At 46.9% G+C, this 241,647-nt stretch overlaps 6 protein-coding genes and 1 long non-coding RNA gene across 16 annotated transcripts in view; 3 read left to right on the forward strand and 4 right to left on the reverse strand.

Moving 5' to 3' along the window:
- LOC310671540 (tubulin alpha-1C chain-like) overlaps nt 1-10,161 on the reverse strand; it is a 10,968-nt gene extending 807 nt beyond the window's left edge. Inside the window, exons 1-4 of the mRNA XM_083427785.1 lie at nt 10,007-10,161; nt 4,785-5,007; nt 4,538-4,686; nt 1-273 (exon numbers count right to left, since the gene is read on the reverse strand). The exon at nt 1-273 is cut by the window's left edge and continues 807 nt beyond it. Coding sequence (XP_083283911.1) covers nt 1-273; nt 4,538-4,686; nt 4,785-5,007; nt 10,007-10,009 — 648 coding nt within the window. The 5' untranslated portion in view covers nt 10,010-10,161. The remainder of the gene's footprint in view (nt 274-4,537; nt 4,687-4,784; nt 5,008-10,006) is intronic.
- A 22,652-nt stretch (nt 10,162-32,813) lies between these two features.
- On the forward strand, nt 32,814-56,242 carry PRPH (peripherin). The gene is made up of 9 exons (XM_083427725.1): nt 32,814-33,696; nt 38,569-38,629; nt 38,994-39,089; nt 41,990-42,154; nt 44,530-44,655; nt 45,950-46,170; nt 48,321-48,370; nt 49,763-49,842; nt 51,965-56,242. Exons 1-9 carry the CDS (start codon nt 33,128-33,130, stop codon nt 52,010-52,012), a joined length of 1,416 nt encoding a protein of 471 aa, XP_083283851.1. The 5' UTR covers nt 32,814-33,127; the 3' UTR covers nt 52,013-56,242.
- A 1,826-nt stretch (nt 56,243-58,068) lies between these two features.
- Nucleotides 58,069-60,024, reverse strand: LOC310671702 (large ribosomal subunit protein uL29-like). Its single transcript, XM_083428138.1, has 2 exons — nt 59,886-60,024; nt 58,069-58,559 (listed from the first exon to the last, which is right to left on the reverse strand). Exon 2 carries the CDS (start codon nt 58,536-58,538, stop codon nt 58,167-58,169), a length of 372 nt encoding a protein of 123 aa, XP_083284264.1. The 5' UTR covers nt 58,539-58,559; nt 59,886-60,024; the 3' UTR covers nt 58,069-58,166.
- A 46-nt stretch (nt 60,025-60,070) lies between these two features.
- Nucleotides 60,071-91,897, forward strand: TROAP (trophinin associated protein). Of its 9 annotated transcripts, none has more exons than XM_083427506.1 (18): nt 60,198-60,315; nt 60,390-60,604; nt 62,698-62,945; nt 67,890-68,082; nt 68,665-68,822; nt 70,267-70,348; nt 70,998-71,074; nt 72,421-72,545; nt 73,044-73,087; nt 75,063-75,163; nt 76,711-76,804; nt 77,586-77,710; nt 79,076-79,135; nt 83,072-83,146; nt 85,605-85,703; nt 86,711-87,074; nt 87,768-87,943; nt 90,950-91,897. In XM_083427506.1, the coding sequence occupies exons 3-18, from the start codon at nt 62,751-62,753 to the stop codon at nt 91,013-91,015; spliced, it is 2,034 nt and encodes a 677-aa protein (XP_083283632.1). In that variant the 5' UTR covers nt 60,198-60,315; nt 60,390-60,604; nt 62,698-62,750; the 3' UTR covers nt 91,016-91,897. The 9 variants fall into 9 exon arrangements, with proteins under 9 accessions (XP_083283630.1, XP_083283633.1, XP_083283636.1 ...); XM_083427502.1 differs by lacking the exon at nt 60,390-60,604 and adding an exon at nt 72,788-72,838 and having other exon boundaries at nt 60,219-60,346; XM_083427503.1 differs by lacking the exon at nt 60,390-60,604 and adding an exon at nt 72,788-72,838 and having other exon boundaries at nt 60,219-60,346; nt 87,771-87,943.
- A 16,703-nt stretch (nt 91,898-108,600) lies between these two features.
- On the reverse strand, nt 108,601-145,861 carry C1QL4 (complement C1q like 4). Its single transcript, XM_083428030.1, has 2 exons — nt 144,577-145,861; nt 108,601-112,862 (listed from the first exon to the last, which is right to left on the reverse strand). Exons 1-2 carry the CDS (start codon nt 145,138-145,140, stop codon nt 112,683-112,685), a joined length of 744 nt encoding a protein of 247 aa, XP_083284156.1. The 5' UTR covers nt 145,141-145,861; the 3' UTR covers nt 108,601-112,682.
- Nucleotides 145,862-212,456: 66,595 nt separating this feature from the next.
- On the reverse strand, nt 212,457-221,385 carry LOC310671835. The gene is made up of 3 exons (XR_014508242.1): nt 221,279-221,385; nt 218,570-218,634; nt 212,457-212,529 (listed from the first exon to the last, which is right to left on the reverse strand). It is a non-coding gene; the product is annotated as an uncharacterized lncRNA (long non-coding RNA).
- A 9,813-nt stretch (nt 221,386-231,198) lies between these two features.
- Nucleotides 231,199-239,471, forward strand: DNAJC22 (DnaJ heat shock protein family (Hsp40) member C22). Of its 2 annotated transcripts, XR_014508070.1 has the most exons (4): nt 231,199-231,509; nt 233,226-234,110; nt 237,360-238,010; nt 238,047-239,471. XR_014508070.1 is itself a non-coding variant. In XM_083427911.1 (3 exons), exons 2-3 carry the CDS (start codon nt 233,289-233,291, stop codon nt 237,537-237,539), a joined length of 1,002 nt encoding a protein of 333 aa, XP_083284037.1. In that variant the 5' UTR covers nt 231,199-231,509; nt 233,226-233,288; the 3' UTR covers nt 237,540-238,291. The 2 variants fall into 2 exon arrangements, 1 of the variants encoding a protein (XP_083284037.1); XM_083427911.1 differs by having other exon boundaries at nt 237,360-238,291.
- The last annotated feature ends 2,176 nt before the right edge of the window (nt 239,472-241,647 follow it).

Consider the following 241,647-nt stretch of genomic DNA (forward strand, 5'->3'; position numbering starts at 1 on the left):
GTTCCTGCGGCAAATGTCATAGATGGCCTCGTTGTCTACCATGAAGGCGCAGTCGGAGTGCTCCAGGGTGGTGTGGGTGGTCAGGATGGAGTTGTAGGGCTCGACGACAGCTGTGGAGACTTGGGGAGCTGGGTAGATGGAGAACTCCAACTTGGACTTCTTGCCATAGTCAACGGACAGGCGCTCCATCAGCAAGGAGGTGAACCCAGAGCCAGTGCCCCCACCAAAGCTGTGGAAGACCAGGAAGCCCTGGAGACCTGTGCACTGGTCGGCCTGTTGGAAAGAGAGAGGTTTTAAAAGATTTTCACAAGTCCTGACATGGTCTTGCTGAAAAGCCTGCTTAGTCACTTAATATGGAGACTACTGGGGGTTTGGAGACAGTAAGAGTCAGCTTGTCACAAGATCATACAGCAGAAGGCAGTCTCTGCAGAAGGCTCCTAGGCAGTGCAGCAGAGACTTCTGAATGGGATAAAGGAGAGGGGGACAGAGACACTGAGCCTCACTTAATACTATGTCCCTGTAGCTTCCAGACAACCATGACCTGTAATTCAAGGGCTAGACCTTATAATGAGAACATCTCAACCATTAAGCTCCCCTTCTTAGATCAACTGGTCCTGCTAAATTAATGCCTATGCTACTCCTGCCCCAGCTCTTAGCTTTGGAGGACTGATCAATCTGACCACACAAATTATTGCATGATCACACCACCTCCTCTGCTACTAGGGGTTTGGAAAGGGCAAAATCCAATTTCCTTGAAGATGCATATTCCTCTGGTAGCCATCATAGTTTCCTCCAAAGGCTGTGGGGTCTTGGCACTCACCACCTTGTGAGGTGGTAAGCAATGATGGGGATTGTAGTCTAACAATGTCTGGAGGACACAATGCTAGCTAACTCTGGTGTAGAAGATAATCCCTGTGTAGTGCCCCATGGACCTTTGCTTATTTAAGAATTTTGATCCTAACACTAATTCAATAATTTAAGATCACAACACAATACTATTCTTTATTATCTCCTTCCCACCGACAATGCTTACCCTTCAACATAACTGCCCGTGAGTTGTTGCATAAAGGACAGACAGACCTTGTATGATCGATCTCCTCCCTCTCTTTTGTACAACTTGGGAGTTACCAACCTGAGCAACATCCAAAATTGGGACACAGGGGCTGAATCAAATTATATTTTGCACCCCATTGGGTCCATCTGCATAAGGCATGGATGGGAACCAGTGGCTTCCATACATTGCTGGACTCAAATTAAAATAGCTTATGGTCTCGGATGACAGGGACATTTTTGCTTAACCATTTCCAGAAGGCCAAAGCTTCCTCGCCCATGAAGTAAGGAATGGTATTAATCAAAGTCTCTCTTTGGACAATGCTCATTTTACAGGAGAAGACCATTGAAGCCACAAGGTAAGCCATGAAGCATGCGTCTGATAATAATTCTTCAAGCTGCGGTTTATATAAGGCGCAGTAAATGGCACCAGCTTTCTAGGACCTAGGACCCTCGTACCTACGGGACCGCATCTCCCGGTATGCCCCACGGAGAGCCTCAAGGTCCATAAATAACAACACCCTAGTGGTCCCGGGCCCTAAGGAAGTCAGATTAGGCTCAACCAGAGCCAGGGCCTTTTCAACTCTGGCTCCGGCCTGGTGGAACGCTCTGCCTCATGAGACCAGGGCCCTGCAGGATCTGATTTCTTTCCGCAGAGCCTGTAAGACAGAGTTGTTCCACCTGGCCTTTGGCTTGGAGCCAATTTGATTCCCTCCCCCTCTTTCTTTTTCCTTTCTCCTCCTGTGATGAGGCTGCATTTTAATATTTTAATGTTTCAATATTTTAATGTTGTATTTTAATCTTGTTTTTAAGTTGTATTCATTCAACTTGTTTTTATTATTGCTTGTTAGCCGCCCTGAGCCCGGCCATGGCTGGGGAGGGCAGGGTATAAATAAAAATTATATTATTCTTAAATCATGAAGCCCCATTTTAGTGCTAGAGATCAATTTCTAACTTCCTGGGAAAAGGCAACTATGCTTATGACTGCCTATAAAAAGCATGTTACCAGCCCCTCACCTCAATACGACAAGCAGATTAACAGCTTGGCTGCATGCATTTTTACTCAGTTATTGTTCTTTAGCCTTAAGGGAACAGGGTGCCTATCAGCTTACGCAGAGCAGTTTCCCCTCCAAATATTTATGGGAAACTACAGCCTGTACAATCCTACCTCTTCAACTCTTGCTAAAGATAAAGAACAGAGCTAACAGTCTCCCATACAGATAAGCCCAAGAGCTTTTATCTTCAGAAGCTCAACAACGCCACTCCTGGCTTCCTTAAACTGTACAATTCCCCACCCCCACAACTCTCTGTGCTTGTTTTATTTCCATAGGCTGAAAGATTAGAATTTAAATAACAAGGTTCCTGTGAGCACATTCTCAGCCTAGGAATTTTATTTTCCCATGACTAGAGCTATACAGAGAGCTCTTCCACTTTACACAAAGCTCTGTTTCTGCTTTTCTAACCAAGCAATTGTTTCTTTGGGTGGCATCCAAGTAAATAATTATGCGAGCGGAAAAACTTTGGCTTGCGCAATGGAACTTGCCCCGTCCTCCCATGCGCACCCCAAAATACGATCCAGGTGGCTTGAGGAACCCCCGGAACAGTTTCCGGGGTGAAAAATGGAGGGAAGTCTCATTGTGAAAGTGTTCTGCTTGAGCTAGGGGTTACTTAGTACTACTTTGGATATTATTCCTTTGCTATGCATGGAGTTGGTGTGTGGGAGATTCCACCTGCAAGTGAAATGGAACAAAGGCTCATTGAAGAGCTGCCACCAAGCTCCAGGAGAAGTGGAGAAAACAGAAGCATGGCTTCATACAGGCAAAAAGAACCAAAAACTTGAGATTAAGCAGACTCCAATTTGTGTGGCCACCCCCCCCCCAAGTCCAATAAGATGCACACCCTTGCTTGGAATATTGTGCATGTAGCGATGGGGGAAAGCATTCCCAAATGCATTCAAGAACTGGAGACCACGGGCTTCCTCTCACAAAAATCCACTCCAGGTTTTTCCTGCAAGCCCAATTTTGGCAGCTGTAGAGTGACATTCCTGTCTTGCTTGCCAAGATCAAAGAATTTGCCTTCTGAGGCTGTATGAGGGCAGGCAGGCGAGCAGAACCACTGCACATTGAGATTTGGAGTTGGGTTTTTTAAAGTCTATCTCAAGCATCCTTTCCCTTGTCTTTAGAAGCTCCTGAATACCTCCTTCCCACAGACAGCTTTTCACAACAGAAGAACGTCTCTGCAGAAGGCTCCTAAGCAGTGCAGCAGAGACTTCTGAATGGGATGAAGGAGAGGGGGACAGAGACACTGAGCCTCGCTTAATACTATGTCCCTGTAGCTTCCAAACAACTATGGCCTGTTAATTCAAGGGCTAGACGTTATACTGAGAACATCTCAACCATTAAGCTCCCCTTCTTAGACCAACTGGTCCTGCTAAATTTATGGCTATGCTACTCCTGCCCCAGCGCTTAGCTTTGGAGGACTGATCAATCTGACACCACAAATTATTGCATGATCACACCACCACCTCTGCTGTCCTAAGCTCTTTGGGGAAAAGCAGGATACAGTGCATGTGGAGTATTAATTAGCAGCAGGGTACAACTGAGTATACAATTTCTTCTTGCCTTTCAAGGGGGTGAAGGAAAGAAGCAGGCTTGCATAAGCAGTACAGGCAGGTAGGTAAAGGTACCCCTGCCCGTACGGGCCAGTCTTGCCAGACTCTAGGGTTGTGCGCCCATCTCACTCAAGAGGCCGGGGGCCAGCGCTCTCCGGAGACACTTCCGGGTCACGTGGCCAGCGTGACATCGCTGCTCTGGTGAGCCAGAGCCGCACACGGAAACGCCGTTTACCTTCCCGCTAGTAAGCGGTCCCTATTTATCTACTTGCACCCGGGAGTGCTTTCGAACTGCTAGGTTGGCAGGCGCTGGGACCGAACAACGGGAGTGCACCCCGCCATGGGGATTCGAACCACCGACCTTTCGATCGGCAAGCCCTAGGCACTGAGGCTTTTACCCACAGCGCCACCCGCGTCCCTACAGGCAGGTAGGACCCTAGCTCAAAAGTTTAACACAGCTTGGACATAAAGCAAAACCTGCAAAAAATGTTGCAGTGGGAGGAGTGGGGGTGTGTGTGTCAGAATTCCCCCTTTGCTATTCCATTCCCCTCCCCCCCTTTGCTTTTACATTTTCTCCCCCCAGCACATAGAAGTCTATGGACTCCAAGCATACTCAGTCCTCACTTATCAATTTTGGAGGGTCCCTCTTTGTTCTTTTTTTAAAGAGTTTTGACTGTTCCCGAAAAGCTGGCCTTTCCCTGTTAACATGGACAGCGCTTTTTCTTGCTGCAACCATGCTCAGAGCCAGAACAGAGGAAACAAGAAGGAACATATTAAAGAAATGTCCTTTTTCCATTTATAATGGGTGCTTTTGTGAAACATCTTTCCTGCTGTGTTTAGAAGCCCCTTCCCCCAGTCTCGCAGACGTCAACTCACCAGTTTCCGTATCCTGTCAAGGACCAGGTCAATGATCTCCTTGCCAATGGTGTAGTGGCCCCTGGCATAATTGTTGGCAGCATCCTCCTTGCCAGTGATGAGCTGCTCGGGGTGGAAGAGCTGGCGGTAGGTGCCAGTGCGCACCTCATCTGCGGAGAGAAGCAAGTGGAAGCATCAAGACCTCTGGCATCCCTTCTGGAGACACAAACATAGCTAGAAAACTGTTAGAAGTGCCTTGTTTGCTCACCAATCACAGTTGGTTCTAAGTCCACAAAGACTGCCCTGGGCACGTGCTTGCCAGCTCCCGTCTCACTGAAGAACGTGTTGAAGGAGTCGTCTCCTCCCCCAATGGTCTTGTCACTGGGCATCTGCCCATCAGGCTGGATGCCATGCTCAAGACAGTAGAGCTCCCAGCAGGCATTGCCAATCTGGACTCCGGCTTGGCCAACGTGGATGGAGATGCACTCACGCTGCAAAGAGAAGCGGTTAGAATGAATGCATACATCCTTCCTCAATGCACACACTGACTGAGCAAAGGTGTGCTAGTTGGCAGTGGTGCTGCGGTCTAAACCACTGAGCCTCTTGGGCTTATCGATCAGAAGGTCAGGGGTTCGAATCCCGGTGACAGGGTGATCTCCTGTTGCTCAGTCCCAGCTCCTGCCAACCTAGCACTTCGAAAGCACGCCAGTTCAAGTAGATAAATAGGCACCACTGCGGTGGGAAGGTAAACAGCGTTTCCATGCACTCTGGTGTCCCGTTGCTCCAGAAGTGGTTTGGTCATGCTGCCCCATGACCCAGAAAGCTGTCTGTGGACAAAAGGCGGCTCCCTCAGCATGAAAGCGAGATGAGCTCCGCAACCCCATAGTTTTGACTGGACTTAACCGTCCAGGGGCCCTTTAACTTTACCTAGTCGGCAGTCTACTAGGAAGTAAGCAGCTAATGAACTGCTCACAATGCAATGTCATCATCCCGAAGGCAGAGCTGCCATGAAACAGCTCGGAATAAGCAGTCCCCCATCCTCCCCCACTACTGTGGCCTCAAACTTGCAGAATTCAAAGTGTGTTTCTAGAAATTGTGCTTTAACCACAGATTTTTAGAACACTGTATGCCAAAGACCCAGAAACCAGAATGTAAACAAAATCCATTGCCTAGGAAATAAGACATGTGGAAAATTCACTCACTTTCTTAAAGCTAAGCTGATTAATACTCGGGGGTCATTTAAAGAAGGAACTTGTCCACATGCCAGTCTGTTGCGACTTTAATCCATTTTTTGATGATTGATAAGGAGAAAGTGGCTTGTGACAGCTTTGGAAGCCAACAGCTTTTACCCAGAAACTGTTGGCGAAAACCAATTCTCCCCCATCGTCCTATCTGAAGAGAAGGGTATCCTTAAACGAGACACCAGCACCTACAGCATGGGAAACCTCATTTTTCCTTTAGAAAGGGCAGGCCTTTGTGATGTCTAAAATGCACAAGATGTTATTGGAATGGGAGACAAACTGGGCAATAGGTATTTGTCATAATGTAGAAATGGAAGCATGGGAACGATTATGGAATATGGATATAAAATTCACAGCATGTTATGGTTTAAGAGAAAATTCTATGAAAATGTTATATAGATGGCACCTAGTACAGGCATATCCATCTCTAGAGACTGCGATCTACTCCAAATATTATAAAATTGGCAGCGATCTACCTATTGTCATTGTCCACAGTTGTTGAGCTTTTCTTTGGGGGGGGGGGTGCCCAGAGTCTATCACCCCTGAATGGCCCTGAATGATCTTCACTGGCTCCCAGTTCAAAGTGTTGGTGGTGACCTTTAAAGCCCTAAACGGCCTCAGGCCAGTGTACCTGAAGGAGTGTCTCCACCCCCATCACTCAGCCCGGACACCGAGGTCCAGCGCTGAAGGCCTTCTAGCAGTTCCCTTACTGTGAGAAGTGAGGTTACAGGGAACCAGGCAGAGGGCCTTCTCGGTAGTGGCGCCCGCCCTGTGGAACACCCTCCCATCAAATGTCAAGGAAACAAACAACTATCTGACTTTTAGAAGACATCTGAAGGCAGCCCTGTTCAGGGAAGTTTTTAATGTTTGACATTTCATTGTTTTCAAATATGCTGGAAGCTGCCCACAGTGGCTGGGAAAACCTAGCCACACGAGTGGGGAATAATATTAATAATAATAATAGGGTCACTGGTCATTGCAGTTTATTTGTATTTTCCACAAGTGAACATTCAGTACTTGGAAGCTGGAAGCGTTATATAGAACTGTAGCAGTCTTGTCCCTTCTTAAAGTTCATAAACCTACTTCAACATGCAGTCAGTGAGATAAATGAGCAGGAGAAAATTCTATGGAGACACAGATCTGTCCTGGTCAAAGATTACACTGAAGTGTGAGGTAGTAGTCTTGTCCCCTGGGTAGGAAAGAGATCCTACCTCAGGCTAGCCAGATGAGCTCTTCCAAGGGTGTGCAATAGACCAACAGATTCCCTACACGACAACACTAACTCAACCCTGAAGCACCAATTGTATGCAAGACACTGCTACTCATTCCTAATCGGCACTGCAGGCTTTGGGTGTGACTCAAACAACCCGGTGCCTGTTGAGTCATTGTGTCTGCTGCAGCAGCACAATGTATCCCTCAGGACTATAAAATCTGTACAGTATCACATTTTGCCTCATGCTTTAGGTTACACAAATGCAGCAAATACAGAGTTGCCACATTTCAAGAGTAAAAACCAGGACACCCTGAAAGCTGTTGAGTGGTGCTGTTGTTTTTTGAAACCACTGAACTATCCAGGACAAAGCAGCAAATATAACTTTCTTTTTGATAGGAGAATCAGGGGATTATGAGTCCTGCTGGGGGGGAGCAACTGCCCCCACCTTGAACACCCACGACTACACAGGCACTGTGCTCAAAGTTGTTCCATTGGTCAAAAAGACTAAGGCCTGGAGATTATAGGAGTGCTGGAGTTTAAGAGAGACACGGTTCCTAGCCTGCTCATGCTTGCTTCTTCAGATAGCTCATCCAGATGCTAATGAGTCGATGTTTCAGAGCCAGCTCTTTTGAACTCCCAACAGGATTTGGCTTGTTTTAGCTAGTTGCTGCCAGCTAAGTGAAAACACAGCAAGAGCTAGGCAGAAGAGGCCCAAGGCCTCACCCCACCAAAGCAGGCAATTGAGTGCTAGGCAACTGAGCCCCATTATCCTTCCCACAGCGCAAACAAGGGGGAGGAGAGCAAGGAGCAGATTTGGTTTCCAAGTCCTGTGCATTACTAGGTAGCCTCAGTTTCTGGAACCCAGAACACTAGGATCAGGGTTCCAAAGGGAGTTAACGTGTCTCTCCGACAAGTTGTGGGGCACAGAGAAAGATTTTGCACAGGGCTCCAGGTTGACCAACAGGCAGTGTGCAAGACAGGGAGGCAAATAAAAGCAAGCCAGAGAAGCTTTGTTTCTCATACTGTTCCCCGTAAGTGTTCTACAAAGGCAACACGGATACTAGGCAGGTGAGAGGCAGTGCCACTCCTTGGATCAACTGCAAGGTGGGAGACTTGGGGCTGGGGGGGGGGCAATGCCCCATTTGCCCTGGGGATCAGACTCCACTGCCAACAGGTGGAGGCATCTTTTTCATGATATCTGGTGCAAGGATACACCCTTAATTTCCTCCAGTTATCCACATTTGAAACAAAGCCAGTTTTGTTTCCAGGCTCCAATTACTCAGATTTGAAAGAAAAAATTAAAAGTCTACTCAACAGCTCGGTTTTGAGCAAGCTCTTAATTTAAAAACAACAACTGATGTTGGAACTGCATCTTTTGTATTTCAACCGAGCCACAAAATGGAGCTGTTATGCCCTTTGAAGATCTGTCCCTCCTAACTCACTTTGGCTGAACACGCCTTGCTTCCCAGCAACTTTTAAGCCCATTTTGCCCTGCCTGCTGGTAGCTGGACATTATGCAATGCCACATAATGCCCCTTCTATGCAGGATCTATTTGCCAGAGCCAAGCTTCGCAGCTGGCAAGTTCAAACTTGGTCACTTTTGCTTTCAAGATGCGATCCAACCCCAAAAAGGATTACCTTGCCTGAGGATGCCTCTTAAGCGCAACCTAAGCCGCTTAGCCTGGCTGATTTGCAATGGGCATTTGGGGACAAGAGTGTGTGTTTATTTTTTCTTGCATGGGGGGTGGGGGGCAGGATTGATTTGCAGCGTTTCCTTCTTTTGCCAACAGGCAAATGAAGCGCACAAGGTTCTGCATTCAACCGCCCGGGGAAATGACGCAACAAGCTGGTTATTCAACAAGGCTCTTCCCGCGCGTTCTCTCTGGCGGGCTGCTCGCCTTGGACTCGCGCTTTCCAACTCTGCTTGGAAGAAGTGACTCAACACGTAGTTAAGGAAGCAAGAAAAAAAGTTCTGGACATGGGCGTAACCAGGAATTTTGTGGGGCGGGGGAGGTAGGCCTTTTGTCAGGGGAACAAAACCTACGTGATTCGTCACTTAAGTATGTCTATTGTTTTACTTGATCCGGGGGGCGGGCAGCTGCTCTCACCTACCCCCCCCCCCTACGCACATGGATGTGGAAGAGGCTGCCATGCCAGGCTTAAGCGGCCACATCCTGCTGCTTAAGGTTCCGGAAGCACGCTTCTGGAGGATTTTGGCAAAAGACCTTGTGTTCCATAGACCCATTTCCCAGAAAGGGTAAATCGAGGCGCACAGAGACTATTCAAGATATTCTCATGGTCTCGTTTGGTAGCGACTAGACTAAGCAACGCACCCAAGAACCCGCTTCCGGCACTGATCCTAACAAGCCCCGTAGAGACGCAATTGAATCCCAAGCGCACCCCCCCCAAAAAAATTATCAGAACCCGGGCAAATGAGGCACCTTATGCTTCTAAATGGCGCGTTAAAGGTTAAAGAGACGAGTACGGCCATTTAGGGGCTTTTCCTACAACAAGGAAGCTGGGCGTCCCACCGCGTGCGCGCAAGTTTCAGGCCACTCGCTCCCCCAACCCGATGAGCGGAAACGACTCGGGCAACGCTCCTCCGGATGTGCGCACACGCGGACACGTGTCTGCACGGCGCGATTTCCTACACGCGGAAACGCTCTTCCCTGGAGCCGGGGGGCGGCTCCCCCCACCGGGATGGAGCTCCCCCTGGAACAACGAGGGAGGAGAAGGCATCGCTGCCTTTTGGCCCCCATCCCGGGAGCCCCGAGCTGGCTACCGACACCCACAGGGCGCAGCTCCATTGCGCGACCCCTCGTCTCCCACCCCATGGCCCTGGATGCCCGAGCACCCACAAAATTCCCCGTGGAGGACACCCACTCATCTGGGTGCCAGGGCCATGCACGTCGCATGGGCACCCACGCTTGTGGGGCCAAGTTGGCACCGTTGCACCCCACCCAGCCTCGCTTTCCTGGTCCCCAGGCACGAACCCCGGCGAAACCTTTGTCTCCAAGCCTCCTCCTCGCTACTTACCATGTTTCCTCGACGGCAAGGAAGCAAAAAAACAACGAAGCGGGAGAAGGAGGAACCGAGTCTTCCTCACTAGTCGACCCGTTGAGGGAGCCGCCGGTGAGCCAAAACTTCGTCCGAACTGCGGGACGGGTTGGGGCGGGGCCTTTTATAGGGCTGGGACCGTGTCGTCGGCAGCAGGGAGGGGGCTTGGCGGAGGGAGAAGGAGGAGCTCTGCCCCGCCCCTTCACCGGCTCCTGATTGGCGGGTTCGAATTTCCCGAAAGGTGAAGGCGGGCGGGCGGGCGAATGAGGAGGGGAGAAGCTGCTACCGCCATGAATGGAGGGGGGAGGGGAGGACAAGGACCCCGCTTTTCACAGAGGAATTCATAGGAGCTAAGGGCGTAGCCAAGGGGAGAGCAGCTGTCCCCTTTGCAGAGCAATAAAAATACTTAACTAAGGTTCTGTGCCCCCCACCAAAAATGTGGCACTCCAACAAAATATCTGAGCCCCCCCCCCCAATTGATGGCAGGGGTGCCAACTTGAATAAAATAAAACATCGATCACGTGGCATGGTGCATGTACACCATTTGAATGGCAATGCCTATAAACTGGGGTGGGGGGCCTAAACCCCTTAAATATTTTATTGAAGTGGGTCCGAAAACCCGTCGGCTCCTATGGTTGATGGACATTGCCATTCAAATACTGTGCGTGCACCGTGCCACGTGATCGAGGATGTGAGGCGGGGCTTACGTGGTCTCCCCCCCCCAAAAAAATCTTTCATTCAAGTAGGTTTGCCATATTTCAAAAAAGTAAAAACCAGGACGCCCCCCAAACCGTCGAGCTTTTTCTTAACAAAGCACTTTAAAAACCCCGCGATTTGTCAAAGATCCAGGACAAAGATGCGCTTTTTAGAGGACCCCCCCCCCATGTCCGGGGCGATCCGGACGTGTGACAGCCTTACTTTAAGTAGGCAACCCCCCCCCCCACCATATAGTTGTTCAAAAAGTGGAAGCCTGTTTATTTTGAAACTCAATTCCAACCTAACAAGAGGGATATTCGTGGGGCCTAACAGACCGTTATTCTTCCGGCAGGCAATTAAATGTGTTGGACAAAAAGCGACCCGCCCCTGCGCAAGTTGCGCAAAATGCGCGTTGCGCCCTCGCTCTTCCCGCCGGTATCTATTTCCTGCTGCGCCCCATTGGTAGTGATGCGTGCGGGATGTGGGGTGGGGGGCAGCGCATGGGCGTAGCCAAGGGGGGGGGTCGGGAGGTGCATCTGCCCCCCCAAATAATCAATAAAAATCAGTAAAACCACACAGCTGAGATTCTGCCTTCTCCTAGCAAAAGGCTCTCCCCCAACAAAGAACCTGCCCTCCCCTCCCAACAAAAATCCTGGCTACGCCCATAGGGCAGCTACGGGGGATGGAGATCCGGAAGGGGTGATGAATGAGGTAATTGAGGGAGGAGCCCAAGAAGAACAACGAGGGAGGAATCAGCCGGGTTGGGAACAGCTGGCGAGCGCCAGTTTTCCGCGATTCCTGCTTCGGAAATGCAGGCGCTGCACATTCCAGAGGGAAAGCCCTGCTGGTGCGCTACAACGAAAGACACACACACAAAGATGGGTGGGAAGAGGCTCGTGACGCATCAGAGCAGCGCTTCTCAAACTTTTCCCCCTTGTGCGCCACACTTTCAGAAAAAATAATAGATTTTTTTTCTTTAATTGATAAAGAAATAACATGGGGGGGGGGCAACTAATTTTTAACCCCCCAACCGTTTTCACAAATACCATTTCCATTCAAATGTAATCAATTTTATACATACATATATATGAGGGACGTGGGTGGTGCTGTGGGTTAAACTACAGAGCCTAACACTCAGTGGCGTAGCGTGGGTTGTCAGCACCCGGGGCAAGGCAAGTAATTTGCGCCCCCTAACCCGTGGATTTGCGCCCCCTAACCTGTGGATTTGTGCCCCCTAACCCTAACCCCCAGATGTTGCGCCCGGTGCGGCCGGCCCCCCCTGCACCCCCCACGCTACGCCACTGCTAACACTTGCCAATCAGAAGGTCGGCGGTTCGAATCCCCGTGATGGGGTGAGCTCCCGTTGCTCAGTCCCTGCTCCTGCCAACCTAGCAGTTCAAAAGCACGTCAAAGTGCAAGTAGATAAATAGGTACCGCTCCGGCGGGAAGGTAAACGGCGTTTCCGTGTACTGCTCTGGTTCGCCAGAAGTGGCTTAGTCATGCTGGCCACATGACCCAGAAGCTGTACGCCGGCTCCCTCAGTCAATAAAGCGAGATGAGCGCCGCAACCCCAGAGTCGGCCACGACTGGACCTAATGGTCAGGGGTCTCTTTACCTTTATTTGGTATTGTTATAAACTTATATTTGTAAAATCAAATAAAAATGATATAAAAATAAAAATGAAATCCTCCTTTAAAACCTATTGCCAGCTCCCTCGGCCAATAAAGCGAGATGAGCGCTGCAACCCCAGAGTTGGCCACAACTGGACCTAATGGTCAGGGGTCCCTTTACCTTTACTTTTATACATATACTGTATATATATATATATGTGTGTGTGTGTGTGTGTGTAAGGTAAAGGTAAAGGTACCCCTGCCCGTACGGGCCAGTCTTGACAGACTCTAGGGTTGTGCGCCCATCTCACTCAAAGAGGCCGGGGGCCAGCGCTGTCCGAAGACACTTCCAGGTCACGTGAGCAGCGTGACATCGCTGCTCTGGCGAGCCAGAGCCGCACACGGAAACGCCGTTTACCTTCCCGCTGGTAAGCGGTCCCTATTTATCTACTTGCACCCGAGAGTGCTTTCGAACTGCTAGGTTGGCAGGCGCTGGGACCGAACAACAGGAGCGCACCCCGCTGCGGGGATTCGAACCGCCGACCTTTCGATCGGCAAGCCCTAGGCGCTGAGGCTTTAACCCACAGCGCCACCCGCGTCCCACATATATATATATGTAGGATTCCCCAAATCCTTGGACCTCTCTCCGTCCCCTCATGGTTTCCATTGCAAACCTTTTCCTACTGCATCTTATGACATTTATCCAAATTTTGTTTCTATCTTATTTTAACCTTATAATTATTACATTGCAAGTGTTCTATTGATCCTGCTAACGTTTTAAAATGTTTACAGTGTTCTTCTAGGTAATCTATAACCCTCCCCCCCAATTCTTTATTAAATTCCTTGTCTTCTTGGTTTCTAAATCTCCCAGTCAGTTTTGCCATTTGAGCATAGTCCATCATCTTGTATATTCATTCTTCTCTGGTTGGAACTTTTAACTTCCTTCAGTTCTACCTCTGGGCAGAAAGCATCTGCACAGTTGTTGTTGTATACATAAAAAGTATTTTCTGCTCCCTTGAAGGAAAAAACTTGTAGCTGTGTTTGATTTATAACACAACTTTTTTAAAAATACTAACCTATACAGTGGTACCTCTAGATACGAACGGGATCCGTTCCGGAGCCCCGTTCGCATCTAAAAGTAAACGTAACTAACAATGGCACGTCTGCGCACACACGCCACGCTTTTCGCCGCTTCAGCGCATGCACGTGATGTCATTTTGAGTGTCTGCGCATGCGCAAGCGGCAAAACCCGGAAGTAACGCGCTCCATTATTTCTGGGTTACCAAGGAGTGTAACTCGAACGCGCTCATCCCGAAGCACATTCAACCTGAGGTATGACTGTACAGTGGTACCTCGGGTTAAGTACTTAATTCGTTCCGGAGGTCCGTTCCTAACCTGAAACTGTTCTTAAACTGAAGCACCACTTTAGCTAATGGGGCCTCCTGCTGCCGCCGTGCCACCAGAGCACGATTTCTGTTCTCATCCGGAAGCAAAGTTCTTAACCCGAGGTATTATTTCTGGGTTAGCGAAGTCTGTAACCTGAAGCATATGTAACCTGAAACGTATGTTACCCGAGGTACCACTGTACTACACTACACTGAAATGTTGTTGTTGTTGTTATTATTACTTATTGAATTTGTATAGTGCCCTATACCTGGAGGTCTCAGAGCAATTCACAGAACAAAATCAAAATATAAAACCACAAAATAAGTGTTTTAAGTGTTTCTTTGCCCTTGCATCTTCCTGCCACACTTGCCATCCTCTCCTGCCACCAGTGAAGTAATAATAATAATAATAATAATAATAATAATAATAATAATAATAATTTATTATTTGTACCCCTCCCATCTGGCTGGGTTCCCCAGCCAATCTGGGCGGCTTCCAACAAAGATTAAAAATACAGTAAAATGTCACACATTAAAAACTTCCCTGAACAGGGCTGCCTGTAGCATGGGGGGGGGGCATGGCCTGGGCACACAATCTGGGGGGCACAGGAACCAGGCGCCCCCCACAGAGATCTTCAGCATGCACCATTCGAGGAGGTGTAGGTGGCCTTGTACAATTAACCCTTCATTTAACACTGATTTAAGTGCTTGCAGGAGCACTCCTATTCTTGGAGATGGCCCAACTGTGGGTTGACGGCTTTGCTGGCCTGGATCATGGGACCATCAAGCCCAGTTGGAAGTAGCAGAGTCATTTAGCCTCAACCCTGGTTTCCTCAGCCGCTCTGGGTGGCTTGCAGCATATCTAAAAACATAATACGTAAAAATATCAAGCATTAAAACCTCTCAATACATGCCTTCTAAATGTCGTGTGGTTATTTATCTCATTGACATCTGGAGGGAGGGAGGGCGCCACTACCAAGAAGGCCCTCTACCTGGTTCCCTGAAATTTCACTTCTCACAGCGAGGGAACCAGCAGAAGACCCTCAGAGCTGGATCTCAGTGTCTGGGCTGAATGATGGAGACGCTCCTTCAGGTACACTGGGCTGAGGTCGTTTAGGGCGTTAAAGTTCAGCACCAACACTTTGACCTTTGCTCGGAAATGTACTGGGAGCCAATGTAGTTCTTTCAGGACCAGTGTTACATGGTCCTGGCTGCCACCAGTCGTAAACCCCGTGTACGCCCATAGGCAATCAAAATCTCAGGACCCCCTTCACAAATTATCTCCTAATACGTTTTGGATTTTACCAGCCAACAATTATAATAAACCAATGTTATTACACAAAGCAAATCAATATTTATTTTGACCCATTGTCACGGGAACCCTAAGAGGTGTGGGTTCTTAAAGGTAAAGGTACCCCTGCCTGTACGGGCCAGTCGTGTCCGACTCTGGGGTTGCGTGCTCATCTCGCTCTAGAGGCTGTGAGCCGGCACCGTCCGAGGACACTTCCGGGTCACGTGGCCAGCGTGACGAAGCTGCTCTGGCGAGCACATGGAAACGCCGTTACCTTCCCGCCAGAGCGGTACCTATTTATCTACTTGCACTTAAGAGTGCTTTCGAACTGCTAGGTGGGCAGGAGCAGGGACCGAACGAAGGGAGCGCACCCCGCCGCGGGGATTCGAACCGCAGACCATACGATCGGCAAGTCCTAGGCACTGAGGTTTTACCCACAGCGCCACCCGCGTCCCTCAGGGTTCTTACTCTGCCCATTTGGTAATCTGGCACTGACGGGTTGTTGGTTGGTTGGTTAGTATTCTGTGTTAAGGTTTGTTTGTTGTTTGCCTGTCTATTCTCTTGCAACGGAGGGCTGGGTACTACTGTGTTGTGTCCTTGTCCAAAGGAAGAATTGTTGTTTGATCCTTGGAAGTGTTCTGTACCCTTGTGTGTGTGAAGTCATTTTGCCCAATAAAATTCAGCCTTCCTCCTCCACTGGTGGTCTACCTTTGCATCAGAGCTCCTTTAGCAAGGAATTCATTTGCCTTTGGCAAAACAGCATGGGAAAGAGCAAGGAAAACATGATCTGTGCCCCCAGATTCCTTCAATTTCCTACCTTAGTGCCTCCTAGTCCTTTGAGAGCCACTGAAGGCCTCTTCAGGTTGCATCGTTCACTCTCACATGCATTTGTAGGACTGGATAGCAGCCCATGGGTGTGATGAATTGCACCAGCCTCTATTCTGCATCTTGAACCCATGCTCCAGAAAAGAGGCCTTCCAAGGTGACACACCGGGTCTCCACACAGTTGTCTTGATCAATGGTGTAGCTTGAACAAAGACTAACTCAAGAATTCTTGCATGTACAGTGGTACCTCTGGTTGCGAATGGGATCCGTTCCGGAGGCCTGTTTGCAACATGAAAAGAACGCAACCCACGCCTGTGCGTGCGCGGGTCACGATGCACTGCTTCTGCGCATGCGCATGAAGTCATTTTGAGTGTCTGCACATGTGCGAGTGGCAAAACCCAGAAGTAACCCTTTCTGGTACCGCTGGGTCGCTGCAGGACGCAACCTGAAAATGCTTAACCTGAAGCAAACGTAACATGAGGTATGACTCTATAAAGGTTTGAATCATCTCTGGCATTTTTACCTGCCCCCCGCATAGGGGTATGACACGGAGAGCCCAAGGCCCACCTAGAATATTGATTCTCCACTTACAGATTGTTATGCAGCACTAGGTCAAGGATGCGGGTGGCGCTGTGGTCTAAACCACTGAGCATCTCGAGCTTGCCGATCAGAAGTTTAGCAGTTTTAATCCCAGTAATGGGGTGAACTCCCATTGCTCTGTCCCAGCTCCTGCCAACCTAGCAGTTTGAAAGCACACCAGTGCGAGTAGAAAAATACGTATCGCTGCAGCAGTAAGGTAAACAGTGTTTCCGTGCGCTCTGGTTTCCGTCATGGTGTCCTGTTGCGCCAGAAGCAGTTTAGTCATGCTGGCCACATGACCTGGAAAGCTGTCTGTGGGCAAATGCCAGCTCCCTCAGCCTGAAAGGTGAGATGAGCGATGCACCCCATAGTCGCCTTTGACTGCACTTAACAGTCCAGGGGTCCTTTACCTTTTTTAAAAACCTATGTCCAGGAGGTGGCAGTCAAGGCCATTTCATCCATCACAATGCCTTTTCCAACGGTCATCCTTTATAAAGTAGCTTACATAAAAGCAGAGTTCTCTTTATGTGGGAATGTTGCAGATACTAGGAGAGGATATATTGATTTAATAATATCCTTCCTAATTTGCACTTGTGAGTCAGCAGCAGAGTGCATTCCCCAATAAAGAGCAGGAAGCTAGTTGGTAGATTCATTTGAATCTCTTTACTTAAGAATTCAATCTGGCTTTGTGTTCCTGGTAAGTCCCCTTTTATCCCTCCTAAAAAAAAGAATAAAAACACAAGAAGCTTCTTTTAAAAGTAATAAGAAGTTTATTCACATTCAGTTCACAGTCGGATCCCTGAAGACAGGCTTTAGGTTAGAGCAGACCTGGCCAAACTTGGCCCTCCAGCTGTTTTGGGACTACAATTCCCATCATCCCTGACCACCGGTCCTGTTAGCTAGGGATGATGGGAGCTGTAGTCCCCAAACAGCTGGAGGGCCAAGTTTGGCCAGGCCTGGCTTAGAGTTACAAAAGAGGGTTTGAATTGATCCCGTATGGGAATGAGCCCATGTCCTGGTGGCTGAGAGTCAGCAGACAGCAAAATACATCAGTATAAAGAGAGGATGGCATCAAGAAAAGAAGAGTCAAAGGAGAGAGATTGCTGAATGACTCCCTGTGTCATGCCCCCTTACCCGGTCACACGCAGGGGGAGGAAGATCCTGGCTGGAGTAACCCCCCCCCTGCGTGTCCACTCTGAGCTGTTGCAGGAACCCCCCCCCCAATCATTCAGTTTGTACAAACACGACACACACACACACTCACACATGACATACGTAACGTTTCTGTTATAAATTCATAGTAAATCAACCGTACATCGGATTTAGAATCATAGAATCATAGAGTTGGAAGAGACCACAAGGGCCATCGAGTCCAACCCCCTGCCAAGCAGGAAACACCATCAGAGCACTCCTGACATATGGTTGTCAAGCCTCTGCTTAAAGACCTCCAAAGAAGGAGACTCCACCACACTCCTTGGCAGCAAATTCCACTGTCGAACAGCTCTTACTGTCAGGAAGTTCTTCCTAATGTTTAGGTGGAATCTTCTTTCTTGTAGTTTGGATCCATTGCTCCATGTCCGCTTCTCTGGAGCAGCAGAAAACAACCTTTCTCCCTCCTCTATGTGACATCCTTTTATATATTTGAACATGGCTATCATATCACCCCTTAACCTCCTCTTCTCCAGGCTTTACACTGGTCCACTTTTATTTTGCTCCATGAAGGAAGGACTATCAAAGGGGGGTGGTTTGATACAGGATGGCCATAATCCCTTGAGCGTACCAACACGTACTCAGGAGCCCTACCCAGTTGGCATGACAACCTTGAGGGTCCCAGACAGAAGACCATCAAAGTCACAAAGAACTTGCATATGGGAGTGGATTCAACACAGACTGGAACAAAGGACAATGATCAGATCTTCCCTCTGCAGGCAGGAAACTGCCAACTCCCCTTTGTCCTCTGGAAATGACTCATGGGGAGGGGGAAAGGAGGAACCAGCCAGGTGACAAGATACTCAGATTACTGCCACAACTCCTCCTCCCTCAACCCCTCCTTTTTGTGATGTGTCAATGATGTAGTCATAATGTAGTTGTGATGTAGTTCTAGGGGTGTAGCTTGGAGGATTGTTGTTTAGTTGTTTAGTCGTGTCCGACTCTTCGTGACCCCATGGACCAGAGCACGCCAGGCACTCCTGTCTTCCACTGCCTCCCGCAGTTTGGTCAAACTCATGTTTGTGGCTTCGAGAACACTATCCAACCATCTCGTCCTCTGTCGTCCCCTTCTCCTTGTGCCCTCCATCTTTCCCAACATCAGGGTCTTTTCCAGGGAGTCTTCTCTTCACATGAGGTGGCCAAAGTATTGGAGCCTCAGCTTCAGGACCTGTCCTTCCAGTGAGCACTCAGGGCTGATTTCCTTCAGAATGGAGAGGTTTGATCTTCTTGCAGTCCATGGGACTCTCAAGAGTCTCCTCCAGCACCATAATTCAAAAGCATCAATTCTTCAGCGATCAGCCTTCTTTATGGTCCAGCTCTCACTTCCTGTCAGAGCTGGCTCCAGGTCCCAGCTCACAGAGGACCAACGCTAGCCGGTAGTAATGTGCAAAAGTCTTTATTGAAGTACAGTTTCCATTTTCAATCCGCAGCGCCCCAGCTCTACGTCTAGGGTTAGATCGGCGAAGCTCCATCTGAATCTCCGCCCCCTGTACACCAGTTTAAGATCCTAGCCTTACTCCACCTCTTCCGTCTCTCCTTTCTCCTCTGGGTCCTGCTACCCCCCGGGGTCCCTTCCTTCCTGGATTCTTCTGACGCTGACGTTGACCCCCCTGACTCCTCCCGCTCTTTTCGGCGGGCTTTGGGACCTGGCTCCCTATCCGGGCTGCCAACTGTGCCGCCCTCCTGTACATTTGAACTTGGCGCGCGCGCCCAGCCTTCAACCTTCCTCTCGACCGTTTCCTCGCTCCCCGATGGAGGCGTGGCCAATCCTGACTCATGTCCTCCCGCTGGCAGTGTGCCGCCTGATCCCGATGCCTGGGACTCCTCCCCCCTACTGCACTCTGGTGTGGACGCTGGTCCTGATTTCCAACTGCTGCTCTCTGAGTCCCCTCTGGCCCCTTCTTCCTGGGGTGTCCCCCTAGGCACCCCCCTTGCCCTGACCATGGGAGCCCCTTTCTGTGAATCTTCCGATTCGCTGGAAAGACTCAGAGACCTCGGACCACTGTCATCGCTAACATTTCCTTCGGACTCCTCCCCCTCGTTCTCTATTTCCTCCCTTTCCTGTGCCTCTGCTCCTGAATCCCTGACACTTCCGTATATCACTACTGGGAAAACCATGGCTTTAACTATACGGACCTTTGTTGGCAAGGTGATGTCTCTGCTTTTTATGATGCTGTCTAGGTTTGTCATTGCTTTTCTCCCAAGAAGCAAGTGTCTTTTAATTTCGTGACTGCTGTCACCATCTGCAGTGATCATGGAGCCCAAGAAAGTAAAATCTCTCACTGCCTCCATTTCTTCCCCTTCTATTTGCCATGAGGTGATGGGCTTGGGGGATTAGTAACTAATAAAAGTTGGGGTCTTCTTTTGTTCTGGGCTTCCATTTTGTTTCACCTGGTGGCAGGTGGGAGTCGTGTCACGACAGTCTTCAATAAAGACCTAGCCTACTGGCTGCTGTTTTGCTCTGGTATTCCTGGCTGGTGTCCTTGTTTTTTTTTTTTTTTGTCCAAGGGAGCCCTGGGATTTCTCAGTGGTACCTCAGGTTACATACGCTTCAGGTTACAGACTCCGCTAACCCAGAAATAGTTTCAGGTTAAGAACTTTGCTGCAGGATGAGAACAGAAATCGTGCTCCAGCAGTGCGGCAGCAGCAGGAGGCCCCATTAGCTAAAGTGGTGCTTCAGGTTGAGAACAGTTTCAGGTTAAGAACGGACCTCCGGAATGAATTAAGTACTTAACCCGAGGTACCACTGTATTAGACTCAGGGCTAGCCAGTGGGGCCCAATTTGAAGTAGTGGGGCGCAACTTTATTTTTTTTTTTGTTGGGCCCCAGTTTACAGCCAAAGTCTGCAAAATCTTATAGATATAAATAATATCCATCTAGATTGCCCTGGTGCAGGGGGCCCCTTAGGAGCGGCCCGCGGGGCCCAAATTGCTCCAATTGCCTTAAGGTCAGCCCTGATGAGACTGTGTAGGGCTGGACTGACAAGGCCTGTACCTTCTGAGACCCTGGTGTCACTATTCAGAGTACAGACTCAAGGTATATAAGAGGTCGACCCGGCCTGCCCATCATCATCATCGAATAGGACATCCCTATTTTTGTCGGAGAAATGTTGGGAGGGAATGAGACTGGGAAGATGTGTGTTCCAGGCATGCACAGAAGTAAAATTTCTACCCTAAATTTCTCTGCCCTAGGATCAGTGGCGTAGCGTGGGTTGTCAGCACCCGGGGCAAGGCAAGTAATTTGCGCCCCCTAACCCGGGGCAAGGCAAGTAATTTGCGCCCCCCCCCCGCTGCACTGTCCCTCCCCCAGATAGTCCCTCGCTCTCTCTTCGCACCGCACCGCACGCCTGGCACCCCCCCCTCCACAGTGGGCGGCGACCTGGCGGCTCGGATCGGATTCACACAGTCAGCACTGCAGTGAGAGAGAGTGAGTGAGCCAGGTAGGGGCAGAGAGCTGCGAGTGCGAGCGCCCCCCCCCCCAGATGTTGCGCCCGGTGCGGCCGGCCCCCCCTGCACCCCCACGCTACGCCACTGCCTAGGATCCAACCACAGGGGAGGCAATTTTGGGCCATAAGTGGTGCCCAGGACCGGGTGTTAGATGCACGTGTTGTTCAACTCAATGCATACATAAGGGGACAATTGCCAAGGAAGTATAACAGTCAATTTGGCTAGACAAAAGTGAGGGGTTTAGCGAAAAAGGAAGCTGAATGGGAAAGTCAAGACCATTAGATTTCTCCATAAGCTGTTTGGAAAACCACAACAATAGCAGACCCTCCACGGTGTCCTATTTTCCAGGGACAGTTCCAAATTTACAGAAGCCATCCTAGTTTCTGATATTTGATCCCAAAATGTCCCACTTTCCCTTAAGATGTCTCATTGGAGAAAAGCTGGAGGGTATGGTAGGATGTCCCTATTTTCATTGGAGAAATGTTGGAGGGTATGGAGTTATCCAACCCCGGAGTCATCTGAAGGCAATCCTGTATAGGGGAGGTTTTTTTTAAAAAATGTTTAATGTTTTCTTTATATATATATATATATATATATATATATATATATATATGTTGGAAGCCACTAGGAGTGGCTGGCGCAATCCAGTAAGATGTTTGGGGTATAAATAGTAAAATTAGCCCCCTCCCCCTTTCTTCTTCCTAACCTAACATTGTATCTCACAACAAATGAAACTGATCTGTAAAAAAAACGCAACTTGAAAAAAGAGACAATGCATGTATTTTTGTAAATTAAGAAATCTCATACTCTCTCCCTCTCCCTCTCCCTCTCCCTCTGTGTATAGATAGATAGATAGATAGATATAGAGCAAAATTATCATTATGGAACGGGACGTCCCTATTTTCACTGGAGAAATGTTGGAGAGCCTGCCCCTTTTGGCTACAGAGTGTGGGGCAGATAGCTTCTTTTCTGAAATCGTCGCCTACCCTCTTTGCAAGGTTCCCATTATATTATTCTCCCTTTGTAGCAGGCGGAAGCTCACGGTTTCTTTCCCAATTCAGAGATGCTCTTTTAGCCGTCGAGGTCCGCGACGTTGGCCGCCCGCCATAGACACGGCTGGCTCGACAACAGCGCCCTCTAGCGCTCGCCTTAGGCGCGGAAGAGGGGTTCGGGGTGGGAAGCGGCGCTCTCCCCGCATTGCAGCTTTCCGCTTAGGGCTTACGCGAGACACGATGATCTTTCTGCGGGGCCAGCCTCTTACTAAAGCTAATGCTTGCCTCCCACGAAGTGCCCTCTGCTAACACTAAGGAGGGGCTGTGGGGAGGCTCCCTCCCCCCGCCCCCGGTAGGGATCGATCTGGCGAGATGAGTGGCTCTGGGAGTGGCGCCAGACCGAGCGCCAGGACGCACGGCACAACAGAATTGCATACCCTAATGATAATTTTTACCATTTATACGCCACACATCTGACTGGGTTGCCCTAGCCACTTTGAGCGGCTTCCAAGATATATAAGAAAAATAATAAAACACTAAACTTTAAAAAAAATATATCACTGTGCAAGATTGCCTTCAGACGGCTGGTGGGGGGCAGGTTGGATAACTCAATATCCTCCAACATTTCTCCAATGAAAACAGGGATGTCCCATTCCATAATGATAATTTTACTATTTATACCCCACACATCTTACTGGGTTGCCCCAGCCACTCTGGGCGGCTTGTGAGATATTTTATATATGAAGCATAATAAAGCACTAAACATTAAGAAAACGTCCCTATACAGGATTGCCTTCAGAGGGCTTGGGGGTCAAATAACCCCATATGCTCTGACATTTCTCCAATGAAAATAGGGACATCCGAAGGAAAAGCCGAAGAATGGATGCTTTTGAATTATGGTGCTGGAGGAAACTCTTGAGAGTCCCATGGACTGCAAGAAGATCAAACCTCTCCATTCTGAAGGAAATCAGCCCTGAGTGCTCACTGGAAGGACAGATCCTGAAGCTGAGGCTCCAATACTTTGGCCACCTCGTGAGAAGAGAAGACTCCCTGGAAAAGACCCTGATGTTGGGAAAGATTGAAGGCACAAGGAGAAGGGGATGACAGAGGACGAGATGGTTGGACAGTGTTCTCGAAGCTACCAGCATGAGTTGGACCAATCTGCGGGAGGCCGTGGAAGACAGGAGTGCCTGGCGTGCTCTGGTCCAGGGGATCACGAAGAGTCGGACACGACTAAACGACTAAACAACAACAAGGAAAAGCAGGACATTCCGGGATCATATCAGAAACGAGGATGGCTTCTCTAAATTAGGAACATCTCTGGAAAACAGGGACACTTGTAGGCTCTGGAATTGCAGGACGCTCGTATGCTTAGAATAAAACTCACCACTCAGATGTGGCAGCTGAGCCCACAAAGCGAGAACTTCCCTGACAGATTCTATTTACTGCTATTACGCCCTCTCCCCAGCTTAATATGTGAGGCACAACTTGCCCCTTCAACAGGGTTTGAAATTAGCAGGGTGCCGGGTGCATTTTGCACCTAAAGATTCTCCATTTGCGAGCACCTCCAAAAGTCTGGGTGCCATTTTGTGCTCTGACACTCAAGGATTACTGAAATATCTTTGCTTTTAAGCCTCAAAGTATATGTTAAGGACAGACAATATGTTAAGGAGTTTAACAATAAAGAGTGGAGTGTTTCGAAAACTGAAGTACGGTACCAATGTTTTTATCGCTAACACCAAATTAAACACGTATTAACAATTTCCGTTTAAAATGTGATATTAGCATTGTGTCTCTTACGTGAATCGTGTATTAGTTCATGCTTATCAAAATAATAAATAGAAAGTGTTGCTGACACCCGCCCCCCCAAATGACAACCAGACATTCTGTTTTGGCACCCACAACCCAGGTCCCAGGAGCCATTTGGCTCCTAGCTTTTCTATCTCAGTTTCTAACACTGCCCCCCCCCAAATAATTTTTTTATTATTGCTGGCACATGCAAGCATTTCCTTTTCTGTTCCTCCAACGAGCAGCAATTTAAAATAAAAACAAAAATGAGGATTCCACTTGATTCAGCACCCTTCCTTTAGCAAAACCCTTTCCCCCAGGCCGGTGTGGCTGTGGCGGATCCATAAAGGCTGAAAATCCAATATAGTTGCCATTTCACTGATGTTTCCGTTACTCTGCTTCTAGCTCGCTCGCTCGCTGCCCTCTCCCTCCCCTTTAGCTATCCTTTGGGCACATTTCAAGTCCCTCAGCAGATATATTCATTTGCCCAGCTTTCCCGTAAGTAGCTGGCAGAGTTCTCAGATGGGAGGGGGCCTGGCTGGCGGCTGGCGGCAGTGGCAGGCAGACTAGAGCTGCAGGGAATGGCAGATAGACCTCTCCGAGAATGAGTGATCTCAGAAATGTCCACCACTGACTGTCTGCGTTCCTCCTCAGAGCTTTTGTTTCAGGAATGATTAATCTGTTTCCGTGTCCGCATCACATCATGCCGACCTCATAATCTGTCCCAAGACAAATTAGAGTGGTGGTACCACTAACAACAAAACCATCAGCAGCATCAGGAAAGTGGGGTTAGCTTTTATTGTTAGCGTGCATGAAGGGCCCGGAGTGTTGTGTTCAGGGTTTTTTGCGGGGAGGGAGTGCTGCTGTTGCTGCCGTTGGTTTTTAAAAAAATCTCCCCCCCAATTTTTTTGGTTTTACATATTTGAATTTACACTCATACCACAACACATCCAAAAATACAATATTCCGACGAATCTCTGGACTTTCCCCTCCCCCTCTGTACGTCCCATTGTTAAGCCTTTTCTACTGCACCTAATCCAAAATTTTGTATCTCCTTTGTGTCCATAGTTCTCGTTAAATTGCAAGTGTTATTGAAACCCCGCTAACGGTTTTAGCTGTTTACAGTGGTCTCCATGGTAAACTATTTTAAATCTTTATTTTACATCTTCTTGTGATTTATGTGGAAATTATTCTTGTATGTTTTTTATTGTTTATGTTGCACTTATGTGTCATTTTCATGTTGGTAAGCCGCCTTGAGCATTGTTTGATTTGTGGAAAGACGACATACAAATAAAAATTATGCACGTATCTAAGAGTTTTGGAACCTTGCATTAGTTGTTTATGACTTCAGATCTCCCCAGGCCATGATGGTTGATTTGTGTTACTGAGACACCCAGATAAGACTCTGCTGGAAGGTTGCAGGAGGGGGGTAATGTGAGACAGGACACATTCAATTCAGGTCCTGAATTATCTCACATTCAAAGCATTCTTTGGCTTTTGCCCCAGGCTTGGATCATTACCCAACAGCAAATGCCAAGGGGCCAGCAGACCTGCAGAGGCACCCTAGCTGATCCTGGCACCTCTTCTTTATTTATTTAAATGTGGTCTGGATTTTTTGGTACATGTGTAAATTAGGCCCTGGCACTGAGAGCAGTGTTAAGCTGGCTGGTGGGTGCTGCCTCCATCTTTATCCCCACAATGCACTTGGGCCCTGCCCCTGGCAGTGTCATTTGAAGCGCTAAATCGGGGCCCAGAGACCTTGTGTGGGAATTACTGGATTTACTCAAGTCTAACGTGCCATCGGATCTCTGTTTTCAGAACCTTGAAACCCCAAAAAGTATTTGCTGGCGAATGTAAACGGTCCATCAAATCTACGGACCTTTGTTGGCAGGGTGATGTCTCTACTTTTTAAGATGCTGTCTAGGTTTGCCATTGCTTTCCTCCCAAGAAGCAGGCGTCTCTTAATTTTGTGGCTGCTGTCACCGTCTGCAGTGATCATGGAGCCCAAGAAAGTAAAATCTCTCACTGCCTCCATTTCTTCCCCTTCTATTTGCCAGGAGGTGATGGGACCAGTGGCCATGATCTTCGTTTTTTTGATGTTGAGCTTCAGACCATATTTTGCGCTCTCCTCTTTCACCCTCAATAAAAGGTTCTTTAATTCCTCCTCACTTTCTGCCATCAAGGTTGTGTCATCTGCATATCTGAGGTTGTTGATATTTCTTCCAGCAATCTTAATTCCGGCTAGGGATTCATCCAGCCCAGCCTTTCACATGATGAATTCTGCATATAAGTTAAATAAGCAGGGAGACAAAATACAGCCTTGCCGTACTCCTTTCCCAATTTTGAACCAATCAGTTGTTCCATATCCAGTTCTAACGGTAGCTTCTTGTCCCACATAGAGATTTCTCAGGAGACAGATGAGGTGATCAGGCACTCCCATTTCTTTAAGAACTTGCCATAGTTTGCTGTGGTCGACACAGTCAAAGGCTTTTGCATAGTCAATGAAGCAGAAGTAGATGTCTTTCTGGAACTCTCTAGCTTTCTCCATAATCCAACGCATGTTTGCAATTTGGTCTCTGGTTCCTCTGCCTCTTCTAAATCCAGCTTGCACTTCTGGGAGTTCTCAGTAGTAGTAGTAGTAGTAGTAATAATAATAATAATAATAATTTAATACATATACCACGCCCATCTGGCTGGGTTTACCCAGCCACTCTGGGCAGCTCCCAACAGAATATTAAAAACATTATCAAACATCAAACATTAAAAGCTTCCCTAAACAGGGCTGCCTTCAGAAGTCTTCTAAAAGTCTGGTAGTTGTTTTTCTCTTTTACATCTGGTGGGAGGGTGTTCCACAGGGAGGGCACCACTACCTAGAAGGCCCTCTGCCTGGTTCCCTGTAACCTCACTTCTCGCAGGGAGGGAATCACCAGAAGGCCCTTGGAGCTGGACTTCAGTGTCCTGGCAGAACGATGGGGGTGGAGATGCTCCTTCAGGTATACTGGGCTGAGGCCATTTAGGGCTTTCAAGGTCAGCACCAACACTTTGAATTGTGCTTGGAAACGTACTGGGAGCCAATGCAGGTCTTTCAGGACTGGTGTTATGTGGTCTCATTCAGTAAATGTTCAGGAAGGCCAAATCTGCACCAGCTTAAGGAAGGCTACCCCAACATCGCATCGCTTGCCAGGCGATGAGATCAGCAGTACCAGTGGAACTATATTCTACCTCAGCCGATTTTATAAACTGCTCTTGAGGAGGGATATATTTTAGTGTGTGTCTCAAGCAGCCAGGGAATAAGAACTGTAATAATAGCAAGGGCAGGGTTTTATTTTTTGCTTGTCTTTTAATCTGCGGCTGTCTGGCTCACTCTTTGTCTTCAGCACTTCCTGCTGATGAGGGATCAGATCTCTTAGGTTCTTTTTTCCTGTTTTTTTTTTAAAAGCTAAACTCCATTAATCATTAAGAGCCAGAGGGGTTTGCAGGAAATGCTTGGCAATCTGATTACCCAGCTTGTTCTATGCTTGCTATGATATGACACCCACCCACCATCAAATCTTGGGCACATCTGCTACAATTTCTATACTTTCCATTTTAAGAATGCTTTACAATGTTGCCACCACTTCCCCCCAGGAAAACCCACTTAAATTAAATTGAGCCAAGATAAGTAAATATGCATATGCATATGCATTTTATTTTATTTGTAAAAAAAATATGTATTTGATTTTACAAACAAAAAGTTATAACAATAGCAAGCACATATATTGAGATTTCTCTGCGTCTCCCAACTTCCCACTATTGGTCTAATTGTCAACATCTTCAACTGCATATTATTTCACAATCCATATATTCCATCTCTCCATATTATCCACAGTGTTTGTTACATTACAAGTGTTATTAAAATCCTGCCAACGTTTACATCTGCTTACAGTGGTCTCCTAAATAATTTGTCATCCCCCCCCCATTCTTTCTTAAAGTTTTTGTCTTCTTGGTTCCTGAGCTTTCCGCTCTGTTTTGCCATTTCGGTGCATTTTTTATATCTCAGCCGACAGAGATTGTGCAGCTCAACATTCCAGGGCAGAGAAGTTTGATTTTTCTTACAATATAAACACGGCTGTGCTCTCATGGCATGCCACATATGAAATAGGTTTTGTTAGATCTCAAAATATTCCAGCTCTTGACGTTACTCGGCTATGAGCCTGGAAGGCCCCATTTAATGGGCATCTACTCTGTATCTGGCATTAATTAAATATTGGCAACCTCAGCAGGTGGTCAAGAACTGGACAAACCCCTCCAGCTATTTTCTCTCCCCCCCACCTTTTCCTCCCTCCCCACCCTCCGCCCCCCACTGAGAGCACTCCCTCTGGCAGGCAGATGGATAGTATGAGTGGTGTTGCCATAAGGGAGTAGATTTCTATTTCCCCCTTTTTGTGCCAGTCAGAGAGGTATTAGGTCTTCTTCTCCTTTGGCGATCACTCACAGCCGAGTAAGATTGTCTTCCATAAACATGGTTTTAACAGTGAGTCCGTAAGTGACTGTGGAGGCCAATTCTGGATCCACACGTCCTTCCACAGTGGAGACATAGGTTTCTGGGCAGGAGCTGATCACGGTGAGCGTTTGCCAAGTGTGCCTTCCTCTTTACCCTTTACCTTTACGACTGTTTAAAGTGGTATGATACTGCTTTTTAACTGTATAGTGCAGTTGGAGACAGTGAGACTTACTAGAGCATATGAATCATCAGATTGCACTGTTAAGCCTTGGAGAGAAAACGCTGGCTGGGAGGGGGAAAAACTGTCAAGGCACCTCAGGAGGTGAAGCAGTAAGAAGCATTTGCCATGGGCATATGTGTGTGTCTTGGGTGGAAGAAAACAGTTGACCTCAAGGACTATCGGTCAGGGAGAAGCAGCAGCACTGAAAGGGCTTCTGTAAAGGGGTGGTAAAAGCTTTCTGGGAAATGATATATAATGAATTAAAGAACATGTTTAAGAAAACTTTTACTGTATTAAAAAACCAGGGGCTTTTTTGTTAGGTATAAAATAGGTTAGGAACTACCAAAAGAAAATAAAAGACTGTTCATGTATGCAACGACGGCAGCAAGGATGCTTTTAGCCCAGAGATGGAATGAAGGAGTACCGACCAGAGAAAAGTGGCAGACCAAATTGATGGAATAGGCAGAAATGGCAAGATTGATGGGAAAGATCAGAAACCAGGAAGACCAAGTATTCTTAAAAGCCTGGAATAATTTTGTAATATATTTAAAAGGCCGCTGTAGACAGTTGAAATCATTAGCAGGGATAGAATGACACTTGTAAAGTGAAATGAACTTTGGTTATTATGATTATATAATAGATTGATAACGGTAAAAGATTCAGGAAAAAAGATTAAACTTTTTGAAATGGAACCCACGGAGGGAGGGAAGGAGGTCTGAAGGTTCGAAAGAACCTTCTCTATTCTCGTGTTTTGGAATGGTTATGGTTATTGTGTATAACTTTATGTAAAATAATAAAAAAAATTACATGGGGGGGAAAGAAAAAGAAAGGGCTTCTGCCAAAGTTTTCTGATGCAGCTCTTCAGCTCCAAAAAAACTAGCCTCCCCAATATATATATGTGCGGAAGTCAGGAATGATAAGATCAACTGCGATATGATATGCTTATGAGATTTTAAAGAGGTTTCTTGGCGTATGGTTTGTCGGCATGGACGTCTCCCTGAAACCACAGCTGATTTTTATGCAGACTGCAGGGTTGGTAAATTGGATGAGGTACTAGGCCTATGTGAGTCAGCTTGTGGGTGTGAGATCTCTTGGCTGCATCGCCCATGACTTGCATTTGTGTGTGCATCCCCATAGTTTCATGCTTGCTGGATATGCAAGTTGAAGTACTTGACAGTGCTGCTGCTGCTGCTGTTGTGATCAATTTCTCTCTCTCTCCCGCTTCTCAGATGGAAGCTGGCAAACACAGAGTGACTTATTAAGCAAGTGATGGGGGAGGCACACAAAAGAGGGATGATCTCAGGGTCTGGGTAGATTGATATGGAAAGAGGCGGTCCTTGAGGTATTGCGGTCCTGAGCCATTTAAGGCTTTATAGGTCAAAACCTGCACTTTGAATTGGGCCCGGAAACTCATTGGTAGTCAGTGCAGTTGGATCAGTGCAGATGGAGCAAGATGCAATGGCTTGAGTGCTCACTGGGTCTGAATACAGTCATAAAAGGTAAAGGTAAAGGGACCCCTGACCATTAGGTCCAGTCGTGGCCAACTCTGGGGTTGTGGCGCTCATCTCGCTTTATTGGCCAAGGGAGCTGGTGTACAGCTTCCGGGTCATGTGGCCAGCATGACTAAGCCGCTTCTGGCAAACCAGAGCAGCGCACGGAAATGCCATTTACCTTCCCGCCGGAGTGATCCCTATTTATCTAGTTGCACTTTGATGTGTTTTTGAACTGCTAGGTTGGCAGGAGCAGGGACTGAGCAACGGGAGCTCACCCCGTCATCGGGATTCGAACTGCTGACCTCCTGATCGGCAAGCCCTAGGCTCTGTGGTTTAACCCACAGTGCCACCTGCATCCCGAATACAGTCATACCTCAGGATAAATGTGCTTCAAGTTAAGTATTTTCGGGTTGCGCTCCGCAGCAACTTGGAAGTAACGGCCTCGGCCCAGTATACCTGAAGGAGCGTCTCCACCCCCATTGTTCTGCCCGGACGCTGAGGTCCAGCGCTGAGGGCCTTCTGGAGGTTCCCTCATTGCGAGAAGCAAAGCTATAGGGAACCAGGCAGAGGGCCTTCTCAGTAGTGGCGCCCGCCCTGTGGAACGCCCTTCCATCAGATGTCAAAGCGATAAACAACTACCTGACATTCAGAAGACATCTGAAGGCAGCCCTGTTCAGGGAAGTTTTTAATCTGTGAGATTTTAGTGTATTTTTGGTCTCTGTGGAAGCCGCCCAGAGTGGCTGGGGAAACCCTGCCAGATGGGCGGGGTACAAATAAATTATTATTATTATTATTATTATTATTCCTGGTTTCGCCATACGTGCATGCACAGACGGTTAAAATGACGGCATGCGCATGCGCAGAAGCGGCAAAACATGAGCTGTGCGCGCACAGACGTGGGTTGCGTTCGCGTCAGGATGCAAACGGGGCTCCGGAATGGATCCTGTTAGCATTCCGAGGTACCACTGTATTGCCAAAATGTCTCCCCGCTCCGGCCATCTGTCATGGATGCTTTAGCTGAGATTCCTGCTTTGCAGGGGGTTGGACTAGATGACCCCTGGGGTCCCTTCCAACTCTGAGATTCTACGAGCCTATGTTTCAGAGAGCCACAGAAACCTCTTCCTGTTTGGCACCCGATAATAATAAACTACCTTGCTGAATTTTAATGCCTCTTTTCTGCCATGCAATGGTGGCTCCCCCATCTCACTTAGTTTACCTGCCTTCTTGCTTCCTCTCCAGAACCCCCTAACACAGAATGGTTTCCCATTGGTCGTCCACGGACCCCAGGGGGTCCATGTGACCCACCCACGGGGGTGTGGTGTGTGTGTGTCTGTGGCACCATTCACAGAACAAAAACCACCATAGAGGAATCAAAATATTTCAAAAGCAGCTGGTTCAAGGGTTGGCTTTTGAAAGGCAGGATTTAACTAATTGGGAACCACTGCCCTGACATATTTAACCAACCCATTCCATTTTTGCCAACAGATCTAGAAGAAGAAGAAGAGTTTGGATTTGATATCCCGCCTTTCACTCCCTTTAAGGAGTCTCAAAGCGGCTAACATTCTCCTTTCCCTTCCAAATCCACAACAAACACTCTGTGAGGTGAGTAGGGCTGAGAGACTTCAAAGAAGTGTGACTGGCCCCAGGTCACCCAGCAGCTGCATGTGGAGGAGTGGGGAATCGAACCCGGTTCCCCAGATTACGAGACTACCGCTCTTAACCACTACACCACACTGGCTCTCTAGGGGGAGAATCGGTGATCCACTGCCTTGTGCCCTAGCTCCCCCCATGCACCCACTTCCCCCACCCTGGGTAGAGAGAGACCCCAACTGCAAACAATATACTTCTCCGTTCTTGCCTGGCCCCAGTGCCCCAGTCCGGTGTCAGCAGGCCCAGACAGAGGGAGGGGGGGGCATATGGGCCACTTGGCCTGGGCCTCCGATTCCAAAGGGGGCCTCGGTCAGCATATTCACAATTGTATGTCTATATTTTCAGTTTTATCTTTGTATGCAGATACGGTTCAAGCCTTGAAATAAAATTATTTGTCAGCATAACTTTTGTGAAAATTATTTATATACTTAAAGGTAAAGGTACCCCTGCCCGTACGGGCCAGTCGTGTCTGACTCTAGGATTGCGTGCTCATCTCGCTCTAGAGGCCGTGAGCTGGCGCCGTCCGAAGACACTTCCGGGTCACGTGGCCAGAGTGATGAAGCTGCTCTGGCGAGCCAACACCAGCGCAGCACACGGAAACACCGTTTACCTTTCTGGTATAAAGCGGTACCTATTTATCTACTTGCACTTAGGGGTGCTTTCGAACTGCTAGGTTGGCAGGAGCAGGGACCGAACGACGGGAGCTCACCCCGCCGCAGGGATTTGAACCGCCGACCTTCTGATCGGCAAGTCCTAGGCACTGAGGTTTTACCCACAGCGCCACCCGCGTCCCTATTTATATACTTACTTGTTTAAAAAGGGGGGGGGGCATTATCTACTTGGCCAGGGCCTTTGACTAGCTCTGCAAGGCCCTGGGTGTCAGGTCTGCAGCGGATAATCGAGGGGATTTACTTCTACAGAAACGTGCATAGGAGGTTGCAGGTTGGGGGGGGGGGGCTGCAGTGCGATGCTCTATCTCTCCAACAACCTGGAGCAGGCATGCCAGCTTGGCCCCACGACCCTGGCTGCCCCGGCCCATTCATGGGGAATTTTGTGGGTGCTCGTGCACCCAGGGAGTTGGCACGTATGACATGGAGGGCGGTGAACCGGACAGGACCGAGCAGGGCGCCTGGGATCCCACTCACCCTCCCCTCCTGCCCGCCAGAGCATCTTTGCAGAGCAGCCTGGGCGGGGTGGTTCCCTTTCCCAGACGACGGGGCTGCAATGCGGGGCTCTGGGCCGCATCCAAGAGAGGAGGAGCCTCCTGCTGCTGCTGCCCTTCTCCCCCCCTCCAGTTCGCGACTTGGGGGCCTATAAAGCGGCATCTCCGAAGGCGGCGCCCTCTTCCCCCGTCGAGAACTTCGCAGCTCCGTCCCAGCCTCGACGCCGCCTCTTCTCCTTCTCCATCTCTCTCCAGGCCCAGCCGCTGCGCCATGAGCCACCATCACCACTCCGGCGCCATCCGCGCCACTTCGTACCGCCGCACTTTCGGGCCGCCGCCCATGCTGTCCCCGCTGTCGTACTCCTCGTCCCGCCTGGCCTCGTCCTCTTCGGCCACGCGGCTGCTGAGCACGCCCTCGACGGCGGCATCCATGCGTTCCTACCGGGCCAGTGGCGGCGGTGGCGCGGTGACCTTCCGATCCTCCAGCGCGCCGGCTCCGCGCTCCTCCTACGGGGCGGCCGAGAAGCTGGACTTCTCGGTAGCCGAGGCGCTGAACCAGGAGTTCCTGGCCACGCGGAGCAACGAGAAGCAGGAGCTGCAAGAGCTCAACGACCGCTTCGCCAGCTTCATCGAGAAAGTGCGCTACCTGGAGACGCAGAACGCGGCGCTGCTGGCCGAGCTGGGCCACGCGCGCTCCAAGGAGCCCACGCGCGCCGCCGACCTCTTCCAAGACGAGCTCCGCGAGCTGCGCAGGCAGGTGGACGCGCTGGGCAAGGATCGCGACCGCCTGCAGGTCGAGAGGGACAACATGGCCGAGGATCTGGCCGCCCTCAAGCAGAGGTGAGGCGCCGGGGTGGGGGCGGGGGCGTGCCAGGACGCCGGGGTCCTCCTCGGAAGATGGAGGGGGCAAGCCGGGCCACATCCTGTGCGGAAAACGGAACTTCAGCCTTGTGTGCTGTTATAAGTGGCTGGGGTGGGGCGGGAGGGGTTAATCGCGGCAGGCGCCCCCCGGATTCCTGGGTTCTCCTTGGGTGGTGGGAGGGTCCTGAGAAAGATGAAGCAAAAGACAAGACAGAGCTCAGTTGGAGTCAGCCCCACCCCCAAACGCATCATTTGGAGCAGATGAAGATGGTTGCCTCTGAGCTCGTGCAGAGTCCATTTTCCCACTCCCTGAATATTCAGAAATCTCTGCGAACTCTCTCTGCTTGGGAATAGTGAAGAGGGTTTCCGAGGTAGGGTCGCACTCTGATGGCACTTCTCCCTCTGAAGATAGCAAGACATTTAATTGGTGGCAGCGCCCTAGAGGCACAATTCCAGGTCCTCTTGCAAAAAGGGCAGAGTTAGGGACTCGGCCTGAAGTAATAGCCACCCCTGCCCTGCCTCCAAGTCAGCAGAGTCCATCGATGCAGCCTAGTGGATATGTGGGTTAAGTAAGGAAGGTTCAGAAAGTGATGGTTTTAGACTGTGGACTTAACTGCCCAGCCATAGGGGGCTCTTTGGGTGGGAATACACATTATACTTAATTTGCTTCAAAATGTGGCATGCCAGCTCTGTTGCATTTGGGGGACTTGCTCATTCTGTAAGTGTCCTTCTACACCCCAAAGTCCTGAGGGGGGGCATGACTGTAGCAGTGTGGGCCTTTCTGGGATCCAGACATTTCTTCCTTAGTTTCCAGCTCAAAAGCAAAGCAGCAAAAATGGGAAACGGCATTATATAACACCTTGTGGGGAAGGTCTGTGCATCAGCTGTAGAGCAGTTGCTTTGAATGTAGAAGGTCCCAGGTTCATTCTCCTGCATCTCCAGGTAGGACCAAGGGTCTGAGACCCTGTAGGGTCTCTTCATGTTGGTGCAGGCAATACTGCACTAGAAGGACCAATGGCCAGCTTCCTAGGTTCCTAATATGATTGATAAACAAATGGGAACCAACTAAATCTATACAATTCTTTCTCTAATCCATTCATTATATTCCAACTGCATGCATTACAAATGATGAATCACTGCCCTGCAATCAGACAGCTTTTCTTATTTAATTTAACTTCATTTAATTTCATTAGCCTCAGGCAGTGATGGGGGAATGTGGTGGATTGTTCTGGGAACTTATTCTCAATCCTAAAAGAGGGATTAAAGTTGCACCCCAGTAAACCTGGGATCCAGTGCTCCTGAGCTGTATATCCACTGCTGCATAAGAGTCTGGGACAAGACAACAATTAAGGATGCAATCATAACCCCACTTGCCTGCAAGTAAGCTCTGCTGAATTCAATAGGACTTCCTTCTGAAAATACATGTTTAGGCTTGTGCATGGAATCCTATGCGCACTGGGACCTGGACATCCTGGGACTTGCTTTTGAGTAAGTGTGTTAGGATTTTGCTGCACTGACGGTGTAGGTCTGGGACTTGGAGGCATTGAATTTGAACTTTGATGACTTGCAGAAGGGAGAGTTGCAAGCCAGGAATTCTGCACAGTGGAAAGGTTTGCTAGAATCTCTTCGTTTTGGTTCCGCCTCCCGATGGAGATTGTGGAAAGATGATTGATTGGAAACTGTTCCACCCAGAACTGTGTGGAGGGATAGATTAAACAAACAAACAAACAGCCACAATAAAAAGATGTCTTGGGAGATGTAGGGATTCTAGGACAGCAAATAAGTAAGATTGGTCCTTGAGATGTGTCAGCGAGGTGGGAAGGGTGTGGTGGGGAATAATTCTCCACTAATGGGATGAATCCAACATGGCAGGAGGATGCGGCAGCTAGATTGGTGACTGGGAGTGGCCATTGAGACCATATAATATCAGTCCTGAAAGACCTACATTGGCTCCCAGTACGTTTCCTAGCACAATTGGTGCTGATCTCGTCCCAGTTTACCTGAAGGAGCATCTCCACCCCCATCGTTCTGCCCGGACACTGAGGTCCAGCTCTGAGGACCTTCTGGCGTTTCCCTCACTGTGAGAAGTGAGGTTACAGGGAACCAGGCAGAGGGCCTTCTCAGTGGTGGCACCCGCCCTGTAGAACGCCCTCCTGTCAGATGTTAATGGAATAAACAACTACCTGACTTTTAGAAGACATCTGAAGTTTTTAAAGTTTGATGTTTTATCGTGTTTTTAATATTCTGTTGTGAGCCGTCCAGAGTGGCTGGAGAAACCCAGCCAGATGGGTGGGGTATAGATAAATTATTATTATTATTAGTGACAAAGGGCAATAAAGCAAGGGATGCAGGAGAGAAGAAGAGCTACATGCATTGTGGGACCGTGGGCCCTGGAAACAGGAAGGCGATGGTGGAGAGTGGCAGGGAGGAGATGAGCTTTGTGTCATCCATGAGATGTCTGGATGGGGGCAGGGTGCAAGAAGATGGCTATTTCTGGAACTTGGTAGAGCAGTGGGGTGTGGCGAGAGAGCTTCCGCCACAGCAATAACGCCCTTAGCCGGAGAGCTCTCTATTCCAGGGGCAATATGATGAGGACAGGGGGAATCCCTGTGAGCTGGCAAGGAATTGCGTGAGGTGGGTAGCCAGTGTGGGTGGGGTAGCAGCAGCCTCCTTAAAAGGGGCATGTGGCGCGCATGGGGTCCCACGCTGCACACGCGAGAGGGGTTCCTTGCAGGGCATTGCAGCTTCCATGTGCACATTGCTGTGCTGGAAAGCAAAAGCAAGCAAAGCCACAGCCTCGAGACTGCATTCCCCATGGCGCCGTGGGGTGGGGTTTGAATTTCTGCATCCTGGCATCGCTCACGCTGTGGCAGATGGGGCAGGGTGGGGGTGGGCTATTTGGGAAGAAGAGAAGGGGGTGGATAAGGCGTGCGCAAGGAGCTGAAGCCTGGGGGAGAGGTGGGGCGTGGTCCCCTTCAGCCATGCAGAGTGAAGTGGGACTTGCCATGTTCTCCAGTCTCCCTGCCCTAATAGTGCCATCTGTCTTCTGCGTCAGCTCAGGGACTATGGGAGATGGTGGCGTTGGTGTTGCGGGGTGGAGCGGAGAATACATCACTGGGGAAGGGTGTGGCCAAATGACAGCATCCGTCTGTGTCTTGGAAAACCATCCCTTGCCAAGGAGGAGAATAGAGAATGCAACTTGAATAAACATGGAATGGCCAAAAGCTTCTGGGAGCCAGTGTGGTGTAGTGGTTAAGAGCGGTAGTCTCGTAATCTGGGGAACCGGGTTCGCGTCTCCGCTCTTCCACATGCAGCTGCTGGGTGACCTTGGGCCAGTCACACTTCTCTGAAGTCTCTCAGCCCCACTCACCTCACAGAGTGTTTGTTGTGGGGGAGGAAGGGAAAGGAGAATGTTAGCCGCTTTGAGACTCCTTAAAGGGAGTGAAAGGCGGGATATCAAATCCAAACTCTTCTGATGCCAATGCAAAGCATTTCTGGAACGGTCTCAATTTCACTTGATCTCCATCTCCACCTCTAACTGAATGTTCCCTATTCCTGATACTTCTCAGTGACTTTTCCCTGCTTCCCCTGCACTGGCTATCTGCTTTAGATAAGCCCTGTGGGTATTACCAGCACAGGGTTAACCGATGTCAGGGGGCTGGATAAGTCTGTTTGGCGTTGTGTTCTTGTGATGTAGGGGTGTGGCAGATGGCAGCAAGGGGGGGTAGAGGCAGGAACTTCTAGGTGCAGCTCATTTGACTGGCTCTTGCATGCTGCTTTGCCCATAAAAGCAGAGTCCAGAGTGTGTTGTTTAGTCGTGTCTGACTCTTCGTGACCCCCTGGACCAGAGCACGCCAGGCACTCCTGTCTTCCACTGCCTCCCGCAGTTTGGTCAAACTCATGCTGGTAGCTTCGAGAACACTGTCCAACCATCTCATCCTCTGTCGTCCCCTTCTCCTTGTGCCCTCCATCTTTGCCAACATCAGGGTCATTTCCAGGGAGTCTTCTCTTCTCATGCGGTGGCCAAAGTATTGGAGCCTCAGCTTCACGATCTGTCCTTCCAGTGAACACTCAGGGTTGATTACCTTAAGAATGGAGAGGTTTGATCTTCTTGCAGTCCATGGGACTCTCAAGAGTCTCCTCCAGCACCAGAATTCAAAAGCATCAATTCTTTGGTGATCAGCCTTCTTTATGGTCCAGCCCTCACTTCCATACATCACTACTGGGAAAACCATAGCTTTAACTATACAGACCTTTGTTGGCAAGGTGATGTCTCTGTTTTTTAAGATGCTGTCCAGAGTGTAAAGGTAAAGGTAAAGGTACCCCTGCCCGTACGGGCCAGTCTTGCCAGACTCTAGGGTTGTGCGCTCATCTCACTCTAAAGGCCAGGAGCCAGCGGCGCTGTCCGAAGACACTTCCGGGTCACGTGGCCAGCGTGACAAGCTGCATCTGGCGAGCCAGCGCAGCACACGGAACGCTGTTTACCTTCCCGCTAGTAAGCGGTCCCTATTTATCTACTTGCACCCGGGGGTGCTTTCGAACTGCTAGGTTGGCAGGCGCTGGGACCGAATGACGGGAGCGCACCCCGCCGCGGGGATTCGAACCGCCGACCTTTCGATCGGCAAGTCCTAGGTGCTGAGGCTTTAACCCAAAGCGCCACCCGCGTCCCTTGTCCAGAGTGTAGGGAGGAATAAAAAATAGACTGCTTCTGGAATAAGGAAAAGGACGCTGGGAGTTTATGCAGCAGAGCAGAAGTGTGACCAAAGTGGGGAGTGTGTCACCCGGGGGGAAGATGACAAACTATGAAGTTAGCCCTATTATTAGCTCTTGGCTGTTCTTTGTCCTCTACAGGCTGGATGAGGAGATGCACAAGCGCGAAGATGCTGAAGGGAACCTGGTTTTGTTCCGCAAGGTAAGCGAATTTATAGGTGGGGCAGGCTGGCCCACTTACCCATGAGTAACTGTAGGGTCCCAGCACACTCTGCTGTTTGCAAACTGCCGTACTCGTACATGGGTGGAGGGTCCTACTGAACAGTAAAGGCTCAAGCCAAGTTCTTGAAAGCAGCTCTGGGCAGCTGTGGCTGCTGTCCGTGGTGCTGAACTGAGGCACCCTGTTCTCTCCCCCTCAGCCCACCATCGCAGCCTGGCGGATGAGGCTGGGATTACCTTGTTTGCTTTCCCCGATCCTTCTCTGACCCATATGTATCTCACGTTAAAATGGAAAGGGGCTTGCTGCGGTTCTGATCATGGCTCGTTTCTCCTCCCTGGTTTGGTAGGATGTGGACGATGCCACCCTCTCGCGCCTGGAGCTGGAACGCAAGATCGAATCCCTCATGGATGAAATTGAATTCCTCAAGAAACTACATGAAGAGGTATGGGAAATAACGGGGGTGGCCTTTGAGTGGAGGGCAGATTTGAAACTTCCTTTTCTCTCTCTCTCTTTTAGATTTTTATTTATATTTTCAAATTTATATATTTCAACAGTTTTCCAATCAATTTGACATTTCAAAATTTGACTTCCCCTCTTTCTGCGATTCCTTGAATTCATTTTTTTCTATCTCATGCATCTCCAAATTCATTTAACTTACTCATTTCTTTATCTACTATAGATAAATACTCTTATAAAACTGCAGATTATGACATTAATCCCGCTAATATTTTTATCTGTTTACAATTTATCTGTAAATATTCAATAAACCATTTCCATTCTTTTATGAAAAGTTTGTTATCTTGATTTCTTATTCTTCCGGTGAGTTTTGCCATTTCTGCATATTCCATAAGTTTTTGCATCCATTCTTCCTTTGCTGGGACTTCTGCTTCTTTCCATTTTGGGGCGAGTAGCATTTTTGCTGCTGTAGTAGCACACATAAATAAATTTCTATACAATTTAGGTAGTTCTGTCCCTATAATTCCCAAGAGAAAAGCTTCTGGGTTTTTGGGGTTTTTTTTTTACAAATGTTAATTTAAACATCCTTTTCAATTCATTATATATCATTTCCCAGTAAGCTTCAAGCTTACTACAACTAGTTCATTGACTGGCTTACTTAGAGGCATTTGAGAGAGCAGCTGAACCCTATACAACTGGACAGGTGTGCCATTTGTACTGACGGCAGCAGCTGCTGCTTCCACTGAGGGCAGAAGACTGGGCTCAAACCTTATCTGTACATGCCTCGCAACAGGAATTACGTTTTATCCCAAACTCATGGCTTGCTCCTGAGGATGGTGGCAGCCTTGGGAGACAGGTAAGGGGCGGCAGGAGAAGCAGCAGAAGTGGGCATGGAGTAGGGGAAGATTTTGTGCACAGGCTTCATGGGGATCCCATTTAGAGTCCTTTAAAATTTCTGATGTTCCGAGGTTCTTGCAGAAGCCATTTTGCTTGTGCTCCATCTGGTGGTAAACAGCAGAAGGGCAGTTGCATCCCCAGCCCCACCCTTGGGGGCATGAGCAGGATAGCTTGTATCCAGAGTTAATAATAATAATAATAATGATGATGATGATGATAATTTATTACTGACACTCCGCCCATCTGGCAGAGTTTCCCCAGCCACTCTGGGCTGCTCCCAACAGAATATTAAAAACACGATAAAACATCAAACATTAAAAACTTCCCTAAACAGGGCTGCCTTCAGATGTCTTCTAAAAGTCTGGTAGTTGCTTATTTCCTTGACATCTGATAGGAGGGCGTTCCACAGGACGGGCACCACTACCAAGAAGGCCCTCTGCCTGGTTCCCTGTAGCTTTGCTTCTCACAGTGAGGGAACCACCAGAAGGCCCTCGGCGCAGGACCTCAGTGTGCAGGTAGAACGATGGGGGTGGGGACGCTCCTTCAGGTATGTAGATTTGCAGGACTGATGCAGCTGAGAAACCCTTGCATGCAGCAGATAGTCACTTGCTTCTTCTTCTTCTTCTTTGTCTAGCAGTGAATAACAGTGATACAGTTGCACCCATGGCCCCACTCTGTAACTCTGTAACTGTGCTGTATATGGGAATTTTGTACTAATGTGTCCATCCATCATTCAAGTCTGTGATACTTTATGCTTTAAATTTTCGATTCTTTTGTTTTCTTTCTTTTTGTTATGTTTTCACTTTTTTTTGTTAACAAGCCAATAAAATAAAAAGTGGAAGAAAAACAAGACAAAACTGATGCCCCCCCCCCCGTGCTGTGGGGCATGGTATAGGGTATGCACATAGCGTATTCACCAACTTCAAAGTATTTATTCCACGCACAGATACCATAAAATAAGAATACCATAACATATATCTCATAATAGGAACATTACTCCAAATCAGTTTTCCACAAGCTCATTGCCCAAATAAATTCCTGTTTGAATCAAGTCAGTCCACGCATTTCCTCTATGCCAGTAAGTGACCTCCTCACCTGTTTCCTCCAGTATTCTGCCACATACAAGCACGCTTTCTCCCCAAATCTTCATGCAAACACACATGAAGCTATTCCAGCAGCTGGAATAAAACAGTGCCGAAGTTTGGTAACCCTCAGTGAGACAGAGAGAAAGAAAGACACACACACACACACACACAGAGAGAGAGAGAGAGAGAGAGAGAGAGAGAGGGAGAGAGAGAGGGAGGGAGGGAGAGAGACTGACAGACAGACAGACAGACAGACAGACAGACACAGAGACAGAGAGAATAAACTGTTGTTTTTCTCCAGCCATTCTCAGCATCCCCTCTTACCCCTGAACTCCCCCAATGATTTGGGGGAAAGCTTAGGACTGCCTAACATCTTACAGGCAGTGTAAGAAGAAAACAAGGTAGTTCTGATTAGTCCTTTTCCTTATGCAAAAAAGAAAAGAAAAGAAGCAAAACCAAATGGCAGATTTCTCCCGCCTCTGATGTGCCACACCTATAGATTAATAGCCAGATCCTGTTGCCTAACTGCTATTCTTGACCAAATTTCTGTGCTATTTTTTAAAAATTGTTTTGCTCAATCTAGCGTACGTATCGCATTTCCGCTTTATATTTCTTTCATGACATGTATTAATGCTGTTCATCGCTTTGGGGGCTCGGGGGGGGGGGGCAAAAGTGGTATATAAATGAGACAGAAACCGAGAAGCATATTTTCTCTGCCACGTAGTCTCACGTTAGGGAGTCTATGTATAATGGGCCTGCATCTCCTTGTGGCTGTGCTCCTCTGCATTTGTGCTCTCTCTTTTTGTAGTATCTCCTCTTACAATCTCTCTGCGTGTGATTTGTCATGTCTGTGTTCCTTTGCATCTTTGCATCTTTGTCCCCATCGATGTCTCGGCGCATGCAGGAGCTGAACGACATGCAGGTGAGCATGCACAGCCAGCAGCAGGTGCAAGTGGAGGTGGAGCAGGCCAAGCCGGACCTGACAGCCGCCCTGCGGGACATCCGCACCCAGTATGAGAGCATCGCGGTCAAGAACCTGCAGGAGGCCGAGGAGTGGTACAAATCCAAGGTACCTAAACTGGGTGCAGCTACAAGGGTGGTGTTGGGGGCTGGACTGGGGAGGAATGTTGGGAGCTGCCCCCCCTCTGTACCTTCCCGGGAAGAGGAGGACAGTATAGATTTAGAACAGCAGTTTGCAGAAGGGCATAGTTCAGAGGCTGCAGAGGGGAGAAGCTGGGAAATATTGGGGGAGCAGCAGGAAGGAGAAGCACCGGGGGAGAGGCAGTTAACAAACTCAGTGTCTCTTGAAAGCATTCCTGACCCCCCCCTCCCAGGACCAGGTGTGCTGTGAGAGTAGGAGAACAAAAAGCACAGATCAGCAGGGGTGACGTAGAATAGGCGGGACTGAGGGGGTGGGACTTTACTTGGAGCAACACCATTATCTAAGAGATGATGATGATAATAATAATAATAATAATAATAATAATAATAATAATAATATATTTATACCTTGCCCATCTGGCTGGGCTTCCCCAGCCACTCTGAGCGGCTTCCAAAAAAATATTAAAATACCGTAATACAGTGGTGCCTCGTAAGACAAAATTAATTCGTTCTTTGAGTTTTTTCGTTATGCGAGTTTTTTCGTCTTGCGAAGCACCACTGTGTATTGACGGTTTCCCATAGGAATGCATTGGCAGTTTTTAAAAAAAGGCGCAAGACGTTTCGTCTTGTGAAGCAAGCCCATAGGGAAATCCGTCTTGCGAAGCAACTCAGAAAATGAAAAACTCTTTCGTCTTGCAAGTTTTACTCTTCCGAGGCATTCGTCTTGCGAGGTACCACTGTACATCAAACATTAAAAGCTTCCCTAAACAGGGCTGCCTTCAGATGTCTTCTAAAAGTCTGGTAGTAGTTGTTCTCTTTGACATCTGGTGGGAGGGCGTTCCACAAAGAGGGCACCACTACCAAGAAGGCCCTCTGCCTGATTCCCTATAACTTGGCTTCTCGCAGTGAGGGAACCGCCAAAAGGCCCTCAGCGCTGGGCCTCAGTGTCCGGGCTGATTGATGAGGGTGGAGACGCTCCTTCAGGTATACTGGACCGAGGCCATTTAGGGCTTTAGTGGTCAGCACCAACACTTTGAATTGTGCTTGGAAATGTACTGGGAGCCAATGTAAGTCTTTCAAGACCGGTGTTATGTGGTCTCGGCGGCCACTCCCAGTCGCCAGTCTAGCTGCCGCATTCTGGATTAGTTGTAGTTTTTGGGTCACCTTCAAAGGTAGCCCCACATAGAGCGCATTGCAATAGTCCAAGCGGGAGATAACTAGAGCATGCACCACTCTGGCGAGACAGTCCGCGGGCAGGTAGGGTCTCAGCCTGCATACCAGATGAAGCAGGTAGACAGCTGCCGTGGACACATTCCTGCATTCCTTCATTTCTCTCTGTGAATATTGAATAAAGTACTCGGTAAGAGCTCATTTTTCTGCTTCTTGGCATCCCACCATGGGAGGGATAGGATTCCCTGAAGCCTTGACAGGCAGGAGGGTGGGCCACATATTGATGGAGAGCCTATCCTGGCTGGGAAGGGTGGGAGCTAGAGCCCAGTAACATCTGGAGACTCCACAGGCTCCCTTTTCCTTGGAGTACAGTCTGGGACGGCCGGCTATGACTACAGTGCCATTTCAAAACACACACACACACAAACAGTTTGTTATTGCTAGGAATTATAGAACCATAGAACTGGTTGGAAGGGACCCCAGGGGTCAGCATGGCCAACCCTTTGCAATGCAGGAATCTCAGCTAAAGCATCCATGACAGATGGCCACCCAACCTCTGCTGAGAAACCTCCAAGGAGGGAGAGTCCACAACTTACTGAGGGAGACCGTTCCTTTCTGAACTGCTCTTACTGTCAGAAGGTTTTCCGGTATGTTTAGTTGGAATCTACTTTCTTGTACAGTGGAACCTCGGTTTTCAAATGTAATCCGTTCCGGAAGTCTGTTCGACTTCTGAAATGTTCGAAAACCAAGGATCAAAGGGCTGTCAGCAAGTTCAGTGAGGAAAATTGAAAAACACTCCTCGGAAACTGTTTGACTTCTGAGGCATGTTCAAAAATGGAAGCATTCCGGGTTTTCGGCATTTGGCTTCTGAAATGTTTGGCAGCCGAGACGTTCCAAAACCGAGGTTTGACTGTAACTTGAAGTCATTGGTTGGAATCCTGCCCTCCAGAGCAAGAGACAACAAACTTGTTTCCTCTCCCATGTGACAGCACTTCAGATATTTGAAGATGGCTGTCCTATCTCCTCTCAGTCTCCTCTTTTCCAGACTAAAGATATCCATCTCCTTCAACCGCTCCTCATATGGCTTGGTTTCCAGACCCCCTGATAGACTAGGAGATGGTATTGCGGGTGGGTCTTTCCCTTCTCCCCACTGACTCCCCCAACCACTTGCAGTTTGCTGACCTGTCGGACGCAGCCAACCGGAACCACGAAGCACTTCGCCAGGCCAAGCAGGAGATGAACGAATCCCGGCGCCAGATCCAGAGCCTCACCTGTGAAGTGGATGGACTCAAAGGAACGGTCAGTATGACGCCCTTCCTGTCCTCAGCCCCCTTTTCCTGTCCCTTGGGAGGCAGCAGCTGAGCAGCCTCCCAACTTTGCGTAATGTTTTGTATTCTTGGGTGAGGATTCAAGGCTGCAACCTGAGCGAATGATGCCACTGGTGTCCTCTTCTGGCCTTTGTGAGTTCACCAGGGATTTCACTAGCTATCATCCCCATCATATATTTTCAAGTTTAGCTTCAAAACCATAAAGGCTGAAAAACGATATATGCTGTGTAATTGAGCACAGAGGTCATTGGAACTTCTGACTTCTCTCTGCCCAGTGCCACATTTTGCAGTGTGATTGTGTATGTATACATCCTATACCCTTTTAAAATGTGGCTCTTTTCTGGGGTTTGTGTGTGTGTGTTATTGGGTTCTTGTTTTTACAGTGGTACCTCAGGTTACATACGCTTCAGGTTACAGACTCCGCTAACCCAGAAATAGTACCTCGGGTTAAGAACTTTGCTTCAGGATGAGAACAGAAATCGTGCTCTGGCGGCGCAGTGGCAGCAGGAGGCCCCATTAGCTAAAGTGGTGCTTCAGGTTAAGAACAGTTTCAGGTTAAGAACGGACCTCCGGAACGAATTAAGTACTTAACCTGAGGTACCACTGTATTCTGATTATATATGTTGTGATCTTTGCTGTGAACCACCCTGAGACCTCTGGGTATAGGGTGGTAAATAAACTCAATACAGTTGTACCTTGGTTTTTGAACAGAATGCATTCCGGAAGTCCGTTCGACTTCCAAATCATTCAGAAACCAAGGTGTGGCTTCCGATTGGCTGCAGGAGTATCCTGCAGCCAATCAGAAGCTTTGGAAGCCGCGTTGGGCATTCGGCTTCTGAGGCAAAGTTCTCAAACTGGAACATCTACTTCCGGATTTGCGACATTTGACTTCCGAGTTGTTTGTTTGTGAACTAAGCTGTTCGAAAACCAAGGTGCGAATGTAAATAATACTAATAGTAATAATAATAATAATAATAATAATAATAATAATAATAATAATAATTGTGGGATGCCTATGCTCCAGATTCTGTGACTGTGTCTGTTTCTGCAGCTGGGAAAAAAGAGGACAACTATTTTCAGCCCTTGCCAGCCTTGCGCCCTGTTTCCAAGGCCTGGGAAACTCCGAGTCCACAGCCTTGCCTGTTCTCACTGGGTTGAGAATTAGGAGCAGGATTTGGGAGTCGGTGTGGCTTCTGGGTAAGGTGTCTCTGAGACCTGCTTCCCTGCATCCCCCATGTAAGCCCCGCTTGTGTTTTCCTCCCCAGAACGAAGCTTTGCTGAGGCAGATGCGAGACCTGGAGGACCAATACGGGGTGGAGATGGGCTCGTACCAGGACACGGTGGCACGGCTAGAGCAGGAGATTCAGCACATGAAGGAAGAGATGGCACGGCACTTGCGGGAGTACCAGGACCTCCTGAACGTCAAGATGGCCCTCGACATTGAGATTGCCACCTACCGCAAGCTGCTGGAGGGGGAGGAGAGCAGGTGAGGACTCCCCTATAGCTCTTTGCATGGTTCGGCCCATCTCACAGTGGGTCCATCTCTGCCATTGCAGGATCAGAGGAGGAGAGCGGTTTTAAAGGAGCTCATTGGTTTCTCAAGGTCTGTATATTTTATTTTTGTAAATATGACAGAAGGAAAGAGATGAGAGAGAAAACACCGCCAGCTGTCATTAACAACAGGAACATCACATGATTTCTAATTTAAATGTCAAGATTTAAATAAACACACCATATGAGGGCAACTCCCCAATCATCACACATGCTCCCACTGAGATGCGCACCATTTTCTTTCTTCTTCTTTTTTGATACCATTTTTATTTGGTTTTACAAGTACAAAGTTATATGCCAAGAATAAAAAACATATCCATATGTGGCGATTCCTCTGAATCTCAGGACTCCCTCCCCTTCCATGGAGTCCCATTTTAAACATTTATTACTGCATATTTTTCCATACTCCAATCTTTTTTTATCAAACCATATTGTCCATGGCAATCATTACAAGTGCGATCAAAATCCTGCCAATGTTTCCATCTGCTTATAGTGGTCTCTTAAATAACTTATATGTTTCCCCCATTCTTTTATAAAGTTATTGTCCTCTTGATTTCTGAGTTTTCCAGTCAGTTTTGCCATCTCGAGATGTGCACCATTTTCAATGCCCCAATGGGGTAGAACAGGGGCAGAATGGGGCGGGACAGAGGCGAACAGGGCACCGTATTTTTCAATCCACAAGACACACTTTTTCCCTCTTAAAATCTAAGGGGAAATGTCTGTGCGTCTTATGGAGCGAATGTGTGGTTCCTGGGGCTGGGGGGGGGCGGGCTTCCCCCGCCAGCCCTGCCAAGCTCCTGAGCAGCTCTGGGGTAGCCCTCAAAGTCTCCCCAGGGCAGCAGGGAGCCTTCATCTCGCTGCCCTGGGGAGGCTTTGTGCGGCTATCCTTGGCTTTTGCGGGAGGTGGGGGAAGGGACAGAGTGAGGCTCTCTCACTTCCCCCACCTCCCGCAAAAGCCCCCAAGAGATGCATATTTTTTTTCTTGAATTCTCCCCCCCCCAAAAAAAGTAGGTGTGCCTTATGGTCAGGTGCGCCTTATGGAGCGAAAAATATGGTAATTCCCCACTTGCGCAAGTGGGGAGATGTCTGTATTTTAAGCCATGCGTTTTAAATGTAGAAAGGGCAGTGAGATCTTCAGGCCACTGAGTAGTAGTGGATTGCAGGAGTGGGTGGGTATTTGTCCTTCCAGCCTTGCAGTATAAGCCTCTCTGCCACCATAAGTGTTTGCAGAATCCCTTTTTGTTGTCCCTCTGTTAGTTCCCACACCACAGGATATCATTTAATAGTCACGAACTTCCACACATGCCAAGGATTTCTCAAAAACAAAGCTGGTAGAAACATCAATTCCTGATCGGGAAGAAGGCACCACATATTATGCCCCAGAGAGACGTTTATTTAGATATAATTTTCATTGAATTTTCTGTTTTACACTTTAGAACAGGCTTCCTCAACCTCGGCCCTCCAGATGTTTTTGGCCTACAACTCCCATGATCCCTAGCTAGCAGGACCAGTGGTCAGGGATGATGGGAACGTAGTCTCAAAACATCTGGAGGGCCGAGGTTGAGGAAGCCTGCTTTAGAATATTCATTTAAACAACCTTAAAATATCTGTGACTTCCCTTTTTTCTCTTTCCATGGCTCATTCTGCATATCATGAATCCCCGCATATTTTACCTAAACTAAACCATTCAGTATTCCATTACAATGGAACCTTGGTTCTTGAATGGTTTAGTTGATGAAGAATTCACTCCTGAACGCCGAAAACCTGGAAGTACAGTAAATTTTCTGGTTTTCGAACGTTTTTCAGAAGCCGAACATTCAATGTGGCTGTCGGCTATTGTTTCTGGGGTGTCTGCGCCAATTGGAAACTGTGCCTTTGCTTTTGAATGTTTCGGGAGTCGAATGGGCTTCTGGAACAGATTATGTTCAGGAACCAAGGTACCACTGTATTACATCCAATGAAACTCGTTTACACTGTTGAATTTATCTTAACGTTTCCAAGAAGCGTTTTCAGCATCTCTCTGAACCAGCCAAGTCCTTCCTGGGGGACTTCATTGTAGAGCTCACTGTGGCTTGTTCCCTGCAGGATTGCAGTGCCGGTTCAGTCCATGGCCTCCTTCGGCTTCAAAACGACAGGTAAGCTTATAGCTCCATATTTGGAATACATAAAAAATGCATCATGTGTGCTTACACACGCTGTTGCACACAAACATGGACTTTTGGAAGAGACCATGTTTATTGCTCTGACTTACACCCCTTTCCCGCTGTTGAGCCCCACCTCACCCAAAGATGGATTTATGGTTGACATTTCTGGGAGCACACCAACTGATTGCAAGAATCTACCCTGGAGGATCTGTCAGGAGCTCTGCCTACACTCGAGTAGGACCCTGGTAGAGACACATGCCTGACCGGCATGTTCTCTCCCTCCTGGTCAATCGTTCGGGAACTTCAAAAGCTTTCTTCAGCCTGAACATCACAGCGACCGATGCCAACAGACACCGGCACACTTAGGGATCCGCAGAGTTTGCGCATCATGAGTAACAGACCTCAGCAACTCAGCATTTTGGCTAATCTGCTTTATTTACATGTAAACACACACGGAGCACTGCAACATGGCTCCCTCTCTGTCTAGCATCAGACAGCAAAGAGAAAGAACAAAGGACAATAGTCCCACTTCACGGAACACAGTAACACAAACACCCTGTCTCCGTCACTTCCCACTCTGTGGAGTCAAAACAATATACTGTCATGTGAAAGACAAAAATCCCGTGACGGTGCAGGAATTCTAACATCATCTAGGCCTAGGACCCTCGTACCTACAGGACGGCCTCTCCTGGTATGTCCCACAGAGAAACTTCAAATAAAAACATCTTGAAGGTCCCAGGCCACAGAGAGGTTAGGCTGGCCTCAACTAGAGCCAGGGCTTTTTCGGCTGTGGCTCCGATCTGGTGGAACACTCTGTCACAAGAGACCAGGGCCCTGCGGGACTTGACATCTTTCCGCAGGGCCTGCAAGACAGAGCTGTTCCACCAGGCCTTTGGCCAGGGCACAGCCTGACTCCCTCCCTCGGCAATCTTCGCGGAGCTCTGGCCCAATGGTTGCCAGTGGCTTGAATTAATTAATTTTATAATGAAGGATTTTAGAGTGTTGTTTGCGCTGTACTTTTGTACTGTTTTATTGTTGTATAGCCGCCCTGAGCCCGGCTTCGGCTGGGGAGGGTGGGATATAAATAAAATTTATTATTATTATTATTATTATTATTATTATTATTATTATTATTATTATTATTATTATCTTCCTCACCCACCACAGACGTCACCTGAGCTTAGCTTTTATTGCTGTTTTTCCTTGGGAACTGGCAGGAAGAAATCACACCTCTCTCCTCCCTCCTTCCAATCCCTTCTGATTTCACCCAGCTTGGCCTGGAGTATTTTTTTTTGGGGGGGGGGCTGCTGGTGGTGCAGGGGGAGATACGTATTATATTGAAGCTGCCATACCCTCTCTCCTGAATGCCCCCCTCCCTTGTAGTTTCAGAGCCAGAGCCAACGGTGGAGAGCCACTCTAGGAAGACAGTGCTGATCAAAACCATCGAGACCCGGGATGGAGAGGCGAGTTCTTTACCTTTCTTTTTCCCAAATTGAGGAGGAGGATAAGAAGCGCTCAGACCTCAGTGTAGCCTTAAGCAGGAAAAATTCTCTATAGAGAGGACTGCATCTAGGCTTAGAGCAAAAGGGAAGCAAGCTTGCCTGATGTGAGTGTCTGGAGGCGGTTGGAGGATGGATGACGGCTAACAGATTTAGGTTGAATCCTGACAAGACAGAAGTACTGTTTTGGGGGGACAGGAGGCGGGCAGGTGTGGAGGACTCCCTGGTCCTGAATGGAGTAACTGTGCCCCTGAAGGACCAGGTGCACAGCCTGGGAGTCATTTTGAACTCACAGCTGTCCATAGAGGCGCAGGTCAGTTCTATGTCCAGGGCAGCTGTCTACCTGCTTCATCTGGTACGCAGGCTGAGACCCTACCTGCCCATGGACTGTCTTGCCAGAGTGGTGCATGCTCTGGTTATCTCCCGCTTGGACTACTGCAATGTGCTCCACGTGGGGCTACCATTGAAGGTGACCCGGAAACTATAACTAATCCAGAATGCTGCAGCTACACTGGTGACTGGGAGCAGCTGCCGAGACCATATAACACCGGTCCTGAAAGACCTACATTGGCTCCCAGTACATTTCCGAGCACAATTCAAAGTGTTGGTGGTGACCTTTAAAGCCCTAAACGGACTCAGCCCTGTATACCTGAAGGAGTATCTCCACCTCCATCATTCAGCCTGGACACTGAGGTCCAGCTCTGAGGGCCTTCTGGCAGTTCCCTCACTGCGAGGTTACAGAGAGGGCTTTCTTGGTAGTGGCACCCGCCCAGTGGAAACCCTCTCATCAGATTTCAAGGAAATAAACAACTATCTGACTTTTAGAAGACACCTGAAGGCAGCCCTGTTTAGGGAAGTTTTTTATGTTTGATGTTTTATCTCTTCTTCTTCTTCTTCTTCTTCTTCTTCTTCTTCTTCTTTACGGGTTTACTGCAGCTCAGGAGGCTCAATCCTCTCCTGCAGTCGGGCCCTTTCTCCAGGAGGAGACCCAATGCTATTTGCTCTAGACAATTATTATGGAATCAGTTTGGCCGGTCCAGATTGTGTGGCTCTACATGTGGGAGGTGTTATATGAGCACCCGACATATAGCTGTGTGGAGTTGAGACTGAATTGCCTCTGGCCAGGGTTGTGTGTGTGTGTGTGTGGAGGGGTAGAAATTCAACAAGATACTCTAAGTTCTGGTCTCTGCGTAACAGGGATCTCCAAGCTTTTTTTTGGGTGGGGTGGGGAGAAGTGGACACAACTGGAATTCTGAGGAAGTGCTGCAGGTGCCAGTTCTGAAATGAATGTGGTGGGGGCACAACACGACACAAAATGACTGTGCAGGGTGCGGCACAATAGCTTCAGTGTAGGTGCAGATGAGGCAATGCAAAAATGAACTCTGCAGGAAATGCAAACAGTTTCTCATGCATAGGAGCCAACTCCTAGGGGCCTTGACCTCCACAATAAAATATTTGAGGGTGCCAGGCCCCCACAAAGTTGATGGGCATTCTAATTCAAATTCAAATGGCATGTGCATGCCGCATCATATGATTGATTGTGTGCGGCGGGGCTTACCTGGCCCCCACATAATATTTTATTCAAGTTGGCACCCCTTCTCTTGTGGATTTGGGGTGGCGACACAGAAAGCATGAGCAGCCATAGTGGTACAGTGGCATGTCGACACCTCCTGCTGTGTAAATCATGCAAGTAGTGCAAATTTACATATATTAGCATAACCTTTTTTCTGTTTACATCAGCCACGGGGAGAGGCAGAGCGGTATGCAAGAGACTGAAGTCTCCCCGCTAACACCAAGAAATCCCACCCAGCCTCCTCCCTCCAGCTTTTAACTCACAACTGCTCAAACCATGGCTGACCATCTTAAGGGCTAGAAACTTTTTTGTTGTTGGTTTAAACAACAACAAAATGAACCCTGTCCCAAATGTAGCACTCAGGTGTGTTCCTTGCAAGGAACCTGTGGAATGCCCTGTCTATGATCCTGTGAGCATTGCCTATTCCACGCAATATACCTATTGGACGGTCTTGCCTTTCCCTCTCGGCTCTGACCTGATTTCTACCGGCTTTTTGCATTTTGTCTCCTGCAGGTGGTGACTGAATCGAGGAAAGAGCAGAGAGCTGAGATAGAGAAGTGATTTGGGGAGCCCCAGGCATCTCCTCCCTCCCTCCCCCACCCCCAATGCCGTGGAGACGGGCACTCAGCTATCCAATGTGCAGAAGTCCCAGCAGCAGACCCCCCCCCACAAAGCCGCACTGGCCTTATTTATGATGATGGTGAATGATACCTCTGACCTCCGACCGCCTTCCCCCACTACCAGGCTTCCCCAGCCAGCCCTGCTCCTTCAATGTGCACTTCTAGCCTTCCTGGGGGGCAGCCTGGTTGCGACCCCAGCAATAACCACACACGGGCTGGAGAGCGGGGAGTTTCTCCATCCCCGCTTTCCTCTTCCAGCTGCCTCCTACCTCTCTTAACCACGCAGTCTCTCGCCTTGCCCGTTCCAGCCAGTGTTGTCGTGAAAGAAGAGGAGTGTTGCCTTTCTACAGGGCGTCGGGCGTTAATCCATGAAAGCCCAGGCTAGGCTGGCACAGATCTGCCAGTTGTGTGTAGAGCCTAATCCTGGTGGCGATTGCGAGATCAAGTCCGTAGAGCAGGCATCCCCAAACTCGGCCTTCCAGATGTTTTGGGACTACAATTCCCATCATCCCTGGCCACTGGTCCTGTTAGCTAGGGATGATGGGAGTTGTAGTCCCAAAACTGCTGGCGGGCCGAGTTTGGGGGTGCCTGCCATAAAGCATTCATGGCTTTGCAGCTGGTAAGCTTTTCACATCTGGCAAGTCGAGTCAGCCTAGAAACACCAAAGAGGACCAAAAGTTTGGTCGCAGTCCGTTGTTTACTGCCCACCCGTTGGCCTTGATTCTGTGTACCGGCCACTGAGACCAAAACCGCCGCTTTCAGGGATTCTCACGAATGAGAATCTCCTTAATCAAGAATGTAAGTGTGAGCTGGTGTAGCATATTGGCTAAGAAAGTGAGCTATGTTAATGGAGCAGTCCCCGGTTCAAACCCCACCTCTGCCATGAACTCGCTAGGTAGCCTTAGGCAAAGTTGTTCTCTCTAAGCCTCAGTGTTTTCCCTCCCCATCTGCAGTATGGGCAGATAATGCTACTGACTAAGCACATCACGTGAATTATCTCATTGCAATTCTTACAGCAGCCCTCTAAGTCAAGAATTACAATGAGCTAATTCACGTGATATGCTTAGAGCATCTGAAAGCACTATACAAATTCCATTTCTCATTATTTTGTCCTCCAAATCTTCAGACGTGTACCCAAGCTAGAAAACAGAATTACATTTTTTTTAAGAAATCAGATTTTGCAGGAGGCTCTTTAAAAAAGCTTTCCCCCCACCCTGGCTTTTATGGGGTTTCGTTTATCACAAGGGTCCTAGTGACAATCTTAACAGGCAATCCTCTAACTGTTTACTCAGAAGTAAATCCCACAGCCTTAAAGCGATATTTCCTTGCCTCTTCTTTAGAGGCAATCCATAGGGTTAAATTAAATTAATTTTCTCCAATCAGACAAAATGTGGTCCTTGAGAAAGACAACTTTTCAAAGGCTGAACTGCATACGGGCTGATTTGTGTCCTCCCGCCACCCCCGGGTATTGGACTTTTTCAGCCCCATCCAGCAGGGCAAAGGATTGTGGGAGTTGTAGTCCAACAGCATTAGGCAGGCCATAGCTACAATAGCAATCCCCTAGGGTGACCTCCCACACAGTCTTGCTCTCCTTTGCTTCCTTTCTTATCTTCTTGTGCAACCCCCTGCATGCACTTTCTGCAACTTCCAAAGGGATGGTTCTGGTCTTATCAGGCAAGAACACAGCTGGACTTCCCCATGATCTGTATCGCATACAGGTTAGTCCCATAGGCGTAAAGAAGGCAGCTGAACAAAGAGTCCTTGGAATACAGGGAAACACCTAGGCATGGCTTTTTAGTACAATCTGAGCTAACATGGTTAAAATAACTAGTTGCACCTCGGAAGTCGAACGGAATCCGTTCCGGAAATCCATTCGATGTTTGGAAACCAAGGCGTGGCTTCCGATTGGCTGCAGGAAACTCCTGCAGCCATTCAGAATCCGCATCGGACATTCGGGTTCCAAAGAACGTTCACAAACAGGAACACTCACTTCCGGGTTTCTGGCGTTCGGTAGCCAAAACGTTTGAGTTGCAAGGCATTCGGCAACCAAGGTATGCCTGTAATATCTAATAAAGTGGGCGGGGGTGGGGGGACACACATCCATCCATCCATTACGATTCCTTGACATGAATAAGTTTTGATTAGGTAATGCTAATCCATAGGTGTCTGTGGCAATGGAGCAAAGCGGAATTGCTGCCACCCCGAACAATAATTCTGATTCCCAGCTTTCTTTCTTTCTTTCTTTCTTTCTTTCTTTCTTTCTTTCTTTTTCTTTCTTTCTTTCTTTCTTTTAAAAAAGAGCAAATTTTTAGCATGAGAGATAAAAGGCAAAATGTGCACTTTTCCCCTTTTTGTTTTGGGTGACAAAGTAGCCTGATCCACTTTTGAAGGGGGTTTTACTCCCTCCAAAAACATTATTTTTTCCTGCAGATGCCCCATCGAAACATGATATATAATGACCTGAACGGTTCTCCTACTGGAGAACAGTGGCTTCTCAACTTTTCTTCCCTTAAATCCAGCTTTCTCATAGCTGCACACATACTCAGATTTCTTTGACATCCTGTCTTTCCACTTCAGCTATCTGTCACCTGATCTTTTTTCCCTTCTTTCTCTCGTTTTCCCTTAACATTTCATACCCTCCAATCCAGAACTGACTCACCCCCTGTGGACCATTTTGACAGGTGGGTGGGACTGCCCATCTGTCAATCACCTGATGTCATATGACTCAAAGTTGATGCTGCATCAGCAGGCAGAAGCTCATCTCTGATCTTAGTGCTGTAGTCCCACAGCACTAGGACCAGAGATAATAAGAAAAATGCTTGTCTGCTTTTCTCTCTCTTCAGTTTAATGTTACCCTATCACATGAATAAAATGCTTACCGCCTTGTAAGTAATACTTTTATGATTCATTTGTCTGGGCAGCTATTCTGAAAATAATACACACAGGAAAATGTGGCTTCTCATGACACACTTTGGGCTTAGCTGTTAGAGGGGGGCAATGCGATAGACTCAACCACCAAGGCAGTATAATGCAAGGCCACAGCAGCTTTTTGGGTTGCATCCTGTCAATTGTATCTGCTACAGGGGTCCTAGCACTTGAATCTATTTGTTGCCTTTCAGAACAAATAATTATGACAGAGGCATTTAGTGTTTTGTGAGCATCTAGCTGACAAAAAGTGTTTCATTATTTATTCTTGATTGCAAGAAATCTGACATTTCAAGACTGAAGTTGTCACTGAAGGTTCAAAATAAAGAAGAGTACTCATTTATAGTAGCCGTGACACCCATTTTCTCCCTACAACCCCTCCTTTGGGACACCAATCAGGGATTTTTTTTCTTTTATTTTAGATCCAGTCTTATAATAGTCATGACAATCAAGGAACATTTGCAAATATGCTCTGGTTGTAAAATTCTGTTGGGGAAAACAGCAAAAGTACTTTCGGACCTAAAAGCCTGCAATCCCATGCAGAGTCTGGCATGTATCCAATTTGGTATAGGACTGGGCTGTATTATAATAATTTCTTTGGGATTAATCGCTTATATGATGCTGCTGTCACGTCACGGAGTTCTGCAGCTTGATAACCATTTCAGCCTTGCTTCCATCTCTTCCTTATCATCCCTTTTTGATAATAAGCTTTGAAAACAGGGATCCCCTTTTTGGGTTTTGGTGCTGATTTCCCCCTCTTTTTGATAACCATGTTGCCTGTTTCCCATATTCCTACTCAGACCTGATAAGAATTCATGGTGCTAATTCCACCATGCTAATGGCACTCTTCATGAACAACCCAAACAAGCTCCTCTCTGCCTCTCTCTTTCTCCTGCTACTATTTTATGCCAATTCCCCAGTAATCCCACTATTTTGTGCTCTTTCCCAGCATGCGCACATACAACCGGCTTTCCAGAACATCCTTCCCTTACAACTTGGCTTGCCTCACTGATGTCTAGCTTGAGGAATAATGATGTAGTATCAACCCCACAGGACAATTCCTTGTCTCCCACACTCCTACGAAGAAACAGGGTACATGGAGACTCTATGAATGGTTGCAGTAGACCTCTGTTTCTGGTGCTTCTTGATCTCCCCTGACTAGTGACAGTTATCTGATGACAAGTGGCCATTGTGTGAAATGGGCCATGTACTGCTTCCAACCAGCCAATAAACAACATACTGAGAAGTCCTCTGTGTTCTGTGCTTTCTCTCTCATACTTGGTGGTCTCCCTGCGACTCCTGCTGAACTCAAATGTATTTGTTTGCTCAAGCTACTCTAACACATGTAGAAAAGGCATGCATTGCTCTGTATCTGAACCTTGACAAAGAAACTGAGATTGTGAGGCTTTTCCCCAACATTTGTCCATTTGCATGTTGGAAAAAGTTTCACCTGCCTAATTTTTGTGCTGCTGTAAAAGGCATAAGAGGGACACAGGTGGTGCTGTGGGTTAAACCACAGAGCCTAGGACTTGCCAATCAGAAGGTCGGCGGTTCAAATCCCCACAACGGGGTGAGCTCCCGTTGCTCGGTCCCTGCTCCTGCCAGCCTAGCAGTTCGAAAGTACATCAAAGTGCAAGTAGATAAATAGGTACCGCTCTGGCGGGAAGGTAAACGGCGTTTCCGTGCACTGCTTTGGTTCGCCGGAAGCTGTACGCCGGCTCCCTTGGCCAATAAAGCGAGATGAGCGCCGCAACCCCAGAGTCGGCCACAACTGGACCTAATGGTCAGGGGTCCCTTTAGCTTTTAAAAGGCATAAGGGCATAATAAAAAAAAAGGTGGCACACAGTTCATGCATCATATCAAAACAAGCTGTGGTTCAATGTGGATGCACAGCATACTAGTAAACACTACTGAAAAGTGACTACCGTATTTTTCCATGTATGACGCCACCCTATTTCTCAGCCCAAAATTAGGAAATAAATATTTTAAACATCAAACAGTAAGGCAAGCTGTGTAATGGCTGATGTTCCTCTCAGCCCGCACTGGGTGCCATCACTGAGCTCCTAGCAGGGGAAGGGCGTGGCAGGGTGCACTGTGGGGCCTCCAGAGTCTGCCAATCCCCTCCCACTGAGCCGCCCTACAGCTGGGGAGGAGGCAACGCAGAGCCTGCATACGCCCAAGGGGCAAAGTGCAGTTCGCTCCCCTGGATGCTTGAGAGCGGAACAGAAAAAATCAATTTGACTTCTGCAGTTCCCGGCCGCCGGGGACACGCCCTCGTTCACGCTCAGCTGCCCGGCTCCGTGAACCACTCCAGTTGGCCGAGGGGATCGAAGTCATCTCACCCATGCGCTGCCTCCCCTCCAGCTGTAGGGTGCCTGAGTGGGAGGGGGGGAGGCAGACTCCGGAGGCCCCACAGTGCGCCCTGCCCCTCCCCTGCAAGGAGCTGCAACTGCCAGACAATGTATGGCGGCATGTATGGCACATACCTGAAAGAGCGTTTCCACCTCCATCGTTCTGCCCGGACACTGAGGTCCAGTGCCGAGGGCCTTCTGGCGGTTCCCTCCCTGCAAGAAGCCAAGTTACAGAGAACCAGGCAAAGGGCCTTCTCGGTAGTGGCGCCTGTCCTGTGGAACGCCCTCCCACCAGATGTCAAAGAGAAATATAGCCATCAAACTTTTAAAAGACATCTGAAGGCAGCCCTGTTTAGGGAAGCTTTTAACGTTTAATAGGTTATTGTATTTTAGTGTTCTGTTGGAAGCTGCCCAGAGTGGCTGGGGAAACCCAGCCAGATGGGCAGGGTATAAATAAATAAATAATAATTATAATAATTTATTTATATATTTAATTGCGACATTTCAGAGTATAAGACTACCCCCAATTTTAAACTTTAAGAATTTGGGGGAAACCTCATCTTATACACAGAAAAAATACAGTAACCCTCCATTCCCTGTCGTTGCCACGCTACCTGGAAAGTTAAAGCAGTTTTCAAAAAAGGGAGAACAAAGTTATCACTATGAAATTTGCAACCACGATTCAAAACATAACATAGGTGGAATCAACACACATATAAAATAACACTGTGAAAATGCTTTTTTATTTTTTTTTTAAACAGCCAAAACACCTTTAATAGGAAAATGCTGGTCAGAGGATCAGAATGCTGCAGTTCGGGCTCATGCCTTCACAGCGTATTTCCGAGGTGGGTACAGGCGTTCTTTTCGCTGCTGCTTTTTGGTCTTCATACCCTCTTCATGCTTGTTTAGCCTGCGCCGCATGGCACGTGTCTTCTTAGGCCGCAAGTCGAGAGGCTTGTATTTCTTGCCTTTGTAGAACTTCCTGAGGTTTTCCTTCTGGGTCTGGTTAATGACGGTCAGCACTCTGGCAATGGATTTGCGTACCACCCAGATCTTTGAGAGCTTGGAGGCTGCTCCACCAGTCACCTTGGCCACCCGCAGCTGAGAGAGTTCCACCTTGAGGTCATCCAGCTGCTTCAACAGCTCTTCCTTCTTCTTCCCTCGCAAATCACGGGCTTTGATTTTGGCCATGGCGTCCACAACGGTCTCAGGCTACCAACGTGAAAAGAAAAAAAAGGAGAAAATGCTTTTTAAACAAAAGTTTTGAAAAAGACATTGAATTTGGGATAGATCGCTGTCGCTGTCTAGTGTCTCATTTGTATATTTCACTTTACAACACTTTTAAAATGTTTTATTTGCAGCTGTGTAGCTGAGTCTTCGAGAGTGTTGTGATGTTTTTTCAAACTAGGAACTGTACAGTGCAATGTCCTGCTTTTCCTGAGGATTTCCCAACTTTCATCTGAGAAATACTGGAGAGTAATGTAGGAAATCCCTGCTGGATAAATGTTGGGAGGGTATGGAATCATGGACGTAGCTGTCCCCCTGCCCCCCAACAGTAAAAATCAATACAAATCACTGTAATACAAATCTGAGGTTCTGCTCCCCCCCCAAATCCTGGTTACACCCATGTATGGAGTTATGCAACCCTCAAGCCAAGGAGATAAGTAACTATACAATTATACGACCGAAGGCAACCCTGTATAGGGAATTTTTTTAATGATTAATGTTTTATTATGTTTTTATATATTTTGGAAGGCAGAGAAACCTATCAGAAATAGGATGTGAAAAGCTGGCAATTCTGTCCAAACCCCCCCCCCCCCCGCTTTCACTAGTAAGCTCAGGATGGCATTCAGATGGGATTCCTCACCCACCCACCGAATGTTATCCTCACCTCTGCCACTTGAGAGACAGGACATGACCAAGGTCACCCAGGGAGTATCATAATGTAATAACAACAATAATTTATTATTTGTAACCCGCCCATCTGGCTGGGTTTCCCCAGTCACTCTGGGCGGCTCTGAACAGAATATTAAAAACACGACAAAACATCAAACATTAAAAACTTCCCTAAACAGGGCTGCATTCAGATGTCTTCTAAACGTCAGATAGTTGTTTATTTCCTTGACATCTGGTGGGAGGGTGTTCCACGGGGCGGGCGCCACCACCAAAAAGGCCTGGTTCCCTGTAACCTCACTTCTTGCAGTGAGGGAACTGCCAGAAGGCCCTCAGAGCTGGACCTCAGTGTCCGGGCTGAACGATGGGGGTGGAGACGCTCCTTCAGGTATACTGGGCCGAGGCCGTTTAGGGCTTGAAAGGTCAGCACCAACACTTTGAATTGTGCTCGGAAACGTACTGGGAGCCAGTGTAGGCCTTTCAAGACCCGTGTTATGTGGTCTCGGCGGCCGCTCCCATCCGGCACTCTTAATTAACAACCCAAACTAGCTCCTCCCTCCCTCTCTCCTGCCACTACTTGGGTAGCGAAGGGGAAACGAACTTATACACGCTCAGAAACACTCCCGCCCGTGAAAACCGCAGTACCTGACTCGAGAATTGAGGCGCGCGTGGTGCACGAGTCTGAAGGAGAGGCCTTCCGGAACTCGGTCCTGACGCAACTTCCGCTTCCACCTTCTCTTGAAGCTCGGCGAGTCGGAGCTTCCGGCCCCAACCGCGGCTGTTTCCCTGCGGCCCCGCCCCTTCCGCCGGGCCACGTGAAGGAGCGGAGAGGCCAATCAGCTCGTCCCGCTGCTTTATGAACTTGATTCGGGAGAGGCGGATGGCTGCGCGTCAACGGCCTCGCCTGAGGAGAAGGAGGCGGCGGCGGAGGAAAGGAAAGGACAGGAGTTGACTGGAGGCAGGTGGACGGGGGGGGGGGAGGGGAAGGAGGGCTGCGCGAGAGAAGAGGGTCCGGGGTTCAAGGGAAGGGGGCTGAGGGAATGAAGGAATGGAAGCCTTTACTGAGCTCCGAAGCGTCCTGCGAAACGTTTGGCCTCCGGGATTCGGTAGGCGGCCAGCGAGACGAGCTTTGGTTCTTCGGTATCGAAGAGTTTGAAGGGGCCAGCGGGGGGGGGGGCTGCCACGCGCCCGGATTTTCCCGGACGCCCGCCGTCACGCCAAAGGCAGAATTATTACAGAATAATAGCCGCACGCGTGAAGAACGAAAGAGAGAGTTTGAATCTCTTCATCACTTGTTGTAGGACCGTAAATTATTGGATGCGTTAAACGCCAATGGAAGTCGTTAAAAAAAAATTGCAGCTGCGGTATTAAGGGTTTGTTATTCTGACTGGTGTGTCATTGGAATTGATAAGTTTTTTGGAAGGCAGAGTTAAAGTAAAGGATCAAACCGTCAGTTCTAGCATGCGGGGGGCAAAGGCGGGCGCGGAACAAAATAACACAATTTGGCACCTGAACAATTGGCATCATTATTAAAGGTAAAGGGACCCCTGACCATTAGGTCCAGTCGTGACCGACTCTGGGGTTGCGGAGCTCATCTCGCTTTATTGGCCAAGGGAGCCGGCGTACAGCTTCCAGGTCATGTGGCCAGCATGAACAAGCCGCTTCTTGCGAACCAGAGCAGCACATGGAAACGCCGTTTACCTTCCCGCCGGAGTGGTACCTATTTATCTACTTGCACTTTGATATGCTTTCGAACTGCTAGGTTGGCAGGAGCAGGGAACGAGCAACGGGAGCTCACCCCGTTGAGGGGATTCAAACCGCTGACCTTCTGATCGGCAATCCCTAGCCTCTGTGATTTAACTCACAATGCCACCCGCGTCATTGATTGTATCATAATTTCGTATTGTGTCAATCAGGCTTTTATTGGGTTATTGCAATTGGAAACTAATAAAAAATTATTATACAAAAGATGCCATGGCCCTGAACAAGGCCAGCTCTTGCCTTGCCTCCTATTCCTCTTCTTGGATGGCCTTCTGAAAATGGCCTGTAGCGTTGGTTTGGGGTCTCTAGGTGTACATTAATGTGCTAAAGGATATTAGTTTGCTAGTGGTGAAGCTTCCTGGACCTTACCTTGGTGCAGCTGTTATAGAATATTCACAAACAAGAGGGAATTTGCCAGCAGTTTATTTAAATTATTCATTTAAAGAAGGAATTTGTATTCCATGCTTCAGCCAAGAAAGGTTCCCAGACTAGCTTGCAAATCACTAAAAAAATAGAAGAAGAAAAATGGCAGTACCTGCCCTTGGGCTTGCAATCTATAAAAGTCATAGCACTGAAGTAAAATGGGTCATGAGGGAGGAGGAAACAAGCAAGCTTGGATACAAAGTTGCCCGTCTCTCAGCTGTTCTAATGAAGTGTTCCAACAAAACTTTCCTTTCCTCCTCTGCTGCAACCTGATGGAATGACTGCTGATTGGTGATAGCTGGCTGCTTAACAGAGCCGACAATTAGTGGCCCTGCACAGTTTTCCTTCCCTTTTCAACAAGGTGTGACCGCAAAGTTCGGTGAATAGTCATAGAAATCGGACAGCGAGAAATATTTGAACATACATACCTTATAGGCCTTCAAAGCAGGCTTCCTCTGATACAATGCACCGTTGACAACATCCGTAGAACCGTTGGAAACTTTTGGAGAAGTCCTCTTTTCATACTGCTTTCTGTTCCCTTGTTAAAGCAGTTTGGACGTGTGAAATATTGGAAAATCTGTGCCCTTTCAGTGTAGATTTCAGTTTTGGAAAAAGAAAGAAATCCAGTGGGGCCAGATCGGGAGAATATGGAGGGTGGGACAACTCAGTAAGCTCAGTAATGATTTCCTGTGGAATGTGCAATTCTTCCGCCATCATTCGGATGGACAAACGCCAATCCCACATCAATAACTCACAAACTCTGTTGGCATTAGCCACAGTTCTGCTCGTTGATAGTCTGCCAGATGGAGGGTCATCTTCAATGGTTTGCCGCCCTTCACGGAAATGCTTAAACCACTCATACACTGTCTTTTGAGTTACAGCTTCATCTCCGTACACAACTGAGCATTTCGTGGGTTTCCGATGCTGATTGTATGTTCGAATATTTATCACTGTCTGATTTCTGTGACCATTCACCAAAGCTCCCGGTCATACCTTGTATTAACAGCCTGCTGAAAAGAATTTTGTCAGGTGACAGCTGGCAAAGGAAGGAATGGTTTGGGTCCAGTTTGGGTACTTGGTTGTGTTAAAGCTCTTCAGTACACTTTTGAAGGCACACAGCCTGCTGTGCTCTCCAGGTAAAAAACAGCAAACCAAACACTTGTTGTGGGGAACAAATAGTATTATTTGCATTAGTCTTGCCCCATGGGTGGCTTCCTTGTGCCTCCCACTCTCTTTCCTTGTTTCAAAAGCCTTTTCTCTCCCCTACCCATAGGTGCAAATACTGCCACAAAGGATTTGACAGTAGGATCAGCACAGGAATTCTAAATGGCTCGAGTTGGGAAGGAAAACTTGCAAGAAGTCTTGCCCCTTCCTGTGACATCTGCAGGAGAAGGACGGGAGAAAAGTGCATCGCTTGCTGCAGGTGCCCTGAGCAGCAGCAAGATCCCAGTGCTGTGCAAAACCAGAATCCCACGAGAGGTGAAGCAGTCTCGGCAGCAGCCACAGAATAACCTTCATCAGGTGAGTGTGGTGGAGCTGCCTTTGGCTTAGGCTAGGTATTCCCTCTCTGATTTGAGAAAATTACCTGTGTTGCATCCTGCTTGTTGCAGCCTCTCACTCTTTCAGTGCTGGTATTCACTTTTTAATGAAATGGTTTCTAGCCCTCGAGGTTTTCAGAACAAGCTTGAAATCTGCTTGGGTGGTAGCTGCCGAAGGCTGCAAATAGAAACCTGGGTAGAATTTTCAGCAGTCGGAAATGCCCTGTGCTGATCTCCCATTTCTAGATCCTATCCCCGCTTAGTCTGTCAAACCAGTCCTTGCATCCTCATTTGCTGTTTTGGAGCACTTTCCTTGCCAAACACTTCTGATGTACAGCCTTAGTGCAGAGAGCTGTCAGTATTTCCCATAAGAACAGCCCTGCAGGATCAGGCCCAATGGCCCATCTAGTCCAGTATTCTGTTCTCAAAGCAACAAACCAGAAGCCTATGGGAAGTCTGAAAGTAGGACATGAGCACAATAGTGCTCTCTTCACCTGCGATTCCCAGCCACTAGTATTCAGAGATGTACTGCCTTTGATATTGGAGGTAGCCGTCGATAGCTTTGTCCTCCTTGACTTTGCCTGATCCTCTTTTAAAGCCCTCCAAGTTGGGGGCCATCGTTGCTTCTTGTGGAAGTCATAGAATCATAGAATCATAGAATCATAGAGTTGGAAGAGACCACAAGGGCCATCGAGTCCAACCCCCTGCCAAGCAGGAAACACCATCAGAGCACTCCTGACATATGGTTGTCAAGCCTCTGCTTAAAGACCTCCAAAGAAGGAGACTCCACCACACTCCTTGGCAGCAAATTCCACTGTCGAACAGCTCTTACTGTCAGGAAGTTCTTCCTAATGTTTAGGTGGAATCTTCTTTCTTGTAGTTTGTATCCATTGCTCCGTGTCCGCTTCTCTGGAGCAGCAGAAAACAACCTTTCTCCCTCCTCTATGTGACATCCTTTTATATATTTGAACATGGCTATCATATCACCCCTTAACCTCCTCTTCTCCAGGCTAAACATGCCCAGCTCCCTTAGCCGATCCTCATAAGGCATTGTTTCCAGGCCTTTGACCATTTTGGTTGCCCTCCTCTGGACACGTTCTAGTTTGTCAGTGTCCTTCTTGAACTGTGGTGCCCAGAACTGGACACAGTACTCCAGGTTAGGTCTGACCAGAGCAGAATACAGTGGCACTATAACTTCCCTTGATCTAGATGCTATACTCCTATTGATGCAGCCCAGAATTGCATTGGCTTTTTTAGCTGCCGCGTCACACTGTTGGCTCATGTTAAGTTTGTGGTCAACCAAGACTCCTAGATCCTTTTCACATGTACTGCTCTCAAGCCAGGTGTCACCCATCTTGTATTTGTGCCTCTCATTTTTTTTGCCCAAGTGCAATACTTTACATTTCTCCCTGTTAAAATTCATCTTGTTTGTTTTGGCCCAGTTCTCTAATCTGTCAAGGTCGTTTTGAAGTGTGATCCTGTCTTCTGGGGTGTTAGCCACCCCTCCCAGTTTGGTGTCATCTGCAAATTTGATCAGGATGCCCTTGAGTCCATCATCCAAGTCGTTGATAAAGATGTTGAATAAGACCGGGCCCAAGACAGAACCCTGTGGCACCCCACTAGTCACTCTTCTCCAGGATGAAGAGGAACCATTGATGAGCACCCTTTGGGTCCGGTCAGTCAGCCAGTTACAAATCCACTGAGTGGTAGCATAGTCAAGACCGCATTTTACCAGCTTCTTTACAAGAATATCATGGGGCACCTTGTCAAATGCCTTGCTGAAATCAAGGTAGACTACATCCACTGCATTCCCTTCATCTACCAGGCTTGTAATTCTGTCAAAAAATGAGATCAGGTTAGTCTGACATGACTTATTTTTCAGAAATCCATGCTGACTATTGGTGATCACAGCATTCCTTTCTAGGTGCTCACAGATTGTTTGCTTAATGATCTGCTCCAGAATCTTCCCTGGTATTGATGTTAGACTGACTGGGCGGTAATTATTTGGGTCCTCTCTTTTCCCCTTTTTGAAAATAGGGACAACATTTGCCCTCCTCCAGTCTGCCGGGACTTCGCCTGTTCTCCAGGAATTCTCAAAGATGACTGCCAGTGGTTCTGAGATCACATCTGCCAGTTCTTTTAATACTCTTGGATGCAGTTCATCTGGCCCTGGAGACTTGAATACATCTAAACTAGCCAAGTATTCTTGTACTATCTCCTTAGTTATTCTGGGCTGTGTTTCCTCTGCTGAATCATTTCCTCCAAATTCTTCAGGTCGGGCATTGTTTTCTTTATCGGAGAAGACTGAGGCAAAGAAGGCATTGAGGAGTTCAGCCCTTTCTGTGTCCCCTGTTTGCATTTCACCATCTTCTCCTCTGAGTGACCCCACTGTTTCTTTGTTCTTCCTTTTGCTACGAACATACCCATAGAAGCCTTTTTTGTTGCTTTTAACCTCTCTAGCAAGCCTGAGTTCATTCTGTGCTTTAGCTTTTCTGACTTTGTGTCTACACGTGCTGGCTATTTGTTTGAATTCCTCTTTGGTGGTTTCCCCCCTTTTCCATTTTTTGTACACATCCTTTTTTAATCTTAACTCAGTTAAAAGTTCTTTAGATAGCCACCCTGGCTTCTTTAGGCACCTTCCATGTTTCCGTCTCATTGGTATTGCCTGAAGTTGTGCTTTTACTATCTCCCTCTTAACAAACTCCCAGCCATCATGAACTCCCTTTCCTTTTAGTATTACTGTCCATGGGATCTCACCCAGCACTTCCCTAAGTTTTATGAAGTCGGCTTTCTTAAAGTCAAGAAATTGAGTCCTAGTATGCTTGGCTGCTCCTTTCCGTTGTATAGTAAACTTCAGAAGAGCATGATCACTTGCGCCTAATGATCCTTCCACTTCTACCCCATTAACCAGGTCATCGACATTGGTTAGGACCAGATCTAAAATGGCTGTTCCTCTTGTTGCTTCTCCCACTTTCTGGACAATGAAGTTGTCTGCAAGGCCAGTGAGGAATCTGTTTGACCTTATGCTCTTGGCTGAGTTTGACATCCAACAAATATCTGGGTAATTGAAGTCCCCCATTACTACTATCTCCCTTCCTTTTGCATGCTTGGCCATCTGTTCCAGGAAGGCATCATCTATGTCCTCTGTTTGGCTTGGGGATCTATAGTAAACTCCCACAATGAGGTCACTGTTATTCTTCTCTCCCTTAATTTTGACCCAAATGCTCTCACTTTGGCTTTGAGGTTCTAAATCTTGGATCTCTTCACAGGTATACACATCCCTGACATATAACGCCACTCCTCCTCCTTTCTTGTCTGGTCTGTTTCTCTGAAATAGATTGTATCCCTCCATTTTTACATTCCAATCGTGGGACTTATCCCACCAGGTTTCAGTGATGCCTATTATGTCATATTTAGTTTGCTGTACCAAGAGCTCAAGCTCATCTTGTTTATTTCCCATGCTTTGTGCATTAGTGTACAGACATTGAAGTCCATTAGTCATTCCCCCGTGTCTCTTATTTAAGGATTTTTTCCTCCCACCACTAGGTCTGCTTGCTGTTTGCTCCATTTGGTCTATGACATTTGGATGATCATCTTCATCAATTAATAGACTCCTTCCTTCAGGAGCACTGTCTCCCTCCCCCACATTAGTCAGTTTAAAGCCCTCCTGATGAGGTTTCTTAGTTTTTTGGCAAAAACATTCCTCCCAACCGTTGTGAGGTGCAGCCCATCGCTTGCCAGAAGTCCATCCTCAAGAAACTGCAGTCCGTGATCTAAGAATCCAAACCGTTCCTGTTTACACCATTTGCGAAGCCAGCTGTTTACTTCCACTATTTTCCTCTCTCTCCCTGGGCCACGTCGTTCAACTGGGAGGACAGATGAGATGACAATTTGTGCATTTAATTGCTTCAATTTCCTGCCCAGAGCCTCGTAGTCTCTTTTGATCTTCTGGAGGCTATTGCTTGCAGTGTCATTGGTTCCCACATGAACCAAGAGGAAGGGGTATTTGTCAGTGGGTTTTATGATTCCTTGCAGTCGTTCAGTTACATCTTGGATCTTAGCCCCGGGGAGACAGCACACTTCCCGAGACATCTTGTCAGGCCCACAGATCACTGCTTCTGTTCCCCTCAGTAGGGAATCCCCTATCACCACTACACGCCTTCTCTTAGGTTTGGTCAGGGTTCTTCCGTGAGCGGTCCGTTCCAAGGTCGCCTGCACATTCCCTGAGGACTGACTTTGCTGCTCATCTTCATATACGTGATCGACTGTAATGAGGGAGAGATCCTCAAATGGAGTCTGCTCTTCGTCTTCCATGCTAAGGGAGAGGACCTCAAAGCGATTGTGTATTTCTAGACAATCAGAGCGAACCCTGGGCCTCCTACTAAGTGAATAAGTACCTCCTTCTGTCCGTCCGGAATCCTTCATTGTTCATTTCCATCAGATGCCTCCGAGTTCTAGTCTTATGAGGGAGGGAGAAAAACTTTTATCCACTCACTTTTTCAATGCGTGCATAAACATACCCTATCTATCACATCTCCCCTTCCTTGCCTTTTATCTAAATCAGTGTCCCCCAAACTTGGGTCTCCAGCTGTCTTTGGACTACAACTTCCATCATCCCTAGCTAGTGGGACCAGTTGTCGGAGATGATGGGAACTGTAATCCAAAAACAGCTGGAGACCCAAGTTTGGGAAACACTGTATACCTTGGGGGTCTGGTTGTCCAGCAAAGGTAGTGCTGAGCACCGGGACTCAGGAGTTATTGGTCTGACAATAGAATGGCCTCACTCGCAGGGAGCCTGTCTTCTTCCCACTTGCAGGCTTGCCCTCTACCAGAATTCGGTTGCCCTTTCCTGAATGGCGACAAGCCTTTTGATTGGAACATAGCACTGGCACGAGTAGAATCCTTGTCTCTCTTCTTTTCCCTCTAGGCATGTCCGTCCAACGCGAGGAGGAAAGGGATTGAGATGAGCAAGATGCCTCACTCTGGTTTAGTACCTGATGCTGCTGCGGTGGATCCTGCATCTGGGTTAATGCCCAAGATCCTTTCTAGAGAACCCCTGGGAGAGATGCATCTGAGCACATCGGGTCACAGGAACGAAGGTCGCGTGCTTAACGGCAAAGGTATTGATCATGACAGCAAAGGATCTTCCTAGTGTGCTGCTGCTGCTGCTGTTTCATTTTTGGCAGAGATGAATCATTGTGAACCATGTTTTGCGATTGGCCTTAACTTGATAGAATGAGCGGTCCATGCTGATGGGTTTTTGGCTGAGCTCTGGTTGTTTGGGCTCTGCTGCTTGCTAAATCATAAAATGTAAGGGAGGTGAATTGACCTCCGCCTGGGGACAATGGCTAGCTGGAATACAGCGCTCGATGCAGAAAACCTTGTTTTATATCCTTGTTAGGTGGTCTTGGCCTAACCTTCCTCTGATGACTGTTGGTAAAGATAAGCTGCTTTAGAGTCATTGTGAAAAGCCCTTGATTCTAATGCAGCACAAATAAATATCTTGAGGTAGAAAGGGTGGTTGCGTGGCTATCAGCCTTTTCTGCATATTCACAGGGCTAGGAGAATATTTCAGAGCTTTGGAGACCAGCTTTGAGGTATGTGGGTTGACCAACCGCATTAGATTACCCATCACCACCGACTACACTTACCTACTTCTCTGTGCTGCTGATATGATCCCCAAACATTTTTTTTCCTTGCAGAAGTGAGCACAGTTGAGTTTGTGCCAGATGTAGCTGCTCTTGCCAGCATCCTGTCCAACACAGGGCTGACAAACCACATGGTAAGTGCATCCCACAAGCCCAGCCTGGCCGGACGAGTTCCTTTAAGAGGGAATAGAGCATGCTCAACCATCGTTGGGGTAAGTCTCTACTGTATACATCAGTGCTGTTGTGCATTTGTGTGGCGTGTGCTTGTCTGCTGTGTTGAAATGGAATAGATCAGGTTTTCCCAAACTTGGATCTCCATCTGTTTTTGGACTACAAGTCCCATCATCCCTGACCACGGGTCCTGCTAGCTAGAGATGATGGACGTTGTAGTCCAAAAACAGCTGGAGACCCAAGTTTGGGGAGCACTGGAATAGAGCATGTATCCAGCATGTATGTACGTAGTTTATACCTCTAGGCCTGGGGTGGAGAACCTGTGGCCATCCAGATACCGCTGGGCTCCCCTCAACTTCATTCTTGTCCAGTGGGCAGGTTGCCAGGAGCTGGTGGAAGTTGAGAGTTCAACAATATCTTGAGTTGGGCCACAGGGTCTCTCCCCTGCTCTGGGGCAAGAGCTCTGCGCTTAGGGAGGTCTTTAGTTTATCTTCCACAGGGCCGGCCCACTCATAAGGCAAGGCGAGGCAACTGCTTCAGGCGGCAGGATCCACAAGGGCAAAGGCAGATTTAGGAGAGCACGACCAGTTTGGTCACATTGGGTGTGGAGCCTTGAGGATGCTGCAAAGGGCGCCACAACTATGATTTAGAACGATGGAGCACGCTATGTTGAACTATGGGGGGGTAAGAGGTGGGAGCACCAAATTTTGGCGTCTCACAGGGCTGAAATTTCATCACACAACTGAAATTTGAGACTTGCCAGGTCTGCCACTGACAGGGGCAACGGATGCCAGTGTAGATCGATATTCCCTCTTGTTCCTGATGTAGACGTTCTCCCATCCCTTCTTTCCTGGCATGGAGCGGGGCACCATTTCATGGTTCGCCTCAGGTGCTAAAATGTCTTGGGCCGACCCTGCCCTTATAGCTCACGAGATGGAGCTTTCAATAAAGAAAATTCTGCTTGACCACCTGCTTCTGTCTGTCTGTGTCTGTGTATGGATTCAATTCTGACTTACGTTTTGTGATTTCGGCTTCAGTGCTGTGCTGTTGTGCACTTGTGTTTAATTTTTGTGTGCTGGCATTTAGGCTTGCTGAAATGTTTGTCGAAACCTGTTCTTAAGGCATCTTTAACAACTTTTTGTCGGAAGCGTTATATAAATAGCGAGCACTGACGGGCTGGCCCATAGGGATGTGAACAAAGTAGTCCGTCTTTGTATTGGGAAAGGTCTTCCATGCCGGTGCTAAAGTCACACAAGCATTAAGCATAACTCTGTCCTGATTTTACACTGTCTTGGGTCTGAGCCTGCCCATCCAGCCTAGATGCATGCCTTGCTCTAGTTAGCCATTTTCTCAAAGCTATGGAAGCTATTGCATGGGGTCCTGGTGACTGTAATGTGGGGAAACAGGCCTAGCATTGCAGTAACTTGGAAATACTGGACTTCATTTTCTTGGGAATGCTGGACTTCCATTTCTCTCTCCTTGTAGACTGGTCGAGGATCGTTATACACAGGGGCTCCTGCCGCGAATCTTCCTCGCATGTCATACATCTCCAGATCAACTTCAAAAGGTACGACTGAAGTTGGGTTTCTTTCTTGGCACCTGGGAGAACAGGGCCCGGTCAGGCAGAGTCTTCATGCAGCTCCTTGCGTTTGCAGTCTGGTGGGACTTTGAAATATTCAAAACAAACACTTATGGGTGTAGAGAAATAGCTCTCAAATGACAAATGAAACTCCCCCCCCCCCCGGTTTCCTTAAAAAAAACCCCAACTCTCACTGGAATGAAGTGATATGGTTTTAGCAGAAATGTTATCAAGAATTATGCAAAAACTGATTGTTAATGGGTTAAAGCGGAAAATTTAAAATTAGATCGTGTTAAGATAAATTATAGGGGGAAAATTTTGAGAAAGAGGGAAAGGATTTGCTGATTTAGCTAATTTGAACTAGAATACAAAAAAGGGAGGTGTGAGGAAGTCGAGGAAACAAGCAAATGAAAGATAAAGATATGAAATTTGGATGCGTTTTTAAATGTTTTTTTCTTGTTGTTTTGTTGTGCTGTTTTTTTCTTTTTCTTTTTCTATTCTTGATGTATTGTTTGTTAACTCTTTATTGCTTGTTTTTTTTCTATATCTTTTTTTCTCTGTATCTATAAAACTTCTAATAATTATTATTTTAAAAAATAAAAAATAAAAAAAACCCAACTCTCTTGTCCCGCAACAGATGTGAATCAGCCACAGTCCTTGAACACTCAGCAGCTTAAGATGCGGTCGGCTACATTTGAGAACCCTGGGCCTCGGGTAGGTAACTGATGCTTTTCTTCATTTTCTCTGACAATCTGGTGGCAACCCTGTCAAGAAATGCTGGGATTTGGGAAGGTGTGAAAAGGTTGAACTTGCCTCCGAAGATGTTTGCTTTGGAGCTGCTGTGCTAGCTAATAAGTGCATACAGTCGTACCTTGGTTAACGAACACCTTGCGACGCTTCCAATTGGCTGCAGGAGCTTCCTGCAGCCAATTGGAAGCCGCACCTTGGTTTCTGAACGTTTTGGAAGTCAAATGGACTTCCGGGACAGATTCCGTTCGACTTCCGAGGTACCACTGTGTAGGCTTGTGGTTGGAAGAGCACCTGGCAAGCAAGAATTGGGATTGTGTCCTCTAAGCATGAGGTAGAGTGGGAGATCAGGGTGTAATGCAATGGATGCAAACTTGACCAGCCGTCCAGACTTTTTTTTTAAAACCTCTAAATCCTCCTCGCTGGAAGCCCTGCCCAAAGTGGGTACTGAGCAGTTCCACTAAAATTATTGTTCCAAAGTGGCACCAGATGCAGCAGCATTTTGAAGGAATCATTGCACTTTCTCAGTGGATATTGCTGGGAGGGCTCCTCTCTCTCTCTCTCTCTCTCTCTCTCTCTCTGTGTGTGTGTGTGTGTGTGTGTGTGTGTGTTGCACACAAACGGCTTAGAATACTTAACTCCTTCTCCAGGGTATTAAGGGGAAGAAAACTTCAGCATGTTTTGAAAGGTGGTAGTTCTAGTTGTTTCTGCATCCAGTCCCGGTTGCTAGCAAACCTAAGAACACACATTACCCCTGGTGCTGTTTGTGCTTCTTACACTTTTAAATAATTGTTCAGCCTTTCATACAGACTTTATTAGAGGACTGTCCTCAACTCCACCTTTTAGTGTGCATTGACGGCGAGGTCTGTGGACAGCCGTATCTGTACCTATGACCCCCTGCCCAAAGCTGATAGGCTTCCCTTTTACCTGGCAATGTGTTTCTGTATGCAGAGACGTAGCTTGTGTGTGTGTGTGTGTGTGTGAACTGGACTGCATACTGCGGGGGACGGCACTTACCGCGCCCGAGCCACACGTCTCTCCTGGGTGTGACGTGGGCTCTGCATTGCCCGAAATGGCAGTGGGGGGCTTGGGTCTACCTGCTGCCTCCCCCTCAGCTGCACTACAGTGCTTCGCCCCCCGGTGCATGGTGCCCACGCCCCCCTGGGCGCCCAAGCAGCTAGCTACGCTGCTGTATGTATAGCTAGTCCCGTTGTGTGAATGCTGTCTTGCCTGGCGCTGTGCCTCTTTCCTCCGGAATAGTGCCTGGGGGCTGCTTGCCTTGCACCTCTGACTCTATTTGACGTCTGCTTCAGGTGGAGGTGGCAAAGCCAAGCCGACCCACGGAGAACCCGGGAGTGGGCAAGCGCCAAGATTCTGCCCCCAGGCCCGAGGCAGAAGGTCTGAACGGCACGGTGGAGGGGGGCATTGCAACGCAAAGGTGAGGAAAGAACTGGCTGCTCAGTTGGGGCGTCATTTGTGAAACGCAAGGGTATTGTGAATCCACAAGGCACAGCGAATAAAAAATTCTGTTTTTCTGCTCGCCTTGGTTTCCCAATATTTCTCGGGGTGGTAGGTAGGGTCCCCATCTCCCTTCTCGCTTCCACAGCAAAGTCCTACATTCCAACTCTTCTGTACTCCACCTTCTTTCGGGAAGATGCTCACCTTGCCTGCACATTTCAGATTGATGTCTACAGCCAAGGTTACAGAGTGTCTCTCATCCTTGATCAGTAGGTATGGGAAGAATGCAAAAGTTTGCAACTTGTTCCTCTCTGAATCGTGCCTTTACCCTCTGCCACTAATACATCCCAGCATAAATCCACGGTGTGTGTGTGTGTGTGTGTCCTTGTAAAGGGGGGTGCCAGCAGACAGGTGTTCCACATATGTCGGCTGTTTTGAGGCTTGTGTAACCTTTCATTCCTGTCTGCTCTTAAAACAGCGACTCAGCTGGGAGGAAGGAAATCACAGGGACACCATGGAAAGGTGAGTGACCACACTCATTCTTTTCTATCCAGACACATGGACAGGGGTGTTTGCATACATTATGCAAAGCTTCGTTAGACAGCTTTCAAACATGCCCCAGACTCATTCTCACAGCTTGGTTGGTCTTGTAACACAAGTCGGCCATTTTTCAGTGAAGCTGTAGCAACTTTGCCTGCCTTCTCCGATTGTACAACCTGAATCAGAGAAAGATACAGTGGTACCTCGGGTTAAGTACTTAATTCGTTCCGGAGGTCCGTACTTAACCTGAAACTGTTCTTAACCTGAAGCACCACTTTAGCTAATGGGGCCTCCTGCTGCTGCCGCGCCGCCAGATTTCTGTTCTCATCCTGAAGCAAAGTTCTTAACCTGAAGCATTATTTCTGGGTTAGCGGAGTCTGTAAGCTGAAGCGTATGTAACCCGAGGTACAACTGTACTTTGAACCCTTGCTTCACAAGACATGATATGGGTAATAAATTATTTTCCAAACTTGGCACATGTAATTCATTTGACAGTTTAGTGTTTAAACTGTTAACATACACCCCCAACCTCTCTCACCACCAAAGAAATACAACAAGAGAACCCACACAAGTGACGCTGATGCAAAACCCCACACATACACTAAGTAGAAGAATAGAAGCATTGCCACCCGACCCCACCCCACTCACCATTCCCCACTCCCCCTTTTTCTTTCTTCCTAACCTAACATTGTATGTAAAAAATGTAAAAAAAACCATACATGCTGTCATTCCCAGCTGATTCATGCACAGTGCCATCAGCCAGAACCACTTCTCAAGTGCCTATGCCGTGCGTGAGAATATGTTCGTCCCAACACTGTCCAAAATCCAGCACACTCTCCCCTTTTAGCACACCAACAGGCTTGCATTCTTGCCCGCTATGGGTGTAGATAAAAATTTGATGGCAAGTGTTTGCAGTAGGGCTGGGAGATATTCTGGTTTCCAACATTGCAAAATATCTCCATTTAAACATTGCGATATACCGATACATCACAACGTATGAAATTAGAATGGAGCTATGTGGAGGCAAACGGTAGGGCTGGGTGATACCTGGTTTTCAACTTCATGTTATATCACCAGCGAGATATACTGATATATTACAATGTCTGAAATAAGGATGGAGCTATGTAGAGGCATTGGCTGGCTTCACGGTTTTTCCTGCATTGTGATTTTCCCCATTCTTGTGATTCGCTGCCCACCACATGAGAAAGGGGACTGCTGAGCCGTCAGAATTAACAGAGGCTACAGGAATCGAGAGAAGCATCGTCTGGCTTCAGTTTTTCCCACATTGTGATTTTTGCATAGCGCACACGCATTGTAAGATTAAAGACGATGAAATGGATATCACAAATACAGACTTCAAACTGCTTTTCAATGATACAGTGGTACCTCGGGTTACATATGCTTCAGGTTACATACGCTTCAGGTTACAGACTCCGCTAACCCAGAACTATTACCTCAGGTTAAGAACTTTGCTTCAGGATGAGAACAGAAATCGTGCTCCGGTGGTGCGGCGGCAGCAGGAGGCCCCATTAGCTAAAGTGGTGCTTCAGGTTAAGAACAGTTTCACGTTAAGAATGGACCTCTGGAACGGATTAAGTACTTAACACGAGGTACCACTGTATATTGATATATCACCCAGCCCTAATTAGCATGAAAGTCAAAAACTGAAAGATAGAGCTTGCGTGTGCATTTTGATAATAATGGTCTCAGCTGTATTCCTTACCTTCACTTGGCATTCCATGTACAGTGCCTGAATTGCCGCTTCCTGAAATTTTCATGTCTTGCTGAGAACAAAGCGTGCAAGTGGGGAATAACACAGAGCAAAACCAAGCTGGTTATAAAGGCTGTGTGACCTGCTTCGCAGAGAGCTGTTCTTGGTTTCCTTTGGAATGTGAACAGCAGGAGCTAATGGTGAGGCTGCCTGCCTGCTTGCCAACTTTGTTCCCTGTATTTGCAGATGACGGGTTCATGCCCGACCCGGCTGCCAAAGCTAGCATCCTGCTGAACATCGGTGTGAGCCATTCGGCCCTAAGGGCGACTGCCGATCAGAGCACTAGGGTGAGCAGAGTACAGTATTGGAGGTCTTGATTTCTGTAGTGCCCTCCCTGTCACCAGGTATCTGTCCCAGTTACCACCGCTGGGTTCAACGCTCTCACACTCCTCTACTTCCTGGGGTGCTGATTTGCTCCTAGGTGGGCATTCAGGTGGCAAGAGGGTTGGTGGAACAATCCCAAGGAAGGTGTCTGGTGTGAAACAGCTGAGGATGCCCATTGGCATTCTGGAATACAACAAGTGGGACCTTGCTCTGCTCCTTGCTGCTGCTGTTGGCATCCATCTGTCTCAAGAGTTAATAGAGTGAGCCTCTGGGGGTGAAGTCAAGCCACTATGTTTGCAGAACCGAAGCGACCTCCCTGGGGCACAAGCCTGGGCAGTGTGCATGGAGGTCCTGGGCTGCGCAGACGGCAAGACCGCCAAAGGAAAGCACAGCAATACATCGGTCACCAGCTGGGCTGCAGGGGTTGCCAGAAGGAGGCGTACAAGGCGCCATCCAACCATCTTAGGGACTCCACTCTGGATTTGTGTGTAGGGTTTACTCCTTAGCCTTCTCCCCAGGAAATCCCACAAGGCAGTAGAGCTTTAGGAACAGAGGTTTCCTTCTCCTAGATGGGCTACCTTCCCAGGCTAATGAGTTCCATCTACCCCTTACTTCTCTCTGTAGCCCATGCAGAAACCGCCTTCTTGTCTGTTGGGCCCATTATTGGTCTCATCTGCTCAATCCACCAGAGCCTGTCTTTGCATGGAGGGAAAGTCCCTAACTCACTGGGGGTTTGAGACCCATCGGCTACCCCATGGGTAGGCAAACGAAAGCCCGGGGGCTGGATCCGGCCTAATCGCCTTCTAAATCCGTCCCACGGACGGTCCAGGAATTGGTGTGTTTTTTACATGAGTCTACTTATTTAAAATGCATCTCTGGGTTATTTGTGGGGCCTGCCTGGTGTTTTTACATGAGAAGAATGTGTGCTTTTATTTAAAATGCATCTATGGGTTATTTGAGGGTCATAGGAATTTGTTCATTTCCTCCCCCCCCCCAACTATAGTCTGGCCCCCCACAAGGTCTGAGGGACAGTGGACCAGCCCCCTGCTGAAAAAGTTTGCTGACCCCGGGGCTACCCTCACCTGGTTTAATTGGCCAGTCGAATCCATATGTCTGGATTTTCCTGGACATGACCGTGATTTCAAAGGCGGAATTGTCCGGGGGGGGGGGATTTCTGAAACGTGGCGCTTTGTCCTGAATCTTAGGCAAGTTAATCACAAAGGGAAGAAGAAGAAGAGGAGGAGGAGGAGGAGGAGACTCTTAGGCTGAAAAAGGATTCCCCCCCCCCCCGTCTAAATGGATATAAAAACAGCTGGGCACACTGGTCCACCACCGGCTGGCTACTGGGTTCTTTGTCTGCTCAACCCATTTTCCTCACTGTCTTCTTGCAAAAGTACTTTCTTAGTTGTGTACAGAGTGACCCTGGGGAAATAGCTGGGTGGGGGAAGACCTTCTGGGACCAAGGCTTGCACTGTTGAGAGCTGCAAACTGATTGTTTCTTTTCTTCTAGGGTGAAAGTGCCTGTTTGCCATTGCCCTGCACGAGTGTGCGCTCAACAGAAAAGTTTGGGCGTGTGTCCTGCCGCTCCACACAGCGTCATAAAGGTATACTTAACAGAGGAGTTGCTTGGGCGTTTGTCCTCCTCTTGACTGCTTGGAGTTGCAAGTTCCTGGTATCAAAGCACATGGCTTATCATTGATTTTTCCTAAATCAAAATCAAATAAGTGTTGGAAATGCAAAGAGAAAGAAGTTTCTTTTGTGGTGGAAGAAGTTTCTTTTGCATTTGTGGTGGTCTTGTAGTAAGGCTAAAGCTTACTGTGAAATGATATATGTTTCGAAAAAGGTGTTTAAAATAAGGTTTGTAAAAACCTCCAGAAGCCTTCCTTTTGGGAACTATCGGGATAGAACTACCCAAACTATATAGAAATTTATTCATGTATGCAACTACAGCGGCAAGAATGTTACTTGCCCCAAAATGGAAAGAAGAAGTCCCAGTGAAAGAAGAATGGATACAAAACTTATGGAATATGCAGAAATGGCGAAACTTACCAGAAGAATAGGAAATCAAGACGACAAACTTTTTATAAAAGAGTGGAAATGGCTTATGGAATATTTACAAATAAACTGTAAACATTGGCAGGATTATTGTAATAGCTTGCAGTTTTATAAGAGTATGTGATTAAAGCAGATGAATAAATGAGTAAATTAAGTTAATTTGGAATATGCAGAAAATAGGAAAAACAAATTTAAGGAAGCACAGAAAGAGGGGGAAGGAAGTTGAGTTTTGAAATGTTAAAATGATTGTAAAATTACTGAAATGTACAAAAGTGAAAATCATAAAATAATAATATAACTGGTCCCCCCCCTTTCTGTCCCATTTCACAGGTCTGCAGAAATTGGAAGCTTCTGAAGCCCAGCTAGCCAACACACCAGGCGGAAGATGTTCAGCTGCTGACCATACCCCCTATGGATTAGCTCGGAGGGTTCCCATTGCTTCCCCGCAATCCTCGGTTTGTGCTTCAGGGTTGGCGAGGTTGCCTGCCGCTAAAAGTCTCCCCCAGAAGTGTGCATCTACTTCCTAGCTAGCTATGGGCATGTCCTGGAAAACTACCGTTTGTGTTTACGCTGCTGGGGTGAAACGGGAGGGAAATGTAGCTTTGGTAGGCTGGGACCAGAGATTAGTTACCAGCCCTATCCTTTATTGTCTTGGGCTTAATAGTCTGAGACCAGCAGATTGTGCATCATCTCTGCTGCTGGCAACATATATTACCCATGCCAGAAGACATCTGTGCTGGCTTCCTGTGTAATTTCAGACACAACTGGCAGTTTGGGTTAAAAAACCCCACAGAAAACATAAAGCCCTATATGCCTTGTACCCAGGGTGCCCTACCTGTGCCCTTTTGAACCTGTCTGGCCAGTAACGTCATTTTGAGAAGCCCTTTTCTAGGTGCCCACTAGCTATGGAGGTAAAGCAGGTGGCAACTGGGGAAATAGGGCCTTTTCTGTGGTAGCCCACTAGCTATGGTGCAAGCTCCCCAGAAATGCTTGACTCTCTACCCACTCTCATGTGTTTTGACCGCCTGGCCCCTTTCGCAGAGGCTCGTAGTGAATAATAATAGTTGTCATGTTTCTCTGTTTTTCTCTTAATCAGCTGAACTTCATTTCTCACTTCTTTTTTTTAACTGACGTGACTATCTTATTGTTGGAAATGAATGGAAAGGCAAAGTGGGAAAGAAATGTTTTAAAGTGGTGCAAGAACATGGGAGCTGCCTTATCCTGGGTCAGCCCACTGAGCCACCTAGCCCCATGTTATCTACTGTGACTGGCAGTGGCTGTCTGGGGTCTGGGGCACTGCCCCTTGGGATCCTCTTAACTAGAGATGGCAGGTATTGACTTTCTGCATGAAGAATGTATGCTCGACAGTTGAGCATCTTCTTTCATAATAATAATAGTAATAATAATAATAATTATTATTTATTATTTATACCCCGCCCATCTGACTAGGTTTCCCCAGCCACTCTGGGCGGCTTCCAACAAAACACTTAAATACAATAACCTATTAAACACTAAAAGCTTCCCTAAACAGGGCTGCCTTCAGATGTCTTCTAAAAGTTTGGTAGTTCTTTTTCTCTTTGACATCTGGTGGGAGGGCGTTCCACAGGGCAGGTGCCACTACCAAGAAGGCCCTCTGCCTCGTTCCCTGTAACCTGGCTTCTTGCAGCGAGGGAACCAGCAGAAGGCCCTCGGCCTGGACCTCAGTGGCCGGGCAGAACGATGCAGTTGTTAGTTTCATCCTTTTTCAAGTTATGTGCCTTGCTGTTCACTGTGACTCCCATTGCTCCATCTTCTGAATACTTTCTCTTATGTTGGACCAGCATCGCAGTCCCTGGATACGGAACCGGGCGCCTGTTTCTTCCTGCATTAAAGCTAAGAAGGTGGGTGCCCAATGCTTAATCTAAACCAAGTAGGAGGGCAGGAACTGATACTCTAAAAATGCTCAGATAATGAACTATCTGAGAGTCCTTTACCAAAAACCCTCTGAAATGTCCCATTCCTACTGCTGTGAGCAGGTGTTGGAATCCTTAGTAAGTAGGATGCTCTTAAAGATAGACGCGGGCAACACTGTGGTCTAAACCACTGAGCCTCTTGGGCTTGCCTATCAGAAGGTCAGCAGTTCGAATCTGTGTAACAGGGTGAGCTCCCGCTGCTCTTTCCCAGCTCCTGCCAACTTAGCAGTTTGAAAGCACACCGGTGTAAGTAGATAAATAGGTACCACTGCGGTGGGAAGGTAAACAGTGTTTCCGTGCGCTCTGGCACTTGTCACGGTCCTCCTTGCGCCAGAAGCGGTTTAGTCATGCTGGCTATATGACTCAGAAAGATGTCTGTGGACAAACGCCGGCTCCCTCGGCCTGAAAGCGAGATGAGCGTTGCAACCCCATAGTCGCCTTTGACTGGACTTAACCGCCTAGAGGTCCTTTGATTTTTTTTACTTCTTAAAGATCCCTGATTACCACTGACCATACCAATTCCTGGGTAAGTCAGAAGACTTGCCGTTGTGGAATAGGCATTGTATATACTTGAGACAATCTGTTTTCTGGGAGCCAGTCGTCACATGGCCGAAACAGCAGTATAGGTGGCCAAGAAAGACGTGCTAGCAGGTTTAAAGGAGCGTTGGCAGAAATACAAAAAGGAAAAACAAACCTAAAGAGTTGGTGGAACACCCCCACGAAGACTGAACATGCTTGGTGGCTGTGGAATGATGAGTGATTGACCGGGGATTGAAGCGGAAGACCAGGTGGGGAATGGCAAAATCAAATGCAGCATCCTGAATAGGGTCACTCAACACTGCAAAGTGTTGTTGCAAGTTGTTGTCCATTCTTACTCATTCAGCATCTTGCTATGGCGGGCAGATTCCTCAGTGGGCTCACAAGCACAGCAGCATGTGATACATGATGGTGCATAGCCTTTATTCTATATTTTCTGGAGGGTGGGGATCCTAGAGGGAGGCTGTATTTTTGCCCTCGTTTTTACCCACCAGCAAACTCATCTGCCACGTACTCGAACTTTTGCTTCTTTCTTTAAATGCAAAAGTGTGTGCACATGTATGTTAGCATTAGTCGCGGCAATGAGCTGCCGCCGAAGGGATGCTATACTGTGTACAAAATTTCCCTCTTTGAGCCTCAGCTGGGATTGTGGTAACTTGGTGTGTGTTACTTACAAAAATGCTCCCAGGATTTTCATTTCTCTTACTTTCCCCTAAAGGTTCCTTGGACGTGGAACAGATGGCCAAGCATGCAAAAGGAAGGGAGATAGTAGTAATGGGGGACTTCAATTACCCAGATATTTGTTGGATGTCAAACTCAGCCAAGAGCATAAGGTCAAACAGATTCCTCACTGGCCTTGCAGACAACTTCATTGTCCAGAAAGTGGGAGAAGCAACAAGAGGAACAGCCATTTTAGATCTGGTCCTAACCAATGTCGATGATCTGGTTAATGGGGTAGAAGTGGAAGGATCATTAGGCGCAAGTGATCATGCTCTTCTGAAGTTTACTATACAACGGAAAGGAGCAGCCAAGCATACTAGGACTCAATTTCTTGACTTTAAGAAAGCCGACTTCATAAAACTTAGGGAAGTGCTGGGTGAGATCCCATGGACAGTAATACTAAAAGGAAAGGGAGTTCATGATGGCTGGGAGTTTGTTAAGAGGGAGATAGTAAAAGCACAACTTCAGGCAATACCAATGAGACGGAAACATGGAAGGTGCCTAAAGAAGCCAGGGTGGCTATCTAAAGAACTTTTAACTGAGTTAAGATTAAAAAAGGATGTGTACAAAAAATGGAAAAGGGGGGAAACCACCAAAGAGGAATTCAAACAAATAGCCAGCACGTGTAGACACAAAGTCAGAAAAGCTAAAGCACAGAATGAACTCAGGCTTGCTAGAGAGGTTAAAAGCAACAAAAAAGGCTTCTATGGGTATGTTCGTAGCAAAAGGAAGAACAAAGAAACAGTGGGGTCACTCAGAGGAGAAGATGGTGAAATGCAAACAGGGGACACAGAAAGGGCTGAACTCCTCAATGCCTTCTTTGCCTCAGTCTTCTCCGATAAAGAAAACAATGCCCGACCTGAAGAATTTGGAGGAAATGATTCAGCAGAGGAAACACAGCCCAGAATAACTAAGGAGATAGTACAAGAATACTTGGCTAGTTTAGATGTATTCAAGTCTCCAGGGCCAGATGAACTGCATCCAAGAGTATTAAAAGAACTGGCAGATGTGATCTCAGAACCACTGGCAGTCATCTTTGAGAATTCCTGGAGAACAGGCGAAGTCCCGGCAGACTGGAGGAGGGCAAATGTTGTCCCTATTTTCAAAAAGGGGAAAAGAGAGGACCCAAATAATTACCGCCCAGTCAGTCTAACATCAATACCAGGGAAGATTCTGGAGCAGATCATTAAGCAAACAATCTGTGAGCACCTAGAAAGGAATGCTGTGATCACCAATAGTCAGCATGGATTTCTGAAAAATAAGTCATGTCAGACTAATCTGATCTCATTTTTTGACAGAATTACAAGCCTGGTAGATGAAGGGAACGCAGTGGATGTAGTCTACCTTGATTTCAGCAAGGCATTTGACAAGGTGCCCCATGATATTCTTGTAAAGAAGCTGGTAAAATGCGGTCTTGACTATGCTACCACTCAGTGGATTTGTAACTGGCTGACTGACCGGACCCAAAGGGTGCTCATCAATGGTTCCTCTTCATCCTGGAGAAGAGTGACTAGTGGGGTGCCACAGGGTTCTGTCTTGGGCCCGGTCTTATTCAACATCTTTATCAACGACTTGGATGATGGACTCAAGGGCATCCTGATCAAATTTGCAGATGACACCAAACTGGGAGGGGTGGCTAACACCCCAGAAGACAGGATCACACTTCAAAACGACCTTGACAGATTAGAGAACTGGGCCAAAACAAACAAGATGAATTTTAACAGGGAGAAATGTAAAGTATTGCACTTGGGCAAAAAAAATGAGAGGCACAAATACAAGATGGGTGACACCTGGCTTGAGAGCAGTACATGTGAAAAGGATCTAGGAGTCTTGGTTGACCACAAACTTAACATGAGCCAACAGTGTGACGCGGCAGCTAAAAAAGCCAATGCAATTCTGGGCTGCATCAATAGGAGTATAGCATCTAGATCAAGGGAAGTTATAGTGCCACTGTATTCTGCTCTGGTCAGACCTCACCTGGAGTACTGTGTCCAGTTCTGGGCACCACAGTTCAAGAAGGACACTGACAAACTAGAACGTGTACAGAGGAGGGCAACCAAAATGGTCAAAGGCCTGGAAACAATGCCTTATGAGGATCGGCTAAGGGAGCTGGGCATGTTTAGCCTGGAGAAGAGGAGGTTAAGGGGTGATATGATAGCCATGTTCAAATATATAAAAGGATGTCACATAGAGGAGGGAGAAAGGTTGTTTTCTGCTGCTCCAGAGAAGCGGACACGGAGCAATGGATACAAACTACAAGAAAGAAGATTCCACCTAAACATTAGGAAGAACTTCCTGACAGTAAGAGCTGTTCGACAGTGGAATTTGCTGCCAAGGAGTGTGGTGGAGTCTCCTTCTTTGGAGGTCTTTAAGCAGAGGCTTGACAACCATATGTCAGGAGTGCTCTGATGGTGTTTCCTGCTTGGCAGGGGGTTGGACTCGATGACCCTTGTGGTCTCTTCCAACTCTATGATTCTATGATTCTATGATTCTATGTAGAACTAGAAAGAAATTCCTGGCTGTGTGACTAGGCTGGCTGTAAAAACGTAGCAGGGTTTGAAATCTGTTGGTACCCAAAAAACCCCCTGTCCATTTTGCTTTTTCCAGGTTAATTTGGCAAGCAAGATCACCTCATTGAAGGACTCTGTGGACTCCAAGGAGGATGACACTGCTGTGGCATGGGTAAATTCATGTGGATAAAACTCGGAGCCCTTTCCCATGGGAGCAGCTGTTTGTATTCATGTTGCTCCGATGCATTCCGGTCACTTAATATGTTATGCTCGAGCACCTGCTTAGGAACGCCTTGTATGTGGTTTCTTAGCAATTCGTAAATCTTTATAGTCCGGCAGCTTCTGTTGTTTGAGTTCTTAGTTCTCAAATTTAATCTGTCCGTTCCAAAACCAAGGTGCACTTTCCCATAGAAAGTACAGTGGTTCCCCGCAAGACGAATGCCTCGGAAGATGAAAAACTCGCAAGACGAAAGAGTTTTCCGTTTTCTGAGTTGCTTCGCAAGACGGATTTCCCTATGGGCTTGCTTCGCAAGATGAAACGTCTTGCGCCTTTTTTAAAAAAACCGCCAATGCATTCCTATGGGAAACCGTCAATACACATTGGTGCTTCGCAAGACGAAAAAACTCGTAGAATGAAAAAACTCGCAGAACAAATTAATTTCGTCTTGCGGGGCACCACTTGTAATGCAAAATGGATTAATCTGTTCCAGACTTTTAAAAACAACCCCTAAAACAGCAATTTAACATGAATTTTACTATCTAATGAGACTACTGATCCATAAAATGCAAACAATAATCAATGTAAAAGGTAAAGGGACCCCTGACCATTAGATCCAGTCATGACCGACTCTGGAGTTGCGGCGCTCATTTCGCTTTATTGGCCGAGGGAGCCGGTGTATAGCTTCCGGGTCATGTGGCCAGCATGACTAAGCCGCTTCTGGCGAACCAGAGCAGCACACGGAAACACCGTTTACCTTCCTGCTGGAGCGGTACCTACTTATCTACTTGCACTTTGACGTGCTTTCGAACTGCTAGGTTGGCAGCTCACCCCGTTGCGGGGAATCGAACCGCCGGCCTTCTGATTGGCAAGTCCTAGGCTCTGTGGTTTAACCCGCAGCGCCACCCGTGTCCCTAATAATCAATGTACTGTACTATAAAATAAGACAGTACTGTATATGATAAAAAATAAAATTAATTTTTTTTCTTACCTGCACTGATGATAGTCATTGTTTGGAGGGGGCGGCTTTTATCCATTTCCACAGTCACACAATCAGTCAGTAGCTGAACTGGGTTCCACACAATCATAAAAATAACAACTGAAGAAGCCTCAAAAACAAAAACACAAAATAAATAGCAAAAACCAAAGTGCCAGACTTAATCTCTTCCGGGAGTCCGTTCGACTTCCGAAATGTTAAAAAAAAAAAGACGCGGCTTCAGATTGGCTGCACCGGACGTTCAGCTTCTGAAAAACATCTGAAAACTGGAACACTTCCAGGTTTTCAGTGTTTGAGAACCAAGATGTTTGAGAACCAAGGTACCACTGTACTCTACAACCGAAAGTGTTCAATTGGAGCAGTGTTTCCCAAACTTGGGTCTCCAGCTGTTGCCTGGACTACAACTCCTATCATCCATATGTAGCTGGATCAATGGTCAGGGATGATGGGAAATGTAGCCCAAAAGCAGCAGGAGACCACGTTTGGGAAACCCTGAATCAGCTACATGCATTCTGCCCCCTTCCCCATGTAAGATAGGTTGTGAGGATTATTTGTCAGATCTAATTTTGTGTAAGTTTTTTTTAAAAAAAGGTGTTCGCAGCATTACATCTCTAGACTGCAAGCAGCGGTTCTAGGAGGGCACCATAGTAAAGATATGGAGGACGTGTTATGGGGAAGGTCTTCTATTTCCTCTTCCCATTTTTATGAGGTGCTCAAAGGCATATCTCCTGGCTACGGCTTTGAATGTTTGTAAAATGGGGTATCAAGGGACGCGGGTGGCGCTGTGGGTAAAGGCCTCAGCGCCTAGGGGGTGCACTCCCGTCGTTCGGTCCCAGCGCCTGCCAACCTAGCAGTTCAAAAGCACTCCCGGGTGCAAGTAGATAAATAGGGACCGCTTACTAGCGGGAAGGTAAACGGCGTTTCCGTGTGCGGCTCTGGCTCGCCAGAGCAGCGATGTCACGCTGGCCACGTGACCCGGAAGTGTCTCCGCACAGCGCTGGCCCCCGGCCTCTTAAGTGAGATGGGCGCACAACCCTAGAGTCTGTCAAGACTGGCCCGTATGGGCAGGGATACCTTTACCTTTACCTTTTAAAATGGGGTATATTTTTATATGCGTGCTGCCTAATTTGCCAGTAGCAGCAGACTTTCTAAACCCAAGTATGCAATGGTCATTTTTCCGGCTTGATATCTTTTTGTAGGTTTTTTCCCTCCCAAAACTTTAGCCTACTCCTGAATTGGTTCCTAGAATATAGCCAGAATGCCTGTTGGTACTGGCATGCAGGGAGCGGTGGGTTTGGGATCCTGCCATCTTTCCCACTTTTTCCTTGTCCTCACCTGCCCTCTCGATGGTTGGTAGCTTTGGTGGGGTAGAAGTGGTACCCAGGGAGGCGAGATGACTTTTTCCTTCTCTCGCAGGAAAGCATTGCTGTGCGGCTCTTTAAGGATGAGATAGCAGCATCGGCAAAGAAGGTGGCAGCTGTTCCTGTGATCACCCCAGAAATGGGAAAACTCCAGGTAAGCATCTTTGTTAATTTTTCTCCCAGGTAGAAACTGGCTCCTAGCGCATAACTCGGCTATTCCTTTAAACAGGCCCTGCTTGCAAATTCTGATAACGAAAAGGATGGGGTGGTTACTTTTAACACCATTCTCTTTTGTGGTTTTCTGAAACATTTCCAACTTCTGAATTTTCTTTGATTGTGAGGTTGAGTTTGCTGCAGAGAGGCAGTTGGAGAAAGATGGAAAATAAACTTTTTTCAAAGAAATCAAAGGATGAAGTTCTAATTCTGCCTTTACCTGTAGTACTGGCAAGGTTGGTGTAGGTGGTGAAGCCGAGAGCATTGCAGAGGGAAAAGCAGGCAGCTGTTGGAACAGAATAGTCTGCTGTAATGGAAGCACTGTGTTCTACGAGGGCCTTTTGGCGGTTCCCTCCCTGCGAGAAGTGAGGTTACAGGGGACCAGGCAGAGGGCCTTCTCGGTAGTGGCGCCCGCCCTGTGGAATACCCTCCCATCAGATGTCAAAGAAATGAACAACTGTCGATGACTTTTAGAAGACATCTGATGTCAAGGAAATAAACAACTATCTGACTTTAGACGGCATCTGAAGGCAGCCCTATTTTGGAAAGTTTTTTATGTTTGATGTTTTATCATGTTTTTAATATTCGGTTGGGGGCCGCTCAGAGTATCTGGGGAAATCCAGCCAGATGGGTGGGGTATAAATAATAAATAATAATAATTATTACTGCAAGAGCTTGGAATCATTGGAAACAGCATCCAGTTCTGCGCAAATTGTGCTTTCATACATTTTTTTTTTGGGGGGGGGGGGATTATTTAGCTTTCATGGTTGCAGGGGAACATCTCAGTCCCTGGCGACCCTCGGGTAGCTTTTGGCATTCTGGGAGGTCTGGTTTACTTTCAGCCTGGGACTCGGGTACGGTGTCCCACCATAGACAAGATGTAGCCTATCGGGCGGCTGAGCTAGAGTTACCTGCCCCATTTCAGTCCTTGTCCTCCTCTTCCCCCAGCGCATCAAGCTCCTTGCTCAGCTCTTGCAACAGGAGGTGAATGACGGCATCAATCACGACATTGCCCCCGCGCTGGGGGAATTGCACAAACTGTTGTCGGATCACTGCTCGCCTGCCCAGGAGGCTCCCAAGCCTGGTGGTCTCCTCGCTACCCCTGTGCCGTCTCCCGGACCACACCTCTGCAAGCTGGCGCCAGGGTCTGTTGCTATGGCGCCTGAACCTGGCACAACACATGCCACCACCTCCAGCCAGCAAACTGTTTGCCCCACCCCTCGGATGCCCTCCGTCCAGCTCCCGGCATCCAGCGGCAGTGGTACCTCCATGCCTTTGCTCGGGCTCATGTCGTCCTGTGGAAATAGTGCAGGTAAGACCTGATAGATTAACTTGATTCTCATGTTAAATTTTTTTTAAGGCAAGTGATAATATTAATATCCTTTTACAGTGGAACCTCAGTTCCCGAACGCCTCCATTGTCGTACGTTTCGGCTCCCGAACGCCGAAAACCCGGAACTAACTGTTCCGGTTTTTGAACGATTTCCAGAAGAATGCTACACAGCTTCTGTTTTGAGTTTCTCTATTGTATTGAGGCTTCCGCTTTCAGTTTTTGGTTTTCAAACGTTTTGGAAGTTGAACAGTCTTCCGGAACGGATTACTTTCGAAAACCGAGGTTCCCCTGTATGACCAACTGGTGTGGTAGGGATCCTATCTGAAATAATAACATTAATTTAAATGTCCTGCTTTTCCACTTGACTCTCATTGTGTGTCTTCCCTGTTCTTCAGGTGTTAAGAACTATTTGGCCATAGTCCATAAATATTTGCCACTAGGACACTTTTAAAAGTGTTATAGTAATAATTGCAATTAATCATTGATTACAAAATAGTCCATATATTAATGTTTGACGTTTTCTCGTGTTTTTAATATTCTGTTGGGAGCTGCCCAGAGTGGCTGGGGAAACCCAGCCAGATGGGCAGGGTATGTATGTATGTATGCATGCATGTATGAATATATATGTATATTATTATTTATTATATCTTTGCCTTTGCTGTCTTTTCCCCAGTAGACCAAGTCAAGCAGCGCTTGGATGACCTCCTTAGTGCACCTATGCGCTTCCACGAGGCACGCCTAAATGATGAATGTGCCTTCTACACCGCCCGCCTCGCCTCTGTCACGCAGCCCTCGGCACAGCGATGCAAAGAGCCTGTGGCCAAAATGTTGGAGGTCCAGGATGCCATGGTAAGCATCTCAGTGTGCTTCAGCTTGATGAAGCAAAGAGCTGTATGCTGTCTTCCAGTCCCCTTCAGCACGAGGTTGCTTTTGAACCAAGCGGTTTGCCCAACCTTCTGCTGCACATAGGCACGAAACCTTGGCTGTTCCTCGGTTTCCGAATGGTGCCACCGCACGATGGAAGCACTGCTTCTCACTAGACAGAATTGTTTGGAAGACTGCAGCTTGCCAATGGGCTGCACGCCGTGCCATAGCAAGCTGCCCCGTGCAAAACAGTCCTTTGCCTTTAGCCGGAGCAACTGGTAGCATTCCCAGGACTCGGAATATGTTCCGTGAAGAGCTTAAGTGTCCTATAGCTCCGTGAACAGACTGCAGGTCTCCAGAGCCCGGCTGGGAAACCTAGCCAGATGGGTGGGGTATAAATAAAAGTAAAAAAGTAAAGGACCCCTGACAGTTAAGTCCAGTCACAAATGACTCTGGAGTTGCAGCGCTCATCTTGCTTTACTGGCCGAGGGAGCCAATGTTTGTCCGCAGACAGTTTTTCCGGGTCATGTGACCAGCATGACCAAGTTGCTTCTGGTGAAACCAGAGCAGCGCATGGAAACATCGTTTACCTTCCCGCCGGTCTTGCACTTTGACATGCTTTCGAACTTCTAGGTTGGAAGGAGCTGGGACCGAGCAACAGGAGCTCACCCCATTACGGGGATTCGAACCGCCAACTTTCCGATCTGCAAGCCCAAGGCTCAGTGGTTTACACCACAGCGCCACCCGTGTCCCAGCATAAATAGTAAAAAATTATAAATTATTATTATTATTTATTATGAATGGTGACTCCTCGCCATTCTTTTATTCACACGTAAGAGGCTGTAAGCGGGACACGGGTGGCGCTGTGGGTTAAACCACTGAGCCTTGGGCTTGCTGATCAGAAGGTTGGCGGTTCGAATCCCCATGACGGGGTGAGCTCCCGTTGCTCGGTCCCTGCTCCTGCCAACCTAGCAGTTCGAAAGCATGTCAAAGTGCAAGTAGATAAAAAGGTATCGCTCTGGCGGGAAGGTAAACGGCGTTTCCGTGCGCTGCTCTGGTTCGCCAGAAGCGGTTTAGTCATGCTGGCCACATGACCCGGAAGCTGTACGCCAGCTCCCTCGGCCAATAAAGCGAGATGAGCGCCGCAACCCCAGAGTCAGCCACGACTGGACCTAATGGTCTGGGGTCCCTTTACCTTTTAAGAGGCTGTATTTCCAGCTGCGACAGCACAAGAAGGCGAACTTCACCTGACGTCTTTTGCAGGGAATCGGTGGTGCAGAGATGTTCGCACCTGCCTTTTCACCCTTGAGGTTGGGCAGAGGATAGCATTTAACAAGTCTCTGCGATGTGGAGTCTTCCACTCTGTGAACCCATGCTCATTAATTGAGTGGTGGGTTGTGATCGACTGTTTTGCATTTCTTTTCCAAAGGAGCAGCAGCCTTTGAGTAGCTTTTCAATATATTCCCCCTTGGTGCTCACGTAGTCCATTCCTTGGGTGCGAATTTACTGTTGGGTGTGTGTATGTGTTGCATGCCACATATTGTTGTTGTTGTTGTTTAGTCGTTCAGTCGTGTCTGACTCTTCGTGACCACGTGGACCAGAGCACGCCAGGCACTCCTGTCTTCCACTGCCACCCGCAGTTTGGTCAGATTCATGTTTGTAGCTTCGAGAACACTGTCCAACCATCTTGTCCTCTGTTGTCCCCTTCTCCTTGTGCCCTCCATCTTTCCCAACATCAGGGTCTTTTCCAGGGAGTCTTCTCTTCTCATGAGGTGGCCAAAGTATTGGAGCCTCAGCTTCAGGATCTGTCCTTCCAGTGAGCACTCAGGGCTGATTTCCTTAAGAATGGATGTGTTTGATCTTCTTGCAGTCCATGGGACTCTCAAGAGTCTCCTCCAGCGCCATAATTCAAAAGCGTCAATTCTTCGGCGATCAGCCTTCTTTATGGTCCAGCTCTCACTTCCATACATCACTACTGGGAAAACCATAGCTTTTACTATACGGACCTTTGTTGGCAAGGTGATGTCTCTACTATGCCACCTATACAGTTGCACAATTTGAAGAACCTGTTTCTGGTCAGATGTAGACACCTACCAAAAGCTTCCCTTTGACAGAAACATGTTCTCTTCAAAGCACTTTTGTATGCATAGCACATTTAATTCCAAACCACCTCTTGGCATGGGAAAGGCATGGCCAAAGCTGCTCTGTGGCAACGCAGAATCAATGCACTGATGCATATATTTTTTAGAGGAGCTCATGGCATGAACTCAGAATTAGCCCCATCATGCCAGTAATCCACTAGAACTTCCAAGTGCTGCTTTTGACCTATAAAGCCTTAAAGGACTCAGGGCCGCAATACCTCAAGGACTGCCTCTTTCCGTAAGAACCTACCCGGATCCTGAGATCATATTCTGAGGCCCTCCTTCGTGTGCCGCCTCCTTGAGAGATCTGGAGGGTGTCAACATGAGAACGGGGCCTTCTCTGCAGTGGCTCCCCGTCTGTGGAATGCTCTCCCCAGGGAAGTTCACCTGGCGCCTTCATTACACACCTTTAGTCGTCAGGCAAAATAGTTTCTTTTTAACCAGGCCTTTGGTTGATCATATTGACATCCAACACCCTTTAATATGTGGCTTTTTTGGGGGGGTGTTATTGAGTTACTGCTTATGGTTTGATTTTATATGTTGTAGTCTTGTTGTGAACCATCCTGAGACCTCTGGGTTTAGTTGTATAAGTTGAATTAATAATAATAAATTTAAATGCTGGAGCTGGCATTGTGGGTCAGAGCTCTGTGACTTTTCATTCTCCTTTGGATCCTGAGCTCAGGTTGAGAGCCTAAACCCTTAAGTTTTACTTGAGATGTAGTGTTTAAAAGTTGGCCACCCTCCTCCAGTCTGTTCTGGGTCAAATGTGCAGAGAAACATATATTTTTTCCTGGTTAGCCCACGCGGGTCTCATTGCATAACACGTCTTGCTCTTGTTTGTATCCACCAGCACTTTATACCTATCTCTGCAACCCCATCCCGACCCATGGAAGCAGAAAGGGTTTTGCCCTCGTGAAGGTCTGGGCTATGCTGCCTGCTTGCCAGATCCACGGATACAGAGACAGCGTGGTGAAGTTCCTTAGAACCAGCGTACGGCGTCCTGTTGTCTTCTGAACTTTAGAAGATCCACCTCCAGCTGCTACCTTTCAAGCTCACTCCCTGACCAACGACGAATCTTGTCGGGACTCTGAATCTCAGTGGGGTTGCCTGGGAGGACCAGGAGCCGAAATCTCCCCTCCTTTTCCGAGAGCGTCTAGTGCATGGCAGAAAAGATGGGGCTGGTGGCGCTGTGAAAGGGGAAAGCTGACCTGCAGTCCAGCTTTCACTGAACTGCAAAGCATTGGCGCAAAAGGCAATACGCTAATATGGTATGCAAGAAACATACCTTTTGTGGGAAGAAAGGAGAAAAATTAAAAAAGTTTCCCAATTGCTTTAAATTGCTATTTTTGCAAGCAAGAGCACAACTCTCCCCCAAGGGTGAGAAGGATTATTCCAGTGAGCAAGACTTTGTCATGAGCTGCCTCGATTTGTCAATTTTTGTGAGTGGGTGTTTTACGTTCTTTGTATGTAAACGCCTGTAACCGTTTTGGGAAATAGTTGGCAGAGAGGGGCTTTATATAATTTCTGACCACAGATGGTGGGTTAGGGTGCGGTTTGAAAGATGGGTTTGGTGTCAAGCTCTGACTGTGATTGGGTTAGTAACATCTTCCAGTGTCCTTGGGTTTAGAACACTTAATGGACTGAATTTCTTTTTCTTTTTTTAAAAAGCAGCGGTGCTTCTAAGTTAAAAGTTCTTAAACTGTAAGTTCCTTGGGATGTCCTTTTTGGACAAAAAGGTGACTCATAAACAACTATGTAAATAACGATGATGTCAATAAAGACTTTTTAAAAAGGGAAACCTTTTCAGCTTGTTTGATTTCTAGGGTCCTTGCAGGTTCTTTACTTCAAGCACTGATGTCTGGGGCAAACTCTGCTAAACACTACCAGGCAACAGAATGGTGGTTGGTTTCACTTCCATTGCTAGAGCCCCAGACCAGCTTGGAGTGTGGGGTCTCTTATTTGCTGGGATCAGCAAACTTGAGGGGCTAATAATAGTAGTAGTAGTAGTAATAATAATAATAATAATAATAATAATAATTTATTACTTATACCCCGCCCATCTGGCAGGGTTTCCCCAGCCACTCTGGGCCGCTCCCGAACAGAATATTAAAAACACGATAAAACATCAAACATTAAAAACTTCCCTAAACAGGGCTGCTTTCAGATGTCTTCTAAAAGTCTGATAGCTGTTTATTTCCTTGACATCTGGTGGGAGGGCATTCCACAGGGCGGGTGCCACTAGTGAGATGGCCCTCTGACTGTGGAGGCCAGTTCTGGATCCACACGTCCTTCCACAGTGGGGATATAGGTTTCCGGACAGGAGTTGATCATGGTAAGGGTTTGCCAAGCGTGCCTTCCTCTTAGCATGTTTCTCCCTTTCGTCCTGAGTTTGAGCGTCTTCAAAGCCCATGACACCTTTGGTCAAGGCTGTTCTCCAAATGGAGCGCTCGCAGGCCAGTGTTTCCCAGTTCTCAGTGTTTATACTACTTTTTTTTTTAAGATTTGCCTTGAGAGAGTCTTTGAACCTCTTTTGTTGGCCACCAACATTACACTTTCCATTTTAAAGTTTGGAATAGAGTAGTTGTTTTGGAAGACGATAATCAGGCATCCGCACAACATGGCCAGTTCATGAGAAGCTAAACACGCTTGGCTCCGTGGGTTTGACCATTTTAGGTCTCAGATGTCTGGCGTTACCCTGGCAACCTAGCCTTCAGCGAGGGAAGAGCATCATAAAATCCTCTTCCTGGGTCTCGGATCGCTTTAAGGGTAGCCACTTTGCACTCTGGTGCTAAAACAGCCTGCCATTTGGACCACTTTCAGGGGTAGATATGGAGTGAGGAAATGCAGTGTGGGAGAGGCAGACTCTCAAATGCAGAACACACAACAATCAAGCCTAATCCATTCTAAAAAGTTAAATAAAGTAAAGTGAAACATTTAAACATTATTAAAATAATAAAAATATACACCTGGGGTCTCTAATTCTTATATCGAGCTCAACAACTTTGTCCAGATTTTCAGTTTTGGGAATACAGTGGTACCTCGGGTTACATACGCTTCAGGTTACACACTCCGCTAACCCAGAAATAGTGCTTCAGGTTAAGAACTTTGCTTCAGGATAAGAACAGAAATCGGGCTCCGGCGGCATGGCAGCAGTGGGAGGCCCCATTAGCTAAAGTGGTGCTTCAGGTTAAGAACAGTTTCAGGTTAAGAACGGACCTCCGGAATGAATTAAGTACTTAACCTGAGGTACCACTGTATGGTGATTTTTAGCATTTGCCAGTGTGGTGATCTTTCATGCATCTGCCTGAGAGCAAGTTTCCAAGTAGCCATGTTCCTGCCTAGGACTGCAGCGTGAGTGGGTTTTCCTTCTGCCTTTTGTGGGGAGAACACAGGACAAGACGCTAAACAGCAGCTATAGCGAGGCTCCCTAAAAATGCTCAGACTTCATGCCGGCCAACATATAGAGAGCTGTTTATCGAAGTAGAACACCAGGTGAAACCCAAAGATTATGAGGCGATGAGGCATTTATTAATAGATTAGTTACAGTTTCACCAACTAAATGATACTTTTAAGACAGATGAAAAGAAAGGTTTTAGTTGTGAAATATCAAGATTTCAAAAAGACCTCTTAGAAAATAATATTAAATTATTGTCCCAAATGTACAGTTTGCTCTTGGAATGGCATACAAAAGATGAGCAGGTTAAATCTGTAACATTACACTGGGCAAAGGACTTGGGACATAATATTCAGAGGGCAGATTGGGAAGGATTATGGAAAACAGACCTGAAATTCGTGACATGTTGTACACTGAAATAAAATTATATGAAAATGATGTACCGGTGGTACTTGACTCCTAGTAAGTTAGCAAAAATGTATAGAACAAATACCTGCTGGAAATGTAAAAAAGAAAGAAGCTTCCTTTTATCATATGTGGTGGTCGTGTAATAAAAGATTTATGGGAGATGATATACAATGAACTGGAAAAAATATGTTTAAAATAACTTTTGTTAAAAAGCCAGAAGCTTTTCTATTAGGAAACATAGGTACAGACATTCCAAAGGAGCAGAAAATACGTTTTATGTATGCAACAACAGCAGCACGGATGCTACTAGCCCAGAGATGGAAAGAAGGAAGAGTCCCTACCAGAGAGGAATTGCAAACTAAGTTTGTTGGACTATGCTGAAATGGCAAAACTGACTGGAAAGCTCAGGAACCAAGAAGACAAAAACTTTTAAAAATAATGGGGAAAATTTATGATTTATTTAAGAGACCACTGCAAGCAGATGAAAACATTAGCAGGATTTTAATCTCACTTGCAATGTAAAAAATAGTATGGAAAATATAGTTGGATACAAAATATAGATTCTGAAATAATAAGGTAAAGGTAAAGGTACCCCTGCCCGTACGGGCCAGTCTTGACAGACTCTAGGGTTGTGCGCCCATCTCACTTAAGAGGCCGGGGGCCAGCGCTGTCCGGAGACACTTCCGAGTCACGTGGCCAGCATGACAAAGCTGCATCTGGCAAGCCAGAGCCGCACACGGAAACGCAGTTTACCTTCCCGCCAGTAAGCGGTCCCTATTTATCTACTTGCACCCGGGAGTGCTTTCGAACTGCTAGGTTGGCAGGCGCTGGGACCGAGCAGCGGGAGCGCACCCCGCCGCGGGGATTCGAACCGCGACCTTTCGATCGGCAAGCCCTAGGCGCTGAGGCTTTTACCCACAGCGCCACCCGCGTCCCTTTCATCTGAAATAATATGCAGTTATAAATGTTGAGAATAGGACCCCATGGAGGGATGGGGGGAAGCCTTGAGATTCAGAGAAATCTCTATATATGGATAAACATTTGGATTATTATAAATTTGTATTTGTAAAGTCAAATAAAAATGATTTCAAAAAAATAATACTGCTCAGAATTCATAATATGGCTCCAGCTCAGTGTCATTCTACTTGAACCGCAGTAGAGCATATTCAAGCCAAAGGCCAAAAGGGGCCAGCAGAGTTCCACGTCGAAAAGTGCTGGCAAACGTTCTCAAAAAATGGGACTGAGGATTTTCAACTAGCCTTTGGCGAGGCGGCATTGGTAAAAGCCAACAGATGGTGCGCAGTGATTTCAAGCGGTGCTTTTGGTCTGTACCTTGACGTAGAATTGCTTTGGAAGCATTTGCCGCTTTCGAAAGGCCTCCATCCCTTGAAGAGTTTTATGCATGTGAGATTCTTGCTTCCTATACATAAACGAAGAAGTCCAAACAGACCACATCATGCAGCCTGAAAAGCCATGTGTATACAGTCATACCTCAGGTTGAAGTTGCTTCAGGTTGAGCGTTTTTGGGTTGCGCTCCGCGGCGATCTGGAAGTAATGGAATGCGTTACTTCCGGGTTTCGCAGATGCTCAAAATGATGTCGCGCGCATGCGCAGAAGCGGTGAATCATGACCCACGCATGCGCAGATGCGGTTTGCGTTCTGCTCTGGATGCGAACAGGACTCTGGAACGGATCCCGTTTGCATCCAGATGTACCACTGTACAGTGGTACCTCAGGTTAAGTACTTAATTTGTTCTGGAGGTCTGTTCTTAACCTGAAACTGTTCTTAACCTGAAGCACCACTTTAGCTAATGGGGCCTTCTGCTGCCGCTGCGCTGCAGGCGTGCAATTTCTGTTCTCATCCTGAAGCAAAGTTCTTAACCCGAGGTACTATTTCTGGGTTAGCGGAGTCTGTAACCTGAAGCGTATGTAACCTGAAGCGTATGTACCTCGGGTTACATACGCTTCAGTTCATGGGTTTCCCCCCATTTTTCCCCTCTCCAAGTCGTTCTTTATAGTAAGCTGGAACTGAACTGAACAGCAAACAGCTCAGCCGGCCTACTTTTATAGGCAGCCGGCTGTCAACATTGTAACAACAACAACCCAGGGTTTCCCGCCTAAATTAACTGATGTGGACCTGAGTGAAAACTATACTGTATACACGATACTCCTGGTGGCCAGGGTGAGTACTTCAATACATAAAAACCCCTAAACATTTTTTAAAGAAAAAAGCACTGTATAAAACTATGTGAAAATATCTGAGCAAATGGTAGGGTTGCCATATTTCAAAGAATGAAAACCAGGACACCCTGAAAGTTGTTGAGCTTTTTTAAAGACAAACCCCTAAGTTGTTGAGCTGTTTTTTTTTGGTTTTTTTTTACAGAAAATGCACCAAAGATTTTGCGATTGACTTGCCTAAGATCCAGAACAAAGCACCGCCTTTTGGAAATTAACCCCTTTCCGCCTTTTAATTCCCAGTAATGTCCAGGAAAATCCGGACGTATGGCAGCCCTGCTTTAGGATTTTGTGCATACAGCAGCCTAAACTGTAGTTAACTGTCTTCTGGGTTTACGAAGGTCCCCACCTCCACAGGGGCAAAGGCGTAGCCTCCTACCCCATAAGGGTACGTTCTGGGACAGAGGGGATGTTGCATTTAAAAAATGATGTCTGGCTCCCTTCTATTGAAGCTGTCATGCCAAATGGGTAGTGATGAATGAGGCAGCAGCCTCTGTTCCATTCAGCTACACCTACCTTGCTTCATCTAAGCTAAATGAGAATTAATGACTCTCTTTCTTCTCCCTGTAACCATTGCAAAGAGATCGAGCTTTTTAACCACCACCTTCCCACATAGGACTCCAGCTCTTAGTCAGAATCCTGCCTTAACTTTCTTCAGCAGAGTCTCTCTCTTGAGGTTCTTCCAATGTCACTGCTTGGAACCTGGGCAGATACAAGTCAGTGGTTTCCTTTAAAAAAGCTCAACACTTTGAACATCAGAGCATGGGAAGTCAACCATAATTTGGCAGAAAATTTGGATATTATAATTTTGGATGTTTTGAATGTGGGTCTTATTGGATTGTTAAAATGGAAAACTGTGTATGTGTGTAAAGGTAAAGGGACTCCTGACCGTTAGGTCCAGTCATGGATGACTCTGGGGTTGCGGCGCTCATCTCGCTTTATTGGCCGAGGGAGCCGGCTTACAGCTTCCGGGTCATGTGGCCAGCATGACTGAGCCGCTTCTGGCGAACCAGAGCAGTGCACGGAAACGCCATTTACCTTCCTGCCGAAGCGGTACCTATTTATCTACTTGCACTTCATGCTTTTGAACTGCTAGGTTGGCAGGGGCAGGGACCAAGCAATGGGAACTCACCCCATTGCGGGGATTCGAACCGCTTACCTTCTGATCAGCAAGCCCTAGGCTCAGTGGTTTAAACCACAGTGCCATCCGCGTCCATACATACATACATACAATTTTGGGGTCTTCCTAAAACAACATTTGGGGTGTCCTGGTTTTTACTTTTTGAAATATGGCAACCCTGGCCCAAGTGGCAAGGCTGCAAATCAGGGGTGGGGGTGGAGAACCTGTATCTTCCCCATGTTGCTGGACTACAACTTCCATCACCCCTGACCCCTCGACCATGATCACAGGGGCTGATGGGAGTTGGAGTCCAGCACCTGACAATAGTAGGCATAGGCAAACTCGGCCCTCCAGATGTTTTGCGACTACAACTCCCATCATCCCTGACCACTGGTCCTGTTAGCTAGGGATGATGGGAGTTGTAGTTCCAAAACATCTGGAGGGCCGAGTTTACCTATGCCTGGACTATAGAGTAGGGCTAGCCCAAGACAATTAGGCAGTGGAGGCAAACCACAAAATAGTGCCCCTCGCTCTGCCAGGGAAGAAGGGGTGAATAAAGATCTATTGTCAGGAGGGCGGCACTGAGGAGGAATGGTGGGAGCCTCCCCCTCCCCCTGATCCTAATCCTGAATCTTCCCAGGAGCAGGAGGTCCAGTATATCTGAAGGAGCGTCTCCACCCCCATCGTTCTGCCCGGACACTGAGGTCCAGCTCCGAGGGCCTTCTGGCGGTTCCCTCACTGCGAGAGGCCAAGTTACAGGGAACCAGGCAGAGGGCCTTCTCGGTAGTGGCGCCCGCCCTGTGGAACACCCTCCCATCAGATGTCAAAGCGATAAACAACTACCTGACATTCAGAAGACATCTGTTCAGGGAAGTTTTTAATATGTAACATTTTAGTGTATTTTTCATCTTTGTTGGAAGCCGCCCAGAGTGGCTGGGGAAACCGAGCCAGATGGGCGGGGTACAAATAATAAATTATTATTATAGATTTGGAACAGTGGTTTGCAGAGGGAAATAGTTCAGAAGGCAGAAGCTGGGAAATACTGGATGGGGAACAGCTAGGAGAAGAAGCACTGGGGGAGAGAGGGTTAACAGATTCACAATCTCTGGAAAGTATTCACCACACCCCCTTCCCCAAGTCACAGAGAGCTCAGAAAGTGTTAGAACAGAAAGTGCAGAGGCTACAGGATCAGACGTAGGAGTGAGGTAGTTTAATGGGGACAGAGGGGCAGAGTAAGTCTTAGCTGGGAGCACCGCCATTCTTGGAGACATGTTCTTTTGTCACTCACTGTAATTATTACAGAATCTAACTAGTAAGACATTCCTTTCATTTGATCTTTTGGTGCCATTTCCTAGTGAACCAGGCAACGGTATATTGCCAAAAACTGTGACCTGTGGCTCAGGGCGCCGAGGGCTCATTTCCTACCAGGAAATGTGGCATTTGCACTGCCAAACGCTTCAGGGGGCAATATTCAGGTGTTTGGTGCTGTTTTTGAGTGAATCGGACGCATAGCTGTCAACGTTTCCTTTTTTTAAAAAGGAAATTCCCTTATTCCGAATAGGATTCCTCGCAAGAAAAGGGAAAAGTTGACAGCTATGATCGGATGATGTTGGAATTTTGGCGAAATCCGCGACCCATGGCTGAGGGCTTATTTTTTGGCCTACCTGGAAACGTGCCGTTTGCACCGCCAAACGCTTCAGGAGCAATTTGCAGGCGTTTGGCGCCATTTAAGAGTGCATCAGATGACACATATGGTCACAAGCCCCCCCCCCCAGATGACTTTATTGGTCTATCAGCAGAATATTTTTACTGCAGACTTTATTGACATATCAGCAGGACATTATTATTGCAGACCACAAGCTCTCCTGATTTCTATGTTCCTAACCATTGTATGTTAAATTCAAGCCACTTCCTTATCTGATGAAGACAATTGTCTAACCAGCAGACATAGCACTGTATGTTTGTTTAACCAACAGGCATAGATGTGTCCATAGATACGTGTTCATGCTCCAACTGCATAGCTACATCCTGCGCACTTTTGCAAGGTTCTCATAAAGTTCACCTTGTGGTTAGGCATCTGTTCTAATATTTGAAGCAACTAAAGCATTAATAATTGCTAATGCTTAAGGTAAAGAATGGCCAAGCTATAGATCTGAAATGAGTAAAAGGTAAAGGTACCCCTGCCCGTATGGGCCAGTCTTGACAGACTCTAGGGTTGTGCGCTCATCTCACTCAAGAGGCCGGGAGCCAGCGCTGTCCGCAGACACTTCCGGGTCACGTGGCCAGCGTGACAAAGCTGAATCTGGTGAGCCAGCGCAGCACACGGAACGCCGTTTACCTTCCCGCTGGTAAGCGGTCCCTATTTATCTACTTGCACCCGGGGGTGCTTTCGAACTGCTAGGTTGGCAGGCGCTGGGACCGAACGACGGGAGTGCACCCCGCCGTGGGGATTCGAACCGCCGACCATGCGATTGGCAAGTCCTAGGAGCTGAGGTTTTACCCACAAATAAATGTTTGAAAACGTTAAACAAAACATTTTATTTTATAAGCAATGAAGAGGCAACAGTATATTATTTCTGACATGCTATAATCCTGATTCCGGAGCAAAGCGAACAAGCCCCCCCAACAGATCCATTATTTTCAAAATCTTTTGCATACAAAACACCATCTTTGGCAAGTGCAGATTTGTTCTGATTCAAATCTACATTAAAACCATGCTTGGTCAGGGTTGGTGCACTCATCAAACTGCCTGTTAATTTGGGCAAGTAAACTACACCTCTCATTTCATTACAAACAGTTTTTCTGCTTGCAACGCACTTGAGTGAACCTGCTCCTTTTCCTTGCACAGATATTTTATTGCCATTTGCAACGGTAACGGTCCCTGATGAGTTTTCACCTAACTCTGACATCATCCGATTCACTCCAAAGCCGCCTGCAAATGTCGACATGAGTCCTACTGCAATGTTTGGCAGTTAAAGAGAGCTGAGTGGAGGGTGCTCGTGTAATCTCACTGTATACAAGTTGTACAAGTGACAATAAAGTACCGTATTTTTTGCTCTATAAGACTCACTTTTCCCCTCCTAAAGAGTAAGGGGAAATGTATGTGCGTCTTATGGAGTGAATGCAGGCTGTGCAGCTATCCCAGAAGCCAGAGCAGCAAGAGGGATTGCTGCTTTCACTGCACAGAGATCCCTCTTGCTGTTGTGGCTTCTGAGATTCAGAATATATTTTTTCTTGTTTTCCTCCTCCAAAAACTAGGTGCATCTTTTGGTCTGGTGCGTCTTATAGAGCGAAAAATATGGTATTTCAATTTTAAAACAACACGTTTCACAGCGCCCCACAAAATGATCCCCTCAGTGTCAAGATTTAACAAAAAACGACACCGTCCGATTCACACGAAAGCGGATCCAAACACCGGCACAACCCCCCTCAAAAGTTTCTTGGTCAAAACTCCACATTTCACAGTGCCCCACAAAATGTCCCCTCGGTGTCCTAACCCACGGGGTCAGGATTTCGCCGTAAATCTGACGTCGTCCGACTCACTCCAAAGCGGCGCAAAACGTCAGGACATGGTCTCCTACAAGGTTTAGCACTCAGATCTCTATGTTTCACAGCGTCCCACAAAATGAACCCACAAGATTTTGCCAATAACCCAACGTCGTCTGATTCCATAGAAAGTGGCACCAAACAAGTCCTACAGTTTGGCACCATTTTCGAGTGAATCGGACGATGTTGGTTTTTTGGCGAAAAGCGTGACCCACGGGTCAGAGCTCCGAGGGCTCGTTTTTTGGCCTACCTGGAAACACAGAGTTTGGTAGGGTGTTGTGGTATTTTTAGGGATGTGGGGGAGGGGGTATGCCTGCGGTTTTCCTTTCCTTTCTTTTTTGTGTGTGTGTATTTGCCAATTGTGTGTTTTCACCTTCACTTCCCAGGCTGAGCATGCACTGGATTCTGGGTTTGGCATCACGTACGGTAAGTACAGCAATGTTCTGCCCAGGAAATTGCACCGCCTTTGCTAAGTTTTCACATTTTAAGAGGATGATAGTGAATTAATGTCTGCTGGCCCTAATGACACACTGCTTTTTGAAAGTACTTTGAGCCTCGAAGCCACTTCCCTCTCTGTTTCCTTTTCATTGCTGTAGCTTTGAATTTTTTTTTTTAAAAAAACGCTTAAGACAAAAATGAAAGCCATTGACTTGCCTGATCCTCGCTCGAGGTTCTAATGACTGTGGAAGCGGCAATATCTGCAAATGTTCCTTTCAAAAAAAAAAAAAAAATTGCTTTAAATATCAAAATCTAAAATGGCAATTGAGTGTACGATGGCAGATGAAATTTGGAGTCTGGGCACAAATATCCATGTCGTAGAGGCATGTAATCTTCAGACGCTCTTTGAAGATGAGGTTAGAGACAGGATGCTTGAAATAAATGTTGGCTGCAGTCAGGGAACTTAGCACCATAATGACTTTATATCTCAGTGAATAGAAGCTGCAGCAGGGTTGGTTAACCTAACAATCTACGTTCCAACGGAGGTAGCACCTATTGCAGGGGTGAGGAACCTCCAGGTGTTGCTTAGTCGTGTTTGCTGCAACTACTGGTCTGCAACTACTGGTCCAACTGGTCACGTTGTTCAGATGCCTGATTATCGTCTTCCAAAGCAAGCACAGTGGTGCCTCGCAAGACGAAATTAATTCGTTCTGCGAGTTTTTTCGTCTTGTGAATTTTTTGTCTTGCGAAGCACGGTTTCCCATAGGAAATGCATTGACGGTTTCCCATAGGAATGCATTGACGGTTTTAAGAAAAAGGTGCAAGACGTTTTTGTCCTGCGAAGCAAGCCCATAGGGAAATTCGTCTTGCGAAGCAACTCAAAAAACAAAAAACTCTTTCATCTTGCGAGTTTTTCCGTCTTGCGAGTTTTTCGTCTTGCGAGGCATTCGTCTTGCGAGGTACTACTGTACTCTATTCAGAACTTAAAAATGGAAAGCGTAGTGTGGGTGGTCAACAAAAGAGGTTTAAGGCAAATCTTTAAAAAATGTAGTCTAAACACTGACAACTGGGAAACACTGGCCTGCGACAGCTCTAATTGGGGAATAGCCTTTACCAATGGTGTCATGGACTTTGAAGACGCACGAACTCAGGATGAAAGGGAGAAATGTGATAAGAGAAAGGCATGTTTGGCAAGAGCTCACCGTGATCAACTCCTGCCCAGAAACCTATGTCTCCACTGTGGAAGGATGTGTGGATCCAGAATTGGCCTCCACAGTCACTTACAGAGAGCCAGCGTGGTGTAGTGGTTAAGAGTGGTAGACTTGTAATCTGGGGAACCGGTTCGCGTCTCTGCTCCTCCACATGCAGCTGCTGGGTGACCTTGGGCCAGTCACACTTGTCTGAAGTCTCTCAGCCCCACTCACCTCACAGAGTGTTTGTTGTGGGGGAGGAAGGGAAAGGAGAATGTTAGCCGCTTTGAGACTCCTTCAGGTAGTGATGAAGTAGGATATCAAATCCAAACTCTTCTTCTTCTTCTTCTATGGACTCACCGTTAAGAATGGAAGACAATCTTGATCTGCTACAAGTGATCGCCAAAGAAGAAGAATGTGGTTCAGCAACATCTTTGGGACCAAAAATTCCCCACATCACATGTGACCTATGGAAATTCTGTTTTCTTCCTAAGTGTATAGAATTTATGGGGAAATCTGGTACTCTCTAGATCTTGCTGGACTCCAACTTCCATCAACCCTAGGCTGCATGATGAGAAATGATGGGAGTTGGGAGGGCTGACAAAAGTCCCGATTTTTCTGCACGTTACTGGGATATCAAAGGCAGAAAGGAATTTCCAAAAGGTGGCGCTCTGTCCTGGATCTTGAGCAAGTCAATTGAAAAATTGCGGTGTTTCAGCTCAACAACTTAGAAAAGCTCAGCAACTGGTTTTTACTTTTTGAAAAATGGAACATCTGTCTGACAACATCTGGTGGCATCCCAGCTTCCCCATCCTTGGCATATGAAAATTTATAGCTATACCTTATGCATGTCCCCCCCCCCCACACCTGAAACAAACTGAGTTCGTTGGGACTTATTCCCAGGTAAAGCCTTAAAATACCACCGAGTTGCTTCATGGCCTGTTCTAAACTTTTATTCAGAATTGAAGTGGATTTTGTATGTGTCCCTCTCTAAGGTGTCCATTTAATAGTCTCCTTTTTGTAGGCGCAGGAAGATTAACTTGGGAAAGAGAGACAGCGAGAGTGCTGTATTCTATCCTTTTATTGCTAATGTACTCCTAAGACACCAGACATGTTGGAGTTAAGGCATCTTATCCCGTTACGGCTGTATATTCCTTGACCTTGGCAACTGCCATTAAAAAGGGGTGGGGGGGAAACACACCATTTTTATGAGACTGGTCTGTGGTAAGCATGCATGGTGTACAGCACTTGTTAATATGTTGTAAAACCCCTACAAGCTATTATCTGTAGGTTATTAGGCAGAAGACAGGCGATTGGAAGGGCATCAGCGATGAACCTGAGACCTTCTGAATTTCCAGTAAAACAAAACTCAGAAAGGCCCAGAAAACCGTTTGCTATGGAAGGACAGATGCTCTGATAGCATATACAGCAGTTTCATATGATCGATATTGCCACCCCCAGATAGCTGAAAGTGGTATGAATTAGATATTGCTGATCGTGGCATAAATGTGTGTATTTGTGTGTGCACTCTTGTCACTGCTTGTAAACTCATGTCACTGCCAGTGTTACAAGAAAAAAAAACCCTGTTCCTTTTCCCTTATGGGGTATTCAAGAGCCCGTATAGAGTCCTTAAGTAGGTTCCCTATTGGTAGGAGAAAATAACAGAGACCAGCCAGAGTATATTGAGAAGCAAAGTGGCTGATCTTTATTAAACTGTTGCAACAGGGTCTCCACTCACCACACACAGGAGATGGGATGAACCCACAACAATGGTGTGCAAGCCCTTATACAGACTTTTGAAATTGCCCACCCTGTAGCCCAAAACCACCCCCCTGCAACATCATACATACATCACAGAAGGAGGTGGTCTACAGCAGAAATCCTGTCTGCCAGGATATCTGATAATGGTCGCTGATTGCTTTACCTGGGCAGCCTGGCCATTCGTTTGTGATGGTTAATACTTTAGTTCCTGAGTCCAGGTCACAGGCTCACCCTATTCGTACACAAATACGCCCTTAAGACAGGATTTGTAAGCAAAAGACAATGGGAAGGCTTTCCCTATTTGCCTCCCTTACTGCAGAGGAACATCTGAGGTCAATTTGGGAGAGTCAAAATGGCTTCAGGATTGCTCTCCTGTACTATCAGGCTTAGGGACGCGGGTGGCGCTGTGGGTAAAAGCCTCAGTACCTAGGACTTGCCAATCGAAAGGTCGGCGGTTCTAATCCCCGCGGCGAGGTGCGCTCCCGTTGCTCGGTCCCAGCGCCTGCCAACCTAGCAGTTTGAAAGCACCCCTGGGTGCAAGTAGATAAATAGGGACCGCTTACTGGCGGGAAGGTAAACGGTGTTTCCGTGTGCTGTGCTGGCTCGCCAGATGCAGCTTTGTCACGCTGGCCACGTGACCCAGAAGTGTCTCCGGACAGCGCTGGCCCCCGGCCTCTTAAGTGAGATGGGTGCACAACCCTAGAGTCGGACACGACTGGCCCGTACGGGCAGGGGTACCTTTACCTTTACCTTACTATCAGGCTTACTAGCCTCTTTGCTTCCCAATATACTCTAGTTGACCTCTGTTATTTTCTTCAACCAATAGGGAACCCACTTAGGGACTCTATAAGGGAAAAGGGGCAGTCCCCCCCCCTTACAACACCTTTTTCGGTCCTCCATATGACCTGTCCATATAACCTGGAAGGACAGCTTCTGCATGCCCAAATGCTCCTGAAAGTCCATCTTTCACTTCTGCAGTCTCTCGTCATTGCAGGCTCCCTCTTTCTCGGCGGGTGGTTTGCCTATTGCAAATTCTGGCCATGAGATGAGAATCAGCTAGTAGGGGGGCGGAGGCAAGATGATGTGATGAGTGGGGAGGGGGGGTATAGGTCAGGACTGGAGGGAATTCTCTCTCCTACTCCTCCCCCCCTTCCCCCGTATTGATGAGTTCTGCTGAATTATTCGTCCCAGAAGGCACCACATGATTCCCTGGCCCTTGGCTCCTTCTCATCGCTGCCGTTTCACCAATCTGATCCGTCAGGAAGTTTTAAATCCCCAGCTTCCCACCTCAGCAGGGCTGGGGAGCTCATTACGGCAAAAGCGCCTCTCATCAGCTGTCAGCGTGGTGACAGGGGCCAGCGTGGAGCAGCGCCAAAGAGCCATTGGTTGCAACAGATATGGAGCATGGGGGGTGGGTGGGATGCGGGGAGGGGGAGAACGGACTTCACACAGATGGGTCCAGGGAAGAGCCACATCCGCTGGGCACAGATGCCTTCCTGCACATGGCTCCAGCCACACGTAGGAAACGGCGCACCAGTGAGAGCGGAAGGCGTCTCAGCACCGTCGCACACAACTGCATGCACCAAAAAAAAAAAAAAAAAGTTCCATCGCCAGGTGTGCAAATAACGCCATGTGCATTTGCAGTGCTCTGATGCCAGAAATGCGGGAGCAGATGTTGCTTGGAGCATGCACCTTGACGCGTTGAAATACGCATGGTCCAGTGCATGCGATCCATGCAGAATAATAATAATAATAATAATAATAATAATAATAATAATAATTTATTATTTATACCCCGCCCATCTGGCTGAGTTTCCCCCGCCACTCTGGGCAGCTCCCATTCAAGTCTTAAAAAAAATACAGCATTAAATATTAAAAACTTCCCTAAACAGGGCTGCCTTCAGATGTCTTTTAAAGATAGGACAGCTGCTTATTTCCTTCACATCTGAAGGGAGGGCGCCACTACCGAGAACGCCCTCTGTCTGTTTCCCTGTAACCTCGCTTCTCGCAATGAGGGAGCCGCCAGAAGGCCCTCAGCGCTGGAGCTCAGTGTCTGGGCTGAACGATGGGGGTGGAGAGGCTCCTTCAGGAATCAAATGTGTGAACTCCAACCCCACTCAGGGCAGGTCTTGCGCGTTGCATGTTCAGTCGTCCAGTCGCCTCGGGCGATGGGTGGGAAGATATGCGCCTTTGTATCGGCCCTCCGCAAAAAGTCACTCGCATGAATTCCTTTTAGCAATATTGATAGCTCCTAGGTGAGGTGAATGGAGGGGTTTTGGGGGGGGGAAGCGAAGGGAGAGAGGAGAGCAACTGTGGATGAAATTCAGGGGAAAGCTCAGGGGATGCACTCTCTGTCACGAGAAGATGTCAGCCAGGGATGCTAAACATCCCCAGGGGCATTTGTTAATATAGGGTAGGGTGATGTAATGATATGAGCCAGGAAGGAACTGAGAGAAAGCTGGGGGGGGGGGCACTCTTCCAGGGATCGACTGCAACCTACATGCTTTTATGCCATTGATTCATACCTTCTCAGTGAAGACATTCACCTCCGTGCACAGGGGACCAGTTTATGCATCTGACAAAATGGGCACTGGCCCATTCAAATCCAGGCCACAATATGTTTTCTTTAGGAAACTGGGGTTGCCATATTTCAAAAAGCAACAACCGAAAGTGGTCGAGCTTTTTGAAGACAAACCCCAGAGTTGTTGAGCATTTTTTTCTTTTCTTTTTTACAGAAATGAACCGTGATTTTTGGTTGACTTGCCTAAGATCCAGGACAATGCGGTGCCTTTTAGAAATTCCCCCGGACGTCAATTCCGTCTTTGAAATCCCAGTAACGTCCAGGAAAATCCGGACTTTTGGCAGCCTTATCAGACTACAACTCACATCGTTGCTCACCATGCTGCCTAGGGCTGATGGAAGTTGGAGTCCAGCAAGATCTAGAGAGTACGAGATTTCCCCGTAAGTGCCATATGCTTAGGAAGAAAACAGAATTTCCAATTCCGCCTTTGAAGTCCTGGACATATGGCAGTGACCAAAATGTTCTCCTCCAGATTTTGCTGAACTACAGCTTCCATCAGCCCCAGCCGGCATGGTCAATGGTCAGGGATGATGGAAGTTGTAGTTCAGCAAGATTTGGAAGGCCATAGGTTAGCCACCCCTGCTTCAACACAGCTGCCCTGCTGGAATCTAAGACTGAATTTTGTCTTTCCTTCTTCTTGGTGCCCCAAACACTTGAGGCCCCATGTAAAAAGGTAAAGGTAAACCCTGGACGGTTAAGTCCAGTCAAAGGCGACTATGGGGTTGTGGTGCTCATCTCACTTTCAGGAGCCAGCGTTTGTCCACAGACAGCTTTCTGGGTCATGTGGCCAGCATGACTAAACCACTTCTGGCGCAAAGGGACACCAGAGCGCACAGAAACGCTGTTTACCTTCCCGCCACAGCGGTACCTATTTATCTACTTGCACTGGTGTGCTTTCAAACTGCTAGGTTGACAGGAGTTGGGACAGAGCAACAGGAGCTCACTCCGCCACGGGGATTTGAACCGCCAACCTTCTGATCTGCAAGCCCAAGAGGCTCAATGGTTTAGACCAAAGCGCCACCCACGTCCCTAGGCCCCATGTATCTGGAATAACAAGCAGAAGGAAACAAGAGTGCAGGTGGGAGAAAGCAGTTTTAAGTGCACCTCTCCATCACACACAAACACAAAACTCTCAGTGGAGAGGGCTGGGGTACAGCTCGTCTCCCTGCTGTGCCGGGTCCCTCTCTCTGACCCAGGTTTTGTTTAAACACGAGGGAGCATTAAAATCCCTCCTCCCCCCCCCACCGCCAGCTACAGTTCGAAGCGGTACAGTCCCCTCCGCCACTTCGTTCTGCTTCTTTAGATCATACATGAGAGAGGAAGTCCCGGTGTGTGTGGATTGTTGAGGCAGGTAATAAGAAATATGTGTACTTGTACACATCTGCTTTGAAGGGGCAAGAGACTCAAAGGCATTTATTTTATGTTGATATCACTCTTTAAATGCATAGCAGCAAACTTGCGTGTGTGGTTTTTGTGTGTGAAAGATATCAAGGAACTGAATTCCAAACCCAGTAATAAAATCCTGTATTTGAGAGTTCTGTGGTGGTTTAAATAGGCTGAAGAAAGAGGTTTGTTAAAAAAAGAGTGTTCTGTAGCCTGGAGGGGGGGAAAACACAAGTGTTCGCAGATGTGTGTGTGTGTGTGTGTGTGTGTGTGTGTGTGTGTTCTACATAGGGTTTTGCTCATGTAGATATACATCTGTATGCATGCGAATGCTTCTGGGACTGTGTATGTGCATGTAAATGAACGCTTTAGCACTTGGTAAATGTAAATATTTGCATACAGCTAATGCGATTGTTCCCTGAACGGACACCAACAAAGGCAAGATGTGCGTCAAAAACCAGAGTATCTTTATTAACAGATAAAACACAGATTCTGATCATTTAAAGACACAGAGTTGAGTGGTCCCAGAGGCATTCACGTTCCTGGCAGCAAAACCATCCCGATTGCTGAGTTCACAGCCATGCCCTGGGGCCTCTCTGGCAGGTTTCTGTCTATAGTATGTACGAGGCACTGTCCAGATCCCTCCACGGATTTGAAAAATTGCTAATGAAAGGGCACACATGCAGTGGGGGGACTGTGCAAAATAGCAAGGCTGCAGACCAGGGGTCCGGCCTGCAGCCACCAGCAACAGAAGCTGAGGATTTCTTTTTCTGTCCCTGGAAGGACAAGGAATGAAAGAGGCGGCGGGGCGGCGGGGGGGAGAGAGACAGAAGCAGGATGGGGGGGTATAATAGCTGAGGAGGGGATATGAATTTCAGTAATATAAATGTACAGATAAATCATGCACGGCATGTTTGCGCATTAATACGTGCGCACTCACATGTTTGTGTGTGTGTGTGTATATATATATTTGTAAGTTATAATTTTATATACATTTTAGGTGCTATAAATAATAATGTACACAGTTGTGCACAAGTAAATTTGCGCACATGGTTGTTGCTTTCTTTTACCACTTGTATGTTTTGCTGTGCAATTTGTGGAGGTTCACACACACGGTCTTGGTTTCACAGCTTCCCTTCTGTTTCACTCCAAGCTTTCAACCGAGAGCTGTGCACCCTCAAATTCAAATGTGCACACACACAAATGCAGACAACGGAGTGCAGAGATGGCAGGCATTTGTGAGCACCAATACATGCAGGCACACCTCTGCGCATTTAATAGGGCTGGAAAAATATCGGAGAAGCCACTGGTTATTTATTTCAGGAATACGAAATTTGAATGATAAATACAAGATTCTGGCCTGACCTGACGTTGGCTCTGAGAATTCTCTCTTTCTGTCTCCTGGCTCCAAACCTTGCACATGTAAATTTACATCCATTCTGGCATTCACGTGGATGTTAATGGTAGGGCTGGGGATGCCAGACACTAGAGCTTAATTTGGCAATCCCAATAGATGTACAGGCCAGCAAATACACATAAGAGGTCAAAAGGCATTGATGTGCCTCTTAATGCCCAAGCACAATTACATGTGCAAATGTTCACATACACGGAAAAGAAGTTTGCAGAGCTACATAAGGCGGGCAGAATGGAAAGGTCCTTCTTTTGTCTTTAGGAGATGGGACCTCTTGCTAAGCAAACCTACAGAGGGAGCTCGTGTCATCTGTCTGCCTGTCTTCCTTCCTTATCTGAACCTGGATGCATGAGAAAGGCAAGACCTTTAAGTCTGATTTGGATGCATATATTTTTATGCAATGATTTTTGTTTTAATCTTCTATCTCCTTTTGTTATATATATTTTTTGTTTGTGTGTGTTTTGAAAATGTTATTTTATGGTTGATTTGAATTGCCACCCTGAGTGATGTGTAGGCACCAGAAGTTCAGGAAGTAAATTTATACTTTTAAAAAATATTTAAAAGTGTGTGTCTAAGTTGAGGGATTAGGCATGCACAAATGGGCATGTGTTGGAGAAAAGATGTGGTGTGTGTGTGTGTGTGTGTGTGTGTGTGTGTGTGTGTTTTAAACGTAATTTTATGGTTGATTTGAATTGCTACCCTGAGTGGTGTGTAGGCACCAGAAGGGCAGGAAGTAAATTTATACAGTGGTACCTCAGTTTTCGAGCATCTCGGAAGTCGAACGTTTCGGCTTTCGAACGCTGAAAACTCGGAAGTAAATGCTTCTGTTTTCAAATGCTTTTTGGAAGCCGAATGTGCCACGTGGTTTCTGTATTGAGTTTTCTGGATGCTTCAGTTTTTGAACGTTTTGGAAGTTGAACGGTCTTCCGGAACAGATTACATTTGAAAACCGAGGTTCCACTGTATTAAAAAAAATTATTTAAAATCATGTGTGCAAGCTGAGGGATTAGGCATGCGCAAGCGTGCATGTTTTGGAGAAAAGATGTGGTTGCTTTCATTTTGGGTTGGTGGCAATGTTTATTTTTTAATAGATTAAGCTCTGCGGAAGTTAGGTTGCAGAGCTCTCTGAAGGAGAGTCAAAACAGTGGTGTTCTCCCACAAACAATTTGGACACCCGTTCTTGCATCCATCTCCCAGCACCCCTGACCTTCATGGTGCCAAATGAATCAGGTCACTTCACTCTGCTTATGTGTGGCGGAACTGGCCCTGTCAAGTCGCATGGCTGTTTGATTTGGTACCTGTTGTGTTCACACCGATGCACTTGGAGAGAGTTTTGAAAGCAGGGCGAAGTCAGGCACTGCAGTTTGCTCGCAGCGCTGCTGCACTATTGGGAGAGTGGGTGAATTTTGTGGGTGAATAGCACACACTCAAACTCTGATTACGACAATGCATGTTTTAGCGGTGTACAATCTTGCGGGGAGGTGTGGTTTTATGTGGCAGGTATTGCAACGGCAGGTCATGAATGGGAAAATGCAATATATTCTGGTCACCTATCTTGCAGTGGTTTGTGCATCTGGGGGTGTCTGCGCTGGTCTTTTGGCACACAACACACCCTGCCACCCATCAAACCCCTTAATAGCCTCTGGTAGCAATGTTAAGCCAGGAACTGTCTCTGGGACTGTCTCCCAATCATTTCAGCATGTCCCTGCACTGTTGCGGTGTGCATGTGGGAATCATCATTTGCAGCACAAAGTTTTATGATGACACAGACTGTTGCCGTCAGTTCAGGGTGGCTGCGGTGAGATATTTACACACAAAGGTGCAGAGACCACCATTTGTCCCCGCTTGAGGTCTGAAACCTGGATAATACCTATATGTCTTCATGCAGGTCAACACAAGATCGCCCTATTGGCAGCTGCCCAGACAGACCTGTGGGTTAATGTACAAAGGTAGGAGGAATTGGGGCTCGACCCCATTCCCCATTCGTACAAGAGTCTTCAGGGCACCTGTTTGATATAGAAGGGGACTGGAGATTTTATTCGGATGGTTTTGTCTCCCATTTCTTAAACGGAGCAGGCTTAAAACAGTGAACCTTGCACAACACACGCTTTAAAAAAAAAGCCTAACCCTTTCTTGCTACTGGCATGCAACGTCACCAGAGCAAAAGATGTATTCCCCTCTGTATATGTTCATGGTCTTGCTGGCATGTTGGCGGAACACTGCTATGGAGAACGGGGAAATTAAACCCAACTGTACTGCCCCCTGTTCCCGCAGAAGACCTCCCCATTCTCTCCCGCCCCCCCGTTGGATACATTATGATTTATACAGATAATGAATCCCACCTCAATAATTGACCAAATAATATATATTTATATATATATGAGGCATCTTGAGTCAGCAGCGGATGTAATAGAGTGTTTGGACCAAGATAGGAGAAACCCAAGTTCAAATTCCCACTTGACCACGGAGCTCGCTGGGTGGACTGTGGGACTGTCTCTGGGCCTAGTCCCTCGCAAGGTTGTTGTGAGGGCAAAATGAGGGAAGGGAGAATCATATAAGCCTGTCCTGAGCTCACTGGAAGAAGGGCAAGATATAAATGCAATCAACAAAACATTTCCTGTGAAAAGTTGATGAAGGGACTGGACTGCACTAATGAAATCACCCCTCTTCGAATATTTGTACCTTACATCTAAAAGGGATGCTAAGGAAATGGACTTACAGAGCCAATCTGCAGCAGGTCTGGGCCTTGTTCCCCATCCGTCGCCCTTCCCTTCATCCTCCGATCCCGGACGTGGCCACCTTTAGAAGGCTTTGCTTCCACTGACCAGGGCCCACCCACCATGACATTATGTTCCCCTGTATCCACCCCCTCCCGGATTTCCCCATGCACCAAAAATCCCTTAATCCTCCCACCCCTTTTCACAGTCTATGAACCCAAGCGGGAGGGCCTCCTCCCCCAAAGTTTCCGTTTCAGTCCTTATTGGCCGGACCTTGCTGGAAGGACCTTCTGGGTCCAGGGAGTTGGTAAAGCCAAGGGGGAATAAAAGCTGACCCAGAGCGGGGAAAGGGTTTGGGTAGGCAAAAAAAAGGAGAAGGGGAAACAGGAGCCGGCGAGGCTCAGTCTGGGTAGATGATGAAGCCAGAGAAGGTGCTGTACTTATTGGTGTTGCCTCCATGAACCTTCCCTCCGTCCAGCTTGATGAAAACTTCGTCGCCCACGTCCAGGTGTAGAATCACGCTGTTGCTGGCGTAATCATAGTTCTGGTCAGCATCCTGAGCTATGGCACTGGCCCGGACCTGGGAGAGAGAAGAGAGAGGTTAGCAAGGGGCTGGCAGTGTTATGGCGCTCTGCCACAAAGGTTCATCGTGCAGCCAAAACCAAATTACCAGGCCACGGGTAGCAAAGCAAAAATTTATTCGTGCACAAGAATGGTGCATCATCCACCTCACGTGCAGTCAAGAGACCCCATAGGTTACATATACGCTTTCACAAACCTTAGGGACGCGGGTGGCGCTGTGGTCTAAACCACTGAGCCTTTTGGGCTTGCCAATCAGAAGGTTGGCAGTTTGAACCGCGACAGGGGGAGCTCCTGTTGCTCTGTCCCAGCTCCTGCCAACCTAGCAGTTCAAAAAAGTGGGTAAATAGGTACCACTGTGGCGGGAAGGTAAATGGCGTTTCGGTGCGCTCTGGTTTCCGTCATGGTGTACCATTGCACCAGAAGCGATTTAGTCCTGCTGGCCACATGACCCGGAAAGCTGTCTGTGGACAAATGCCGGCTCCCTCAGCCTGAAAGCGGGATGAGTGCCTCAACCCCATAGTCGCCTTTGACTGGACTTAGCCATCCAGGGGTCCTTTCCCTTTTTACCATCACAAACCCTCCAAGTGTCTCTATTTTCCTGGGACAGTCCCAGATTTACAGAGGCAATCTTGGTTTCTGATTCAATCCCAAAATGTCCCTGTCTTCTTGGGACACCCCTATTTTCACTGGAGAAATGTAGGAGGGGGGGTTGTTTCTATTTTCACTGGAGAAATGTTGGAGGGTATGCTTTTATAGTTTCCCATAAGCAGCTTGATACCTCATTCCCTCCTTGCTTGTCCCACCGTTATGAAATAGCTACAACCCAACCATAACCTTTGATGAGCAACCGTAAACTATGCATTTGGGGAGAATTTCCACTACATCTCTCTGTCTCTGCTAAGCCCTTTGGACTTCCTTGCTCTATTTGTAGTCTGGATGGCCTTTTGTTTCTTCTGCGGATATACTTCCCTTACAAGCTTCAACTTTTGACATCTGGCTTAACCACAACTTTTTCTGCTACTTCGCCTCTGGTCTGGAGGCTAGGTGTTCAGAGATGCAGCTATTAGCAGCTTAACGGTTATTACTGCCTTAGCTCATTTCTCTTGACCAGAGTGCCTCCATTTTCCAATACAATGGGGAGTTGGGAGTTAGGAGCAGCCTTTCTGGTCCTCTGGATGCTGCTGAGACTCCAGCTCCCATCAGCCCCAGCCAGCGTGGCTAATTGTTAAGGATGATGGGAGTTGTAGTCTAGAATCATCTGGAGCGCCACATGGAACACAGGGAAATGCCTTATAGCAAGTCAGAGCACTGGTCCATCAAGCTCAATATTGTCTACATCTGAGGTGGAGAACCTTTTTGGCCCAGCCGGCCAGATCCATATCACAATCCATATAACGGCTAAGGCACTACAGTCATACCTTGGGTTACAGACACTTCAGGTTGTGTTTTTTCAGGTTGTGGACTGCTGAAACCTGGAAGTACCGGAACGGGTTACTTCTGGGTTTCGGCAGTCGCGCATGTGCAGAAGTGACGAATCGCAACCTGCGCATGCGCAGACGCGCTGCTGTAGGTTGCGGATGCTGCGAGTTGTGAACGTGCATCCTGCACGGATCATGTTCACAACCCGAGTGTCCGCTGTAGTTAAAATCAGGGATTTCCCCCCCAGTCAGAACTCACCGGAACTCAGTTCCGGCACCTCTCAGGAGGGCGCCATTGCCATTATAAAGAGAACAAGGGAGGCGTTCATGGTGAGTTGCAAGCCTCTCTTTTTCTAGAAGAATAGCACCGGTTAAAATTATTCCTAAAAACAGAAAAACTTCTTTAAAACGCCTACTGAAACAGCTAGCTACATGAGCAGTTCAGAGCGATATGGTGCTGAGCAGGGCAACCTGTACTCAAATGTTTTGAAATGTCACAAGGCAGCCAGTGCTTTCTTCTTTTGAAGCTTATCTCCTCATCCATACAGGCTCTTAAAAAACAACAACAACACACACAACCCAAACATTAAGACAGACACCTTTGAGATGCTGGATTTGGTTCCAGGTGCAAAAAAATCTGTACTTGTGTGGTGCGATCACAAACGCAGCTCTGAGCATACCAAACAGCTATTAAACAAGGAGAAGCAGCGAATAATTGTAGGCTTTCGATGGGTAGCAGCAATTCACCGATACGAGCTGGGGCTAGTTCAGGCATCTGCCTGTACATCCTAAATGGCCATTATTTCAAAGCCCTATCCCAGGTACGCAAAAGGCATCTGAGAAATATGGCCCTGAGATCTTTCACCTAATGTCCTTTTGCTTCAGTAGCCTGCAAATCCAAGGAAGCCTTTTTTGTTGTGCATCTTCACATCAGTGGAATATGACTGCAGGGGGGCAGATTAACTATTAATTCTGACCAATGCATGTTCCAATTGGTTTAAGCAAAAACTGAACAACCGCCCAACCGCCTTGCTTCAACGCATGCAAACACCCTGCGCATCTAGAAGCCTATTCACCCCAATGGGACTTGCTTCTGAGTTAAGCATCCCCACGCTCAAGCTATTTGTGTGTCTGTTAAGGCATCTGCTTCAGGGCTGCTTGTTTTACTATTTTATTTTCTTACATTTATACCCTCTGCTCCTTCTGTTATGGAACCCAGGAATGCCATCCATTCATTTTCCAGGCAGTCACCCATCCAAGCCCAGATCAGAGCCAGACCTGCTTAGTTTGAGCAAGGTGATGACCTCATCTACCTTCAAACCATGTCCTGGGGAAGATGGAGGAGGCAAGCTTTAAACTGATGCCTTGAAGAATATTGTTTTGGGATCCGTTTTGGGAAGGCATATGTGGCCAAAGCACACCTGGCCAACAGCATCAGGGGTCCGAGGGTTGTTAACTTTCTAACCCTTTCCTGAATCTTCCTTCTGTGCTACCTTAATGTTTAAAGTGATGCACTGCCAATTTGCAGCTTTCTTCGCACACACGAAGCCTTCATTCAGCAACAAGCGGTTGTGAGCAGTTGTCCCCCTGGCTCATGTGAGCTGGGCCGCCGGATTTCGAGAATCAATCTGACTTATAAATAAAGCATGAAGAAAGATTAAAATGACCAGGACTGTTTACTTAAGTGAAAAGGCAATTAAGAGGAGACTTGTTCAAAGTCCATAAAAATTTGTGCCAGGAAGAAAACGTTGCTTTGAGGCTCCTTATATTCCACAAAAACAGACAAGAAGGAAAAAAACCCAGTGAGGTTTTTAACTCTATCCTTCCCAGGCATTGGTTCTTTTACCCCTGAATTCCAGGAAAATTCAGGTGTCTTCTGTTTTTCAGACATGGATGTTATTCTTGTCACTGTTGAGTGAATGATGTATGAACAATAGCCTTTGTATTATGGCTAGGTAGTCATCTCAGTGATAGACCAAACTTACTGTATGCTTGTGAAACATGGACCACTTATAAACACCATCTCCAACTCCTCAAAGGATTCCATCAACGGTGTCTCCAAAAGATTTCACACATCACTTGGGAAGACAGGTGAACTAATGCCAGGGTACTGGAAGAAGCAAAGATCACCAGTGTTGAAGCAACATCAGTTGATGTTGACATCAACTTTGTTAAGCCGGTTGTGTTGTGCGGAAGCCTGATGATTGTCTTCCAAAGCAACTACTCTATTCTGAACTTAAAAATGGAAAGTGTAATGCTGGTGGTCAACAAAAGAGGTTCAAAGACTCTCTCAAGGCAAATCTTAAAAAATGTAGTATAAACACTGACAACTGGGAAACACTGGCCTGCAAGCGCTCCAGTTGGAGAACAACCTTTACCAAAGGTGTCATGGGCTTTGAAGACACTTGAACTCAGGATGAAAGGGAGAAACGTGCAAACCCTCACTATTATCAACTCCCCTCCCTGCCCAAAACTATGTCCCCACTGTGGAAGGATGTGTGAATCCAGAATTGGGTTCCACAGTTGCTTACAGACTCATTTTTAAAACCGTATTTATGGAAGACAATCTTACTCAGCTACGAGTGATCACAGAAGAAGAAGAAGAAGAAGAAGAAGAAGAAGAAGAAGAAGAAGAAGAGATTGCATGCAAAAGGTCCCAGGTTCAATTTCTGGCAAGTAGCTCTGGGAGGTAGCACTAGGAGACCCCAGTTCTGGAGAGCTGGTGTCAATCCTTATTGACCAGTGGTGGGGAACCTTCAGCCCATAGGCCAATCTTGGCCTTCCAGTGGGTTCCAGTTGGCCTGCAAGGCCACTTCCCTCAAACCGCACCCACAGTGATATCCATTTATGGACAGTGCAATGGGGTTCAGTTCTGCATTGGCCGCACAGGTCGCCTGCATTAGTTGGCATGGGCAGCCAATACAACAGGATCTAACCCCCACTTAAGAGCTGAGGAGCTTGGGGTTAAATCCTCCTGTGTTTGGCAGGGTTCAGTGCAAATCTCTTCTTGAAACAGGAAAGGGGCTGCATTGAAACACCTACTCCAGCAAAGGGGGAAAAATACCTTCATCTTAAAGGTAAAGGGACCCCTGACCATTAGGTCCAGTCGTGACCGACTCTGGGGTTGTGGCGCTCATCTCGCTTTACTGGCCAAGGGAGCCGGCGTACAGCTTCCGGGTCATGTGGCCAGCATGACTAAGCCACTTCTGGCGAACCAGAGCAGTGCACGGAAAACGCCGTTTACCTTCCCGCCGGAGCGATACCTATTTATCTACTTGCACTTTGAGGTGCTTTCAAACTAGGTTGGCAGGAGCAGGGACCGGGAAACGGGAGCTCACCCCATCGCGGGGATTCGAATTGCCAGCCTTCCGATCAGCAAGCCCTAGGCTCAGTGGTTGAGACCACAGTGCCACCTGCGTCCCAGTTAAAGTGGTACCTCAGGTTAAGAACGGTTTCAGGTTAAGAATGGACCTCCAGAACGAATTAAGTTCGTAACGAGAGGTACCACTGTATGTGCAGAAGGGCTGTGAGGGTGATGCAAAGACATAGCAATACAAGAGTCACGTGGGAAGAAGGACAAAAGTATAAGGTATAGCCATAGAACTGTAGAGTTGAAAAGGACCACAAGGATCATCTAGCTCAACCCCTGCAATGCTGGACTCTTCATGCCCCACGTGGAGCTCGAACCCACAACCCTGAGATTATCCATGAGGGTGGATGGGAGGATGAATGACCCAAATTCTTTACTGTATAGGTAAATCATGTTGGTTGTACGCAACATTACGGGCCTGATTCTCTTGACTGCATGCCCTCCATTGTGACACACCTAACAGACTCTCAAAAGTGGTTTAATTCAGACGACCAAACAACCCAAGTTCAGAACAATCTGAAGAATATATCCCCCCCCCTCCTGAAAAAGGTCAAGAAGATAAACTTGAAGAAATCTGATAGGTCTGGGCGGGAGATACAGCACAGGCAGCATCAGCAATTTTTCTTTGTTGAAATGTAATTAACACATGTTGTATTAATTCTGCTTAATTAAATTTGCATTATTAATCAATTTGGTAACAGAGCATATGCTGCTTAACCATTCTCTCCTGCCCCCCATACAATGCAGCTGAATTCTGCTTTGCCAACCAGCTACATACAGTGCCAGATTTACGTATACGCTAAACAAGGTATAGCTTAGGGCCCCACTCTTTTGGGGGCCCCCCAAAAATTTAAAGGTTAAAAAAACCTGGATGTACATTTCCAAAATATAAGATGAAAAGCAAATAAAATAAAACCTACATTGTTTTGTGTTGTGTTGCTACACCAAGCAGCTTACAAAATTGTGTAAAAGTTTTGAGATTTCATAACTTTGTGTTGTGTAGGCTCCTATGATGTAAGTAATGGGCCCCGCCTGCTAGCCTGCTCCCTAAAATACCACTGGTTTGCTTATTTCTATATATAGGGTGCCTACATTCTGCATGGACTGGTTGCATGGCAACATGTGCAAATGGCACATGTTACCTAATAGGTAATAGATACCTATTAGGTCCATAAATTACCATATAGCTTATATTCAACACACACACAAAGCAACTATTTGTTGTTGACAAAGGACAGCTGGACATATAAAGGGCCCCATTACATTCAGTAGCTTACGGCCTCAATACACTTAAATCCAGCCCTACACAGCCCTACGCATTCAAACACAGACCGGGACATGCACAGACCTTGAATGCCCACCCAAATTCTCAGCCTTCTGAGCATATGTGTACATGTGCAGAAACATGCCCCACATTCCCATCCAGAACAGTCATCCCCATAAGCCAGCAACAGGATTTCTTATTCACCTGGATATATCCCTCTTGCTTCCAGCTGATCACCACCGGCCTCCTGTCCTGATCCCATCTGCGTACAAACCTCGCCAGTCCAAATTTGTGAAAGGTCAAACCCATGTTTTTACTCTGGGACAGTGGCGTAGCGTGGGTTGTCAGCACCCGGGGCAAGGCAAGTAATTTGCGTCCCCCCCCCGCTGCACTGTCCCTCCCCCAGATAGTCCCTCGCTCTCTCTCCGCTCCGCACCGCACGCCTGGCACCCTCCCCTCCCCAGTGGGCGGCGACCCGGCGGCTCGGATCGGATTTGCACAGCCAGCACTGCAGTGAGAGAGAGTGAGTGAGCCAGGTAGGGGCAGAGAGCTGCGAGTGTGAACGAGCGCCCCCCAGATGTTGCGCCCGGTGCGGCCGGCCCCCCCTGCACCCCCCACGCTACGCCACTGCTCTGGGGGAAATGATAATACAAGCGAATGGAGGAAGCCAAAACCACCCTGGGGCCCTGGGTGCCTGAGCACCCACAAAATTCCCCATGAAGGGACCGGGCACCCACAAATTTCGGTGCCAGGGCTATGCACGCTGCATGCCACCCACAGTGCCTAGTATTCACGGTTGCAGGGCCAAGTTGGCACTCCTGACTCTGTAGCAGCTTTTATGCTTTGTGTTATAAGTTTGCAATAATGTATAAAAGTCATAATGCTGGCCTCAACCTACATCTGATAGCATTTTTTTAAAAAATCCAAGGTGGAGGCTTTTGTGGTAGTTTTTAACCTTTCTTTGGGCTTATCCTCTTCCAAAAATACAACAACCTTGGGCTGGAGTTCGCTGAAAAATGAAATGGAATAGACAGACACGGAAACGGATTAGTCACCTGTGAAGGGCAGAAAGTGGAATCCAGAGGGGATATGAATTGCTACATAAATAAAAGAATGAACACGTCGCTTCGTGTGCACCACTGCTAGAATTCTGTTGATCTCCTACTGCATGCCGACATTCGCATCTGTGATCAAGGGCATGTTGGATTGATTTAAATCGAGGTGATTTTAAATCACAATGAAATGAATTTTCCCTGTTGCGTGATCCGTGTGTTTCCTGAATGTGGAGGTGGGTGCATTGGTGCTGTGTGACAACCAAAGCATAACTGGTTTGCAGTAGAGCCTTTATGGAAACTAGGAGCGTAATCCAAAACCTTTGGACAGTAATCATGCATCTTTTTTTTGCACTGCAGAGTTTTCTGCTTAGAGACAAAGTAGACAGGTGTGAAGGTAAGGAATTTCTTTTTGATTTTCCATGTGCTTATGCAAAGGCACTAAACAAGACCATTTACTCGCTGGCTAAATTCCCAGTACCACCCAGAATCAAGAATATTGGGTTAGAATAGTGTTTCTTCAGGAGATGGGAGAGTAAAACATCAGGCTAATATTTCAACATTGAAGTCAATAGAACATAACATTGCTTAATCCAATTTTATGCTAGTTTATTCAGAAGTAAGTTCTCTTGATTTCAATAGGAGTCACATCCTACTGCATTTAGGACGGCAGTTGATTATTCCCTAAATGTCTCTGCTGCTCAGGTGAGTCATAAATATCCATAATTTGCCAAAACGGCCTATTGTGTGTCTAATTTTTATAATGTTTCACCTCAAAAGTCACACTCCCCCCCCCCTTTTACATAGAAAAGTATGATTCATTAAATCAGTGTTTTCTAGAGGATTATAAATGCAGGTTGGGGTTGTTGTTTTTCAAGTTCTATATAGAGTGAAACATGCTGGTTTATGTTTTAAGTCAGATTTCATATTAAATCATTTTTTAAGGGCACTTAACATAACTTTAACAACAAACGCTTCAGACTTAAATTATATTTTAAAACATAATTTTAAAAACGGTGTTGTTTCTGATTCCCCCCCCCCATCCATTCCAGCAAAAGAAAAACAGTGGCTTTGGTTCCCTAGACATCCAGCATGGCCGTGCTACTTTAAATCACCACCCCCTTCTCCTCCGTCCCCTAACCCCTCAAAGCCCCTGTGTCTGATCCCTACTGTTTCCGCTGGAAATGGGGTCACGGTTATTAGAAAACAAAGAAGGTTCTTTTTGTTCGAGGGAGCCACTGAAGTGAAGAAGATGCAAATTGCTTGTGTCTGGAGTTAGCAAGGGCTAATCAGCAGTTTTCATCTTTCCGTCCAGCCCAAGGGACAATTAGACTGGGCAGAGACAACGTAGTCAGGTAGTCTGTGTTGACCACCAGATGTAGCATAATATAATTCGGCAACCGGATTATAATATAACATAATATAATTTGCACAAACCCTACGTGCCTGGTTAAACTAGCCTCCTCTTTTTGATGCAAGATAATTTCCTCAACACCAGACAAGCTGCACAATCTGTGTCCCAGTCATTTTAGTTATATATACCACGTAGATAATTGTGCTCAAAGTGATTTTCATCACGCAAACGGACATTGTGGGGAAGTTCTTGCAGTGCGAAAAAGTTCCAGATTATTTGGGCAAGTGAACCAAGCTTGGCAGGGAAGGAGAAGGCAAATATTGTCCAATCAAAATGCCGCTTCTCATTTCCCAAAATGCATTGGCACCGTACGAAGTCGGGGTACTTTTCAGAGTACCTTTCACACATAATGTTTCAGGGAGCTGATCCCACGAGCGGATAGGTGCTAAGCCTGCATAAACTTGTCAGCTCAGTACAGGAGGCGCTGACCATCTCAAAGCAGCGGTACTTCTCTGAGGTCATCCCTACTCTTTCCGGAACCTGTGTATGTTTGTTTATTTTTGGTTTAACTTATTCATTTAATTTGTATACTGACCTTCACCTAAAGATCACAGGCGGTTCGCAACATAAAAATACAAAATAAGGACACACTGTAAAAACAAGAACAAACCAGTACCTCCCACAAACACATTCAAAAGGACACCGTCTGTTAATCAGCCAAAGCCAACGGTCTGGTTAAAGGGAAACAATTTCTCCTGATGCCTAAAGATATGCAAGGAAGGTACCAGGCAAGCCTCCCTGGGGAGAGCATACCACAAATGGGGAGCCACCACAGAAAAAACCTATTCTTATGTTGCCAGCCTTGAGACCTCTCATGAAGAAGGCCCTCAGATGATGACCACAGGGTCTGGGTCAGTTCATATGGGGAGAGGTGGTCCTTTTACACATTGCAGTCCTGAGCCATTTAAGGCTTTATAAGACCAAACCAGCACTTTGAATTGTGCCTGCAAAGTAATTGGCAACCAGCGCAGTCGGACCAGGTTCGGTGTGATATGCTCAAACCGCCTTGCCCTGGTGAGCAACCTGGCTGCCAAATTCTGCACCAGCTGAAGTTTCCAAACCATCTTCAGAGGCAGCCCTACTTATAACGCATTGCAGTAATCTAGGGTTGCCATATTTCAAAAAGTGAAAATCTGGGCACAGAAGTTGTTGAGCTGCCCTACATCCGGATTTCCCCAGACATTTCAGCGATTTCTGCCCAGAGGCTGTTTACGAGGGCTGAATACCGGCTATGTCTGGGAAATTCCAGACATATGGCAACCCTAAGTAATCTAACCTAGAGGTTGTCGGAGCATAGACAACAGACGTTAGGCCATCCCTGTCCAGATATGGGCATAGCTGGGCCACCAGCCGAAGCTGATGGAAAGCACTGTGCGCCACTCAGGCCACCTGAGCCTCAAGTGACATAAAAGGATCCAGAGAAAAACCCCAAGTTACGTACTACAAGTTATGCAATCAAGAGAAGGCAATCTTCTATCCATCTGGTTTAGGGGACCACCAACTCCTGCCACCAGCCTGACTCATCTCTGACTCTTGACTTCCTTCCTCCGACTTGCCTGTTTCAGCTTCTGCCTCTGATTCTGGACTACTGTCTGCCACCAACTCTCCCAGCTCACTAAGACCTGTTCCCTCTTCCCAGTCTTCTCCCTCTGACCACTCATCGCCATCCCACCACCACTGCCCGTTCTCTGAGTCTTCTTCCCTTGGTGCTTCCTCAGATGGTTCCTCCCACGATTCTTCTGCATCCTTCTTCTTCTCTGGTGATCGCTCATAGCCGAATAAGATTGTCTTCCATGAACACAGTCTTAACAGTGAGTCCGTAAGTGACTGTGGAGGCCAATTCTGGATCCACACATCTTTCCACACTGGGGACATAGGTTTCCAGGCAGGAGTTAATCACGGTGAGGGTTTGCCAAGCGTGCCTTCCTCTTAGCACATTTCTCCCTTTCCTCCTGAGTTCAAGCATCTTCAAAGTCCATGACTCCTTTGGTAAAGACCGTCCTCCAATTGGAGCGCTCTCAGGCCAGCGTTTCCCAGTTTGTCAGTGTTGATACTACATTTTTTAAGATTTGCCTTGAGAGAGTCTTTAAACCTCTTTTGCTGACCACCCGCATTACACTTTCCATTTTTAAGTTCGGAATAGAGTAGTTGCATTGGAAGACGATCATCAGGCATCCGCACAACATGACCAGTCCAACGAAGTTGATGTTGAAGAATGGTTGCTTCGAGACTGGTGATCTTTGCTTCTTCCAGTACACTAGCATTAGTTCGCCTGCCTTCGCAGGTGATGTGCAACATTTTTCAGAGACACCGTTGATGGAATCTTTTGAGGAGTTGGAGATGGTGTTTATAAGTGGTCCATGTTGCACAAGCATACAGTAAGGTTGGTAGTACAATCAGTCCATGACAGGCAAGTCCTTTAATCCTTCAGTGCTACAGTTTTCAGGGAGAGGCCTGTGTTGTGCACCTCGCCTCATGGCGTGTGTGTTTGCGTGCGTGTGTGACAATGTGAGGAATTCACAGGCTGCAGGGACAGGGCCCAGGTAATAAATTCCTTAGATAGACAGATCAAAAGAGGCCAGCATCAGGCCTCTCTAAACAAATCTCTGACAATAGAGTGAGATCTTACATGGATCAAGCTGTCACCAGGGGAGATGAAATACTGCCCGTATCGCCAAAGAGAGGGATAAACCTGTCATGTGGGGCTTATGCTGGGGCCATAAACATAGGGCACCTGCCATTGGGCAAGGGACAGGATTTAATGGGGAATCTGCTGGGTCCTGAGGTTGCTGGTTCAAATTCTGCTTGGGGAATTTGCTCTCTGTTCTGAAGTCTTTACGAAATTGACTAAAAATCCTCAACAACCCTCCAAGGGTAAATCTCTTGTTTATTTTTCTTGACGCTTAAGTGTGTTTAAGACCACAATATATAAAGCACCAACACTTTTCTTCCCAGCACTGGGAGAGAAATGGCTCCTTCAACCCTCCAGATTAAAAACCAGTGGAGATCTTCTTCTTCTTCTTCTTCTTCTTCTTCTTCTTCTTCTTCTTCTTCTTCTTCTTCTTCTATGATTTGGGATATGGGAGTGGGTGGGTGGTGGTCTAAATCCTTTAACACATAGCTGGGGTATAATAATGTACACAAATCAGTGAGTTTGAGCGATGCAGCTTGTTTCTTGCAGTTCAAACCTAGGCATGTTAGCTGGATTAATGGAGTTCACACACCAAGTTGCATGGCTGTCTCACAAACTCAGTCCAGAACAATGGCCAGAGACTCTCACAGAAAAGCAATACATCCACTCTTACAATGGGCAAAAAAACCTCATGGAATAACCTAGATGTGCAGGAAAAAAATTACATGTACTACACTGCATGAGAGATTGGGGCAAGTTAGTGACACAAACCGTAAATATTCTAGGTACTGTGTGTAATTGAAAGATGTTCTTACCTTCTTTGCCCCATCTCCATATCTCTTCCCCCTCTCTGCTGCCTCCCTCAAGTCCCTTTTTAGATTGCAGGCCACTTGGGGCAGAGACCTGTCACCCTCATTCCCTTTCTAAAGGGAATGCAGATGGTGCCATATAAATAAATTGATTAATCATAATAAATACAGAGCTGCCGTAAGTCCGTGCATTCACTAAGAACTGCAACACTACAATGCACACTGTTCCATAACATGGAGACAAAGGATGCTGTAACAAAGGCGTTCTCCGTATCACAAGACACACGCCAGGCAGTGTCGAAATACCACTCAGCTTCTCTGTCTCCCAGTGAGAGGGAATTCCAAAAGAAACTTGAATAAATTAATGCATGGAGTGATTGTGTTAATTATACAGCCGATGGGGAAATGGAATGAATAGGCATGTGGGGACGGTGGAATGGATATTTATGGTCTTCCTGGAATAAGACTAGCATCTTTAGTTCTGCACAAGCTGGTTCCCTTCTTTCTAGAATTTTATTTTCCTCTTAGGAAGTGTGCTTGGGTGCTTCCACGTAAAGCTTTGTTGTGGAATCATAAATTTCATCAAAATGTCGGCCCATGTCTTGTTTAATCCGCAAAGTATTTCCTTTTACCGTGGAAAAACTGGTAAGTAAACATAACCCTGTTATACATCCACAGTCGCTGCTGGTGTGGGAAGCTTGTTAGCTCAATTAGGGGTGTGGAGGGTTTGTCAGTGTTGTGGCAATAGGGTTGCCATCTTTCAAAAAGTAAAAACCAGAAGCTTTCTTTATACAAACCCCAAAGTTGCTGAGCTTTTCAGAAATTCCCCCCGGACATCAATATTCCACCTTTGAAATCCCAGTAATGTCCAGGGAAATCTGGACGTATGGCAGCCGTAATTTGTTTATCCTGAATCTTCTACTTTTGGGCTTCATTGAATGAAGGAGAGAGAGAGACAGAGACAGAGGAGGAAGAGAAGAACAGTTCTCTCAATCGCCTTCCTCTACACCGTGCATAAATTTATACAATTCTGTCATGTCCTCCCTTCATTCAGCTCTTAAACTAGGGGAAGAGCCAAACCATACATTTAAAGTGCATTCAATGCCCATTTGAAACACAGGAGTAACCTTAACAAATCACAGTGCCCAGAATTATTTGAAGGAAGTCATGGGAGGCCTAAGTGGTGATGTTTTGGTTGGTAGCCCCTAACACTATATTCCCCACTTCAGTTTGCTCCTCACTCAATCACAATCTAGCCTTTTTGTTTCTGGTGGCCCAAAAGATCAGAACATGCCCATTTGCACCGATTGCCACATGCTGAAAGCACATTGCAATTTCAGCAACTTACCGTATTTACTCAAAGCCAATGCTCACCTTTTTGGGCCAAATTATGTTGCGAAATTGAAGGTGCATACAGTGGTACCTCTGGTTACGAACTTAATTCGTTCTGGAGGTCCGTTCTTAACCTGAAACTGTTCTTAACCTGAGGTACCACATTAGCTAATGGGGCCTCCCACTGCCACCACACGATTTCTGTTCTCATCCTGAGGTAAAGTTCTTAACACGAGGTACTACTTCCGGGTTAGCGGAGTCTGCAACCCGAAGTGTTTGTAACCCGAGGTACCACTGTATAGATTCGATGGCGCATTTACATCCGCCAGCAGATACTTTTTCGAGTTTTAAGGTTATGAAAACTGAGGTGGCGCATTAGATTCGATGACGCATTACACTTGAGTAAATATGGTAGTTTGGAAGAGCAATTGTCTCAACATATGTGGGGATGACCTTGGAGCCTATAATCGCAGTACAGTGGTACCTCAGGTTAAGTACTTAATTTGTTCCAGAGGTCCTTTCTTAATCTGAAACTGTTCTTAACCTGAAGCATCAATTTAGCTAATGGGGCCTCCTGCTGCCGCCGTGCTGCCAGAATATGATTTTTGTTCTTATCCTGAAGCAAAGTTCTTAACCTGAGGTACTATTTCTGAGTTAGTGGAATCTGTAACCTGAAGCGTATGTAACCTGAAGCATATGTAACCCAAGGTACCACTGTACATACATTAGGGCTTTTTTTTTTTTTAATCAGGAAGCCTTGCACGATACCTTTTAATTAAGATTTCAGTTTAGCTAAATATCAGTCTGGCATATCTTTGCATTATTAATTTTTGAATAATGGAAATTGATAGCCACACAACCCCCCCCCCCCAAAACACACAAGCCTCCATTATGCCCAGGGACGGATTTAGGTTTGATGAGGCCCTAAACTACTGAAGGTAATGAGGCCCTTTATATGTCCAGCTGTCCTTTGTCAACAACAAATTGTTGCTGTTTTTTGTGTTGAATATATGCTATATGGTAATTTATGGACCTAATAGGTATCTAAAGCCATTTGCACATGCAGAATGTAGGCACCCTATATATAGATATGAGCAAACCGGTGATATTTTAGGGAGCTGGCTAGCAGGCGGGGCCCATTACTTACATCATAGGAGCCTACACAACACTAAACACTGTTACTGTATGTAGGTTTGTTTGTTCTTTAATCTTATATTTTGGAAAGGTACATCCAGGTTTTTTCCTTTAAATTTTTGGGGGCCCCCCAAAAGAGTGGGGCACGAAGCTATAGCTTGTTTAGCTTATACAGTGGTATCTCTGGTTATGAATTTAATTCGTTCCGGAGGTCCGTTCTTAACCTGAAACCGTTCTTAACCTGAGGTACCACTTTAGCTAATGGGACCTCCCGCCACTGCGCAATTTCTGTTCTCATCCTGAGGTAAAGTTCTTAACCCGAGGTACTACTTCCGGGTTAGCAGAGTCTGAAACCCAAAATGTTTGTAACCTGAGGTGCTTGTAATTCAAGGTACCACTGTATGTAAATCCAGCATTGATTATGCCCACTGCGAACATAACTAAGGCTAGTAATGTCTGTTCTTGCCCAATTCCCATGATTTTTTAAAATAAGAATGGTGTTCAGAAAAATGGTACAGAGATACCCGTGTGCAAGCCCCAAACAGGAAAAAGTAGTCTAGGGCTGGGGAGTAATGACTGAGGGGGTACAGAGCTGGCCTACCCAGGGGGCAAAGTTCGGGTATCGCCTCAGGCGGCAGAATCCATAGGGGCAGCAGATCCCAATGTAGATCTTTATTCCGCCTCCTTGTTCCTGATGTGGATTTTCACTCACCCCTTCTTCCCTATAGCATAAAAGCAGGACAATCCCCGCCCCAAATGTTTGTGTTACAAAATGATACAGTGGTACCTTGGTTCTCAAAAGCCTTGGTTGTCAAACGCCAAAAACCCGGAAGTAAGTGTTCCATTTTTTGAATTTTTTTGGAAGCCGAACGTCCAATATGGCTGTCGGCTATTGTTTGCGGGTCGTCTGCACTGATCAGAAGCTGCGCCTTGGTTTTCGAACATTTTGGTAGTCAAACAGACTTCCGGAATGGATTAAGTTTGGCGCTTTTGTTTTTGCTATTTAATGTGCGTTTTTGTTTGGGAGGCTTTTTCAATTAATTTGGTTCAGCTACTGATTATATATACATTATATTATATATATTATATATATATAAGTGTTGGACACTTCTTCAGCTGAAGAAGTGTGAATGCACATGAAAGCTCATACCAAGAACAAACTTAGTTGGTCTCTAAGGCGCTACTGGACAATTTTTAATTTTTTTTATATATTTTGACTGTGTCAGACCAACACAGCTACCTACCTGATTGATTGATTGATTGATTGATTATGAGATTGCAGAAATGGATAAAAGCCCCCCATCCAAACAATGACTATCATCAGGGTTTCAGAATTATATATATATTTTTTTTATCTACAATACTGTCTTATGTATTTTATAGTACAGTACATTGATTATTGTTTTCATTTTATGGCTTCATTTTATGGTTACTATCTTGTTAGACAGTAACATTCATGTTAAATTGCTGTTTTAGGGGTTGTTTTTAAAGGTCTGGAACGGATTAATCCATTTTGCATTACTTTCTATGAGAGAGAGCGCCTCGGTTTTGGAACGCTTTGGTTTTGGAACGGACTTCCGGAGTGGATTAAGTTTGAGAACCAAGGTACCACTGTACATGATTTTAGCAGGAAGGTGCAGAACAGGCACGCATTGAAAACGAAGCAGTTTGGCGGCCCCAAGACTTGTGCACATGCAAAACGTATCAAAAGCGGGATCAAGTATTACTGCTCCTTATACTATCATGAGGGCAAATGTCATGGGCCAGAAGTCGGCTTCACCTGCTGAGCAGCAGTCTGAAGGAGCAGAAGGCGAAGTGAATCCACCTGCTGCTGATCAGCCTTCTTGCCCTGATGAGAACCAGCTGGCTCCAGCTTTCTTAATCAGGGTTTCCAGCCTCAGCCAGTTGCTGAAAACAACATTCATTGTTCCTGGCCAGACCTTGCTGCTTTTTACTTCTCGTGACCTTGGACCCTCAGCTTTCTTGACCCCTGGATTGTCTGACTACATGGATACTCCTGATATTAGGACAGGACTGGATCTTGTATATGAACTCTGCTTCCGGGCAAGTACCCCCCTGAGACTGGACTGGCTGGCTGACATCTACCATGGCTGGCAGCACAGAGCTACGACAACGAAGTATCACAAATACACAATAAAATTAAGATCTGGCAGGGCCATAACCTACTCTCCTAATTAAAAGCAGACGGAAATTGAAAACATCTTCTGGACCTGCTTCAAAGAGAATAGAGAGGGAGTCAATCTTACATCTTGGCCGAGGGATTTCTGCAGATACGGGGCAACCACTGAGAAGTCCCTGTCTTTCAAGCCTGCCATCCTAAGAACATCTTCTGCTGGGGGTCTGCTATGCTGGCCACCTGCTATTGACCCACTGCTAACCAGAGCCCATCCGTTGCTGCTCCTATAACCGTTGCCAGCTACTAAACTCTGTTGCATACAAAATAAATACGGTTGACCAATGAGCAAATGGTGTCTGTTGATGGAGGACACGCAACGAGTCATCCACAGAATGCTCCCATGTGCTGCGGACCATTTTACCACCTAACCAAAATCTGGGGGAGCAGGTCTATTTCTGCTGCCACCCCATTAGCCATCTGCATGCCCTTTGCGGCCCCCAGAATGGACTTTTCAGTCTTTGTTACTTGGACAGATCCGAGTTGCAAACAGGATAGAGACAAGCAGGAAATACTGCAGGGTGTCCTCACCTGGGTTCTAGCCAACCATCTAGAAACTCCTCCAGGAAATGGTAAGGGACTTAAACAGGCCATTTCCATTCCTTCCCTCCTGGTGCCAATTTTCCGCTATTGTTTTCCAACTGACACCCTTAGGTGGCTATTGAATGGGACGCGGGTGGCGCTGTGGTCTAAATCAATGAGCCTCTTGGGCTTGCCGATCAGAAGGTCGGCGGTTCGAATCCTTGTGACGGGGTGAGCTCCCATTGCTCTGCCCCAGCTGCTGCCAACCTAGCAGTTCAAAAGCACGCCAGTGCAAGTAGATAAATACCGCTGCAGCAGGAAGGTAAATGGCATTTCAGTGCGCTCTGGTTTCCATCACGGTGTTCTGTTGCCCCAGAAGCAGTTTCGTCCTGCTGGCCACATGACCCAGAAAGCTGTCTGTGGACAAATGCCAGCTCCCTCGGCCTGAAAGCAAGATGAGCGCTGCAAACCCCTAGTCACCTTTGACTGGATTTAACCATCCAGGGGTTCTTTACCTTTACCTACCTATTGAGCATGCTCAGTTTTTAGGTCCCCCTCACTTGTATAAAACGGGATATTGGGTTGTTTGTTTGTATTTTTGCCAATTTCAGGTTGCCCCTCCAGCATGCGGACACCTCCCTAATTTCTCACTCCTTAGAACGTCCTTATTTTCATCAGAGAAATGTCGGAGGGTATGGAGTTATCCAACCCCCCAAGCTGCCTGAAGGCAATCCTGGATAGGGAAGGTTTTTTAAATGTTTAATGTTTTATTATGTTTCTATATACATTGGAAGCTGCCCAGAGTGGCTGGGGCAACCCAGTCAGATGGGCAGGAGTATAAATAGTAAAATTATTATTATGGAATGCGACGTCCCTATTTTCATGGGAGAAATGTCGGAGGGGACGGTCAGAGGTCCCTGTTTTCATGGGAGAAATGTCGGAGGGTATGCAACCCCCTCCCAAAGAAAAACAGCCTTATGAGGACTGAGCATGCTCCCTATTAGACACAGAATGTTGACTGATAGTTGGAAAAGAAAAACAGAAAATGGGGGCTGGAATTGAAGAGCGAGGTGGGGTGTTCTGCTAGAGGACAGCATGGCTGACTGGCTTGTCGCCCTCCTGTCAGGTGAGGTTCACTGCAACGTTTTGTTGGAGGTCCCGCTTTCATTGCACATTGTTGCCAGTGCAAATGAAGCATGTCGTGGTTTTGCTCGGCTGATAGCAGTTGGGGCCAGGACACCTGTGTGTAAGGACATGTTTGCTCTCACTGAACATTAAGAGCTGAACTTGGTGAAGGAACTACTGCCCTTGAACGGCTTCTCTGACACAGAGGTGCCTCCATGTCTGCAGTGGGGTATGGGATTACTTCTGAACAATCCAAAGGTGTTAGAGGAGGTAAGGCTTTTTTATATCAGTGTTAGAAACTGAGATATGAAAGCTCAGAGCTATATGGCACCTTAGACCTAGGTTGAAAGACCTACATTGGCTCCCAGTACGTTTCCGAGCACAATTCAAAGTGTTGGTGCTGACCTTTAAAGCCCTAAACAGCCTCGGCCCAGTATACCTGAAGGAGCGTCTCCACCCCCATCGTTCTGCCCGGACACTGAGGTCCAGCTCCGAGGGCCTTCTGGCGGTTCCCTCACTGCTAGAGGCCAAGTTACAGGGAACCAGGTAGAGGGCCTTCTCGGTAGTGGCACCCGCCCTGTGGAACACCCTCCCATCAGATGTCAAAGCGATAAACAACTACCTGACATTCAGAAGACATCTGAAGGCAGCCCTGTTCAGGGAAGTTTTTAATATGTGACATTTTAGTGTATTTTTCATCTTTGTTGGAAGCCGCCCAGAGTGGCTGGGGAACAAATAATAAATTATTATTATTATTATTATTATTATTATTATTATTATTGGCACAACAACGAAATGTATATGTGTGCTTTTTTATAACAAGAATACAAAGCTGAAAATGAATGAACTGCAGCTAAAATATTATGTTCATTTTTCACATGGTCTAGTCCTTCCCGTGTCCACCACTCTAATATCCTTAAGAGGGTCTCTTCTCCAGTCTTCAGAGAATAGCTGGAAGTGGGGAGGCAGAAAAGGGTCCTCCTGTCCTTCCACTCTGCAGTTTTAATCAGAAATCTTAGGTGCAGTACTGCACCTAGACCTTAGAAACCGCTCACGCTAATGAAATTCCCTATCACAAAATGTGCCTAGAAAAATGGGAGTTTCGAACACAGTTTTATAAGTAAAATTGTCAAGGAGCCCCAGGGAATCAGCCCTTACCCAGGGGCTCTTAGCTGCATGGTATACACCTGGGCTGTGGGAGTGGGCGGCGCTGTGGTCTAAACCACTGGGCCTCTTGTGCTTGTCGATCAGAAGGTCGGCAGTTCAAATCCCTGCAACGGAGTGAGCTCCCTTTGCTCTGTCCCAGCTTCTGCCAACCTAGCAGTTAGAAAGCACACCAGTGCAAGTAGATAAATAGGTACCGCTGCAGCGGGAAGGTAAATGGTGTTTCTGTGCACTCTGGTTTCCGTCATGGTGTCCCGTTGTGCCAGAAGCGATTTAGTCATGCTGGCCACATGACCCGGAAAGTTGTCTGTGGACAAATGCTGGCTCCTTCCGCCTGAAAGCAAGATGAGCGCTGCAACCCCATAGTCGCCTTTGACTGGACTTAACTATCCAGGGGTCCTTTATCTTTTACCTTTACCTATATACCTGGGCTGCTGGCCACCGACAGGGGATAGCGCCCCCTGCTGATCCACCAGAGTTCTCCTCACTGGCCTCCTGTCCAACTAGTGAGGCATCTAAACTTGGATGAGCTGACAGGATCACAGCCTGAGCTGGCAGGGCTTCATTCGATGAGGGTGTTTATGACAGTGTGTCGGAGAGCAACACAGTGCCCGGGAATGTAGATGTGTTTTAAAAATGACTCTGGAGAGAAGTCGGAAGGAATTGCTGTCTGTTGATGAACTGACCGTAATTCCTCTAGCGTTTTCTCTCACACACCGAGTGACGGCTGTGGAATTGGGACTGCACCTTGGGGCAGATTTCAATCAGAATTATATATATATATATATGGGGGGATATTGAAGGCAGAGGGCAGGGGACGAAAATATAAACATAATAGAAATAGCTAGGGTTGCCATATTTTGAAGAGCAAAAAAAAAAGGACGCTATGACGACTCTCATTTGAAATACAGTGGTACCTCGGGTTAAGAACTTAATTCGTTCCGGAGGTCCGTTCTTAACCTGAAACTGTTCTTAACCTGAAGCACCAGTTTAGCTAATGGGGGCTCCCGCTGCCGCACAATTTCTGTTCTCATCCTGAAGCAAAGTTCTTAACCCGAGGTACTATTTCTGGGTTAGCGGAGTCTGTAACCTGAAGTGCCTGTAACTTGAAGCGTATGTAACCCGAGGTACCACTGTACCCCTACTATATGTAGGCTATAGAAGCTGTGATATATTGCTGAGGGGGCCAGGAGAAGAGAAGAGGAAAGTCTTCAGTCACCAGTTATGTCTATTTCTCATCCAGAAAGTATAGCAAGAGACATTTTGGCAATTTTAAAAAATCCACCTGGACGGAAATTTTACTCCTGAAAAAGAGGACATGTCCTGGAAAAAGAGGACATATGGCAACCCTAAAAATAGCTGTGGTTGCCATCATCTCCTGTCAGGCAATTTGGCATATGGAAGGGACAGGGAATCTGGGGCCCTGCAGATGTTTCTGGGCCACAACCCCTGACCATTGACCATGCTGGCTGGGGCTGATGGGACTTGTAGTCTAACAACCTCTGGAGGGCTGCAGGTTCCCCATCCCTGGTTCGGGGCCAGGATGCCTGAACTCCAGCCATGACCTTGAAAGGGTTCAGTGAGTGAGTTAAGGAAACCAAAGTGCACCTTCTCTCGAGAATTAATTAGAAGCCCAAAGCTGAAGTGGGTTTGAAGGCCACATCTCGGTGGCTGATCTTTAGGAAGAGGTAAGCAAAGCGATTCTGGATGGCTTGCATCTTTAGCTGTGTACACACCATTTAATCAAAAAAGAAAAGAATCCTGGGCATTCTAGTTTAAGGGAGCTGGGGATTGTAGTTGTGTGATGGGGTAAACTAGTTCCTAGGATTTTCTAGGGGGTGTGTGTGCTATAACTGTGCTTTAAATGTATGGTATGTACAGAGTTCTCGTTTTTACAAAGGAAGTAAGGCATAGCGTCACAAAACTGGAGGCGGCAATGAGATATAAAAGGGTGGTTCTGGGCAGCCAAGGCAGAGCAAATCTATTCTTTGCAGTCCTGACAGAGAACTGGTAACTAAGCAGGCTCCAGTGATTTCCCCCGCTTCTTTTTCCGTACCTCGGTTTCCGCAGCTCTGATTTTTTGGTCCACAAAGCAAGGCTGAGGCCCTTTGGGAAGAAGCTCCTAGCACTGCTGAAACATGCCATTATTAACAAGCGCTTTCTGTCCCATTTATACACACACGAACACACACATATTGGGGGGGGGGGTGCGCGCACGCGCATCGAGGGTGTGTGTGTGTCTTCTCTGTGAATGATCCAAAGGCATTTAGGCACCACCAAATATCAGAAGTGGTGTTCCAGAAGAGTAAATTGATAACGGCAGTGTTTAAACCTTATCTCTGGTGGCATAAAATTGGTGCACTAAGCCCCAGATGCCACCTGACATTGCTATTTGTTTGTGACGATGTTGTCCCCATACTGAAACCCCTCTAGTGGCTTGTTCCTGCTTTTTACTCTGCTGCACTGTTCCAACATCACCGGGAGGAGGGATTTGATCAAGCTTTGGTTTCCCGTATCCAAACCTATGCCTGTGCCCACTGCACCACGCTGCTCGAGCGCATGGAACTAATAGCTCTGATTATGAAAGATACACTACCAAGATTATGACCTAAAATACTAAGAGATGGTGCAGCAGGGTTGCAGTCGGAGCACTAGACTTGGATTCCCAAGAGCTGGGTACTCAGCAATGATGCTCTCCACCCCTGTCGTTCAGCCCCAGACACTGAGGTCCAGTTCTGAGGGCCTTCTGGCAGTTCCCTCACTGCGAGAAGCGAAGTTACAGGGAACCAGGCAGAGGGCCTTTTTGGTGGTAGTGCCTGCCCTGTGGAACGCCCTCCCATCAGATGTCAAGGAAATAAACAACTACAGTCATACCTCGGGTTACAGACGCTTCAGGTTGTGTTTTTTCGGGTTGCAGATCACTGAAACCCGGAAGTACCAGAACGGGTTACTTCCAGGTTTTGGCGGTAGCGCATGGGCAGAAGCGCTAAATTGCGCTTTGCGCAGAAGTGCCAAATCACAACCTGTGCATGTGTAGACGCGGGTTGCGAACGCTGCGGGTTGCGAATGTGCATCCTGCATGGATCATGTCCGCAACCCGAGTGTCCACTGTACCTGACTTTTAAAAGACATCTGAAGGCAGCCCTGTTTAGGGAAGTTTTTATTGTTCGGTGTTTTATTGCATTTTTAATATTCTGTTGGGAGCCGCCCAGAGTGACTGGGGAAACCCAGCCAGATGGGCGGGGTACAAATAATAAATTATTATTGTTATTATATTATTATACTCCCTGGGTGACCTTGGTCATGTCCTGTCTCTCACGTGGCAGATGTGAGGATAACATGCGGTGGGTGGGTGAGGAATCCCATCTGAATGCCATCCTGAGCTTACGAGTGAAAGAGTGGGATACAGGGGTTTGGACAGAATTGCCAGCTTTTCACACCCTATTTCTGACAGGTGTCTCTGCCTTCAAGACCACTCATCCAAAAGAAGGCAGAACAGATCAAGCTTTCCCCGGTAGTCTTTGCTTCGCACGCTCCATCACAGCAGAGCTTTCCTAACTTTTCATGTTGGTGACACATTTTTTTAGGCACGCATCATTTTTTGTGGCCCGGTAATTCAGTTTTACTAGCAAAACGGAGGTTAAACTAACCACTTTCCAGCCCCGGAAGGAGGGTTCGCATGACACATCGACACACTGCAGCCGACACACTAACGTGTCGCGACACACGGCTTGGAAAGCTCTGCGTTGCGGTGTTAAAACATTCCAAACGGCATAGAAGCTCGTGGGGCAACCGTACTTATATATTTCCCTGCTTGTTTGTGAGTTCTTAAACGGCAGTGCCTTTGAGGTGCAAGAACAGTCTTCATGGCTTCTTAAAGACATCTCCTTGTACAATTTTATTTTTGCACTTTTCTTTAAAAATAAATCCTAGTTGCCAAGTGATTATTGAATCATAGCAAACTCTTCTGTGTTTACCCACACGATTGACACAGCTGGGCGAGACCCTGACACACACTCTCCAATTCTATGATTCTATGACACCCATGACCCGGGCAGGGGACCTACTCTGAAGGGCCTGTGGGTGGGTGATTCGCTCCCTGGTCTGTTTAGTTTCCGTCTTCCCCCTCCGCTTGCCAATTAGTTCTGTCAGTGTGGATCCTGCTAACTGCCCTGGGTGGGGATCTCAGAGAACTCTGCTGAGACAAGAAGGGTGTCTCAACCCTGCCCCCCCCCCCCCCGTGCAAGCTTTCTGTGACTCTGGAAGGGAAAGATGTTTCATTTGCTTAACTCAGAGCAATGAAATCTCCCTTGGAAAATCGCATAGAATTATGGCATTGGAAAGAAGATCCAGGGGTTTTATATGATCCTCTATCTGTCCTTGGAGCCAAGCGAACGAAGACAGTTCGTCGAGGCATATGCAGAGAGCTCAGACTTGTCTCCCCTCCGACCCACACATCGTGAAGTAGGAGTGAATATTTGCAGGGCAGAGGTTATAATTTCCAGGCAGGTTTGAGCCTTACCTCTGCCCTGATTATTTAAGATTTAAACCACTCCTGACGTCGCCTAATGCCTGCTAAATTCTATGTACTTGAGCCATTCTGGAAGTGTTATGTGTAGACTCTGTAAGAGAGTCTTGGCAAAAAGAGCGGGGGGGGGGGGGAGCCTAAAAACACGCACACAAAGCTCAGGGAAGGATAGGAGCCAAGAACATGTCCCCCCGGTGTGGGATTTTGGACTGACTAAGTGATGGATATTGAGAGCGACTGGCCAGGAAAGGCAAGAACCAGTTTGATCTACTTGGGAACGCTCCAGGGCCTTACTACAAGGAGCCGCTGCCCTGTGTCTCCCAGATCAAACAGTTTCAAGAAGGAGTAGCAGCCTGGCCCTTTCCAAAATGCTGCGTGTGTTTGTGTGTGTGTGTGTTTCAATTTTTACACCCTGCCAAAGGCATGGGAATTCCAAATCCTATGCTGCCTACTGGTCTCATTTCTGTGCCTCTTATCTCCTAGGGAGTGCCTTTTGGACGTTAGTGTATAGTCCAATGGTTAGTGGGTCCAACTAAGGCCTGGGAGCGCAGGGTTCGAATCTCCACCTGGCCATGAAGCTCACTGGCCCACCTTGGGCCAGTCGATGCCTCTCAGCCTAACCTATCTCACAAGGTTGGAGGTGGGGATTAGAACCTCCAGCTCCTTGGAGGAAAAAGATGAGACATAAAAGCAGTCTATGTATGTATGTTTGTACTGAGGAAGAATGAAACGGGCAGTGAGAGTTAGATGGGAGGGCTGAAAAAATGCTAGTTTTCAATAACTGCATTATTATTTTCAATAGCTAAGATGAAAAAGGTAAAGGACCCCTGGATGGTTATGTCCAGTCAAAGGCGACTATGGGGTGTGGCGCTCATCTCGTTTTCAGGCTGAGGGAGCCGGCGTTTGTCCACAGACAGCTTTCCAGGTCATGTGGCCAGCATGACTAAACTGCTTCTGGCACACAGAGGACTGTGACGAGTGCCAGAGCACACAGAAACGCCATTTGCCTTCCCACCGCAGCAGTACCTATTTATCTACTTGTGCAGGCGTGCTTTTGAACTGCTAGGTTGGCAGGAGCTGGGACAGAGCAACAGGAGCTCACCCCGTCGCAAGGATTCGAACCGCCAACCTTCCGATCAGCAAGCCTAAGAGGCTCAGTGGTTTAGACCACAGCGCCACCCACGTCCCTAGCTAACATGAACACAACGCCAGGCCACTGGTCCATGTGGCTCAGTATTTTCCTCACTGGCTGGCAGTTCTCAGGTTCTGCTTATGGGCTTCCTCTACACATCTGATTGGCCACTTTGAGAACAGGATGCTGGACTTGATGGGCCGCTGGTCTGATCCAGCAGGTTATTTTTAGTAGATCTCCAGGGTTTCAGACAGGAATCCCCATCCCACCCCCTGCCACTTCTGCCGCAAGCCATTCCTGGGGATGCCGGGGATAGAACCTTCTGCAGGCAAAGCCGGCACTCTTGTACAAATCCCCCATTAATTTCTGGTGAGAACCCAGGATAGGGCCCCAGCTTGCCTAGGTGCCATGCTGTTCCTTCTAGTCTTTGAAACCTTGGCCCCCTTGCTCCAGATATTAGTAATAATAATAATAATTATTATTTATACCCCGCCCATGTGGCTGGGTTTTCCCAGCAACTTCCAGAATATTAAAACATGATAACCATTAGGTCCAGTCGTAGCCGACTCTGGGGTTGCGGCGCTCATCTCGCTTTATTGGCTGAGGGAGCCGGCGTACAGCTTCCGGGTCATGTGGCCAGCATGACTAAGCCGCTTCTGGCGAACCAGAGCAGCGCACGGAAACACCCTTTACCTTCCCACCGGAGTGATACCTATTTATCTACTTGCACTTTGACGTGCTTTCGAACTGCTAGGTTGGCAGGAGCAGGGACCGAGCAACGGGAGCTCACCCCGTCGCGGGGATTCAAACCGCCAACCTTCTGATCGGCAACTCTTAGGCTCTGTGGTTTAAAACAGGGCTGCCTTCAGATGTCTTCTAAAAGTCTGGTAGTTGTTTATTTTCTTGACATTTAATGGGAGGGTGTTCCACAGAGTGGGCACCACTACCGAGAAGGCCTGGTTTCTTGGAACAGCAGGGAGAAAAAGCACAATGTTGTGCCTATGTTCAAAAGCAGGTTTTTGTGTGTGTGACATTTTTGTATTTATAAGCTATTACAGGCTCAAGCTGCAACAATCGTTTTGGGACTGAACCCTTCTTGGAGTTTAAGCCCTAGTTGGCTTTGAGCTATGAGTGGGATAGACTGCCCCTGAATTCGGAGAGCCACACAAGGAAAAGGGCCGATCGAATGTGGTTTGGCTTGGCACCTGCGCAAGAACGTTTCGGGTCGGGGGGGCCAATGTGGTGCTCTGTATATGGCGCTGGGTTCCAGCTCACATCCTCCCCGACGAACCGTTATCATGCTTGGGGCTGATGGGAGATGGAGTCCAAGAACATTTGAAGAGAGCGGTTTGTTGGCCCCCCCCCGTCTTTCAGACGGTCAGGTCTCAGATGCCCAGGGTCTTGTTGCATCTCTCCAGATTACAGCAGTGTAGCCCCCTCCCCGCTCGTGCCTACGTTGCTGCTAGATTTATTGCCACAGTTATACATAAATCTTACAGTGATTTTTCTATTTTAATACCCTGGCTTTTTTATTTTATTTTTAAAAAAAGCTACATAAATTTTAGAAAAGAGTAGGAGGAAGGATAGCGATGGGGAAGAAAAAAAAAAGGCTGTTTTATTAGTCTGGGATCAGAGGTAAAGACAGGGGTATCGCTCGCCCCTGATCTCAATTGACAGGAGGCATTTTGGTATTAAAACTCAAATAAAAAAAGAGAGAGGTCCTTGCTGACAAATTGACTGCAAACAGGTCTCCAGGGACGAATTGACTGAACCAATATTACCAGTTGCCATGTCAGTTTCCATCCTCCCCGCTATTTATTATTTAATAAACAGGCAATTGTTCCTCTTCACCAAGCACAAATTGTGAAGGTGTCGAAATCTATTTAAAATCTCCCTGGAAAAAAAACACCACGTATTAACCCTACCATCTCAGCGTTCATTTTCTTATTACAGGGTGTTGGTTTTTTTGTGATTTTAAGGAGGGAAAATCTTTATTCTAAGCTGGTGGGAGGGAAGAAGGGAGGGGGTATAAAAAAGCCCATGAAGCATAAATCATGCTCAGCATTACTTAGGTCTTTAGATGTTTTCTTGTATCACTTGTGGGTGAGGCGGAGGTGGAGATTTGCCTTGATGTAAATTGGCATTCAGATCAATAGAGCCACGCCATTATAAATTTTCCCCCCTCACACCAATCAGGGGAAAAACTCCAAATTTATCCTTAGTGGCACTTTGGATATCCAAATATTGCTAGAAATTAATTGATTTTTTTATTTTTGTTATTTTTGCAAGGGAGACAGAACCGTGATATTAATGTTGAAATTATCGAAGGCCTGGGTGAAATTGACTGTGCTCTGCATTTTTTTAAAAAAAGAAGTGACTGAAATCAATGAACAGGCTGAGGGGGCGATTGGCACCCTCCCTAGTATATTTCTGCAGGGAGGAAAGTGGGGTGAGATTAATTCGGCTGCAGAATCTCCCCACCCCACCCGCCAAAACTAAAAATAGATCATTTCAATCACTTCTATGAGGAAACTGTGCAATACATGTTATAGTTGGAAAGTATGTTTTAGTTTAGCAAAGCAATGGAATATGAAACAGTCAGCGCTGGGCTTAAAAGTGTGGAGATAACAAACTCCTAGTAGGCGCATGGACAACAGCCTAGCTGACTGGCACTGGGGCCAATTCTGACTTGCGCTTCGAGATGCCCTGAGGCATTACAGCAGTGGTTTTCAACCTGGGTGCCGGGGCACCCTGGGGTGCCTTGAATGATGGTCAGGGGTGCCACGGGAAACACCAGCCTCTGTCCCTCTTTCCTTCTCTCGCTCCTCTGACGCCCTCCTGCATCTCTGCCTCCCAAAGGCTTGCACAACTGTTTGTTGCAGCAGCAACCCTGGCTACAAGCTCCTTGGGTGAATGGTGCCTCTGGCGCTGGCCAGGGGGTGCTTCCCAGGCCCCTGTGGGGCAGAGTGAGGAGGCACTTCTCTTTGGGGCAGCTCAGAGACCAGGGGCAGCAGCTGCAACTGCCGAGAGGACTCCCAAGGAGAAGGGAGAGGAGGCTGAGGGAACACTTCACAAAAGAGGGTGTTCAAAAAGCGGTGGGGGGCTGCCGGCTCTGCAGGCAAGGGGTGGCATATAACTGGGCTCCCGAGCCCCACAGGGGTGGCACAGAAAGAATATAGTTGCGTCAAGGGAGCCACGGACCCCAAAAAGGTTGAAAATCTCTGCATTACAGGTTGAGTGTGTGTGTTCACTGTCTAGTTCAAACAGTGGCGTAGCGTGGGTTGTCAGCACCCGGGGCAAGGCAAGTAATTTGCGCCCCCTAACCCGTGGATTTGCGCCCCCTAACCCTAACCCCCAGATGTTGCGCCCGGTGCAGCCGGCCCCCCCCTGCACCCCCCACGCTACGCCACTGAGTTCAAAGCAACTATGTCTGCCTCACGGGGGTGTGTGTGTGATGTTTGCTGCTCCAGAGTCACACTGTGTATACTCCTAACCAATAATGTGTGAAACAGCCCCCCCCCCCATTCTGATGTGGATTTATTTATTTATTAAAAAAAAACAATGCACAGGGCAGTAAAAACAGACGCTTACTGAGTTTGGCTGGTCCAGAATTTTGAACAGCAGGGTTATATATCTGGCGATTCAAGGATCTTTTGCCGACGTAAAACTCTCTCTCTCTGTTTGTGTGTGTACATGCCATCGATGCGTGTGCATTCACATTTAACGCTAGTGTCTCCTATAGTCTTTTTGCTTTTTTGCTTGAACTCGGCTAGCATATGTAAATACGCCTATTGATTCTGTGGAGATGACAGATCCCCTTCTCCTGAGAGGTTGCTTTCATTAGTTCAGGGATGTGGGGGCTTGCTGAAGGAGAACGGGGATGTGCTTAAAAAATTCAGATCAATTGCTTGTTTATCTTCAATAAATGGAAAGCATTGAAAATGAGACTCGAGTGTAACTTCGCCCGTTTAATAATGTGGTGTCTGTCCTAGTTGTGGAGTTGTGTGTGTGTGTTTACTTTTAATTTTTGGGGAGGAAAGTCCTCTCCTGGCAAATGGCTACTAGATCTTGCCTTTCGGACTCACGAAAGCTCATTCAGTAAACAGATGCACACACCCCTTTAAAAACAACCAAATAAGATGTGCTTCTTGAAAACTTTGCACCTGCCTGCAGCTTCGGATTGCTAATAAATATAAAGATGTGGCAGAGGTCATGGAAGTGAGTTTATTGAAATCTAGCTGAAGAAGAAAGACGAAAGGGACTTTTGATAGACAGAAAGACATATAGATGAAGGGAAATGAACTTGAAGTCCTTTAACATGTGAGAAGATATTGAAGTGTTATTGGACTGCATTTGGGGATGGGGTTGGTTTATTTAAAAAATAAGTAGCTCTGCTTTTCTTTCAGATTCATATAACCCCATGGCGTCGCAAAATGCTCTCTTTTCATTTGAACATCTTACATGCAGTTCATGTAAAAGCAAATCATTATGTTCACAAGGACATGTAACTGGAATGAAACTGTCACCAAGTTTTGTTTTAATAATTTATAGTTATGAGTACAGAAAAATGTGCATGTAGAAGGGATTTGCAAGTATATATACGTAATATCATGCAGATAACTGGCACAGAAAGGTGTTACTTGTTGTATGTTATTCACTGCTAAAAGTGAAATTTAAGCTAAATTGTGAGTCACACTTCTTTATGTATAGGATAAAATATAACACACACTCCCTGCAACAATTCTACATAACTGAATAAATCTTAATTGTAAAGCACAAAATTGATGTATATGATCATAATCAATTAGTATTTAATATGCTTATATGTGTTTTGTAATTTATGTAGTTTGGGTAATAAAATAATTAGTGTTTAGCAATACATATTGGGCACAATTTACACTATGTTCACACTTCCATGTATATATCATCTTTTAAGTAGCTCAGATAGACATATTTCCCCATATTTCTTAATAGAAATGAACAGTGGGCAATTTTTAAAGCTGTTTAAATACCCATGCAGTTATTCTATATATCTTGTTTGACATACAATTTATAGATGTAGGCACACAACTTTAGCACATGTGTGTGTGTGTATGTATAAAGTAAGCAATTTCTATAACATTCCATAAACCGGAAGATTATATTACATCTACTGACTTTCTTACAGACTAATAAGGTCCATTCACACAATTTTCAAGCATTCAATAGGCTCCAATTTCTCTCTGATCAATGCAAATCCTATTAAACTTCACTAACTAGATGCACCGTATTTCGGAGATTGCATGTTTGTCTGTGCATTGGATGTGATGTTTGTTGCACAAAGTTTAGATTTCACGATTCTGTGTAAGCTGGCAGGAAATATTTGTTTAGTTATGGCATTTTTAAGTAGTTTCACACTGAATCAATGTAAGCAGCATTTCTAAAAAGAAAGCAGAACCCTGCCCCATATATGTGTATAAAGAAAATGTGGAAATCACTCTTTTCCTTTAAGTTTGCTCCGATCCTTTATGAAATGAGAACCTCTTCTCATTTTGGAATAATGAATAAAATTGCTTTCTGCACAGTGTACTGCTTTATATTTTTATCATATATTAAACCCTCCCTTCAAAAATTTTAAAAAGCTAAGCACCCAAAAGCATGGAGAGAGGAGAAAAGAGGAAGCAGGTTTGACCCAAAAACAGCTTCCAATTTAAGGTGATTTTTAAAGTCAACGGAGAGTTATGCTGGATTGCAAATCTGAATATTGTAGCGTTTTGTGTGGTGTTGTTAATGGGAAAAGGGACGTCAAGGAAAGCTCAGTGGGATTATGTGCCGGATATTCATTTGTTAAGCCCCCCGCCCCCCGAACTCTTAATATAAATGCCTATTTATAAAGACAGGGTTATTTTCAGTACTCTGTATCTCCTCTGATTAATAAAATGTGTAGAGCTTTGTAAGACCGATATACTTGTCTTGTTTAATTAATAGAAAGCCTTTCTGGGAAGAAGTAAGCACACATCATTTGCAGGAAAGTAATTTCTTACTAAAAAGTACTCTGGAGTTAAGAAGAATTATCACACACCCCCTGCTAACTTTGGGGTCAGTCCGGGTGGGATGTTCTCCTGATCTTTGTGACAAATCCCTTATTCAATCCCCATAACTGAAATGCGCTGTGTTTGGAGTGTACGGTGAGGTTTCCGCACATGAAGTAAATGCAGGCTTTGACTACATAGCAGATGGTACCCGATCGTGGTCAAGGAGCAGAAGCCACAGGGCAAAAGAACTTTTAAAAGGAGAGTGGGTGGAGTCGGTGTGAAAGATTGGGAGGAGCTAATGAGAGTGGGTGTGGTTAGCACTTGGCCTGGGAGGGGCCAGGTGTGGGAGCAGGTAGCATTGGGAGTGGGCAGGTAGGTGTATTTGGCATGAGGAGGAGGATGCACAAATCAGAGGGGCTACAGGTGAAGTGGAACTGGGATGCTGAGGCTATTGATGGAGGGGTCATGGGAGGATGCAATAGGCTTTGTTTGTAGGCACACCAGGGAGAGTCAGAGAGCATGGCACACAGAGAGTGGTAAGCGAGACAGAGGGGGCACAGAGGATGACCCAGGAAGGAAAAGTTCATAGGGTTAGAGCGTCACCTTACCTGCCCGTTCTTCATCAGGTCTGCCCACATGCTGGTGCCATCCCCGCCCCGCATCAGGACATGGTAGGTGAAGAAATAGATGCCGGGCAGAGGGCAGGTGAACTTGCCACTTGACGGCTCATAGTAGTTCCCCACATTGGTCACCACGTCATCGAAGCGCAAGATCTCGTACCCTTCGTGCGGCTTCCGCAGTCCTGCATAAAAGGCAATCTTAGGGCTGTAGAAAGATGGGATATATCCCCCAGGCCCTGGGCCGGGTGGGCCTGGAGGGCCAGGCCTCCCTGGCTCCCCGGCTGGACCTCTGGGCCCAGGTGGCCCCGGAGGGCCCGGCGGCCCACGAATCCCCGACTTGCCCTTCCTCCCCGGGTCTCCTTTCCCTCCGGACACGTGTGGAGGCGGCGAGATGACGGCCAACTCCTGGCTTGCCTCTGCCGAAGCCGCCCCATGGGTCTGGGGCGTGTAGGGGTCGCAGACCATGCGGCAGCTGCCCAACATCTCGTAGTGCGAGGTGGTCTTGGAGCTGTGGACCAGCAAAGGGATGGCCACCAGGAGGACCAGCACCATGGCCACCCCGATGGCGGCCCCGATGACCCTTTTCTTGCGGCTCAGCCTGGAGGCGGCCAGGGTTAAGAAGTCGTCTTCGCTTTTGGAGGTAATGGTGGAAGTTTCTCTGGAGTCGAGAACCACCCGGACGGAAGTCCCCACTTTAGCGTCCTTGGAGTGAGGAAGGGGAGGAGGACGGCGGTGCTCCACTTCGACGGCCTCCCTTTCCAAAAGGGGCACTTGTTGACTGGCAAGGCAAACCCACGTTGCTCGGTTGCGCTGCTTTCCTTCTTGTCTCTTCCCTCCACGAGAGACTTGCTTCCGTTTACAGTAGACTCTTTGGCTCAATCACACTTCATTGGGAACGGCGGCGGCAGCAGCAGGAGATGCGTTAGGGATGGAGATGGCTAGGGGAAAACAAGTGTGTTTGTGAGTGTGTGAGAGTGTGTGCATGCATGAATATGTATGTATATATAGTTGCCTTCCTTTCTCTTCTCCACTTGAGAACTCAGCTGGTGACCGGGTAGCAGCTCCAGGCTCCTGGTGCCAGATCATATGGCCATCAATGAGAAAACCAGAGGGAGAGAGAGAGGAAGAGAGAGAGAGAGAGAGAGAGAGGCAGGTTTCTCAACCACCAGTTCACCCAGCACCCCTCCCTACCACATGCAAAGCCTTTTCCACAAACTCAAGAAGAGGAGATCAGACTGAGCTGCCCAAGATGCAAAAAGTAGCTTTAAGCCAACCAGAGCGACCTCTGCTGCTTCACAGAGGAGGCGAGGCTCAGCCACTGAGCGAGATCTGCCTGGAGCCTGGAAGTGTCTCATCCCATCCATAGCAGCCTGGGCTTCTGCTCGCATTTGCATGAGCCAGGGGCGGATTGTCAGGAACGTGGGGGGCCGGAGGCCTCCATCCTCAGGTGCTGCTGGTGGGGATCCATGTGGACAAACATCACTGTCATCTCCCTGTAAGGAACAAAAGGAGCTCTCAGAGAGGCGCACACACCGTCATTTGCCTTGTTTTGGGGGGCACTTGCATCGCCGTGGAATGACTGATGCTGTGTTCCTCCTCCTCCTCCTCACACCCATTCCATCTCCTGGACCGGGCTCACTGCCTGCATCCCGCAGCCCCGCTGGCATCTAGAGTCATGTTTAAGGATGTGTTTTATATGCCGGGGTTGTATCATTTCCCCCATGCAATTAAGTGCTTTACCTTTGTGCCTTCTTTTGCCTCTCTCGGCGGAGATTGATTAACAGCTGACAGATCCAGCAGGAATCTCCTAGAGGGGCTGCAAGCCATCACATTCATTAATTAATCAATTATTCCCCCCCTCTCCCCAAACACCCATCACACACACCAGAGAGAGAGAGAGAGAGAGAGAGAGAGAGAGAGAGAGAGAGAGAGAGATGCCGTTTTAACTAATGGTTCATTTTTTTGAGACGGCACAGAGAGCAGAGTTGGGGGGGAGAGAAAGAGGCATATTAGGAACTTATAGGTATATATTGATGGAAATGATATAGACAGGTGTGGAAGGGAGAGAGAGTGTGTGTGCGTCTCTGTGTGCGCGGCATTGCTGGTACATGTTTGTGTAAGGTAAAATAGTGCACATTAAGATGTGCACAGAAGAAAGATGTGTGAGTAATTTAAGGAGTGCGCATATAAAAGAGAAGATAGCATTTGTCATGTACATGTGTAAATATATAATGCTACGTTTTTTTAAAAAATATTTATGCTTTTCAGGTTTATACATTTCACTATTTTCAATCATCTTAACATTTCAAAACTTGACTTCCTCACCCCTCTTTCTGCGGTTCCTTAAATTTATTTTCTTTAATATCTTCTGCATATCCAAGTTAACTTAATTTACTCATTTATTCATCTACTTTAAATATATACTCTTATGAAACTGCAGGTTATTACAATGATCCTGCTTATGTTTTCATCTGTTTGCAATTTGTCTGTAAATATTCAATAAACCATTTCCATTCTTTTATAAAAAGTTTGCTATCTTGATTTCTTATTCTTCCGGTAAGATTCGCCATTTCTGCATATTCCATAAGTTTTTGTATACGTTCTTCCTTTGCTGGGACTTCTGCTTCTTTCCACGCATGTAGGTAATCAGTTGAGAGATACATACATGCTTTAAGCATGTGAGTTCTGCCTGTATCACGTATGGGTGATGTAGGAAAGGTGGAGTTCTATACATGAGCAGAAAACACAGATTTGAACGAGAGAGGAGGATGGAAGTACAATGCACACACACACACACACGAACACACATCTGTGTGTGGGAAAGCAGAAATGGGTTGTATTTAAGATGATGCGATTGCCCCACCGATTGCAAGAGATTTTGGATCAGGCTTCCATGGCGGGAAAATGATTGATTGAAGACATATCTTGCGAAAAGGGCCAAATTCATTTCACCTTTTGCCAAGAAGCCGTGCTGTGGTTATGATTATGCTGTTATGGATATATGATGCATCCCTTTTACTCCTTGAAGGTGCTTGTCTGTAAAACAGGATCATGCAATTTCTCAGTGCTGATGTGGCCAGTTCCTTAGCTTCCATGGGTGAGCAAAAACAAAGAAAAAAAGAAGAAAAAAGGTAAAGGACCCCTGGACGGTTAAGTCCCGTCCAAGGCGACTGGGGTTGAGGTGCTCATCTTGCTTTCAAGCCGAGGGAGCCGGCGTTTGTCCACAGACAGCTTTCCGGGTTATGTGGCCAGCATGACTTAAACCACTTGTGGCACAACAGGACACCGTGAAGAGTGCCAGAGCACACGGAAATGCCATTTACCTTCCCGCCACAGCGGTACCTATTTATCTACTTGCACTGGCGTGCTTTCGAACTGCTAGGTTGGCAGGAGCTGGGACAGAGCAACAGGAGCTCACCCCGTTGTGGGGATTCGAACTGCCAACCCTCTGATCGGCAAGCCCAAGACGTTAAATGCTTTAGACCACAGCGCCATCCGCGTCCCTCTATCGGTGAGCACCTGCATGCAGGTCTGCATACCCATTCCTTTTCTGTGAAACATGGGTATCAGTGTTTGAATCAGTGCTTGGCTTATATTCTCTTTGGTATCAGTCTTTATGTTAGTGTTATGTTAGGGGAAGACCAGTGGCTCAGTGTTTTAGAGCACCAGTGTTCCATATGGAAAGTCCCAGTTTCAATTTCTGGCATCTCCAGGTATGGGTGGGAGAGACTTTCTGCCTGAAACCCTGGACAGGGGCTGCTGGTCAGTGGGGACAATTCTGAGCTAGATGGACCAGTGATCTTGACTCAGTATAAACAGCTCATTTTGTTGAACTACTGTGGTGTAGTGGTTACAGTGTTGGCCTTAGGAGCTGTAACACAAAGGTTCGATTCCCCACTCAGCCATGAAGCTCTCTGGGTGATCTCGGCCCACTACTGCCTCTCGGGTGTGGTGGTCTTGTAGTACGGTTAAAGCTTAAAGTGAGCTGGTGTGGTGTAGTGGTTAAGAGCAGTGGACTCGTAATCTGGTGAACTGGGTTCGATTCCTCGCTCCTCCACATGCAGCTGCTGGGTGACCTTGGGCCAGTTACACTTCTCTGAAGTCTCTCAGCCCCACTCACTTCACAGAGTGTTTGTTGTGGGGGAGGAAGGGAAAGGAGATTGTTAGCCGCTTTGAGACTCCTTCGGGTAGTGATAAAGCGGGATATCAAATCCAAACTCTTCTTCTTCTTCTTACTGGGGAATGATATACAATGAATTGAAAAGGATGTTCAAAATAACTTTTGTAAAAAACAACAACCCAGAAACTTTTCTTTTGGGAATTATAGGGACAGAACTACCTAAATTGTATAGAAATTTATTCATGTATGCTACTACAGCCCAAGAATGCTACTTGCTGCAAAGTGGAAAGAAGCAGAAGTCTCAGCAAAGGAAGAATGGATACACAAACTTATGGAATATTGCAGAAATGGCGAAACTTGCTGGAAGAATAAGAAATCAAGGTAACACACTTTTTATCAAAGAATGGAAATGGTTTATTGAATATTTACAGATAAAACGCAACCAGATAAAAACATTGGCAGGATTATTGTAATAACCTGCAGTTTCATAAGAGTATATATTTAAAGTAGACAATTAAATGAGCAAATTAAATGAATTTGGATATGCAGAAGATATTAAAGAAAATAAATTTAAGGAAACGCAGAAAGAGGGGGAAGGAAGTCAAACTCTGAAATGTTAAATTGATTGTAAAACTAGTGAAATGTATAAACTTGAAAAGTATAAATAAAAACTTTTTAAAAAATAAAAATAACCTACTTCACAGGGTTGCTGTGGGGATTCAGTGAAGAGGGGGAGAACTATGTATGTCGTGTGGAGCTCCTTGGAGGCAAAGGTGCGATATAAATGCAATAACTTTTGGGGGGGGGGGGAACCACTGATCATTTCTTTATTCAGTTTGCATCCCGCCGTTCCTCATGAATGTGCTCAAGATAGCAATGTTATTTTCAGGATCCCCTGTGCTCATGTGTTTTCATTCTTACACAAACGTTGTATCTGCCTATATATTGGGGTCCACGTATGTCTCTGTGCACAACTTTATTAAACACCGATTTGTTCCTGCTTTGTGACAAAACGGAGCCGTCTTAGAAGTCCCCTTTGCTGCCGTTATGCCCAGAAGCTAACAACCCAAAGAGTCCAATATATCTCAGTAGCAACATATCTCAGCGCCCCCAGTCCCTGTCATTTACTTTTGCACTTTCTTCTGTGCTGAAGAGCAAGAAGAGCCATTTGATTTATGGGCTGTTATTTTGCAATCTTTACTGGGAGGGGTGGTTTGTTTGTTTTTTTTTTTGTGTTTGTGTGTTTTTAAAAAAGAATCTTTACAGAATAATGCTCCTTTATGCAAAATTTAACTTTTGCCCCCAGAGTTCACAGGAGTCTGAATTTCCTTCAGAAGGGATTAAAATCTGCATTTTCTGAGCAATTAAAAAAAAAAGAACAAGCAGGGAAATGCAAGTCTGTGTTCTGCCTCGCCAATCTTCCCCTCAAAATTGTTGTTCGGATGAGTCGTTCAGGCCGGTTTTGTGTTGGGAAAAGGGATAGTTTCCTCTCTCTCTCTCTCTCTCTCTCTCTCTCTCTCTCTCTCTCCCTTGTCATAAATTCCGTCGCTCTGAATGTTTACTGAAATGAAAGATGTACCTGCATCTCACACTAAACTCCTTGTAAGTGTGCTTTGTACGTATGCTCACGTGCCATTTCTGCCTGTGTGGGAAAACAGCTGTGCAACTTTTCCGTGGCTGAACCTTTGCATGTGCAGGTCAGTGTGCATATGAATTGTGCCTTTTAGCCCCTGTGCGTTATTTGTGTGCATGTGTTAACTTATGTACGCTGCTCATTGTCCATCAAACTGTGTGTTACCTTTTAGTACACAAGATCCATTTTTGCATGCATTAACCAGGGTCCTTTTGCAAATTACGTATTTTCTATCTGCATTCATCACTTTCCCTTCTATTTCTCATATGTTTCTTGCCCAGCATACATTTCTGTGCCTGCCCTTTCTAATGTCTCTGTGATGACTTTCTGTGGGGAAACGTAAGGGTAAATTAACTTGTATGGTAACTCTATTTGGGGAGATGCAAATCTGTGTGTAAGGCCATTATGCCTTCCCTCCGCCTGCCCTTTTCTCTTGTTTGCATCTGTTTGCGATAACATTATATTACATATCTTCTTTTGCATGCTGTACTAGGGGCGCAATATTCTGTTGGGCTGCAACGGCACTGCCTTTTTGCACGTCTTTTTCCGGAGGCGCTCTGGTTGCATCCATGCACGCACGTCAAATTGATCCCCGGTTTTGGGGAACGCCGCATGCGCTCGAGTTCCCCTGCTCCTGTTTGCATGCTGTCCCCCCCCCCTTTTGCGACGCTATGTATAATTTACCAATATCATTTTCGAAATTTGCAGTCCTGGACCAGAGTCCTTTCAAAGGGCAATAATCAATCAAGCCGGGATATTAGATGGATTTATGGGCGCTTTATGCACTGGGATCAATGCAATTCTTAAAAGAGGCGGTGGGAGGGGGGGGAAACACAGCCCGACAATGTTTGTGCAGCAAATTACACTTGCCCCCCTCCCTTTCCTCCACACAACAACTGAGCAGAATATATTCTGGGGGATTGTCGCAGGATCGATTCCCTGATCTTCAGCTCCACCTTGGCTAAAGACGATTGCTATTCCCCACTCCTCCTCTCCCCCTCTGGTCAGAGGCGGCGCTTGGGGGTGGCAGAGGGGGGCTTAGGCCTGTTTGACCAGCCACTTCAGTCCTTGCCTTCTTAGCCCAGGGGCCACTGGAAGAGCTGCATCCCAAGCAACCTCTGCAGGCTGATCCTAATGAGCAGCAACAGCAAATTAATTAGAGGGAAAGAAACAAAGGCGGCGGCAGGGGAGGGTTAAGGCCTCCATGTTAATTAGCAGGAAGGGCCTGGGGGTTGTAGGGATATGTGGCAAGCACCCAGAGACCCCAAAGGAAAGGCCAGAGCCAGCTCAGCTGCCCAGAGGGATCTTTTCCTTTGACCGAAGAGGCAGCGGATGAGGATGGGCTTTTCTGAAGATGTTTTCATTTCCCCACAAAACATGGGGTGCAGTTCTTAGCATCCTCTGCCTGTATCCAAGGCTCACAGCATGCAGCGTACACAGTGGATGGATCGTATAGTCCCATATTGCAGATAGGAGACTGATGCACAACCAGAGCGTACGGAGTTGACCACAAATCTGATTGGCTCCCATGCAGAGTTGGGCATGCAGGAAATGTGATAAATGCAAGCACCAGCCAAACATTTATAGGACCACATTCACTGCCAGATTCTTACCCCACTTTCTTAATGCTCTAATTTAGTTATGTATTTCCTTTTCCTTTTTTTCATTTTGCAAGCTGCCTTGAGCATGATTTGAACTGTGGAAAAGCAGCATACAAATAAACGTATGTATGCATGTTTGGTAGGGACGCGGGTGGCGCTGTGGTCTAAACCACTGAGCCAATGGGGTTGCCGATCAGACGGTCGATGGTTCGAATCCCCACAATGGAGTGAGCTCCCGTTGCTCTGTCCCAGCTCCTATCAACCTAGCAGTTCGAAAGCACACCAGCGCAAGTAGATAAATAGGCACTGCTGCGGTGGGAAGGTCAACAGTATTTCCGTGCGCTCTGGTTGCTGTCACAGTGTTCCGTTGAGCCAGAAGTGGTTTAGTCATGCTGGCCACATGACCCGGAAAGCTGTCTGTGGACAAACACCAGCCCCCTCAGCCTGAAAGCGAGATGAGCGCCGCAACCCCATAGTCACCTTTGACTGTACTGAACCATCCAGGGGTCCTTTACCCTTACCTGCATGTTCAGTATGTATGCTATGGAAAGTGGAAAGAATTGGAATACCATAGTCTAAAACTACTGCTAGAGGACAAGAAGCCCAAGACTACATTAAATGTAGCTAAATTCTGTGCGTCTGCAATCAATCGCAGGAAGCAAGTGGTATCCCATAATGCCCAATCCCCTAAATGTTAATTACAGGGGACACGTTAACAATTAATTTTAATTTTTATATTTAAATCCTTGTCATTGTCATATTGTCCCTTGTATTTCTGATATTTTTTATGATTTGTGATATTGTGTGTGTTGAAGCTGGTCTGTGACTGTATTAATAAATTCATTCATTCATTCATTCATTCATTCATGTTCAGTATGTATGCTATGGAAAGTGGAAATCTGTGCTGGATTTTAATACAATTAATTGGATTGCTTAGTTACTCAGTGGGGTGATGGGAAAGCCATTGAATGGCCGCGCTTGCTAGTTAGAGCAGAACTACTGGGCTAGCCTGAAATGCAACCTGGCTCTTTCTAAGGCAGCGTCATATGCTCAATAATTCCCACTCCCAACGTCCCTCCCCTGTGCCCTCTGGTATCTTCTCTTTGTGCATGTTAATAATAGTTAGCCTCACTGGTATATGTGGATTAAAATACTTCTTCCCGCTGCTGCGGCTGCTGCAGGAGGGGAGACTGCAGAGGGGGAGCTTTAACCTTTATAAAGACACTGGCAAAATGCCCATCATTATGATGGATAGCATGGTTGTCCGTGTTCTGTAGAGAAAGAGCAGGTACATTGCAAGGATCCTGAAGTGTGCAGGGCATCACTCTGAACATGGAGGCATGTTGCTCCCCTCCATGGTGTTCCCTGCACTGAGGGTGGGCAGGTGACCTGTCTTTCACACACCAAGCCCCCAAAGTACAATTCTTTATGGGATTGAATGGGACCACAGCACTGCCTGCTTAGTTATGTGGTGAGTAAGGTTGAAATATTTCAAACAGTGAAAATCCGGACAGAAAAGTTGTTGAGCATTTTTTGGCAAAAAAAGGGACGTTTCCATGCGCTCTGCTTTCCGTCACAGTGTGCTGTTGCGCCAGAAGCAGTTTAGTCATGCTGGCCACATGACCTGGAAAGCTGTCTGCAGATAAACGCCGGCTCCCTTGGCCTGAAAAGCGAGATGAGTGTCACAACCCTATAGTCACCTTTGACTGGACTTAACCATCCAGGGGTCTTTTACCTTTTACCTTTTACCTAGCCCATGTGGTGTCCTCCAGAGGTTGTTGGACTACAAGTCCCATCCTCCCTGGTCCATTGGCCACGCTGGCTTTGACCGATGGGAGTTGGAGTCCAACAGCTGGAGGAGAGCTGTTCTTTACCTCCTATGTTAAAAAGGTAAAGGTAAAGGGATCCCTGACCATTAGGGCCAGTCGTGGCAGACTCTGGGGTTGCGGCGCTCATCTCGCTTTATTGGCTGAGGGAGCCGGCATACAGCTTCCAGGTCATGTGGCCAGCATGACTAAGCTGCTTCTGGCAAACCAGAGCAGCACACGGAAACGCCGTTTACCCTCCCGCCAGAGTGGTACCTATTTATCTACTTGCACTTTGACGTGCTTTCGAATTGCTAGGTTGGCAGGAACAGGGACCGAGCAACGGGAGCTCACCCCGTCGTGGGGATTTGAACCGCCGACCTTCTGATCGGCAAGTCCTAGGCTCTGTGGTTTAACCCAGAGCGCCACCCGTGTCCCTTTTACTTCCTATGTTACAGAGGCCCAAATGGCCTTAATTGGTCAGGCATTTGGCATCACTGGTCTCGTGCTGTGGAACATCCCCCCAGTCGAGATTTTTCAGGCATCCTCACTCCTGATTTTACTAATATAAAGTTATAACAATCCAAATTACATGTCCATATTTAGATATTTCTTTGAATCTCTGAACTTCCCACCTTCCTCTCCATGGGTCCTATTGTACACCTTCTCAACTGCATATTATTTCATAACCCATGTTTTATATCTCTCCATATTGTCCATAATATTTGCTGCATTACAAGTGAGATTAAAATCCTACCAATGTTTTCATCTGCTTACAGTGGTCTCCTAGATAAGTTATAAATGTTTCCCATTCTTTGTTGAAGTTTTGAACTTCTTGGTTCCCGAGCTTTGGGAATGGCGTCAGTTTTGCCATTTCTGTGTATTCCAACAGCTTAGTTTGCTATTCCTCTCTGGTAGGGACTCTTTCTTCTTTCCATCTCTGGACTAGTAGCATCCGTCTGTTTGTCGCATACATAAAGAGTCTTTTCTGTTCCTTTGGAATATCGGTACCTACAATTCCTAATAAAAAAGGCTTCTGGTTATTTTTAAAAAGGTTATTTTAAACATTCCCCTCCCCAATTCATTACAGTGGTACCTTGGGTTAAGAACTTAATTCATTCTGGAGGTCTCTTCTTAACGTGAGGTACCACTGTAGCTAATGGGGCCTCCCCCGCCACCGTACCACTGCTGCACGATTTCTGTTCTCATCCTGAGGTAATGTTCTTAACCTGAGGTACCACTGTAGCTAATGGGACCTCCCCTGCCACTGTACCACTGCCACACGATTTCTTTTTTAAAAAAAATAAATAAATTTATTAAGTACAAATTAGAAAATATACATATTTACAACAAAAGAAAATACAAAAGAAAAAGAAAATACATATAACCAAGGAAAAAAATTAGAGAATACTTTGTCTCTTTTCATATTTACAGTGATTTATACCTCTATAAAATGCTATTCACAATAAAGGAGTGAAATGAAAGATAAGATATCAGAAAAAAGAAAAAAAACAAAGAAAAAATAAAGAAGTAAAAGAAAAAGATCATAAGTGAAATTTTTTAAAACTGCCGCACGATTTCTGTTCTCATCCTGAGGTAATGTTCTTAACCTGAGGTACCACTTTAGCTAATGGGGCCTCCCGCTTCCGCCGCCACACAATTTCTGTTCTCATCCTGAAGCAAAGTTCTTAACCCGAGGTACTATTTCTGGGTTAGTGGAGTCTTTATCCTGAAGTGTCTGTAACCTGAAGCGTCTGTAACCCGAGGTACCACTGTATATATTATTTCCCACTCTCAAAACTCTTGAAGACACCACAAGACAGTTAGCTCCGGTCTCCTCGACCCAAATCTTCTTGCTACATCCATTTGGTTGCAAGACTCACCCTTGAGCCTCTCCGTGGCAGTGGGGTGTCACCTCACCTTACACACAGTCACAGCATCACTTGCAAGGTTTCTAAAATCAAGCGACCTGGATGTGCAGTAGAACAACTTCACAAGCTCAAGTTCAAGTTGGCGTATGCTTTCTAGAGTGTATATTATTCTCAGGGACGTTCTGGCTGAAACATATGTGTGGATGAACTCTGAGAGTTTGAAGCGGTCTAGCTTGGATTTTTGTCAAGGCTGCTTCCAGTTCTGCAACAGCCCCAACTATTAAGCAATGTGTGTTAAAACAAATGGAAATTAAACAACACAAAGGCAAAATGTCTCCACTAGAGAGGTGGTAGCTGCTGCTGTGCATATATTGAGAGTTCATCTTCCTGTCTCTCCTTGACCCACGGTATCCCCTGTTTTGGTCCCCGCTTAAATCTGAATTCTTATCAGCACTACAGAGAACCAGAATCCTAGGTTGTTCTTTAATTCATGACTTTGTGATTTGTAATTCATGACTTCATTATTTTGATATTTAAGCCACTAGGATTTCAGACAAATGGTATATTTTACAGGGCTGCTCATTAAATGCCCAAAATAGCAAACAATAAACGGTCTGCTTGCCAATTACAAGATGACCTACAACTCTGGTCCCACGGAGACACACGGTTGTAATGGTAAACTGTTTGGCTTTGCGCTGACATCACTCTGGCAGGCAGGACACCTGGGTCCACTCCTGCTATAATGCACAGCGCTGCAGTCCTCTGGTAGATATTTCTACCCCAAATTTGACCAGATAGAATCGTGGCCAATGTAGCTAGCTCATGGGGGTTGAGATGAGCCATACCTTAATGAGCCAAATCCTGGAACCAGGAAAAAGATGTATTGGTGGTATTTGACTCTGAGTAAACTAGCAGGTGGTGCTGTGGGTTAAACCACAGAGCCTAGGACTTGCTAATCAGAAGGTCGGTGGTTCGAATCCCAGCAATGGGGTGAGCTCCCATTGCTCGGTCCCTGCTCCTGCCAACCTAGCAGTTTGAAACCTAGCAGTTTGAAAGCACGTCAGAGTGCAAGTAGATAATTAGGTACCGCTCCGGCGGGAAGGTAAACGACGTATCTGTGCGCTCTGGTTTCATCACAGTGTCCCTTTTAGCATATGTGATGGTTGTGTAAGGTAATAAAGGCTTTCTGGGAAATGATATACAATGAACTGGGGGAAAAAAATGTTTAAAATAACTTTTGTAAAAAAAAAAAAAACACCAGAAGCTTTCTGATTAGGAATCGTAGGTACCAACATCCCAAAGAGCATAGAAGACTCTTTATGTATGCGACAACAGCAGCATGGATGCTATTAGCCCAGAGATGGAAAGAAGAAAGAGTCCTTAAAAGAGACAAAAGGCAAACCAAGCTGTTGGACTACACCGAAATGGCAAAACTGACGGAAAAGCTCAGGGACCAAGAAGACAAAAACTTCAAGAAAGAATGGGGGGGAAATTATAATTTACTTAGGAGATCATTGTAAGCAGACGAAAACATTAGCAGGATTTTAATCTCACTTGTAATGTAACAAATACTATGGACAATATGGACTTTGAAATAATATGCAGTTGAAAACGTTGACAGTAGGATCCAAGGAGAAGATGGGGGAAGTCTTGAGATTCAGAAAAACCTCTTTATATAGATATGGATATGGATATGTATTTGGTTTTCTTATAAATTTATATTTGTAAAATAAAATAAAAACGATTAAAACATCCACACCCACACACCCCTACACCTGGGTGGTGGTGGTGGTGGTGGCTAGCTTTTTTCAACAGCATAGCATTCTGTGCCAGCTTCCGGCACTGCCTTAGGATAAAAAAGAAAGGTAAAGGACCCCTAGACAGTTAGGTCCAGTCAAAGGCAACTATGGGGTTGTGGCGCTCATCTCGCTTTCAGGCTGAGGGAACCAGCGTTTGTCCACAGACAGCTTTCTGGGTCATGTGGCCAGCATGACCAAACCACTTGTGGTGCAACAGGACAGTGGCAAGTGCCAGAGCACACGGAAACACTGTTTACCTTCCCTCCGCAGCGGTACCTATTTATCTATTTGCACTGGTGTGCTTTTGAACTGCTACGTTGACAGGAGCTGGGGCAGAGCAATGGGAGCACACCCCATCGCACAAATTTGAACCGCTAACCTTTCTATTGGCAAGCCCAAGAGGCTCAGTGGTTTAGACAACAACACCTGTGTCCCTGTTTCTTTGTGTCTGTAGGAGAGAAGCATCCCAGTAAGGAGGTGGTAGTGAGGTTGTTGCTGTGTTTGTCTAGCTACATAGACAACAAATCTCTTTATTTTCTCTTTCAGTACACTGAATTCCCTATAAGCACACTTAAAAAAACAAAAATTCTGCCACACTTCAGGAGCCAGATTCACCCCCTGGGTCCTGGTGGAGGCTAAAAGCACCGTGCGTGTTTCTACAAGAGTCAGTTTGGGATGGGGAGTAGAGTGGGAAATGCCTCTCCCGGCCACCCCCTCCTCCTCCCTTCCCTACCTTGCAGACTGTGCTAAAATCCATCTCTCAGCCATGACAAGAAAAGACAGCAAAACCCAGCTGGGGTCATTGTAAGCCCAATGCACGAGCAAAAAGGAACGCATCTTGAAAGAGCTCGCCAAAAAGGAGGAAAGAACTCTAAAGGTTTAGGAAAGGAGTTTTCTCAGTTCTGGCCTCCTTGGATTTCGTTTGCTGGGCAACAAGACCCTGCGCACAGAGCAACCCCCCCCCTTTTAACCCATTATGGTCAAGGACATGATTTAAGACATCCGCTCTGTATGTCAGAGAATGGCTGGACACTGGAGACTTGTGGCTCAATACTGATGTGTGGGCACTCGGAGCAGGAGGGGGGGGGGCTAGAGATTGACTTGGAATAAGAGATCAGTGATTGGGGGGTGGGGCTGTAACAGCCAGGAGGTGAGAGGCTTCTTCTTTGGCAATCATTCGTAGCTGAATAAGATTGTCTTCCATAAACACAGTTTTAACAGTGAGTCCGTAAGTGACTATGGAGGCCAATTCTGGATCCACACTCCTTCCACAGTGGGGACATAGGTTTCCGGGCGGGAGTTGATCATGGTGAGGGTTTGCCAAGCGTGCCTTCCTCTTAGCACGTTTCTCCCTTTCGTCCTGAGTTTGAGCATCTTCAAAGTCCATGATTCCTTTGGTCAAGGCTGTTCTCCAACTGGAGCGCTCGCAGGCCAGTGTTTCCCAGTTGTCGGCATTTATACTACATTTTTTAAAATTTGCCTTGAAAGAATCTTTAAACCTCTTTTGTTGACCACCAGCATTACGCTTTCCATTTTTAAGTTCGGAGTAGAGTAGTTGCTTTGGAAGACGATAATCAGGCATCTGCACAACACAACCAGTCCAACGAAGTTGATGTTGAAGAATTGTTGGTTCAACACTGGTGATCTTTGCTTCTTCTGGTACACTGGCATTAGTTTGCCTGTCTTCCCAGGTGATGTGCAATATTTTTTGGAGCCACCGTTGATGGAATCTTTTGAGGAGTTGGAGATGGCGTTTATAAGTGGTCCATGTTTCAGAAGCATACAATAGCTTTATAAACATGCATTCTGGTTTCCCTTTGAATCCTCAAACACTAGGCAGGAGCCAGCAGAATTGTTGGAGGGTGAAGGATTGGAGAATCAAGGATACAGTAGGTGGAGGAGGAGGAAGAGATTGGTTCAAGTGGTGGAGAGTCAAAGGCTTCCAATCCTCCTCCATTTGCCCCCATCTCTCCTGCTCCACTGTCTCCCAGGACCAGAAGAGGACTGCAGTGAGAGGAGCAGAAGCACACAGGTGTAGTCTCTGCCTGTTTGCACACAGCTCAGGTGAGGAAGATACATAAGCTGAAGTCCGGAGTGGGGCCTCTCTTGCTGCAACTACCTCATTGGGTACACACCTAGGAGTAGCTGAGAGGTGTGGGACTGATGGACATGCCTTTTTCTAACTCATAAGTGCATTTTGGACAGTAAAGAGTCAATTCCTTTCTCTGGACATTTCTGTCGGAACTCCATTCGACCGAGCTACTCCTCCGGTCGAGTCTTCGGAATCTCCTCCAACGGTGATTAACGACCTAAGCCTTTGATGAGGCTTCAGGCATGTTCCCATTCCGCAGAATATACAAACAGCAGCAGGAGGACAAGAAATATGAGCTACATCGCTACGTTTTATTTCTAACTACGTAGGACAGAAAAGAAATGCATCTGCTTTCTGTGAGAGTCAGTGAACAACTGGAACAAAGAAACAGGAAACCAGTAACATCAACATACGTCTCTCTTGAGACTTCCAACAGTCTGGAATGTAAACAGAGTCTTGTGATTCCAAAAACTGCACAGTGGCATAAACAGAAACCTAACCATTTCTAGTCTGACAGCGCCATGGCACATTCCCAGAACAACCTCATAGGGTCAATTCATTGGTCCATCTTAGTTGTCATGGTAGGGACAACGATCCTAGCTGCCATCAGTGAGCCAGGGATCAAAAATCAAGTGTGGAACTGATTTTAATCTCACTTGTAATGTAACAAATACTATGGACAATATGGATAGATACAAAATATAGACTATGAAATAATATGCAGTTGAAAATGTTGAAAATAAGACCCATGGAACTGAACTTGCCACCAGTAGGGATGAGGGAGAATTGTGATTCAGTTCACATTTAAAAGTGAACTTTCCTAATTCGCACTTTCCGATGCAATATTTGACCCGAAACCCAACCCCAACCAGAGATTCACACTTCTCTGAATTTTGCAAGGGAGTTCTCCAGGCAAGCAATGTGCATATGTTAGGATTAAATAGGCACATAAGTGCCTAAATTAGTGAAAATAACATACAAAAACTTGTTGAATTATGAAAACTGCTTTGCAAAAAATGTGTAAATTAGAAGAGATTCACACTAAGATACTGATTAATTTTCACGAGGACTCATAAACTAATAATCCACAAACTGGTGTGGAGATATGGATTGGAAAAATGAGAAACCAAAATGAACCCTGTTAGGCTGCCATGAATAAGGCTGAGCCTCCTGACAAAACCCCTAGGCTGTCTGATATTTGGGGAATTTCCTTCTGATAAGGACCCTTCCTCTTTAACCCAGCCCTAGAAATATTAGTAAGGAGCTTTGGATTTTCTTAGGCACAGAACTTTTTAAAAACCCTTACAGTATAAGGGGGCAGCTTCACAAGTGTGCAGTCTAAAATGCAGGGAAAAAATTGGTGAGAAATTCTTTTCAACCCATAAAGCCAAATATCCATGTTTTTAAAGGAAGAATCATGGGTTTCAGAGCATGTTAAGAGTTCCTTGCAGGAGTTTTTGAAAGAGCACAGGTGCATTTTTGGACTCCCAATTTAAATGCTTCAAAGAAGCACAGAACTGAGGGTAAAGACTCACATTTTTATGGTGAATCTTGCAACCAGTAAAAGCTGCCGTTTTAATGGAGGTGGATTGAGACCAATGGGAAGGGAGACGCTCTCTCTCTGTTGTAAGTGGCTTCGATATCCAGTTAGAAATTTATTTAGAAGTTAACTCCACCTCCTTAATGGTTGTGGATTTGCGTTACAAAAGAACTAGTTCAGGCCAGTTGGCTCTTGTGAAAACAGGATTACACTGAGAATGTATATTCAGGAATAAAATCTAACATACGTGTGTAACAGGGCTCATTGCAGGGGTTGTCAAAAACAAAGCACTTTAGGGGGCGCTGTTGGGTTACATTGGAAATAGCAGTAGGCTTATACAGGCTTATGCGCTGGGGCAGTGTCTTTGCACCTGGAGCACATGAATCAGCCTCACTTGGTGGTAGCAACTGTAATCTTTCCTGCTTCCTAGGTTGTTTGCAAAGGTTTGCCGCTGGGGGAGCGGCAGTGTGAAAAGCTTGCCACTGCTTGATTCCGTCCACGCTCTGTTCATCAGCTGTGGTTACGGAGGAATTGTTCAACACGCAGTGTTGGGAAACAAGACCTAGTCTTGAGCTTCGCTTCTGGAGCTCAATTTTGAGAGTTCCATTTCCGCAAGCACACTGAAACACGATAGGAAAATTCCATCCAGAAGGAGCTCAAGCAAATGATAGAAGAACAGAGACGACGACTGAGAGTTGTTGAAAAATAGTGTTCACAAGGCTTCTATTCTGTGTCCAGGGCAGCTGTCTACCAGCTCCATCTGGTATGCAGGCTGAGACTCTACCTGCCCGCAGACTGTCTAGCCAGAGTGGTGCATGCTCTGGTTATCTCCCACTTGGACTACTGCAATGTGCTCTATGTGGGGATACCTTTGAAGGTGACCTGGAAACTGCAACTAATCCAGAATGCGGCAGCTAGACTGATGACTGGGAGTGGCTGCTGAAACCACATAACACCAGCCCTGAAAGACCTACACTGGCTCCCAGTACATTTCTGAGCACAAGTCAAAGTGTTGGTGCTGACCTTTAAAGCCCTAAACAGCCTCGGTCCAGTATACCTGAAAGAGCATCTCCACCCCCATCTTTCAGCCCGGACACTGAGGTCCAACTCTGAGCGCCTTCTGGCGGTTCCCTCACTGTGAGAACTGAGGTTGCAGGGAACCAGGCAGAGTGCCTTCTCGGTAGTGGCACCTGCCCTGTGAAACGCCCTCCCATCAGATGTCAAGGAAATAAACAACTATCTGACTTTTAGAAGACATCTGAAGGCAGCCCTATTTAGGGAAGTTTTTAATGTTTGGTGTTTTCTCGTGTTTTTAATATTCTGTTCGGAGCCGCCCAGAGTGGCTGGGTAAACACAGTCAGATGGGCAGAGTTTTTAATTTATTATCATCATCAACATCATCATCATCATCATCATCATCTATTGAAGCATTGGGCTCCATCAGTGGCACTTCAATACCTGGTTCCTCTGCCTGCTGGCCTTACCAGAGGAGAGCAAGTTGTCAGACAGACTTGAATTGGTGCCTGTTCTGCCCCTGCTTACAGATGAATATTCCCTCTCCAAAACACCTTTTTCTGGACCCTCATTTTCCGCCTTCCATTTTGGGGAGAATTGTGTTGATTGGGCGGCAACTAGGCAGCATCAAGCACACCTGCATGTTGTCAGTTTCTTGAACTCGTTCCATCTTGGCTTGTAACCCAAAATATGCCACAGAGACAGTGCAAGTGGCCATGACTGATGTCCCCCCCCCTGCCCCCGCACAGAGATCAATAGAGGAAATTGTACCTTATTGATCCTATTAGATCTCGCTGTGGCCTTTGATACTGTTGGCCATACGGTGTTGGCATTATAACTGCAAGGCCAAGTGTGTGTTTATGGGTGGCCTTGCTGAGTTCTGGCAGGGAAATCCCAGAGGATGGTGATGACAAACGATTCATGCTGGACTCCCGTCTTATTTTCCGTTCTGCTTAAGAGACGTAAGGAGCCTCCAGCATTCCCATTTGTTTTCATTTCTTTCACAAAGGAACAGCTCTACCATTAGGCATGTTGAGGCAGGCAGTTCAGACAGCAGATGCTGTTGGGTTGAGAGGCGAAGCAGGAGTAATGTCAGGAGCTGGGATCAGGAGCAGCTCAGCGGTGTGTCAGTGAAGTTAACTCTGTATTCAAAGAAACCTAAAACAGCTGAGTGATCACAGCAACACTTCCCAGTAGGTCTTGCCCCAATGAAGCAGTTTTGAGGACTTCCCAGCGCTCTCTAAGACTCCTCCCCAGCAACCTGAGGCTGCTTTGTCTTGTCTCTCTTTGCTCCACCATCGTCAGTTCTCTCTGTGTTCTGGGAGATCAGGGGAGAGGGAAACAGGTCACATGACGAGATGGAGACTCCCTGTCTTCTTCAGCAACCTGCCTCCACACTGCCTCCTGGCCCCTCTCTTCTCCAGCCTCTGCTTCTGCCTTTGATTCTGGACTGCTCTCTGCCACAGCCTCTTCCTGCTCACTAAACCCTGTAACCTCTTCAGCTTCTGACACCTCCTCCTCCCAGTCTTCTCCCTCTGATCACGCTTTGTCATCCTACCACCAATCCCCTGGCTCTGAGCCTTCTTCCCCTGGCGGTTCCTCAGCTGGCCCCTCCCACCGCTCCTTGGCATTCAGCGAGTCCATGACAAGGGAGGTGCTGGAGTTGTGTGTGCTGTGTAGCCCTAAACTAGCCAGCTGTTGCCCTCAGCTGCAGTGGAGGATGCTGAAGTAAAATTACACTGCCAGTCTAGACGACTTCTGTACTTGGAACAAAAGTGGGCACCATCTTGTCCTTTGCCTTGGGCAGCAAAAGGTATTGGTGTCAGGCGTCAGAGGATCCAACCCCCCATGGTAGTTTGCCAGGAACGGATAAGACAAGGAAAGATCTTACCAATATTGTTTTTTCAGTATTCACAGAGTGGCTTAAAAATGCAACTTCCTGTAATAAATCATTATATATAAAAAACACAGCCTTTTGGAGTAATGTTGTTGCTCCAAGTAAATCTCCACCCCCCTTCTCTCCTCCTTTCTCATTCGTCAACAGCACCACCCACCTTACGGTTGCCGCTTAGGGCCATCTGTCTCCGAGCCCTTTGCTCTCCTACTTTCAATGCTCGCTGGGTTCTGGGAGATGGTGGGTCTGGAATGCTTTCTAGCGATAACGTGTTAGCCAGCTGCCCCAGCTCTGTCTCCCTCTCCCCCATTATTTCCCAGCTTTCCCCCTCATCTGCCTCTGGCCTGTGACCTCCTACAAACCACTGTTGTAAATCTATACTGCCTTCCTCTTCTTTGGGTCTCCACCATTCCTCCTCTGTCCCATCCCTGACAATTGGACTGGGCCTGTTTTTGCCTGTCATTTGCCTGTGGCTTGGCTTGTCGAATACGCCTCTGCTCTCCATCTGCCCTCGGTCACTAAGAGCTAACAACAGTTTTAAAATTATACGACTCGTCTGCAAGATGCTGAGGCTCCATTTACAACTTGAGGCAGGTGGATTGGCTGTCATTGAGATCTCCTGCTGTGAGTGCTTGCCAGATGGAAACCCAGCCAGATGGATGGGATATAAATATTGTTGTTGTTATTATTATTATTGCCAGGGTGGTGATCCACATGTATGAGCAGGTACATGTGGAAGTTCCATCCCAAATGGAATTGCATCTGGGCATTCCTCTACTTCTTCCACTTTTTCCTCCTCAAGCCTTAGTTGCAACTGGCCTAAACCATGTGGGCGTCTTTTCCATGCACGTGTTTTCAATGGGATTGCAGCCAGCATAACAGGTGATCTGCACTGAAGTTGGGTCTCCAGAGGGAAGGTTTTGTACAGCATCAGATAACACCTTTTGGTGCACTCTTGGTGCCGTCATGAGATCCTGCTGAGGAGATTCCAAGTTGACCTTGGTGCTTGTGATGAGACGGAGACTACCAGGTGTGCAGGGATAGATGCAGGCCAGTTAGGGATGGCACTCCTCAATAGTAACAACAAACAACAACAACAATTTATTTATACCCCGCCCATCTGGCTAGGTTTCCCCAGCCACTCTGAGCAGCTCCAAACAGAGTATTAAAAACACAATAAAGCATCAAACATTAAAAACTTCCTTAAACAGGACTGCCTTCAGATGTCTTCTAAAAGTCAGATAGTTGTTTATTTCCTTGATACCTGGTGGGAGGGCATTTCACAGGGTGAGCGCCACCACCAAGGAGGCCCTCTGCCTGGTTCCCTGTAACCTCACTTCTCACAGAAGGCCCTCAGAGCTGGATCTCAGTGTCTGGGCTGAACAGTGGGGGGTGGAGACGCTCCTTCAGGTATACTGGACCGAGGCCATTTAGGGCTTTAAAGGTCAGCACCAACACTTTGAATTGTGCTTGGAAACGTATTGGGAGCCAGTGTAGGTCTTGCAGGACCGATGGTATATGGTCTCGGCAGCTGCTCCCAGTCACCAGTGTAGCTGCCACATTCTGGCTTAGTTGTAGTTTCCGGGTCACCTTCAAAGGTATCCCCGTATAGAGCGCATTGCAGTAGTCCAAGCAGGAGATAACCAGAGCATGCACCACTCTGCCAGGACAGTCTGCAGGCAGGTAGGGTCTCAGCCTGTGTACCAGATGGAGCTGGTAGACAGCTGCCCTGGACACAGAATTGACCTGCACCTCCATGGACAGCTGTGAGTCTAAAATGACTCCCAGGCTGCTCACCTGTCCTTCAGGGGCACAGTTACCCTGTTCAGGACCTGGGAGTCCTCCTCACCTGCCCGCCCCCTGTGCCCTTGATCCATCTAACTCAGCATCATCCACACGGACTGGCAGCACCTCTCCAAGGTTTGAGATGGGGGTATGTGTTTCTCTTTCTCCCAAATCTACCTGAAGATGAACCTCAGACCTTCTGCATACAAGGCCACTGAGCTACGGCCTTTCCCCAAATGGATGCAAAATGCTCCAACCTCCCCATCTTAAGAAGGCAAAGCGCACCATTTTGCCCAGACTTAAGTCTTCCCAGCAGCCCCACGCAGTGCATGTTGACAGTTTCTAGCCTCAAAGGTATAAAGGTGTAAATTACAGTTGTGCTGGGAGAAACAGCCATAAGAGACTTGTCTGGGGAGCCATGTTTCTTCGTGTTTCTTACATTCTAGCCTTCTGTCTATGGAATGGCACAGCGAAATCCGTGTTTACTATTAGTACTAGATCAATAAATTATTCTCCGATTTCCACCTCTTCTGTCTGAATGAGATCGGTGCTTGCAAAATTAAAAGGACGCGTCATTGCTGCTTTCCTCTAATTGCAGGGCATTTAGTAGTACCTTGCAATAAATCACTTTTCATCTAAGACATATTCTCTATCCAGTAACAAATATAAATAAAAGTTTGTTCAATTAATCAAGCCACCCAGAGTGGCTGGGGGCAACCCAGTCAGATGGGCAGCATATAAATAATAAAATTATTGTTATTATTATTATTAATTAGCTAAGAAGTTGGTTGCTTAAAAGAGGTACGATTTCATATACTTATATTTTTTGCCGAACTAGAAGTTGATTAATGAAATATTCTGTACGTTAGCAGTTTATTTCAATTTCTCATTTGTGCTTTTGCCCTTTTGGAGTTGGGGGTCCCAGATACCAACAGTAGCTGTACTGTGTGTGTGTGTGCATGCACATATATATACACACACGCACAAAATAAGACCCTTTCGTTCCTTCCAGGATGCGGGGGGTGGGGGGGTGGAGGGGGAGGAAGCAGTAATATGTGAGTTTGGTGAATTCTTATTCCACAGAGCTGAGTTTGGGCAGGCAGCAGGCCATGAATAAATTCATAGACTTTCCCCTCTGCCGCACCAGCCCTCCGCTTCCCAGACGTGGACCTTACTGTCACAAGCCCATCTTACGACTGGCAATTCCCACATCTCTGGATGGGGGCGAAGAGGGGGGAGGGCTCTTCTTTTCAGAAGCCGAGACGGGAAGGCCCAGTGGGCTTGGGAATTTAGATGAGCCGGGCATGCAGAAAAGGGAATGGCTTAGTGACGCCACCTTTTGCACCTGTGCTTCTGATCCATCCATCATGGGCACCCCAGAGGCGGCTGGCCGGCAATTAGGCATTCGCCTCCAAGCCTCACCCTGCCCTAAGAAAGACTGGTAGTGGCAAAGACCTTGAATTAAATTTGTATTTATGGTGTGAGGGCCCCCCCCCCATGCTACCGGCCAAGTGCCGTTGTCACTCTTCCTTTGCCAATGTCCTTGTATGGATTGTGGCTGCCTGCCCCTGACACACACACACACACACACACACACATTTTGGGTTTATTATTTGAAATCATTTGCTCGCAGTGGTATAAGAGGTCCATCTGTCTTTCTGAGGTTAGGATGAGGTTTGTGATTAAAGAGGGATGCTGTTGGTTTTGAACGGAGAATGAATGAGTGCTTTGTGGCAGCCTGTTCGTCAGCTTGCCTTAAGGACCTACCATTGGCCCCAAATAACTGCTGGAAAATGAATCCAAACAGTGGTCACATTGAACCTGATTGAATAGTCATGGGGAAACGACCAATGGAGGCGAGGGCAGGATAATATGAAAGCAGTTTCCCCCTTCCTGTCTGAGATTTGCAGACTTGGAAAATGGAAGTTGCAGAGAATTTGAGGAATAAGGTAAAGGTAAAGGACCCCCGGACGGTTAAGTCCAGCCAAAGGCGACTATGGGGTTGTGGCACTCATCTGGCTTTCAGGCCGAGGGAGCTGGCGTTTGCCCACAGACAGCTTTTGGGTCATGTGGCCAGCATGACTAAACCGCTTCTGACACAACGAAACACCATGACGGAAAGCAGAGCGCACAGAAACACCGTTTACCTTCCCTCTGCAGCAGTACCTATTTATCTACTTGTGCTGGTGTGCTTTTGAACTGCTAGGTTGGCAGGAGCTGGGAGCTCACCCCATCACAGGGATTCAAACCGCCAACCTTCTGATTGGCAAGCCCAAGAGGCTTAGTGGTTTAGACCACAGCGCCACCCACATCCTCATTTGAGGAATCAAGAGCCTCACATCCCATCTAGAGGTGCAAACAAAGACCAAGGGTTATGATTTCCCATTCTGCACAGCCAGTGCAGCCGTGAATTCCAGGGTCAGATAATTTAGAAAATTTTCTGGAGCAATGTTCATAACATGGCATGCTGAGAATGGCTTCTAATGCCAAATTGGAATTCGGAGCCTCTGAGTTTTTAATAGGAGCTTGTGTCTAGCCTTCAGTCATGATTGCAGAGGGGTATAAGTGGCTTCTGCCCAATCCTTCCAGGAGTTGCCAACATGGAGCCCTCCTGATGTCGCTGTGCTCCAAAATCCCACCATTCCCAGCTCGCATGCCCAATGGTTGAGGATGATGGGAGTTGTTCTCCAAATTAACTGGAAGGAACCACAGTGGCTGCCCCTATTTTAAATGACTGGGGGTTCAAATGGGAGTGCCAGTGCTTAAGCAGAGTGCTGGCATTTGCTCATCAAAGGTTGTCATAATCCTCAACATTTAATATTTGTAAAGGGCTCTAATATGTGCCAGGCATTGTACAAAAACGAAGACAAAAGTAAAGGGCAAGTGTTGTTGTTGTTGTTGTTTAGTCGTTTAGTCGTGTCGGACTCTTCGTGACCCTATGGACCAGAGCACGCCAGGCACTTCTGTCTTCCACTGCCTCCCGCAGTTTGGTCAAACTCATGCTGGTAGCTTCGAGAACACTATCCAACCATCTCGTCCTCTGTCGTCCCCTTCTCCTTGTGCCCTCCATCTTTCCCAACACCAAACCGATCCATTCTGAAGGAAATCAGCCCTGAGTGCTCACTGGAAGGACAGATCGTGAAGCTGAGGCTCCAGTACTTTGGCCACCTCATGAGAAGAGAAGGCTCCCTGTAAAAGACCCTGATATTGGGAAAGATGGAGGGCACAAGGAGAAGGGAACAACAGAGGATGAGATGGTTGGACAGTGCTGAAGAATTGAAAGCATCAATTCTTCGGCGATCAGCCTTCTTTATGGTCCAGGTCTCACTTCCATACACATATGGGAGAACCATAGCTCACATATGGGAGAACCATAGCTTTTACTGTACGGACCTTTGTTGGCAAAGTGATGTCTCTACTTTTTAAGATGCTGTCTAGATTTGTCATTGCTTTTCTCCCAAGGAGCAGGCTCCTTTAATTTCGTGGCTGCTGTCACCAGGGCAAGTTAAAAGGTACCCCTGCCCGTTCGGGCCAGTCTTGCCAGACTCTAGGGTTGTGCGCTCATCTCACTCTATAGGCTGGGAGCCAGTGCTGTCCGCAGACACTTCCGGGTCACGTGGCCAGCGTGACAAGCTGCATCTGGCGAGCCAGCGCAGCACACGGAACGCCGTTTACCTTCCCGCTGGTAAGCGGTCCCTATTTATCTACTTGCACCCGGAGGTGCTTTCGAACTGCTAGGTTGGCAAGGTGCTGGGACCAAACGACGGGAGCGCACCCCGTCGCGGGGATTCAAACCGCCGACCATGCGATTGGCAAGTCCTAGGCGCTCAGGCTTTAACCCACAGCGCCACCCGCATCCCTACCAGGGCAAGTAGAAAGTTCCTATTCCTTCTCCTTCCCTTTTCATGCCAGGGGCCTCTCTCCACTCACTTCCTGCACCCCCTTTGTCTTTTATGGTTTCTGAACCACAGTTCTTCTCAGACCACATCCGGTTTATTACTGTATTTTTTGCTCTATAAGACTCACTTTTTCCCTCCTAAAAAGTAAGGGGAAATGTGTGTGCGTCTTATGGAGCGAATGCAGGCTTCACAGCTATCCCAGAAGCCAGAACAGCAAGAGGGATTGCTGCTTTTACTGCACAGTGATCCCTCTTGCTGTTCTGGCTTCTGAGATTCAGATATTTTTCTTCTTGTTTTCCTCCTCCAAAAACTAGGTGCGTCTTGTGGTCTGGTGCGTCTTATAGAGCTAAAAATACGGTAATTAACATTTTGCATAATCATTCTAAAAATAATTGTGCAACTCAGATGAAAATGCAGACTAAAGTATGAGCTCTTAAGTACAGGGGCAGAGTGCAGGAACTGGAGCGGGGCTTGTATCTTTGTGTGACCAATAGCTAGCGAGCATCGATGCTTGCCTTTTCTTCCCAGTCCTTCCCTTCTTTAAAATGGGAAGATTAATTCATTGGCCCAGAGTTGTTACGAGGATGGCCGAGAAAAGGACTGTAAGACATTTAGCATGCTGAAAGTGCTATAGGAATGATTAATAGGAATAATGAATGTATGCAAATGTAGCCATTTGCATAATGTACTCTTAAAAATGGCAGATTAGCATAATTTTATTTGCTGGTCATGAGATTTTAAAAACTTTTAGTATGGAATCTTAGGCATGCTAGCCAAGGTCATCCCAAGCGTGGTGATTATTCTAGCTATCTATTCTGGCCTGGTGTTACCCAGCATACATCTGAGTTGAGCAGGGATTTGAATCTGGGGCTCTCCAGTCCTATCAATGACTGCACAAATATACAGGAATGGATAAAACACCGTTCATTGACATCTTGGACCTTTCCAGGCAATCCAATCTTAATTCAATAAATGTCAATTTATTTATCCCTCATTTGTTGCGAGAGAGTCAGATATCTTCCTTCTAATTAGTGCTTCTAAAGCAGAGATCACATTCCTTTGCATTCAGGTGACAATATTTTCTTACTAGAAAACTGTCATTCTCCAGGCCTTCACGTGTACATCCCAGATCATTTTCTTCCTCCTTTCACCGCATACAACAATACATACTTTCCCCTCTCTCTTAACTCCTTGTCTAAATTTCACCTTGGTTTGACAATCTATATCAAGTACAGTGGTACCTCAGTTTTCTAACATAATCTGTTCTGGAAGGCTGTTCGAGTTCCAAAACATTCGAAAACCGAAAACTCAATACGGAAAATTCAATATGAAAAACTCAGAACAGAAGCCATGTGGCATGTTCGACTTCTGAGGCGTGTTCGAAAACCAAAGCATTTACTTCTGTGTTCATGGCATTTGAAAACCAAAACGTTTGTCAACAGAGATGTTCGAAAACTGAGGTACCACTGTATCTATATCAGTACTGTGAACTCCTGAGGTCAGGGATCTGTCTTTCGCTTGTGTTACTTTGTGTGGCTGTGTGCTTACTATACCTTTAAAGTACATTCAAAGCACATTTCCCCCTTCAAAAAATTCTAGGCCACTGTAGTTTGTTAAGGTTTGCCAGGAATTGTAACTTGGCAAGGGGGTAAGCTACAGTGCCCAGAATTCACTGAGCGAAAGAATGTGGTTTTTAAAGGCACAACCTTGCTATGTACAGTGGTACCTCAGGTTACAGACACTTCAGGTTACAGATGCTTCAGGTTACAGACTCCACTAATCCAGAAATAGTACCTCGGGTTAAGAACTTTGCTTCAGGATGAGAACAGAAATCACACGGCGGCGGCAGGAGACCCCATTAGCTAAAGTGGTACCTCAGGTTAAGAACAGTTTCAGGTTAAGAACGGACCTCCAGAATGAATTAAGTTCTTAACCCGAGGTACCACTGTCCACTGATGGGGCTTTCCCACTAAAATAAGGTGGTGAGTACCAACAGGACCGGAGCCAAAAAAAGAGCCAATGAGAAGCAAGAGCGAAGCATCTGTATCCTTGAGACAACTGTGAGGTTGCATAAAAGGTAAAGGTAAAGGTACCCCTGCCCGTACGGGCCAGTCTTGACAGACTCTAGGGTTGTGCGCCCATCTCACTCAAGAGGCCGGGGGCCAGCGCTGTCCGAAGACACTTCCGGGTCACGTGGCCAGCGTGACAAGCTGCATCTGGCGAGCCAGTGCAGCACACGGAAACGCCGTTTACCTTCCCGCTGGTAAGCGGTCCCTATTTATCTACTTGCCCCCGGGGGTGCTTTCGAAATGCTAGGTTGGCAGGCGCTGGGACCGAGCAACGGGAGCGCGCCCCGCCGCGGGGATTCGAACCGCCGACCTTTCGATCGGCAAGTCCTAGGCACTGAGGCTTTTACCCACAGCGCCACCCGCGTCCCTGTGAGGTTGCATAAATACCCCCAAAAGAGCATCCCTTCCCTGAAGCAGCCGAAAGAGGACTGTGCATGCTCAGTAACTGCAGAATCAGTGTCAGTTGGAAAATAAAAACAGGGAATGGGGGGGGGGGAGTGGAATGCTCATCTTGAGCTTATTACAATCCATAGTCTTCTAGACCTAGAGGGAAAGCCTGGCTGGCTGGAGTCCTGAGCAATGACACAGATAGCGCAATGCGTTCATTTGCCACCTGCTTAATATAATGTGTGAACTCTCTCCCCTCCCCTGCCTCACCGTGTACAGCCTTGCATTTTTATGACAGGTGGACGTTGCTGTGGGACACTGTCTAAATGAAGGGTCAGGCTGATTTCTGGACCCTTGCAGGCTCCTGTGTGTTGCTGCCTGAGGCTCCACTTCTCAGTGACCCCTGCAGCTATTTGCCTCCTCTTTCTTCCCCTTGAAACACTCACTACAAAGTTTGGGGCGCTGACGCGCTGCCTGCTTCTGAGAAGGAGGGCTGGAGTGTTGGGTGGCTGGCTCCTCATTATCTTGCTGGGATTATTGCTCAGGATCATAACACCTATACGTTTAGTCTGCTGGGAGTCTGCCCGTTGTCTTTCCCTTTCAAAAAGACCTGAGTGCTTTTAAATCAGTCCAGCAGGGGATTCAACAGACCCTCGTAGCTCAGTGTATTTTGAGTGGGTGATAAGCAATGAGACGCAGTCATAAGAAAGCAATCATATATATCTTAACTGAGCATCCAGTTAACAATGGCTGCGTAGCTACAATGAGGCTAATGAGAAGTGAGAGTGGGGTCTCAGCATTCTGGGGGGGAAACTAAGGTTCTTAGAAATATATGTTTTAAAAAAACTTTAAGAGAGGGAAATGCCTAATAACAGGGCAAAGAAAACAGCCCAATGGGCATTAGCATGCTGAATAATAATAATAATAATAATAATAATAATAATAATAATAATTTATTTATACCCCACTCATCTGACTGGGTTCCCCCAGCCACTCTGGGCGGCTCCAAACAGAATACAGTCATACCTTCGTTCTTGAACAGAATCAGTTCCTGAAGTACTTGACTTCCGAAACCATTCAAAAACTAAGGCTCGGCTTCCGATTGGCTGCAGGAGCTTCCTGCACTCAATTGGAAGCTGCAGAAGTCGCATCAGATGTTCAGCTTCCAAAAAACGTTTGCAGACTGGCTCACTTTCAGGTCTGCAGCGTTTGGAAGCCAAAAGGCATTTGAATTGCAAGGCATTCCAGAACCAAGGTACGACTGCATTAAAAACACGACAAAACATCAAACATTAATAACTTCCCTAAACAATGGCCCGAGAATGCTGAGCGTCTGGGGGAAGGGGTTGAAATTGGGAGAGGATGTGTGCTAAGGGGAATGGGATGGCGTATTCTGAAAGAAGGCAGGCTGCAACACTGAGCAAGGAGTTCTCTACGCTGGACCATTTTGCTGCAGGTGCCACCTGTAAATCCTGATTTCTATTCTTGGTTCTCAAAGGGGAGTGTGAGCTAGTGGGAAGTAAGAACCAAAGCTGCTGGGTTTTGTTCTCATTCATCGATGGGGCTGGAGTAATCATCATCATCATATTTTATTTATACCCTGCCCATCTGGCTGGGTTTCCCCAGGCACTCTGGGCGGCTCCCAACAGAATATTAAAAACACAATAAAACTTCAAACATTGAAAAACTTCCCTAAACAGGGATAAAACCCGTCAGAAGCTTCCTTATACTGCTCTGACGGTGTTGTTTAGTCATTTAGTTGTGTCCGACTGTTCGTGACCCCGTGGACCAGAGCACGCCAGGCACTCCAGTCTTCTACTGCCTCCCGCAGTCCAACCATCTTGTCCTCTGTCATCCCCTTCTCCTTGTGCCCTCCATCTTTCCCAATATCAGGGTCTTTTCCAGGGAGTCTTCTCTTCTCATGAGGTGACCAAAGTATTGGCGCCTCAGCTTCAGGATCTGTCCTTCCAGTGAGCACTCAGGGCTGATTTCCTTCAGAATGGAGAGGTTTGATCTTCTTGCAGTCCATGGGACTCTCAAGAGTCTCCTCCAGCACCTTAATTCAAAAGCATCATTTCTTTAGTGATCAGCCTTCTTTATGGTCCAGTTCTCACTTCCATACAACACTTCTGGGAAAACCATAGCGTTAACTATACGGACCTTTCGTTTAGTTTAGCTCTGACTAGTAGCTACTTTCAAAGGTCTCAAGCACAGGTCTTTCAGATCGCCACATGCTTTTAACGGGAAATTGAGCCTTCGACCTTCTGCGATGTGGGGCGTGTGTTGTATTCCTCTGTAGCTATGCTCCTTCCCTTAAACAGATTGGGGCATCGGCATTCCTGGACTGCATCTTGAGCTCTCGGTGGTCAGCTGTTTCAGCATGCGTAAGTGACACGGAGTTGCCCTCTAACACTTTCTCTGCCTGCTTGTGTTTGCGTGGGGCAAGAAAGGGAATGTTCCCTCTCTCGGAGCTCATGTTCAGGAAGGTCAAATGCTGGACAGTTCCCTTATGAGAAACAACTGCCAGAAGAAATTGAGCATGTAACCATTTTAAAGGATATTTTGCTTTCACTCTACCTTAAACTTTAGTTAACTAGCAAACAAACAAATCTTCCCAAAAGGTCACACTATACCACGGGTTACCAAATGCTAATGGACAGGCAACGGAGGAGACCTGTTATCTTCATGCCACCTACTCATCGCCAGGAGCACAAGAAGGGCTCCCCACCCCCTGAGCTAGCAAGCCAACTGGGTTTCTATTTGTTGGGAAATCTGCATTCGAAATGACAAGAGAAACACCCCCTGCCGTCACCTGACCTTGGGTCATGTGGCGAAAACAGCTTGTGATAGAGCCACTGTGAAGCTGTCAAGCGGGGGGAGATGCTCAGGGTGTGGGATTCAAGCCGCATAACACTTCCCGAGTTTAACATCATGTCCTCAAAGCCTCACGTGTAGATTCATCCCTAGGCAGGAATGGGAATGCAAACACCCCAGGTCCCAGCCTTTTCCACAGCTGTGACTGGCTCCATAGGGTGGAATTTGCTGGGCTCCTGACTGCTTGTGGCTTGGATAAGTCCTGAAGACAGTTCTTTGTTTTCCCTGCCATTGGAGTGGAATGACCATGTACGGGGCCTTCTGCGTGGTGGTGCCAGCTTCAAAACTCACCCCTGGCATCTAGCAGTGCGCGCTTTCTCTGCACTGAGCAAAACCCTCTTTATTTCCCTATTCTGTTTAAATCTATTGACGTGCTCTACTCCAATAAATTATGCTGTTTGTTGTGTTCTAATACTTCGTGTTACAGTGGTACCTCAGGTTAAGTACGGTACTTAATTCATTCCGGAGGTCCGTACTTAACCTGAAACTGTTCTTAACCTGAAGCACCACTTTAGCTAATGGGGCCTCCTGCTGCCACTATGCCGCCGTAGCACAATTTCTGTTCTCATCCTGAAACAAAGTTCTTAACCTGAAGCACTATTTCTGGGTTAGCGGAGTCTGTAACCTGAAGCATATGTAACCTGAAGCGTATGTAACCTGAAGCGTATGTAACCTGAGGTACCACTGTATTGTTTTCACTTATTGATTTCAATGTGATAGTTTTGATCTTTATTGTGTGCTGTCAGTGCTTTTCTTCTTGGGGAAAAAAAAGTGCTGGTACTCACCGTGAAGTTGTCACAGTGCTGCACTTTTAACCAGTGCTTTTGTTCTAGAAAAAAAGGTGTTGGCCTGTGTACCCTTGAATAACCCCAGAAAAAAAGCACCGTGTCCAGCATAGTGAATTCCTGAATTGAATTTGCAGGGCCTCCCTTGCTCCTGCAGTGCTGTCATTTCTCACTTTGCACTGAGTCCCAAATAAACATGTGAAAGAGTTGGCGTGAGAATAATATTTACATGATGTCCCAGATCTCTGATGTTAAGGGATGCACTGAGGTTGTCCTCGCTGAGAGTCCTGAATTCCCAAAGCTCGAAAAGTCTCTACAGTCTCTTAGCTTTCAGGAAGGCGTGCTTCAGCTTGGTAGAATCTACATTGTTTTTTGTGTGCTAGATTCCCAAGGTCCACTAGGTAGAGTAGAAAAGGTAAAAGGTAAAGGACCCCTGGATGGTTAAGTCCAGTCAAAGGCAACTGTGGGGTTGCAGCGCTCATCTCGCTTTCAGGCCGAGGGAGCCGGCGTTTGTCCACAAGACAGCTTTCCGGGTCATGTGGCCAGCATGACTAAACCGCTTGTGGCACAATGGGACACCGTGACGGAAGCCAGAGCGCATGGAAATGCCTTTACCTTCCCACCGTAGTCGTACCTATTTATCTACTTGCACTGGTGTGCTTTCGAACTGCTAGGTTGGCAGGAGCTGGGACAGAGCAACAGGAGCTCACCCTGTCGCGAGGATTCGAACTGCCGACCTTGCAATCAGCAAACCCAAGAGGCTCAGTAGTTTAGACCACAGCGCCACCCGAACACGTTCTGTGTAGTGTTTGCACAGTGGCTCAGTGGGGCCAACAGAGAATTACAGAAGGGTAGATAGCATTTCTGAGTATATGTTCAGCCCAGGAATTTGATTTCATTACCTGAACTGAGCTCTCAGATCTTTCACACAAAAATACACTCCTGGTTTCTAAGTTTTCTTCATTTCAGGAGAAGGTGTATGTGTGGAAAAGTGGAAGATTTGTTGCTATACTTATTAAGTTTGTTAAGTGAAATATACTCGGAGTCAAGAGTGGATTTCATGCTCTTTATTCAGCTCATAGTGGTGAGGAGGAATGGAAGCTCCCCCAGAATGTCTGCTTTATATACATTATTTACACAATGGCCCCCATGTGATTGGCTAATTCTGGGATTCCCCTGTAGGCCAATCAGGTTGCGGATTCACTTCCACCTGGAGCTGGATTGGGTGGCTCCTGTGGACCACTCAGACTGCTGCATTCTGGATCCTATTGTTCTAGGACCAATCAGGCTGCTGCATTCTGAATCCTATTTTTCTAGGACCAATCAGACTGCTGCATTTTGGATCCTATTCAGCTCAGTACATAATATTAAGCCTACCTACTTAAAATAATCCAGAGATCTAGGAGTGTATCCTGATCTAGCTTTTGCCCACCCATGTTAGACTGCTAAGGCCCTATTGCTCCCTGCCCTCAGAACTCAGAACAGATGCCCGTGCTTTCCAATTTTTGCTCCCACTGCGCTCCATTTCTCTTTTAGGAATGAAAACAGAAGCTAGGAATCTCTCCGGCTCCCCAAGTAAGAGGCACTCACTAAGCTTTTCCTCCATCTGCTTCTTTGTGAATGTGAGTTAGTCAGGGCTGAGAGATCAGGTCCTGCCATCCCTTCTCCACCCCCACCCCCTCCAAACGTTATGGGTGGAAAAGAGAATACAAATGGGCTAAGAAACCTCTTGGATATTATTAATAATGGGGAGGGAAAACCCACAGCCCGCTTTGCCATTGTTGGCCTTTGATTTCTGATCCCTCACTCTCCTCTCAAGAGACAGATGGTATAAAAATATTGAGGCTGGGAGTTTAATTTGTCACAAAACACAGGAAAACTACAGCTAGCCTTTTATCAACCCATTTCAATTCTGTATACTGCAATCACACCCTCTGGTTAGTGCAGAATTGAGAGCTCTGACTGGGATGCAAAGGGGACTGAGTTGCATATTTTGCTTTTCTCTAATTAACCTGCAGATTCAATTACATATTACAGTATTTCAATAAAGATGGTGATCATTGATTAAATTAAATTGAAAGTTTCTCATACACTGTCCATATTGGTCCCTTACACAAAGTGTAAGACAATAAAAAGTCAGGTATTTGAGTATGGCTATGAAATATAAAGAAACTAGATTTCAAGGTGCCGTCTCTTTATTTTTGCTTTGAAGAGTTCTGTGTAGGCTGAAAGCTTGCTTCAGGCATTTTGAACGCTAGCTGTTCCAATAAAGGCATTGCTTCCGTTGCAGACAAATTCCTCGCTGCTGGGGAAAGTCTCACCTTAAAGCATTATTGCTTGGATCAAGAGTGGCACACAGTTTGTTTACAACACTAACACCCAAAACTCTCTCACGGGAAAGGGCAATTCCACATTTTGCATGTGTACGTGATCAATGAACAATTGGATTATTTGTACGGTGGCATCCATGTCCACAAAACCCTCTACAGAGTTGCATAAGCAAAAGAAACAGAAAAAAGAAAGATTCTTCCTTGCCTCCCAAGGAACAGTGCAGAAAACAACAGAAGCTGGGAAGGGAGGGAAGGAAAGCAAGGGGTGAATATGCAATCAGAGGTAGGTTACACCTAATTTGGGCTTAGCTGCAGTTGGGAATGAGGATTAAGGGGTTCAATCAAAGCTTCTGGAAAAAGGTGAACTTCTGAGAAGGAATCTGAAGGTAAGCATTGAAGGATGGAGCCCCAGGCATAAGGGACAGAAAGGAAGAAGTCACTTAAAAGAGTATAAGTCCTGTGAGCAGTTGAGGGTTGAAGAGCTGCATGGGGAAAGGTCACAGGCAAGGACGTCCATCCAGTCCATGCTTTTAGCCATAGCGGCACAAAGACAGAATCTTGGACCAAGATACAAATCCAGTTCCCTTTTCAGTCACTGTTTGGGTCCCTGCATCTTTCTTCTTGTACGGCTTCTGTTAAATGTGACCCCAGATGGGCTCTTTGCCACACATGCACACCCTCCCTTCAGCCAGCCCATGTCAGTCAAGGTTCTGGTTTCTAAGGGACGTGGTCAGGATCTGTCTGACATCCTGTGCAACTGCACTGCTGTCTCTGAGAGCAGAGAGAGGCAAAGGAGGATGCTTTGCTCAGTGGCGTAGCGTGGGGGGTGCAGGGGGGCCAGCCGCACCGGGCGCAACATCGGGGGGGGCACTCGCACTCGCAGCTCTCTGCCCCTACCTGGCTCACTCACTCTAGGGGGCGCAAATTACTTGCCTTGCCCCGGGTGCTGACAACCCACGCTACACCACTGGCTTTGCTTAAGGATCAGATGAAGGATGGATCAATAACAGGGCCTGGAGCCAGCTCCTCTCCAGCAGCAGGCAAAAGGTTAAAAAAAAGGTAAAGGGTCCCTGGACGCTTAAGTCCAGTCAAAGGTGACGACAGTGGTACCTCGGGTTAAGAACTTAATTCGTTCCTGAGGTCCGTTCTTAACCTGAAACTCTTTTTAACCTGAGGTACCACTTTAGCTAATGGGGCCTACCGCCGCAGCCGCCGCACGATTTCTGTTCTCATCCTGAAGCAAAGTTCTTAACCCGAGGCACTATTTATGGGTTAGCGGAGTCTGTAACCTGAAGCGTCTGTAACCCAAGGTACCACTGTATGAGGTTGTGGCACTCATCTTGCTTTTCAGGCCGAGGGAGCCGGCATTTGACCACAGACAGCTTTCTGGGTCATGTGGCCAGCATAACTAAACCACTTCTGGCACAACAGAACACCGTGACGGAAACCAGAGCGCATGGAAATGCTGTTTACCTTTCCATCACAGCGTTCCAGCCATGTACAGTATATGTGTATTGGTGTGTTTGTGTCCCAGTGTTCTTGAGGCTCAGGGTCCCACAAGCTGCTAATGGATGCATCCTCAGAGAGATGTATAGCTCCTAGCTGACTGACCTTGCGAGTGGCACTGTGGTCTAAACCACTGAGCCTCTTGGGCTTGCCGATCGTAAGGTTGGCAGTTCGAATCCCCACGACGAAGTGAGCTCCTGTTGCTCAGTCCCAGCTTCTGCCAACCAAGCGGTTCAAAGGCACACCAGTGCAAGTAGATAAATAAGGACCACTGTGGCAGGAAGGTAAAAGGCATTTCCATGCGCCCTGGTTTCCATCATGGTGTCCTGTTGCGCCAGAAGTGGTTTAGTCATGCTGGCTGCATGACCTGGAAAAGCTGTCTGTGGAGAAACACCGGCTCCCTTGGCCTGGAAGCGAGATGAGCACTGCAACCCCATAGTTGCCTTTGACTGGACTTAACCGTCCAGGGATCCTTTGCCTTTTTTGTTAACCTTTTCTACAGATTATGTGTATTGGTGTGTTTGTGTCCCAGGGTTCTTTAGGCTATGGGTCCCACAAGCTGCTAATCGATGCATGCCTTAGAGAGACCTATAGCTCCTGGCTGGCTGGCCTTGCCTTTGGGAAGGAACTGCAGACCTCTGGGACGAAGCTTCCAAGTGCGCTACATAAAAAGAGGCTTCTGGCATTTTCATATTTCACGCTGATCGTACAAAATTGATTTCTTGAATGCGGAACCTGTGAGCTGTGTATGAAATGAATCCTCGATGCACATTCTCAGCCATGTTCCATGTATTTGCCATGCACTTGTGTACGGAATTTGCACACGTTCTCTTTTGTTGTGTGCATTTGCTGTACGTTGGCCGACAACTGAGAACAGGAGACACAAAGAAAATGCAAACGTTTTGTGTGCTTACGTTTCCCATTTGTAGGCTGTCTTTTGGTTGTAAGCGAACCTTGACTGGGCTTCCGTAATTCGTGTACGTTCACTTGCAATTTTTGTGATCGCACGGGAAAGCACGGCCGGCGCGCCAGAGTTTCCAACTAATGTGAAACTCGGCGAGGGATTGGATTTCTCACATCTTCCCCAGTTGTCAGAAGAGATATTTTCAACGAATCTGTATCTTCGCTGTGTTGTTTATGGCTCTGCCCTTTGCAGCTAATGGAGCAGACATAGGGACATGGGGAAACTGTCGCGCCTGCAACTTGCTTGCCGTGGGATTCGGCTGCCTTTCATCAGAGCTGGTGTTGTGTTAAAGAATTTCAACCCGATATCTGTCAGAGAAGGTGTCAGGAGGTCAGCCAGGACCCTTAGGGGGTCCCCCTTGATAGCCTGCCCTGTCCTTAGGAATCACACACACTGGGTGCCTATTGTCATTGGGCAGAAACAAAATGCTTGCACCCTGCCCTAGAAGAGAGAGAAGCAGATGGGGGTCAGGAGAGCTAGTTGCTTGCTGGCGGCATTAACACAGAGAAGGGGCAAGGGTTCCCCAGCTGGTACAAAGCTTGGGCGCAGTGGCTGGAGTCAGGCAGAAATATCTGGAAATGTCTGATAAGCCAGCCCTTACCTCGAGATGACCTTTGGAGCCAACACCTGTACGCAGCTGTGAATCTTTGGGTCTTGTCCTCCTTTTTCACAGTTTGGGATTCTGTGCAGCAGGAGGAAAGTAAAGGGAGCTCTGTGTTTTCTGAGGACGTTCCAGTATTGGGAGCGATTCTGAGTGAAAAATATACTGCCTCTGAAGAATGATAACTAAAAAAAATGTAAGAAAACAATGGTGTGGTGTGGTGTGTGTGTGTGTGTGTGTTTTCCACAAATAATACAGGTGCAAAGGGAGAATTGGGCCATGCATTAAAAAAGGTAAAGGTAAGCACCAACACTTTGAATTGTGCTCGGAAACATACTGGGAACTAATGTAGGTCTTTCAGGACCGGTGTTATGTGGTCTCGGCGGCCACTCCCAGACACCAGTCTAGCTGCAGCATTCTGGATCAGTTGTAGCTTCAAAGGTAGCCCCGTGTAGAGCGCATTGCAGTAGTCCAAGCGGGAGATAACCAGAGCATGCACCACTCTGGCGAGACAGTCTGTAGGCAAGGTAGGGTCTCGGCGTGCGTAGCCTGTGTTCAAGGGAGCCCTGGTGCTTGGAATCTATCTCTTTCCTTCAAACCTTGTGGCCCTCTGTCCTTTCAGCCCCAAACCCTCCTGTTTGGAAAACCCCCCCCAACTGGATCTTAATCTTCCGGGAGGGAAACGCTGGCTGCCTCCTCCCTCCTCCCCTCCACCTCCCAGGGTCCAGCAAGTCTTCGCTTGAAGCGGGCGCCGTCTAGAGAACGGGGAGAGTCGTCTTTCTTGAGATGCGCCCATTCCCCCAGTAGGCCTGACGGGAAGCAAAGTAGCGGAACTTTCCCATTCGGAGGGCTAAACTGTGCCTCTTCCCTCTCAATTATTCTGTTGTGACGGGACCCGGAGACAAATTGGCATGTCAGAGGCAGCTGGAGTGGGTTTGGAAGGAGAATTGTGCAAATGAATACAGATGGGCTTCAGGCGGCTGGGCCGGCTCGCCATTTAATCCAGGGCATGTTTGCAATAAAACAAGCGCTTCCACGCCGGGGTCTAAATTGGATGAAAATTGTCCTTGAACGGCTACATAAACCAGGAACTGTTGGAGGGAGAGAGAGAGAGAGAGAGAGAGAAACAGGGAGGGGGCAAATAAACACTGGTTGTTTTTTAAATTAGGGCTGCCATTTGTCTGGATTTACCCGGACATTACCTGGATATTAGGCAAGTCAATTAAAAATAAAGAACACAATTATTTTTTTGGCAATTTTGGGGTATTCCTAAAAAAAAAAAGCAAAGCACAGCTTTTGGGATGTCCTGGTTTTTCCTTTTTGCAACCATGGGTGTAGCGGGGGCAGGAAGGGGCAGATGCCCCCCCCCCAATCAATAAAAACCAATAAAAATACTGAGGTTTTGCCCCCCCCCCCCCAACAAAAATCCTGGCTAGCTCATGATGGCAACCCTAGACTAGGTGTACAGATTTGGAGAGCGGAGGTTGGGGGGCGGCTTTGTTTTTGAAAGTGGGTTTGGGCCGGTTTGGGGGGTGGGAAGGAGCTGCACGTCTCCCGGGGCAGCCGGAAATCCATCTGTCTCCTCTGCAAAATGTAAGCAAAGCAAGGCGAGGGCCCGGCAGGGCTTTATTGAAATGAAAATTGACTTGATTGTTGGGGATTACGGAGCGTGGCATGGAACGGCGCGGCGGATAATAGATTTGTTAGCATAATAGAGCCCGTCGCCAGGAGCTGTTAGCGTCATGCCTGGGTGGAGAGCACGTTTTTGCGGACAGCTCGTACATCACAAGATGGAGCCCCTGGAGGGCCCACCATCAACAAGGCAAACAGCGCGCGCCGGATCCGACCCCCCCTCCCTCCGACATCCCTGCTGACAAGAGGAGGGGTGTGTGTTTTTGTATGTGTGTTTGTAGGGTGGTGTATTAGGGAGCCAAGCGAGAAGAGGTGCAGGCCCGAGGTGTGTGTGAGAGGGGCTGGCTGGAGGGCAGGTGGGAATCTCCGTCAAGCTTTTATTGGCCGATGCTCAGCAAAGTTTTATGGGATCGTAAAATGCCCGGAGGCTGCAAGAAATGAGAAGGCAAGGGGATGCATAGAAACGGCACACTTCTCGCCCCTCTGGTCGCTGGCGTGGATGTGGGGCATCCCGCACGCAAAGGGGGAGAAGATCGTGGGGATTAAATAGGCCAAGGCAGGCAGAATTATGCTAGGGTTGCCATATTATGAAGAGCAAAAAAGAGGATGCTATGACGACTCTCATTTCAAATCCCCCCCCTATATATTGCTGAGGGTGGGGGGCATGAGAAGAAAAGAGGAAAGCAAGTCTTCGGCCACCAGTTTTGTCTAAGTCTCATCCAGAAAGTATAGCAAGAGACATTTTGGCAATTTTTTAAAAAATCCACCCAGATGGAAATTTTACCCCTGAAAAAGAGGACACATGGCAATCCTAAATTAGGCTAACGTGCCTTCTTTCTTTCTTTCTTTCTTTGGCGATCACTCGTAGCCGAGTAAGATTGTCTTCCATAAACACAGTTTTAACAATCAGTCTGTAAGTGACTGTGGAGGCCAATCCTGGATCCACACGTCCTTCCACAGCGGGAACATTGGTTTCCGGGCGGGAGTTGATCATGGTGTGGATTTGCCAAGTGTGCCGTCCTCTTGGCACATTTCTCCCTTGCGTCCTGAGTTTGAGTGTCTTCAAAGCCCATGACACCTTTGGTAAAGGCCGTTCTACAACTGGAGCACTCGCAGGCCAGTGTTTCCCAGTTGTCAGTCTTTATACTACATTTTTTTAGATTTGCCTTGAGACAGTCTTTAGACCTCTTTTATTGACCACCAGCATTACGCTTTCCATTTTTAAGTTCGGAGTAGAGTAGTTGCTTTGGAAGACGATCATCAGGCATACGCACAACATGACCAGTCCAACAAAGTTGATGTTGAAGAATCATTGCTTCAACACTGGTGATCTTTGCTTCTTCCAGTACACTGATATTAGTTCGCCTGTCTTCTCTAGTGATGTGTAAAAATTTTCGGAGACTCAGTTGATGGAATCTTTCGAGGAGTTGGAGATGGCGTTTATGAGTGGTCCATGTTTTACAACCATATAGTAAGGTTGGTAGTACAATAGCTTTGTAAACTTTTACCCTATTGGTCACCCACCTCTTCACACATTCCAGCTTGTCGATATCCTATGGTGTTCAGAACTTGAATTGGTACTCCAGGTGCAATCTGACCAAGGCGGAATAGAGTGAAACCTATTACTTCCCTTGATCTGGACACTATACTCCTGTGGGTGTCGCCTAGAATTGCATTAGGTTTTTCTGCTGCTGCATCACACGGTTGGCTCATGTCGGGCTTGCAGTCTACTAAGACCCCTGGTTCCTTTTCATACGTAGTGCTGTCAAGTCAGGTCTGGGTTTGATCCTTTGGTAAGCTAGGCTGAGAGGCTCCTTCCCCAGATGAGGCAGGGCTGGTGTGCCCGTATGTGCATGCCGGGGGGGAGGGTGTTCGTGGGAGACTATGGTGTGGCCTCACCCACTTTTGCCCACATCCACAGCTGGCATGCAGCCCCTTCTCCTCCCCCAGGCTGGCCGTAGGCGAATGTGGACTTTCGGCCACCCTTGATGTAGGGGCCGAAGAGCAGGGTTCTAACCATATCAAAACAAGCCTGGCACTTTCCGCAGGAGCTCATGTGCCATATAAAAGTATTGCCCCATACATACAAAAGATGAACAGGTTAAATCTGCAATGCTACTCTGGGCAAGGGATTTGGGGCATAATGGAAAACAGATTTGAAATTCACGGCTTGTTGTACGCTGAAAGAAAATTATATGAAAATGATGTACCGGTGGTATTTGACTCCTAGTAAACAAGCAAAAATGTATAGAACAAGTATAAGTACCTGCTGGAAATGTAAGGAAGAAGAAGATACCTTTTATCATATGTGGTGGTCATGTAAGGTAATAAAGGCTTTCTGGGAAATTATATACGGTATACTGTAATGAACTGGAAAAAATGTGTAAAATATTTTTTGTAAAAAAACAAACCAGAAACCTTTCTATTAGGAATTATAGGTACCAACATTCCAAAGGAGCAGAAAAGACTTTTTATGTATGCAACAACAGCAGCACGGATGCTACGAGCCCAGAGATGGAAAGAAGAAAGAGTCCCTGCCAGAGAGGAATGGCAAACTAAGCTTGTTGGACTACGCCAAAATGGCAAAACTGACCGGAAAGCTCAGAAACCAAGAAGACAAGAAATTCAAGAAAGAATGGGAAAGGTTTATAATTTATCTAGTGAGAGCTGGACCATAAAGAAGGCTGATCGCCGAAAAATTGATGCTTTTGAATTATGGTGCTGGAGGAAACTCTTGAGAGTCCCATGGACTGCAAGAAAATCAAACCTATCCATTCTTAAGGAAATCAGCCCAGAGTGCTCACTGGAAGGACAGATCGTGAAGCTGAGGCTCTAAGACTTTGGCCACCTCATGAGAAGAGAAGACCCCCTGGAAAAGACCCTGATGTTGGGAAAGATGGAGGGCACAAGGAGAAGGGGACGACAGAGGACGAGATGGTTGGACAGTGTTCACAAAGCTACCAGCATGAGTTTGACCAAACTGCGGGAGGCGGTGGAAGACAGGAGTGCCTGGTGTGCTCTGGTCCATGGGGTCACAAAGAGTCAGACACGACTAAATGACTAAACAACAACAACAGGAGACCACTGTAAGCAGATGAAAACATTAGCAAGATTTTAATCTCACTTTTAATGCAACAAATGTCATGGACAATATGGATAGACATAAAATATAGCAGTGTTTCCCAACCTTGGGCCTCCAGCTGTTTTCGAACTACAATTCCCATCATCCCTGACCACTGGTCTTGCTAGCTGAGGATTATGGGAGTTGTAGTCCAAAAACAGCTGGAGGCCCAAGGTTGGGAAATGCTGAAATATAGATTACGAAATAATATGCAGTTGCAAATGTTGACAATAGGATCCATGGAGGGGATGGGGAGGGGAGCCTTGAGATTCAGACTAATCTCTTTATATGGATGTGCATTTGGCATGGTTCATATTTGTAAAATCAAATAAAAATGATTTTAAAAAGAAGATTTGGAGAAAGTCACTCCCATCCCTCCAGAATGACTTTAAGCCAGGGGTCAGCAAGGTTTATCTTGCCTGGGCCGGATTGGTCCTGCAGAGATCCCTTTGTGGGCTGGATTGCGTGTGCACATGAGCGCCCGCACTTGCGATTTTCGGCGTCTGTGTAGACGCAGTTTTCAGGGCCGTGGAAGCAAGTCCCCGTGCCGCACTGCGCTGGTTTAGCACAGCGTACGAACAGGCAGCTCAGTTCAGGGGTGACTGGTGGGTCGGTCAAACGACCTCCATTAAGCAGTAAAGGTAAAGTAAAGGGACCCCTGACCCTTAGGTCCAGTTGTGGCCGACTCTGGGGTTGCGGTGCTCATCTCACTTTATTGGCCGAGGGAGCCGGCGTACAGCTTCCGGGTCATGTGGCCAGCATGACTAAGCCGCTTCTGGTGAACCGGAGCAGCGCACGAAACACTGTTTACCTTCCTGCCAGAGTGGTACCTATTTATCTACTTGCACTTTGATGTGCTTTCGAACTGCTAGGTTGGCAGGAGCAGGGACCGAGCAACGGGAGCTCACCCCGTCGCGGGGATTCGAACCGCTGACCTTCTGGTCGGCAAGTCCTAGGCTCTGTGGTTTAACCCACAGCGCCACCCATATATTCCCAGTCTTTGGGTGTCTTGTCTTAACTCAGTGATAGGCCACCCCCAAAACAGAGGAATGGGAGGCTTAGTTGAGGAGAAGCACCCAGAGCCTTGAACCCATTTTCAGTGCCTCCCACCTGCACCCACAGCTCTGCTCTTCCTGACTTCGTCACCCCTATCCATGTGCATGAATACACACACACACACACACACACAGAGAGAGAGAGAGATACTACTTTATGTTGTATAATATAGTATCAATTAAAGTGTTTGGCCCTAATTGGTGATAATGAGCCAAGCTTCCCCAGAGATGCTGCAGGCAATTAGCAGGACCCGCCCCACCCCTCCTCCCCCCCCAGCCCCATTTACTGGGCTGCCTGGCGGCAGGCCTGGCTCTCTGCCCGTCGGCTGCTCAGGAAAGCTGCTCTTTATTAAGGGCTCCTGAGGTGCAGGCAGGTCCCCGAGCTGTCAGCCCGGCCCGCTTTGCAGTCTTGTCACGCTGTTTAAATTGGGCTCAGCAGAAAGCAATTTAAAGAGTGTCAGGGCAGGCGGCTGACTCTGGTGGCAAAGGGCCCCCATGCCGGCGGCTTGATAAACGAGATCCAGCCTGCCACAGCGAGGTCGATAACCAGCAGGCTGAGCATGCTGTGGCAGAAAAGGGGGACGGAGCTGGGGGGGGTGTGACCCACCCCTCGCCCCTCCGAAACCCGCTACCCTACCTGGGAAGCTTGCACCACTCCTCACAGTGCCCCCTACTGGAAGTGGAATGTAGAGCAGGGCCTGAAATGTTATCCTGCCCTATCCGGCCTGCCTGGGCTGGAGCAACTCAGCTAAATGAAGTTAACCACGTTTGCGGAAATTTAGGTTCACGGCATACGTTTAAAGCAGGCTTCCTCAGACTCAGCCCTCCAGATGTTTTGAGACTACAGTTCCCATCATCCCTGACCATTGGTCCTGCTAGCTAGGGGTCATGGGAGTTGTAGGCCAAAAACATCTGGAGGGCCGAGGTTGAGGAAGACTGATTTAAAGCACAGCCACATTCAAGGCATATGACTTTCCTCAAAGAATTCTGGGCGCCGTCATTTGTTAAGGGTATCTGTGTTTCAAATGGGCATTGAATGGACTTTAAACATGTGGTTTGGCTCTTCCCCCAGTTTACGAGGGGAATGAAGTCAGGGTGGACATGACAGAATTGTGTAAATTTATGCACAGTGTAGGGAAAGGTGATAGAGAGAAGTGTTCTTCTCTTCCTCCCCCCCCTCTTTCCCCCTCATTCAATGAGGCCCAAATGTAGAAGGTTCAAGATAAATAAATTAGGGCTGCCATACGTCCAGATTGTCCCACTCATTACTGGCATTTCAAAGGCGGAATTGGGGGGGGGGGGAGAGATTTCCAAAAGACAGCGCTTTGTCCTGGATCTTAGGCAAGTCAATGGACTTTCGTGTTTCCCTAACTGAAGCTCAAGGAAAAAGCCTCGACAACTTTCGGGGTGTCCTGGTGCTGAAACTGAATTACTCCTTCACAGAACACATCCTGGTCTGACTGCACTGGCTACCGGTTAGTTTCTGGGTTTGACCTATAAAGCCTTAAATGGCTCAGGACCGCAATACCTCAAGGACCCCCCCATCTCCATATGAACCTCCCTGGACTCTGAGATCATCTTCTGGGGCCCTTCTTTGTGTGCCTCAAAACGAGAAAGAGCCTTTTCTGCAGTGGCTCCATGTTTTGGTCGGCGCCTTCATTATAGACCTTTAGGTCAGAAACATTCTTCTTTAACCAGGCCTTGGGCTGATTGACATCTGATGCCGTTTTAAAATGTGTCGTGGATTATTGGGTTGTCTTTTATTTTTATTATGTATTTTCTGTTTCTTATAGAGTGGTACCTAGGTTTAAGAACAGCTGAGTTTATGAACAACTTGGATTAAGAACACTGCAAACCCGGAAGTAGGTGTTTTGGTTTGTGAACTTTGCCTTGTTCTGCTTCCTATTGAGTGTAAATTGAGTCCTCCACTGCTATGGGAAAGTGCATCTTGGTTTAAGAACGCTTTGGTTTAAGAACGGACTTCCAGAATGGATTAAGTTCATAAACCAAGGTTACCACTGTATTGTGATTGTATGTCGCGAACTCGGGTGTAGGGCAGTATAATTTTAATAATAATAATAATAATAATAATAATAATAATTGTTATATTTTGTGGTTCGCTTCCACAAGGGTGTGTGCGTGTGAAAGGCATCAGGGTATCACACTGGAGACTCAGGTTTAAAAGGATGTGTGATGTTTGTGTAGTTCAGAGAATGCAACTGAGCAGGGGAGTCACTGTGGCAGTACTTCATACAGTATCGACCACCCCCACCCCTATGCAACTTTGCACACTTCACAGTAGATGCTGTAGCTACCCGTGCATTATTCTAAGACGCTATCACATTTTCCAAGGTGCAACACATGGAGTATCACTGCGTGCTCGGTAAATGCAATATCCCTCCAGTGGAAGTTATCATCTCGACCAAAACACACACATATACTTTGAAACAACTGCGCTGTTAATGCTCAGTAACCCAATTGTACAGAAAGGTCCAATGTCTACAGGCCTTTTCTGACCTTCCCCTTCCCTGCTGACATTTTAAAAATGTGTTTAGAGAAGTGGCCAGAAAGTAACTGAGGATGCTTGTCTTTTGTCATGTTGGAAGGGTCAGACAAGAGGATTTAGTTCTCTCTCTCTCTCTCTCTCTAATTTTCATTTATAACAAATAAACATTTCAGCAATAAAAAAGAATTTAAACAATTCTCACATATCAAACCTCGAGTTTCCTATCCCTTTTTCAGCGGTTCCATGAATTTACCCTCTTTCTTCTTCTGCATATCCCAATTAACTCTATTTATTCTTTTCCTCCTCTATTTCACATATGTTTTAGAAACTGCAAGTTTTTACCATAATCCTGCTAATGTCTTAGTTTGTTTGCAATTTGTTTGTAAATATTCAATAAATGATTTCCATTCCTTAATAAAAAGTTTGTTATCTTGATTTCTTATTCTTCCAGTAGGTTTTGCCATTCCTGCATGGTCCATAAATTTCTGTAGCCATTCTTCTTTCATCAGGACTTCTTTCCATTTTTGGATGGATGCCATTCTTGTGGCCGTAGTTGCATACATAAATAAATTTCTGCCTTGTTTAGATAACTCTGATCCCTTAATTCCCAAAAGAAAAGCTTGTTTTTTGTTTACAAATGTAATCTTAAACATCTTTTCCAATTCATTATATATCATTTCCCAGTAAGCTTTCGCCTTATTACAAGACCACCACATATGAAGAAAGTTACCTTCATTCCCTTTGTATTTCCAGCACATATTCGTTTTTGATTTATACATTTTTGCCAATCTACTTGGTGTTTGATACCATCTGCATAATGTTTTCACATAGTTTTCTCTTGAACCATAATGAGTTCTGTATCTTTTAAAGGGGGAAAAAACCTACTTTCAGAGGTGTTTCCATAAGAATTGCCCAGCAAGATCAGACTTCAGCATTCTGCTTCAAAGTGCTACATGCCTTTAGACATATGAAGGTAATTTCTATTCAGTAGGGAATATATGGGTGGCGCTGTGGGTTAAACAACAGAGCCTAGGACTTGCCGATCAGAAGGTCGGTGGTTCGAATCCCTGCGACAGGGTGAGCTCCCGTTGCTCGGTCCCTGCTCCTGTCAACCTAGCAGTTCGAAAGCACGTCAAAGTGCAAGTAGATAAATAGGTACCGCTCCGGCGGGAAGGTAAACGGCGTTTCCGTGCACTGCTCTGGTTCGCCAGAAGTGGCTTAGTCATGCTGGCCACATGGCCCGGAAGCTGTACACTGGCTCCCTCGGCCAATAAAGCGAGATGAGCGCCGCAACCCCAGAGTCGGTCACGACTGGACCTAATGGTCAGGGATCCCTTTACCTTTATCCAATATTCAGAGGTAGACTGCTGCTGTAACTGGAAGGTCTGTTTACATCAGAGATGGGGAATCTGTGACCAGGAGGTCTCTAGGCTGGTTGGAATGGCGAAACTTTGCAGAACTGCAGAGCACTCTCCCAAGATTTCCCATGCCATGAAGGCAGCTGTTCACTGAGTGCCACCCGTTGACCTCATGTTTCCTGACAAGAGAGCCGGCTGCAGATATGAAGGGGCCAGTAATTTCACCTGTCACTCAGGCAAGGGATACGTTATTGAGCTGTGTGGCAAGTGAGATTGCAGAGTGAGTGAGGCCAGGGTCCCGGGGGTGTCATAGAGAGAGCCTGCTTGTCTCCCTGCAACACACCTAAAAGCTTTGTCGGGGTTGCGGTGATGACGGTGGTGCTTAAGGTTTATTAAGAAGTCCAATTCCAAAGAGCAATTGAGGAGCTCAATCTTGGACCCTAATCATAGAATCATAGAATCATAGAGTTGGAAGAGACCACAAGGGCCATCGAGTCCAACCCCCTGCCAAGCAGGAAACACCATCAGAGCACTCCTGACATATGGTTGTCAAGCCTCTGCTTAAAGACCTCCAAAGAAGGAGACTCCACCACACTCCTTGGCAGCAAATTCCACTGTCGAACAGCTCTTACTGTCAGGAAGTTCTTCCTAATGTTTAGGTGGAATCTTCTTTCTTGTAGTTTGGATCCATTGCTCCGTGTCCGCTTCTCTGGAGCAGCAGAAAACAACCTTTCTCCCTCCTCTATGTGACATCCTTTTATATATTTGAACATGGCTATCATATCACCCCTTAACCTCCTCTTCTCCAGGCTAAACATGCCCAGCTCCCTTAGCCGTTCCTCATAATGCTGCAGAAGAACCAGATAGATCCATTTGTGGAGGGATCCAGCATGTGTGTGGAATGAAATCAGAGCAGTGCCCTTGTGGTTAGTCCGCTGTCTTGAGAGAAACACTGTTCAGAGAACCCAAATGCTACCTGGGCAGCCTTTCCATCAGACAGTAGCAGAGGAAAGAAGGGAAGCGATGGAGGACCACTCATCAACACAGCTGAGAGACTAGCAACTTCCTCTTCCTCTTCCCCTTGAACTGTTTTTTGTCCCAGCTGGTTATTAGTAGAACTTGCAGCTAAGAAGTTTTCTTTTTTCCTCTTCCCTCCCAATCAACTTTCCTTTCGTGCCGTGTCTTTCAAACAGTAAGCCTGTTTTCATTGATATGCAAGCTTTTCTGGGGAGCCTTTTTTGCAGAAGGGTGACCTAAAAACCCTTTCAAACAGGCAAGTAGAGGAATAGCCCAATAACTCTTCGCTTACGGAGAGTTGGGAAACCTGATGCTTCCATGGAACTTTGAATGCAAAAGGTTTCCCTGGCAAAATCTCCCTTTTAGCACTCCCGTCTGCCTGCAGCTCTGACTGCGAGGCTCAGCTGGGCTCCTTGAGCTCCGGCAGGATAGTTTATGGCGCACGTTAAGGCTGGAGGCAGCCTGTCAAGAGAGGAGTCTTCTCCCTGGGCAGCCATGCCTGTTGCCTTGACGGGCTGGGAGGAGCGACACAGAACTAGACACCTGCCGGCTTTTCAACAAAAACAAGGATGGGGGGGGGGAATTTCCCCTCCCCTCCCCCTGCCGAGCGTCACCTCTTGCCCATGCTTAATGAAATATTGAAGCAGGTTGCTGGTGACAGACAGCTGCCCGCCGCAGGCTCACAGCAGCAAGGGATGGGGGGAAGCATTGATATTAGATCTGAAGACTGACAGGGGCTAATGGATGGGTGCAAGGAAGCAGGCCGGGTCCTGAGTGGAGAGATTCAAAAGTCCTTCTGCAAAGATCCGCAGGGGGCAAGGGGCAAGGGGCAGAGAATCCCTAGGTGGCTAGAATGCTGCAGGGGCAATGCCCTTGACTTGGTCACCATCCTTTGTGAGTGCCTGGAGGCGGTGGGAGGATGGATGGCGGCTAACAGATTGAGGTTGAATCCTGACAAGACAGAAGTACTGTTTTGGGGTGACAGGAGGCGGGCAGGTGTGGAGGACCTCCTAGTCCTGAATGGGGTAACTGTGCCCCTGAAGGACCAGGTGCACAGCCTGGGAGTCATTTTGGACTCACAGCTGTCCATGGAGGCGCAGGTCAATTCTGTGTCCAGGGCAGCTGTCTACCTGCTTCATCTGGTACGCAGGGTGAGACCCTATCTGCCCGCAGACTGCCTCGCCAGAGTGGTGCATGCTCTGGTTATCTCTCTAGCTACCTTTGAATGTGGCCCAGAAACTACAATTAATCCAGAATGCGGCAGCCAGACTGGTGACTGGGAGCGGCCACCAAGACCACATAAGACCGGTCCTGAAAGACCTACATTGGCTCCCAGTATGTTTCCAAGCACAATTCAAAGTGTTGGTGCTGACCTTTAAAGCCCTAAACAGCCTCAGCCCAGTATACCTGAAGGAGCGTCTACACCCCCATCGCTCACTGAGGTCCAGCTCCGAGGGCCTTCTGGTGGTTCCCTCACTGCGAGAAGTGAGGTTACAGGGAACCAGGCAGAGGGCCTTCTCGGTAGTGGCGCCTGCCCCGTCGAACGCCCTCCCATCAGATGTCAAGGAAATAAACAACTATCTGACTTTTAGAAGACATCTGAAGGCAACCCTGTTTAGGGAAGTTTTTAATGTTTGTTTTTTGATCATGTTTTTAATATTCTGTTGGGAGCCTCCCAGTGTGGCTGAGGAAACCCAGTCAGATGGGTGGGGTATAAATAATAAAATAATAATAAAACAACAACAACAACAGCAGATGGGAACGTCTGGATGCCCCCCAATACACACACACACACACACACACACACACACACACTGCACTTACAAGTTGAGGGGATGCTTCTGGCAAGTCATAAATGGGAGAAGCTACAGCCAAGTGACTCTCAAAGGGACACGAGGTGGATGGATGGATCGCAGAGCAGTGGGGAAACTTGGGGGCTTGTGCTCACGATTAAATAAGCAACGGTGTGCTTTTTATCTTCGTTAGTAAACAGAATGCTTTCCAAGGAGGAAATCAAGGGAGATATAATAATAGTTTCACTGAATGCAGGCAGTAATCCTGCTACCACCAGCTTGACAATCAGAGGCACCGATAACAGATTCTTTTTGTCCGTTTACAAGGCAATCCCATGCTTATCTGTTCAGAATTGAATGGGGCTTACTCTGATGTAAGGGACCATGAGTGCTGCCTTACAATGCAGTCCTAGGCCATTAGTCCCATTGCTTCCCACGGCGCTTAGTCCCCAAGTCAGCCCTCCGTTAACGCGTTGTGCAGAGTTGCCTTGCCGTCCTCTATAATCTTGAATATGCAGATCACCCACCACCCACCCGTTAGGCAAATCTCACATCACAAGAAACAACTTTTTTTTACAGTGTTTTATTACAGGCTTGTATTTTAATTGCTCCTGGGAGCAATGCAAATGCATCGGAAGGGTGGGATATAAATCTCTCAAATAAATAAATAAATGTGTGTGGAATTTCACCCGTAAGGTCATGACGCTAGTAGTGATGGACAACACAATCCTCATGCGACTCCTCTGAAATCGGTCCCATTGTAGTCACTAGAGTTTTTGTTGTTGTTGAGTCGTTTAGTCGTGTCCGACTCTTTGTGACCCCATGGACCAGAGTACGCCAGGCACCCCTGTCCTCCACCGCCTCCCACAGTTTGGTCAAACTGGTAGCTTCAAGAACACTATCCAAGCATCTCGTCCTCTGTCGTCCCCTTCTCCTTGTGCCCTCCATCTTTCCCAACATCAGGGTCTTTTCCAGGGAGTCTTCTCTTCTCATGAGGTGGCCAAAGTATTGGAGCCTCAGCTTCAGGATCTGTCCTTCCAGTGAGCACTCAGGGCTGATTTCCTTCAGAATGGAGAGGTTTGATCTTCTTGCAGTCCATGGGACTCTCAAGAGTCTCCTCCAGCACCATAATTCAAAAGCATCAATTCTTCGGTGATCAGCCTTCTTTATGGTCCAGCTCTCACTTCCAGTAGAGTTTACTGCCAGGTAAATGAGTGTTGGATTGCAGCCTGATAGTCTTCATCAGGGATTGATGGCCCTCCCATCATTGCTGACCATTTGCCAGCCTGCCTGGAGCTGATGAGAGCTGCAGTCCAAGGTTGTTGTTGTTGTTGTTGTTGTCGTCGTCATTTTTATAAGGAGGGTGACAAGTTCCTTGCCCCTGGATACTACAGGAAAACATGTTAAGAGGCTCATACAATTAGACATAGTGTGGAAAAAGTGAGCAGAGATTTCCACACACAAACGTCTCAAAATGCCACAACTCAATATGCTGCCCACAGAGAGCAGCAAAGATGGTCCCCTTCTCTAACCTTTGTCTATTTGGTTGGTTGCAAGTCACTTCGTATTGTTGCCCTGGGCGACTGATGAAGTGACTGAAAACTTTAATCAGTAATAATGATAAAACAATAATTGTTGGGGACCAGCTGATTTTTCAAACAAGAAGTCCAGAGAGGAGAGTTTGGAAACATATTTCACAAGTGAGCAACCTTGGATGCCATCTAGCATAAGTTACCTTGCAGGCTGTATATTGGCCCTCCGAAGTTTTTTGTGGCCCCCGAGACTACCCCAAATTTGTCCTTCAAACAAGCAAATAAGCAAACAAGCAAACAAACAAAAAAGGTCTAAATGACCTTGGAGGTTTTTAAGCAGAGGTTGGATACTATTCAAACCTCTTTTCTGTGGACTTATTCCACATTCAGCCATGGGGGCAGGGTGTGGGGTTTTTTTATTATTACTTTGAATTGGGCCTGGAAACTCATTGGCAACCAATGCATTCGGACCAGGATTGGTGTGATATGCTCAAACCGTCTTGCTCTGGTGAGCAACCTGACCACTGAATTCTGTACCAGCTGAAGTTTCTGAACTTCAGATGATGTTGCCCTCCTCATCCTGGTGAGCTGAACCCACACAACAGACTCTGCCCTCATGTTTGGTAGCCTTTAAACCAGAGCTTTCCAAACTTTTTCATGTCAGCGACACACTTTTTAGACACGCATCATTTCGTGCGGCACAGTGATTCAGTTTTACCAGCTATCCGGAGGTTAAACTAACCACTTTCCAGCCTCGGGAGGAGTGTTCACACCAGGGGTCAGCAAACTTTTTCAGCAGGGGGGCCGGTCTACTGTCCCTCAGACCTTGTGGGGGGCCAGACTATATATATAAATGAACGAATTCCTGTACCCCACAAATAACCCAGAGATGCATTTTAAATAAAAGGACACATTCTACTTATGTAAAAACACGAGGCAGGCCCCACAACTAACCCAGAGATGCATTTTCAATAAAAGGACACATTCTACTCATGTAAAAACACCAGGCAGGCCCCACAAATAACCAAGAGATGCATTTTCAATAAAAGGACACATTCTGCTCATAAAAACACGCTGATTCCCGGACCGTCTGCGGGCTGGATTGAGAAGGTGATTGGGCCAGATCCGGCCCCCGGGCCTTAGTTTGCCTACCCATGGTTCACACGACACATCTACACACGGCAGCCGACGCAGTAACATGTCGCAGCACATAGTTTGGAAAACTCTGCTTTAAACATTCACACTATGAAATGAAACTGGGGGGAAGCAGCTCTGTTTGTGGAGCGCCATGATTTAGGAGGTACCTTTTCATCACTTCATAATGTGAATTCTGTCTCTCGAAATTCTCCGGCAGAACAATGCCATCAGGCTCCATGAGACAGGATTGCTCTGTTGCCTTGCTCCTTGCAATGAATAACTTAATCTCGTCCACCTGTGTACCAATTTGGAGGATATGACAGGGAGCAGGGGACATGTGTCAGCACGCAGGACATTTGTTCTATGAATCAGTGGGGCGTATCGGCTGAGTTCTCCTGAAATTAATGAGCATGACTCACTTGGGTCCATTGCTTTTCATGGGCCCACTCTTAAGGATGTCTAACGTTGGATACAACCCGATATTTGAACGACTACCACCCAATATCCCCTTGCTCTCTCGTTTTGGGAAGCTCCGCCAAAAAAATTGAGGTTACCGCAAATTACCAACGTTGGTTCTAAAAAGCATGACACAAAAGGAAACAAGAACAGGAGGGCAGAGGGGAAAACAAGCTCAAGCCCAAGTCCTTGAAATTACAGCTGATGTCAGTGACAGTTCTTTTTTTATATATAGAAATTTATTTATTTGGTTTTTCAGATTAAAATTTTACAGTCACATATCAAACATACAACATAAAAACAAGATTCCAAGGATTCCCCTCCTCCCCTTTGTGGGTCCTATTGTTAATCATTTCCTCCTGAATCTTTTATGATAATCCAAATCTTTTACCTCGCCATTGTGTCCACCTTTAAGCTACAAGTGATATTCCAATCCTAGTAATGATTTAAACTGTTTACAATGGTTTTTAAGAGGCAGAGGGCCTTCTCGGTAGTGGCGCCCGCCCTGTGGAACGCCCTCCCACCAGATGTCAAAAATAAACAACTACCTGACTTTTAGAAGACATCTGAAGGCAGCCCTGTTTAGGGAAGTTTAAAAACAAGCTGTTTAAAAGAACGTAGGCAGACCCTCAGGCCTTTGCATTTGGTGGGAAAGGGAGGGTAATAATAATAATAATAATAATAATAATAGTAATAATAATATAGGTTATTGTATTTCAGTGTTTTGTTGGAAGCTGCCCAGAGTGGCTGGGGAAACCCAGCCAGATGGGCGGGGTATAAATAATAAATTATTTATTTATACATACATACATATATACATACATACCCCGCCCATCTGGCTGTGTTTCCCCAGCCACTCTGGGCAGCTCCCAACAGAATATTAAAAACACGATAAAACATTAAACATTAAAAACTTCCCTAAACAGGGCTGCCTTCAGATGTCTTCTAAAAGTCTGGTAGTTGTTGTTCTCTTTGACATCTGGTGGGAGGGCGTTCCACAGGGAAGGCGCCACTACCGAGAAGGCCCTCTGCCTGGTTCCCTGTAACTTGGCTTCTTGCAGTGAGGGAACCGCCAGAAGGCCCTCGGTGCTGGACCTCAGTGTCCGGGCAGAACGATGGGGGTGGAGATGCTCCTTCAGGTATATGGGCTGAGGCAGTTTAGGGCTTCTGTCTCTCAGTAGCACCACTGGTATATTGGCTTCCAGCTCCACCTCACTCTTTCTGCCCCCCTCCATCATCTAGGGTTGGCATACATCCGTATTTTTCCGGACATATCCGGAAATCAGGCAGCATTTTGGTGTCTGGGCATATTTTCGTGAAATTGGCAAAATGTCTGGGAAAACCTAGACGTATTGCAAAGGGGGGTTTGAAAAAAATCATCAAAAATATCCCCAAAGCCCCCAAACTCAATTTTCTGGGGGGAGATGTTCCCCAAGAAAGCTCAACAGCTTTGTCCAGATTTTTAGTTTTGGGAATATGACAACCCTACTAGGGACTATTCCCCCAAACCAGGTGAGAATGCAGACGAGATCCATCCAAACCCCTGTTGTTTTTCGGAATACAGTGGTACCTTGGGTTACATCCGCTCCAGGTTACAGACACTTCAGGTTACAGCCTCCGCTAACCCAGAAATAGTACCTCGGGTTAAGAACTTTGCTTCAGGATGAGAACAGAAATCGTGCTCCAGCGGCCCGGCGGCAGCAGGAGGCCCCATTAGCTAAAGTGGTGCTTCAGGTTAAGAACAGTTTCAGGTTAAGAACGGACCTCCGGAATGAATTAAGTTCTCAACCCGAGGTACCACTGTACTTCCTCCTCGGGAACTTATTCGTTAAAGCCTTGCTGCTCCCCTTCCAGAGCCAGGCAGGGGGAGAATGATGCCTATTGTTTGGGGAAGGCAGTTTTTGTGTCCCCGCTCCCTCCCCACTTTTTCTCAGCTGGGATTTACTGTCCGAGGAGATGCACTGCGCTCCAGACCATATAAAATTAGTCATTTCCTAAATCCACCGGCCCTGTGCTAATAAATGGCAGCCGGGCCGTATATCACCTGCATGCCAGCCAACGCCAAGATTGATATCTGCAGGGCGGCCTGAATTAATTCCTTGGACAAGCGGCATTTATTAAGCATTCTGAGGATGTCAGATGAAGAAATCCATCCTGCCCTCGCTGGCAATTAGGCGGGGAGCGAAAGATCAGGGTGGATAGATGGGGCTCCCAGCGGGGCACAGATGCCAAGGGTCAGTGCCTGTCCTAGCTGCAATAAGCACTCGGCTCCCAAGAAACAGGAGGAGGCCCCCCCCCCGCCCTGCCCTTGCTTGCCAGCCCTACTCTGTTCTGCAGTGGGCACGATGCTACTAGGAATAGCAAAAAAATAGAGGATGGAGACAGAGCTCCTAAGTCCAGGTTGGATTTTTGTGCTCTTTCTGATGCCAGAATTCCGCAATTGTGCTTGGAAATACAGTGGTACCTCGCGTTAAGTACTTAGTTCATTCCAGAGGTCCGTTCTTAACCTGAAGCACCACTTTAGCTAATGGTGCTGTGCCGCCGGAACACAATTTCTGTTCTCACCCTGAAGCAAAGTTCTTAAACTGAGGTACTACTTCTGGGTTAGCGGAGTCTGTAACCTGAAGCATATGCAACCTGAGCTACCGCTGTAGTAATAAAGAAGGTTGTCTCTGAGCATATGGAGAATGCCTTTCTTTTTCATGACAATGGAGTGATCACAATGATGCAGAAACGTGTTTTAAGACGTGAAATTATTTCCTATGTATTCCAATGGCAGTTGTAAGTGAGTTGTAAGTCTTCTCTAAAACAAAGAAAGTCTGAAAATTTGGCGGCTGGGAGGGCGGCCTGAGTCACAGAAATAGGGGTATATAATGGTATAAAGAGGTGTGCGATATAGCTATTAATGATAAACTAACATGTGCCAGTGGGACGCAGGTGGCTCTGTGGGTTAAAGCCTCAGCGCCTAGGACTTGCCGATCGAAAGGTCGGCGGTTCGAATCCCCGCGGTGGGGTGCGCTCCCGTCGCTCAGTCCCAGCACCTGCCAACCTAGCAGTTCGAAAGCACCCTCGGGTGCAAGTAGATAAATAGGGACTGCTTACCAGCGGGAAGGTAAACGGCGTTCTGTGTGCTGCGCTGGCTCGCCAGAGCAGCGATGTCATGCTGGCCACATGACCCGGAAGTGTCTGCGGACAGCGCTGGCTCCCGGCCCCTAGAGTGAGATGAGCGCACAACCCTAGAGTCTGTCAAGACTGGCCCGTACGGGCAGGGGTACCTTTACCTTTAACATGTGTCATTAAGGTAAGACAGAGAATATGCAGGAGAAATGATTTTGAGCAGATACGGAAGGTGTTTGTAGAATTTGTACTGTTAAAACGGAAAGGGGTCAAACCATCGCAAGTGATGAAATTTTGGGAGGTTGGATAGTTATAATGGAATGGTTTCGATGGTGGGGTGCACATTTTTATTCTTATTTATTTATGGTTATGATTTTGTATATATAAAAAACTATTTTCACCTTTAAAAAAAGAAATAGGGTTATAATTCACAGGAAAATTTGAGTATCCAATTTAAGTTTTGCTCAAGCACTGTTGTTCACATGGGATGGGCACATAAGAAGCTCTATGAGTATACCTGATAATGTCAAAATGCGAATGGGGTCAAGACGTGTTTCCTTCAGCTTTACTAGTTAGGGATGTGGGTGGCGCTGTGGTCTAAACCACTGAGCCTCTTGGACTTGCCAATCGGAAGGCGGTTCGAATCCCCATGACAGAGCTAGCTCCCGTTGCTCTGTCCCAGCTTCTGCCAACCTAGCAGTTCGAAAGCACACCAGTGCAAGTGGATAAATAGGTACCGCTGCGACAGGAGGGTAAAGGGTGTTTCTGTGCACTCTGGTTTCTGTCACGGTGTCCCTTTGTGCCAGAAGCTGTTTAGTCATGCTGGCCACATGACCCAGAAAGCTGTCTGTGGGCAAACGCCGGCTCCCTCGGCCTGAAAGTGAGATGAGCACCACAACCCCATAGTCACCTTTGACTGGACTTAACCGTCCAGGGGTCCTTTACCTTTTTTATCTTTACTAGTTAGGGAATCATGATGGTCCACATCCACCCTAGGAATTAGGTTACTATTACTAGGAATACACTGTGTGTTCCCAAGCTAACATATCTTGCCTGTAAAAGCTTGTATATATGTGGTATATATGTGGGAGCCTTCTTTTAAAAACCCCAGACACCTCACTATGCTAATCTTTGTAGATGTTTGAAGCACCGAGTGGCTGTTGCATTGGTATCATAAAAAGAGATCCTCTCCCTGTGAATAATGAAATCATAATGTAGCCAATTAGATTTGACTGTGTGTGACCCTGAATCTTCCCAGGAGCAGGAGGACAGTATAGATTTGGAACAGTGGTTTGCAGAGGGGCATAATTCAGAAGGCAGAAGCTGGGAAACACTGGATGGGGAACAGCTAACAGAAGAAACACTGGAAGAGAGAGGGTTAACAGATTCATAGTCTCTGGACAGTATTCACCCCCCCCTTCCCCCAAAGTCCTGCAGAGCTCAGAAAGTGGCAGAACGGAAAACACAGCGGATCCAACCTCAGATTACAAGACGTAGGAGTGACGTAGATTAGTAGGGATGGGGGGGTGATCCTTAACTGGGAGCACCGCCATTTCTAGGAGACGTGCTCTTTGTTCTCTCACGGTGATTATTAAAGAATCTAACTGGTAAGACGCTCCTTTCGTTTGATCTTCTTATTTACTGCCACGGGGGAGGAAGCTGATTCCCCGAAGCCTGACACCTGCGTACACTCCAGCACAGCTGCTCCCTAAGGGTAGGGCTGCCTTGTTTTCTCCCTTGCTCTGCACAACACCTTCTGGTGGCGTAGCTGTTTCTGGGGGGTTCTTTGCAGAGCCCATGGTGCCTTAATGTATTATGAAACAGGGCCCTCCGAGGGAACAGCCTCGCCAATTATCTGGAGCCAATAAGTACCCCTGCTTGGCTTCCTACAGAGTCTGTAGGGTGGAATCTACACACAAATTTTAAAAAGCTGTGAACATGCTTTTTTTAAAAAACCGTTTTGAAAAATACTTTGAGTTTGGCATGGCTCACTCTCGCCATCTAGTGTCACATTTGTATATTGCGCTTTACAATGTTTTATTTGCAGCTGTGTAGCTGAGTACTAGGTCTGCTTCCTTCTCCTATGCGCCTCCTGTGGGGAGTGGAGAGCAGCTGGGAACCAGACTTCCAACAGCTGGGCTTGGAAGTGCCAGGGTATCCCCCCGGTGTGGGGGGGACTCTTGTCTCCATGATATCGCTCCCTCCTTTCATCGCATGTCCTCTCCCTTCTCCCCCCCCCCCCCCGCCATGTGCAGAGACAGCCAAGAAGAAACGCAAACATTTCGGACGGTGCGTCTCTGCCATCGATCACCTGCGCACGCCCCGCTCCGGTGAGACCCACTCCCCGTTCCGAGACAGGTTTCCGTGCCTCATTCCCGATTCGGCTCATGCCCACCTGAGTTGCGCGCTGACAAATAGACATTTAAATCAGACAATTAGCTGGCCTCCGCTACTGACATTTTTAATGTATTAATGTGCATCAACAGCTAATACATAGAAAATTCCCCTAATAACAGTGCTTGGGTAAAAGGGGTTGCTTTGCCGCTCTGGAGATGGCAGTGATATACGACTCCGATGGGGCGCTGGACCTGCAGTTCGCATTAATTACCAGCCGACTGACAGGCCGACGTGACAGCATGCAATAGGCAGCAACCCCTTTATAATATCTGTAGCCATTCTCTCTCTCTCTCTCTCTCTCTCTCTCTCTCTCTATCTATCTCTCTCCGTGTGTGTGTGTGTGTGTGCACACGCGTGCGCAAGTGAGAGGGATTTACATTGTGCATATATTTGTAAAAACTCCACACAGGTCTGCCTGCCTGGAGTGCAAATGTTGTAAACTTTACACTGTCAAGGAATGTGTGCATGCTGTAAGATATACACAATGTGTGCATGCCTTAAAACCTGAACTGTCAAAACCGTACATATTTGTATGTGTGCATAAGCGGGGGGCCCAGACAGCTATGCATATGCAAGAGTGAATTAACTGCTATATACCTGTATAATAATAATAATAATAATAATAATAATAATAATAATAATAATTTTTTATTTATACCCCGCACTCCCCAGCCAAGGCCGGGCTCAGAGCGGCTTACAAGCAATAATAAAAACAAGAAAGATGTACACATCTAAATCTGCGTATTCAACAGGGGTGGATAAACTGTGCATGCGAAAAGATGTACATGTGTCTTGAGCATGCAAGAAAGAGATAAACCCAAGGTACAGTGGTACCTTGGGTTGCCATATGATCAGAGACAACCTTCTTTATTACTACAGTGGTACCTCGGGTTACATACGCTTCAGGTTACATACACTTCAGGTAACAGACTCTGCTAACCCAGAAATATTACCTCAAGTTAAGAACTTTGCTTCAGGATGAGAACAGAAGTCGTGCTACGGCGGCACGGCAGCAGCGGGAGGCCCCATTAAGGTTAAGAACGGACCTCCGGAACGAATTAAGTACTTAACCCGAGGTACCACTGTATATGCAGTTATGCAAGAGCACCTAAGAGAAGTATATAAGGTAAGCTCTGGTTGTGTAAGATGCATGTACAGTCAAACCTCTGTGAAAATGGAATTCAGTAAACCTGTTTCCCTGCTTGTAGGAGGCTTACTGGGAAACCTATATAAGAACCTAAAAGGAAGGAAATAGAGATCAACCTCGGTCAAGTCAGAGCAAAGCGGCTATTATGCCTGATCTTTATTACCGCTGTTGCAACAGGGCGCTCACTCACCCCATGCAAGAGGGAGGAGGAACCCAGAACAATGGTGTGCAAGCCCTTATATAGACTTTTGAATTTGCCCACCTGTAGCTCAAGTTGTTGTTGTTGAGTCATTTAGTCGTGTCCGACTCTTCGTGACCCCATGGACCAGAGCACGCCAGGCACTCCTGTCTTCCACTGCCTCCCGCAGTTTGGACTAACTCATGTTCGTAGCTTCGAGAACACTATCCATCCATCTCGTCCTCTGTCATCCCCTTCTCCTTGTGCCCTCCATCTTTCCCAGCATCAGGGTCTTTTCCAGGGAGTCTTCTCTTCTCATGAGGTAGCCAAAGTATTGGAGCCTCAGCTTCAGGATCTGTCCTTCCAGTGAGCACTCAGGGCTGATTTCCTTCAGAATGGAGAGGTTTGATCTTCTTGCAGTCCACGGGACTCTCAAGACCACTCCCCAAAACATGATACATACATCACAGGGAGGCGAAATCCTGTCTGGCAGGATACTGATAATGGTCACTTGATCACTTTACCTGGGCAGCCTGGCCATTCCTTTTGAGATGCTAAATACTGGACTTAGTTCCTGAGCCAGGTAACAGGCTCACCCTATTCATGCACAAATATACCCTTAAGACAGGATTTGTGAGCAAAGAGACAATGGGAAGGTTTTCCCATTTCCTTCCTCATTGCAGAGAATATTTGAGGTGGCTGGAAGAGTCAAAATGGCTTCCGGATTGTTCTTCTGTACTATTTCAGACACGTGGTTTATATACTTACGTACGTGTTTGCCTTGTACATTTATGAACATATGATTTATATATGTGTGAGACCTTAGAATTCCTATAACATCAGTTTTTGAATGTCTCGGCTGCCGAACGTTTTGGAAGCAAAACGCCAGAAACCCGGAAGTGAATGCTTCCATTTTCAAACACGCCTCAAAAGTCGAACGGCTTCCAAGGCGCATTTCTCAGTTTCCCCCTTTGAACTTGCTGACAGCCCTTTGATCCTCAGTTTTTGAACGTTTTAAGTCTAACAGGTTCGACTGTGCACAATAAAAAATGAAATCCATACAAATGACTGGTAGGGTCTGTGTGTACAGGATGAAAAATAGTGCTAAAGATCTCATTTTATTCTACTAAAAAGTTTCTGTCCCCCTTTTTGGTCCCCAAGGCAGCTTCCAAATTAGAACATCAAAATTCAAAAAATAAAAAATAAAATAATTTTTTTTAAAAAAATATTACAAGATTAAAAACAGATGCAGTGCATCAGTGCATCTTCAGGAATATAATGAGCAGGGGAGAGAGAGTACAATTCTAAAAGCAGTGATCACCCAAGACTAATGCCTCTACTTTTTGCATCATACACCAGGTTCTGCAAATGCAAAAACTTAACACTTTATTTTATTTTATTTTACTTTACTTTATTTTAATGAAAACCTGGTAATGGGGTATTATGGATCTTCCATGGGGTAAACTGTCCCCCTTCCCCCTCCCATCCTCCATCGATGCCTGTGTGCAACATCCTCATTTATTTCCTTCCCTCCTGTAACGGGTGATAGTATCTCTGTGGTGAAGGTAAAGGAACCCTGGATGGTTAGGCCCAGTCAAAGGTGATTATGGGGTTGCAGAGCTCATCTCGCTTTCAGACCGAGGGAGCAGGCGTTTGCCCACAGACAGCTTTCAGGCCGAGGGAGCCGGTGTATGTCCATAGACGGCTTTCTGGGTCATGTGGCCAGCAAGACTAACCCACTTCTGACACAACAGAACACCGTGACGGAAACCAGAGCGCACAGAAACACCATTTACCGTCCCACCACAGTGGTACCTATTTATCTACTTGCACTGGTGTGCTTTCAAACTGCTAGGTTGGCAGGAGCTGAGACACAGCAACAGGAGATCATAACTGTCACGAGGATTCAAACCACCAACCACCAAACCAAGAGGCTCAGTTGTTTAGACCACAGCTCTACCCATGTCGCCCCTCTCTCTGTGGAATGCCACTTCCACAGCATACAATTTAAAGCATTTTTGTTCCCTCAAAGAATCCTGGGAACTGTAATTTTTTATATATATATTTAAAAGTCTTCTAGGAATTGTAGCTCTGCGAGAGGTCAAATACAGTTCCCATGATTCTCTGGGGGAAAGCCAGGCTCTCCCATCTCTCCAGCTCTGATCAGGCCTGGGGAGATGCCGGAGTAATGAATATTCCTGGATTGAGGGGGGCCTGACACGTGTTTTACAAGTATGCGTTAGATGCCTGTTATAATGCATAATTGGTAGCATTGATCAGACCCGGCCACCAACGCTTAAGAGAATCGATTGGCAAAATCTGCCTACTAATTGAGGCATTTGTCATCTTGTCCAAGTCTGGGTGGGGAGGGGAGGAAGGGACAGGGCAGAGAGGTGAGATACAGCTTTGCTGGAGAATCACTGTTCTTGGGGTTTTCATCTCAGTCCCTGCCTCCCTTCAGCAACTGCCATTGGTTCTCTAGTGCCTTTTCCCGTCCCCCTAGTACATGGGTAGGCAAACTAAGACCCAGAAGCCAGATCCGGCCCAGTCGCCTTCTAAATCCGACCTGTGGACGGTCCAGGAATCAGTGTGTTTTTACATGAGTAGAATGTGTCCTTTTATTTAAAATGCATCTCTGGGATATTTGTGGGGCTTGCCTGGTGTTTTTATATGAGAAGAATGTGTACTTTTATTTAAAATGCATCTCTGGGTTATTTGTGGGGCATAGGAATTCGTTCATTTCCCCCCACAAGGTCTGAGGGACAGTGGACCAGCCCCCTGCTGAAAAAGTTTGCTGACACCTGCCCTAGTCCTACCCCTTTGTTTGGTGATGGAGGGATTGGCAACAGAAGCAAGCACTTAGGACCTAGTCCGTCCACCTTGGTGTCCATTTCTTGAACTCAGTGCCAATTTATGTACTGTATAAGCTAAACAAACTGTAGCTTAGGGCCCCACTCTCTTGGGGGCCCCCAAAAAAATTAAAGAAAAAAACCTGGATATATATTTCCAAAATACAAGATAAAAACCAATAAAATGGCTTTAGATACCTATTAGGTCCATAAATTATCATATAGCATATATCCAACACAAAAAACAACGACAATTTGTTGTTGACAAAGGACAGCTGGACATATAAAGGGCCCCATTACCTTCAGTAGCTTAGGGCCTCATCAAACCTAAATCCGGCCCTGCTTGAACTTGATTAGCTTCTGCTTCTTGTGTGCATGTGTGTGACTCAGTGCTCCATCTGGCTGTGATGTCTACAGAAGTGGGCAAATATGAGTGTGTGTTGAGGGCCGACATCAGGGGAGGCAAGCCAGTTCTAGCCTTCTTCCCTCCCTACCCTGTTAGCCTTTCCTTGACGTGAGCTCTGACAAGCCTGAAAGATCGATACTGCTGACCTTTGGGTAGAGCTGAGGATCTGATGCATGACAGGACAGGTCAGAACATAGGGTTGCCGTATTTCAAAACATAATAACCAGGACACCCCAAATGTTGTGGAGCTTTTTTTAAAAAAATGAAACCCCCAAATTGTTGGGCTTGTTTTAGACAAACCCCTAAGTTGTTGAGCTTTTTTTTTTAACAAAAACACCAGAAAACCTGTGAATTAGGACCATGCTACAAGCCTACTAACAATTGCCATACAACTAAGCGCCTTAACTTAGAAGTCAGTTCCACTGAAATCAATGGAACACAACTCAATTAGAACCACGCCACAAGCCTAACAATTGCCCTATGAAGTAGGTAACCAAAAATTTAGACTGTGACTCCTCAAAAGCCACCCGATTCCAACTAAGCTTCTATCCAAACCCAGGTCCCAACACAGTAAAGGTAAAGGTACCCCTGCCCGTACGGGCCAGTCTTGACAGACTCTAGGGTTGTGCGCCCATCTCACTCAAGAGGCTGGGGGCCAGCGCTGTCCGAAGACACTTCCAGGTCACGTGGCCACTGTGACATCGCTGCTCTGGCGAGCCAGAGTCGCACACGGAAACGCCGTTTACCTTCCCGCTAGTAAGTGGTCCCTATTTATCTACTTGCACCTGGGAGTGCTTTCGAACTGCTAGGTTGGCAGGCACTGGGACCGAACAACGGGAGCGCACCCCGCCGCGGGGATTCGAACCGCCGACCTTTCGATCGGCAAGCCCTAGGCGCTGAGGCTTTTACCCACAGCGCCACCGCGCCCAACACAGTAGGGTTGCCATATTTGAAAAAGTAGAAACCAGGACATCCTGAAAGTTGTTGAGCTGTTTTTAGGCAAACCCTTAAGTTGTTGGGCTTTTTGAAAACAAAAACGCCAAAAAATGCAATTTTTTGATTGGCTTGCCTAAGATCCAGGACAAATTCTGGTTCGAAACTACAAAATCAGTTATGTCAGGAGCAAAAACCTTTACCTTCACTTCTACCTCTTCTTCTGTTCAAAAAAGCTGAAGGTGCATTAGATTTCGAGGCAACATTTACGGGGCTCATTTTTCTAAGAAATAATGCTTATTCCTCAAAATGTTTACAAAGTTCAGCTATTGCAAAAGTTTTTCAGTGTTAGTTTTATGCATTTTTTTAAAATCACCATGGTATTTAACAATAACATCTTATGTCCTTTAGAGGAGAAATTGTGAATTGCAGAATTTTAAATACCCGTCATCATCCTTGACTTCACTCAATTTTGTGTATAACACTTTTCCATTTTCTTCTAGTTGTGAAGGTGGGGGTGGGGAGGGGACTCACAAGTGCGGTAGCCTAGAGCCTCTCTTCATCTAAATCCGGCCCTGGTTAAGGGCCCTTTAAACCAGAGCCTAGGTGGAAGTCTGAAAAGGTAGGTGCATTATGTCCGCATCCTTGCCTCTGGTATAGATAATCTCTAACAGGCCACAGGTAGACACAAGCGTTGGTCAAATCAGGAAGATGAGAACAAGCAAACAGCTGAAGAAAGTGAGTGAGGCAAAACTAAGATCAAAGGGAAATGACATGATATCTGCATAGGGATCCTAGTGGTTCAGTCCAAAGAACCAAGCCATGTGATTCAGGATCCTTTTTATGCAGATGATGGTCAGGGCAGGAGGAAATGGAACCATTTCAGTGACTCTCCACCTGCTTATTGCCCTCAACCACTGCTTTGGTGCTGAGCACCAGACCAGGAAACCTGTGAGCTCGGTTCAGACCCTACACTTGGTCAGATTCCTGGCTGGTGTGTCCATTGCTGAAGTGCTGAACGGAGAAATTCAGGACATTGGATGGGTTTGAGCACATTGAACAAGACTCTGCCTTATTTTTGGACCTTGAGTTTTGGACACTCAGATTGACATTCTGACAAAGAAAATAATTTATGTACAATGTAAACAGCTGCACATACAAAAAGATACAAATATTTCCCCATTACAGTGTATGCCGTACAGATTCTGTTGAAATCTTATTACAGATAGGACTTTTTTCTTTTGTATTGTATTCTTATCTCTTTCTACTCTCAAGAATCACCACACTTTATATTTCTGCAAAGACCGTCTGTTAGTCTGAATCCGAAAGCCAACCTTGGAGTTTTTGTTCTGCCCTTCCTTCTCTCATGCAAATGACGCTGTGTTCTTCAAAGGCCTTCTGAGATAGATTCTTCCAGCCTCTCAATTATTCTTCACTTGAAAGTCCCTAATTACCTAATTGATGGCTCTTTTCCTGATGGCTTAAAGCCGTCCTTTTGATCTGTGGACCCTGGCAACCACACCCTGCTGGAGAAAAGGAAAAAGTTTACGCAGATGCCTTTAGGTCTTCTTTATTAGTGCCTGCACCTGCAAATTCACAGGGTTGTGCAATTAGGAAATTAGGCCTGCTACCCTGAGAATCCCAGGGGAAATAAAAATTATTATTGTTTAAAAAAAGAGAATCCCAAGGAAAGTGGGATTGGGACTGGCGAAACTGGAATGGGCTATCATGCCACAACCCCTTCACACATGCAGTTTTCTCATATATCTATATCTGTATGTGCATGCTTAATAAGAGATCATAGAATCACAGAACTGTAGAGTTGGAAGGGACCCTGAGGATTGTCAAGTCCAACCCCCAGCAATGCAGGAATGTGCAGCTGTCCCATAGAGGGATTGAACCTGCAACCTTGGCGTTATCAGCACCGTGCTCTAACCAACTGAGCTATCCAGCTGATGTTTTGAGACTATATTGATTGCCAGCTGATGACCTACATGTCATTCTGATGTCAGAAGAGAGGCTCTGCTTCTTTCAGGATGTGGATGGAAAAGCAAATTTTTGTGCCCTGGTTAACTTCCTGACACTGATGGCTAAGCTAAAGTTCCGTGTTTATCCAGCACTCATTTACATTTTCTCAAGGAGGTATAATGTGACGCTGTGGTCTAAACCACTGAGCCTATGAGGTGGGCGGTTCGAATCCCTGCGACGGAGTGAGCTCCTGTTGCTCTGTCCTAGCTCCTGCCAACCTAGCATTTGAAAGCACACCAGCACAAGTAGATAAATAGGTACCACTGTGACAGGAAGGTAAATGGCGTTTCTGTGCGCTCTGGTTTCCATCATGGTGTTCCATTGCGCCAGAAGCGGTTTAGTCATGCTGGCCACATGACCCAGAAAGCTGTCTGTGGATAAACGCCGGCTCCCTCGGCCTGAAAGTGAGATGAGCACCGCAACCCCATAGTTGCCTTTGACTGGTCTTAACCGTCCAGGGGTTCTTTACCTTTATATGTGGCTTCACCTCTTCTTCTTTTCTCTTCACAACATCCCTGTGAGGTTGGTTAAACCGAGGGAGTGATTAGCCCAAGGTCACTCTCCTGCCTGCTGTCTATCACAGCTGAATGGAGATCAAAGCCCAGATATCGCTTGTCCAGCCCAAAACTCTGCACTATACTCAGTTACACCCCCTTGGAAGAAGCAGATACATAGCTTGGGGGTACTTTCTGATCCTTCACTGTCACTTGATACTCAGGTGGCCATGGTGGGATGGAGTGACTTCCATCAGCTTCTGCTAATGGCCCAGCTACACTCCTTTCTGGACAGGGGTGGCCCAGCTTCTGTTGTCTGTGGTCTGGTAACCTCTAGGTTAGTGCAAAATATGATCTGAATCTCAACATCAAAAAAAACGAAGATCATGGCTACTGGTCCCATCACCTCCTGGCAAACAGAAGGGGAAGAAATGGAGGCAGTGAAATATTTTACTTTCTTGGGTTCTATGATCACTGCAGATGGTGACAGCAGTCACGAAATTAAAAGATGCCTGCTAAAGAAAAGCAATGACATACCTATACAGCATCTTAAAAAGCAGAGACATCACCCTGCCAACAAAGGTCCGTATAGTTAAAGCTATGGTTTTCCCAGTAGTGATGCATGAAAGTGAGAGCTGGACCTTAAAGAAGGCTGATCGCCAAAGAATTGGTGCTTTTGAATTATGGTGCTGGGGGAGATTCTTGAGAGTCCCATGGACAGCAAGAAAATCAAACCTATCCATTCTGAAGGAAATCAGCCCTGAGTGCTCACTGGAAGGACAGATCCTGAAGCTGAGGCTCCACCTCATGAGAAGAGAAGACTCCCTGGAAAAGACCCTGATGTTGGGAAAGATGGAGGGCACAAGGAGAAGGGGACAACAGAGGACGAGATGGTTGGACAGTGTTCTCACTGCTACCAACATGAGTTTGACCAAGCTGCGGGAGGCAGTGGAAGACAGGAGTGCCTGGCGTGCTCTGGTCCATGGAGTCACAAAGAGTCAGACACGACTAAATGACTAAACAACAACAACAAGGTTAGATTACCACCATACATTATATGTGTGGCTGCCTTTGAAGATGGTTCAGAAACTGCAACTGGTACAGAATTCAGCGACCAGTCTGCTCCCAGGGGCAAGATAGTCTGAGCGCATAATATCAATCGTCGCCTGACTGCACTGGTTACTATTCGTTCATTCATTTATTCAAGGACCACTGGGCGGTTTACAATTTTAGTTTCTGGGCTCAATTTAAAGTGCTGGTTTTGATCTACAAAGCCGTATGTGACTCAGTACCCCAGTACTGCCTCTCCCCATACGGACCAACCCAAACCCTGCAAATGTCATCTGAGGCCAATCTCTCATGTGCCCCCAACATGGCTGGTCTGGAGGGTGGCAACATGCGAATGGGCATTTTCAGTGGTTCCTCCCTGCTTGTGGAATGCTCTCCCCAGGGAGACTTGCCTGGTGCCATCATTACATATCTTTAGACACCAGGAAAAGCCTTCCTTTCCTGCCAGGATGTTGACTTTTAATTATCTGTGGCCTCCTTTAGTGGATGGGATGTTTTAATCTTGCCTTTTAAAAAGATGAAGGTGCTTTGGGTTTTTCTATGCTTTGTTTTATGGCAGTTTTAAAATATGTTGTTTACTTGTTGTTGTACATTGCATTGGCAAACAAAGGTGACTAATAAGTTTAATATAAATAAATATTATTATTATTTGCTTGTTTTGCTTTCTAAATAAATATAGCATGATTGATCAAACTCTTCTGACATTTGGTCTTCTATTGGTCTTTGCATCTTGATTTTATCTTTCTTTATTAATTTAGCATTTTTACTGTGATTGGGGTTTTTTATTGTGCTCAATTTTTAGGCCGTCTTGTTTATTTTTATGGTTTTAAAAAACTTTTTTACTGTTAGCTGCCCAGTAGACATTGTTAATTCGGTTGTATATGGACGATGTAAGTAAATAAAACAAAAGCCTTAAATGCTGCTGGGATTTGTGCCACTAAGTATTTATTGGGGAGAGTGCCTGGAAAGCCTTCAGGATGCAAGGAATGGCATCGATTTCTCAAAGTAGGTTAACTTTCACTGATGCAACCAGGTTTTGGCCGTGTTCCTGGATCTTAGGCAATTGAGATTGAGTCCAAGGGAGACTGAGTCCTTCGTTGTCTTATTCCCATTCTGTATATGCAAATACCTGATGCCATGAGCTGTGTCTGAGGGGTGAAGAGAGATCATGTAGCCCAATGATTATACACTGTATCGAGCTACAGACAGATTTTTGCTTCATGCAACATTTGTCAAGTCCGTTTCTAGTCAAGCCTAGAGACTGAACAGAGTGAAAAACAACAGGACTGTTTTGCTCCAAATCAAAGATGAGAAAAGAGAACCTTTCCTCAATTGATCAGGGATCATACACAATATTTTCCTAATCTTAACCAGTTGACAACTGAATGTAAGCTGAGACACGGGTGGCGCTGTGTTCTAAACCACTTAACCTCTTGGACTTGCCGATCAGAAGGTCGGCGGTTCGAATCCCCATGACGGAGTGAGCTCTGTCCCAACTCCTGCCAACCTAGCAGAAAGCATGCCAGTGCAAATAGATAAATAGCGGTTTAGTCCTGCTGGCCACATGACCTGGAAAGCTGTCTGTGGACAAACGCTGGCTCCCTTGGCCTGAAAGTGAGATGAGCACCACAACCCCATTGTCACCTTTGACTGGACCAAACCGTTCAGGGGTCCTTTACCTTTTTTAACCTAAGCTGGAACCTGAAAACACAATAACAGGTGTATCATACTGTGGAACCCCTTGCCATTGGAGTTGAGTGAGAGACAATAAATTTCCTCTACGGTGGGCCTCTCATCTGCCTCAGGCAAGAGATTGGTTTGTGCATGTGTGTTTGTTCTTCTTTTATTCTTTGCCTGCGGTAAACTACCTCACTCTGTCAGTAACTCCTCTTGAGTTGAGTTTGTTTGTGTGCTGGGCTGGATGGGCCAATCCTGACCTCCCTGCCGTCCCTATAGCTGCCTGCCTGACAGCCCCATCACTTGCCCAATTGCCTGTCAGGTACCTGTCTCTTGGCAGCACATAAACGCCAGTGCCTTTGTTGTCTTTGTTTCCGTGACAACTTGCAAGCAGGGAAATGGGATGAAGGACCTAGCCTGCCCCGCTAGAGAGGATGGAGGAGCAGGGAAGGGTTCTACACCCTTCATGTGCTGGGCTTTAGCATCCTTTGCATATAGCAATATTAGTTCTAATTCCTTCAGTGCACACCAGCAAATCCAAGCGTTCCCAAATTTAGAAGCTAGAGCTAGTGAGTCTGGAACTCTTTGGGAAGACTCCATCTTGCACAAACACCCTTTGTTATAATGTATAATATTAAAGCAGCCGCAGAACTGGCATCACGTGTCCTGAGAAAAAGAGTTGTGTGCATGTATGGCTGTGGTTTCTGTGAGTAAATCTCTGTGTGTGCATTTCTCTGCATTACTGAATGCTGCATCTACTTTTATGTATGCTTGTGACCTTGGGCCAGTCATGGTGTCTCAGCCCAGTCTATCTCACTGGGTTGCTGTGAGGCTAAAATGATCAGGGGGAGAATCATATGTGCCCCCCTGAGCTCGATGGAAGAAAGATGAGACACAGAATTAAATAATACACTTATCTCTGCATGCATGGCATTGCTTATACCTATACATATGCCGTAGCTATGCATACTTATTTTCATGCATTTGTGTGCATTTATAAATGTCTATTGCGTGCATTTAGAAATGGGACACGGGTGGCCCTGTGGGTTAAACCACAGAGCCTAGGACTTGCCAGTCAGAAGGTTGGCGGTTCGAATCCCCGCAATGGGGTGAGCTCCCGTTGCTCTGTCCCTGCTCCTGCCAACCTAGCAGTTCGAAAGCACGTCAAAGTGCAAGTAGATCAATAGGTTCCGCTCCAGCGGGAAGGTAAATGGCGTTTCCGTGCGCTGCTCTGGTTTGCCAGAAGCGGCTTAGTCATGCTGGCCACATGACCCAGAAGCTGCACGCCGGCTCCCTCGGCCAATAAAGCGAGATGAGCACCACAACCCCAGAGTCGGTCACAACTGGACCTAACTGTCAGGGGTCCCTTTACCTTTACTTGAAATGTCTACATGCACATGTGCTTTTCTGCATGTATATTTGTAGGTATGTTGCACAGGCAAGTGCACACACTTTAGATGTGCATTTGTGTGTATTTGTACATGTGTAAAAAGGTAAAAAAAGGTAAAGGACCCCTGGATGGTTAAGTCCACTCAAAGGCGACCATGTGGTTGTGGCACTCATCTCACTTTCAGGCTGGGGGAGCCAGCATTTGTCCGCAGACAGCTTTCTGGGTCATGTGGCCAGCATGACTAAACCGCCTCTGGTGCAGTGGAACACCGTGATGGAAACCGGAGCCACAGTGGTACCTATTTATCTACTTGAACTGGCATGCTTTCAAATGCTAGGTTGGCAGGAGCTGGGACAGAGCAACAGGAGCTCACCCCGTCGCAGGGTTTCGAACCACCGACCTTCTGATGGGCAAGCCCAAGAGGCTCAGTGGTTTAGACCACAGCGCTACCCGTGTCCCTAATGTACATGTGTATGCACATGCCTGCTTTGCTTATATGTTCATGCTGTTGTGCACAGACTTCATTTGTAATATACATGTCAACACTGTGATAGAACATTTTCATTGCTGGAATTAATTCAAATACTAATTCATATTTATAGATAGTGTGAGATTTTTAAACAATGTGTGTTCACATAGACTTGTCTGTGTGTTTGCTGTTATTTTATTAGGCACTTCGCCGGTGTTAGCTAACCAGCTTTTCAAGAATAAGAGGTACACTGTACTGTTTGTTTTGTAATATTCAGGAATAAGGAGAAGCCTTTTAAGGCTACAATACTAAACAGGCTTACCAGTGAATAATTCACATTGAACAAAGCGGAACTTACTCCTGAGTAAACCAGCCTAGGCTTGCACTATGAAATAAGGACTGCCTCTTTAAATAGCAGGCATTTCAAAGAGCACTGTGCTTGGCAAATGGCAACACTTCAGTCAATGAATTCTTCCCCCTCCTTCCCCCGAATCTCTAGACTCAAATGTTCCTCCTTCCCACCCCAAAGTCTGTCTGACAGCCCCATCACCTGCCTGTTTACCTGTCAGGTATTTATCTCATGGCAATGGGGAAATGCCAGCAATATATTTCTATGACAACACACAAACAGGGAGTTGGAATGAAGGGCTTAGACTGATCCAGCAAAGTTGAATGCATAGAAATGAGAGGTTGAGAGCGGAAGAAAGCTAAGCCGAGCATCCTTAGCTAATTGCTTTCTTAGTACTTGGGGCATATTAATGGTCCTTAGCTCAGATGACAGGTTGGTGGACATGGGCAGAGACAGGGACAGGATACTTCAGGGTACTGGCTTTCGAGATTCATCCTGAGCAGAAGAGAGCTTTTGAAATGCTTGTGTGTCTTGAACGCTGGTCTCACACACAAACACACACACACACCCTATCCGACCCCCAAGTGGGAAAAGGCAAATTTGACAGTTTAAAGCCAGATCTTTTACTCAATCGATCAGTGTCTCGAGATGAGTTCCCCCCACCCCTCGGCAATCGATCTTCTCAAAGGAGTAGGGCAGGAAATCTTTAATGGATGTAAGAAACACAGTCTATGGGGTGTGATTGTGTGTGTGTGTGTTCAAAACGACCTGCTGGGATGAGACAGAAGGAGAGCCAGAACTGCCCTGTCACCTGGTGCCATTTGCTGGGGCGGGGGGGAGAAACGACTTGGAAGCGGCTAAGCTGGAGGGTTAACGCATTAGGAAAGGCTTGTGTACAGCAGGGCCAAGAACCAGGCCCTGTTTCTACAGACTTGGCTCACAGCCCTGCTCTTTCCTCCCCGTACTTCCTCCTCCTCCTCTTGGCTAGCCGGTGTCTGGTTTGAGGAGGCTCTCGTGGTCTGTCTGCGCTTGGCTGGTCTCCATCCTTCACTGCTTCTCCTGGATCCCCAGTGGGACGGCTCAGCTCAAAGCCAGCCAAGCATTTGTGCTTTGGCTCTGGAAGATTCTTGCTTGTCATTCCGGTGGGACTCACTGTCTTGGAACAGACAGACAAGGAGGACTGCACCTCCATCCAAAGGTGCTGGGCAATATTTGGATGAATGATGGATAGATGTGGGAACGGAGCCGGAGAAAAACCCCACGCCGACAGGAGAGAGGCATAGTTGCTGCTGCTGTTCATATCTTCCTCCTGCTCTTTGTTGTTGTTATTGCCTGTTGATCTCACTGGAGGGACCCATTTACTCCGGACGGAAGGCATTCTACATACTTCCTTTATTCTCCATGTCAGATTTTGCTTTGTTTTGTTACCGCAGTTGGAAAAATACTCTTGCTCTTAAGTTATTTAGGGAACAGTACACTTTTCCTATATACAGTCATACCTTGGATCCCCACCACCTTGCGAGTTGAACATTTTGGCTCCCGAACGCTGCAAACCCAGTGTTTCAGTTTGCGGACATGTTTTGGAAGTCGAACGTCCAATGTGGCTTCTTCAGCTTCCGATTGCGCGCCTTGGTTGTCGAACATTTTTGGAAGTAGAACGGACTTCTGGAATGGATTCCGTTTGACAACCAAGGTACGACTGTACAGTAGGCCCGCACATTTAACTTATACACATTCAACTTTACGTGTTTGGCAAAAAAAAGGATTTTTTTTTAAGGGGGCAGGCATCAGTGGGAAGGGGGGAGGCTTTGGCAATCCCACCCGCCATTGCACCCAATGTGTTTTAACTACATTCACTTTTAATTTGTTTCCCGCCTTTCTATATTTCTATATACAGAAGGCGGTTTACAGCAACAGAATATACAGCACACACCTTTCTATATACAGAAGGCGGTTTACAGCAACAGAATATACAGCACACACCTTATAGTAATCTGCTCCAATACAAAAAGTCATAATAAAACATAACTTTAAAGTGGAACGACTTATATAAGATAAAGTAATATTCAATAATCCGTTAGAATATAAGAGTACACAAGAAAAATAACTCTCAAAACATCAGCAAATAATAATTAAACAGAAGTTCACTCTTAACAATTACAGAAAGTAACAACTAAACTATGATCAACAAAAACAACTGCAAGTCACAATGCCTAAAACGTCACAATACATACAAAACCATATTAAAAGATCAAATTGAGAAATAAAGACACACAAATTGTACAACAATTTTTGTAAAAATAAATAAATCCCTAAACTCCTCTTCTCCCTTCCCAGCTTCCTCTGCTGTTCTTAAAGTCATGGCCTGGGAGCGGCTAATGTGATCTTTGCTTTAGGCAGGATCTCCGGAACATAACCCTCCATGTAAGTTGTGGGCTTGCTGTACTGTAGTATAGGGGTAGCCAAAGCATGGTACCTTCCAGATATTGTTGGCATTCACATCACCCCTATTGTCTATAATGGTCAGGGCTGGGGGGAATTGGAATCCAACAGCATATGAAGGGTACCAATTGGCTATCCCAGCCTTGGAGACTTTGTTTATTTGGCAAAATTTACCGTATTTTTCACTCTATAAGATGCACCCGACCACAAGATGCACCTAGTTTTTGAAGGAGGAAAACAAGAAAAAAAATATTCTGAATCTCAGAAGCCAGAACAGCAAGAGGGATCGCTGTGCAGCGAAAGCAGCAATCCCTCTTGCTGTTCTGGCTTCTGGGATAGCTGCGCAGCCTGCATTCGCTCCATAAGACACACACACATTTCCCCTTACTTTTTAGGAGGGAAAAAGTGAGTCTTATAGAGCAAAAAATACGGTATATACCACTTGATTGCAGTAAAGCCTCTAACTGGTATACAAGAAGAAAGGGATGCGGGTGGTGCTGTGGTCTACACCACTGAGCCTCTTGGGCTTGCGCTTCAGAAGATCAGTGGTTCGAATCCCCAGGATGCGGTGAGCTCCCGTTGCTCTGTCCCAGCTCCTGCCAACCTAGCAGTTCGAAAGCACACCAGTGCAAGTAGATGAATAGGTACCACTGTGGTGGGAAGGTAAAGGCATTTCCGTGCGCTCTGGCTTCTGTCACAGTGTTCTGTTGCACCAGAAGTGGTTTAGTCATGCTGGCCACATGACCCAGAAAGCTGTCTGTGGACAAATGCCGGGTCCCTCGGCCTGAAAGTGAGATGAGCGCCGCAACCCTATAGGCACCTTTGACTGGACTTAACAGTCCAGGGGTCCTTTACATTTACCTTTTTATACAAGAAGATGACCACACAAGAGTTTTCTGGGCCCTGAGAAGGGCCTCAGGAGGCACCTAGGAGAAGGGACAAAAAGCATCAAAACGGGTCAGGCCAAAGGCCCATCAAGTCCACCATCCAGTTCTCACAGTGGCCAGCCAGCTGCCAATAGGAAGCCCACAAGCAAGACAAGAGCCCAAGAGCGTTCTCTCCACTTCTGATTCCCATCAGCTGGTGTTTCTTCAGAAGTTGTGTGTGTGTCATGTAGTGGTTAAGGTACTGGAATGAGGCCTGGGAGACTTTGGTTCCAATCTCCACTCAGCCATGAAGGTCACTGGGTAGGTAAAGATAGGAAAAGTTGCTGAGCTTTTTTTTTTTTGCAAAACTGCAAATGACATTCTTTGGCTATTTTTGTGGGAAATTGGCAAAAACGACACTGCCACCTGATCCAAAACACCCACCCACCTCACTCACACACGAAAACAAAGATCACCACAGTCAATCACAAGCAAACAATCACACCCTAGGCCAACCCCAACCTCTCTCACCACCAAAGGAACACAAGTGAACAACACAAGCAACGCTGACACCAAACTCTACATATATTAAACATAATAGAAACACCGCCAACCGACCCCACCCCCATCCATCTTCCCTCTCTCCACCCCCCCTTTCTTTTTTCTTTCTTTTTCTTCTCCCCCTAATGCCTCAACAAATGAAACGGATTTGTAAAAATGTTACATGGGGGGAAAAAATACGAGGCATAACACTTCAGTAAAACAAGAAAATCCTTAATAATTTTTAAAAAAACAAAAAACGACACTGCCGACATGGGTTGCCATACGTCTGGATTTTCCCTGACATTTTTGCTGATTTCTGCCCAGACACTGCTGCCGATGGCAGCATTCCAGATACATCAGGGAAATTCCAGGCAGATGGCAACCCTAGAAACAGACTGCTGCCCCCTTAGAGTGCTCTCTGCTTGGAGAATTGCAGCCTGTGTTTTTCTTGGAGCAATTATGCCTGGTGTTCCAAAGTCAGGTGTGGTGTGTTAACTGTCGTGTTCCATGCCATTAAGAACATCAGAAAAGCCCCGCATCATCCTGGTCTCACAGTGGCCAACCAGATGCCAGTGGGAAACATGTGCCAGGACTTTATCCCTTCCCATTTATCCCCACTCCCCATATTTCCGACTTTGATGCTTTCTTCCCCCTTCTAGATGACACCACTCGCCGTCCTTTCCCTATACCTCACACAGCAGCAGTGGGAACCTTTGATTGGGTGCTGAGGCCCCGGGCCCCGCAGTTCCCTTAGATAATAAACACACGGACACAAATATTTGGAGTTAATGGGATAAAATAGGCCACAACTTTATTGGTTACAGATGTGAGCGGTTTGGCTTAGGCATTGGGTGAAATCGGACTATATCACCACTCCTGCCCATCTGCAGGGAGTCCCATTAAGGGTAAACCACCAGTAGGGGGAGCCTTATGACATATGTCAAATAGGGGCACCCCAACGGGTCCCCATTGGGGTAATAATAATAATAATAATAATAATAATAATAATAATAATTTATTATTTATACCCCGTCGATCTGGCTGGACTTCCCCAGCCACTCTCGGCGGCTTCCAACAAAATATTAAGAAACAGTAATGCATCAAACATTAGAAGCTTCCCTAAACAGGGCTGCCTTCAGATGTCTTCTAAAAGTCTGGTAGTTGTTGTTCTCTTTGACATCTGGTGGGAGGGCGTTCCATAGGGCGGGTGCCACCACCAAGAAGGCCCTCTGCCTGGTTCCCTGTAACTTGGCTTCTCGCAGTGAGGGAACCGCCAGAAGGCCCTCGGAGCTGGACCTCAGTGTCCGGGTAGAACGATGCGGGTGGAGACGCTCCTTCAGATATAGAATGGCCCTAGCCCACACCCAGGCTTCAGACAAGATCCACACCCCGGGATCCCTTTAACAGGATACCCTTAACGAGGAGGGGCAGGCGGAGGCTACAGCCACCCCTCCATCCAAGCAAAGGCTTACCCAATGCCTAACCTTACAGAGTTGTGACAATTGCTACAAGGTAGGTGAAAACCCAATGGCTGGTGCCAATTTGCCAAGCGGAAAAAATTCCTACCTTGCCCCAACAAAATGGCGGCCGACATTAGCCCATTGCAAGGCCGCTGTCATAGCAACACATAAGAAGAGGGTGGGTGGGCTGGGAGATCTGGCGAGGAGGTGAAATGAGGATGCCCCCCAGCCACACCGCTATTTAAACGGCCAGCGGCCACGTCCCTGGCAGTGCCGATTGGTCAGCCAGGGGGCATGACGTGGCCGGGAGTCCCTATGATGTAGGCGGCATCCCTAAGCCCTCCAGCTGGGTCACCGGAAGGTCCTGGGTCCCCTGCCACAATACCGTCCACCGGGGAAGCTGAGCGGGCTTCACGGAAAGCCACTTTGGGTGGGGGCTAACCCTAGATACATCCTACTGGGGAGGGCTGAAAATCCAGGTGTGCAGCGAGCAGAGTTAACATCTGTGTCAATCACAGGACGAGGACCTGCTAATCAGCAGCGGTGATTCAGGGCCATGCTGCACCGCCAGCTCCTAGGGGGATAAGATGGCACTAAGAGGCAGCACTTCCGCATTAAAATTCATCAGCCTGTTAAATATTTAACACTCTCCCCCCCTGTTCTATCCAAGCTCTATTCCCATGAAAGTGGACTCCACTTACCTTCCATATCTGGGAATGAAATGCTGTAATCTTACTTCCCATCGCAGCCATTTAAACCCCTCTTCCTTTCCCAGAAGGAAGGATTAAACCCAGAAGTTCTGGCTCCCGGCCGGTCTGTTTTAACTGCTTCTCCCTTTCTCTGTGACCTCACTGTCTCTGCGCATAGCCATCAATTCCCTAATGGAGCTGTGATGCTGATAACTCCTGCCAGCTAAGCAGGACCAGAACTTGGGGTGATGCCTAGAAAAAGGTTTTGTTTTGGTTCCTAACTCTGTTTGCTGAAGGCATAATGCGTAGAGAAGGGCTTTCAGATGAAGAAGGGTTTTTCTCACCTGTCAACGTCACTGTTAGGCCACTAAGTGAAATTATTTGATCGGGTCAGGGAATACACAAAAGCTACAAGAGGTCCGGATCTGTGCCACAGCGGCCTGCACACACTGCTCATGCCAGCCCAGAAGAAAACATGTGGAACCGAGTCTGCAGTTTGCGCCGAGAAAAGCTAAATTCCTGACTTACCCAGTACAGTATAGCTGGTACAAACATGTGAAATAGTAGCAACAAAGGCAGCCAGTGCCAAATCAAAGACTGCACCTTTTGTGAAGGTGGGGAACACCTATTAGCAACATTGGCCCCTCCAGTGGTCATTTCAAGGGTGCATTCATGATTATTTGTGCTCATGATTATATTGGGGTGGTCATACAGAGCCTAGGACTTGCCGATCAGAAGGTCGGTGGCTCAAATCCCCGCAACAGCTCCCGTTGCTCGGTCCCAGCTTCTGCCAACCTAGCAGTTTGAAAGCACGTCAAAGTGCAAGTAGATAAATAGGTACCGCTCCGGCGGGAAGGTAAAGGGCGTTTCCATGCGCTGTTCTGGTTTGCCAGAAGCGGCATGGTCATGCTGGCCACATGACCCGGAAGCTGAACGCCAGCTCCCTCGGCCAATAAAGCGAGATGAGTGCTGCAACCCCAGAGTCGGCCACAACTGGACCTAATGGTCAGGGGTCCCTTTACCTTTATGTCAGGCTTCAGGGAATAGGCTTTCTCCCCCCTTTGGCAGTAGATAAGCAGAACAAAGGAAAAGGAGTCTTCTTACCAGTTAGAAACTTTAATGATCACAGCAAGAGAACAAAGAATCCATTTCCTAGGAATGACGGTGCTCCCAATTAAGGGTTCCACCCACTTCCTCCCAAGTCACCCACATCACTACCGCATCTTGTAACCTGAACCCGTAACCACTGTGCTCTCTTCTTGACACCTTATCTGCTCTTCTTGACCTTGGGGAGAGCGGATGAATGCTTTCCACAGACGGTGAATCTGTTAACTCTCTCCCCCCCAGTGCTTCTTCTCCTGGCTGTTCCCCATCCAGTATTTCCCAGCTTCTGCCTTCTGAACTATGTCCCTCTGCAAACCACTGTTCCAAATCTATACTGTCCTCCTGCTCCTGGGAAGAGTCAGGATCCGGATCCGGATCAGGGGGAGGGGGAGGCTCCCACCATTCCTCCTCAGTGCCGCCCTCCTGACAGTAGATCTTTATTCACTCCTTCTTCCCTGGCGGAGCAAGGGGCACTATTTTGTGGTTTGCCTCCACTGCCAAATTGTCTTCGGCTAGCCCTACTCTATAGTCCAGGCATAGGCAAACTCAGCCCTCCAGATGTTTTGGAACTACAACTCCCATCATCCCTAGCTAACAGGACCAGTGGTCAGGGATGATGGGAGTTGTAGTCGCAAAACGTCTGGAGGGCTGAGTTTGCCTGTGCCTGCTACAATCAGATGCTGGACTCCAACTCCCATCAGCCCCTGCGATCATGGCCGAGGGGTCAGGGGTGATGGGAGTTGTAGTCCAGCAACATGGGGAGGACTACAGGTTCTCCACCCCCACCCCTGCTTTGCAGTCTTGCCACTTGCGCCAGGGTTGCCATATTTCAAAAAGTAAAAGCTAGGACACCCCAAATGTTGGTTTAGGAAGCCCCCAAAATTGTATGTATGTGTATGTATGGACACGGATACTTCCCAGCACAGTCCCTGACACACTGCATGTACCATAACTTCCTGCTGAAATCCTGTAACTTTTCATACCACACATGTTCAGGATGTGTGTGTGTATGTCCCTCTTTTGTTACACAATAGCACAAGAGTGTCCCTCCAGACTTCATTGATAACATTGGGAAGGAAGCATTGCAGAACAATTAACAAAGCAGAATTATGTGTGGACGTTCCAGTATAAATCTACCATAAATGCACCAGGGTGGCATTGATGACATGTTGCAGAATATGCCTCCAGAAAACCCCCTAAAAAGTCAGGTCATGGTCTGATGTGTCAAGCACACCAGTAATTCCCATCCTTTGGAAACAAAACAAAACCAAAAACAACAACAACGCACCAGCCTTGGGGCATCAGTGTGGTTTTTTTAAAAATTAAATATTAAAGTCTCCCAATCCACCTCCAGGTCGAAGCAAATTTATCCCAATTTGCATGGGGCTGGGAGGCATGCGGCTGAGTCAACAGCGCACAAGGAGATTGGGCTGATTAATTATGAATTAGGACAAATTGGCGGCCTGCTACTCACTAATCTATGTAAATAAGGACGATAATACCGTGAGTGCCTGAGCAAACAGGAGCTTGCTATGGAGAGCCAGGCAGGCCATCTCCCTGCAGTGGTGGGTCAGGGGAGACTTTGTGGTGCCATAAATTTTTATGGGGGTGTCGGAATGAAATTTGCATGGGCAATGAGATGCTGCCTGTCTGGTGAGCTGCCCCGTTGAAATGGATGCTGGATGCATCAATGGGTCAACTAACACAAAAAGGTGGGGGGAATGAATTGCTGTAGGCAGAGGGGAGCGACTGATAAATGGATAAACAGGGAGGGTGTCCCTCTTGTCTGCCTGCCTGCCTGCCTGTTTACATATCTGTCTCGGTATGAGATTGACAAGGATGGTCTTTTATTAATGCAAGCAGCTAGGGTCCTGGGATACTTAACTCTTTGCGTGTGTTTGTCCAGTTCTTGAAATATTGGGATGGGCAGGGGGAGCCCCATACCCTCCAACACTTCTCCAATGAAAATAGAAACGTCTCTCCAACATTTCTCCGATTAAAATAGGGACGTCTGATTCCATACCCTCCAACATTTCTCCCATGAAAATAGGGACACCCTAAGGGAAAGCGGGACATTCCGAGTTCAAGCACCACTTTATCTGATGGGGCCTCCTGCTGCTGCCGCGCTGCTGGAGCACGAATTCTGTTCTCATCCTGAAGCAAAGTTCTTAACCCGAGGTACTATTTCTGGGTTAGCGGAGTCTGTAACCTGAAGCGTCTGTAACCTGAAGCGTATGTAACCCAAGGTACCACTGTACACTGATAAGTATATTCTGTGCTGCAAACAGAATAATGCAGTAGGCAGAACAAATGTGGGTGGTCTTCCTTCCTGCCTATGCCGCTGGGAATCTCATTCTGAGCTGAACTTTATATTAAGAGTTTGGTTTGATGATGTCCATGTATTAAGACTTTTTGAAATGAATGGATGGATGGACTGGCCCACCATAAAGTGGCGCAGACATTCGTTGTGCAAATGTGGGAACATTCCTGGTACCCAAACATTTATCATATGCATCTTTGTTCCTCCCACCACCAATTTTCTTTGGTTACTTGGTGGGGAAGAAACTCTTATTTTTTACTTGTTGTGACAATCCTAGACAGAAAGCAAAAAAAGGTAAAAGGTAAAGGACCCCTGGATGGTTACGTCCAGTCAAAGGCAACTATGGGGTTTTGGCGCTCATCTCACTTTCAGGCCAAGGGAGCCGGTGTTTGTCCACAGACAGCTTTCCAGGTTATGCGGCCAGCATGACTAAACTGCTTCTGGTGCAATGGAACACCGTGACAGAAGTCAGAGCGCACGGAGACGCTGTTTACCTTCCCGCCACAGTGGTACCAATTTATCTACTTGCACTGGTGTGCTTTCGAACTGCTCCGTTGGCAGAGCAACGGGAGCTCACCCCATCACAGGGATTCGAACCGCCCACCTTCTGATCAGCAAGCCCAAGAGGCTCAGTGGTTTAGGCCACAGCGCCACCCGCATCTCTTAGACAGAAAATACTTCTGAGTGGGAATTGACATCCACTACTAGTGGCAATCAATGAAACTCCAATCGCTTGCGGCTTTCCGGGCACAGTACACACCATAGAAATTGTGCACCAATAGTAATTGAATAATGGGATTTGAGAGATGGAAGGGTCTGGTGGTCATCTAACCCTCTCTGGAGTCTAGGAATCTTTGCAGCTACAGGGTCCTTGACAGATGGGCATAACAGAAACTCCCTGTTAAGATGTGTCTCAGTGTGCAACTGAAATCTGCTTCCATTATCACCTATTAGTTCAAGGACATAATATTAGTTCAGGCCCATGGCCCATCCAGTCCACCATTCTGTTGTCACAGTGGCCAACCAGATGGCTTATAGGAAACCTGCAAGCAGGATCCCTTGTGCGCTCTCTGGAGTAACAGAAGGCAAGTCTTCTCCATCTTTTCTCCATGGCCTTTCAGATATTTGAAGCAGTGGCATAGCGTGGGGGGTGCAGAGGGGGCGGGCCGCACCGGGCGCAACATCTGGGGGGGGGCGCACTCGCACTCGCAGCTCTCGGCCCCTACCTGGCTCACTCACTCTCTCTCACTGCAGTGCTGGCTGTGCGAATCCGATCCGAGCCGCCGGGTTGCTGCCCACTGTGGGGGGGGGTGCCAGGCATGCGGTGCGGTGCGGAGAGAGAGCGAGGGACTATCTGGGGGAGGGACAGTGCGGGGGGGGGCGCAAATTACTTGCCTTGCCCCGGGTGTTGACAACCCACGCTATGCCACTGATTTGAAGACAACGATTGTACCTCTTTGTGCATGAGGATCCACACAGGGGCCTCGTGCGAATTCCTGTATGTGGCTGCCTTTCGTGTAGGAAGTTCTTAATGTCTCAAAGTGCTTCCTCTATCCCCGAATCCAACGACATTCTTCCTTTGTGTGTTGCACCTGTGAAGATAGAGATCCTTGTACAAAGAGTTCCACCCCCTAGTTAGGAGTTTTGTCTGTGCTTTTAGGATGATGTAGATAGATGCTGCCACCTGGTGTTTTAAAGCATTTCCTAAGAGTAGGAACTTGAACTTGCTTTAATTTGAAGCAATGCAAAATAAAAATAAAACCACAGAAAGGTTACTGGGGCAGTGTTGCTATTTCCCTGTATTCAAGTGAGCTTGCAACTTGGGAGACTACTGCATAACTTGGAAGACTACTTTTGAGTCTGCTCTTTGGCTTATTTAAGCAAAATCAGATCTTTTGGTCTTGACTTGGAACCCTTGTAGAATTCAAGCGAGCAATATATTTATCGCAATATTCAAACCAGATCAACGGATGTTAAAAAACAAAACATTGAGTCAGCTGTAAATAAAAGTTGCTTCCCCAACTTCTATGGTTTAAATGCAACAGATAACAGGGTCACTTATATATCAAAATTAATAATTCCAGGCCTTTATGTTAGCCTGACTGAACGTTTCCCCCTCAGCTTTTGTCAAGAGCAGATATTTAAACATCCACAGAAACAGCAGACATTGCTGGTGTTCTTTGAATGTGCCGGACACTGCAGAACATATCCTATTCCACTGTCCGTTGTACAACCAGCTATGCTATCTCCTTATTTGGGTAGTCTAAAATCACGGCACAATGAACATGTCAGATTCTATCTGTGAGACATTAACCTGGAAGTAACTGCAAGAGTGGCTGAGGTTTTTTATCAACAGTATCAATTGGAGTGGTGAATGGCACTATTTAGCAGGAAGAAATCCCAATGAAAATCCTCGTCATTATATACAGTGGTACCTCGGGTTAAGAACGTAATTCGTTCTGGAGGTCCATTCTTAACCTGAAACTGTTCTTAACATGAGGTACCACTTTAGCTAATGGGGCCTCCCACTGCTGCCATGCCGCCACCACACGATTTCTGTTCTTAACCTGAGGTACTATTTCTGGGTTAGCAGAGTCTGTAACCTGAAGCGTCTGTAACCTGAAGCATTTGTAACCTGAAGCGTCTGTAACCTGAAGCGTCTGTAACTCGAGGTACCACTGTATTTTACATGGCTGTTTATTTGTATATATTTTAAATTTTTATATATGGATGTTTTGTGATGTTTTAGTCCTGGGTGTGAGATGAGTGCTTAATTAAGTAACTGGCATGGCTTAAAATCAGAGATGGGAAACTGATTCCTCTTGGAGGGCCAGATCCAGGACTCCACCCCCATGGGCAACTTGATAGCTGAGTGGGGCTGCTTTGAACCCATGACTTGAGAAAGAAGAATCAGAAGTGCCTTCTAAATGTAGTCCTTTGCTACCCTGGCTTGTATTCAAGAGTTGCAAGGATTCTTCCTGCAATTCAAGCAGTAGCTACAGAGGGCATCTCTTCATTCCTGATTCTTCTTTTACAGATTTTGAATCTGAAAAGTGCATGAGTTTACCTGTCTCGCACCTGCTGCCACATGACCTGGTAACACAGGGCACTTGAGTAGCAGTCAAATGCAGTCTAAAAGCTTGCATCATGGTTTCGTTGTGGCGTGTTTTCCCTTTCTCCTAGGCAACTTTCATACCCTCCAACATTTCTGTCTTTTTTGTTTGCGTCTGGTGCACATATAATTATGTACATTTTGAACTTTCAATAAACATTTAAAAAAACCAACCTAGTGGAATGCAATAAATAAATAAACAAGTTATTCCTGTTGACTGATTCAGATTGACCTCTTTGCTAAAAACCTGGATCTGGATGGGAATCAAGTATCTTATATAAGGTAAGAGACATGCAAAAGAGGATCATTGGAATGAAGTTTACCTGTGAAATGCTTGTGGTTTACACCCACAGTAAAGTACTTGCTTTCTGTTTCTGTGGTCCTCAATCATCTTATCAATCAACACATAATTACAGATTTCACCATCTATCAGATGCAGGTCTCTATAATTTCCGATCCACTGTAGATATATCAACAATCATTAGCTGTTGCTAGCTAATCCTTCAAGTGTTTTTTGGCTTGAAGGTACCTTCCAGCACAGAGGCTTGGTCTGCTGGCTGGTTCTGCCAGTTTTGGATATATGATGCATCTTAACAGTAAAGGTAAAGGATCCCTGGGCGGTTAAGTCCAGTCAAAGGCGACGATGGGGTTGCGGCGCTCATCTCGCTTTCAGGCCAATGGAGCCAGCGTTTGTCTACACACAGCTTTCCGGGTCATGTGGCCAGCAGGACTAAACCGCTTCTGGCACAACAGAACACTATGAGAAAAGCCAGAGCGCACGGAAATGCCATTTACCTTCCCGCCGCAGCTGTACCTATATATCTACTTGTGCTGGCGTGCTTTCGAACTGCTAGGTTGGCAGGAGCTGGGACAGAGCAATAGGAGATTTGAACCACGGGGATTCAAACCGCCGACCTTCTGATCGGCAAGCCCAAGAGGCTCAGTGGTTTAGACCACAGCACCACCCGCGTTGCGAAGCATCTTAACAGTACTGAGCTTTAAATGGTTCTGGCATAATTGGACAACTCTTAGCTCTCAGGAGTGGGTCAAGTATATGCAGGAACACTAGTGGCAGGGGGGACTTCCAATGCTTGGAGAAAGGATTGCTGGAAAGGCACCCAGACAAAACACAGTATGCCTCTGAAGCTCCAGCTCTGTGCATGCTTGCTTGAATGCCAGAGAATGCAGTAGGTTTTTACTTCTGAGTTACGAAAACATCAGATGCAGGCAAGCAGCAACAGTAGACAACGGTTTGGAAACTTTCTGAGGCCATCAGGACTGGGTGGGTTTTGGTTTGATCGAGGAAGGCAGTTCTGATGTCCTTAAAGCTTTACCACCAGGCTCAGAAGTATTAGCTTTCCATTTCTCCCATGCATTGCAAAAGGAGTTATGGAGGCTTTTGACTTTGAGCAGGCTCTGAAAAAGGACACTGCCCAATTATTTATGCCCTGGGGGACGGAAGTACTCATGCCCAAGTTGTGTATCCCAGGCAATGGTAGTTAAAAAATCAGGGAAGCATTGGTTGAGTGCTAGGTATAGAACAGTACATTTTTAAGTCTGAACTTGAAAATGGAAAGTGTAATGCTGGTGGTTAACAATGAGGAGATTTCATCCCTCCCATATCCAAGAATCTGCTGATGTTCTCTGCTGATTCTCCAGAGAGGAGGGGGAGGTTTCTGCTCTCTACTTATTCTGCTCCAGCCTCACATCAGAGAGAGAGAGAGACTGAGTGTTAGAGAGAGATCGTGTGTATAGATAAGGTTGCTGCTAAGAGCAGCTGCAGACACTCAGTGCAGTTCAGCATTTTCGTTTAGACCTCATTTAGCTCTGTATATAGTTGTGTATAATAGTTGTAGATAGAATAAAGAAGATATTCTACAGAGCTGCTCTCCGAGTCGTTTATGCTCTGCTATACTCTGCTATACTCTGCTGTGCGACGACTGTCTTCTTGCTGGAGTGAATTCGGTGCTCACAACTCTAAGCTGTGAGTCCACAGCACTTTGACCTGTTCCTGTGCAGAAGGTGGTCTCTGGAAGTGCTACCCAGCTCGCCTAGCCCAGTCGGGCTGAAGTGTATGAGTCCAGTTGGTGGCACTGGCTCAAGGGCGATGCTGACAAACAAAAGAGGTTTAAAGACTCCTCTGCGGATATGTGTTCACAGAGCCATGTACCTCTCCATAGCTAGATATCTCCCTCTGCTCCACCCATCAGGAAGGAAGAGTCCTGATGTTCCCTCAGTCCAAATGCAACCATATCACTGATCAGATTGCATAGCTGCTGCGGGCCAAAAAATTGAATGTAACCTTTGAATGCACATCTGTGCCAGTTTGCAGGAGCCCATGCCTCCATTGTGCGTTCCTACATGCTGCGTGTGTGTGTGTGTTTTGTAATACACGTTAGCTTTCTCCCAACTGAAGCACAGAGTGTTTGAGGACTGGGACATTCGCAGGGAAACCAAAATGCTTGTTTACAAAGCTATTGTACTACCAACCTTACTATTTGCTTGTGAAACATGGACCACTCATAAATGCCATCTCCAACTCCTCAAAGGATTCCATCAACGATGTCTCCAAAAAATTTTACACATCACTTGGGAAGAAAAGTGAACTAATATCAGTGTACTGAAAGAAGCAAAGATCACCAGTGTTGAAGCAATGATTCTTCAATATCAACTTTGTTGGACTGGTCATGTTGTGCGGATGCCTGATGATCGTCTTCCAGAGCAACTATTCTATTTTGAACTTAAAAATGGAAAGCGTAATGCTGGTGGTCAACAAAAGAGGTTTAAAGACTGTCTCAAGGCAAATCTTTAAAAAATGTAGTATAAACACTGACAACTGGGAAACACTGGCCTGTGAGCACTCCAGCTGGACAATAGCCTTTACCAAAGGTGTCATGGGCTTTGAAGACACTCAAACTCAGGACGCAAGGGAGAAACGTGCTAAGAGGAAGGCACGCTTGGCAAATCCACACCATGATCAACTCCTGCCTGGAAACCTATGTCCCCACTGTGGAAGGACGTGTGGATCCAGAATTGGCCTCCACAGTCACTTACGGACTCACTTTTAAAACCATGTTCATGGAAGACAATCTGACTCGGCTACGAGTGATCGCCAAAGAAGAAAGAAGCATTTGGTGCTGTGTGGATAACTCTGAAATGCATGGATGAATTGGGAGAAGCCCAGCTCCAGTGATGATTTCCCTCCATACTGTGACAAAGGCCTTCGACACAGCTCCTGACTCTTCAGTGCTGTCGCTATGCTGGGTGTGCCACCACACTGCCCTTTGGCCACTCTCCCCACCCCCTTTCCTGACAGATGTCCTGTGCCCAGTCCCCGCCCCCACCCCAGGAAAGCAAAGTCCAGCCTAGTGCAATGGGATCAAAGGCTTTCTGAGTCGACATTATAGCCCTGATGAAATTGTGCCGATGTTCCCCCTGCTGGGAGTGAGACAAAAGGTGTGTATGTATGGTTCTGCAAACGCTGTTCCTGGGGACAAAGGAAACTGCCTTAGAGTGAGTCAGGCCATCAGTTCACTTAGTTCCTTACTGTCTGCTCTGCCTGGAAATGACAAGAATTGAACCTGGAACCTTCTCCGTGCCAAGAATGTGTTCTGCCACTGAGCTGCAGTGATTGCGTTGTTCAGATTCGGCTCCTCGATTCAGCAAGCGGCGGGGAGCCCAGAGTGGCTGGATCCAGCGTGCGACAGGTATGGGAATCTTTGCCTATAGGCAGCATTGCGGCTGGGGAATCCTTTATGTTGGGAACAGTGGGGCCATAGCGGGTAGGGCTAGCCTGAGTCGTTTTGGCACTGGAGGCAAACTACAAAATTGTGCTTTCCCCCAGTGTCAGGGAAGAAGGGGTGAGGGAAGAGCTACAGCTGGAACAAGGAGGGAATAAAGATCTTCATCAGGAACATGGGGAGAGTGAAGATCTACATTGGGAAACAGAGAGGAGGGAATCAAGTCAGTCATATATATATATATACATATATATATATATATATATATACACACACACACACACACACACACACACAGTGGTACCTCTAGTTAAGAACTTAATTCGTTCTGGAGGTCCGTTCTTAACCTGAAACTGTTCTTAACCTGAGGTACCATTTTAGCTAATGGGGCCTCCCGCTGCTGCCGCACGATTTCTGTTCTCTTCCTGAAGCAAAGTTCTTAACCTGAGGTACTACTTCCAGGTTAGCGGAGTCTGTAACCTGAAGCGTCTGTAACCTGAGGTACCACTGTGTGTGTGTGTGTGTGTGTGTGTGTGTGCGCGCGCGTGCATACACACACACACACACACACACACAATTTTGACAAAGTAATAATAATAATTAAATAAGAACCCCACCACCGAGACCATTTCATCCTAACTATCCAACTTCCCAAAATTTCAACACCTCTTGTGATGGCTTGACCCCTTTCCATTTTAACAGAACTAATTCTACAAACACCTTCCATTTCTCCTCAGAATCATCTCTCTTGCCTATTTCCCAACTTACCTTAATGGCACATGTTAATTTATCATTAATAGCTATATCCCATGCCTCTTTATACCATTCTTCCATTTTATATTCTGCTTACCCCTTCCACTTCCTAGCTATAATAATTCATGCAGCTGTCAATCAATTTGTGAGCAAGTCCTTCATAGCCTGTGAACCTCCCACCCCCTTTTAAATTGATAATAATGCCACCTCTGGACTTTTGGTCGGTTTTAACCCAGTGATTTCTGTTATCTCCTTAAACACCCTTTGCCAAATCAAGTCAGTTTTCCCCGATGGTTGAAGTCAGAATCAAAGACCATCGCAGCTAGGGTGTGGGTGACTATCTGAATAACACTGGGCGGGGACAGAGCCCAGAGGGCCACTGTTTCTTGCCATGAAAATCATACTAGCTCTTTCTAGTTACTCTGTGGACATTCAGGAACCTGGAAAATATATACCTAGAGGAACGTCTCCACCCCCATTGTTCAGACTGAGGTCCAGCTCCGAGGGCCTTCTGGTGGTTCCCTCACTGCAAGAAACGAAGTTACAGGGAACCAGGCAGAGGGCCTTCTCGGTAGTGGCGCCCACCCTGTGGATGTCAAGGAAATAAACAACTATCTGACTTTTAGAAGACATCTGAAGGCAGCCCTGTTTAGGGACGTTTTTAATGTTTGATGTTGGGAGACGCCCAGAGTGGCTGGACAAACCCAGCCAGATGGATGGGGTAGAAATAAATTATTATTATTATTATTATTATTATTATTATTATTATTATTATAACATTGGACATCGCGGGAGGAGGGAGGGGTGTGTGTATTATGTCAGCCGAAACATGGTCCAATTGGGCCTAATGCCCTGAAATATGGTGCGGGTGTGTGTGTGGGGGGGGGTGTTTTTCATGTTCCTGCTACCTTTTGCTCTCTCCCTCCTCAGGTTGCCAGTGAGATGTCTTGCAGCAGAGAGCCCTGCCCTCAGTGAAGAGGTGCCTGGTGAACGATGGCCAAGCGGCTTCTGGTGGCTATTGCCCTCTGGGCCCTGGGAGGCCCCGCTGGGCTCCATCATCTCTACCTGGGCCGGGATAACCATGCCCTATTGTGGATGCTGACTTTGGGGGGTTTTGGGATGGGGTGGCTCTGGGAGCTGTGGCTGCTGCCGGGTTGGGTGACGCAGGCCAATCGCACCTTGGAACTGCCCAGAGATGGACCTCCACCTTTTAGCCCTGTGCGCTTCCTTGGCCAAGCCTCAGTAGGCATCTACTTTGGTTTGGTGGCCCTGATGGGTCTCTCAGCCCTCCCGGGTTTTTACTTCCTGGCTCTCCCCCTGGCGGTGGGACTCGGAGTTCACCTGGTGTCCGCAGTGGGTGACCAATCCTCTGATCTCCAAGCTACTTTAAAGGCGGCCTTCATAACTGCACCCATCTTCTATGGCCGCTCTCTGGCCATCTTTCCCATCACTCTCACAACTAGTGTCACAGCCCAGCGGCACCGGTGCTATAAATCCAACAAGGGCACCAGGGAGAAGCTTGGTGCCCGACTGTACCGACTGGGCCTAGCCTACCTTGCTTTTACTACACCTTTGGCATACTCTGTCTTCTACAACACAGCGGCCACTGCCAGCTATGTAGCCGGCACTATTAGATCCACGCTGGATTGGCTCAGTGTGTTCCCATCCCTGAGCAGCGCGCTAGAATCGGTGCTCCTCCTACCCTACCATGCTTGGAAGATGCTGGGCTTCAGCGGTGGCTCCTTCCAGGAGTGGGAGCAAGTTTTTGCCTTCGTGAACTCGGTCCAGAACGAGAGGCAGCGGATGGCATTGAAGGTACAGGGCAATACTCTTCAGCTCAGTTTTGTTTTTGTGACGGTATATTTTATAGCAGCTGGGTTAGAGGAGTGGGATCTGGGCAACGTCCATTTTGGGTGATGCTGTGGCCATGTGGGTTAGGATACTGAGGGCCCCGTTTCGGAAGTCTCTCCAGAATGTGGGGTTTTGCAGCAAAAGGCTTCTGAGGGACTTTTATACTGGCATTTGGCACCGTTTTGGAATAAATAGGGCAATGTCAATGCCGTGATCCCATGATTTAGGATGCTGAGCTCCCCATTCCGGAAGTCTCCGCGGAACATGGGTTTTGGGCCACAAAAGGCCTCTGTGGAGCTTTTGGCAACGTTTGGCGACATTTTGGAGTGAATTGGGAGGCAACAATTTTTTGGTGACCCCCATTTAGGAAGTCTCTGTGGAATGCAGATTTTTGGGCGTAAAAGGCTTCTGTGGGGCTTTTGCCAATATTTGGCTCCATTTTGGAGTGAATCGGGCGACGTTGCTATTTTGGTCATGCTCATATTTCTAGATTCATGGTTTTTGAATCTTCAGCCAACTCAAGGATAAGGCTAGAGTTGGACTTAGCAGGAAACTAAGGCTACTGTATCCATCTTTCAAGTGAACTGGGAAATAGGAAGTTTGGGCTTTGGGAAGAGGGAATCGAAATGTCTCTATTCCCAACTTTAACAGCCTCCCTTCAAATGTCAAGGAGATAAAGAACTACATAACTTTTAGAAGACATCTGAAGGCAGCCCTGTATCAGGAAGTTTTTAATGTTTGTTATTTTGCTATGTTGTAAGGGACGCGGGTGCTGCTGTGGGTTAAACCACAGAGCCTAGGACTTGCTGATCAGAAGGTCGCTGGTTCGACTCCCCGTCATGGGGTGAGCTCCCGTTGCTCGGTCCCTACTCCTGCCAACCTAGCAGTTCAAAAGCACGTCAAAGTGCAAGTAGATAAATAGGTACCACTCCAGCGGGAAGGTAAACGGCGTTTCCGTGCGCCGCTCTGATTCGCTGGAAGTGGCTTAGTCATGCTGGCCACATGACCCAGAAGCTGTACATCAGCTCCCTTGGCCAATAAAGCGAGATGAGCACCGCAACCCCAGAGTCAGCCACGACTGGACCTAATGGTCAGGGGTCCCTTTACCTTTATATATGCTGTAAGCTGCCCAGAGCGGCTAGGGAAACCCAACTAGATAGGTGGGGTATAAATAATTGGATTATTATTTTTATTAAAGCTGAGGAGACCTGGGTTTAAAACCCCACTTAGACTCACAGACTGACCTTGGATCAGTCATAACCTCTCAGCCTAACCTACCTCTCAGGGCTGTTCTGAGGATAAAATGGAGGTGAGGAGGAGCCACATTTGCTGCCTCGAGCTCTTTGGAGGAAAGGTGAGCTATAAATAATACAATAGTCTTATATGCATCTATTCAGAAACCCCATTACGTTCAATGGGATGCACTCCAGGTAAGCATGTACAGGATTGCAGCCTAACAGCTCAAACCTAACTAAGTGTACTCAGAAGCAAGTTCAGTCCAGGATATTGCAACCCTCTCAACACGCTACAAACAGGAGCAAAAAAAATCCTCCTTAAACTCATAGAATCAAATTCAATACAAGTCCATGGGACTTACTCCTGGGTAAGTGGGGTTAAGACTGCAACCTAAGCCCTAATCGTAGAGCAGAGAACGCCAGCTTTAAGGCCAGTAAGCTGTAAACAACAACAACAATGCTAGAAACCATAGGAAAAAGACACTCGGTCTCAAAGGTTGGATAGCTCAGTTGGTTAGAGTGTGGTGCTGATAACACCAAGGTTGCAGGTTTGATCCCCGTATGGGACAGCTGCATTTTCCTGCATTGTGGGTGTTGCAGGAATTTATGTATAGGTTGGGGGGGGGGGGTTGCCCCTCAAGCAGATATCATGCCCACTACCAAAATCAGCACAATCGCTTTTGTGACTTTTGTGATTTGTCCCCACAAAACACTTCATCGCAGTTTCTTCCTGTCTATTCAAAGGGCCTTTGCTGCACGATACCAAATGTAACAATTCACTGATAAATGTATCTATGTACTGGCTCACTGGGAAAACTCCAGAAATTCAGATAGACATGTGAGCTCAGCTACTCAGCAGCCCCTCTGCCTGAGTGATAATTCCTGGCATCCTGATACCTGAGTGCCAGACAGGTAGCCATTACAGAAATAGCAAACACAGCTGAAGACAAAAGGGTGTGATTAACTTGGCTGGGAAACAGGGAAATGTAAATATCTTTTTTGTTACACTTGATGGGTGTTTGGTGGAGGGCAAGGAGAACCATGGGGCAGGGTCCAGGATGCTCTGATTACTACCACCAGACCTCTCCTTTCATGATGTAACCGTGATGTAGTCTGGGGAGGGGGTGTAACATGGGGATTAGCAGCTAAAAAAAGTTTGGGGCCTCTTTTGTTTGGGGCTTCCATCTTGTTCCACCTTGAGGCAGGTGGGAGTCCTGTCGTGACAGTTCAATAAAGACCAAGCCTACTGGTGGCTGTTTTGCTCTGGTATTCCTAGCTGGTGTCCTTGTTTTTTTGTCCAAGGGAGCCCTCATATTTCTCTGTTAATATTGGGCCTTGGACTAGACGATCCTCAGGGTCCCTTCTATTGGGAAAACCTATTTGGTGTTTTGCAACTTCCGACTAGTTGCAGGACCTTAGCCAGACCTAGCAGAGTAAACGCAGAATCCACGGAAGCAATTGGCGACTTGGCTGCAGACAGGATAGACGAAGCAGGAACCAGGAACTTGTAGTTAGGTGTTTATTATATACAGTGGACAGAACACGGCTCTTTTGCTAGCTCTCTCTGACACGACTCACAACTCCTACACTGACACACAGAACTCTGAACTCAAAACTACCAGTTAGTAGGCCATTAATTACCACCCCTTTGAGATAGCTTGACCAATCAGGGAGCGGTCTCCATGTCTCTGTTATCACCAGGCAGACTTACTCCTTCAGATTGCCTTCTGGCTGGCTGCCAAACCTTAATTGACTCTGTGTGAGTAGCTGCATGGACACAGTTTCCCAACACCTTCCAACTCTATGATTCTATGAAGGTCATTCTGCATAGGACTCAGCTTATACAGATCTATAAAACTAGGCAGTCGTTCTTGGCTTCCCCACCGACATCAGCCTCTACTGTGCCACTGGCTGTGAGGCCCACCAGGACATCTCCTCCACCTAACAGGCCTGAAATGTTTCCTCCTTTCCCTATTAGGTCTTAGGAATCCACGACGATGCCACACCTGAAGAAATCCACAAAAGCTACCGGGAGCTGGTGAAGCTTTGGCATCCAGATCACAATCGGCACCGGGCGGAAGAGGCAGAGAGACGTTTCATTGAGGTACAAGCTGCCTACGAGCTCCTCACACAGATGAGGAAGCCCAAGCCGACATGACGGACTCTGACTGCCTCCATAAAACACTGAGGTTTATGTTGCTGGAGGAAATAAAAGCATTACGCCTTGAAGCCATGGTTCTCAAAAGAGCTTCTCAGAGCAGCCCTACATTGGTCCAGAAGATGGAGGACACAAATTGTATAGTGAAATATATTTGGAGTCGAGTGTGGATTTCATGCTGTTTATTCAGCTCATAGTAGTGAGGAAACAAAGTTCCCCCAAAATATCTGCTTTATATATATTATTTACACAATGGGTCGCACGTGATTGGCTAATTCTGGGATTATCCTGTAGGCCAATCAGGTTGCGGATTCACTTCCACCTGGAGCTGGATTGGGTGGCTCCTGCGGACCAATCATACTGCTGCATTGTTCTAGGACCAATCAGACTGCTGCATTCTGAACCCTATTGTTCTAGGACCAATCAGACTGCTGCATTCTGGACCCTATTGTTCTAGGACCAGTCAGACTGGTATATTCTGGACCCTATTGTTCTAGGACCAATCAGACTGCTGCTTTTTGGATCCTATTCAACTCAGTACATAACATATAGTATGCCCTTCCACTTGGTCATCTGTTGACTTAGTGGTGCCAAGTCTTCCTCCTCCCTGTCCCCCCCCCCCCCCCGCCCTTCAAATTCTCTGGGTCTGTTTTCCAGAGACTTTCCAGCGCTCTACGGACTAGCATGATCCCTTTTCTTTTTATGTTGCCTGTCTTTTGACATAAGAGGAGAAGCAGTGCTTTCAAGTTTTGCTTGTCCAGGAAATTCCAGACATATGGCAACCCTAGAAAAGAAGAATGGCATATAATCATTAATCCAAAACCACAGAGACTCAAAATCTAAACTAAAGAAAATAATGAGCACTGTCTCACATTATCACCAAATTTTTCGTTCCAGAAGGAAATAAAATCGGACATTTTTCCCCCTATACATTTTTCTCTTGCTTGTACCTAATAAGTTAGCTTATGATTTACTGCTTTATCCCAAATACTAAAGAACTAGTCTGACCATTGACTACAATACATTGAAATTGACATTTTTGATGCTATCAAAATAATAGTACCCATTTCTGCATCTACATTCCCAATAGTCTTCCAAGTAGTTGAAGAGTACATTTATTGGGTTTCTTAGAATTTTGTGAGTTTGCTGGTGGGATCAACTGATAGGTTCAGATGGATCCCCCTCCCCACATTGCATTTTTAATATAATTCACCAGTGAGTGCTGAATGGCAAAATCTTCAATTACAATACCTGTTGGTGTGTATTTATGGACCATCTGCATTGAGCAACTTCTCAATTGTTGGAGGGAATTACTGGATCTCCCCTGAAAGCTAAATCTATGACTGCTGTTTATAAATGCTTCTTGGACCTCTGTAAAGTAGATTGGCAGGAACCTAGAGAGTTGTGGAATAGGGATTATGCTATACAACCTAAACAATCGGAAATTGCTCTAGAATCTATATGGAACATTTCTCTAGATTTGAGGTTTATCCAGGAAAAAAATATGTTTCGGGTATATTGGACTCCACAACCTCAGCACAGGAAGGCCCTGTTTAAGACATATAGATGCTGGAGGCGAAATGTTGAAAACACCTTGTTGTGGAATATGATGGTGAGCACATCCATGATGTATTCATTTTGATCTGACATAGTTGTGAATATAAATTTTGTATTGCCAAAAAGTTTGATATTTGCAATGCCCATGTACTTTAAACTATATTCCTATAAGTATAGGAGTTAACAAGAGGACAAAAGTACATTTTATGTAAGCCCTTATGGTTGCCATAAGCCTCGAAGGATATGTTATACCTCACCACCATTGCAACATTTTTATAGTGTCATGTGGATACCTATTTGGACACTTGGATTGACTTGTATGTTTCATTTTAGATTGGAAATACAGGTGGCCATTATATTCTCAGTGCAACCTGACATTGTTTATTGTCATTATTAACCTTTCTCTGTCCTTTTTCGTGTTAAAAAACAAATAATGAAAAAGACATTCCGGAAGTTTTGGATATTACCATATTTTTCCGTCTATAAGAAGCCCCCATGTATAAGACACCCCCTATTTTGGGGGACTCAGGTTTAAGAAAATGGGGGGGGGGAGACACTATCTGTGTATAAGACACGCCCTAATTTTTGACATTATTTTTTAGGGGGGGAACCTAGTCTTATACACGGGAAAATATGGTACAACATTTCCAAAAGGTTTATAGATAGTCTGCATTTTATTAGCAAGTCATGCAAGTTACAATATCTACAACAGGAGGAAAAATCAGGATGAGGTGAGCCAAGACCTTTAACAATTTTCAAGTGGTCCATGTGGGACCCCAGATTGTGAATTGTGGTGTTGTTCCTCATGCACAACTGCCTTTGCTGGGAGATGCAGATAGAGGTTTGTTGGTTTGAAAAGCCTGCAAGCCTAGCTGATCCCAGCAGGTGCCGCTGTTGAGCTGCCGAAAAGCAGGAATGAATGGGGCTCCTGTTTTTTTTCTTTAAAAAAAAATTCCTTGGGAAATGAAAAATGATCCTATGGTTTCGCACAAAGAAAATATGTGTGGGGTTTGTCTATATTTCAGAAGAAGCAACAGCGCGATAACAGGCTGCGGACACGAATGAAAATAGGCTTTGTGCTCAAATCCACAACGGTCCATAACTGGTGACATTGGGGTCCGAAGGAGGAGAATTTCAAATTCTTATTCTGAATTTGAATAATGGCTCATCAAAGCTCAGTCATGGAACTTGTTTGCAATGCCCCAGCTTCACCTTGGGAATCTGAAGAGATCTGCTCAAGAATGACTCTGAGTATCATGCGCAGAGGGTCATAACTAGATAACTAAATAACCAATACAAAACCTATCCTATCAGCTTGTATGTTTTGCAGGGAGAGGCACTGAACAGGACTTTTCGAAGAGGGTGACTCTATCAGCAAGTGGAGCATGTTGCCCTTTAGTTGCTGATAAATTGCTAAGAGTTTTGGTTGAGGAATAGAAATAATGATGATGATGATGATGATGATGATGATGATGATGATAATTCTATTGTTATACCCGGGTGGCGCTGTGGGTAAAACCTCAGTGCCTAGAACTTGCCGATCGTATGGTCGGCGGTTCGAATCCCCGCGGTGGGGTGAGCTCCCGTCTTTCAGTCCTAGCTCCTGCCCACCTAGCAGTTCGAAAGCACCCCTAATTGCAAGTAGATAAATAGGTATTGCTTTATAGCGGGAAGGTAAACGGCGTTTCCGTGTGCTGCGCTGGTGCTGGCTCGCCAGAGCAGCTTCGTCACGCTGGCCACGTGACCCGGAAATGTCTCCGGACAGCGCTGGCTCCCCGCCTCTTAAGTGATATGAGCGCACAACCCTAGAATCGGACACGACTGGCCCATACGGGCAGGGGTACCTTTACCTTACCCCACCCATCTGGCTAGGTTTTCCCCACCGTTCTGGGCAGCTTCCAGCAAAATATATAAAATAATAAAATGTCAGACGTTAAAAACTTCCTTTCAGATGTTTCCTAAAAGTTGTGTCATTCTTTATCTCCCTGACATATACAGGGAGGGTGCCACTACCAAGAAGGCCTGGTTCCCTGTAACCTCGCTTCTCGCAGTGAGTGAACCGCCAGAAGGCCCTTGGAAGTGGATCTCAGTGCCACTTTTCTCCTATAGGAGAGCTCCCAAGGTGGCGTGTGTATGTTTATTTATTTATTTAATTGATTTTTATTAAATTTTCTGTTTTAGAATTTAAGAGTATTCATTTAAACAACCTTAAAATATCAATGACTTCCCTTTCTTCTTTTTCCATGGTTCATTTTGCATAACATAAACCAAACCATTCAGTATTCCATTATTACTTCCATCAAAATCGTTAAGCCCGACAGGCAGAAATTCCAACTTTTTAGCATAGAAACGCAGAATCGGTGATTGAAGCGTCACCTGTTGGATTTCTACCTGTCACCCCGCCGCTATTAACAGGCAAACCCACGTCTCCATTCGCGCAGGCGGAGGGAAGAAAAGAAAGGGTTAAAAGAGAGACAGGAGGGTTTCCTAGGCGCTGCAGTATTGGGCAACCCGCTGCATCTCCGCCACGTTCCACGCGCCCGGATTGGCT

The sequence above is a fragment of the Podarcis tiliguerta genome, assembly GCF_965153285.1.
Source record: "Podarcis tiliguerta genome assembly, chromosome: 2".
NCBI lineage: Eukaryota > Metazoa > Chordata > Lepidosauria > Squamata > Lacertidae > Podarcis > Podarcis tiliguerta.

What these genes read in the sequence shown, in the direction of transcription:
- DNAJC22 (XM_083427911.1), top strand. Translation starts at nt 233,289, where the DNA reads ATGGCCAAGCGGCTTCTGGTGGCTATTGCCCTCTGGGCCCTGGGAGGC. An exon ending in GGCAGCGGATGGCATTGAAG is followed by an intron (nt 234,111 to 237,359) that starts GTACAGGGCAAT and finishes TTTCCCTATTAG; the next exon opens with GTCTTAGGAATCCACGACGA.
- LOC310671702 (XM_083428138.1), bottom strand. Translation starts at nt 58,538, where the DNA reads ATGGCCAAAATCAAAGCCCGTGATTTGCGAGGGAAGAAGAAGGAAGAG.
- PRPH (XM_083427725.1), top strand. Translation starts at nt 33,128, where the DNA reads ATGAGCCACCATCACCACTCCGGCGCCATCCGCGCCACTTCGTACCGC. An exon ending in AGGAGTGGTACAAATCCAAG is followed by an intron (nt 42,155 to 44,529) that starts GTACCTAAACTG and finishes AACCACTTGCAG; the next exon opens with TTTGCTGACCTGTCGGACGC. An exon ending in CTTCGGCTTCAAAACGACAG is followed by an intron (nt 48,371 to 49,762) that starts GTAAGCTTATAG and finishes CCTCCCTTGTAG; the next exon opens with TTTCAGAGCCAGAGCCAACG.
- C1QL4 (XM_083428030.1), bottom strand. Translation starts at nt 145,140, where the DNA reads ATGGTGCTGGTCCTCCTGGTGGCCATCCCTTTGCTGGTCCACAGCTCC. An exon ending in ACCTGATGAAGAACGGGCAG is followed by an intron (nt 112,863 to 144,576) that starts GTAAGGTGACGC and finishes TCTCTCTCCCAG; the next exon opens with GTCCGGGCCAGTGCCATAGC.
- TROAP (XM_083427502.1), top strand. Translation starts at nt 62,751, where the DNA reads ATGGCTCGAGTTGGGAAGGAAAACTTGCAAGAAGTCTTGCCCCTTCCT. An exon ending in CACAGGGACACCATGGAAAG is followed by an intron (nt 73,088 to 75,062) that starts GTGAGTGACCAC and finishes CTGTATTTGCAG; the next exon opens with ATGACGGGTTCATGCCCGAC. An exon ending in ATGACACTGCTGTGGCATGG is followed by an intron (nt 83,147 to 85,604) that starts GTAAATTCATGT and finishes CTTCTCTCGCAG; the next exon opens with GAAAGCATTGCTGTGCGGCT.